The following is a 268,784-nucleotide window of genomic DNA, read 5'->3' as shown; positions in this document are numbered from 1 at the left end:
TGTTTTTAAGAACAAAGAGATTTAAAGAGTATGTGGAAGGGAATAGGGATGGAAAATGATAAACAGTTGTGGGCACTTATGAGTAGACAAAGTTATTTGGGATTCTGCCAAGGACAGGTAGTTATATCACTTAGAAATGACTCAGTTACAATCAACAGAGAATCCAACCTTATTTAATTTTAAAGGAACATGTTGGCTCATGTGACATGTGGTATTGGGCTTAGTGGATCAGAACTTTTTAACTCTGTTTTAGTGATCAGACGGGCCCTTTCTGCACAGTCACATTATGGGTGACAGCAACTTCTTGTTTCACATTTCTGTGGGTTCCTATCTACTAGCAAAAGAGTTATCTGTTCCTGCTCCTAGCAAACAAAATCCTGCCTCACTTAAGTCAAGAGCTCATACCTGAATCAGCCTCTGCAGTTAGATCTGAGTCACATGTCCTGCCCAATAGCCAGGAGCACAGGCAGCACAGCCTCACTCCAAGAGCTATAAGGGTGAGGAGCAGACATGGAATTAGATGCTTCTACAGAAGGTAGAGGACTGTGTGTTGGGCATCTCTCTCACACAAGGGTGATTCCTGTAGACTCTGTGACTATAATGCCCACTTGTGGTTTCCATTTTATGGACTGTAGAGAGGAGCAACACTGTGGGTGGCTAATGGCTCACTTTATAGATACAGTGATTGATTATGTTAGAGACTTTAGCAGTAAAATTAAACCAGATTTGGGAGGGTGGTTTTAAAGGCAGTTTTTTAAAATTTGTTTGTTCATTGGACATATTCTATGGTCCACTATTCTCCATGCCAGTCCCCGTGCTCTGTGCTAAGACATGAAGGTACAAGTTCACCAATTCACCGGGAGCTCATTAATGAGTAAAGTAACTGAGAGTTAAGAACTAAGAGTATTTGTTTTTGAAATCATACAAGAGAAGAAAAGAAGTCCTAAAAAAATGCCTACTGGCCAAATATCAATATTGCTGGGAAATTGATTGAGTTATACTTGGATACTTATTTCAAGAGCTTATTAGATAACATATAAAAACAAATACATGGCCCAATTCAAGTAATTATTTTAAAGGGATGAGCAAGAATGCTTGCTTAACACTTATCTCGTTAACTGCCTGGCTGATGATTAGTTGTTCAGATTAAATAACAATAACCAGGACACCAAAACTTAATTCATGGCAATTAAGCAAAACTGTTCAATTTTAAATATTAGAGATGAGTTTAAAGTTAGATTGTTTATTTGATATTCTTCTTGTTTCTTGAGATAGGCCTGTAATGCTATGAATTTTCCTCTTATACTGCTTTGGTTGTGTCCCATAGCTTTTTCTATCAAAATTTAGTGATCAGAAATTTGATTATCTAACTATCATACAGGGTAGTATTGGTTCAATGTATTTGTGCCATTTTGCATATTGAAGTTGATGAACCAGAAATGTCCTATCACCTTCCTGATAGAGCAGATGAGATAAGGCCTATAAAAATGTGCAGGGGTCGGTCACTATCACTAATGATTCTACAGGTCCAGATATATCCTAATATGGGAGAGTAAAAGACAATTTGTTGGTTTTCAAGACCCCACCACTGAAAAAGAGGCTCAATACTACAGTGCTGAGTCTGTTCTTTCTTTCTTTCTTTCTTTCTTTCTTTCTTTCTTTCTTTCTTCTTTTTTTCTTTCTTTTGTCTTTATTTCTTTCTTTTTTCTATTAGGCAGAATGTACCACATTGGGTTGGGATGTGCTGCTCTGACCCATTTATTCAGTAACTTGAAAGTCTACCAAATTTTTAAAAAGCATGAGCAGGCAAGGAATTCTGCCATCTGGTCTCTCAGCACACACAGTGGGACAAATCATATGGTACATGGAACCTATTACATGCTCTAGGAGGGGACTAGGTGATGTCCCTTAGGCTATTGGCTCAAAGTAATGCTTTTTATGGGAAAATATAACAATTTTTTTTTCTGAAATGGCTTTTGGTTGCTACTGGGCCTGGTAGAGCTTAAATGCCTAATCATGGGACATAGTGACTGTAAGATCTAATTCATTGAGTCATAAAGTTTGACTTCCTTAACAGAACCAAATCAAATGGAAGTGACATATATAAGAATGAATGTAGACATGATTTGAAGGCCAGTACAATTGCTGGAGCAGAGGACTACCCCACTGCATCCCCACTAATGCTACACTGCACTTCTTCTAACCAGCCCATTACTGTAGCCTCATCCTATCCCCAATTGTCAGAGGAAGAAAAATACTAAGCCTTATTAACAGCGGGTTCTGCATGTTGTGTTGGGAAATTACCCCAGCTTCTATCAGTTTAGTCCCTGTAGACAAGTAGTGAAGGAAATTTCTTCCAGAGGAAAAATTGAGCAGTTTATACAATGTCTCATTATTACTGGAAGGAGATAAGGCCAGAAGTATAGACCTTAACTGAGTCATGGGAAGTTCATGGAGTTTGGATGCTCAGGGACTTGGAAGGAATTAGAGTGAAGAATCGGTGACAAGGAGGTCTGAAACAGAGGAATAGGCATATAGTATAAGGATATTTATGTCCCCTGGAGTGCTCACCAAAGAGCACTAACCTCTGAGAAGTCTCGTAGTAACCAAGTGGACAAGATGAGCCAGCCTGTGAGGGCCAGTCAGTCTTTTCCCACATCACCTAGAGTTTCCATGGCTCAGGAGCGAGATGGCTGTAGTGTCATGGATGAAGATAAAAGATGTGTCTAACAACACTGGCTTTCTCTTAGTAGGCTGATCTCTCAACCATACTGTGTGCTCATCTTGTCAAGTGGTGATCATACCAAATGTCAGATATAGTATCATTTTATGGGAAATCAGACAGACACCCAGGGGAAGGTAGTTATTTCAGACCCTTCCGTTGTGACAGGAATAGTGATTTGCCTGTTTGAAACAGAACTTTGGGTATACAATGCTTCTGTTTTAACTGCCATTGACTGAGTGTGTTATTTAGTGCCATGGTATCCCATAGATCCTTGCATCTGAATGAGGAACCCGTTTTATAGAAACAGAAGTATGGCAAGGGTGTCTGTCTATGAAATTCTGTGTTCTTCCTTTCTACCCTGTTATTCAGATGCCATTGACCTTTAGCAATGGTGGGATGAGCTACGAATACCCAGATGGAGCATCTGTTAAGAGACATTGTGTGAGTGGGTGACATACTGTAGAAGGCAGTGTGTGACTTGAAATGGGGACCAATGTTGGCACTATTTTCCCAATGGCCAAATTATATGAGCCCTGGATCCTGCAAGTGGGAATGGCTCCTTTAATTATTATACCTAATGCCCAACTCATAAAATTATGCTTCCTGTTTCTCTAACTTTGTGATTTATTTGTTTAAAGGCTTTAATTCACAGGTAAGATATGCTGAAACCCAGATCATTCTCAGGGACAACTCTTAGTACTGCCAAACCAGTGGTAAAGACTAACTGGAGATTCAACAATTCGATATAGATAGAACCCAAAAGGCCCAACTGTGCCAAGATATGAGTTGCCAGGTCAATAGCAGAGGTATTTTTATTTATGAATGGAAAAAGAGGAAATAAATTGTAAATTATTATAATTCAGATACAAATACTATCCATGGCGTTGTGACTACTTGTGGAAATAAAGATTGTAGTAATTACCTGTAGTTTATTTCCTATTCTGTGAAACTAGATAAGCCAAATTCCTTTTTTCATTGTTTTTCTTTTTTCTTTTTATTTTACACAGTGTGTGTTGGCAGTGCTTAACTTCCTAATTTAGCTGCAGAAGGTGTGATCGTGAGTGTAAAGAAAGTGATCCAATGAGGTGCTGACTGACAAGACTTTGCATCTCTCTTTTTTTGTGGAGAAGATGGAGCAGCTTTTCCTTTGTGTAAATACTAAACCCATTATGTTGGGCAGGAGCATTTGGTGTTGTGATGGTGGTTTGGAAGTTTCAACATGGAATGGTGTGTACAGACAGTGAGTTACCAGGATGGATTCTTGGGCCAAATTTGGCGGTTAGGCGCTCAATGCCCATTCCAAACGCTTACTCATGTGCCTTTCCAGGGATCCACAAATGGAACAGCGTTTCTTCCATTCCATTCCAGCTGGAGTTCTGGGTGGAAAGTAACTTCTGAGATGGAGTTACCTTTACTGGAAAATTGCCAGGCAGAAGGTGGCAATACTTACCTTGCTCCCACCATGGTCTTTTCAGCTGACACACAAGACTGAGATGATGGCTTCCTGCAGCATGGCCGACTGTCTAGGCCCTCACTGCCTGCCCTCCAGAGACTGTTTCCTGGTTCCTGGAATACACTTTAGTCCAGGTATTACTGAAATCACCGCCTCCAGTGGTGGCCTCACAATTCCCTGCCTTCCTCTTTGCAGTGGAAGCACAGCTCTTTAGAGAGTCTTCCCAGAGTTATTCCCAAAGTCACAAACTCCACTTACACTCAAGGGAGAGAATTATACAGGACATAAATCACTGAAGAGAGGTCACCTTACATGAGGTGTATCCACTACATCATTTTAGAGTGTATTAAGTACCTATGAATTCTTGAACTTCTTAAACATTTAAAATTACAAAAAATAAATAAATACAAAAAATTTAGGTTACATGAATGAATTCAAAGAAGAAAACGAATTCTCTCTTAAGTATTGCTCTTCTCCCATAAAGAGAGGATCACTATGACACTTACACGTGTGCTGGATCCAGCTCTGTAGCAGCGCAGCGCCCGCCAGTCACGATTTACTGCTCAACATGACTGATGGCTCTTCAGAACTATGGTTTGAGACAAACCATATTCTTATAGCGCACAAAGAGGAAGGAGGCTGTCGTCTTCCCTGGCAAGTAAGAAGCTCCTGGAGCTCTTCTTCATCTAACAGTGGAAGCCACTGGCCAACTGGGCCAATAGAGCCCCATGCACTCTGTGAGCTGACATTTTGAATTTTGATTGTCACACCGTTCAGGGTGCTGGCAGTGCTACTCGCATCAAATAGGTAAAGCCTAGGGACTGTATGAAACATCTTACAACACAGGACAGTCCCTCACCACCCAGAATTGTCCAGCATCACATATCAACAGTGTCAAGACTAAGAAGCCTTGGTCTCGCTCCTTAAACAGGATGTGAAGCTAAAGATACTGTGGAGTATTTTGGTTATTTACAAAGGTGCTCCTTTCTCCTTCAGTGATACCTCATTGCTCAATCCAATGAAATAAAAAGTGAAAGTCACCTAGTTTCAAAGCATCTATAGAATTCAACACTAGTTTTTTTATAGTCACATAGTAATCTGGGATAGATATTCACATGTAGTAATAGATCAGGCAGAACTTACATTCTTTCCAGAAAGAGCACTGGAGAGTGGAAGAAGATGTATTGGGCTTTAAGGAATAAAGGGAAAGTTATGTTTCAAGTGGCAGATCAGAATTAAAGATTAGAAAATGCACAACAGAACCAGCAGCCTCCTCTGCTGCCTCTTCCCGCAGGAGCAGCGGGCTGGCTGGCGCGCTGGATTTCTGCGGTCACACACCCCAGACCTTGAGAGTGCTTTGTAGGAAGACCTTTTGGGTTGTCCAGAACTCAGCACTTGAAGAGAAGCTTACCTAAACTCTCCTTCCTGGAGCCTGTGATCATTTGAAAGTAACAGAAAAAAGGTTGTCCTAAGAGACATTGATAAGAGTGTGGTGGTTACGGGGGGAGGGGGGAAAGGGAGAGGGAAAGGGGGAGGGGGAGGGGCACAAAGAAAACTAGATAGAAGGTGATAGAGGACAATCTGACTTTGGGTGATGGGTATGCAACATAATTGAAAGGCAAGATAACCTGGACTTGTTGATCTTTGAATATATGTAACCTGATTTATTGATGTCGCCCCATTAAAAAAATAAAATTATAATTAAAAAAAAAAAAGAAAAAAGGTTGTCAAGCCAAGGGGATGATTTCAGCAGGTACATTGGTGCTGAGGATGGAAACTGTTCATTCATTGAGAAATCATGGGATAGACCCGTGGTGAGGAATTCAGAGGATCAAAACCCTAAAAATCCTTAAGACTGCTGTGCTGATTCAACATGCTCCTTCCATAGCCCGGGAGCCTGGGGTCACGGCACCAGCAGGTGGGAGGTCAGATTTGAGATGGACAGTTCAGTGTCTCCTGGTCTCGCTGTGCCTTCTGCTCTCAGGCTCACTCAGGGACTGGATGGACATGCCCGAGAGAAGGCAGCTGGGCCCGTGGATGCCCTTCCTTATTCCCTGCGCTGCTCAGAGGTGGACCCTCATAGGACCCTCCATGTGGAGCTACCATCCCTCATTCTTTACCAAAAGCTTTACCCTAGGACAGAGCTAAGTGACAGCCGATCTAGTCAAACGCTTCACAGACAGTACACAGCTCATAAGGGTTCAGTGTGCTATCTCGCCAAGACAAATTTATTATTACAGATTTAACAGTGTCTTCACTTAGACACAAGACTCTTTAATGACAGATTCTCATGTATCATAAAAGAAAGCATATATGTAATATATATGCGCCTATATATTGAGAAAAATATAGGAAAATACTATAGTACGTGTGCATATAATGTATATGTATTTCATTCATATGCTACTTTCTATAGACATAAATATAGAATATTTTCTTTCTATAGAGAACCTGAAAGGTAATATTCTATAAATATTATATATTTTATTAATATATTTATATACTTCTAGCTATATGTCTATTGTAAATATAATGTTATAATCAATGAATTCTAAACATTATGGTTTGCAAAACTTTCCACTAATTGATTCAATCTAATCTCCATAATTGTACAATTTGGTCAAGGTTTCTCAACCTCATAAGATTGGCATCTTGGGCAGGTCATTTTTTGTGGAGGGCTGTGTTGTTCTTGTGCACTGTAGGAGGCTGAGCAGCATTCCTGGCCTCTGTCCACTAGATGCCAGCAGCAGCACCCCCTTCCAGTTGTGACAATCAAAACTCTCCCAAGTGGCCAAATCAAATGTCCCCTGAGGTCAGAACAATCCTAGGTTGAGAACTAATGATGTAATTTGTTCCTTTTCCTTCCTTCCTTCCTTCCTTCCTTCCTTCCTTCCTTCCTTCCTTCCTTCCTTCCTTCCTTCCTTTTTTTTTCTATCATTAAACAAAGCTGCCTGAATTTTCTTATAGCCTTTTTCGCACCTCTGTACAAGGATATTCAGAGTGGAAATTCCTAGCTACTCCATTACCATTGCAAGAAAGAGTCATCCACTCAAGAACTTTGATAATAGTTTTGCCAAATTTCTGTCAAAAGATCATTTTTTAAAAATTGAAACACAACTCTCATGCAAATATAGAGTGAATCTCTGCCCAAAGTTTCTTTGTCTCATTGAATGAGACAGCCAGCAGGATAGCAGGGCTGGTTCAGAAAGAAGTGGACAGATGGGCCCAGAAGTATGGCAACAACACTGCATGGAGGGTGTTCAGTCATGCCCATGATGAAGCACTAACCTTTGAGCAGTAAGCCTTTCCAAGGCTACAGGACATAGGTCATTTCCATGGACACCAGACAGGAATCACTTGGCATTACTCTCAGTTTTCTGTATGTTAACAACGACTCTAACAGCTTTTGAAGTATCCTAATCAATAGGAAATAACACTGAGGAACAATTTTTTTTTCATTTTCTGTTGCATAAGGTTTTAGAACTGTTTCTATATACTTCTGCATCTCTGATTCCAAATCTGAAATCCATTTTTTTGGTGCATGCTCTAGTTTTTATGCAATTTTAATTTCTTTTTGTTACAGTTAATGGCATGCATTGGTTTTTAAATTGGAGTTAAAGGGCAATGATTCTTGGATTGAACATAACCACAAGGCAATTAATGTTTTACAAACATCACTTTTACATAATTGTAGTTGTTTTTAAATGTAAAAAATGATTATCTGATAAAAAAACACCCTCTTATTTTGTTTTAAGATTGAATCATGGCTTCTTCGAGTAGACATAAATGTAAGAATAGTCCTGACACCTTCTGTTATACTATATGTGGCTGTTACACACTTCAATGTCAAAGGCACAATATTTCATCATTTGTGACATGTGCATATATTGCCTATTTTCAAGTTCCCCTTGATGATCAAAACAAGAATTGGGCTCCTCATATTGTATGTCATAATTGTGAGGAAATGCTTTGTAACTGGACAAAAGGAAAACACAAAGGAATGCCTTTTGGTATTCCCATGGTTTGGTGTGCACCTAAGGACCACAGCAGTGACTGTTATTTCTGTTTGATCCACACAAAGGGCATCGGCAAGAAAAAACGGCATATGATCGCATATCCTAATATTCCTTCAGCAATACGACCTATCTCACACTCTGAAACACTCCTGGTTTCAGTTTTCAATGGTTTTATTTCTTCTACGGATGAAGAAAGTGAACGTGGTGATCAAGTGTATTTTGATAAGATGCATGAGGAAATGATTATAGAATCTGAAGGGTCTTCTGATGCCAAGCAGTCATTAACCCCTCAGCAGTTTAGCCAACCCTAATTGAATGACTTAGTAAGAATGACATAAAAATTGTTCTCAACCTTCTGAAGTATGAGAAGCATAACGGGATCATTTGTGTGGATCTTAAAATGGTAAATTTCCTGCTAGGACAACAGAGAGGTTTCATCAAGTATCCTTGCTTTCTGTGTTTGTGGGACAGCCGAGCTTGGGAGAAACACTGGACATAGAAGGAGTGGCCAAAACGTGAAGCTCTGGAAGTAGGGATGCAAAATATTGTGAATGATCCTGTAGTTAATTTAGACAGGATCATTTTTCTCCCAGTTTATATCAAACTTGGCTTGATGAAGCAGTTTGTTCAGGCTTTGAATAGAGAAAGTGAATACTTTCAACATATTATTTCTGCTTTTCCTGCCTTGTCTTTCGAGAAGATAAAAGCAGGTATATTCAATGAACCTCAAATTCGAACCCTCATATGTGACAAAGAATTTACCAGGAAGATGAATAAGGAGGAGAAAGCAGCATGGCAGTCTTTTGTGGCAGTTATAAAGAACTTCTCTGGCAACAACAAAGCAGAATACTATGAACTTCTGGTTCAAAGAATGCTTTTAGCTTTCCACGACATTGGATTTAACAAGAGCATTAAGATTCACTTCCTGAACAGTCACCTTGATAAGTTTCCCCAAAATCTTGGAGCTGTTAGTGATGATCAGACCACTGCTGGAGCATTAAACAAGATTGTCCTCAACAAGTACACAAACACAAGAGCTACAAACGCAAATTTTTGCCTGAATAGAATTTAAATAAGTTTTGCGCAAATTTTATTATTAAAATAAGTGTTTTAATATGTTCTATTTTGAAACTGTAGACAAATTCTGATGCAATCATATCTTTTAGTGTATTAGTACATTTACTGCATTATGTAAATTATTATATTTTCACAAAGATGATGCCCAAGAAGACATTCTACTTCATTCATTATGTTAAACTAAATGTTGAAAATTTTACAATAAGATGAAAACCTAAAATCTTGAATTGCAAAAAGAAATGTAGCTTACAGAGAAAAACTAATGTCAGATTTGAGATCAGCACACTCGAATTAGGTAAGAACAAGTGTTTTTGTAAATGCAACAAACATTTTGTTTCCCAGTGTAATCTGTTAAATCAAAGGAAGTTACTTCTAATGAATCAGATAGGTCTTAGGTGACTATTGGCCAACACCCAAAGTATCCTTGAAAAAAAAAAAACAGTCATCCTTTGCCTATGTCTGAGTTTTAACTTTTTTTCTCAACACTGTCTTCCTAAACTTTTGTAAAATTTATTCTCTGTTCAATAGAAACAGCTCCCATCAATGTAACTATATAGCATGAGGGATTTTCATTCTTATTTTTATTATATCCTATCAGACAAGTATTTTATTACTTTGTTTCAACTTATTCTGCTGCCTATGAGTTCAAATATGTTCTCATATATTTATTGGCCATTCCTGCTCTAATTTAGTTTGCCTATTCATGTTCTTTGTTCCTTTTCCTTTTAGAGAATTCAACTTTTTCTTCTTCATTTGTAATTCATTTTTCCATTTACAATACCAATTATTTGTCTTTTATAAATGTTAGAAGTATTTTTCTAAATGTTTCTTTACCTTTTCATTTAGTTTTTCTTTATAATAAAAATTTATATATGATCAGGACCGTCAGCATTTTCTTTATGGTTTCACTTCTGCGATTATGTTGGAAAGTTCTTCCTTAACCCCAGGATTAAATATTTATCTATGCTTTCTTCTAATATATTTAAAGGTTATTATTTCATACTTAAATTTGTATTCCATTCAAAGTTCATTTTAAAATAAGAGGAGAATTGAAAATATAACACACACACCCCAAAAGAGCTAGCCAGATTTCTTGACTCTATTTGTTGAATAATTCATCTTTATAAGTCTTATGGCTCAGATGTGAAGTCCCTGTACAGGAGAGCATGTTTTTGGACCGTCTGTTCTATTCTCTTGATGTGCCTGTTGTTGGCCCCAGGCTGTAAAATGTAAATCGCTTTTGATACATTATACACTTTATCTGGCAGAGCAGTTCTCATTTTAAAAGTCACAGCTTTTATTTGCAAATGATAGAGTATCTATTTGTGTAGAATTTAGATCAGATCAGTGAAAATGTGCACTTTTTTTTTAGGATAATAATTTCTCATTCCTTAATCAGGCCAAGTATTTCCTAATAAAAAGGCATTTTTCTTTTTTAGTAAACATTTGAAAGCACAAAATTTCCCTCTGTGTAGTTAGACACCTGTTTTAAATATTCTTACCAGACCTCCTTTTCCTATGCCCAATGTATTAAGGTCATAGGAGGATGTCTATGGCCAAAAGCGCCTGGGCACCCGTGAGGGTGCAGATTCTCACTTGCTCATGACATGGCCTGGCGTGATTGCAGGCAATGGGGTGTCAGCATGTATGTATGTATGTATGTGTTTGTTTGTTTTTACTAACCTCTGAACCAGTTTTCTCAAACAGGGCTCTTCAAATCCCATGAGATTTATTAGAGTGGCTGGAGGAAAGAGCCTTTTGGAACAGAAGTGTTAGAAAATGTCCAGTTGAACAACTTTCTCTGCAGCAGAACTTCTTAAGGCCTCTAACCTTCTAATATCCTATAACTTTCCACGGGTGGGGTGGTTCTAGAGCTTGGCAACTTTTTCCAAGAATCAACAACTAGCAACCAGTGGACACCAGCTTTCTAAGCCCTGCATCCAGGAAAGGCTATTTTCCTGATACTATATATTATTTCTCAAGCAAAATTATGAAAAAGACAAAATTTCTCCAGTCATGAAAATGAAGATAGCTGTAATGAAAGGAATCATTGACAACAAGAACATGATCCACTCTACCTTGGATGGCACTTTCTCTTTTTCCAAGTGAACTCTGTTCATTTTCTCAGCAGACCTCACCACTCCCAGATGAGGAATGGAGGATCGGAATTATTGGCCCTTTATGAGGACATTGTTGTCTGGGGCAGTGGAATGGTGGAGCTGGCTCCAGAATCTGCCTCTGTTGATTGTGCAACAGACGTTGTTAGTTTTCCTTTGCTGTGTAAAAGTTATGAAGGACTTAGAGGTGTAAACTGACAGCCATGTATTTACCTCACTGACTTCCAGGTCAGAAGTTGGAGCACAGAGAGGCAGGGTTCTCTGCTCAGGGTCTCACACAGTGAAACAGTGCTGTTGTCAGACTTCCTTCCTTTCTGGAAGCTCAAGAAAAACACTTGCTTCCAACTTATGTAGGTTATGGGTGGAATTCATTTTTATTCATGGTTGTAAGACTGAGGACCTTAGGTCCTAGAGGTTGTCCACATTCCTTACCACATTGTCCCCCTATCTTCAAAGCCAGGACCGGAGAATCTGCCTCATGTTGAATCTTCCTCATACTGCAAATCTCTTTCTTCAGGAAGTCCCCATCCTCTTATAAGCCCACCTGACTGGGTCAGGCTTACCCACAATAATCTCTCTATCTTCAAGTCAACTAATTTTGAACCTACTTTTATCTACAAGAGTCAATCTCAGCAGCACATAGATTAGTGTGATTGAATATGTGGGGGATGATCTGTGTACACTGTGGGGTTGGGGGGAGTGGTGGGAATCTGGGGGTCACCTTAGAACTTTACCTCCCACCGTCATTCTTGTTGGGTTACACTGGCTTTAGAAATTTCTGTGCTACTAAGACGATCCATGAGTGATTGTGAAAATAAAACAATATAAGTCAGAAGTGATTTTATCTTAGTTAGTAGAATGCATGAGAACCCGAGACACTCCAAAGATGTCGATGCTGACAACCTGGCAGAGTTCTTCCCACGTCTGGCAAAATTGTTTTCCTCACCGCTGCCTGCAATCCAAAAAAACTGTATGATGGTTCCTTGGTTGACTTTCAAGGAATATTTTACAAAGAGTGTATGTTAAGCATCATTGTTGTCTAGGGTTGGTATAATGCTCACATTTGGGGCAATTCAATAATTAACTATTATGGCAGTGATGTTCTTTATGAGATGTTAAGACAAATACATTGTTTGCCCTCAATAATAAATTGAATAAAACTACCAATCCAATGTCCCAAACTGAGACTTTTTAACATGACTGCCCCATCATTGCACTCCAAGCCATAGTTTCCCCAGCTACACCTGACCTCATCTTCTGAGTTCCTGATTGCAAGTTTATAAAAGTCACTCTATTTGTAAAATGTTTGGTGAAATCTACTGTAATGCCGGTGACTGAGGCCAGGCAGGTTCACATTGGATTCAGGCAGACGGAAGAGAAACTGTGGAGCCGGAAAGTGTCAGGCCATACCCGCTTATTGGAGGCTGGCAAAGACAGGTGAGCAAGAAAAACAACAAAAGGAAAGAGCTAATAAACAAAGAAAAACTTGCTATTCGCAGTAAGGGAAAGGGAGCAAGGAAAGTCACACCTTACAGTGATGGGAGGGCGATCTGGGAGACTCACCAGCCAGGGAAAGCGCCCGCAGCCTTACACAGACCATGCACAGGTGCCGCTGCTATATACCCACGCACCAACCAGGCAAAGAGCTTGTAGCCGGTAAACCCAGGAGCAAGGCTCACACAGCTGTTTTCCCTACATCTACCAAGTGAAAGTTTTAGCCAAACCATAATTCCTGGTGATGGGTTAGTTGCAGCTCCCCATTTTCAGCCAGTGTTGGGGGGGAAGAAGGGAACCCTGGGCAGTTGCTAAAGGATCATCCTGCTCCTCCTCCATGACAGACTACTCTCTGCATCAGCCATCCACCTTCCCCTTGACCGGAGAAAACTGCTGTGTCCTATGTCCATGTGCAACAAGCTGGGCTCCTCTGGGGCCAAAGAGACAAGACCCCCGGCCTCGTTCTCTCTGCTTCCAGGCTGTCACCAAGGGCACCAGTCCCTCTGAGCTCTGATGTCATAGATTCAATACCCCAAGACTGGGGGCCGGGCTCATTTTCTCAAGCAGGCCATGCTAATATCATTGAACTGCCTGGTTTTAATTTTCAACCACTTCCCAACTGTCTACTTAGGCGTGTTGAAAGCCAAACTCACTTATTTTTTCCACCATTTCCTGGTGATTGGAGCAGTTCAATGATTGTCTTGTGAGGAGAAAGGGATGCAGATCAGGAACAACTGGAGAGTGATGAGAGAGAAAAATTGTAAGTTGGAAGAAAAAAGCCAGCTCATAAACGTGTAATTGAAAATATCATACTCATACAATTACCGTTTGGGGGGGAGCACTTGGTTAACAGGGACTCTAAATTTCTCGTACTGCTGATAGTCCACTGTGAGAAACAAAATTGTAGAATATGGGGGGGGGGCATTCCAGTATTTCTCAACAACTTTAACAGTTTGGTGTGTGGGAAACAGAAAGTGGGAGTGATTTAAGGGACTTCAGTGGTCACCTGGCTCTTCGGTAAATGTGCCAGTGCTGTGACATTCTGTTCAGACTTGAGCTCAGTCACTGTTCAGAGCCTGGAGAAGGCCTCCCATATTCGCTGAGAGAGAGAGAAAACAGACCTGTTGCTGGTCTGCCTCCAGTGCAGTGTCTTGTCCTGTTGACAGACTTCAGATTTTAGAAAACAAGGTGGTGCTTCTAAAGTCAGTTATTCCAGACACTTACTTGTTTGTTTTAAGCATCAACATGCCCATAAAGATATCTCATGAGCACCACAAACATTTCTTTCCCATGACTACCTAAGCATTCCTGAAATCTTGCCCTTCATTTATATCTTCACCCCACTCAGACCTCACTGAGAGGTGGCCAAGGGTTTCTTGTGTCTTCAGAGCTAAAACCTGGGGTGGGATTCGGCCAATTCGCACTGGTTCAACAGAACCAATACCTAATTTATTGTCGAGTTTGGCAAACTGGTTGTTAAAATGGCACTTGTAATCAGGGTTCTCTCTAAGGTGGGTGCCTGGGCAGCCGCCAAACATGGAAATCACAAATTTACACTCCATAGCCTTTTATAATGTTCATCTGCACAACAGCCTGTTCTAAGCGCCCGTAGTAATGTTCATTTCATTCATAGGTGAAAAAAAATGCAAGTGAGGATGCCAATCAAGTGAGGATATGGAAATATCTTAAATAACAGTTTCATTGTTTTTTATCCAATATTATTTAATACTTTTTCATTAATATTGTAAAACTCTTTTTTATAATCTAGTTTTGTATACCTCTTTTATTGTTCTTATTTAAGTATTAAATGCATGAAATAATAAATGACCTTTCGGTATATCTTTTTTATATTTAAAATGGTCATTAGGGCAGAGAATCAGTTAAATTATTTGAATCCCACCACCAGCTCAAACTCAATGGCAGAATGTCTGATTGGCTTCCCCCGCTTTGGCTCCTGTTTCTGGCCAGGCCATTTCTTCTCCCCAGACCCCTTGAGAAGATCCACTCCCAGCATTTATGCCTTTCTTCTTTCCCCCACTAATATCTAGTGTCTTCATAGGTGCCTGAGAAATGAGTTCAAAGCCTAAATACAGTAACATCATGCTGTGCCCCTGCTCAAAGCCCTCCAACAGCTTCCCCTTTTACTTAAAATAAAATGTATACACTAAGGTGGCCTGAAGACCTGCATTTGTAAATGCTGCCTCTTCCTGGCCACCAAGAGCACTCTTCTCCTTTTGTGTGTGTGTGACAGAGACACAGAGAGGGACAGATATGGACAGACAGACAGGAAGGGAGAGAGATGAGAAGCGTCAATTCTTTGTTGTAGATCCTTAGTTGTTTTGATTGCTTTCTCAATATGTGCCTTGACAGGGCAGGGGGCTACAGCAGAGTGAGTGACCCCTTGCTCAAGCCAGTGACCTTTGGGCTCAAGCCAGTGACCTTTGGGCTCAAGCCAGTGACTATGGGATCATGTCTATGATCCCATGATCAAGCCAGCAACCCCATTCTCAAGCCGGATGAGCCTGCACTCAAGCTGGCGACCTCAGGGTTTCAAACCTGGGTCCTCTGCGTCCCAGTCTGACACTCTATCCATTGTGCCACCACCTGGTCAGCCACTCCTTTTCTTTCTGTTCACGAATGTGCCACATCCCTTCCAGGTCTTCTCAGGTCCTGTGGTACTTAGGGCTCTGTTCAAATGTCCCTTCTCCTGAGAAGCTTTCCCCAATCACAGATAGTGAGGCCAGTGGGGCAGGAATCCCCAAGATAAAAAGGGCATCTGGGCTAGAACATGGTGGTCCCTCAAATTTTTGGAAAATTAATGAATGAATAACTTCCCTGATATTTCAGAAGGTTTAACTACTGAAGCCAAGAACTAAGATAGGTTCTCACTGAGAAGTTCAGTTCAATTCAATAGCTGCAGATTAAATATTTTATTCCAACCAGTATAGGAATTTCTGGAGCTGTGTTGTCCAATATGGTAGCCATTAGCTACATATGGCTAGTGAAATATAAATTCAGATGAACATGAAATACAATGAAATATTCTATTTCTCAGCCACACCATGCACAGTTCAGGGGCTGCGTAGTCACATGTAACTAGTATAGCTCCCTGTTGTGGACTAAATGTTTGTGTTTCCCCAAAATGCATGTTGAGGCCGTACCCCCCAATGTGCTGATATTTGGAGATGGGCCTTTGGGAGGTAATTAGGGTCAGATGAGATCATGAGGGTATGGCCTCCATGATGGGATTAATGTTTTATAAGAAGAGACACCAGGGCACCCTCTCCCTGTGCCTTGTAAAGACACAGAAGAAGGTAGCCATCTAAAAACCAGGAAATGGGCCCTCATCAGACACCAAATCTGCCAACATCCTGATCTTGTATTCCCCAACCTCCAGGACTGTGACATAAATGTCTGTTTTTGAGCCCTGCAGTCTTGGTGTTTTGTTAGGCAGTCTAGGCTATAACAGTGCCTATTGCATGGTGTAGTTGTGGAGCATGTGCATCATTGCCAAAAGTTCAATTGCACTGAGCTATTATAAAATGTGGTATGAAAAACACTGTCATTCTCTCTGAAGGAGTTCAAAGTCTACTAGGGAAGGACAGATGGGAAATTTCCATTTAATTAGTACTGATGAGTGTGTGCACAGGTGCTGAGGAGTTAGCACAGAGACCATGGTAGGGCCCTACACTTCTTGACTCTGAGCCCAGTTTTCAAGGATGAGCAGGAGCCCTCAGGTAAAGCAGAATGTGGGAGATCAGAGATTGACCCTGTGTATCCTGAAAACAAATATAAATGTAAAAAAAGCCTCAGCAGAAGATGTATATCCCCAAAGAGTGTTTGATTCCTTACATTCTTCTTCCTTACACTTTTTGTTGAAAGGAAAAGAGCATGTCACTCTTGTTTCTTCACAAAAATGACATATATGGAACTGTGTCACAATAAAAATGTGAGGGTAGTAGGCCACGTTACTTTGTGTAGAAGCAGCTTGACTAGCATTTGTGAACTAGAACCAGGAGAGCTAGCATAAGATTGAGTGAGGTGCCACATTGTTATGAATGAAAGTTTGAAGGTAAGACCATGAGTGTAGTTGAGGTTCACACCGTCTACAAAAGAACACTCTGTGATCACAGCCACAGAATGGGTTCTACCCACAAACATGGGTCCTCCATGCTCACACACTGTTACTGGCTTTGCCTCCCAGATGGAGGAAGCACATGCATCCTTCTCTTCATTCACTTGATGTCAATTATTTTCTTGCCAGGGTAAGTGGTTATTGGCCACGGGCCACCTGCTTTTCTGATATGACTTTGCTTCCTGGCATGCGTGTTTTTGAGCAAAATGTATGGAACCATTTCACATCCTGATCTTTCTTTCTTCCCAGCACCAGGCAAGATCCTTCCCAGTATCAGGCACTTCACAAATAGATGCATACCTTTATGGTAAATGAATGACCTCCTTTCTGGTTAAGTACCCACTGCTCATCTGGGCTTGGACCTTGCCCTGGATCTCCAGGACCCCAATCTCAGGATTATGAGCAGCAGGGAAATAAGACAGAGGAGGTCAGATGTCCCAACAAGCTCCATAAGTGATTTTATGTAATTCAACATGGAGTTCCAGGGATCTTTGTGAGAAGTGAATGTATTTTTGGGGTCCATAGCTGGAAAGAGAAAGGAAGAGGGTACAGCCACAGACTCTGAAATTGTTTACCCAAGAGCAAGCTCTACATCCAACTTCCGGCACATCTGTGCTGCTCACAAGAAAAATGGGGGCAGTTGCAGCGCATTCCCACAGATAAGAAGGCTTTTCCTTGCCTTGTCTGCACCAGCCATTTTTTCATTGCTTTTAGAAGATGCGATACAACCTCTATATGTTGTGTTGGAGATGATACAGCCAGCTGAGCTTTGTATTGAATAAACGTTGGCAGCCACATCAAGTTTAAATTGATATTAATGTCAGGGTTGCTTTTTATAGTTTTCCTGAAGGTTTTATCAACAATAGACCAAAGCAAGCATCATGGTACCTGAACCTGAATCAAGCTTGCATTTTTCTGATGTGTATTTAATTTGGTTTTGGCACAGAGTCTCTGTTTTTCTTGGGTTTTACATCATTTATGAGGTTGCATGGATACACTCTAACAAAACATCATCTATAATCAACTGAGGCTCACAGAAGAAGGAAATGTGTGCCAATTCCAACTAATCTGAGCCTTTATGGGAATAGCTGTTTGCTATGAATGATTGGCCAAACATCTGTGTCAACACTTTGGGAGCTGGAGATAGAGAGGTTGTTCATCGCCACATTCACAGTATTTCTAGCTCCATCGAGGGGGAAATGCTCATTACAAATAAATGTCTCAACTAAGCTCCTCTAAGTGAAATATACTCTCTTAATTAATAATAATAAGTAAGGACACAGATATTTGCATGGGGTATGTGTGTATGCTGAGGGTGTGTTTAACAAAAACAGTGTTGCTTTGTTTCACACTAAACTTTCTAATGAAGTGACATGACCTCCAGTCACTCCTGCAGGGTCATTTTAGGAAGAAAGTCATATTTTCCCCCCATTATACGGAGGCATCTGTTCTCATCCTCTGTGGAATCCAGGCATCACTCAGCAATTTCTGGAATAAAAAGAGGCATACATGCTCTTCAAGGATGGTTTATGTAATTAAGGATGACGAGAAACCTCAATAATTGAATCCATTGTACAACATTTTGCACAAGAGTCAACATCTGTCCTCAATTGTTCCAAGCATCGTGGCAGTTCTCAGAGCTTGTTGTGGGAAACCTATTTCTCCTGGTAATTACTAACACTCAGCTGCCTGCAACTCTGCCTCCTGAAGCAGCCATTTACCTCTTAGGGGGTGGTGAGGGTGGTGGAGGCCGTGCCTCAGGGCAGGAAGCTCTTCTTTTTTACACTAAAGCCTCACCTTTTGCTGCAGTTTCTTCTGGTCTGGTCATCCATTTTGCTCCTTTGTGACATCTGCCTGCAGATTAGACATCACATGAGGATAGGGTAGAATGAGACCTGCACACACTGGCAGCCAATTTTCTCAGATCTGGAAACAGACATAGATGTTGCTGCTGCAGAACCAGGATGCTGTTTTAGCCTGGGGAGCATGGAGCACTGCATGCAAATGGGGCATATCTAGCCCATCTGAGTCAACTGGAAGTACCACTGATGTCGGATCAGCAGCTGCCTCTGTTTTATCAGCTGCATCCTCTGTGGGCACGCAGACTTCTCCAAGCCCTCAGAGGAGGCCAACGCCAAACCTCTGAGTCATCAGATCAACTCTCTTTAAACCTAGATACAAATTCCTTGAGTTTAATAAAGTGAAGTTTAAAAAAAAATGGTTTTTCTATTTCAATGTCTGTTCCTATTGCATCTGGCTCCTTCTTAAGCCCCTGGCCTATGGTACAGAGAGCAGGCAATGGAAGGAGAGCCGGCTGAGATAGTTCAGTCTCAGATTCAGTGGGTTCTCTGAATTAATAACATCAATTGGATGAAATCCAGCTGAAGATTTGATCCCACTCTGGACAAGCAATTATATCTTTTTGTTTCTTTGAGCCTGCCCCTTTTCTTTGAAAAGTTCATTTATGAGGCAAGTTATCTTGCAGCAAAACCGAGGACAACAGCCTAAATTCATATATCTAGGCGAAGTCTTTCCAAGCTGCTGTCACTTGCTTGAGAAAGCATGCTCGCCATGACTGAAGTCATCCTGTGTCTCAGTTGGTTTGCTCCTGTCACTTCCACTTCATATAGCTTTTTGCCTGGCCTTCTGCATTTTCCCAAATTGTGCTCTTTAAAAGGCCTCAGATTCTCCTGGTTTTGGAAAACCTAACCAGGAAATCTATTTGTTACCTTTACCAAGAAGCCTGAAACAGGGGAGATGATTCGTATTTATTTTATTTAATATTTGGTGAATCTGGAGGCCAGGAGACACCATGTGCCACAGTGGGTAAGCCCGACCTCTCACCTGAATGGCTGCCCACAGTATGGTGAGTGCTCCCGAGCCCAGGATTCCTGCCTTGGAAATTGAATGTTAAGCAGAAGGTCTATTCAACGTGCCTTTCTGGAAGCCAGTCTGTGTATGAGCACCCAATTTGCAAGAGGACAAAAATGTAACTGGAGAGGATGCTCAGATGCTCAGATAGGTTTCAGTAAGATGGAGGTACTTAATGCTTTCTTGCAATATTTTATTGTACATCTCCCCAGTTTGGGGATTCCTCTGCTCAGTTGTATTTGTGACTGCACTGAATGGTAGCTGAGGTAGAAACGGCCTGCCTGGCTTGATGATATGTTGTAAAGAGTGGGGTGACTGTTGAACTAAAGCTTCTCATTGGCCTAAGCACCCTCCACTCCCTTCCTTTTTTAAAATTTTTTTATTAATTTTATTTACTTATTCATTTTGAGAGAGAGAAGAGAGAAAGAGAGAGAGAAGGAGAAAGAGAAGGGTGGGAGGAGCAAGAAGCATCAACTCCCATTAGTGCCTTGACCAGGCAAGCCCGGGGTTTTGAACTGGCCTCAGCGTTCCAGGTCTGCGTTTTATGTACTACACCACCACAGGTCAGGCACCACTTCCTTTCTTGGGTTCTCAGAAGATTACAGCCTTAAGCTTGTCCACATAGAGTACTACTATTTCCAAATGCTTTGCTTTGAAAATGGAATGTATCGTTAGCATATTGGTGGGCACAAGAAAACACAATATTCATTCTTGTCAAACATGTCGGTTAGCCACAACCTGTAGTCAGAGTCCAAATGATTCACTTTTGAATGAGCTGATATGATCCCATAATATTTAGACTCAAAGAGAAATTTTAATTATGGCCTACTTTGTTATAATGGAAACATACAATAAAATCTTATTCATTTGAGTGTGAAGTGAGAAGTAACCTATTTTGGGAAACTATAACCAAACTATATCCTCCTTTGGAGGAAGCCCAGGGTGGGACAGCTATAGAAAGTGATACAGTGCTAATTCAGGGTCATTAAATCAGTTGTGATAATGCAGATTTACCTCCCTGTATTCTGATTGTAGTATGGTCATGGCTTAGCACCTCCAGGAGAGAAAAATTCCTTTGGTTATATCCATGCTTAAGTGGCCTTGCACTGCATCTTTGAGAGATAACAAGTGTCACTCTTTTGAGCAGTTGTCCTGGTTTCTGCTTTTTACTCTGAGATTTGTTTATGACATTGTTATCATTCAAGTTCTCAGAAAGATGAAGATCTCAGTTTGGCACTTTCTATTTGCAACAAATTGCTTTTGAGCAAGTCTACACAAGGACCCTGCCTCTCAATGTCTCAATAACTGTAGGGAAACTCTAAAAGGATGTACAGGGGCAGGTGGAAGACAAGAGATCACACATCTAGCCCAAGTCACTGTTACCTTTCTGTGTCTCATCCAACAAGATGATGGATGGAATACTGGCGCAAAGCTAAAGAGGGAAGTTGAATTCTTTGGGAGAACACACAGCCCTCATATTATTTACTGGACTTACTCAATTGCATGGAAGAGTCCAATTTTACAAGAGTTGCTTCTCAGCTTTTGGACTAAATTTTGGATGTTCTAAACAAGTTGATTTAGTCATTCATAAATTATCATAATTTATTTCATCTCCTTCTAAAATGTTCACTTTTTGAAATCAATTATATGTATTATTAGAGTATTTGATAACCAAGCTATAGAATTTACATACTCTATCATTTTAGTTTGAATATTCTATTTAGTTTTGATATAAAGAAATATAAAATTTGAAGTTTGTTGTCTAAAAGTTCCAGTTGTGCATTTTTCTTGGGAAACTATTCTTAAATTTTAGTTCAAAAGGACTGGAAAAACATGCTTTCAATGATACCTTAATGATTTTCTAATTATCCAAAAAGAAATAAAAAAGATGGGTAAAATGAAATAAAGAGTTGATGACACTTGTTTGCTTTCAGTCTAGAAATATATCTGGTTTTGAGAAAATTATTAGGAAGGAATGAAAAAGCAAGAGAGGAGAAAACACTAGACCATCAACTGACTTCCCAATGAATGACTTAATGACAATTGAAATAGCTGAGAAAGAGAAGGTCTGGGTGTACCTGGACCATACACAGGGGGATTGAACTGGTTCAGGAGCATGTCCCTCCTCTTTGAGGGATGTATTTGAGCTGGTCACAGAGGTATGAGATGAATCAACAGGGGCATGGGTTGAGGTGAACATACCAGGCTAAGAAATGGCTTTCATCATTGTTGTGTCCACTTTGCATTGAGCCTGATGTTTATTCACAATCACCCATTTAGAAATTAGATGGTATCCCAGCCATCTCCTCAAGACCCATATACCACCATCCCATGTACATATTTCATTGATGCCATGGTCTTAGTTAATTCTGTGTATTCCTTAGTTTCCCAGTGTAATTCTGTGTGTTCCCTAATTTCCCAGTTTTTCCCTGGGTTCCTATAACCCATGGACATGGCTTATTCTCACCCATGTGCAGTATACAACACATGCCCTGCTGCCCTGCCTTTATCTGTTCATGTCTGTCTCTATTCTTACAGGTTGGGCTGCAATGGCTCCTCCACCATTGTGTCCCCTACATCTACTACTGAGTTTAACACATAGTAGGTCAACTAAGTTTATGGGAGGAATACTCACTAAACTGTCTACTCATTAAGTCTCAAGGAGTCACATGGTGAAGAAGAGATGTGAGCTTGTCCACACTTAACCCTTGGAAAAACCTTGTCACAATGAGGACTCAACATCTCACTAATCCCTTCTTGAAAACAACAAAATATTTTTTTTTATTTTAATTTCTATTTATTCATTTTAGAGAGGAGAGGAAGAGACAGAGAGGAGAGGAGAGACAGAAGGGAGGGAGGAGCTGGAAGCTTCAACTCCCATATGTGCCTTGACTAGGCAAGCCCAGGGTTTTGAACCGGTGACCTCAGCATTTCCAGTTCAACGCTTTATCCACTGCGCCACCACAGGTCAGGCCAACAAAATATTTTTAAACTCATTTATTTTACCAATAATTTCTTTATTCACCCTACTTTTCTGAAAATGAAACATGACTCACTTGCCTTTGGACAAAAGTGGTCCATCCCTTTCCCTGATGAGTTTTGTTCCTCCCAAGGGCACTGCTTTTTTTTTTTTTTTTTAAATTGTTTAACATTCATATAGTCTTCTCTGATTCCTTTTCTCTTTTTCCTAACTCTAGAAATGCTCACCATCAGCTCACAAAGCCTGTTCATGTAATTATAAGGCATATTTCTTTCTCTTTTTCCTTAACACAGTCATCTCCTTCTACCCTCCCTTATCCACAAACACTCACATACCTTTCCCCTCCACTCAAGCTCCCTCTCACATTCTTCAACTAGAAGTCCCCCATGGCAGCTGGACAAGGCCAGCTCATAGTGGGGAGATTAGGTCACTGTGGCTTGTCTATACAGCTGTGTTTTTGGCAAGGACCCGGAAACTAGGCTCATCCCTTATGATGGAACCAGTAGTTTAGTCTCAAATCCACTTTCCAAGTATGTATGCTCATACCCCTAGAAACATGACACATTCATTATAAACACAAGTCACCTAGCCTTGTGAACCAGCACCCATTTTCTGTAAATTCTATAACCCTTCTGGCGACCCTGGATTCATTGAGAGACCCTCCCAGCAGAGTGGTAGGAGTAGCTCCTGGTAAGACCACCATGACTGATGATAGTAAGGTCTGTGAACACGGGGTTGTCTGGGTAGTGGGGCTGTTCTTGGGATGATGAGGGTAGCAGCTGCTACTTTAGGGTGGAGGAGACTAGCATTCTGGCCTTGTGCTAGACAATTCTTATGTGGTGCTGTACACACCTAATTTGAAATTTGTGGGTGGAACAGGAGCCATAGACTGGGTCCAAACCAGAAGAATGTCAAAGGCATGCCAGAAGGGAGTTAGGAATTAGGTAATAGGGAGGGAAAGGGGCTAGTCCACGGTTGGGCTCTCAGTTCATCTGTGGTCACCAACAGTCATGGTTGGCAGAGGTCTACAAGAAGGCAAGGCCAAAGTTGTCAAAATAATAACTCTTCTTGAACACAGACCACACAATTATGGGATGTCAGAGCAGGAAGTGACTTTAAAGCTAATCTAAGCTTCACAAAATCAAACCAGTTGCCCAAAGTCACAAAGATTTGGGACTAGTCTCCAAGTCCTCCTCCTTCCCAGTGGCCTTTCCACTATTTGTTGTTGTTGTTAAAATCACAGTATAGATACCAAATATTTTATAGGAGGTGATGCTGGTTGCTATTCTAAATATTTTACTGCTATTACCCATGACACCCTGTCAGGGATATAATACATTTTTGTAGTTGTTGGAAATTTTACACTCTGGCATCACTTAGTAGAAAACAATTCATTTTGCAGCACTTGAGAATAGAGAGCAGGAAATCAACCGACCAATATAGTGTCTCTGAAGATGCGTATTGGATGGTCTGCCAACCTCCCCTGGCCTCCTCCTCCTCCCCCTCCACTTACCAGCTCAGAAGCTGTGCTGTTCTTTTACGAGCCTATCTCCATGACCTTCTTGATTAACCTAAGAGTGGAAACCTGATCTACACCAGTACATGCTGAGTCTCTTCCCCAGGGTTTTTGAATAGGAATTCCTCCATGGCACAAACTGAACCATGAAAGTCAAGGGCACTGTGGGTACCATGTTTCCTGCCATTTGGAGAAAGGGATTTGGGATCACAGTGCCCCACTAAGGAAAGCAAAGATGAGGTCCTAAAACAGAAAGCCTGACAGTGTTTACATCTGGAGGTCAGCTGACCCAGGACCCCAAAGCACTCCTTCCATTCAAGGGATGGTTGCTCAACTCTTCCTTGGGTTCTTTCAACCAATTAACTAATGTTCTGCTTATGCCCATTCAAGTCAGGTTTCTGTTTCTTGCCACCAAAAAGACTCTTGTTTAACTGGTAGCTTTCCATTACTAGGTTATAAGTATCATTAAAGAAAATTATCTGTATAGCATTGTTAAACCAGATAGACAGCAACAACTGTTTTAGGCATAAAAGTGGCATATTGTAAGGATGGGGTATAAAAGGTAGAAGATGAGCTTGGAACATCTTATTGTGTCAAAAAGTAAAGAAATGATTTTTTTTTTTAAAAAAAGAGGTCTTGTCACAAAGACATAGGAGCAAGTGGAAAGAATTCCCCACTAGCCGTATCTGGGAAAATTTATGTTCCAGTATAATTAAGAATGATGATGAATCATTGCAAAAAATGTCCAAGCCCATGTCCATAATAAGTAGATAAATAAAATAAATGGTGAGGAGTAGGGAGGTCTTGCTTGCAGCAGAATACGAGGTTGGGTGGGTAAATGTAGAGGGTGTGCTGGGATGACAGCTTCATTTGCAATTAATTTGCAGTCATCGTTATACAGAGCCTGGCAGGGAAAAGTTGTCAGTGATGCTCAGTGCACTCGGGCCAGGATGGATTTTGATGAGAAGTTGGATACTGACATGTTTTAAAGGACACCCCCCCCAGATTTTTTATTAGAAACAAGGGAAAACTAGTAACTACAGAATGGAAGTTTTGGACCACATCATGATGGGGAGACCAGAATCTGCCTCAGCAATGAGGGCAGAACAATGGCCAGCGGTCTGGTGTGATATCATATAATGTATGTGTGTAATGTCCCTCATGTTGTGCACAGAACAAATCTATGAGCAAACATGAACTGAGGGAGCATGTTCCACTGAAACAGGAAGGGTGAGATTCTGAACTGTTTCAGGTGAAACAAATGTAATAACTGAATGCAACAAATGATGTCAGCAAAAAACACCCCCAAAAAACAAACAAATAAAAAACCCCCACAAAAACCCAACCCCCCCAAACGAAAAAAACAAACAAAAAAAAACTAGACCACCAACTTATATCGTACACAAGAATAAACTAAAAATGAATTAAACATTTAAATGTAAGTCATGAGACAATAAAAATCCTGGAAAAAAATATAGGCAGTAAATTTTAGACATTTCTCATAGCAATACTTTTGCTGATATATCTCTGCGATCAAGGGAAACAAAGGAAAAAATAAAAAGTATAGGATTACATCAAACTAAAATGTTATCTATAGCAAAGGAAACCATCAACAAAATGAAAAGACAACCCACTGAATGGGAGAATATATTTATCAATACATCTGATAAGGGATTAATATCCAAAATTAATAGGAATTTATAAAACTCAACACCAACAAATCAAACAATCTAATTAAAAATGGGCAAAGGACCTGAATAGACACTTCCCCAAAGAAGATATGCAGATGGCCAATAGACATAAAAAGATGCTCAACATCACTAATCATCAGATAAATGTAAATTAAAACCACAATGAGATATTACCTCAAACCTGTTAGAATGACTGTCATCAATAAATCAACAAACACAAGTATTGGCAAGGATGTAGAGAAAAGAGACCCTCAAGCACTGTTGGTGGAAATGCAGATTGGTGTAGCCACTGTGGAATGCAATATGGGGTTACCTCAAAAAATTAAAAATAAAACTGCCTTATGACCCAGTGATTCCCACTTCTGAGAATATATATAAATACAAAGAAACATGAAGCACTAATTTGAAAGACTATATGCACCCCTATGTTTATTGCAGTGTTATTTATAATAGCCAAAATTCAGAAGCAGCCCAAGTGTCCATCAGTAGATAAGTGGATAAAAAGCTGCGGTACATTTACACCATGGAATATTATGCAGCTGTGAAAAAGAAGAAAATCTTACTTTTTATGATATGGATGAACCTGGAGAGTGATATGCTAAGTAAGGTAAGACAGTCAGAGAAAGACAAGTACCATATGATATCTCTTATATGTGGACTCTAATGAACAAAATAAACTGACAAAATAAAAGCAGAGGCATGGATTTATGGGAGAGACTGACAGCTGTTGGCAAGGAGGGTTGGAGGCTGGACGAAAAGTGGTAAAGGTATCAAGCAAAATATCATATACATACATATATATAATACATAGACACAGACAACAATGTGGTGATAGCCAAGGGAAAAGGGGCTGGGGGTATGTGGAGATGGGCAAAGGGGAGATAAATGAAGACAGAAAGGGCCTTTGCTTTGGACGATGGGCACATAATGCAGTATGCAGATGAGGTTTTGTTGAGTTGTATATCTGAAACCTGTATGGCTTTATAAAACATTATGCCACCCATAATATTTTAATTTTAAAAAAAGAGAAATGATCCTTGACTTCACCCTTCTTTGAAGGGGTAAAATGTCACAATGGACATTATTGGGTCAATTGTCAAAATTGGACAATAGATAGTGGACTGGATAAAGGGATTGTATCACTGTTAAATTCTCTGAAGTGGGTAACTAACTGTGCTATGACTATGTAAAAGCATCTTTGTTTTTGAGAGTAAAGAGGCATGATCTACAAAAGCTATTCCCAAAGGACTCACAAACCATCACACACACACACACACACACTCACACACACACACAGAACAAATCACAAAGCAGATGGATAATAAGGTAACAATAGTTAATTGTAAGTAAAGGGTACATTGGCATTCTTGTTTTATTTAAAAATATTTTCTTTATTTTTGAAATTATATCCAAGTAAAATGTTAATAAATACTGCAGAAATGGTGCAATCTGCCCCCTTTCCAAAAGGAAACCCGGACCTGTGTGGGCAGCAGGTCCCAGGTCCCTCAGACACCCCGGGTAGGGCAGTCTTTCAGGTTCTTGGACTCAGTAAGGGTGCTGCGCAGCAGGCTAGGCCACTCACTTTTCACCTTGGATGACTTCTTCCTTTCCAGGATGTTTGTTTCCATTAACCTCCAGGTAGCAGAGAGTAGAAAAAACTCAGCTATGTGCCAACACTAACGCTTGGCTCTTCAAATGAAGTTATAGAAAAGTTGTGACCTGGAAGAGGGTTAGTTAAATATTCCAGAGTGTTGGAAACAAAAGATATTTGAAGTTCCTCAGGGCCCTCAAGAGTGATTTAGAGGATGCAGTATGGCCTGATATTAGATGATATTGATTGGAAGGAAACTACAGCTAAAAACTAAAGCCTCAAATGTAGGAGAAAGAGTAAAAAGAAATCCAGTGACTTAGAGCCCAAGGCTCCCATGATCCTCATGTGTAAGTGAGCAATGACAGAATCAATTCAAACGTGAAAGTCCTTGAGCTCCTAGAGACACAGCCCTGCTGCTGTACGCATTCCTTCCCTGCTGCAGCATCTAGAGCAGGGGTCCCCAAACTATGGCCCATGGGCTGCATGCAGCCCCCTGAGGCCATTTATCCGGCCCCCGCCGCACTTCCGGAAGGGGAACCTCTTTCACTGGTGGTCAGTGAGAGGAGCACAGTATATGGCAGCGCTGCAAAGCGTGGCATTGCTCATGTACAGTACTACTTCTGGTGACACCGGACGCACGCCTCATGGCTCCAGAAGCACGTCATATCACTTGTTACGGCTAGCAGTGACAAATATGGAGCAGGACATTGACCATCTCATTAGCCAAAAGCAGTCTCATAGTTCCCATTGAAATACTGGTCAGTTTGTTGATTTAAATTTACTTGTTCTTTATTTTAAATATTGTATTTGTTCCTGTTTTTTTTTTTTTTTTTTTTTTTTTAGTTTAAAATAAGATATGTGCAGTGTGCATAGGGATTTGTTCATAGTTTTTTTTTATAGTCCGGCCCTCCAATGGTCTGAGGGACAGTGAACTGGCTCCCTGTGTAAAAAGTTTGGGGACCCCTGATCTAGAGCTTAGAGGGCTATGCTATTGCCACACGGCCAAGCTAATGGGATAACATCAATGGTTCTCAGAATGGGGTCCTCAACCCGTAGCCTCAGCATCACCCGGAAATTGAGAAATGCAGATGATCAGGCTCCACCCAGACCTGTCACGTCAGAGCTCTGAGTGTGTTTTCACAGGCCCTTGGCTGATCTCCACCCACATCTACTACAGTGTGAGAGCTGGTGGGGGGGCTCATATCATTTCTCAGTTCTTATTTTCATTGGAATGTCTATTGCTGAGGAGGAAGGCTTTAATCCAGCTCTATCATTCCCTGTAACCTTGAATAGATCAAGTCAAATTGTTGGTCCTTATTGTAAATTCAGGACATTTGATCAAAAGACTTATTTTTTATTTCTCCTTTATTCAAAATTACATCAAACTGGATGTAACTCATTTGAAGAGGTTCTCGACTTTGCTGCCAAGGGACATGTCAGAATTTATTTCTTCAGTGATCTCTCTATAGACAAGACTCATGGGGTGTGTTGGATTGTTTATTGAAGGGCATGTGGAAAAAGGCTGACACGCAAGAGAACCTCCAGGTCCCCATTTCCTTCCCAAGGTCTGGTGGGTTCGTGCTCAGAGAGAGGGGCTCTATAGCTTGGAGCAATGCTTATATCTCATAGCCTGGTGTTTAGTAGGTGCTCCGTAAATACACTGTGATGAATGAAGCAGTGCACTAATGATAAAGGGTAGTTATCCTGCTTCCATGGGAAGAAAATCTTCATTTATGCTAAAACTTAAGCTATAAATGAGAAATATCTCTGTAAGCATTTTTCAGAGCTCTTGGTCTTTCTGTAGATACTCTGCTTTCTTCCCAAGTTCACGGGCAACAGGGACTGGGATAAGAACAGTGCAGCATGGTGAAGTGGGATAGGTGGATGCATTTTTCAGAAGCTCATATGTCAGTTGCTCAGTTGTCTGCCACGTCCATTACCAGGCATGCATTCCTGCGGAACTCCGATGCAGGCATCAGGAAAAGGCATTGGGAGGTCTAAGTTGCAAGGACCCAAATCAAGTCTGGAAACCCTCAGCATCAACAACCTCACATTTGTTGAGTTTCTTTGACAAATCTTACGCTTTGACTTCAAATTCCTATATAATAAGTGAACTCCCTCATGAGGGTGGCCCTTTAATCACCAGGACTCCCAGAATTTGATGCATTCGTGAAAAACATGGTGAGAACAGAGGGACTGAACTGGAGTTAAGACTGCCTTCTCTGCTCAGATTCTGCACTGACTGGCATTAGCATCTCAGGGCCATGATGCCCAGTTCTGCTTCTGCCTTCATTTTCCAGGTGGCCATTTCTAACACAGATGTTTATCCTAATCCTTCTGGGGCAGATGAAGAGGAAGGAAGATTTATGGGACTGCACTCTCTGTACCCAGCCAGCTCTGTTTGCTAAATGTGTCTGGTGTCCCAGTGATGCTTTTGTCTTCCCCACAAAGGAAAAGCACTTTTAGTGACAGAGAAACAGATGTCCACAGGGGGAGAGACGACCTGGGCCACCAGTTGCCTCAGTTCCCGATAGAAGCCTCATATGTTCAGAGCTCACTGAAGCCAACACATTCTGACAAACATGTCACATTTCTTCAGCTTAGATTAAGAAAAAAATGAAAACCGAAAAGCATTTCTCTGCTTTTTAATCATTGCATCTCAGCTTTCTGCATCTGCTCAAAAACATACCCCATTATTTAGGTAAACCTACAAGAACTATTCATTGTAGAGACCTTGTGAAAAGATTTTGGGTGGGGTGTGCTCATTGACAGGCAGTTCTTTATTCCACTGGTCATTTTCCATCAAATATGACCACTGGTCATAGGATGACTCTAAAAGTCCATTAATGGTCGCACACGTGGGGAAAGAACCCTCTGTGAAGCCACTGATCCCACTGCTCTTCAGTCTTCAGAAGGCAAGGCAGCCCCCTCCCAGCACCAATGATGTGAATGTGTTTGGGGCTGCTGAAATGAGAGCTGTCCTTGCCATGGCCCTGTAAACCTTGTATATGTTTATCCCAACCTCTGCGTTTCCTTCAGTGATTTCCATTACTTAGGAAAAAAGGCTGAAATTAAATCCAGGAGAAGCAAGTAGTACGTAAGGCATGAGAGGAGATGATGGACTTTGGGCTTTATTTCAGGTTACATTTGGGGGTTTGGTTCTTGAGGATGACAGTGGGACTTCTGGTTTCCCTCCCTTGGCTGAGACCTCAGCCAGGAAGGACACAAGGACTGACAAACACCTGTAGACATACGTGTTGGGAATTGTTGCTCCCTTAGCAGATCCAGGACACTGGGGAACTAGAGCCACGCACACAAACCAGAGAGCTGGGAGAAGAGTGAGGGTGAAATGAGAGAATGCGCTCTAGCCAGTCCTGCAGAGTGGGCTCATGGTCTTAACCGTCTGTGCATTCTCACGTACAACTCCAACCTCATTTTACACTGTTAACAACAACCCTTTCCCCCAGTGAATTCTGTGTGTAGGAAAGTGTATGGTTAGGGAAAGTCTGGGATGCTATAGACTGAATGTTCTGTCCCCCTCCATTCACATGCTGAACACCTAACCCCAATATGATGGTATTAGAAGGTAGAACATTTGGAGGGTGTTTAGGTCATGAGGGCAGAACCCTCATGATGAGACAAGTGCCCCTTATGAAAGAGACCGCAAAAAGCTCTCTTCTACCCTTTGAAGACACAGTGAGAGGTCAGATGTCTGAACAGACACTGAATTGGTTGGTACCTTATTCTTGGACTTCTAACTCTCAGGACTGTGAGAAATAAATTTCTTTTTGTTTACATAAGCCATGCAGTTTCTGGTATTTTGTTAGAGTAGTCTCAGTGAAGTAGGACATGTAGGTAGAATATTTGTCATGTTTATCTTCTGGAAATATAGGTACTCACAGGGAAAAAATGCATCTGTATAATGAAAGAGGGGAGAGTCCATTTGGTAATGTGACAATGTTGCCACCCACCCATTATTTTAATTCCTCTCTCTAGTACAGCAGTGAACATGCTTTTTAATAGTGCAAAGACAGCCCAGGCTGTGTCTAAGCAGACACAGTGATTTAACTGCTATAACTGACCTAATGAGTCAAATAATTTTTAAAAAACATTTAAAAATCTGAAATATTGATTCCATAGCATGTCCTTTTCCTTTGTTTTTCCTCCTTGGCATGTCAGAGAATGTGGACATTTCATCTTGATGCGTCCTGGAGGGAATGATTGCAGTAGTCAAGATAATCCAAAATATGTTGTGGTGTCTGGACGCTTTGATTTTCCAAGCCTGTGTCTGTCTTTCAGGAACGCGTGCCTCCCAGGATCCTTCAGCTACAGGGGCTGCCGGGGGCTGCCCAGCTACAGAAAAGGTTGTGTTCACATGTCTATTTCTTTCATGATCTGCAGCTGGATAAGATGTCTCTTAATGCCTCTTTGGTAACATTGTGCTTTATGTTTGTGTATTTTGGGCTGGTTTATTTTCCTTTTAGGTGTGGGAATAGTTCATGTCCAAAGTGAGTCTCTCTTTCATGATTATAGGCTGTTTACATTTAAAAGAATTTCAATGAGTCAAGTTCACTCCAGTTTCTCAAAAATGCCATCCTCTTTGTCCTTGTAATATTTATGGCCTCCAGCTTGGGAAAAAGCCAACCGTTTTCTTTGGTAGGCATCCCAGGAGGTGACAAACTTAAGGCAACAGCAATCACATCTTTCTGAAGGTAAGTGTCTCAAGTCTGTGGGCTTGACACACAGGAGACTGATTGTATTGTGTTTCCACAAAGAGTTGAACATTAAATATCATGATTGTAAGTTATTTCTAGGACTATAGAAACACAATACAGACACAGAAACATACAAAAGTATATTCATAACTATGATTTCTACCTCATTGTTAAAAAATTGTGTTTTTATTTTTAAAATGCACATCTAATTCAGAGGTTTTACAAATAACTTACAATGCCTGAGTGAGGAATGATATGTTTTCCAGAATTTAGTTACACTGAACTTTAATTTATTACTATAGAAATGATCATGGAATTTTCAGCCTCAAATTTCTTGTAATTGAGTAATATAAATCTGTGACCTTAGCTTTCAAACATTTTGTCCATATTAAACAAAATAAAATTGGTTTGCTAACAATATCAAATTTTGTTGATATAGTTGTCCATCCACCCCTTCATTCATCCATTGTTCAATCATGTGTTAATTTTCAAGTTCAGTGAGTAGATTTCTCCTTCCATTGTGGGAAACAATGCAGGGAGTTATATAGCATGAACCATATCTCATTCATTTCTACTGCATTCCTTCTCTCAGGTCAAAAGTAATTGACTTTGAAGGAAATAGAGAACTAGAAAAATGGTGGGAGCCTTGGAGATGGTCTGACACAGGCTGTACCTGTGGTTGGAGCCTTTAGGAATGGGGTGGAAATAAAAGGTTCAATAGACTGCATGTTGGTATCCCCTCCAAATTCCTGTATTGAAGTGTTGCTCCCAATGCTATAGTATTTGAAGTTCGGTATTTTGGGAGGTGATTAGGGTTAGATGAAGTCATGTGGGTGGGGCCCCATGATGTAATTGGTGGCTTATTAGAAAAGAGCAAGTTAGCTGTCTTTGTGCCCTATCAGGAAACAGCGAGGAGATGGCTGTCTGTAACTAGGAGGGGGCTTTCACCAGAACCCAACCAAGCTGGCAATCTGAACGCATATGTCCAGCCTCTAGAACTGCGAGAAATTATTTTTTTTGTAAGCCCCTGGTCTATGGTAACCTATAACAGCTTGAGTATCCAAGCAAGTTGTCCAAACAGCGCTTGTTAGCAGTTTGACTCGGAGTCAGAACACAATTCGGAAAGAAGGTGTCTCTCTGTCAGAACCCGTGGCAGTGCCTCTCTCCACTCGGGGTGTTGAGGACCATCTTGCAGTCAATAGGACCTATGCTGGGTCAGCATGAGTAGTTTGTGCAACTGTTGTGGCCTGTGTTGGCCATGGAGGAACCGATTCTTACAGACAGCGAGGGTATCGAGGGCAGTTATATGTAACAAATGCTGCTGGTGATGACTGCAGTTAGACAGGAGATCAATAGTGTAACAAATGCACTGGCAAAATTAGTGCCACTCACATTAAAACCAAACCATAGCAATCAGATAAAGCAATTTATTTTCTCAAGTAAAAATTAAAAATTAGTCTTTCAGCGAAGTCCTATTATCAATGCACACTTTAATCCTATAGGGAATAGTATTAGTGGTTAGTGATAGGTTACTGTTCCTTTCTATAATCAAAGATCTAAAATGAAAGGCCTCACATATTTCTGTGCTTCACAACACAAATATTTCTCCTGAGTAGTCTAAGCTGAATTTTTAAATAGCTGAGTCTTTAATTTTTAAATAGCTGGGTCTATAATTTTTAAATAAAGAAATATCAGAAACATGTACAATTACAAGACCTTTTACAATTAGAGATGTTTCACCATCTTATGATTGATGAGATGCATTCGGGGCACTGATGTGTCACCTCACTGGGGGGTGACCGTGCCAGACTGTGTTTATTTATTGAAAACTTAAAAGAAGCACAAGACCATTGGGATGGTCAGGATTTTACAAAGGATAAGATCAAATGAGAGTGGGGCTTTAGCATGCTGTCCAAAACTAATGTTTAGAATAGGATAAAGGAAACCCAGAAATGCACCAAAATACAAGTGCCTTGGCTTTTTCATTAAGATGGTTATACCGGGTGGGGCCACATTAAGATGTTTATCCGGGGTGGACTTGCATTTCCCTTCTTTTGAAAGTAAAGCATTGGCACTACAGGAGGCTATCTCTTATTGGGTCTGAAGCAATCAACCCTTTTCCTTCATCTGAGATGTTTCTTGGTCCCTAGTGGGAGTCTGTGGCTCCTGCCCACTCTTTTCAACCTTCTCTATAGTCTGAGTAGCTTGTGTGGGTATAGAAAGGGCTCTCCTATGCCAGTCTTGATGACTTGGGGTGTATGGGTTAAAGATGTACTGAAACTTTGAGTCGTTTTAGCCCCATAGTGAGCTGGCAATAGGACACACATGCAGTGCTGTGGAAGGCCTAGAACTCATGGGGTAAGTCTGCTGCTCAAAGGTGGAGGAGACTAACTTAGGCTGACCATACTCCTCTCCGACCCAAAGAAGAGCCAAGGGCTGGGGTCAGTCAATCACCATTCAGGTCTCAGCTCTGCCTTCAGGGCTTGGGTGATGCTGGGCAAACACTCACACACTCTGCCTTGGGTCCCCTGGCTATCACAGAGGGACAGGGTTAATAACTTATCTCCTTGCTTACAGGATGGTTTTGAAGATTAAATTAGGAAGTCCACGTAAACACATTTTTTAGGGCTGTGTATCTGTAACATGTAATATGAATAAAAGTTATTTCATCAAATGGTATTGGAACCACTGGACATCTATCTGTATGCCAAAAAATGAACCTCACATCTTATACAAAAAAATATCTCGAGTGAATCATAGACTTAGAAAACCTTATTCTATAAAACTTATAGATGAAAACATAAGATTAAATATCTGTGATCTTAAATTAGAGACCAGTCACATACAACACTAAGGCACAATCCATAAAATGAAAAACTGGTTAAGTGGACTTTATCAAAGTTTAAAGGTTCTGCTCCATGAGAGATACTGTTAAGAAAAGAAAAAGATAGGCCAGAGTTAGGGAGAAAATAGTTGCAAAACACATATCTGGTAAGAATTCCTTTACTAAAAAATCAAAACTTAAAAATAAGAAGACAAATAATGCAATAAAAATGGGCAAAAGATGTGAAAGAATACTTTGTCAAAGAAGATGTGCAATGGCAAATAAGCTCATCGCAAAGAGCTCAGCTTTATATACCAGGGAACTGCCAATTAAAACCATAATCAGATATCAATATATGCGTATTAGTATGACTCAGAGAAAACATCCTCGGGCCATGAGGCCCATTAGCTAGGGACACTTGGGGCTGGCACAGAAGAGAGTGAGGCAGTAGGATCCAGCTGAGAGTGCAAAGTAATAGATGCACAGATGCTTGGAAGAAGAAGTGGGGTGTTGTTGGAGGTGAGATCATTCTTGTCTGAGAGCCTGAGCCGTTAGCACTACTAAGTATATGGCTCAGAAAGGTATCCGTGAAAGAACTCGGGGTTGCAGTTAACTAGTCAACTTCAGTTGTCTCTGCCATCAGCAGTATGATGGCCATTTGAAGGGAGTTCAGTTCTCTAAAGAAACATGCCACATATATTTTTTATTGAGATACAGTTGGCATATGACATATTAGTTTCAGATGTACAACATAATGATTTGATATATGCATATATTATGAAATGATCACCATAATAAATTTAGCTCACATCCATCACCACACATAGTTATACATTTTTTTGTGATGAGAACTTTTAAGATCTACTGTCCGAGCAAAAATCTACAACTATTTTTTTAAAATGAGTTGCATTGTGTAAATTTCACACCCTCTGCACACTCACCTCCATGCTTTATCAGCACACTTGAGAGTATCTAAAACTCAAAAAAATACTCTTTTCACAAAATTAAGTTACTAAAAAGCTAGAGAGTTCCTTTCTTTGATGCTGTCAAAGGCTTGACCTTGAGACCCTGCTCACGAACGAGTGGTAATGGGTTGAACTGGACAGTGGTAGGTACACCATGAAGGTATCACCAGAAAGTGAAATTTTGTCCTTAACAGAAACATAGCACATTTAAATGACCCTACTGCAGTGAGCTTTAAAAAAAAACATTTTAAACAGTGGAATCCTTTTTCTAGACATAAGGATACACAGAAACCCAAGAGGTGGAAGAGATAGTAGGTTAGGCTGAAGTCAGCAGTTCCTCCACCCTCCTCAGACAGCTTCTGGGCAAGGGAACAGCTTTCTGAAGCCACTGGGAGAGTCTATACATCCAACACCAACTCAGGGAATCTGCTTTTATTTATTTATTTATCAGATTTATTAGGGTGACACTAGTCAACATAATGATACAGGTTTCAGGTGCCCAGTTCAACAACACATCTCTGTACACTGTATTGTGTGTTCATCCCCCCAAGTCAAGTCTTTGTCCATCACCATATATCTCCCCTGTTGAATTAACTTTTAGAGTGGAGTGGAAAGAGTCTTAATTTAACATCTACAATGTGGTAATCACAAAATACTTTTTTAAAAGTTGGAAGTCAATACACAAATTATTTAATAGTAAGATTATTTCTAGCTGGTAAGGCCAGCGGAGATCCCCCCACCCCCTAGTTGTTTCCAAATTTCCTTAGAGTAAGTATGTGATAATTTTGTAATTAGGGAAATGGTGGTATGGACTGCACTATTTGTGGGCTGTCCTTCATATGGGCAAGCACCAGAGGGAGAGGTCGGCCACATCAGGCTGGTGCTCCTGGGGAGAGGGCTCCCTGGGTGACTGTAGGTATTGTGATGGTTCAACTGTGCTGCAAACAAATGGGAATTTTGTCTTAAAGATTCTCCAAGGAGACATTATCCTAATTGGTAACCAATGAAAATTTCACAAGGAAGGAAGACAGAAGATGTCAGCCGCTGTTTTCCTATTGAATAAATTGCAGGTTCTGTATCTATGCTTATTCACGGTCATATCTCAGTAACACAATAAAGATGTTTTGGTAACAATTATTACTTAAGAAGATATTGTTTTTATATTTATTGAAATGTGTGCATATGTCTGTGTGTGTGTGTTTATCAAATAGGAAGAGAGAACAGTAAGATACCTATTAAGTTGAGTATTTTGTATTCCATTGTGATGATGCCTTTCTGTGAACAGGCCTGAGTAGGGCAACCTTCCAAACAAGCCTGGGTGTGGAGTAATGAGACCAGGCTCATCTGCCTGCCCCTGACCTGGCGAGTTTCGCAGGACAGGTCACTATACTCCCTGAGGCTGAATCATCTGGAGAAGAGAGAAGGACACCCTATCCTGCCCACATCACCTGGTTCCTCTGAGAATCAAATGAGTCAATGTGGGTAAAATAACTGTTCTTATGTTTTTAAATATATACAATATGTGCTGGCAAGGGAGGTAGATTATAAAGGATATTTCCATCATCATTTCTCCCAAACCAAGGATTTCTGAAGGCAGAAGTATAAACCATTTTTGGTGCCTCCTCTACCTTCAGCCTTTACTTCTCCTTCTTCCATCCAATGAACTCTGATTTCCATTTGAAGACTGACTCCCTTTTCATGGTGTGCCATAAGACCTTGATGGTCAAGAACACCCCTATCACTAGGACACTGGGTTGTTCCGGAATCAGCGGACTGCTTTACTCAGCGTCTGCACTTGCAAAGAGCTACCAGTGGTTTCGCCCTCATTCCCCACAACAGCGCTTGTGGGAATAAGAGAGATGAATTGCTTCAGGGTGGGCAGAGACCCCGGGGGCCACTGCAGGCAGTACAGGTAGCCTCCCATGTATGGGCAGGTAGAGTCTGTTGGGTGGGCAGTCATGAGACAGGAGGGAAAGTAATCTGAATTGCTGTTGGGAGAGAAACAGTAGTTGGTATGGAGGGAAAGAAAACTAATCAGTGATTGCAGTGGAGGGAAGGGAGAAATATGGGAAGCACTAAGGTATGGTTTGCAAATCTGTGACCAAAACTGTGGAGTAAGCCAAACACAAGACTGGACTCAGCCAGTGGCTGTTTCTGATGCTCTGCAGATGCGCTGCGGAGGGAGGAGAGGCAGCTGGAGGTGGAGGGCCGGGGCTACACCCCCCGCACACATACACCCAGGGGAGAGGTCTGGGAGGATTTAGGAAGGAATTTGAGTCTAAAGGAAAGAATATAGATTTTAAGTCAAAATGGGCTGAACCTATTATTTCTTTGGACCTTAGCTAAAGCCAGAGTAGTGTGGGTAGGTCATTGGTTGCACAAGGCACAGTCCTCACTTGTCCCTCTATACTCCAACATCCCCGCTGAGATGGGGTCCTGTCTGGCAGGGCAGCAGCTGGGCACAGTGGCTGTGACTGAGCTTGGGACCAAGGCGAGGGAGCGCCCCCTGCAGTCCTGCCTGCCGCAGCTCAGCTCTCAGGCTGGAGCGGGGCTGCCCCGAGGCCTCAGAGGGAGCAGGATGGGAGTCAGTGTTTGAGGGGGGCCTACAGACTCAGGAAATCCAGACAATCAGAAAAACAACAGAGGGAAAGTCTGATACTTTGAAAAGCACGAGGTTCTCTTTTCAAGGTCTTTTAGATAATGTTAAAATTTACAGAAAAAAAATGTCGCTAATGAATTTAGAGTGAACGTTGCTTTCCACTTAATTCTGTGAGATGTCCTTCATCCAGGCTCCCATAGGAGCAAAGTGAAAACACCTGCCTCTGAGCTGGCTCCTAAGAAGGGAGCTGTGCAGACCCATTTTAGCAGGAAGGTGCCCCCTCTCCCCCGGGACTCCTGAAGAGTGAGCCCTCTCAGTCTATCTGCCTGCCCCGTAATCCCCAGGGAAGCAGGAGATCTCCATCCAGGTGAAAGATCCCTGCTGGCTCCTATGTGAGATGAGTCACTGACTGTTGTCTGGACAGCAGAGAAGCTTGGTGACCAAAGCATTCCATTGCCCCCGCGGCCCCCACACCCAGCCCCCAGCAAGGGCTCACCAGCCTGGAATCAGCAGAATGCTGAAGAGGTCAGACAAGCACACAGATACTGTTTACATTACTCTCAGCAGGATGAAAGCGCCCTAAGACATTTATAGCCCAGACAGAGATATTTAGTGCTGATTTATAAATATGTCAGCCTGGCAAATCCATTTTTCATTTATCTTGACACTTGCCATAGCTTGTGGTTAGGATCTTAGAACAAAGTGCCTGAGAAAGGTCACAAGATCTGGGAATCAAAGCATGGGCACAAATAGAAAGAATAGAAAAGAAAAGAAAAAAAGAAAAGAAAAGAAAAGAGAGAGAGAGAGAAAGAAAGAAAGAAAGAAAGAAAGAAAGAAAGAAAGAAAGAAAGAGCGAGCTAATTAACAAACCCTACCATGCACTACGCAGACAACTGTGGGCTGCTCTGGTACAGTGACTTTTTGGAAATTTTAAAGACCACTGTCAAATAAAGCTTGGAGGAGAAGAACTATTCCTCTTAGATGCCAGGAATCCTCAAAGCATCTCTTTTTCATGGGTGCACTGGAGTCTGGTGGCATCCTTCTTCTCCATCCTATCCCCCTACTCATTACTTACCCTCACCCCAAAACTGTAGAGTTCCCCCAACGTAAGTTGCCCTGTAGCCCCAGGAAAGATTTCAAGTAAAGTATTAGTCCATTCCTCTGCTTTCTGTCTGACGCTTTCTCTCTGTCAAACACCTACTTTTTACAGAAATGTCATATATATATTTTTTCTCCTAAATGTCTCTCAATACATTTTCTCCATCTGACCCTTCACAGGACAAAGCTGCCTGTGAACCCCCCGAGAGCTGACCAGGGAGCACAGGCGGGGCTCTGTGGGTAAGGGCCATCGAGACAGGAGGGTCAGCCTTGGAGGTGGCTGCAGGAAAGGCTCTTTACAAAGTCAATCTGTGCTCCAATAATTTTATCCTGTAAGCTCTTCTCCTGGTAGTTCTTAGGACAGTACTGGTGTCCAAGTGTTATTGACAACAAAGGAATGGGGTCCCTACAATTTTACATAAGAACAAGTAGAGCAACTGGTAAGAAAGATATGGGTTGCTTTCTGGAACAAAGGACAGAGATTCAGGACTGCAGGGAGTCCAACCTGCTTCACCATCCCCAGTAGTGGGCTTTGGGGAGCCATGTACATACCTAGGCTGTTAATTATGTGATCATTAGAATAAACAGAGGGGAGGGGTGGTTTCCATCTGCTTTCATTTGTAGAATTCTTTCACAGAATACTGGTTCTTTCCTAAACACAAGGGTTCTGTTTTAACTTCTATTAAATAAGTTGCTCTCTTTACAAAGTCTACTGATTTGTACCAAACCATCACAATCCCCATGGCCTCATTTTCTAAATATAACATCTGTGTGCATATGTGTGTGGGGGCATGGATTCATCCAGTTGTCACTGCAGTCCCATGGGCAGCTATCCACACAGATGGATATTAATTTACACATGTGGACACCTAATTGTTGCTTAAGTTGTCTCAAAAAAGACTTGCTAATTTGCAGCTGGGAGAAAAAACAAGTTGCATGTACCCAGATAATTGCCTGTCAACTGACAGTGAGTTCAGCCACGAGGACCGCTCAGCATCTAGGCATAGACAGGGGAGGCTCAGGGCCTCGGAGAGAGCGGGGGAAGCCAGCGTATTTCTCATGGAAACCTTCTAGCTGGCAGTCAAGAGTTGCTATTTAAACTCCAGCAGAGCAGTTTAAAGAAGAAAATGTTTGACAACTAAGAAATATAGAATACAACTTAGTATTTTTCAAATGTTAAATTGTCCTGCCACCGCACTGCTTTGAGCTGGTTTATTCTGCCTTTAATTCCTGTTCAATCACTGAAGGAAGCCCAAGCCCATTCTTCCAGCTGTGTGGGCCCCAAATCATGGCATCATCCTTGGCCCCTGTCTCTGCTCACACCCACATCCTGTCCATCAGCAAGCCTGTCCCACTTCTAGAATGTACCCAAGCTGGGCCTGTCTCTCATAGCCTCTGTTACCTCCCATCTGGATAGCTGAGGTCACCTCTCAGCCATCTCTCCACCACTGCCTATTCTGCCTCCTTACCTTCTCTGCTCAGAGCAGCCAGAATGATCTTCCGAATCACAGTCCTTCTTACCCACCACCATGCTCCCGCCCTCCACTCTCACTTGCTGAGACACTTGTTATCATGGGGTCTAGGAAGCTCCTACAATATGGTGCCTCTGACCACTCACTGGCTCAGCTGCTACCACCCATCTTCCCCTGCCTCCTTGACATTTCTCAGCCCTTCCAGGTGGGATCCTCTGTCCCTCTGACCAGTGCTCTCTTCTCTGTATGCATATCTGGTTCCCTCCTTCTTTCCTTCAGATCCCAAATGTCCCTGGATAGGGAGACTTTGAGACTTTCCTACATAAGAGTGACATTCTTCCTTCTATTAGCCCTGCTTCTAGCACTCCTCTGCACTTGCTATTCATTTTTCTCCAAAGCACTTAAAATCATTGACGTGTGTGTGTGTGTGTGTGTGTGTGTGTGTGTGTGTGTCTTAGTTTGCTAGGGCTGTGGTAGCAAAGCACCACAGACTGGGGCTTAAACAGCAGAAATTTACCTTTTCAGGTTATGTGTGCTAGCCAAGTAGAAGATATTCTTTCTTTTCTCATGGCTTCAGGATTGAGATGCAGTCCTTTGGCTCACAAGTGATAAGGTTACCTTGGAAGTGAATTCAAACCCATGCCTTTTAGTACAGCAGAGATACAGACACTCTTCTGTTCCAGGACCTTCCTCTTCAGAGATCTGTGCTACCACTATGGCCTCTGAGAGGATGTGACTCTGGCTCCCCAAGACTCTAGTAAGCATCTCTGCCTCTCCTGGAATGGACATTAGAGGCCAGTAGCCCAGAATGCCACTGGCCATGAGAGGGAGATACCTAAATAACCCAGCCTTTCTATTGCATCATCTACAGGGCCTAGAAATGCATGAATTAAGGGAGCTTCCTGCAAGGGATCACCAGGGAAGCTTATGAGAAACTTCTCTTCTGCAAGGAGAAGGGTCACAGGGAAGACACTGCTTGTTGGAAAATAGCCCCTGCAGAAGAATTAATTTAGAGAAAAAAATTCCTCCAGCACTAAGCTTTTACCAGGAATCCTTCAGGACTTTTTCCCATTTTCCCATGTTTGTTCTCATCATTTCCCTAAGCTCTCTATTTATCAGAATTCACACAGATGGATCTTCTAAGACTTTTTAGCATGGTACTTCTGGATAGGGTCACTTAGCTGGGAGTCTTTTTCATCTGTTTTCACATTGCACTCAGGCAGGTCAAGCTCACAGTAGCCTTTAAGTAAGTGCGGGTTAATTTAGTGATTTGTCTCTAGGGCTTCCTCCCCACTTTACTTCCATGCCAAGTACCCAATAATGGGACCTCCTGTGTTCATTTCTTAAGGTTGCTGTGACAAATGACCCCAGACCTGACTTTATGGTTTAATAGGGGTCAGGAACCTTTCTGGCTGAGAGAGCCATGAATGCCACATATTTTAAAATGTAATTCTGTGAGAGCCATACAATGACCCATGTACATTACATATTATCCAATAAAAATTTGGTGTTGTTCCGGAGGACAGCTGTAATTGGCTCCAGCCACCTGCAACCATGAACATGAGCGGAAGGAAATGAATGGATTGTAATATATGAGAATGTTTTATATTTTTAACGTTATTATTTTTTTAATTAAAGATTTGTCTGCGAGCCAGATGCAGCCATCAAAAGAGCCACATTTGGCTCCTGAGCCATAGGTTCCTGACCCCTAGCTTAGCACAACACACATGTATTCTCTCTAATTTCTGCAGGACAGGTATCTGAAATCGTCACCACAGGTAGAGCTGCAGGTGTTGGCAGGTTGTGTTCCTTCCAGAGACTCTAGGAGAAAATCCATTCCTTGCCTTTTATAGCTTCCGATGGCTGCGAGCATTCCTTGGCTTGTGACTTCATCACTTGAATCTTTAAGGCCAGTCTTTTCAAATCTCTCTGTGTTCTGTCATCACCAGTGCCTCCTATTGTGGTCAAATCTATCTGCCTCTCTCTTCATAGAGCACGTACAAATAATCCAGGAAAATCTCCCCATCTAAGATCCTCAATTGTATCTGAAAAGCTGCTTGTGCCTTATAAAAAATGATATTCACAGGTTCTGAGGATTAGGACCTGGTATCACCAGGGGCCATTGCTCAGCCTATTCCATCCTTGCAAGAAGAAGACATCTGCACCCAGCAGAGGGTGATGTACATGAAGTACTCGCTAAGAAATGACTGGAGAGAAGCTGGCTGCTCTGTCCACAGCTGCTCAGCACAGCAGCAGGAGAACTGAGCTATGAAACAGAAATTTGGACTAATGTAAACTCAAATACATGGTCTCAGAGAGTGGGAAGGGCCTTTAGTGAACACTTATCTGACTTCCCGCCATGCTTCAGGCAGCAGTAACTCTGACCATAGGAGAAGTTCACTTTCTGCTTAACCACTTCAAGCTAAGGAGCATTTACTAACTACACATTTACAGACAAATCTTCCCAAAATGGTCTGACCTTACTCCTGCTCCAAGTGAACACACTAGTGGGTTCTAGACCCCCTCTAAGATGAAGTTCAAGGGGCCCTACCTATTTTCCAAGCCTTCTGTTGTGTCAGATGCAGCCTGATCCCCAATACCTCCTTAAGTAGCCATTGCTGGTCCACATTAGCATTTTGAGCTGCTCAAACATGCGTGCTGTCTCACACCGCGACTCGGCACATGCCGCTTGCAGACTCTGGGGGAAGTGGCCCTCCTCTCTCCCACTGTGATGAGGATGTCCACCTTGTTCTTTGGGTAGCTTTTGCTTGATCTGTTCTGAATCTCTGTTACCAGGCATATATAAGGTCTACCAGAAAGTTCTGTCCGTTTTTGGAATAAAACAAAATACAAATTTTTCTTACCGTCAATAAACTTTATTAAATAATATAATTGCCATTATTATTAATGATTTCTTGCCAGCGTGAGGGAAATTTGTATATCCCATTTTTGAAAAATGTTTTATCTTTTGATGCAAAAAATTGAACCAGTGCTTGTTTGATATCTTCTTCATGTTTGAATTTTTTGCCCTTCAAAAAATTTTGTAAGGACAAAAACAAGTGATAGTCAGAGGGTGCTAAGTCCAGGGAATATGGTGGATGCGACAGACATGCTTCTGTAGCATTTCTTCCTTGTAGAAATTTATAAAAATTACAGTGGTGTAAATGAACTTTATCAGTAGCCATGGGTACACTATGGCTTCACACATAAGACTAACGTGAATCAACTTTGTTTTAGTTAATTTGCTGCGTCAGTATGTATACATTATGTGATAAAAATAGAGAGGCACACATGCGCCAAATAAACATGTGCTTACGTGTCGAAACTTGTGATAGAAACGGAGAGAACTTTCCGGTAGACCTTATACATATTTATATCACATCTCTCCCTATTTCCCCCTCATTGTTTGTAGCCCCTTTTTTATCCTGAAGGCTTTCTGCCTCAGAACTGGCTGTGTCCGCTGTCCCTGCTGTGGGTGCACTAGGGTTTTCTTGGTACAGCCTGTTTCTATTTTCTGCTCGCAACTTTCATGCACCTTGATGTGATAAGCATGAACAGCATCTAGACAGGTTTTATAAGTGAAAAGTGATCTCTGACAGCTTCTGTCTAGTTATAGACACTCTTTGCTGTGTTGGGGTATTCATATTTCCTAAGCTCACGTCAGCAAGTCCCTCGTGATTTTCTCCTCCCTTTAAACCTCTTAATATCAAATCATTTTTTTATTTATTCACATGTAGATTTAAATGGACTCAATTTAAAAAAATTTGTCATGTACCATTTCGACTCTTTTAAAAGAGTACCTTTAGAATGCACATCCATCCTTAAGAAGTCCTGAAAAAATTAATAATCTTTTATTTTTGAAAGGACAAGCACTGTTTGTTTATGTAGGCCAACTTAGTTCAGCAAAGACTTTGAGGACCTTAATAAAAATAAATACAGAATAACAAAATTAATAGCAGCCAACGGAACTTGGGGAAAAGAACAATGAGCAGAGAAAAGCAGTAAGTATAATGACATAGGCCCCTGATTTTAGTTTAGGACAAAATTAGGACAGAAATTAGGTACTAATAGAAACTAAATGAGATCTTCCCAAAGAATAAGAATGTTCCTGCAATTGAGATGTGGGTCCTGTAGAAAGGACTCAGTGGAATGCTGGCTTCCACAGCAGCTGGGGTAAACGGCACAGGTCCCCCACCTACCTCCTGAGCCACACCTGGGCGTGGCCAGAGCACAGTCTCTGTGAAGGTGGAGGAAACCCGTTTACCCCATGTAGGGGCGCTGCTGGGCTCACTGCTGAACCAATGTAAGAGAGAAGAGAGGGGACTGAGAAGAGGAAAACCCTTCACAAACAGGATTTCTGTCAATTGAGCTTTTAATAAGCTCTTGAGTGGCCTAGTTATACTTGAAAGATACCTGAGTGCAGTCATTCTATTTCACTAAGTTCAGACAGAGCAAGGCTAGCTCCATCCTCTTCATTATAAATTTACACTCTTGTCACACCACACACAACATTCATACACACATGCATGCACAAATACAAAATAAATGCACACACACATACTCGCACATACCCAAACATATGCACACACACTCTTATAAAACCCTTGTACTCTCACACTCCATAGGGACTCTCAGATAAATCCTATACATTACACACACATAAACACCCACACTGTACTTTTAAAAATATAAAGTGCAGGCCCTGGCTGCAGTGGTAAAGTCAGTGGTAGAGCATTGGCCTGGCATGTGGAAGTTCCAGGTTCAATTCCCAGCCAGGGCACACAGAAGAAGTGCCCATCCACTTCTCCACCCTTATTCTTCTCCCTTTGCTCTCTCTCTCTTCCCCTCCCACAGCCAAGTTTCCATTGGAGCAAAGTTGGCCTGGGGCACTGAGGATGGTTCCATGGCCTCCGGCTCAGGTGCTAGAATAGCTCTGGTTGCAATGGAGCAATCCCCCAGATGGACAGAGTATCGTCCCTTAGTGGGCATGCCACGTGGATCCCAGTCAGGTGCATGCGGGAGTCTGTCTCTCTATCTCCCTGCTCCTTACTTCAGAAAAATACAAATATATAATATATATATGAAGTGCATATACATCTCTCTGTGTGTATTTGACTTGTTTAGCTTTGACATCTGTCTTAGGGACACTTCTATGCTGCCTTCATTCAGCACCTGGCCTATATAAGTTCAGCTTCAATTTTAACTTTTTTTTCTTTGTTCCAGGTGTGGTTGTAGCCAGATAGTTTCAGCAGTTGTACCTTGAGACCTGCTCTGGTATCAAGAACCCAACTTTGGAGTCCTGTGGACCTGCCGTGTTCTTGACCTTCCACTTCTCATTTGTGTGACCTTGGTCACTCAGTCTTTTTTAAATTAAATTTTACCTCATTATAAATTAAAGCACTAATACTATGTTATACATTTTGAATTTCTATTTATTTTTAAACATAATATTTTTCCTATTTCATAGTTACAGCCCTGTTTTGAATGTACATTGTTAACAATTTCATATGCCTCTGATAATTCATATGCCCTAAAATGAAGTAAAAATAAAGTCTATCATCTAAACTAGAGAAGGATATTTATTGATAACTTGTTAGTTCTTTATTTCCCAAAGGGACTGAAGACAGTTTTTCTTCAGATATTTTTGGAGAATTTTGTCATTTTCTATTCAAATTCTGAGTAAACTTCACATTTATTATCAACCTTGTATCAAGCTCACAAATACATTTTATTTTTAAGTTCTTTGATTGATTTTTGGTCATAATTTGGGTCAAATGTGGAGTCACACTAGTTGTGTCACACAAATTGGACTCACACTGGTGTCCAGAGAGTGGCTGATCATTTGTATTATCTCAAATCTATTGAGCGAAGCGTGAGAGTCTGGCCAGAGAGAAGCCTTGCAGTAGATAGTGACAGCTGCTGGAGGAGAGAGCACGAATGAGACAAGGACTGTCTGATCCTTTGACAATAATAGGCAATTTGAAACATGCAGCAATTGCAAATGAATGTGCCTTGTAACTATAACTTCCGAGTGATGGCGGAATATATCTGAGATGCTGCTACCACTGTAGGGTGTGTATGTATTTAAAACCAGTTTCTTAACTTTCCAATCAAATTTAGTTGGCAAAAGAGATGGGGAGGATAGATGGGTGAAAAATGCAAACTGTGATAAATGCCAGGGTTTGGCTTTAACTGCTAACTCCCTCCAGCTTGGCAACAGAGAGCCAAAACAAACACTCTCCAGGAATCGCTGTGTATTAATGAGAAACTCCAGCCTCCAGGGGCAGATGTGATAAAATCTGTGAAAATGTGAGCTTTCGGAAAGAACAATGCTTGGGTTTTTCCAGGGCAGGATGTGTGGGTTGAATGGCTTTTTATTTTTATTTTTTTATTAACTTCCTGAATATGTAGGCCTGGGGTGGGGGTCAATTGGCATTCATGTAGCTGCCCACTCAGAGGATTACAGAATGGAGAGCAGGGAAGGATTCAAGGAGGTCACTTTGTGGAGTGAGCTGGGTTCCAGTCTGGGAGAGAGGGAAGGCCAGGCCAATTCCACGCACAGTCGATGCATTACGTTCAGGTGGCTGGAAAATGTTATCTACCTGCAGCCGGAGCTGGACCTTTGCTGGAAGGACTCTTGTTCTGTAGGGATGACAAAAACTGAGTTTCCAGATTTATGCAGCTCGTATTGGGTGGGAAGGACCTTGAGGGGTGGAAGTATGATGTGGGGTGAATTAAGGAGGACATGAAGTAGATGGATTCGTTCTTTTAAATGATTTCAAATGTAGAGTGTAACATGCGGCATAAAATGACCACCTTAGTGTGCTTCATCCTGGAGAAGCATGCACTGACGCCGTGGCATCAGGGTCACGCTGCAGTGGACTCAGTCGTGGGTGGTGTTTCTGGAAAGAGCAGAGGTAGGAAGTTTAGCTGCAGAGGAAGGATTGAAGGAAGACTGCGGGCATCAAAAGGCTTGGAGCTTCCATCCCCCTCAGCTGATAAACACTCACCTAATCACACACACAAAATGCAGACCCTGAGAACATCGGGGGTCGGTAAGGAAAGAAAGGGCACTGGAGGAAAGATCAGGAGTCTTTCTAAAATATACAATGAAATTCTTTCCTTTTGCCCTAAGTATCGATGTTCTTTATTATGTAAGACATTAATCTCTTAGGATTACTCAGAAAATAATAAAATGAACTGACTCATTTTCTTTTTCTGGAATACTTCCCTCCTTTTCTTATCTTGCTTGAGAAGTGTAGATCATCACTAGAATCATCAAAAGCAAAAAAAAAAAAAGATTAAATTCTTGGAAGAAAACATAGGCATAAATCTTCATTACTTTGGTTTAGGCATTAATTTCTTAGATATGACACCAAAAGCACAAACAACAAAAGAAAAAAATAGATAAATTAGACTTTATCAAAATTAATTTTTGTTCTTCTGAGGACACTATCAGTAAAAAGACAGTTAGCCCAATTAAAGTACAGATTGTCAGTTGTAAAAACAGTCATGAGGATGTAAAAATACAAGGTGGAGAATATAGTCGATAACACTGTTAACTATGTCTGGTGTCAGGTAGGTACTAGATTTATTGGGGAATCATTTTGGAAGTTATATAAATGCCTTAAAATGTTAAACACAGAGTTACTACTCCCAGGTTAAAATCTAAGAGAAATACAAATACTATACACCATTGTTCATTATGCATAGTAACAGAAAGGTGCAAACAGCCCAAATATCAATCAATTGCGGTACTGTCGTTATCCGAAATCAAAGGAAATGAAGCAGTGATGCCTGCTACACCAAGGGCGAGCCTAGGAAACAGCATACTAAGCCAAGGACGCTGGTCACATGGCTACACATTTTATAGTATCCTTTACAGAAAATGTCTAGTCATCAAAGTCAGACAGACAGAAAGTAAACTAGTGGTTGCCAGGGGCTGAAGGCCTGGCTGCTAACGCTATGGAGATTTTTTCGAAGATGATGAAAATGTTCTGGAATTAAACAGTGGTAATAGTTGCATAGCGCTGAGAATATAACATAAAATCCTGAAATGTACACTTTAAAAGGGTGAATTTTATCATATGTGAATTATGTCTCAATTTTAAAAAACAAAGCTGAAGAAAGCACAGTGCATTCATAAACCATTTGTAAATAAAACAGTGGTAGTCATACTTAATGATGGAAGCTTTGGATCACCAAATATTTCAGCATGTGTGTGTGTGCGTATGCAAACATTTTGGGAAGAGTGTTATGAGTGACGGGTTGATGCATTTGGCTTAGCTGACCGTTTCAGCACCCAGCAGGGGCTCCCTGGCCAAGCCAATCCCTGAGGCAGATCACAACTATCCCAGGAGAGCCCAAGCTCCAGGGACTGTTACCTAGCTGTGAGCTTCAGATCCAGCCCCACGATAGGGGGAAGGTGGGTTCTGGACCTACTGCTCAGTCACAGCCTTGGAGCAGTCAAGTAGCAAACAGGGAAGCCTCAAGCCAGAGAAGAAGCTCCCCTGTTCTCCTCCCAGCACCTTTCCCCTAGTACAACTCACATTTTTTAGCAGGGCTGCGTTACTGTGTTTGATTCCTCTAGTTTAATGCATATGATGTTGGCAGGTGTCTGAATGATTCTGCCATCTTTTCACTGCAAAGACACTTAGATGACAGGTTGGCTCTGTGGTCCGTTAACTCATAATGTTGCTCGAACAATGCCAAACTCAATTTCTAGCTCTGCAGATTGTCCGGCATTCCTCAAAAGCAGCTCTCCAGTCTGTTTGAAGGGGTAATGTGTTCATAAAGGATTGAGGGCCCAATGTGTGTGAGCACCCTGCTGGGCCCCTTATGGTGACTGGGTCTGTGAAATCCCACATAGCTGTAGGGAAACCCCACACAGAGGGAAAGAGGTGTAATGCCATATAAATTCCATCTGCAATCAATTTTTTTTTTTAGATACTTGAGGATAAATCAATCAGACTCCATTAAGAGAAAAAGAAAGGCAAGGGTGATCTGTTAGCTGGCCCGGGATGTGCGGGAGTCCCATGCCGTGTGAAAGCCGAGTGATTGCGAGATGAGTAATGCTAAGAGGAAACAAATGTATGGAGGCTTCCACACACTGGAGGAGGCCCGGTCAGGGCCCTGTGGGACAGAATGTAGTGGGAGGTCTGGGAGAATTGTGCTAATTTTTAGGATCAGCTTTCCTGGTATTCCCTTATCACTTATTACAACCCCCTCGAAGTGTCGCATCACAATAAATTTTGCCTAAGTGGGTTGGTAGATGAATCCTTTCCCTCAGTTATTTGCCTTGGAGATCCTCTCCTACACCCCTTAGCTCCTAGACAAGAATCTGACGCCCTGGAGACCCATGCATTTTTCTTCTGGCCTCAAGTCCTTCCAGGGAAGAAGGGAGCCCCAAGATGAAGCTGCCAAGCTTCATTAGCTTTACTATTAATATACTACAAATCAAAGAGGCAAAATGAAAATTGCTTTATACATTTGGACTGTTTAGAGACTTAATGTGGACAAAGGCAGTAATTAAAAAAAAACCAAACGAGGCCATGCCCTAGAAATGGTTTAATATCTTTGAGCAGAAAAGAACCCTGCACGGTAGAGGTTTTGCTCGGGAGTTCTACACTCGACTCTGGGAGTAGGCTTACTGAAATGTCTCAGGAAAAGTGAGAGGGAAATTTGAACCAGTTTTATTCAGGTCCTGGGTTTGCCACATCAAGGAGGAAAATGAGTGCACACCCCTCCTCCCTGCAGGCTGGCGAAGAGCTTGGCCTGCTACTGACACCTATTCCAAAAGGAAGCACGGCTCTCAGAAACCCAGAGAGGTGGAGGGAGGGTGGCTGTTCAGAACACAGCCAGCCACAGCTTGTTCGTACAGCCTCTGACAGTGTGATGGCTCCAGGCTGTGGCAGATGGTCCCAAAGCCATGTCCCAAAGTCTACTGTGTTGGTGTCCTGCCAGTCTAGGTGTGGCTGTTATAAACAACGGTGCTATGACCATTGGTGTACATGTTTTTATGTAAACAAGTTTTTAGTTCTCTTGGGTATATACCTAGAAGCAGAGATGCTGGATTGTACGAGAAATCCACGGTTAACACTTTGAGGAATCCCAAACTGTTTTCTACAGTGGCTGCAACACTTGAATTCCCACTAGCAGGGTCTGAGGATTCTAAGTTCTCCACACCTTCACCTGTTATCCTGTGATTTTTTTTTTCATAGCCATCCTAGTGAGTGTTAAGTACTAGCTTGTTGTGGTTTTGACTTTTATTTCCCCAGTGACTTCTGATGATTTACATTTTGTGTGTGTGTTTATTGGCAATTTGTATACTTTCTTTGGAGTCTGTTCAAATCCTTTGCCAATTTTAAAATTGGGTTATCGGTCTTTTTATTATTAAGTAATTGAGTTGTTAAGAGTTCTTTATTTAACTCCTTATTAAGAGTTTTTATCCTGAATATTAGATGTTTACCAATATGTGGATTGAAAATATTTTTCTCTCATTCTTTGGGTTGTCTTTTTCACTTTCTTGATAGCATTCTTTGATTCACAATTGTTTGTAAATTTGATGACATCTCATTTATCTATTTTTTCTTTTGGTTACTTCTGTTTTTTTGTGTCATATCCAAGAAACCATTGCCAAATGCAAGATATTGCTGATTTATGCTATTTATTGCTTCTAGCAGTTGTATAGTTTTGCACTCTATAGCCCTTACATTTAGGTGTTTGATCTATTTTGAGGTAATTGTTGTATCTGGAGTGAAGTAAGGGTCTAATTTCATTCTTTCACATCTGGATATCCACTTGTCCCAGAACCATTTGTTAAAAGACTATTCTTTCTCTATTGAATTTTGTCTTGGTTGAAGTTTCATTATAAATACAAATTGAAATATTATCTAACTTACTTTTTTTTGGTGACAGAGTCAGAGAGAGTGACAGATAGGAACAGACTGATGGGAAGAGAGAGCAATGAGAAGCATCAATTCTTCATTGTGGCTCTTAGTTGTTCGTTGACTGTTTTCTCATTTATTTATTTTTTATTTTTTCTAATTTCAAATTTCCATTAGCGTCATTTCTGGGTGGTTTTCACTGAAGAGTATTAAATGTTTTTGTTGTTGTTGATTTTAATTGTCATGTTCAAATGATTTGAAAATTGACACAAATGCTTTGTGTTTTAAAAATTCTCATGTATTCTCTGTAAGAAAACATCTCTTTTACAATGACCGTGTGCCCCCCTGAGTTCCTCTGGCCCCTCATTTCCAGTCTCTTCTTTCAGGGCCCAGTCACCCAGGCCTCTCTGTACACCTTTAGGGTTTCTCAACTCAATACTTTACATGTTTCCATTACTGAAGTGTAATTACTTATTTATATTCCAGTTCTCATCTCCTTTTTTTTAAATTTATGGACAGATAAAAATTAAGCTACTTAAACTGGGTACCTAGGCTTAGGTCAAACTTGTTAGCATGTGTATATGTCCTTTAGCAGAACAATGCCCCCATCCCCAGGGGCCTTGGGAGGGTATGGTGTGTTCTTGTTTGTCACGACTGACAGAGGGAATGGCTGGCATTCTGTTTGGGATAAGGGGCACAGAGCACTAACCATCGCACAATGGGAGAACTATCATTTAGGTGCAGAATTATCCTGTCCCTAATGCAGGTGCCAACTTAAGGAAACCCTGACTCCTAAAGAAAAACTTATTATCTGCTTAAAGAAAAACCCTGGAAACTTTATTTTATACTTCTTGAGAAAACATAAGTCAATTAATTAATGCATAAAAGTTAGGATTCCAAAATAAAAGTGGTCATTTTGTGGTTAGTCCAGCTCAGTGCTTGGTCCTGGAGTGGCTCTTCTAGCAGCAAGTGCCCAGGAGCTCAGGAGGTTGGAGGTTCATGTGGTCCCCTTTATTGTCTCCACTCTTGGTAACTCACTCCTTAATTCTCTTCCACATCCCAACTTCAGTTTCTCACCATATCATTGAGCACGGAATCCTTGTTTAACTCTGGCTATTCTTCCCAAGTCACATGGCTCAGCTTCCTGGTTCACCCCCACTCAACGACTGACAAGGTCTGGGCTGAACTTTTGGAGTTAGTTCTGGCCCAGCCTCCACTCACGCAAGACTTGTGTGGGAAAGTGCCCTTCCTATCTAGCCCCTCTCCGGCTTCCAGGCTAGCTGTGTACGGAACCGGTGCACGTTTCACGCAGTTACATACACTTTTGATACGTTGCGTCCTTTGCTATGTTGTTGCGTCAGCCTAGAGAGACTTCACCCTTCTCCCCCAGTCCCCAGCATGTTCCACTTAATCTGGTAAGGGCTCTTATTTTCGTGCTCACCACAAACCCGACGCCCAGACCACAGTTTTAACCTCAACATGTTCACTTCAGTGTTCATTCATGCCTACTATTATATTTGATATTCATTGCTTTACATGTGTCAAACGTGTGTCCATAGTAAAGTTAGAGAGCAGCTCAAAACATACATTTATTCTATTTCTTTAAAGGACAACACCTTGGTTTGTATGCAGTAGGCGCTCACATGAGTTATAGATGAACTGGGTTGAATATATTTATCTAAACACTTATTTAACCTCTGATATTTTTAGCCTTGGAGATGACAGGCTGTTATTGGACATTTCACAGCTTGAATGTCTCCCATGACTGAGGGTGGGTAGTACTGGGTGAAAGGGAGTTTGCCGAGAGAAAGAGAAATCAGAGGCAGTTCCTGGCGTGGAACATTTCTTGGGCTTTTTGACCCTAGAAACCACATACTCTGTGGTTCTGGCATGAAGGATTGTCAGCCGAGCCCCTGGGGAATGTGTGTGTATTGTCTGAGGGCCGTGATCTGAGAACATCCACAAAGAATGCCCCGTGTGATTCAAACCAAAGCCCGACCTCTGGGATGGAGACCCCTGGCGCACGGAATGGAGAGCAGACTGGGGGAGAGGAGGCGATTCTTTACTTGGAAATTCTCTCTGTGTTGAGAAAGAATGCTTACTCAGTGTCTTCTGTCATACTCGCTGCCCAGGGAGCCTGCTTAGTAAGACCTCATGATTGAGAAGGAGAAAAGAAAGTTGTCTTCTATGATTAGCTGTGTTTTTCCTTTGTCAGAAGATAGCAACTGGGGAGCGATTGAAGGACATCTGAGATGAGCGAACAGAGATTCCTTTCTAAAGTGGTAGTTAGGCATGACGACACTATCATAACAGCTTCTTACATTTTATAGGTTTTCAACTTTCCAAAGCCTTTCTATATCTTTTATGTATTTACTTCTCAGGAGGAAGCCAGATCCAGCATGCCAGAGTCCCTGCTTCTGTCTTCTCCTCACCGTCTCCTTATGTGGTTCTGTGCAAACAGATAAGGAATTTTGGGGGCTCCATTTAATCTCAGCTAATCTTTATAAAATACTTAATACAGTACTTGGTAGCTGCCTTTACATTTGTTATTTCATTGACAAAGAAATATGATTTTAACATATATATTTCCTCTATCCTTTATAAGCTTTAACCCCTCTTCCACCAAATTCACTTGTAAGAAAATTAAGATTTTTTTAAAGGTAATCTTTGTTCTCCCATTCTGTACATTTTTGTCCATTTATGATGTTTGTGGAAGGTGTGAAAACATCTTGTCATGTCCTTGAAACCACTTCCTCTGTTAAACGAGTGTATTTCTGAGGTTAGTCAGGTCTAAGCATGTCCAGACTGAAGGTTAAAGCTAAATTGTTCTAACCCTGGCCAGATAGCTTGGTTGGTTAAAGCATTGTTCTGAAGCGCAAAGGTCACCAGTCCAATCCCCAGTCAGGACACACACAAGAACAAGTCTATGTTCTTGTCTCTTTCTCTTTCTTTCTCTCTCTCTCTCTCCTTGCTTCTCTTACTAAAATCAATTTACAAAAGCTAAGTTGTCCTAGTGTGAATAGAAAGGAGGGAATGTGTTTGGGGGACCCCTCGGATATACCATGGTCACTGGAGGTGGAAAGAGTGGATGCAGTGTGTCACTGACCTTGGAGAAAAACAGTGGAGCTTGGAGGGGACAGGGATTGGCTCTGGACTTGCATGTGAACATGATGATTTGGTGATTCTACCAGGACACCCAAGGAGACATGTCTCGGGGTTCCTACGGACTGAACATCCGTGTTCTCCTTCTAAAAATTCATCTGCTGAAGTTCTGTTCCTTAATGTGACTGACAGTGTTTGAGGTTAGGGACTTTGGAAAGTCATGCTCTTCACATGAGGATATGAAGGTGGGGCCCCCATGATGGAATCAGTTCCCTGTAAGAAGAGAAAGGGACACGAGCCCATTCTCTTTGCTATGTGAGGACATGGCCGGAAGGAAGTTGTCTGGAAGCCAGGAGAGCTCTCACCAGGCACTGACTCTGCACTTTTATTTTGGAATTCCCAGTGTCTAGAATTGTGAGAAACAAGTGTTGCTTAAGCTACCCTGCCTACGGTGTCAGCATTCTGGCAGCCTGAAGTGACCCAGATAAAGCCAGTAAAAAGAAGAGTTTCAAGTGAGAAGAATTTTGAGGCTGATGACTAAGTAGAGAGCCTGTGAAAGGAGCCTGGTTATCTAGAAGACCCCTGGAGGAAGGCAGAGGTAAAGAGGACCTTTCTTTTTTTTTTTTTTTTGTATTTTTCTGAAGCTGGAAACGGGGAGAGACAGTCAGACAGACTCCTGCATGCGCCCGACTGGGATCCACCCGCATGCCCACCAGGGGGCGATGCTCTGCCCCTCCGGGGCGTCGCTCTGCCAGGACCAGAGCCACTCTAGCACCTGGGGCAGAGGCCAAGGAGCCATCCCCAGCGCCCGGGCCATCTTTGCTCCAATGGAGCCTCGGCTGCGGGAGGGGAAGAGAGAGAGACAGAGAGGAAGGAGAGGGGGAGGGGTGGAGAAGCAGATGGGTGCTTCTCCTGTGTGACCTGGCCGGGAATCGAACCTGGGACTCCTACACACCAGGCCAACGCTCTACCACTGAGCCAACTGGCCAGGGCCGGTAAAGAGGACCTTTCTGCTGAGCAAATGAGGTGGGCAGGACCTCCTGGGAGGAGACACATAGAACGAGATGGGGCATTGCTTTTTCCACAACCTTGACTCGGTTAAATCTAAAAAAGACAAAAATATTCAGGTGAGCTCACATTCCAAAATCACCCTGTCACTATAAAGAAAACCTTGGAAAAAGGTTAAAAAGTTATTTAGAGGACATTGTAGAAAGATGGTCCCTCTAACTCAGAGTCTAAAATGATACCTTATCTTTTTCATAGGCCTGAAAAGCTACCCATGTCCCCGACATGGGCCCCTCTAGCTGCTGGGTCAGGACTCTAACACAGAGGACGTCTCAACCTCATGCCTCACTGACATAAGTGGTGACACTTCCCTCCTACAGCCTTTTAATCCTTGTTCTCCCAAATTACATCTCAACCTTACGGTCTATAAAAAGAAGAAGAAGAAGAAGAAGAAGAAGAAGAAGAAGAAGAAGAAGAAGAAGAAGAAGAAGAAGAAGAAGGAGGAGGAGGAAAAGAAGAAAAAGGAGGAGTAGAAGGAGGAGGAGGAGGAGGAAGAAGAAGAAGAGAGAAAAACAAAAAACAGAACTTCTTCCCTTAGCCAGAATAGTGAGCATAAATAAAAGACGGAATGTGATGTCACCATGCCATGGGCAAACAAGGTGTTGACCTCCATGTACAAGCAGAAGAATGTAATTGTAAAAATGAATGACCACAGTCTTAGGCATTGTATCCTGCTGCTGACAGACACCAGAAAAGGAGCAATGCTGAGATGATTCTTCTCATTTATTTACAATGGTTTCATTTTCCTCATAATTGAAAAGAATGCCACATGTCATAGGCAGTCACTACATGTTTCACCCTAAGTTAAGATAATAACAAAGCCAAAATAATCACATGTGTTTGCTTTCAAATTATTCTAATTATTCTTGCTGATTGCTCTGCCTCGATGAGACTCCCAGCAATGAATGGTTATTCCTAGAACCTTAATACTCACTTGACCACAAATCTTCAGAGAGCACAGCTTTTTTTTTCTTTTCTACCAGCTCTTCTTCCTTCAATTAAATTTGCCAAATAAATGATTATAGGCATAGGTTAATATATAGCACTCATTTTTAAGAAATGTGAATGGGAAGGGGGGGAGGGGGAGGGGGGATGGTGTAAAGAGTGACAAATACTGGTATAAGGTGACAAAAAATGATTTGACTTTGAGTAATGAATCAACAGTTCAAGTACCATAGAAATGTTCACATAGGTGTACTCTTATTGATCAATATCATTCTGTTAAAGTTAATTGTCTAAATAAAATTAAGAAAAAAGAAATGAAAGATCAAAGAAAGAAAAAATTCTCTTGTTTTTTAAATTGGAGTTTGAAAATAACTTGGCTGATTTCTTGCAAATTCCTCAATCCACTTCTTTCTTCTCACCCCAACAGCATACACAGGTGAATGGGTGTGTTGTGTATCATGGGGGAGGCTATCTCTAGTGTTTCTTCATTTTCTATTAAGGACAGCAGTCCTATGCAGTTAAGGTCCCACCATATGACCTCAGTTAACCTTAATTGCCTTCTTATCACCCTGTCTCCAAATACAGTCACACTGGGGGTGACGGCTTCAACATGCGAATTTGGGAGTACATACTTCAGTTCATAGCATCCAGTGTGTTGGACGAGGTGGATTCAGGGTATCCAAGGTTCTGGGAGTAATTTTAAAGGGTGCAGAAGTGTGACAAAGTAAGACAGATTCTAGAACTATTGCATTGACTCAAACATGAAGGGAGAAAGGTAAAGCCAAACAAATATTTGGTCCACTTCCCCTCAGGGACAGGTCCAAATGTCATGCTGGGATATTTAGGTGTGTCCCAGATACAGAAGACAAACAGACCAGCTGGACTTCACCTGCATTTATAGAAGGTGTCCCCGGGGGAAGGACAGCTTTGTGATCTTCAAAGCCCCCATGGGAAGGCATGGTTTCCCACTTGAAGGAGATGTGGGAGCTAATGGTCACTACAGTGCAGAGTCCTTTGGGAAAAGCTTGAAGACAAATGTGGTGCACACAGCTGTCTTGAGGGGCTGGCCCTGATTTTCCTGAGGAGGCTGGCCTCTTCTCTTTGGCCCCTGGCAGATGCTGATCACCAGATGAGCAAGCAAAGCAGGCAGAAGCGAGTTTCCCTGCCCTCTCCAGGCTCCAGGTTGTCCATCTGGTGGGATCATGGAGTCTGGGCTGGAGTCTGGGTTCCAGCCAGGGTACAAAGCTCTCTTGCCTCTTGGTCCCCGGGCACACGGGTGTGGTGGAGTCTCTGTCCAGACTTCAGATTAAAGCTCATATGATTTGTAATCCCACCACAGACCCTCTGTGGTTTTCAGTCTCCAGCTGGGGTGCCAGCTGCCTGGGCCAGCCATCCAAACCCCTGAGGTCAGAAGAAGAAATGCCTGTCATTGTGAGTCATGGGCTGGATGCTGACACAGTGGGAGGCCCAGGGGGCTCTGCTGGGGCCCATGAGCATGGAAGGAAGCAAGGTCACTGTGAGGACAAGTCTGCAGGGACCTGGGCCTGGGCATAGCTCCTGTTAGAGTCAGGGACACTCTGGCCGGGAATTTACCCACCTGGTTTCTTGGAAAATTATAGATGGGTTCAGCGCTGCCATCACCTGGAGTCTGTGAGTGTAAGGATTTCAACAAGCCAAAATAATCCTTAAATCCTCAGAGCCTTCTATGTCTGACTTCTAACATGCAGCAGAACTTTCTCTACCTAGCTAGCTCTGTTCTTAGGGTTGATTCATGACTTCCAGTCAAGTATTAGTTTAATAAGAGCAAGGGAAATGAAAAGGCTAGCATCTTAGACTTTTGGAGGTATGTGCAAGATCTAATTAATTTATATATAACAAATCCAACAGCCAGAGAGGTAAAGTGACCTGCCCAAGGCCACACAGGTAGTGAATATAAAGACAGAGAGACTGCAGGAACCACAAGAAAGGGGCCTTAGTTAGAAACAGAAGCAAGCACAGTGCCTGTGGCACATGGAAGTGTGGTAGATGGTGCTGCTGTTCTGAATGGTTCATTTCCTTCCCGGCTAACTGCTGTATACACCCCGTTGCTGTCATTTGTCACGTGGGGCCTCCCTGTGGAAGCAGTGATGCTGGCTGGTGAAAGGCAGGGGGACCTCTGCCCTCAGCCCTGCAGCCTCAGTGACCGGCCATTCAGAGCCTGGGACGATGGACAGAATGAGGGGGAGATGCTGGCTGTGCTGGCCCCTGTGCAGCGATTCCTGGCTTTTCTGATTAAACAGGCTACAAGTCACCCTGGGCCCGCATGCAACCTCCAGCTCTGTCAGAGGAGTAAGGGTGCTGATGGAATGTCAACCCAAAGTTGTCTCAAACCATGGCGGGGGTGAAGTGTGAAGGGCTGTCCCATCCTCCAGTGTCCCCATTCTTTTAGGAACCAGACATTGAAGGCCCGAGGGACTAAATGTGTTAGACTAGAGCCTAACTGCTGGCTTTGGGGTCTGGCCCTGCCGTACCATGTGGGACTGTGGCCTGGCTTCCTCAGTGTTAAGGGGACTGATGAGATGCTATCCCTCGGAGGGACTAAATTCACTGAGCTGTGTGTCAGGGCCCAGCATGTATGAATATACTATATTGGGGACAAACATTTTTAAGAGAAACTAATTCAGGTTGAGAAAAATCCTTTTATTTCTGATGAAAAGAGACTCCCCAGACATTTCGGAGCACTGGGAGTAGGCAGCCCAGGGTCTCGAGCCTGGGAGCAGGCGACCACAGCTCTGCACGGGCCAGGCCGAGGGTCCCGAGCCTGGGAGCAGGAGACCACAGCTCTGCACGGACAGCCCAGGGTCCCGAGCCTGGGAGCAGGCGACCACAGCTCTGCACGGGCCAGGCCGAGGGTCCCGAGCCTGGGAGCAGGCGACCGCAGCTCTGCACGGGCCAGGCCGAGGGTCCCGAGCCTGGGAGCAGGAGACCACAGCTCTGCACGGACAGCCCAGGGTCCCGAGCCTGGGAGCAGGAGACCACAGCTCTGCACGGACAGCCCAGGGTCCCGAGCCTGGGAGCAGGCGACCGCAGCTCTGCACCGGCCAGGCCGAGGCCCCGAGCCTGGGAGTAGGCGACTGCAGCTCTGCAAGGACAGCCCAGGGTCCCGAGCCTGGGAGCAGGCGACCGCAGCTCTGCAGGGACAGCCCAGGGTCCCGAGCCTGGGAGCAGGCGACCGCAGCTCTGCAGGGACAGCCCAGGGTCCCGAGCCTGGGAGCAGGCGACCGCAGCTCTGCAGGGACAGCCCAGGGTCCCGGGCCTGGGAGCAGGCGACCGCAGCTCTGCCCGGGCCAGGCCGAGGGTCCCGAGCCTGGGAGCAGGCGACCACAGCTCTGCACGGACAGCCCAGGGTCCCGAGCCTGGGAGCAGGCGACCGCAGCTCTGCCCGGGCCAGGCCGAGGGTCCCGAGCCTGGGAGCAGGCGACCACAGCTCTGCACGGGCCAGGCCGAGGGTCCCGAGCCTGGGAGCAGGCGACCACAGCTCTGCACGGACAGCCCAGGGTCCCGAGCCTGGGAGCAGGCGACCGCAGCTCTGCCCGGGCCAGGCCGAGGGTCCCGAGCCTGGGAGCAGGCGACCGCAGCTCTGCCCGGGCCAGGCTGAGGCCCCGCAGACCGGTGAGCCCCTTCCGGAGCTCCAGGACGGCAGGAGGCTTACACAGGTGACTTCACCCAGCCCGTGGTCCGTGCCCAGACCGCCACCTGCCGTACAGACTCTGGACACGTAAGTCCCCATAATCATGTGAGCCAGTTTTTTAAACTTAATCTCTCCTTTTTTTCTCTCTCTCTATAGCACATTGGTTTTGTTTCTCTGGAGAAGCCTGACTTATAAAGCGGGCATCACAGGTCAGGGGTCACCTTTTAATCAATCGTGCCTCTCAGGTTGCAGGAGAAGGCGAAAAAGAAAAGTGGTCACTAAGCTAAGCTGGGTGGCCCCAGGGGCGCTGCCCACCCCCATATTTGCTGCCTCCATATCCGGTCACTAGCCATCTCTCTGCAACCTCATTTGAGACACTATCTCCTCAAACCAGTTCTAAACTTTCTACTGGCTCTAGAGCCCCATCTCTTTGAGACAGCTTTCCAGTCTCTGTACAAGATACAGACCTCCTGAAGAATCAAGCGCAGTTCAGAATCACACTGTACAATATAAAATTTATTATAAACCTCCAGCAAATATAAATATCCAGGTGCCCAATTCCGAATGCTGCTGCGTGGGGGCGGGGGAGGAAGTGGAGTTGGGCAGGCGGCTTCCCAGTGCGAAATGAATGCTCCCTCTCCGAATGGCTCTTAAAGAAACAGCCAACAGTTACGGGGAAGAATATGAAGAACCTTACAAGGCACAAAAACAAAGCGTGAGTTCTAAGGTTATCGTGTTGGCGTGTGTGTCCGAGAAGGACCACCTACACTCCTTCCTGGGATAGCAGGGATTGGGTGTAGGCAGCAATTCTAGAGTCGTGGTATCACCTGTAATTCTGACATTTAAAAAAGAAAAGCATTAAGAAATGGGTTTAAATAGAAACGTTCACTTGTCAATAACTGAGAAAGATAAAACATAAAATCCTCTCCTCCAGCACATAAGCCTGAGAGGGAGAAAGCACCTTAGCAGGAATTTCATTTTTCCTGTTTCCAGAAGCAAAGTCTCAAATCAAGACAGAGTCCAACCTCTCCCGGGCAGGCTGGTGCCCCTGAGTGACGGCACCCAGCTCCTGTGACAGCACCAAGTCCTTAGGAAGAGAAGCTGTTGCTGGGGCATGAGCAAGGGGCTGGGAACGCAGCCAGGAGCTGGCTGGGCCACTTGCTTCTCCTGGTTGAAGGCTGTTTTTTTCTGACCTTAGTGGGGCACATTCGAGGTGGGAGGGAAGCCGGCATCCTTAGTGGCAGATATTTCATACGTATTCCTAATTTTGTGGCCTTTCCTTCTTCTACAAAGCACCAAAATGTAGCATTTAGCAAGTTCAGCTCCATGTGTGTTTCTGACTTGATCGAGCTGAAATACAGCCGCTGGTGAGCACCTGTTCCGCAGAGGAGGCCCTGCTGCCTGCTGCCAGGCTGCAGCCCAGCATGACAGCATGCGCTGGTGTGTACACAGGTACACACACACACACACACACACACACACACGCCCGCGTGCGCGCAAAGAGCCTAACAGCTAACAGTTTTTCTTCTTCAGCTTCCATCTTTCTTGGACACATTCTCCTGCAGACCGTACAGCTCAATGGTGCTGGAAACAGGTACTTTTCTCGGCCCTGGGAGAGAGCCCGACTGACTTACAGGTTGGATTTGGAGCAGGTCTCGCAGCACTGCTGCCCGTAGAACTGGTGGCCGCACATGCCGTGCTGGGGCACCAGGGAGCACCAGTGCAGCAGGTCTCTGCAGGAGGCGTCTGCAAATGGGCATACTCCAGGTTAGTCAACGTCCCCATGCCACGTCCAGTGCCAAAAGCTGATAAGCCCGCTAGCAAATCAAGGTAAATTTGTCATTGTCTTGAAGCTGCTGAGGGAGGGCAGTTCTTTAGGTCAAAGGGAGCCGTGTGTAACCTTTTGTTTTTATAAGGCTCCTCCTAGAAGGTCCCAGAAAAACTCAAATTTCATCTTGTGCATTAATCCCACTCACTCAACCACTCATCCCTGAGACAACAGGCTCTGTGGAGACGGAAGTTAGGTCATCTGACTCTCTGACTGAGCCAGTGCACAGGCTCTCCCCAGCTCGTTCTCCCCTCCAAGAAGCCTCCAGAGACAGGCTGCTGGTCTCCACACAGGCACCAGAGGGCCTGTGCATGGGGAGGGTGTTTGACAGCAACAACAGACAAGGTGAGCTCTGTGTAACTCACTTATGAATAAAGTGAACAGCACTGGAACAGGAAAAGACATCTGCTTTCTTAAAGCTAGACTTAAAATTCACTGCCATCAAAGTCACTTCTGGGGAGGTGTTAGAAATAAAGGCCGTTTTATGGGAAAACTGGAACAGGGGATAGAAAGGGAGAAAAGGTGTAGCAGAGCTAAGGCCTGAAGTCTAGGACTCTCTAACCAGGGGACACCCCAACTTCCTCAGGCCCTCCCACTCCAGAGACAGCACCCCCCCCCCCAACATGCCAAGGCCGAGCCCAGGAGCTCCTGGCACTCACCTTTCTTCTCTGTGACAGGGCAGAAGTGAGTGTTGCAGGCCAGGGAGGCTTCAGGCTTCTGGTGGATAAAGCAGCCCGAGGCCGGCCGGCCCCCGGCCCGGCACTGCACAGACCTGGTCTTCACGCCGCCGCCACAACTGGCCGTGCACTGAGAGAAACACACACGTGACAGTCACCAGGGGTGCTCCAGTTTCAGAGCACTCCTCTCTTCTCAGTGTCCCCTCCACCCAGACTCCTTAAGGTGATCTCTCTCTATGATCGTGGGTGGCTGACCAGATTCTGGATTAATCCAGGTAGGAACAAAGGGGAGAGGTACCCAGAAGTTCAAAATGTGCTTGAGTCATCCGTGGGCTGATGGACACTAAGAAACGGGCACACATCTGGGGATAGAGCATTATTCCCTGGACCTGTCTGGGCTGTGGGCCTGGCAGGAAGGAAACAGTGCCCTTCACGGATGCTATCCCCAAGCCATCCCTTTGGTGCTCCTGACAAGCCAACTCCCACAGAGACTTGATAAGACTAAATCCTTCTAGACCCCAAGTTCATGGACTCTGGACGCCTGGAAGTGGCAGTACCACTTTTCTGGCTTTATTTTGCTACAACATGCACATCCTCCCAGTGGTGTTGTTCTTGGACACCGAGGCTCCGGAGCCTAAGACAGACCGATCCCAGAGCTAGAGAATGCAGCAACATGGCTAGAGAACCTTCCTCTAGCTGGCCAGGTGCACACCCAGAACATACGAGTGGGTCATCTGAAATCTACTGTGTAAGAAATCAGGAGAGCAGTGATCAGAAAGCAGGGGAACCCCAAACTGCAGCAATCCATCTGTCCAAAAGAAAGCAACTCAAACTTTAGACTGAATTATGTTAACTGTGCTTAAACTAGGCCACTGGTTCAAAAATGTTAAGAATGTAGGCAATTAAGGAGCACCTGCAGGAAGATAGGATTAGAAGTCCCAGTGCATGGTGGGTAAGCTAAGCGGCTGCTTTAAAATGCAAAAATGAAGCTGTTCAGTACTGGGAACATCAAGACTCAGGATGCTTGCCAGACTTAGAGGAGAGTGCATCCGAACCCCAGTGGAATGCATTAAGGCAGCAGCCCAGGGCTGGTGCACAGCAGACACTGGCCTGGAAGTGAGCAGCCAGGTGCATCCCTGCTGCTCTCTTCACTCATGACCTGCTGCAATCAGAGACTTGCTGAGTGGCTTTTTAAAGCCCCTGCTGGTAGGGACTGTCAAAATAAATAAAGAAACAGAGCCACACCAAAATGGAGCTGGAGCTGCCATGCCAGAGCAACTGCCTTGCATGTTTATGTCTCAAACTGTGGAATGTTAAATAAGGGACAAAATAACCCTTGGAATGGGCTTGAAGCACCTCTGTGTCCCGAGGAATTCTTTGCGAAGGTAACAAGAAACAGATATTTAGACCAATAGATTGTATACTACTGGTGTGAAAATTAAAACGTTATTTAGAATTATTGTCATTATGTTACGGTATCTGCACCAATAAAAATGCCTTCTTTTGATTGATGTCATTGTTCCTCTTCCCATTATCATAAATACCCCTTGACTTCACCTCCTAATCAGAACACTATTAGGGTTTCTGCCTGAACCAGTGATTTCCGAAGAGGTATTCTTATTGATCTAAAAAAAAGTGTTTGTTGCCTCTTACTTAGAAAGGCCTTTATTTTTACTGATGAAGCAAATAAGACATTAAGACATCTTCATCTGTTCCAGACTGCCTTAGTCACGTCCAGCCCTGCAAGTGTCCACAAGTCCTCCCCCTCAGGAGTTGAATTTCCTTCATAATCAGCAGCTAGGGAGAAATTCCATTCTTGCTAAGAGCCTTTTGCCTCAATCAGAAATCAGGAGACCTGGCCACTATGTGTCATCACATCAACAGTGCCCAAACAATTAACATGCGGTTTAGTTCTTGCCATCGTTGATTCATTTATTTACAGGTAGAAATCACTCAGCTCCCTTAGCAGGTACCGTGTTAGAGACTAGATTCTGAGTGGTGAATATAAACCACTTGTTCCATGTTTCTTTGTCCTTTTAGGACTGAATTCAGTTTGATTTAAATTTATGAACAGCGGTCCATAGAGCCCATATCTGTCCTGACTGCAGACATTTTAACACGTCATCTTGTCGAGGGACTGAAACTTTTTGTGCATTGCCTTGACGATCACTGTTGTCCTTTAGTCAGACAGTCTAACAGGTGTTCCCACTTAAGCCATTCCCAGGCCAAATTAAAATGTGAACCACCCATCCCTAAACCCAAATGACCCATATAATGGAAATCAGTCCTACCAGGTGACAAACCATTAAATTTGATGATAAGCAAAGCCATTACAATTAACAGAAACCCTGCAGATCAAACATAGAACCACAATCTTTATACTGTTACAAGAATAAATCTGTCTGGGGGCAAAGTTCAGCCAGGCACTGGCCACACATTAAGGCCTGACAATTTCCCACAGTCTGAGGGCATAGAGTCCTGGGTACAAGTGCTTCTGAGAAACACAGCTGTAAGAGTTATCACTCCCCAAAAGTTAGTCTCAGATCATAATAGATGAATCGTATCGGATAAAAACTTCAGGCAGTGCATGATAAAAGTGACTTATTAGACAAACAGATTGAGCATTTCAGACTGGTCAAAGCTCTTACAGACAGGTTTTAGGTTGTTTTGTTTTGGTTGAAATTAAATACTGATGAATATTATTTTCCCCTTTGTAAATTTGCTGGGAGTCTCCAAATTGAGTAGAGTTGCTTGGTAGCTAGAGGGTGGGGAACTGGTTGTAGGAGCCACAGCATCCTCACTGACAGAGACGATAGTCTTGGGGAGATGCCTTTATTTGTCTCCCACTTGTGCTTCTCTAGGGACAGGAGGCAAAACCCCTGCCCCCAAACCACTCCACTCGACTCCTTAGCTCATCAGTCGCTTCATCTCCCTAGACAGACTGTGTTCTCAAAAGAAAATTAAAGGGAAACATTTGAAGCTATTGATAATTTTGACAATTTCTTTATTATTATTATTATTATTATTATTATTATTTTTCTTTTCCCAAGTAAAAGGAGAGGAGATAGAGAGATAGAGTCCCATATATGCTCTGACCAGAACCCATCAGGCAACCCTGTCTGGGGCCATACTCTGCCCATCTGAAGCCATGCTCGCAACGGAGATATTTTTACTGCCTGAGGCGGAGGCTCCATGGAGCCATCCTCAGTGCCCAGGGCTGATGTGTTCGAACCAATTGAGTCATGGATATGGGAGAGGAAGAGAGAGAGAGATAGATAGATAGAGAGAGAGAGAGAGAGAGAGAGAGAGGAGAAAGAGGGAGAGAGAGAAAGAGAAAGAGAAAGAGAAAGAGAAAGAGAAAGAGAAAGAAAGGGGAAGAGTGAAGCAGATTGTCACTTCTCCCAGGTGCCCTGACTGGGAATTGAGCCTGGGACATCCACCCACTGGGCCAAAGCTCTAACACTGAGCCAACAGGCCAGTGCCTTTTTGTTCATTTTAAGTAGGAAATGCTTGCAAAGGATATAGTTCAAATGTCCCTTGCTCCAGTAATTTAAATTTAAAAAATCCTAATTTGAAAACATTTTGGGGAGGGATTCATATATTTCTAAATACAAAAGCTATGTCAGGTTTGGAGACAATCAGACCATGGTAGAGCTGGAACATAAGCCAAGGTCAATACGTAAGGTCTGTGAAAAGTGTACCTCTTCCTCCCCAAGGTCTGAGGGAATGGTTATTTCTGCAGGACTCAGAGCCTGGGATCAGGAATTATGGCCAAGGGACAAGAGGAAAGGCTGTGGCCAGGCTGGATGTCATGACTTTTAGAAAGCTGGTTGATAAATAGCCAAACCTGAACTCACAGAGACATTACCAGAGCTCTGATACAATTACCACAGGGGCATAATTTAGAGGGGATTTTGAACTGATTTTTTAATTTTTTATTATTATTTTTATTTTTCTGAAGTGAGAAGCAGGGGGGAGGCAGCATGCACCCAACCGGGATCTACCTGTCATGTACACCAGGGGGCGATACTCTGCCCATCTGGGGTGTTGTTTCATTGCAACCAGAGCCATTCTAGCGCCTGAGGCAGAGGCTGTGGAGCCATCCTCAGTGCCCAGGCCAATTTTGCTCCATTGGCTGCGGGAGGGGAAGAGAGAGACAGAGAGAAAGGAGAGGGGAAGGGGTGGAGAAGCAGATGGGTGTCTCTCTGTGTGCCCTGGCTGAGAATCAAGCCCGGGACTTCCACACACTAGGCCAATGCTCTACCATTGAGCCAACCGGCCAGGACCTTGAACTGACTTTATTCTAGTAAAAGTTTAGCTAACAATGAAAAAGATTCCATGATATATTAAATTGGTTCTGATAAATATTTGTTTGTTTTGTTTTGAATTAAAGACAATAATTATGTGTGATTTTTAGCTCTGTCATATTTGTTCATTTCAGTTTCCCAGTCAGAGTAGGGTTTATGTGAGACGATTGTTGGTTAGTACGTGCGGGCAGCTTCCTGAGTGAGAGTGCATGCGGAACCGGGACGACCCTGGTCTGTGAACAACCGGCAAAGCCAAGACTAGAAGGGCAAGCACCCCACCACCTCCTGGCCACTCCTGGCAGCAGGTGACTGGGAGGCACAGAGCCTTGAGGTCTCCCCTTTGAGCGCTACATTTTTCCTGCTAGAAAAGTCCTGGTGGAGGCAGGGACCATAGTATTCTCAGATTCAGCTCCTATCTGCACCTGCCTGTGGTCCTCACAGCACGGGGCCATGAAGAATCTGAAGTTAAGACACAGCTCTTCCCTTCTGGGGGGAAAGTGTTTGAATAAAACACAATTGGACTAAGATACAACCACTTGTGTTTGTTTCCTGGGGCTGCTGCCACAAATGATCACAAATTTGGTGAACTAAAATAACAGAAACGACTCTGAAGTTCATGAGGAGTCCAGAAGTCTGAAAGCAAGATGTGGGCAGAGTAGGTTGTTTTCTTGTGAGGTTCTGAGGGCAAGTTTCTCCATGCCAGGAAAGGTATTTTGCATCCAGAAGAATGAAAGATGGATCATAAAGCATGTATGGTGGAGACAGGCTCAGGCCTGGAGGATGAGGAAACCCCTGAGGTGAGGCTCAGGTGGTGGGAGAATGGTCAGTCAGGGGCCAGTGGTCCAGTCTCACTAAGCTCATGTAGTTATAACAGGTTGCCCATGTGAACCTTGAGAAAACAAGACACCTAACTAAGAAAGATCCCTGGTGGCTAACTGGGCTCAAATTTAAAAACACAGCCTAGTGGTCTCCCACACAAACTGCATGGAGAAGTTGGTGCAGTACTGTCTGCATGCACTCTGTTTCTGCTAGCTAAACCAGTCCTTATAAACGAGTTCCTGGAGTCTTATTTCAACCAATAGGACTGAGGCTTTTCCCATCCAATCAAAGCTGTGTAGCTTTGACCAATCAGAGTGGCTCTATTCTAACCAATCAGGACAGTGCCTTTTAGACTAATCAAATTGCCAGGATTTGGAATCCTCATCTGCATGAAGAGAGACCAATCAGGGACCAGGGTTGGGTACTTCTGTGTATATAAGCCAGCTCCCCTCTGGCTCAGAGAACACACTTCCCCTTTCTATCAATAGTGGAGACTGTGCCCTTGGCTGAGCTGAAACACTGAAGATGTCTCACCAGAGCAGGGTGGAGCAGACCATTGAGGAGGAGAGCAGAGCTGTATAGCATGAGAGGGGCCTGCTGCAAGGCCTCCTCACTGCCCGGCTGCCTTCACATCCTTGCTGTATCACAATTGAGCTATTCCACAGCACTGCTATATCACAATTGAGCTGTTTTGCTCTAAATCATGTTACTTTCTTCACCCCACCCCAAATTGGGGATTCCTGTTGGCACTAAATTGGCCTCATTGACCATCAGTTGACATTTGGCTCAACCTTCCAGTCACTTTTTGTGCATGGACCCTGGCTGGAATGCTCAGCAAGCACCTGCCCCTCGAAAGCATTGATTTCTAATAATGAACACTGATGTCCTTGCTGATGGAGTGGCTTGTCCAGTTGGCCGGTCAATAGCAAGAATTCTCAATCCTTAACAAAATTTTACCCAAATATAACTTAGCTACAGGTTTTGTGGGGCTGGGGACATAGCAGCCTGACTGGGAAGAAAACCAAATACAACTTTTAATGAGCTCGCCTGACCACATTCCTTCTACCTTCTTGGGGGCTCTTCACCCTCACCTGATCAGGCTCACATACTCAGCGGACATCTTGGGTGACCAGACACACACACACACACACACACACACACACACTTGCCTGTCACACACTAGCCATGTGAGATGGGCCTTTGTTTTCATGAACAGGCAGGAAGGAAGCAAGTGGTTAATAAGCAAGCATTGTCTTTGGATTTTAAAGATGAAACCACTGCACATGGGTCTCTTGAAAGCATGCAATATCAAGGGACAATGGAATCATAAAACCCTGAGACAAGTGTGTGTTTTGTGCTGGGAGAGAAAAGAACTCTAAAAAAGAAAAAGAAGTGGCTACCCCCCGAATACTTAGTATGGGCTAGGTGCCCTCATAGGAACAGGAAGCTATAACTATATTTTACACATACATACACACACACACACGTATATACAATGTACGAATATATATACACACATATGCAAATATACAGAACTTACATGTAAAACATTTAGCATAATATCTGTCACAAAGCAATCTTTGGGCAAACAGTCCTGATAGTTATTTTGTGACCATATCTGTTTTCTAGAAGCTCATGTTTAAGTGGGCAGCCTTGATCACTGATGGTCACTAGCTGGAGGATGGACAGAGTATGAATCCAGCATGAGAATGAGTCTCTGCTTCAGAATGTTTTTACCCATGTTCCTTTTAGTATAGAACCTCAGGGCCTCTTCCCTGGGTGAACTTGGGGTGTAGAGCACATTCCTTGGGCACCCCCATTCTTAGTGGGATGGACTGGTTGTTCTAAGAGTTCGAAGTCACCCCCTACTTAGTACAGGCCCAAGGGAAGGCTTGACATGATGAGTTTGTGAATGGGCAAACTAGAGGACAGGAAAAGCAGTCTCTGTCCATGCAGGGACAAATTTGGGGCAGGAAAAAATGTGACATAGGCTGCCAGCTAGGTCATTTCTATAGCATGAGGCACTGAACTGATCTTATGAGAAATATTTTTGTAAAGAGATAAAGACCCTTGAAACTTCCTTTAGAAGTGAAAAAAGACATACATCAGTCCAGTGCTCTTTGGGATCAGCTGCTGGAATCAAAGGCCCAGCTTGGGGGCCTTGAGAGGATGCTTATGACAGGACAGTTTGGTGGTATGATACCCTTGTATAGCTGATAAACTCAGGATTTGACTTTGGGTGTTGGGGCAAACATTCCCTGATATGGTTCTGAGATCCTGGCCAAGGACCAGGCATTTATAAGGTGGGAATCCAGAAGTTTGTGGCTATGCATGACATCATTTTAATTTACCTTTTAGAAGCCAACATTTTGCCTATGCATCCATGATGACAATGGGCTCTGACTTTGTCTGTGTTGTGCTGCCCAGAGTGGGGTGGGACAGTGGAGGGCACCCCAGGGTCAGGCTAAGCAGTCAAGACCATGGATAGGTACATAGTGATTATAGGCTGAAACCACATGATACTCATGGCCCCCCCTGAGAGGGTCAGCTTCGGCCTCTCACTAGACTCTCTGAGCCTCAGTTTCTTCTTCTGTGAAATGGGATGATAATGTTATCTCCATCATAGTGCTGCTGGGAAGGATAAATGAGTTGAGAACCTTACAATGCTTAGCACAATGCCAGCCGTGGGGTGGAGAGGGGCTCCTAGCAGGTGTTAGCCATTGTCCTGCCTTTAATGCTGTGCATGGTAGTGAGGCTCCCAGTAGAGAATCCAAGAGTACCTTCCAGGAATAAGAGTACAATTTCAAGGACCCTCTGCTCTTGCCAGATGGGCCTGGCAGAAGGGGACACACAAGCTGGTGACCACCCCACACTACGTCACTCTCTCTCCACCTTTATCTCTTCGGAAAGGAGGAGAAAGTTAGAGATGGAACTTCCACTGTGCAAAGTAGAAGGAATGTAGAAAATCAGAAAATGTTCCCTTCCCCTCCCTATAGGGTCAGGTTACGCAAAGCGCCCCCTCCTGAGAAGAAGCAAACAGTGCAGGTGCTCCAGGTTTGGTCAGCTGGGATGGGTTAGGAAGGATCATCCCTTGGCACCCCTCTGATGAGGGTCAACTCCAAGGAATCGAGAGCAGAAATAGCAGCAGGAGCCAGAGGAGTGAGGGTGTGGGCCTGGGACAGGGAGAAATCCGAAACTACGGGCAGAAGAGCAGAGCCACAGGCAGAGAAGGGACGGAGTGCAGTGCAGGGGCTGCCAAGAATCCAAGGCAGAAAACAGTCCGAGGAAGGAGGGTGAGTTAACAATACTAACAGTGAAGTTCTCCGTAGAGTTGAAAGAAGTGTGGAAGGAGGAGGGAGGTGGGATCCCGAAGGCCCTGAGAACAATCCTGTGGGCGTAGACTGCCTTAGTCTGAGCCTCAGGCAGGATGGGACAATTCTAGGGTGTCCTGAATGCTCTTCTCACTTAATTTGTAATAAATCTAGTACAATCTCACAACCACCTACTTATTTGTAATTTCTTCCTCATTCACTCATTTCTGGGGAATTCTGCCCAGTTTTTACCCAAAACATTGTATTTTCCAATGCTTAATTGGGAGACGATTTAGAGCAAAGAACATGTGCTCTAAAAGATTCCATTACTTTTGGACACCATCCTCTTTGGAAAGCCACAGGTAAAACCCAAAACACAGGCACCTGCACGTTCGGGAGAGAAGGGTCAGGAACTGCTTAGTAGAAACTCCCCACCTGAGCCAGCTGCCCAGGTCAGAAGCGGGGCCCCTACCTGAGACCAGGGTGAGGCAAACCAGCTGGCCTGCTGGGGGCCCGCGGCAGCAAACAAGGGATGCTTGGGGCAGGGAAACAGGGCGCAGGCGCGTTCCACCTCCAGGTCGGGCTGCGGCAAGTGCAGGCACTTCTTTGAGCTCAGCTCCCGGTACTTCCCAGAAATGTACTTTTCGGCACATTTTAAGAATCTTTTCTGTGTTCCCCCTTCACATGTAACAGAGCACTAAACACAAAAGAAAACGAAAGATGTGAGTGAAAAATATTTCTGTGGTGGTTGTCTCCTTTACAAATTCTTCAAGTCAAGCTCTCTCTTCATTATTTCAGCTTGAACATTTACACACGTGTAAACATTCAATGAACTTGACTGGCATTTCAAAGGCATTACAGACTCTATCATTAAAAGAAAAGAAGAACTTGAAGCCATAATGGCCTAGAGTTTGGGGGCATTAGTAAGGGCAAAGCAATCAAATCCATGAAGGAACTGATAGTGAAGTTACCATTACACTGGGATACCAAAATATTGATATGTAACTGACATTGGGATACACTGAAATTTAACACACAAGTCATGACGTGAACCCCAGAGCTCCGTGAGCTAATGCCACCTGACTGCAGTATGAAGAGGGACCCTAAAGCAGGGACAGGTGGGGGAAAGCCAGGTTTACAAATCTTCCCCAGGAAGCCCAATGCTCTGCTGAGGAGAGCAAGCACATGCGAGGAGCAAGTCCATCTGTTCCCCATAGAGGTGTGCTACAAGCATGAGCTGTCACTGCTGTGGGCCACCCCGGCACGTGCAGAATGGGTTCTCGGCAAACTGGAGGGCCGGGCAGAGGCGGCATCTGCAGGTTGCATAAGGAAGACACAGGGGGACAAGGAACACTGGTGTGCCAGAGGGCTGGCCAGACTCAGAGGGTCTCGGGAGAGAGGTCCCAGGGTCCAGAGTTGCTGGCCTGAGCTGGAGGAGTGGGTGATACTGAGTCCGATGGGTGACTCCATCTATTGTGCAGTGTCTGCAGGTTGCCCAAGTAGAGGATCCTGGATGACCACACCTGTCCAGGCTCTGACCTCACACTCCCACCCTCAGGCAAGGCTTATAGGCATGCTTTGTGGGTGTCCTGATGCTAATACGGAGATGGCTGGAAGACTACTCTCAGTTACTTGCTCGGCCGTGACTGAGAAAAGCTGGGCCTGTGTGGGGGTGCATGTGTATGTAAGATGTATGTGCACCTGTTAAATATTCACAGCAATGACTTTCCACCTGGACACTGCCCACAGATTATACAGTTCATGTCCCTTCCTTCTTATGCACTTGGCCTCCTAAGGACAGTGCGGTTTGGTTCTGGGCAATACTGACGTTCCTGTGTCCCAGGTGAGAGAACCTGGTGTTCTTCATTAGCCATGGCAGGCTTGCTTCAGTGAGCAACCATGTTTGTTTTTTTTCAGTAGCAAACTGAAACAGGGTCTAAATGGGATTAAAAGGCCTGTTTGGCATAGCCACCCCTTTATTGATTGATTCATGTCCCATCCTGATTAAGGCACCATTCCAGATGTGAGCTGGACTGAGACCCTCTATCTGTCCCCGAGTAGCTCAGGGCCAGGGATTGAGGGGTTTTCTGTCCACAGGTGCTGCAGAAACACAGACAGATAGCTCTCGGGTTACAGAAGGGCTCTCTCAATACCCGTTCCCACTCGGTGGGGTGTTGCTCTCATTCTGTTATATATTAGCTTTCTGATGTCCTTCTGGGGTTTCCTGACACCTCCTCCTCCAAGTTGAAGCACAAGCACAGGGCGATTAAAAAGCTTCTAACATACTCCTCAGGCAGCCTCTGCACATGCCCCAGTGCCCCTCCTCGGTGTGGGAGGCTGTGCTCGGAAGAGAGGCAGCTCTGTCTGCACCCTCAGGCTGTATCAGCCCTCAACTGGGCCATTGCCAGGCATAAAACCCTCAACTCTCCAAACTTCTGTTAGTCCCAGCATAGCAGGGCCAGGGCAGTTCCCTAAGAGTACAAATAAGGAGGCTTCTTGGCCTTCAGTGATACAAGGTGTTGATTAAAGCAAACCCTACATGAGCAATTTCTTCCCCCCCAACTGAGAACTGTTCATGGACAAGGTCCTCTGACTTTTCCAAGATAATGCATTCTCCTCTTGCTCTGTGTTGCACAAGTGCCTCTTGGGAATTGACTGCAGCTGTTCTGGGGTTAGATGCGACCCCATGACCCCACAGTCAGCATGAAGAATGTCCCCTACTCTCACTCTTGTATCTTGTTCATCCCTCATCCTCTTCTCAGCACCAACTAAGTGATGACCTTGTGAATGCCACTGGGTGGTCTGTCCAAGGACAAGATCTAGAAGATGAAGAACGTGTCTGGGAATGAAGTACCCTGAGGTTTGCTGAAGCTCCTAGTGTTTTGAATGGGGGGGGGCAGAGATAGAGGAAGAAGGGGTGAAGGAAGAGGAAGAGAGGGAAGTAGTGAAACCAGGTGAAGAGATAGCAGCCCCAAGATGAGAACTGGTCTATCTAGTTCTGTCTGGACCAGGCGCATCTATCTGAATCCTACCTGGGGCCAAGACCACCTACCTGGGACCAGGCAGACACAAGCCACTGCAGCTTCCTGTGCTTGTGGCAGCGCTTAAGCGGACAGGCTTCATGAGTCCTGGGTTTGGGCTCCGAGCTACAGAGGCTGTCGGGCAGCAGTTGTGCCCTGGCTGAGGGGTTGGTACTCTTACAGGCCACGAACCTCTTCCTCCATCCCTTCCCACAGGATCGCGAACACTGCACAGGAAGAGTAAGTATCAGCTCCCAACTGGGAATGGATCAGACGTTCCTGGGGGACCAGGCCACAGAACCTGCAAGACCTGGTGAGACCCAGCTCTGTGTTCCACATGAGGGGACCAGCTGCCCGTCCCCCTATCCACCCTGCCAGAGTTACCTCTGCCCAGGGCCCGGTGCTCCAAGTGGGCGGGCAGCTCTGGGACTGGCAGGCCTGTTGGCCGGAGGGGCCAGGCTGTGGGCACAGGCTGGCCGAGACTCGCTCTGATCTGTAGTGGGCTCGCTGCATGCACTGGACCACTCGGCTCTGTGTTCCACCGCCACACGTCCTGCTGCATGTACTCCAGTTCCCCACGGACCAACTGGGAGGGGACAGAGAGACCTACAGTGAGGGACGACGCCACCTAGCGAGAGGAAGGCCATGTCTGATGTTACTTCTCATCTATGGTCTGCATGTGCAGCGTTATTTTTCGTCGCCCCTGAGGCCTCCCCCTGAACGTAGCTGCTTCTCTCTTCCTGATTAGCTTTCTTGATTGTCATTTGACTCCCTGCCCTGGCTTTCAGGGCCGTTTGTGCTTGGAAATAACTCTCTTTAACACATTTTGTCTGTTCTTCTTCTAGTTTTTTTTTGAAATGGAAAACTTCAAACATGTACAAAAATAAAGGCTATGTCTTATCCACACATAGTCAACAATTATCAGCTTATGCTCCACTCCCCCCAACAGCAAATTCCAACCTGTAACTATTTCAATATGCATCTCTAAAAGATAAGAATTTTTATTTTTTAACATAAAATTATGACATATAAAAAATTGACAATCTTGTAATACCACTTTATTTTCTGTATTCCACTCCTGACTGTCATAAATATCATAATTTAATCTGCTTGTTTGAATCGGACTCCCAATGAAGCTCCCACTCTGCAACTGGCTGATGTCTTTATTCTCTTTCAGTCTATAGGTTTGTCCTTAATGTTGTTATTTTATTATATTCATTTTATTTGTTATAGAAACTGCAGTGATCACCTTACTAAGTTTCTATAGCTTTGGTTTGGTTTTGTTTTTTTGCTGATTAGAGGATTTTGCAACTTGCATCTCTGTAGTATCAACTAACATGTTCCTCTGTCCTCAGCACTTCCTCTGATTTAGAGCTTGGATCTAGAGGCTTGATCAGGTTCAGTTCAGTACTTTTTGTATGATGACTTTAAAAGTGATTATTCCAATTGGCAGTTCATAATGTCTGGTCGTCTTTCCTTCAATTTGTTAGCAGCTCGAGACTATTGTCTCTGAAAGCAACCTCTTTTTTTTTTTGGTTATAAAAATTCTCTCTTTCAACATGTGTGTTGGCAAAGTGAGAGAGGTGGGATGTAGCTGGGCCCAGGCTCAGGCCAATGGCACCACTGGTGGGTTTTGGATTTGCTGTTTGCTGGCTTTGTACAATAAGCTCATCCACACATAGGAGGACTGACGACATACCCTCAGGAGGGGGACACTGAGGCAGGAGAGAGGGCGGAGGTCAGTGGTGCAGGAACAAGGATGCATCTGGCTGGGAAGCCTGGGGCTCCTTCCAGGAGACAGCCATTCAGACTCTGAGATAACTTGATGATTTTAACGTATATTTGTCTTCTGTTCAGGATATTTAGGCAAAACTAAAAATTCTGTAGAAAATTTAAGAGGCCCTAGACTCTTTACCTTAGTGGTTTTGGGAAAAAAAAAACAGTGGAGGGAAAGGAGAAACCAAGATCTTTCTTCAGCACAGCATGACCACCCACATCCAACGGCACAAATGGCCAGCAAGGCCCCTGCAAAATATTGTCGTGAGTCACCACGGGGCATCAGGGACAGCAGAGCCCATGAGGCTCAACTGTGACTAAGGCCGGGAAGAGGAATCAGGGGTTGGGGGGGGGCAGAGAGAAACATTTTCTCTTCTATTTTTCAGCATTTCTGAGTACGACTTAATATAACTGTGATTCTTCTCTTGAGTCTTGAAGTAAAATAGAAGATTTGTGATGCTTCCCCCTTTCACCCATGAGCTTCTCCTCCCCCTTCAGAGCCTCAACACTCACACTCGGGCTGAAGAGCCCAAGCAGCAGCCGAACGCGCGGTCAGAGACACTCATAGCAATGGGAGAGGTGTCGTGAGGACTGGAGTGTGGGAGCCAGAGTTACACAAGAAAACCATCAAGAAAAAGACACAAACTACCCAGAGATAACCATTATACATAGACCTTCACATTTGTTCCTGGTGCATGCTTACTCTCTGTAAATATAAATATTTTCAACATGACTGAAGACAAACAGTATACGCAACTTTAAATTCAGCATTTTGAAAATTCAATGTCTAGAACAAGCATTTTTCCTATACTGCAAAGCTTTTGTAAACATATTTTCAGATTCTGTTTCATGGCATGGACCGAGCTATGTGCATATGCAAATAAGGAAACAGGAAAAAGGATTGGGTGCTGTGCTCCCGGATCGCCGGGCCCACCCGGAGGCTGTGCCATCTCCAGGTGTACTGCCCTGCCACGGTTTCCAGCAAAATGACCGGTGTCATTCCTCAAGTTCTCAACTGGGTCTGGTATGCAGAACCAAGTTCTGGACTCTTCTGAAAGTTCTCAGGACAAATCAGTGGTGGAAAGAGAGGGAAACTGATGGGGCTTCCTGGCCGGAGACAGAAGTGGCCTCACCCAGCCCTGCTGTGTCCCTGTGTCTTAGGCTGAGTTCACTTCCTTACATTTGTGGAAGCCTTGAACTATTTTACACCAAGGTTTCTCCTGAACCAAATCTATTAAGTGTCTAAGAAAATTACCCAAATCCCTGCAATAGAAAGTTTTATTACTTTTTCAATAATTTTTAAACTTTAGTTAGAAAATGAACTTTTAGCATGGTAACATTGGTCAATAAGAGTACATAGGTTTCAGGTAAACATTTCTATAGCATTGGAACTGCTGATAATATTGTACATGCATCAAAAAACAAACAATGTTGCCTGACCTGTGGTGGCACAGTGGATAAAGCATTGACCTGGAAATGCTGAGGTCGCCGGTTCAAAACCCTGGGCTTGCCTGGTCAAGGCACATATGGGAGTTGATGCTTCCAGCTCCTCCCCCCTTCTCTCTCTCCTCTCTCTCCCTCTCTGTCTCTCTCCCTCTTTCTCCCTCTCTCTCTCCTCTCTAAAAATGAATAAATAAATTAAAAAAATAAATAAATAAAAAAATAAAAATTAAAAAAAAACAAAAACAAAAAACAAAAAACAAACAATGTTGGTCTTACAGGAATTGTTCCGTTTCAACTGTGGAAATGCTTCCATTTTTCAGGATCAATAAAATTAGTGTCTTTTATTTCACATTAAACTGTGTAAGTTATGCCCCCTTGTCATGAAACTGGGTTTGAGTGCTCTTGGCTCTAATGCTTCTGTTTTTGGAGCCTCTCTACTGCTTCCTGTTGCGTTTTTCGTTTTCTCCCATTTCTTGCTTTTTGCTCTCTCAGCCCTGCAGCCCTATAAATTATAACTGGTGTGTCCACAGCAGGTCACAAAGACGTCCTGGCTGAACTGAAGTTTTTCACACCCCCTCGTTAAGTCCTCTGTCTCCACCACCTTAAGCTGTTCCAACTGAGTTGATCCATTCTCTGCCCTTCTGTTAACTGCCCGTCATTAAGAAATCCTCCATTAAGAAACCCTCCCGAACAGAGATCATTCACAGGGCAACTGCAAACGCCAAGTGTCTGTTTCCTTTCACAGACTCTGCGGTAATGTCTTAATATCAGCTCAGGGCAGAGTCAAATGGCACACAAGCTTCTATGCTTCCTGAGGGTTCCGAGAGCAGAAGTGAGGTGCATTCGGTAGAGAACCAGGGACCACACTTGCCCCCACACTGTTCTGTTTTTCCTGTCTGCCAATTGGAACAAAGTAGGCAGCTAGAGTTACCCGAGTCAGGAAGACTCAGCCTCCCAGCCATCATCTGCGCTTCCCTGGCCCAGGGTTGTCCTCACAGTCACGCCTTCAGGGTGGGCTGTCAGTGTCGCTAGGAGAGATGGACTGTTATGGTGTCACTCAGAATATTAGGCAGGGTTTCCTGACACCATTTGTTCAAGATTCAGTATCACTGGTTGTGAAGTCATTACTTGTTTCTAAATAAAATAACTTTTCCTTCCAATTAAAAATATAACATTTCAGTTTTGGTGGTTTAGTTTCCTTTGGTAAATGCAAATTTCCAACAAAAGTGTTTGGTTTTAGTAAAATACCTTGTCATAAACTACTGTCCAGATTCAGAGGCCACTGCTTGGGCATGGGCCAGCACCTGCTGCTGACACTGAGCCCCACCCAGAGCCATCCAGAGACTGTCACACACTTAGCTTCAGTGAGTCACTCAGGGAGCAAATGACTGCTAACTTCATTTTAGAATTCAGTTTCAGTTGTCCCCCCACCCTCCGCTTATTCTCCTTGAATTTTCAAGATGGATCAGTTGTCTTATTTTTACAAATAATTTGATCTTCTATGAAGTGGTTTTTCATGACTTAACAAACACATGAAATATGGATGGGGCAGAACCCGTGTCCCAACCTCACCTTACAAGGGGGGTGTGATTAATATCGCGTACTCACAGCTTGACTGAGTTCAGGAGAGGTGCATGCTGGGCGCAGTGAACGGCGGCATTAAAATCCAACTTGGATGAGTTGTGTGCCTCCTCCACATCTGCAGGCTTGTGCACACGTGACTTCCACATGTTAGTATATCTGTCACAACTTTCAAGTAGGCTGTTCTTAATCAAATCATCCACTTTCATGTTCCTAAATGATTTCTAAAGACCTTTGTGACTGTAAACATGGATACTCACACACTGAGTTATCAGTGGCCCCGGGTGGAGACGGCTGCCTCTTTGGTCTGATACGCTGGGAAGTGTGTGATTTTTAAAGACAGAAGAAGCTTTTCTTCATGGGGCTCTACAGCATCATCCCATGTGTAAGTCATTTGAGATCTATTACACTTTTTTTCTACATGAAATATTTTAGATAACAATGCATATTGAATAATAAACAGATGCTAGTTTGAACTATCTGCCTTTTCCATGGGGAAACAGTAAGCCAAGGGCCGGCTGACCTGTAAGCTGAAAGCAAAGCAATGGAGGTCAGAGAACTCGGGAGAACGAGAAGGGCGGGAAACTTCTTTTCTGAGTCCATCTGTCAGATTGCCACGGGCTCTGCCTTACCCGTCTACTGATTTGGAATGTGTTATTGGTTTGTGTCAAAGGACGTTTCATCAGTGTCAAACGGTGCCAGCTACACTCCAGACAAATTCAGGGACAGAAGTCCAGCTCTGCCAGTGATCTTGGTAACCAAATGTGTAAGTGGATGGTGTCGATATAGCTAGTTATTGGATGAACAGATCACTCTGCTCACGTGTTCTACCTCTTGGAGCAATGCATTTTCTTTCCAAATCCATCTAAAGTTCACTAGTGAACATGTTAGACATGACAGTGGGTGCCAAACACTCACTCATCCCTTCCACCACGGTCTGTCTGCAGGATGTTCTGGACACTATTTGGGCAAACCAGGCACTTCCAGCTGTCTGCTGGATGTATTCTTCTTGGAGCAGTGCTGGGGACGGGCCTGGATTTTCACCTCAGGACTGAGAGTCCATTACTGGCCACTGGTTGGCAGGAACAGGGCAGACGTCAGAGAACCGAGACCTGGAGGGGAAGCTGGCCTTTGCCATCAGCACTTGGAAGCTGCTCCGTGACAGTTACTTCATTTGTTCGGCCTCGGAAGTCAAACCACTCTGCAGACATGTGAGACTGACAGAGATTTATGATGAACCAGACACAGGCACTGAGTTGTTCTCCTCTCTAAATGCAGCATTTTCTTCTCTGACTCACACCAAGCCAAACTGAAGGACATCAAAAGCTGCCCTTAAAGGAAGCACTGTGGGTGTTAATTTTATGGACTGTGAGAAGCCAGAGGTATGTGAATTTTTATTATTCAGGGGCTGACATGCTATTTTTTTTCTTACCAGATTTTCCTGTCTCACTATCCTGTCATCAGATGTTATCTTAGGGAGAATCAGTAAGATCTACAGAGCATTCATTTACTTGGGGAGACAGGGAAAACAAAACGATGAGGGACACAGAGACCAAAGAATCTGACCTCACTGTTCAAAACAGCCTCAGCAATTCCCTGCTTCAGCAAAAATCCTCCCTCTGAAGGTTTTTCTTTCTGTAGACCACTGAGGGTGTTTGTATCCCATCAACTCACATGACAGACTTCAGCTCATAAAAGGTCAAAAGAAAACCATTAGATTCAAATGCTAATACAATTCTGCTACTTTGTGAGGCTGCTCCTCTATCCAGTTTCTACAGAAAATTGGAAGAAAGACGGCTGAGTGTTAGAGCTGGGAAAGGACTTCATAAGTCATGGACTTTACTGGCCATGTCTTACATTTGGGCAACTGAGCACCAAGAAGAAAGGATAGTCACAGAGGTAGTGGAAGGTGCAAATATATAGCACGATGGATCAGGAGTATCCCCCACGGGGCTGCTCTCAATTCTACTCTACTGTACTCAAAAGAATGAGCATCCTTTTCTCTTCTGATTCCAATATGGGGAAAGGTAACTCCCTTTTGCTCCTCTTGCATACCCATTCAACACCCTTCCATGGAGTCAACCGTTTACATATGATACAAACACCTTTCTTATGGAGGACAAAAATCTGGAGTGGTAACAATATATAGTAGATAAATTAGCAATCTAGACTAGATTGCGACTGAAATTAAGTACTGAGTGAATAGGAGGTATCTCCCTCCATTTGACGAGGTTCAACATCCCAAATTTTCACGTCCGAGGATAGTACAAAGGAACTCAAGAGGAGCCTAGTCTACTCTCCTATGACCCAGATGGAACTGAGACTGTGTATCTCAAACCACAGCTGGCTGGTGGGGCTCTCAAATACCCACGTGTTCCTGGTTTCTCCTTCGTTCTGCAGGAATCACAAATCTGGTGTTGCGGTCAGGAATCTGAATGTTTAAAAAGCCCTCCCTTTCCCAACCTGATGGTTAGGATGACCAACAGGGTTGGGAACATGACTCATAAGAAATGCAGCACCATCTTACTGTTCAAGACAGTCCAAGACGCTGGCCCCTACAGATGGGCACTGCCTTTCCTTCCTCTCTTGTAGTTGAGTTATACAGATATTATTTTTTTTAAAACTATTATGAGTGACTAAGATGTTCAATGAAATTCAGGGTGAAAAACCTGGTGAATAGCTTCTTCTGGAGGAAGACAGATACCTTCACTCCTTGTCATTTGTGAATCACACAAGCTTACCCATGTGCCCTGGTTCAGTGCAGCCCTCCTGGTTTTGAAGACTGTGCTCTGGACCAGTTCCTGAACCTAGACCCAGAGACTGAGCTTTTGGGAGTGCAAAGTCATGCAAGCTCAGCTCCCTCCCAAAGAAAGACTACCCCAGAACCAAAGTGGCTGAAGAGCTAGGATGGAGCAGAGCTGATTCCTTGGATACTGACTATTCCAACCATGAAATAAAGAGCTCTGAGAGTTAAAGGTAACTATGTCCAGTACTGATACTCTTCTAAGCCTCCCAAACCACCCATCTTGGGACCTGGGGTATCATTACTACCCAAAGGTGGCTCTATGGTTCAAGGTCTTTATAAACTTAGATTTTGCTTAGACACAAAAGGTTGTGATAATGGAAGAATTCATACCTGGGAACATCATTTAGGTTATAAAAGTTCTTCTTACACCACCCTGCCTCCCAAACAGACAAGGTGTTTTCCCCAGGGCAGGGCCAGTATATAACTTCTTAAATGAGACTCCTCAGTGTTCTGCCCACAGGAAGGCAAAGCAGTGGGACATTCTTGAGATCAGTTTCTGTCCTGTGGGTCCTCTAGATCTCATCTCCTTTCCTCTGGACACATCTCTAGACACCAGACACGCACTCCTCCCTGCCTCTGGCCCATTTCCCACTGCAGGAGCAGCTCTCTTCTTTACTTATCTGAACTGACCCATCAGACTCATTGGGCCTCTCCATTGTTTTGGTGAAATAACCCGCCACTGTCCCCACCATGCCGAGCACCACATGAGGGCCAGCCTTGCCCATGGTCATCAACATACTTCTGCTGCCACCACTGACATGTGGGAGCACCTGGAACCAGCTGAGCCTGCATTCCAGTCTGCTTCTGCCAGCTGAATTTGTTATTAGAATTATGTAATATAATCCAATTTTGTGTAGCCTGATGATATATGAGCATGAAAAATAAGAAGCTTGTTTCCATAAAAATAAAGTTAGATCTTCGGAATGACCCAGTGAAGATTAGTCATTAAATGAAATTGCTGTCAGCTTAGGCATGGCTGAGACCAAAGTAAAATACAGAAAAAAATACATAAGAACCTCAAAAATTTTTACACTGAGTGAATGAATGAATGAACGGGACCAGTTTTATTCTTCCTTAAAGAAACTCAAACTGGACATCATAGGTACTTTGCATATTTTATTCAAGTAATCTACTTAGATTTTTATTAATCAAATCTCTACTCAAAATAAGTTTTTGCCATAACTAAAAATAAAAAATTAGCAAATGGATGCACACTTGTGTATTTTAAGCGAAAATAAAGATTCAAAGTGTTTTTATATTTTTAAATGTTTATCCCCTTAATCTACTTTTCATCAGTGTGTTGAATGACAGCTTTTCTTCTACCTGATGAAAACCCCTCAATATTTCCCATTGAGCTCCTCACCTGTGTGACCCCTGTTCACAGAGTATGTCCGTCTGACATGTTATGGGAACCTAGAGTCAACAGTCCCCATGTCCACCCTCCTGCCCTGTGTGCTTATTGCAGGGAGTGACATCCTGCAGGCTTCCTTTTCCTTACCCATCCTATAATTCACCAAGTCACAGATTCTACTTCCTGGTTCTCCAACAAAGCTGCAAAGTCCTGTACATCTGCCTGAACCCAGGTCTGTGATAGTTTATTTTATGTATCAACTTGGCTGGGCTGTGCATCCAGATATTTGCTCCAACATTATTCTAGATGTTTCTGTGAAGGTATATTTTAGAAGTGGTTAACATTTAAACCAGTAGACTTTGAGTAAAGCAGATTGTTCTCTATAATATGGATGGGCCTTGTTCAATCACTTACTTGCAGGTCTTAATAGAAAAAGACTGACATTTCCCAGAAGATAAAATTCTACCAACCAATGGCCTTCAACCTTCAAACTTGGAGTACAGAATCAGCTCTTCCTTGGGTCTCCAGCCTGCTGACTTACCCATAGATTGTGAAGGCTACTCACACAATGTTTACATATTCTGATAGCTAGCTAAGAAATTATACACTTTAGGTAAAAACTAGCCATATAAACATAAGATTGCATATTACAGAGATTTAATGATTACTAATCTAATTCACTTTTTTTTTAATTTAGAAAACTTTCTTATATTGAAGACACGACATTTTCCTGATAGAGAAAAGAAAAAGCACATTACACAAATCGCTGACATGAATAATCAATTTATCATGTAAATCACTCTAAAAGATTTTGAATTTGAATGATAGAAAGACTGTAGACCTAAACCAGGTTCAGGTTTTCTGAATTATTTGGACTATTTGGACAACATTAACACTGTTATTTTGCCCTGAAAAAGGTGACAGATAGTAGGGACAACATTTTCTATTAAGATACTCACTTTGCTGGAAAAATGTTTTCATCTAGCCCTGGAGTTGGCAAACGTTTTACTAAAGAGCCAGATAGTAAATATTTTAGGCTGGTGGGCCACGTGTTCTCGCTGCAGCCTTGCCATGACAGAGAGAAAGCAGCCAGAGACAATGTGGAAGCCATGTGCATGCTATTGTTCCAATAAAGCCTTATTTTCAGAATCACCATAGGCCACAGCTTGCCAAGAGGAAGATTTAACACATCTGCAGAAACCGGGAAGCAATGGGCATGTGTGCAGTGTACAGCACGTGTTTACAAGGCAGGCACGTTGGAGTTCTAGGCCTTTTATGAATGCAGCCAAAGCAATTATTAGGAAGAAAAGAACAAACTACCCATTGTCAGAGACAGATGTTAATAACAGAACAACAACAGCAACAAAAGCAACACATTTAACCTCACATGTTAAATCCTGAAGTCCTAACAGAATCTTTCAAAATCTTAAAGAGACAGAAGGGCGCCTCCAGAAGACGGCTTCAAATACTGCAGCACAGGGGAAGGGAGCCTGTGCGAAGGTAGAGTGCGAATTCAATTACGTAAAAGCCACGCTGAAGTTCTGAGTTTATTTGAGAGCTATGAATTTGTTTAATTCTCCCCACAAACCAATGAAGTGGATACTGTTCTTTATTCCACTTCAGAGAGGACAAGAGTGAAGGGCAGAAGGATCAAGTAGATGGTATGGGCTAGGATTTGGAGCCCAGTGAGTCCAACTTAGAGGCTTGGGCTCTCACTGCTGGTTTCAGGTTCCTTTCCAGGCAAACTTGGTGCTGCTCTATACCTTGCACTGTTCTAAGTGCTTCCATTGATTCACCTATCACATACATGTATGTCTTTAACAACCCCTGGGGGAGGTGCTATTAGAATTCTCATTCTACAGGTGAGAAATTGAGACCCAGAGATGGAGAGAGCCTCTGTGGCAGGCACTTTGGTTCTTGATGTTCAAGGTCACATGGCTGCTAAGTGGCAGGGTCAGAGAGGAAACTCATTCTGCTGTGTGCTGCTCATTGAATTAGGTTTCCATAGCTTCTTAGCTGTGGAAAAAAAAGTCTAATGTGAGGTAATTATCTACTATTGCTTAGCTCTAAAATGTTCTAGGAAAAATGTATATATTTAGGAATTTTGTGGATATTATGTATCTTATTTGGATAGTCGCAAATTTTGTTCTACATATCTATTTCATACACACGCAAGTCTAGAATTTAGTACTATAGGTAAAAGTTGTGAGCTTCAACTTTATGGCTAAATTCCACACAGAGTAGTGTTCTGAAAAGTCCTTAATGATTCAGTATTGAATCAGTGACAAAATACTTAGGGCTATGCTCTTTCCAAATGATTTTCCCTTAGTCATCATGACATCCAGAGTTTCTATAACATCTGAAATATCTTTTCCTGCCTCTCAAGAGAGCCTATTAGTGGTGTGCTAGGGAAAGCCTATGCGTCTAACATAAATTTAAACATTTCACAACTGCGGTTCATTTTTCTTTCTTTTAAAATAAATGACCTTCCCACAGGAGATGGTTTAATAAGCATCTCTCAAGGTGCAAAGTGTAATTTAAGCCATGGAGGATTCACTAACCACTGTGTTCCAACTCACTTTCTTTGGATCCTCATTTTTTGGAAAGGAACGTCAATTTCCTCTTCTATTACAGGAGTTGAACTCTCCCCACCGGGGCTTCCTTTTATGAGAAGAATGTTAAAATGATGGCATCGTCCTCCTACAGTTTCAGACTTTTCTGGCGTTTCACTTCAGGGTTTCTTGGATGTTCACTGTTAGATAAATACTTTGAAATGAGCTTCTCCAGACTCATGAGTCAGTTTTCTAAGAATGCTTTCCAGGTGGCCTTGTCCAGTGGATCTGGACAGTTGGAGCCCAGACCACAGCCACTCAGTTCCCATGGTTTATGCATTCAACCAGTGGGGGGGCACTATCAGGGTCCGGGCCAAGAGGGATAGGTCATCTAGGCTATCAGCAGAGGTTTATATGCCAGGTTACCAAGAATTGCCACAAATTCGATTGGTTTTAAGAGAGAAATTTAAAAAAAAAGGAATTTAAGGACAAATACTGAATCCGTATTTTACACAGATCGGATCTGCAAGCAAATTGACACCATGAATGGATCGATGGCAGTATCCTGCCCAGAGTTCAGGCACATTCTTTGCTGTCAAGTAACAAAAGGGGACAGTAAGAACCTCACATCCATGCTGTTACGTCACCCAAGTCCCTGAGCTAGCCACGTCACTTTCTGAGTCGTTAGCATGCGCAACCAAACAAAGTTGGCAATTTCACTTCCTCGCTTTCCCCGTAAGTCAGGAAAGCACTAGTGACAACCGAATGATGGGGACGTAAAGCTCCACAGCGGGGTCTGGATGCAGACACGTGAACGTTTACTGTAGTTTCCACAAAATGACAGCAGAACTTGATCTTTTACAATGATTTCTAATAACCTCTAAGTTTCTTTTTTCTTTTTTTTAAGCTGACAAACAGCTTCCAAACTAAGGTGCAGGTGTGAAGACACCACATGCTGTAGATGATTTTTCTGGCCAATAGCTGCCATTAGGCCAGGTGGTCGCCAAAAATATATAGTTTATATTTGATGTTAGGGTCATCCTTCTTGGTGAGGCTGGAACATTCCATTCACTGCAGGATTGAGTTCTCACTGTGGCACTTTGAGGGGATTAATCAGAACCAGAAAATAAACACACACGAGTAAGTAGAACAATATTTATGTGACCTCTGGCTCCCATCCCTAAGAAATTACCTTTTACCGTCACATCCATTCTTCTTCAAGACATGCACAGATTAGTTATTTCTTATTTCCTACTATATCTTAGTTACCTATAGGTTGAATTTCTTTCCCATCTGGTGGGTCTTATGTATTAGTAAATACTAAAAAATTCTGATACTTTTTAAAATATTTAATGGAATAATATAGCTAGTTACTTAGTTATTTAACTACATAATTAATATTGTTGTATTCTTTGGCATCAACTGCTCAACGTAAAGCTTCAGATATTGTATTACAAAACTTATCAGGTGAATCAAGTTGTGAATGTCATATTTATCTATTGCCGTTAACAACACCGATGCAAGAAGACAAAAAGGGTGTGAAGAGGATTGCGCTATACTGTTATCTAATTAATATTATTGGCTGTATTATAATTAGTATAATTTATTAGCCATGTTGCAAAAGAGCCTAATGATCTGATGACATTTACATTATGTATAGAGACATAAGAAAATACTCTGTTATATTTAAATGGTTTGACATATGCTCAATATTCTTACAGTGAGTTGGGACAGAGGGAAAAATAGCCCCATATTTAAAGATCACAGTCTCTAGCTCAGCTGTTTTAAATGACTAAAATTGGGACAGCAGCCAACCAGTATAGCATTTATGATAATGTATGCCAAAATATCATATACAGAACATAAAAAGATGTCTGGTGGTTTAGACAGTGCTATGATGTCTTTCTTTCAGTGACCCTATGATGTAAGGTCTACATTTGCACAAGTAGCCATGAGAGAATTGCATTTGCCTTCACAGACAAGGGAAAAAATCTGTGGGAAATCCAATTCTTTGAACAAAATGAAAGGATGTCCTGAAGAACAAGTAACAGCGTCTGATAATAGTGAGGCCAGTGGAGGGCTGAATGCAGGTGTCCCGAGCAGGGCTCATTGTGTATTATAGTCAAATACACATTAGATGATATTGGACAAGTCCGCAAAATCTCATTGTCTTTGAGTAACATATATATATATATATATATATATATATATATATATATATATATATATATATTCCATATCCTGAACAATCTAAAATCAGACAATAGGGCTAATAAATTCAACCCCAAATCTCTCTAGTCTACTGAGTTTCAATAATACTAGTAATAATGGCTCTATCTATACTAACTCTTTAATTCTTACAATATACCTATATGGTGGGTATGATTATTGCACCCATTTCAAAGGTGGAAACTGAGGTGTAAAACACTAAGTAATATGCTTAGGTATATGCAAGAGCATGTGCAGGAGCCAGGAGTCCAGTGCAGGTGGCCTGGCTAGATGTCTATGCCCTGGACCACCTGATCCTCACCACTCAGAGGCCAACTGGGGGCATGCCACAAATACTGGCACAATGGCCACTAGGACAGTGTAGCTGACTGCCAATTTTGGAGAAACCCTTCCCAAGTATACTTTGCTGCAGGCAGAATCGTCTACAGAGATAAACAAGCTGTCGATGACCAACAGACCAGATTCCAGGTTTGTGTCTCTGGCAACCACAGGTAAGCCACAGAAATACCGATGGTGTGAGCCACTCTTCAACAGCTCTATAAAGAAAACACATCTGCCAGAAACTCTTCTTTCTTTTTTCATTTAAAAAATTGAGGTAGAGATTTTGGAAAAGATGGTGCAAGTGAGGGAGTACAGAGATTTCTTTTCCCAAACACAAATAAATATTTGAGAATCTGTGAACATATCAAAAGAATCAAAACAAAAGGACCACATACTCATAACAAATCATCTATATTTGCTCCATAAAGCACTTGGAAAAAGTACACTGCAGGAAAAAGTCCAGAAGGAAGAAAGCCAGCTCCACTTAGGTCTATAAAAGGATTATATGCTAATGCCCAGGTCAGAACTGACCTGGCAAGAAGGACCCTTACATGAAACCTATGTGAAAATGATAGTGAACCCATCTCCCATCAAAGGCACATTTTAAAAAAATAGAGAAGATTGCAATGAAAGGTGAAGAAAATAATAAAATATTCTGGAAGAAGACTTAGTTTATCAAATATAATTTTACAAAATAACTACACTGTCAGGAAATTCAAAAGAGCTTAAAAGTTCCATGAAGCAAGACCTCAAGTAGAGATAAGATGGCAGGATGACATTAAAGGGAGTGAGAGGAGAAGCAACAGAAAGACACTCCCAGATAAGCATGGAGTTAGGACAGCCTTCCTGAAAAATCTCCTCCAGACATATTCCTGTCGACTGGGGAAAGGTTTCAACTATTGAACCCAAGAATGAGAGTGCTATTGTATGGCAAGGTCCCTGGGTACATTCAAATAGAGAATGAAGCTCATATCACTGTGGTCAAGATTATAACACCAAATTAACATGCCGTCATTATTAAAAAAAATATAGGCAAATAATTTATTATTATCGTTATTATATCACTATTGTTATCAAAGTAAACTGAAATGAGAAACCTGCAAGCACTTACGACCAAGTCTGGGGCCTGCACTGACGTGTGGGAAGTAGCAATTACAGAAGTAGAAATGTGCCAGTTGCCTATTTTGCTCATTAGGGTTTTTATAGATGCAATTTGAGAAGTTAATAAATCATAAAATAGCAGCTTAAACATATTACTTAAAATTGTATAGGTAACTAAACTAGAATTAGAAATATACTATATGTCTTTTAAATAATCAGAGGGTTAAAAAAGAAAGAAAGGCATAAATAAATAAAAAGTTACAGTAGAGACACATTAAATAACTAAATATAGCAAGCAAACTTAGATAAGAGAATATAAGACTTATCTATTGAAAGATAACACACAAAACCACACAGACCAATCATGGAAATGTATGCAAATCATAAAGAACATGCTATCAAAATAAAGCCACCAGTACATTAAAAAATACACAGTGATTAACGGGTTCACAGTAAGAATGCAAGGATGATATGATTAATCACACAACCCAGGTCTCATTCATCTTAACCTGCAAACTGAGATGTGCTTTTCTTTTCTTCAAATTTAATGTCAGAAGTGTTTACTTGCTTAAATCATGGAAATGTGTCCTGGTTCAAGTGTCTCAGGACCTAAGGGGCTGACATGATGTCATTCATGTCACACAGAACTTCAGTCTACAACCAGTGTGATCTGTGCTGCTCCTAGACTCCTGTAAGTTTTCATCTTTTACTTGTAAAGCCCAAGGATCTGTTTAGATAAGGCTGATATTCTTGATCAAAGGAATATTCACTGAAGTTCTATAGCTCCAGATTCTGAGGTAAGTATCCATTGGACTTCCTGGCTATTACATGAATGTAATTTCTAATACATATATGCACATATGCACACCCATACACACAAATACATACATATATATGGAAATAAAAAGAAAAATCTGTAAAATATATTTTCATATTGACTTATTTACATACACAATTTACAACTGTCTTATAGGCGGTTTAAGCATTTCCTTGATAATTTTCTCACTATGCAATCTCTAATGGCCATGTACCTCGGTCTCTTCATCTACATCATAAAGATAGTAATAATTTCTACTTACTGGGTTATGGTTAGGATTAAATGTAACCCTTCATTTGGCAAGCATTAGATTAATATCAGCTACTATTATTTTATCACTATCATCATTGCCATCATTGGGGTGGATTGTGTAATTGCTGTGGAGCTGACATACTTCAGGGTGACCCCCTCTAAGAAGAGTAAAAGCAAAGGAACCTAAAATTAGAGGAGCCTTTAAATAAAGCTTCAGCCTCACTGGCTCCAAGTAACCTCCCTAACTACTAACGCTCCCGCGCTGCCATTGTACATGTAGCCTCTGGATATTTCTACTTCTCTGTTCAAAGTGACAGTTCAGGGTCTGAGGGTGAATATTGCTGGCAAATGAGAGACATTTTCTACTATAATTTCATTTTTCCTATGTTATGCATGGAGAAAGAGGGCAGGTTGATCAACTTCTTTGGTTGGTCCGGACTACTCACAGGGTTCCCCAGACATGGAATTTGTAGTTTTAAAACCAAGACAGTCAAGATAACCTGGAATGAGTCAAAAACTGTAGGAATAATTTAATTTTTTTTTTTACTCAATACATAACAAATTTAGCCATAGCCTTGTGTAAAGATTTCCAGTAATTAGTCTCCACATTACAATAGCCTTAGCTTTATTACTACTAATGATTATAATAATGTCCCAGCATTGTCCACATTTTCATTATCTTATGACCATTTAGTTGTTTCTTTAAACAACTATACCAGAAGCCTTTAGCGAAACACAGTGGGTTGAGTAAACGTTTTTATCGCTGCTGCCTTCCCCAGTTTTAATGGCGAGCAGGAAGGAATTTTTCCCACTGGAGAGACTGACTTGGATGTTTGAGACATGAAAGGTGCTAGAATGGGAAGTTCTGAGACCCCCACCAGCCTCAGACACCTTCTCTGCTGTGCTCCCGAGAGCTGGGCACACATGCTGCTTACCATAAGTACACAGGTATCTGACGACAGGACCCTTCTCTGGGGCAATGGCTGGTTCCGGGAGGAGAGATTTGGAGGTGACAGAGCAGTTGAAGAAGCCTGTGTCAGCATGCGTGGTGCCTCAGTCTCAACATGTTTGGATAGACAAAGGTTGCTAGGCTTTGGAAAAAGATCTCAACATGAAGTACAACAAGAATGCCCACCAACCAACTCCTAGAAAAAGGAAAATGGAGGGAATAGACTCTGCTGGTAAGAGGAGGGAGGAGAAGAGAGAGACAGACACATAGAAATAAAGAAGAACAATAAGATTTTTAAAGAAAAAAGAGAGGAGCAGGATGCTTTAAAAGAAAGGTTACAAAAAAGACCACAAAGGTAAGGAAACATTTGTTGTCAGTTTATTTAAAAATAAACCAAATAAAAATCAGGAAATCTATAAAATAACATTTTAAAAAAAACAAAACCAAAAGATGAAGTCATGGAATTTGAAAAGAAAGCATAACATTAAAACATGGATCCAATGCACTAAGAATTCAAGAGGCAATAATATAAAGAATAGAAGAGAATAGTATTAAACTCTCTATCTCTACATTGAAAGGCCCATGTGGACTAAGCAAATGAAAGTAGATACAATGAGATTAAAGCACGTTAGTAACCCAGGAATAATAAAAGACCCCAAGGCTTCCAAAAGGGAGGAGGTAAACACAATCAGAATAGCAGCAGACTCTTGTCAGCTACAGGAGATGGAAGAAAATGATGTCATGCCCATAAAACTCTAAGGGAGAGTGAATTCTCCCCCGAATGCTGTTCTCAGACTTTCTGACACTGGTAAAGCTGAGAAAGTTCAACTCCCGGAAACTTTCTCAGACAGTGGAAAGGGGTTGTTCTCTGAATGTGATGTAAACCAAGACAGGCCACTGCTTGGCATCAGGAAACAATACTCCACATCACAGAGAAACAAGGGCAGTGCCAGCATGACAGGTCCAGGTTGGAACAAGAATGGTAGCCCCAGGGAGGAGATCCCAGGGGAAAAACCAAGTGAGAGGTTCTCTGGCAGGTCTGACAGGGGAGTGTCCTGAGAAGCCTGTGGGTTCTCCCCCTCCTTCTTGTCCCGCCCTAACAGCGCTTTCTCTATGATGTGTCCCTACACTCTGCACCTCCTGCTCTCTCCACTTCCTTCTCCTCTGCCTTCCCTTATTTTTTTTTCCTTTTAAACCATGGCTCTTACCACCTTCCAAAATATGCAATCATTTAAAAATATATTAGGAAGAGAACAGCATGTCTCTTCTGAGCACCTTCTGGAGGGACCCTGCTGAGTGGCAGATCCCTGACAAGGTTCTGACAGTATTTTTCTTCTCTGTCTATCCATCTAGCTTGATTTTAACTTCTCTGACACCAATGCAGAGAACAGCAATGTAATCATGCTTTCTTAGCCAGGCTGCTATTCCTGTTGCACTGGGAAATAATGCAGCTGTCATTGTTTCTTTATCTTCTGCTCCGGGAGTCAGAAAAATATAAGGTAACATTTAGAATATGGATAGAAATTCACGGCCCTGGCAGTTTGGCTCAGTGGATAGAGGATCAGCCCAGCATGCGGAAGTCCTGGGCCAGCAGGGCACACATGAGAAGCTACCATCTGCTTCTCTTCCCGCTGCCCCTTCTTGCTGAGAACAGCTCAGTCGATTTGAGTATAAGCCCCACACGGGGGTTGCCGGGTAGATCCCAGTCGAGCACATGTTGGAGTCTATCTCCCCTCCTCTCAAAAAGAAAAAATAAAATAAAAATATATTATGCTTATTGTTGACTGTGTCTCTCTCCCCATAAACTCCTCAAGGACAGGGACGTTTGTTCACTCATTCAATATACCAAGTGCCTGACTCACAGTAGACACTCAACTGACATTGGTTAAATGAGTCAATGCACTATATATATATTGGATTTTATGTAAAGAAACCTAAGCAGACAAAATTCAGGCAATTAGTTTCTGGGCGAATAAAATTTTATATATGGAAAAGACAGAATCAGAATATTCTCCTTAGCTGGCAAGGACTGATAAATAATGATGTGAACAATAATAATATAATAATAGACTGTCACCATATTAGAAGACTGGAGGTCAAGGAAATTGGTGTTAAGAGAGAGCTTAGTGATGAGTGATAAAAAGTGATGCCAAAGGGTTACTTATTCTCTTATCCTCTTCTGTGACAGATAAGAGACTAATCTCTAAAACTGATAACTATAAAATGACAATTATTTAGAAGTATTGGAATAGATACCAGAAGAGAGAGATAAAGTAACTAAAATTGTTACCCCTGGCTAGTGGGACTGGGGTGTGAATTGGTTAATGGACAGGGATGACGATTTCTCATAATGAACTTTAAAGTACAGTAGGCTTTTCTAAACGATCTGCATGGCATTGCTAAATAAAATAAAAATCAATTAAAATAATAGGTGTTAAGCAAAAATCTAGATTTAGTTTAGGCCTGACCTGTGGTGGCACAGTGGATAAAGCGTCAACCTGGAAACGCTGAGGTTGCCGGTTCAAAACCCTGGGCTTACCCGGTCAAGTCACATATGGGAGTTGATGCTTCCTGCTCCTCCCCTTTCTCTCTCTCTCTCTCTCCTCTCTCTTTCTCTCTCCCCCCTTCTCTCCTCTCTAAAATGAATAAATTTAAAAAATCTAGATTTAGTTTAAATGTTGAAGTTTGAGAATTTAAATGGATTATTCTCTCTAGTGCTCTTTTATTTTATTTATTTATTTTTTTGTATTTTTCTGAAGTGAGAAGCGGGGAGGCAGAGACACAGACTCCCACGTGCCCCCGATCGGGATCCACCCGGCATGCCTAAGGGGTGAAGCTCTGCCCATCTGGGGCATTTGTACTGTTGCTACCAGAGCCATTCTAGTGCCTGAGGCAGAAGCTGTGGAGCCATCCTCAGCACCCAGGCCAACTTTGCTTCAATGGAGCCTTGGCTATGGGAGGGGAAGAGAGAGATAGAGAGAGAGGAGAGGGGAAAAGTGGAGAAACAGATGGGTGCTTCTCCTGTGTGCCCTGGTCGGGAATTGAACCTGGGACATCCACATACCAGGCTGATGCTCTACCACTGAGTCAATTGGCCAGGGCCTCTAGTGTTCTTTTAAATTAAGAAAATATGTAATAATGCATCAAAAATTAAAACTCCCTTATTGTTTGAATTTTGTTTGACATAAAAGTGTAATAAACCTGCAATTATATGGCAGTTGGAGGTGGAGGGGGAATTTTTGTGTGGATTCTGTCTTGCATTGGATCCAGACAAATGTAAATATTCTAGGAGACTGTTGTCTTTCCTTTGTGATGACTGCATTCCTAGTGACCACAGTCAGAAGCATATTAAGCATTTGTTTTCTGTTTCAGGTCATTTTGCCCTGAACTTATATGAAACTTGTAGGAAAACAAATCAAGTCGGACATAAAAATGTTTTATGCTTTCACATGGTCACGTCTTTTACCTTGCAACACTATTTTTTCATTGAAATGAGGTCTTGTCTTGAAAGTGGTGCTTTAATTGAAAGTGTAATTCATCTAAACAAGTTCGTTTGAGGATCTCTTTGGTTCTGGGAATATTGTTTAAAAAGTTTATGCATACCTATAAAAATACAATGAAAGATACATACATTTATTGGAAACATCACAAAGAGAATAAGGACTGCTTAAGCAGAAACCCAAGGGAAAAAAAGGAGGATGAGAAAATTCTAAGATGTAGTAATCATATTCAGACCTGTTAAAAAAATCTCATAGCCATGTGATAAAGTTAATGCATAAGTCTTAATACTCCTTAGACCTTAATGACTCTCAAAGTGGAGATTTTCCAGTCTCTACAACTGGTGAAGATGCCTGCCAAATCATGGTTTACAGGTGACATTGGCATGACAACACATCAAACTGTCAACCAAAGCTAACCTGAATGTTTAAGCAAATGCTAAGATAAACTGCAAAATAAATAATCAAATTTCTGTATAAAATTTGGAATTCAATTAGTTTGGTTTCTCTCTCTTTTTTTTTTTTAAAGAGAGAGAGGGGGCAGAAATAGAGAAGGGGGAGGGAGGAGAGAGATGAGAAGCATCAACTCATAGTTGCTTCTCTTTAATTGTTTATTGATTGCTTTTCATATGTGCCTTGACCAGGGGGCTCAGGCCAAGCCAATGACTCCTTGTTCAAGCTAGCAAACGTGGGCTCAAGCCATTGACCTTGGAATCATGTTGATGATCTCATGCTCAAGCCAGCAACCCCATGCTCAAGGTGGCAACCTCAGGGTTTCAGACTGTGGCCCTCAGAGTCTTGGGTTGATGCTCTATCCACTGGACCCCTGCTGATCAGGCTGGTTTTCCCCTTAAGCTAAAATTCTTTCAAGGTTACATGAGTCACTATACTCATCTACTGAAATTTCCTATTCCTGTAAGGTCACAGATTTTTTTTTTTTTAATTTAGTGAAACTCTTTTAGGGAGGAGGGTTGGAGAGGTGGGCAAAGAGGAGGATGCTGGTGGGAAAAAAGTGACTAAATATGGACATTATCACTGGTGGAATGACATGTGAGAGATGTTTGCAAATCAACACCTTTAAAGACGGTGTCTAAAGAAGAGTTTTAAATAACCAATTTTGAACTGACAAAATGATTATAATGCTTTTTCAATATTCAATCAATATTCAAATAGTCACACTATTCCTGACCCACTGCTTTTTCTTCCTTTCATCTTGCCCTCCTAAAAATACAATATTAAGCCCCAAAATAAACATTAGCTTGAAATGACACCTTGCTGGTACATTTCAGCCCACTGAATGAATCACCTGGTTCTCTGGTGTTTAACATTGTTTCCTGAAACATGGGTCCTTGGGATGGTTTGGTTTTTAATGTAGACAAAGCGTTTCCTTGTCTAGTACTGCTAAGAGTTTATCCAAAGTTCTTCAGCACAGTAATGGGCCTCAGAGACTTTCTGTGGACAGAGCCCTTCTGGGCACTTTCTGTGGACAGAGCCCTTCTGGGCACTTCTAGACAGGTGGAGTGTGAAGTGAACTCTGTGCCCAGAACCCGGGTGCCTGCGAGTGGCCTCCCGCAGTAGGGGGTTCCTGCTTCCTAGTCAGGTCACTGCCCGCCTCACTTTCTCCTTCCCCCTGAAGGCAGCAACTGCTCTCCCTTCTCACTCTTATGAATGACTTTGCTTCTTTCACTGGGAAAAGGAAACAGTGGGTAAGGCTACCGCCTGGCCCAGTCCTGCCCTGCTCCCTCCAAGGGCTGGCCCTCACAGCTGCCTGCCATGCCTTCTTCCTCCACCTGCTCCCCACCATTTCCAGAGGCACATGGGCGACTGCACCAGCTCCCATGTGGACACGAGAGAACCAGCAGCAAGGCCTCCTTTCTTCATTTGTCAAAAATCAAAATCCACCAAAAATAAGTCCAACCTATTAATTCCAGGTGCAGAAAACTTTATAATACAGACATTTACAAGCAAAGAGAATGAAGAAATGTAAAACAGGCCAAACTAAGTAAATGGAAGCTAATATCATAATGTTAATTTTAGAAAAAAATAGAGCATACATTGAAGAGCAATATTAGGGATAAGGATAATCATTAACTAATAATAAAGAGTAATTCGTGTAGAACCTACAACCCTACCTTACAATATAAAGGAGAATTTTAGCATTAATTATAAAATAAAATTAATAGGAGAAATTGAAAGATAATCAAAATGTGAGACTTAAAAACTTTTTTTAGAAACAGATAGACAAAAAGTCATAACATATTTGAATAAATAACTAAGAAATGCATTCTAATTGTCATATAAATAACCTACTCCAACACAGAACACACATGCCTTCATTCCCACAAGAAACATCTGTAAAAAACTCCCATTCCTAAACCATAAAGGAAGTCTCTAAAATTATAAAAAATGATATAATTTTAATTCTTTCTTTGATCTTAACATAATAACATCTGAAATAACAAAGCATTACCCCAATGTCTCCATAAATTTGGAAATGCAAAACCATAAAACTTCTAATCCTGCTTAATTGTACCTAAAAGTAATATGTTGTGTTCTTCCCCCCAAAGTCTTAATTCTAAGTGAAACTTCCAGTTTTCAACAAATATATACAGAAGCACTGACTAGTATACTTTCAGGGAACATATGGTCACAGATACAGATTTTTAGTAAAATTTATTTCATCTATCTATTCATCATCCATCCATCTATTTATTTTTCAATAATCTAATTATCTATCATCCATCTGTCATCTACATATTCTGTCTACCTATAGATCTTTAGGTTTGTTTTTTATTCTTATATTCCAAAATATAAATATATACTTGAAGCATATGCCACATAGTGTGTATTATTAAAGGGTAGTTAGTTAGTTGAGTATGAAGGGCTTGGTGAAATTTAGAGTCAATCATACTGAGGACTGGAGAACAGAATATAAAACTCTTATAAAAATTTTGGGTATTGGCCTGACCTGTGGTGGCACAGTGGGATAAAGCGTCGACCTGGAACACTGAGGTTGCCGGTTCAAAACCCCGGGCTTGCCTGGTCAAGGCACATATGGGAGTTGATGCTTCCAGCTCCTCCCCCCTTCTCTCTCTCTCTCTGTCTCTCCTCTCTCTCTCTCTCTCTCTCTCTCTCTCTCTCTCTCGCCCTCTCTCTCTCCTCTCTAAAAATGAATAAATAAAAAGAATTTTTTTAAAAAAGGAAAAAAATAGTTTAAAAAAATAAAAAAATAAAAATTTTGGGTATTATTTAACCTACATAACCAGGCAAGTTCTCTGAAAGACAGTAGTATTCCTCAGGTGTCTTTCTGCCTTTGCTTAGATAGATAGATAGATAGATAGATAGATAGATAGATAGATAGATACCACACACACATACACATGCACCAAAACAAAAGAGCCAAAAACAAATAAGAAGACAAAAAAACCCAATAAATAAACAAAAACAAAAAACCCTCAAAGTATAAAAGACTATATAGAACTACCTAGGGCAGATTCGTAAGAGTGAAATGACACATCCCAATCTAGAAAGCTAATTAGCTTTTATATCCCCATGGATTCTGTAATGGTTTCTACATTGATATTTGAGTGTCTGAGGAAATAAGTCACATCAGTCCTCCTTATGGCTAATTATGTTTGTCCATATTTGTAACTGGACTCTTACTATGAAGGTGTGTTAACACATGTCGTTACCAGCATGAATGCATTTTGAACTCACTGTTTGGGTGTTAAGTGACGTCTTTCCCAGGGAAGAGAGGATCTTTATACTAAGATATTGTCACACCTATGTGATTATATAGTTTCGAGTTATGATAGTCATACCTCAGCTGGTGACTTGGCACTTCCACTGAAGCTCTCTCTATAGGGAATGTCAATTACAGATGCCGTAACCCTTCTGGCTTCCCTGATTAAACAGAGGGTAGACGCCTTTTCAGTGGGGATTCAGTGGAGAGAGAACAGCAGAGTTGGCCTGAGGGAAGTGACTTCTCTGGGCATGAGGCATAGGGTCAGGTTACCTGGTACAGGTGGCCTCTCTCCCTGAAGGACAGGATAGGGGAGTGTTGGGGCCTAGAGGACACATCTTCACAGGTTCTGTAAAGCCCTTTTCACAGTGACTTCATTCATCTGTGAGTTTTCTTAAGTTCAGTGTCAGTGGCACTCATCCCACAGGTGAAAAGAAAATAAAGGAAGAGAACTGCATGAAGAAGCCTGCATCCTTCATGGCTAACACGTTGGTGTCACAGAGAAACCCATGCCTTGAAGTCATTGTCGAGATGCATTTCAATCTCAAGGGTAATGTAGAACTGATTTACTAAAAGGAGAAACAATCTGGCACAATTCCCAAATATCCCAGAAAATAATTTTGAAATAGAAGAGGGACTGCTGGACAGGAATGGTTATGGAATTTGTAAAATCCAGTGAATGAAGTATCATTAGACATTTCAAGGTGGCGAGAGCAGAGAAGGAAAAGAAGCAGGGACCTTTCTGAGCCCAGGTCCCTGAGTAGTAAAGGTTCCGGACTCAGGAAGCAGATCCTGCTGCTGCTTTATTCTCCATTACTCAGATAATTAAATGAACTGAAATGCTCCTTTTCTGGGGGGGAGGGACATTCCTGTGAGTTAAACCCTTTCATACACAGGTACCACCTGTGTGACCAGGGTCCTTTTCATTCCTTTGGTGACCTATACAACACTGGGGGGGGGGTCAATATTTTTATGGCTCATAATAAAAAGAGACAAGACACACACAAAATGACTGCCCCTTCCCTGTCACTGTAAGTGTTGCTATAAGGGCAGCATCAGTAATAAATTATCCTGCTGGCTCTTACCTTCCATCTCTACAGTGTGCAACCCAATGAATGTAATCACCAACCTAGTTATCTTGTAAAAGAAACCATTCTGCTAATGGGTTTGTAAAGAGTCACCAAAGTATAGGTAACAATAATATGACCAAAGATCATGTGCAGAGGATTAGAGAGAGAGTACCTGCTTACAGATACCTAAGACAAGAAAACAAGGCATCTGATCACAATGTTTCATCTAAATTTTTCCTCTGCATTCCTGGTAGAATACTGCAGAGAGGGGAAAAGGATCCCTTTAGCATCTGAAAAGTATTTCCCCTTGAATCTTCAATCCACTGTCCAGGAAAGCATATATACTATGGATTTATGCTCTGAAAACTAGCTAGTTAAGATAAATGACACAAAGAGCCCCTCCACTTAGATAAACTGATAAATAGAAAGAAAATAAATATCTGTGTGATGTATAGTTCGTGTTTCAAAAGCAAGCGATAAAAATGCCCGGGATCACGCTTAAATGAAGACAGAGGCAGTTGAGCGATGGGGGGCGGGGCTGTGCACTGCTAGTTAGTTCCAGGGCCGTCGCAGAGCCTCTAGCCTGGTCCCAGCACAAGCCCCGGGGGCTGTGTGCCGGCTCAGCTCCCTCCCCGAGGAGCAGCTGGGATTGCCCAAGCCCTGCCTTTTAACCAGGATGCTCCTGCTGGCTGGAGTCACCTAGACTTATTAAGATCACCTTCTTTCCAGGACGGAGACCCCTGTTCTCCTAGCACTCAGCCCTCTGCACAGATTTTCTACCTGGGATCCCCATCCTGCTAATGGCCCAGAAGCTTAACAGTACTCCAGCTGAGAGAGCCTGAGACACCACCCAGGCATGCCATTTTGACCCTGACACAGCAGGTAAGGGTTTCGAACCGGCAGAGCAGTTTTTCTTTTCCATTTAAACTACAAATGAGAAGGCTGTGGATTAAGATGTTTTAAAGATCCCACTCCCCCATCCCTTCAGGATCTTTCTGCAGATGGAACATGAAACAGCAAATTATATACCACCGCATTCAGTCAGCTGAGCAAGATGTGAGAGAAGGAGCTACTGGAGGTGCTCTGGCTGCAGAAGGCCACCCGAGGGACACCACAGGACATCGGGGCTTGGAGAAGGCCCCCACCCCTCATCGGAGACAGACTCCAATAAGAAAGACACACTCTCATTTTCAGAAAAATAAAATAAAACTGGGGCTTTCTGCCCACTTAATCAGGAACAAAACATTGTCAGTATTCTGGGCAAGAGAAAAATGTATCTCACATCTCAGAGGAAAACAAAGCAATTTTTAAAATTAAGATCTACTTTCCCAACTCAGCTGTTAAAATTCCACAAGGATTAATATATATAATGTAGGTTCATTCCTCTGTGCTTTGTCATTGATAGTTCTGCTTCACAGACTAAATAAGTAACTGATGGGAATTTGTTTCTCGTTTTATAGCAAAATTAAAACAGCCAGGATTTATTGAGTATTTAGCACATGTGCTGTGCTAAGAGCATTTACGTAGATTCCCTCGGCATAGCCTCCCCGGTATTCCCCAGTTATGCACGAGACGAGCAGACAAAGGGGAGTGTGTGCCCAGGGTCATGGCTGTCCGGCTATCCAGGGCACACCGTACTCCTCCTGGCCCACTGGCCTCACTCAGGGTACTGAGTCCACTCCACGTGGAGGTGGGTGGTGGGAGCCAGGGTATTTGTCCCACCTGCACCACAGGAACCTGTAGGGCTGCTTGTCCTCCAGCCCCTGCTTTTGGCTGGGGTGTGGCAAGAACCACGTCTGTCCTCTTGAGCAGTGGTCTCCAATCCCCAGGCCGCGGACCGGTACCGGTCCGTGGGCCATTTGGTACCGGTCCGCAGAGAAAGAATAAATAACTTACTTACATTATTTCCGTTTTATTTATATTTAAGTCTGAACGATGTTTTATTTTTAAAAAATGACCAGATTCCCTCTGTTACATCTGTCTAAGACTCACTCTTGCCGCTTGTCTCGGTCATGTGATACATTTATCTGTCCCACCCTAAAGGCCGGTCCGTGAAAATATTTTCTGACATTAAACCGGTCGTGGCCCAAAAAAGGTTGGGGACTACTGTTCTTGAGGTTGGTTCAGTGGTAGAGCATCGGCCTGGCATGCATGGTTTTAGGTTTCTGACCAAGATTTGTATTATCTTCCCAAGGTTTCTCTTTTAGAGGAAAATACACATATTCAAAAATGTGAGGCATATAGATCAAAGAGTTAAGATGGGGCCTGGTAAATTTGGTGTGTTCTTGGTGCCTTTTCTACCTGCTGCTTCCACACACCAGATTGGCTTCCCCTGGACAGACAGTCCTGCCCCTGAATCATGCCCTTCTTCCAGCACACAGAGATGTTGCCAGAATTTACCTGTAACACTGGACCTGAGCAAGATGAGCATAGAACACAGGGCATGGAAGAACGCAGAGATACATTCACCTCTAGATCCCTCAAAACCAGAAGGACCAATGGCAGGGAAGCAGAGAAGGCCAAGCGAGGAAAATGATGGGCAGAACAGAATATGTGACTCGGACAGAAAACTAGTACACACACACACACACACACACACACACACACACACTCAGCAGAGCATAAACGGAATCTGGCATCCATTTAAAACTCTTTCTTTGAAGGAATCAATAAGCATGAAGCACATGGGGAACCAGAGACATTTCTCTGAAAGTTTTCGGGAACAAGTGGGATGCTGGCCCACCATGAAGGAGGAAAGGCAGAGTGAGGGGTGGATTCTCATGTGGACTGTTCATGGGAGGAAGGGCTGGCCATCTCTTCATTCCCACCTCTGAGGTCTGAGTTGTGGCCCAGAGTGTGGAACGGTGAGAAGGAGGAATGTTGGGGAGACTGGAGGGGATATCAAATCATTGTCCTGGGAGGGAGAAAGTGACTGAGTGAGGGTGTTAGGATTGGCTGCCATCCTGGGGTGGCCGTGTGAGATGGTGGCCATGCTTTCTGAGTAAGAACAGGGATTATAAATTTCCTGGCAGTATTTAGCTACTGAGCTCCATGTGCAGAGCGGGTGATACATCGCATGTAGCCAGGTTGAGTCTCCAGGGAAGGGTAAAGGAGGAAGAATTAGGTGAAAATGTTAAGCCAGCTGGCCAGAGAAGGGTGACAGCACTACTCATGGTCACTGAACTGGAAAGAAGTGATGCCCAGACAGTGATGCCCCAGTGAGACGTAGGGACAACTGGAGTGTGGGTCCGGGAGCACATGAGCTGCCAGGACAAGGGCTGGTGGCCAGGATGGAGTGTTGGGACTGAGGTTTCATAGCTGAGGCAGACGGGAGTCAGGAGAGTGGCTGCGCTGCACCAACAGAGACTGCTTAACCAGGGCTCCAGCCCAGGAGGTGGCACGTCCCTTTCAGGAAGAAGTGTGAGCTGGTAGGCAGATGGGGGGCCAGTGGGGTGGCTCTGCTCCAGAAGTCACCAGGGATTCTGATGCCCTCCATCCTGTGACTCCACACATCCTGCAAGTGGCCCTTCCCCACATGACTAGAGCTGGCTCTGTGAGGCCAGGCCTGTTGTGGCCCATGGAGGCTTCAGAGGAGGAGGAGGAGGAGGAGGAGGAGGAGGAGGAGGAGGAGGAGGAGGAGGAGTCGTCGTCTTTGCAGGACACTCATGGGAGGATCTGCCTCACTTTTTCTGCTGGCATATTGCCAGCCAGACAAGGAGCTGGGATGGGGAACCCTGGCTGTGGCATGACCAGTGGCTCTGTGAGGTGGGGATCCCCAGTCCCTAAGGGGGAAGGTGGCTGAGAGTATAGGATCTTTCCAGGGAGGGCCCTCCCCTCCCAGCACCTAGTGGGAAAAAAGACACCAGCCCCTTAGATGCTGATAATGGCCTCATCGCTATCCTGAGCAGGTGACCAGGGACCACACAGGTCAGAGAAAAAGGCAGACAGCGCCTTCAGGAAGAGCTTCCATTTTATGACTGCAGGCTCAGTTCAGCAACCCTGGGTCCACCCCACCCCACCCCACCCCTAGCTATTGTGGGTCTTTAAAATCAAGATGTATGAGATTATTTTATATGTGGTGCCTTGGCTGTCTAAAGCTCTAGTTGAAGTTAGACTTTCATTTTGTAAATATGTTAGATGATTTTCACAAGCCTTGTGTGACATGTTCCCTGAAAAGATGAAGAAAGTGAGGAACAGAGAAACTAAGGACGTGCCCAGGGTATGATGGTGGATGAGAGCAGGACCATGCTGCCTCCCCGGGGCTCAGGAAACCTGCTATTTAGAAATATCTAGAGGCAGCAGCACTGAGGACAGAATAAAGGAAGGACAGAACCCAGGTTTCCTGCATCTCCATCTCATCCATGTGCGGGTGCGCAGTGCATGGCAGTCACCCACACTCCCTTTACCCAGAGTGGTTTCTTTGCATGGGTTCTTCTCACTGGATTCACTCAGTCAGCCAGAGGAGAGATGAAAAACTTCCGTTTGCGACAACATGGATGGGTCTTGTGACTATCATGCTACATGAGATAAGTCAGATGGAGGAAATCAAGAACCATCTGACTTCACTCATATACGGGATATAAAACTGAAAACAACAAAAAAGATACACAAACAGAAACCATAGGCACGGAAAACAGTATGGTGGTTACCAGTGGGTAAGAGGAGTTTGGAGGGAGGAAATGAAAAGGCTAAATAGGGTCCAATATATGGTGATAGAAGAAGACCTGACTCTGGGGGGTGAACACAAAGTGCAATATACAGATGATGTATCATAAAATTGTATACTTGAAACCTATATAATTTTATTAACCAATGTCGCCCCAATAAATTTAATAAAAAAGTAAAAAAAACCCGCTAATAGTAGGAAGGGAGCTAAAATGTTACTAGCACCACAGTATATTATCATCCGTGCCAGCATACAGATTATAGTGAAAATCTAACAGGATGTACTACAATGTAAGAGCTTCCACTGACATTCACAAGATTTTCCAGACAATCTTATAAAGCTCACTTGTGACAGGCAGTCTTTGTGACTTCTGCCTCTTTGCTGTTAGGGAATACGTGATACTCAGTGATTCTGTCTTCTAGGCACCGGAGCTTCTAATAAAATCTCCAAGTATTTCTGCAAAATTACAACACTGGTTCCAACGTGCATGTGGTTCTTACCTGGGAGGACAGGCAGATACTTTGCAAGGCACCACCCCTGTGACAGGTCTGGTGTTGGGATTGCAGAATGACGTATTTACTTGAAACTTCAGGTCTTTGTAGCAGCCTTCTCGTGTGGTCATCTGCCCTATATGAAAGGGTAAGATGCATAATACTCACAGACATGCCCCACAGTAAAAGGCAGGTGAAGATCTAATGAAGTCTCACCAGAAAACAAAACAAAACAACTTTACTGCATTTGCCTGTCTTTGTGTTACTGACCAATTGGCCAACTGTTTATATTCTACTTTTCTGACCAGTCCTCGTGATTTTTATTAATGAATTTCTTTAGTTCTAAAATATTTGCATTCCTCCTGCCCCTACATTTTAACTTCTTTAAAATTAACATGGGTCTTGCCGTCAATGGCAACATACCTTTGATGAAACATCCTAGTTCTTTTCTATTGTTTCTGTGGTTGAAATACCAGCCACTTGTCAAAACTAACATAATACTAGTTATGCCTGAGTTGTGTGTGCAACTGAGAGGTTGCAGTAGGAAATAGTCGTTAATAAAATAAATATGGACAAAAAGGAATAATAGGCAATTTATCACTGGAGAATTCACAGAGCTAAATATTGTTATAGTTTCAAGACAATTGGTGAAGTTTTCACAATAATGACTTAAAAGCTGTATGAAAAGAGGTCAATGGAAATAAAAATTGGTTTGATTTTCTGTTTCCATTTATTATCTCTGGTACTATTTAGGGTTCTGTGAACTCTCTAACTTTGTTCAATACCTCAACTCATTAAATTTACCAAACTAGTACTGTTACTCACATGAGGCCCCTGGAATAGTCAAGTTCATAGAGACAGAAGTAGAATGGTGGATGCAGGGGAAGGGGAGGGGGTGGGGAGTTAGTGTTTCATGAGGGCAGTTTCAGTTTGAGAAGATGAGAAAGACCGGGAAATGAACAGTGGTGACTGTACAATAATGTAAATGTGCTTGATGTCACAGAACTATGCACTTCAGAGTGGTTGAAGTAGTAAATTTTGGTAAGGGAGGAGAAGGAGGGGGTGGGTGGAGGGGAGAGGCATAAAGGGAAACAAATACAAGGTGAGAGAGGATGATTTGACTTTGGGTGATATGTATACAACGTAATTGACTATCCAAATAATGTGGAGATGTTTGCTCAAAATCTATGTACTCTTGTTGACCAATGTCACCCTGTTCAATTTAATTGTCTAAATAAAAATAACTAACTAAATAAATAAGTTATATATATTTTACTGCAAAAAAAATATTTAGTGTACTGTTTGTGTGACCCTTCTGTCCTGTTTCCTGAAGCCCAAGCAGAGGAGTGATGGAAAGGGGTCCTGAACCCAGCCTGACTCTGTCCATCAGGCAGATCCTGAGTTTGCTTGTAAAGGAAGAGCCCATAGAATCCATCGTGGTTCAGAGGAGTCCAAGCCACAGGTTGTGGCACAACAATCTTGACCTCTTGGTTTCATTTAAAACCACATTCTTTACTTAAGGAAAAGCAAAAGCCTCCAAGACACTCATTGGAAACAAGTTTGAAATTTTGCCCCTGCTTTGTCAGAAGAAATAAGGCAAGTCAATGGGGAAAGTAACATTCTCTAGAGAATTGATTTTGTTAAGTGGCATGAAGAAGAGAGGTCTCCAGAAATCTAAAGCAGAGAACCAGGTGAGCTCATGGGTCTGAGGCCCAAGCCACTCATTGGGTGGGGTTTAACCTGGTAGGAACAATAAAGGGGTGGTTACTTGGGGCATTTGCAGTTTTGTACAATTATTCACCTCTCCGCTAACTTGACATAATCACATTTTGAAAGGTTTTTATTTGGTCTTCTCCAATATGAATTTTGCAAATACTTCCTCTTGATTTTAATAATCTCTGATCAAGAATGGCTTATTAAAAATGACTTTGACATAGGACATGGAATACTTCTGCAGTAATGTAAGAAAATTTACTTAAATCTATTGAAAGCCCAAAAGGAGATATATCTGTGAAGGGACAAGATATAAATCACATATAATAAATGCCCCTAAACACTAATGTCAAGAAGATTAAGTTGGCTTCATTAAAGAAGAATCTCAATCTCACAAGGCAAAAGAATGGTAATAAAAGTGAGTGTTTCAAGAATTCCGATTAGTTTGCAGTCCAACGTTTGCTCTAATATACAGGCTTAGAAAGATCAGAGATGGGGTAGTGGCTCCTGTGGGACACAAGAGCAGGTGTGTGCACGTGAAACAGAGGAGTGGTCCTAGATTAAAGACACCTCTTCAGCGGGAGTGGTGTGGAAGGCAGCCCCCCCCTCTCTGCATCAGGGCCCTGCTCCGTGGGCTGTGGGGGGACTTTCACACCTGAACCCTTAAGGAGCCTCCAGGTGTCACATGGCCAGGCTCCATGAGAACAGGTTTAGTTAGGTTCTACTCTAAGAAACCATTTTTCACAGTTAATCCAGAGCTACAAAAAATTTCATTAGATCAGAAGATCTTTACTTTGCCCCAGGACTTGAAAACCTGAGCCCATAGTCTTGGCCAAGCTCATTCCTTTTTCTTCTTTCACACCCCTGATTTTGTCCTTTAGTTTCTGTATGGTTCCTGTCATATCAGTTCTTCCTAGGAATTCACTCTCAATTCCCTCCCAAAGTCCTGCTTTCCTCTTATCTATTCACCATATTATTCTTACCTATGTTTCAACCATCTAATAACCTCACCTAACAAATTAAGTGGGAACTAACAATTAAATGGAAAAAAAAAATCACTCTCATGTTCACGTGCAATGTTTTCTGTCTTTTTTTTTTTTTTTTTTGTATTTTTCTGAAGCTGGAAACGGGGAGAGACAGTCAGACAGACTCCCGCATGCGCCCGACCGGGATCCACCCGGCACGCCCACCAGGGGTGACGCTCTGCCCACCAGGGGGCGATGCTCTGCCCCTCCCGGGCGTCGCTCTGCCGTGACCAGAGCCACTCTAGCGCCTGGGGCAGAGGCCAAGGAGCCATCCCCAGCGCCCGGGCCATCTTTGCTCCAATGGAGCCTTGGCTGCGGGAGGGGAAGAGAGAGACAGAGAGGAAGGAGGGAGGGGGGTGGAGAAGCAAATGGGCGCTTCTCCTATGTGCCCTGGCCGGGAATCGAACCTGGGTCCCCCGCATGCCAGGCCAACGCTCTACCGCTGAGCCAACCGGCCAGGGCCTGTCTTTTTTTTTTTTTTCAAAGGGTTTTCTGCGGGTCTTCAATCAGAGACTTTGGCTCACCATATGTATGTAATTTGCATACTCAAGATCTTGGGCTCAGGCTCACCTAGACCTAGTTATCTGCTGACCTGTTGATTTTGTTGTGTTCCACCATTTAGCCACAAAGGTTATAAGCCAGCACACTCATTCACACACAGACACACATGCACACACATGTGAACACACATCTCCAAGTACCTTTGTGCATGCACATATACCTTTGCACATATGTGTGCATGAACACACATTCCTCTTAAGATGGCAGCATAATCCAAAATAGGGAGATATGCTTCATCATCCCTGACCTGGGGCCATGAGATTAACAAAATCATTATGTACTTTCCTCTCGCTTCAAGTTTTATAACCTAAATGGTCTAATTTCTCAAGCAACATTATACCATTAACAGAAAATAATAGAAAATGATGTTTATTTGACTGGATGAAGTGTTACGAGCTTTACAGGCATTCTTTCATCTAATCTTTAGAGGAACCTTTATTCGGTAGGTCACATTATCCACATTTTAGATATAGTCTTATTAATGTGTAAAAGGCTTAAGTAGTTAATATGATAGTATTACCAGTTTTTTTGTTCCATTCACTTTTTGAGAGACGATAAGAGAGACAGAGAGAGGCATCCACTCATTCCATTCAGTTGTGTACCCATTGGTTGCTTCTCTTAGGTGCCCTGACCGGTGACCAAACCCATGACTTCAGCATGTCAGGATGATGCTCTCCCCACTGAGCATATCTGGCTAGGGCCAGTATCATGAGATTTTAAGATGTGGGGCCAGGACTCAACGCTTGGCATTATGATAAAAAACACTCAAAAATTTCTTTGTAGCCAATGTAACATATACAGGTAGAAATTTGTGTGCTTTTTATTTGAGATGAAAGAGATTCATTACATTTTCTATTTCAGAACTCTTCATAGACTGAGAACAATCTCTTAAACTATGTATCAGTGGAAGGAAGGAAGCCTGAATCTTCAATGATGAAAGTCATGTCCAGGAGCAAGAAGAAGAAAGGCATGAGGGGAGCTGGGGGAGCTGCCACCATGAAGAGACATGTATGCTAGGGTGACAACAGGCTGACCCCTCCTAACCATCTCCACACATGGTTCTTGCATATTGTAAATCAATTAGCAATTAAGGTCTTGCATTCATTTATTCAACAAGTGTATTATTGGCACCTGGTATGTGCAGGGCACTGTGCTAGATGCTGAGGACAGAACCATTAATGACAAACTACAAACGTCAAGAACCAACCCTCAACAAAGACCATTATATCTCTGTCACAGAATCCAAACCACAAATAGTACAGCAAACAACAAAAACAGGCATGTATACACAGCAGACGTGATGAGGCCATGAAGACAAGTATTTCGGCCCAAGGAAGTCAAGCGCAGCACTGTTCGGGGAAGGCCACGGGGCCACACACGGCCTACCGCCTGGGGGCTCCCAGTGGGCGAGTAGGGCACGGCAAAGACCAGCTGAAGATGTAGGACACACTGACCTCACATTACAAATGTCCCTTCCTCCGACCCAAGAAAGAGTTCAAAGCAATGAGAAAGCTTAAAAATATGAAGCTGATACAGAAGAGAATCAAAACCAAAGAAAGAGGGGAAGAAAACAAAGCAGTGGTCAGAACTATAGCTGTTAGAATGATGAGATGGGAGAGTATTCAATTCTGTTATCTGCAGGGCACTTTTTCATTTTTGTGAAATAAGTGTACCCAGGTCCTGGACATACCTCAGAGACTGACTTGTGAACTTATATAAGAAGTATCCTCTCGGTTGTACTATAGCCATTTACCTCTATTTCAAAAAAAAGAATTGTACCCAATATCTCATAGCATTTCACTAATTAAGTCAAATCATGTATAAAGAAGTAAACAAAGGCAGGCTGAGGGGCTGTCGGTTAGGCAGTCATGTTAACTCCACACTGGGAGCTCACTGTCCACATGAACACACATAGGTAAATAATACATGACATGCCAGGTGCTTATTGGATGGGCCAGGGATGCTCAAACCCTAGATTATTAAAACTGAGATAGTGAGGCTCAACCACACCTTTTCTTAATTGAAGGGATTCTTAGCAGCACTTAGAAAGCAAAGGGAAGGGGGCAAACACAAGTGCCACCATCCCAGGGTGAGTGCCCTCAAGCAGCTAAGCACCTCCTGATCAGGTTGAGGAATACTTGTCTATTGGCAGAAGGATGATTGGAAATCATCCTGGCTTTGGATGTCTGATCGAGTCACAGAATTTTCCAAAAGACAAGATTTTTTTCACCTGGATATAGCCAGGTGACAACAGTTACTGTTTTATGTCCCACTGAAATGGTCAGGGATCTAAACATTCAAGAAGTACATGGTGAATGGATTTTTGAGGTCAAATATATTTGTAGGTCAAAAGGATGCTTGAGATTTTAATGTAATATTTGTTTTCCCAGCCTATATGAAAATAATGGACATAAAAGTGAATTTAAATGTTTTTTCCTTTGATGGTTTTAAAGTATCTGACTATGCTGAGAAAATAGAAATATACATAGACAGTCATATTCCCAATAGTGCTTAGGATTCCCAAGTTCTATTTTTATATGAGGTGGTAGATAAGTACATTTTTAGATGAGTTTCCTGTGATAGAATGGGGTCTACTCAGCCATATCGTTGAATGTTTATGCAGACACAGGTATTTTTCTGACTAAGGGCACATCTGTGAAGCAATTTCTCAACAGCCCTTGTAATCACTCAACTATTTGTCAGAAAGAAATATCACAGTCTGTGGGAATGCCAGAATCAAGCCAATTTTCTAAAATGATCCATACTAATAGATAAGAGAGCCGAGTGTACAATTCAAAGGCTACAGTAAGAAAATCAGAGAGAACATCTTTTGACTAAAAAGCCCAGAGCTGAGTGCAGGCCATGGAAGGTGGTGAATGTCATGATCAATGTGACCAGACCCTGCCTTTATCTTCATAGAAACCAGCTCAACACAGTTCTTTGGAAAGCATGTTAAAAGTCTTCACATTTTTCCAAAGTATCTGAAAGAAGAGCATTCAGTCTTTAGACTATAATTTTATCAAATAATCTCCAAGTTTTCAATAATTCTTACTATAGAATTAATTCCAGCTGTTGCCAAAAGCCTTAGAAAACAACCATTTAAGCAAAACTACACAGAAAACTGGCAAATATTCCACAAATGAATGCACATGGTCCCTTGAGAAAGGTGCATCATTACTACAATGAGTGCTAGATATATTGTGAGCCTGTAATACATGAGCACGAAGACCCTAAAACCAGAAGAGGGACGTTAGTCCAGGACACCAGCGTGGAGGAATTCTCAGGAGCAGCTCCAAATCTACAGGATTCCAATATGTGTTTACGTGACAGTATTGCCTGGTATGATCACATAAGCATATGGCACCCTCACATGCAGCAGAGCTTGGAGTGTGGTGACTATGGTCACATATGGAGGGTTTAGGACAACCTTATGTGTCTGATCTGCTTACCAGGGAACTGGCCAAACTCTTTGATTTCCCTGACAGCACTGACCTGTTAAAATGACAGCAAGAGGTGCTGCTCATCTTGTAGGTAGTTATTGACTGTTCATAAGGTTCTGGTTTGGTTGAGAGAGAAAGAAGCGAGCAGGAGGACTGAAAACCCATGGTGCACACACTCACCCACAGTGGGAGGACAATGGGAAGGAGCTGGCCATGACCATGTGATGGGAGCTGGCTCTAAGACAGACCCTTGAACCCACTGCCTCTCATGAGGGAACCGGTGACTCAGGACCAGTATATGATTCCTGCACCTTGGGAAGAGCAAAAGTGTGGGCAACATATTTTGTAATTTATCAGGGTCTTTATTAACTCAGCTCAAAGGTGAGCTAAGGGAGGGCAGAAATAAGCAAATTATTTCAAGTTGTTCTGTGGGACCAAAAGGACAAGCTAGACCCTTGAGGTAATGGTTAATAAAAGGAAAATGTCCACTTGTGTGAAGATTCAAAACATTCTAGCACACAAAGTAAGGATGGGAAAGATCTAATTTGAAGCAGTTCTTGAGAAAATGTCTAGAGATGTTAGCCAACTGGACAAGTAATATGAACAGAGAAGCACTGTTGCCCGCCAGAAGCTGCCTCCGCTCTCCAGTTCTGACTAAGACAGATATTCAGGGTGCAGCTAAGCCACTGCTCTCTTAGCGCCACGGTCTTGGAGTCCCCTCCAAGTTCTCATGGGTGCAATTCGCAATCTGGAGCTGTTATGTGTGTGTACATGCTAACTCCTCTCTCATCATTGCATATGTTTTTGAGGACGGGCCAGTATGTATTATTATTTTTTTTATAGTCTCAGAACTCAGTAGAATGCCTCACACATTTAAGGAAGAATAACTGGATTGAAATACTTAATACCTTGGTTGAGATATGCAGATGTACCATATTTTAATTAGCTATATTGCTAAAAATCACTAAATATTATTCATGTAAAGTAACACTTATGATAGTATTTCATTGTTAAGTTCTGAGAGAGAATTAAGTAAAGGTCTCTGTATTTTCTCATCTGACATTAAGCAGTTTGATGTTCAGATCTGTACCCATAAACATCTGCTGACTGAACAAGTGAACCAGTGAAGAATGAATGAATGAATGAATGAATGAATGAATGGCTTGGCATCAACAAACAAGGGCAATACTGCTAATGATTCTATTCCATTTTTTTTAAACCTAATTGTTAAGCTAATTAAAGTTTAAGCCCTAGAGATATCTGAAGATGGTGAAGGGAATATTATTGGAAAATTAGAAGAGGTTGATTTTTAAGCCAGTTTTAAGTTTTGTCTAAGGAACTTTGTGAATCAGATGCCTATTTTCATTTTATTAATAATAAAAACATCATCCAAGACACTGTGTGGTACATTGTGGAGTTTATAACATAACAATAAGCCAAATTTTAGTATTTTCATTTGGAAGTAAATCAGAAATTTGAGATTAATTATTTGAAATGCACTTGACCAACTGAATCACGGCTGATTTTAGAAAATCAAAGCATATGTTATTCTAAGAAATGGCTGATGCTTTTACATTGGAAACAAGAGTCTAGTGAAGTTGTTACCATGTCACAGTCTCCATCTTAGAGTCAGACATAATCTGTGAAGCTGCTTCCTAACAATATCTTGGGTCTGTGTTGCTCTCTCTAAGTCTTTACTCCATCACCAGGGCCCCACAGAACTGACTTAGAATTCAATCAAGAAAATGTGGTCAAATTGTAAAAGTGAATGAAAGGAAAAAGAAGCAGAGGAACCTTGTTAGGAAAGCAAATAAAAGACACTAACTGACCTGAATCTGTCAGGAAATCTTATTTTTCATTGAGAGATGGGTCTGTTAGAGCTGATAGGGAAATGGGGCTTTTCAAATCAAAAGAAAGTGTTCTTTCTCTGATAATGTTTCTTGAATAAAACAAAAGGTGGGGAGGTTTTCAGAGGCCATTAGAGCCATAGGCTTGCTATCCTCCTTTGCAGAGGGAATCATGTTTTTTCCTTAGAAAGTTCTTAATGTCAGAATTGGCATTTAATTTGATATGTTATTCTTAGTTTAAAATGGGAAGAATTAACATATGTCAAGTACTTAGTGTTAACTTTTTAGACCATATTTTTGTTAATCTTTCAGTTTTATTTTATTATTTATCTCTTAAGAATGCATGAGTTCATTATTATTTTTTCTTCATTCATTGATTCTTTATGCAAGTTCTCATTTGTGTACCATTTTTATATTTAAATATCATCTAAATTAATTTCTTAATTATTAAAACTTGGAATGTACAAAGCTGAAATCCATTTGCTCAAATGGGAATTTGTCTGTTTTTAAAATATCAGACAGTATTTATTAATTTGTTTCTAAATTTGCAAATATTTACTTATCATTCTTTACCAGATAGTATACCCTGGCTGTAGCTAAAATGTTTTTCTGGTGAACAAGATTCAGCAATCTCAACATGCGCTTAATCTCGTAGTATTAAGATAAAAAAGCCATCCACCATTATATGAAATTCTTTTCACATGTTGTTTCTGTCACTTCTACTACAATTTTAATAAAATTCTTATAGATTTTTTATGAATTTTAGTATACAACTTTACAGCAAATTTCTTTCCATTGAATTTTTTGACAGGACCATTTGATTTAAAAACTCACTCTATATCATTCTACTTTTCATGCAAACTTCAATTTCTTGTCACCAACATGATATATATATGTTGAGTGACTTTCACTTGAATAACCTCATAACAAAACTATGCGTAAAAAACCCATAGAAGAAAAGCAGAAACCATTCCCTAAACGACTTCCTCAAACCCACACACTAACGCAGGTGAACAAAAGGCAGCTGAGGCTTTCAAGGACACTCAGGACCACTGTTCTCTCCTCCGCCTCCTGAAAAGTTACTGCTACCCTCAGGCAGTTACTCATCTGATGAGTTACTGATTTGGACGTGGTGAGGACCAGTGTAGTACATGTCACAGCCCAACCGCGCTCCGGCCACATCCATGCCCACCACCAGGAAAGACAAGAGAAGTGGCCTACCCCCTCCACAGGAGACAGAGCACTGGGAACGGACGATGGCCCACGTGTAGCTGGGTTGGGCAGTGGGCTTCCTCTCGCCTGCCAGCCGAGGCACTGAGTATTCCCAGGCAACCCCTGGGTTCCTTCCCTGAAGCAGAAGCTACAAAATGAGACAGGGGGAAATACAGGTAATTAAAGTGGAACCAATATTATAATTTATTTTAAAGTAGTTAAAACAATAACAAAAAGTTGGTTACAATGACATTCTCCAAAATTTACTTTAACATTCTGAACCAATATTATAATTTATTTTAAACTAGTTAAAACAATAACAAAAAGTTGGTTACAATGACATTCTCCAAAATTTACTTTAACATTCTGAACAGGAATGAACTCCCAGCTAGACTCAAGCACACCTAAACTTCCTTTTAATTTTTCCTCCACACAAGGCCTCAAACATAGTTACTTATGTCTTGCTTTCTCTTGGTGTTTCCTTGGAATCCCTCATAAATCCTCTCCATGTGAACGAATTAGATAATAGAAAGTGATACATAAAACGCACTGTCACACTTTCTAGTAACAATCCAGGATGCTGAAGGGGATGTCATCCATGCCACTGACAAAGCTGTCAGAGTACTCTCTACTGCAGTGGTCCCCAAACTTTTTACACAGGGGCCAGTTCACTGTCCCTCAGACCGTTGGAGGGCCGGACTATAAAAAAACTATGAACAAATCTCTATGCACACTGCACATATCTTAAAGTAAAAAAACAAAACGGGAACAAATACAATATTTAAAATAAAGAACAAGTAAATTTAAATCAACAAACTGACCAGTATTTTAATGGGAACTATGGGCCTGCTTTTGGCTAATGAAATGGTCAATGTGTTCCTCTCACTGACCACCAATGAAAGAGGTGCCCCTCCTGGAAATGTGGTGGGGGCCAAATAAATGGCCTCAGGGGGCCGCATGCGGCCTGCGGGCCGTAGTTTGGGGACCCCTGCTCTACTGTGACTGGGCATGGAGGACTTCTGCCTGTGGGCATGCACCCTGGAGGTCCAGAAGAAACATATCTTACTGGTCAAGATGGTCTCCCAGGCCCAGCGTATCTGTGAATACATCGAATTGCGTTTGGACTCTTCACCTAGTTTGAAACCTGAACTCGTGGACCAGTTACCACCTTTGCTTACAGAAGGGTATCAGGTCCACTGATCTCAGTGAGGTTGTATTTTTGTTTGTTTTGTTTTGTTCTAGAAATATCACCATTAAACTGTTGATAGACATCCCCATCTCTAGGCCTTGGAGCCTTTACTCGTCCTTGATGTGATGTTCCAGTGAATAACGACACTGGCCCTTCCCTGACTCCCCGCCACCACAGTCCCCTCCCTGACAACGCAGCTCAAGTCTCGGTTGGTGGAGGACAGGTTGGCACCCTGGAGAGGTGGCCGCACTGCAAGGCCATTGCGATACTCCCTGCCTGGCACCTGAGCCTCTGTGGCTCCTCTTCCACAGCAATAGTTCCTGATAGCTTGAACTCATTTCCAACCCCAACTCATCTCCGTTTCTCTACAATTATTAAAGCGAACAGCCTGAGATGGACGGTGGGAGAGAAATAATCAAGGCGAGAAGGCTAGTGGATAGGTTACAACAGGGTGAGGGAAGCTGCTCAGGGTCAGCAGAGGATATGGAGGTGGGACATGTGGAGATGCAGCAGCTATCCCAGATGGGAGGGGACTGCCAGGCGCAGAGAGCAGGTGGGGGCATCTGAGTGCCTCACATTGGAACACCTAGTTGTGAGATGATGAAATTTTTTTTAAATTTTATTTATTAATTTTTAGAGAGAGAGAGAGGGAGAGAAAGAGAAAGAGAGATAGGCAGACATAGAATAGGGGGAGGAGTAGGAAGCATCAACTCCCATATATGCCTTGACCAGGCAAGCCCAGAGTTTCAGACCAGTAACCTCAGTTTTCCAGGTTAACACTTTATCCACTGCTCCACAACAGGTCAGTCCTGATGAATGATTTTTGAACCAAATACTTTTATTTCATTAATGAAAAGTTGGGAGTTAGCATATCCAGTGTTTGCCCAGTCCCATGGGCACAAATTATGTTGTCTGAAGAGGCCTGACTATGTCATATGACCCTCTGTAGTCACAGGTAGGAAACAGGAAGAGGTTGTGCTGTGTCCTCACTGGATACTGGGGCCCATGTGATGGCACAGCTGTGGCTGTAGTTCTGGGTACAAATTTAATCATGTACCAAGAATCAAAAGATGATTAAAAACAAGTCCAATGACCCATTCAGCCCATGCATTGATTAGCTTTGTTTCTCATACATTATCTATCTGTAAACATGCTTCTGTGTTCTTAAAATTATACCACTAGCCTTGGATCTACAGAAATGCCACAGACCCCCAAATTCAAGACCTAAAACCACGAGGCTGAAGTCTACCTCCACGATCAGCGTTTCATTGGTTGGCCCCACAGAGGTCAAGCTCTCCGGATCCCTGTACGACCGTCGGTAGTCGAAGGCAGTGCCTGAAAACTTGTAGTGGCCAGGCCAGTCCACGGTCCAGTGACCATTCAGGTAGTATGTTTTGAGGGCATTGCGCACAGCAATGTAGGAGGTAGATACGTTCATTTCATAGATGCGAATACTCCGGGCTCCAGAAGGAATGGTAACCATCTGATAATACTCTAAATCAAAGCAAATGGGAGAGGGTAGGATGGGAGATTTCATTCAATTATGCCAAGGCTAAGTCTCTCAGCATCTTCAGTACTACATAGCTACTATATAGAAATGGGAGATCTGTTCCATCAATTGGTTATATTAGTCCTATAAATGACATTTTTGTTTAAATTGAAGCATAGTTGTCATAATTTTCACTATTCCTTAGGACAATTTTAATTCAAATAACTTAATAACTACTTCCAATCAAAATAAAGGCTTGAAAGTAGGCAGGAAAGGAGGCAGCGGTGGGACCTTTCAGGAGTCTCAGCGCCTGCTGTATTCACTACACCTCAAGGTCTTACCACCAGGAAGTCCCTGTTTTAGATCTCTGTCAGCCCCCACAGGCAGCTGTGGCATACTCACGGTTGGTGCGGTGCTGCTTGGAGTAGAGGCCCTTATGCGTCGTGCAGTCTGAGTTATTCCCCTTGCACACGCCACAAGAGTCTTCAACAGCACTGGATCCAAGGATGTCATCACATCCAACTCTCTGAGATATTCATAAGATCACATGTCATTCATGAAAAAAAAGATAATACAAGCAACGTTACAAACTTTGAGCAGGAAACCTCCTCCCGCTATAGTTGAAAATTTCACCAACACAGGGACATTAACAAATATTTATTGGATACCCAATATGTGCACAGCAAGACTATACTTCTACTCTTCAGGTCCAAAGTAGGAAACTTGAAATGTCAAATATAACCTGAATTCTTCAGTATTGCTACATGGCTGTCTCATCCTGAGCCCTGATTTATATCTACCAAGTTGTCATGTTGGAGATATGGGTCAGTTTCAGACGGACAGAGCACTTACTACAAATGACAAGCATTGTGTCTTCACTAAGGGTCCACTGAAATATGTCATGGTGCTTTTTAATCCTTTTGTTCAATGGCAGAGTAGTATCACATGCCACGTGGAAGTAATTCCCAGCAGTAAATTATATAAAGGGCATATTTGTTCATCTTCTTACAATTTTAGGACCTTCTTATAATTTATGCAATGTTTGTCAGTTTTATATTTCCTAACAAAGAATATCTAATCTATAGATGTAAAAATATCTATTCAGAAATGAAATAACTAGAGTCCACAATCCCTTGCTTGTAATCCTTAAGAACAGACACATTTCAGAGATTTTTAGATTTTAGAAAGGTAATTGATACAAAGTCCCAGAAGGGCCCAAGGTAGCAATGACGTTTCTAAAACAAAACACAGATATCTTCATATTAAGTAGGAAAAGAAAACCAACAAATAGCCTTGCAATAGTCCAAGGCAGGTTTCTGCCACCAAATTCAGGACAGCTTATATTTTTCAGCCAAACAAACTTTCTATTTTATAACTTTTTAGACTTCAGAATTACAAATAAGGGATTGCAAAGCTGTGTCATTCAGAATACCTGAAAATAGTGAAATATTTAACAAATCAACTAGTAATTATATGAAACAAGTAGAGACAAGCATTTTAAAGCTGAAAAAGATCTTAATAGAATCATCAAAGCCTAATTTTTATGCATTTAAGAGGATTACACCAAGGTCTTAGTGGGTGGTTCCACTTTATCATGATAATACAATGTAGAGAAAACTGAAACTAAGACCAAGGTTGTTGAACTCCAGTAAATAAGAATATTGAGTAACTACATGCAGTGGTTTGATCTGGTCACATCTTCACTTTGTTTATAATAAAATTTTTCCCATAACTTTTTTCTGCACATCTCAACAAGCTCCAAGGGTAAATGTTCACTTAGACCACTGAGTCTTCCCCAACCTGTCATCCAAGTCCCACTCAATGGATGTTGAGGCTTCCAGGTCTCTTGGAGACCCCTGCAAAAGTTGCAAAGTGGCCTCTTGGCTCTGAGCTGTTCCTGCCTTCACTGAATGTCCACACTACTGTTCAGCCACTGCATCTGATCCCAGGACTCTACTCGTTCCTAATCCTAATGCCTGATTGGCACAGACACAAGGATCAAAACCCAACTCCTCATTCTGCCTTCAATTATTCTTATGGGAGCTGGTTCCCCCTCTAACCTCCCCCAGCACCCCAACTCCTGCCTGCTTTCTGGCTACTCTGATGGCTGAATTGGATCTTACCAACCTATGCTTTTCTGCACCACCATGTTCCTCTACCTGCCTCTCCAATATTCTTCTTCCAACTCTCTCTTTCACATTTAGCTTGGAAGCTCTCTCTTCCAGGAAGCCCTGCAAATCTCCCAGATCCACATCTAAGGGAGAATTGGCTTGTCCCTTCTCCCTGTGCTCTGTGCACACCGTCATTTCAACAAACCACCGTGTATCTCAGTATGCATACATCTGGCTTCTTCCCCAGTGGGCTGTGACTTGGAGGGAAAGGGTTTGTTTCTTTTCTGTTCTCTCTAGCTTCTTACAGAATGCCTGGCACAAAGCAGACTGTCTGGAGATGTTTGTTGAATGAATGAACGATCATTATTACCTCACATATCCCATCTATACAAACATTACGGCTATCCTCCGAGCATGGAGTCCCATCTTTGACTTTATTTGACAAAGAAAAGAAGAAATCAAATCCTTCTGCGATACAGTAGAGTTTGCATAAGTCCTGATCTTAAAAAGAAATACACACACAAACACAAATAAGAAAGATACTTAAGCTCTGATCATTTTTTGCTCTAAATTTTAGACTTTTTTTCTTTTGCCCATTAAATAACTCCCACACAATTATACATTCAAAAACATTTTTGTATGGTTGCTTCACTAGGCTTGCTTTTTCCCTTTATTATTTAAAGGTTCACTATTAATTTTTAATCTACTCTCTCCTTTACTGATGTTTGTTCTTTACACAGTGGTCGGCACATAGTAGGCATTCAATAAACATTTGTTGATGTGAACTACAGCATTACTATTCATTATTCTACTAGTATAATTAACTCTCTTGTAGAAATGCAAAAAGTTACTACCATTTTATAACAATATGCAAAATTCTCACAAATAAAGTGTAATATAAGAATTAAAGTAATTACTGAATTTCTTAATAGCTAATATAGTTAAAGAAATACATAACATTTTTAAGCTAATAAAGAAAGAGAATAACTTTTAGATGAAATCTCCAGAAAACAGTGTTTTCTATAATATAATGAGTAGTCAAAAAAAATACTAATATATGGAGGATATTGGTCCCATCATATAATTAAGAATGGTAGCGTTTTTCTCTCAATAATTTATTTCAAGGGTTTATAATCTATATAGTTAAATGTAAACTTTTATAAAAATATCATTTCTCTTTGTTCCCTTCCTGGTAAGAAGAAAACAGTTTATGATGAAAATTCTGTCTGTCTTAGGAGATTTCATAGTCTCAGGACTCTTCTACAAATATTTTCTTCTTTGTGCAAGATAAAAGACCCAAATGAATAATGTTAAAAATCAAATTTAATCTATACTTCCATGATTAATAGTTTACTGAAAACTAGCAATGTCAGGAATAGCACACATATTTTTTCCCCCAATTTCAGATTCTCTATCTTTTTCTCCTGTCTACTTGTTTCTCACTGGCTTAATTTTCACTAAGTTTAAGAGTGAAAACACTACCAAAAATGTTTTGTGTGAAGCTGCTAACAAAATTCCACAATCTACTAACTGTATAAACCTCTCACCATAAAAATATTACATATGTTTAGATGGAGAAAGTAAATGTCACATGAGGAGGTCCAAATTATATATTTCCCTAGTGTTGTTTGGACAATATTCCCAATTTCAAAGAAAAAGAATGTTAGATGTTCTTTAACTTTATTCTTAAATGATACCACTACCAAGTTCAAGCTATTATAATAATAAAAATAATGCATATTTCTCTCCAACTGAAGAGCAAAATCTTCCATATATTATAAATAAACATCTAGGTTTACAGTTATAGTAACACTTTCTGAATATAGTATACTTGAAAATTATCTAATTTTTCCAAAAAGATACTAAAATTTTTCTTCCATTCTTGACAATTGTAAGTGTCCAGTGGGTGACATGCTTATAGCAATATCACAATCAACCACTGGGATTTGTAATTCAGAATAAACATGGATTCATTATCAATAAATCATATACTTTCAATTTTTTATCAGTTCTTTGAAGACTTTGTGGTATTATGTACTTGTTCTCTATCTGGCTTGTTAATTTCTGACCACACAGCTGGTCAAGTTTAGATTAAGATGCCAGCGGCCATATATCGCACTACCCCCAGAAAATACTCTGTGACACTGAACTCACATAGAGGATTGTGATCTATCTGAACACCACACCATCGATCATGTAATTCTTTAAAAAGGGAAGATAATAGAGTAGGAGGCTATCGCTAGATAGTGGGTTTGGGATTTACCTTCTACTCGCGTGTAAGGCTTCCACTTGTAGTGCCACCCGCGGAACCGTTTGCTGTTGTATTCCGCACACTGCATGGCGCGGAAGTCAAGACTATCATGCGGACATTTCTGACTGTTGCAAAGCCTCAGAGTGCGAGTGGAGCCCTCACAAAACTTCCCGCCATGAGATGGTCTGGAACATATATCTTGCTGTTAGAAACCTTACATATTAACAGCTACTCGCCCCTTCCTTCTAATGGACGTATTGGAGTGATGTAGCAGATAATGTTAAATTATTTAGAAGGGCTAAATTAAAAAGGTGCATTCTAAGTAGTCGCTGCCACTGTCTTATATATTGACAACATGGGCAGTGTTTCCTATTTCCACTGAGTGCATTATTTATGGCATTGGCTGAAGAGGTCGGAATGTGGATAGTGAGTTTGTATGTATTTGCTCATGGATGCCTCCCAGCCTCCTCTGCCTGAGACAGAGCAAGCATCGCTGAGCTCTGAATTCCACAAGGAGGGGGACAACAGTGGAGGGCAGTGGCTCTTCCAGAATTTCACCATTAGAAAGCAAAACAGAATAAAACCGAACTATGCCACCTCTTGCCACAACCCATCTTCCTGTGACAAGACCAGGACACCAGATTGGGTCAGAAGCACCAGTCACCTTCTGCTGGTTGGCACTAACAGCAAATTCTCCCTGCTCACCGCCCCCTAGAACTCATGTGGAACACCAGGACAAGGGCATCCTGTCTATTCAGGGAACCAACTGGATCTCACATGTTAAAGGCAGGACTGAAATAACCACAATATGCCTAACGTCTTAAACAAATCTAGGTGCAGAAGGAAGATTTAGATATCCATTCACTCCATGGCACTGGTGACTGCAGTTAACATTCTTGTCATATAATAAAAGGCCACAATTATAGCACATCTTGGAAAGGTAAAGATATTTGATGAAAACCCCCAAATTTGTTTTATTCACCTAAAATAATTGTTCTTATTGATTCTTATTCATTTGTGTTCTTTATACTTTTCTTTCTTTGTTGTAGGCAGGTCCTTGATCTTTCAAGTAAATATGGTTAAATTCCAGTTCTGGAATATTATTGATGAGTCTATTATTTTTCACTATTGTTAGTAGTTTTAAGCATCTTATATCAAAGAAATATTACTATTTCATAAATGTTTAAGGGAAATGGTTTTCCTACTTAGCATTTCTTATAGTAATATGTGAAGTACAGAATGAGTACGACTGAGCTCAGGACCAAGCACTGTTTGGAAGTCTCATAGCAGAGAAGCTCACTTGTGAGTTGGGAAGTTGAGACTTGCTTACTTGGGATTAGTGCAGAGGCGGTCTCTGTGGGATATCCCTCCTCCACAGGTCCTGGAACATGGTGACCAGGGAGACCAGTCAGACCAATGGCCATGGGTAGGCTTGGGGCCTTCGTCACCATATTTTACACACTGCCCTCCACGGCACCACTAAAAGTAAAAAAAAAAAAAATATATATATATATATATATATATATATATATATATGTTAGATATGACTCATAGATACACAGGTGGGTCATCATTCCTGCAATGCTCAGTCATGGGGAGTCTGGTACTTTATGTACATAACGTCCCTGACCTCTCATAGCACATCATACAAATACACTTAATGATGCTTCTTTTGTCCTTCCAAACCTAGCATTGTTCCATAAATCCATGTAAAGAAAAGATAAATAGAAAAAAAACCTGCCTGAGCTGCTGGAACTTAACACATTTAATTAAGTAGTGTTGCATGGATGTTCGGCTCTCAGGTAAGTGGATGCTGACCTCTCCTAAAAACAATGTGCTTGGGCTGACGAGTGGATTAAAAAGCTTTGGTACATATATACTATGGAATACTACTCAGCCATAAGAAATGATGATATCGGATCATTTACAATAACATGGATGGACCTTGACAACGTTATACGGAGTGAAATAAGTAAATCAGAAAAAAAACTAAGATGAATCCATACATAGAAGGGACGTAAAAATGAGACTCAGAGACATGAACAAGAATGTGATGGCAACAGGGGTGGGGGGATGGGGTGAAGAAGGAGAGAGGGGTTGGGGGAGGGGAGGGGCACAAAGAAAACCAGATAGAAGGTGACAGAAGACAGTTTAACTTTGGGGGAGGGGTATACAGCACAATCAAATGTCAAAATAATCTAGAGATGTTTTCTCTCAACATATGTACCCTGATTTATCTATGTCACTGCATTAAATTTAATAAAAAAAAATACAACAATGTGCTTTTCACAGCTCATTTTCGGCATAGACTGAGTCTTAGGTGGAAAAATCCAGCTGGAGGTTCCATATGACTCAACACCTTGTCATTTCTGGCGGGTAAGCTGTGACTCTACACTAAAGCACCTGGGCTCAGAGCCTGGAGGTCAGAACTGATGCATGTCAGAGGTCACACGGCTTCTGAAGAGATGAAATAATCCACACAGAGCTCGTCTGTCCCTAGTGATGCTATCAGCTCCCCTTTCTCAAGAGAAGTGCCCGTCAATGTTGACTCATGCTAACATGAATCAACCTATGTGGTTTCTTCACTTCTACCCAAATAAAGACTATACAAGATTACACATTGTGTTCAATGGTGTTGGTTTTTCTACCTATGTCTTGGTGTAGACTTCAAAGATCTTAAATATAGACCCAGGCCATCTGTTTAGATGTGAGAAGCAAGTGCCTTGTCCCTTGATGCTGGCACAGCCTGACCTGTGGGTGGGGTCGAGGGGTGGGTCAATTTAGAGCCACCTGTTTCATTCTGAGAGAAAAAAATACTGGTTTTATAAGAAGAAAATAAGAATACTTCAATTATAAATAGATGTATTAGGTTAAAACATCAAATTGTTGATATTTGATCATTGTTGGTACACAGAAGTGGCAGTTTCAAATAGTTCATTTTAATATTATTTCAGAAGTAAAAATCAACTTAAGAAGCATAGGTAGGTCTGAGGACTAATGTCTCATCCATTTAATTCTTTGATTCTTTCCTACAAGCAGATGACAAAATGAAGTCCCATAGCTCTGTCCCCTTTCAGTTCAATGAGGGACATGCAACTGAGACAGGGTCTCCAACCTATGCTGTGTGGCTTTAGCACCACCGCCTAGTTTTGGTTCTCTACATGGTTAAATAGGGGCTTAACATTTTCCCTCACTAAACAGATTCAGCCATCACCTTTGCCAGAACATCTATCTCTCTTAATATCATCGAAAAAAGTGAAACAGAGTCTTCTTTATACTACCAAAATAAACACCATCTTTTGAAGTGAGTATAAGTCTGCTCATATGTGTGGGAAAGAAAGGCTTAAAAATAACAATGCAAGAGAAAAGATGAATGGGTTGAGAGACTGACATCTAAATGTGATGCATGTGCCTAAGATCAGCGTCTTACCATGTCATGCCCACAAACGGTGCCCTCTGCTGCTGGCATAAATTTAGTTTCACATTTCCTTCCAATCCGATGGCACCATAGGGCTTTACAGATATCCTAAAAGGGGGAAAAAAAAGATCATCAGTATTACAAGTGGTCCATGATAACTTATTAATAAAAAATTTAAGGGGAAACAACTGATATAAATTAAAACTGACATATACTTAGCAGTGGATGCACAGATTGAGTGAGAAACTTGAAGACTCATGATCTAAACTTGTTTCAACTTAACTCCATCCCTGAAACCTTGTTTTATTCATCATAAATGTACTAAAATTATATTTTCTAAAGTAATAAGTAAAATGTGCTTACTATAGACATTGCAGACAACCACAAAAAATGAAAAGGAACAAAACAATAAAATCCAACATATAATTTATTCTTTTTTTTTTTTTTTTTGTATTTTTCTGAAGTAAGAAGCAGGGAGGCAGACTCCTGCATTTGTCCGACCGGGATCTACTTGGCATGCACACCAGGGGGTGATGCTCTGCTTCCCCTGTTGCTCTGCTGCAACCGGAGCCATTCTAGCACCATAGGCGGAGGCCATGGAGCCATCCTCAGCGCCTGGGCCAACTCTGCTTCAATGGAGCCTTGGCTGCAGGAGGGGAAGAGACAGAGAGAAAGGAGAGGGGGAAAAGTGGAGAAGCAGATGGGTCCTTCTCCTGTGTGCCCTGGCTGGGAATCAAACCCATGACATCCACATGCCAGGCTGACACTCTACCACTGAGCCAACCGGCCAGGGCCTATAATTTATTCTTGATGCCATCTTTCACAAGTTCTCCACATCTGAATCTCCAGTTTTCAAATTAAAGATGATTAAGAAACTCACTGACTTGTCCTTCTTTCCTTCCTTCCTTCCTTCCTTCCTTCCTTCCTTCCTTCCTTCCTTCCATCCACCCACCCATCCACCCATCTTCCATTATCCCCAAACCTTTGATGAAGGCCTAGAATATGCCAAGTACCTTGTTAAGCAGGATGTTCCTTTGAGAATAAAACTCAGACCTACTCTTTTGAGCTTGGTCTTATAGGAACAAGTAAATTTGCTGTGAATCACCATGTGGTGGTGCATGTAGGAAGAGGTGCCTTCAAGCGGGAAGAACAGCATGCAGGATGAACTTGCCCAAAGGGGAAAGGAATTTCCCTGGAGGACTTAGAGGAGGAGTCAGAGAAGAAGTGATGTCTGAGCCAACTTTTGAGCTTAAGGCTTTGTCGGGGGGAAGAGGATGATTTTCAAAGGAGAGGAAATAAAAGGTTTATGCAAAGGAAGGAAGATGAAAAGGCAGAAAGGTGTGCACAAAGAAAGGAAGCCCCATACAGATTATTTGAGAGTAAAATAAAACATGGTCTGAGATTTAAACACTATAAAAGTTTCTCCAAATACAAAGAACTACTTTTACTTTCACATCCTTTTGAGCCCAAAGGAATATCTTCTTAAAGGGAAAATAATGAGACTCATGACATGAGAGAATCTTCTGGAATACTGGTGGTAGCTTCAACTGCACATGGTCAAACATTTCTTAAATTTTTTTCTGCACAACTGTTCTGAAGATTTGAACAGGTGTTGCATTATTTCCCAAGGAATTTAATGGCTGCTTTTACTGTGTGATTGGAATTATAAAGAAAATGTAATACAGTGAAATATCAGTATAGATCTGCTTCAAAGATGGTGCTTATGTCTGACCAGGTGGTGGCGCAGTGGGTAGAGCATCAGACCGGGACACAGAAAACTTAGGTTCGAAAACCCCAGGTCACCTGCTTAAGTGCAGGCTCATCTTTCCATGTTTGAGTGTGGGATCATAGACATAACCCCATGGTACCTGGCTTGAGTCCAAGGTTGCTGGCTTGAGCAAGGGGACAATCGCTCTGCTGTAGCCCCCAGCCAAGGCACATATGAGAAACCAATCAATGAACAACTAAGGTGCTGCAACAAAAAATTGATGTTTTTCATCTCTGTCCTTTCCTGACTATCTGCCCCCTCTCTGCCTCTGTCACACACACATACACACACACACACACACACACACACACACACTCTCACACACACACACTCACACATACACTCTCTCATACACACACATGGCATTAGTGTTTTTATTCCTACTTCAATGATGTTAAAAGATGTTCTCACATGGAGGTTTCCTGCATTGTGTGAGTCATATCATGAAAGGCTTTATGTTTGATAATCAATATTAATTTTACCTACATAAAGTTCATTCTATCTCACTAAGAAGGTATTTTTTGGAAACTTAGAATGTCAACAAGTAAATTCTGAATGTTTTAATTTTGGAAACCATTGGGTATCCAACTTTTAAATATGGATACCAATTGCTTTTATTTTGTAGTATTAATAATAACCTCTTATGGTTACAATCACTATACCATGAAATTTTACTTTCTTATGATTTTTCCAGGATCATTCAGTACTGTTGGGGTAAATGTGCAATGTTGATGGTTAGAGCTTTGCTTGACTCACATCTTTGTCAGTAATCAGCAAACAATGATGCTCATACAATTCTTGGGAAGGTCATTACTGAGAACTTTGGATTGGTCTCCTTCAGACAGGCCCTCATGATATTAATTGGCATATTTTGTTGGTGGTTCTGTTCTTGACCAGAATAGCATTTTGAGTTCAGAGCTATACGAGGACCTCAAGAAAACATAAAAACAGGGTGTGTGTCTATAACACTCCAAAGAAATAACTGGAAAGCTCTGTTTGCTTAAAGGGTTGACAATGTGATAGCATACTAGGATATGAATAAAGCTCCCTTGAACCAGAGGCTGTTGGTCCAAGAGCTTAATGTCTGGGTGGTGATATGGTGGATCAGAACCAGAATCTAAACAGCAGTGTGGGGTAGTTACTCCTGGGTTTGAGTGGTGGCTCTTAGAAGCCAACTAGATGTATGGGTATAGAAACGTACTGACTCAGGAGGCTGTGTGTGCACACCTAAGCAATGGACTGCATGGGTGAATTAATGAATGAATGGAGGGATGTAAAAATGGAAATGCTCCTGAGGTTAAGTCAGCCAGGAGATGGCCACAGTGATCCGGGAGAGTTGAGCTTCAGAGAAGGCAGGCAGATTTGATGTGAATTGGTTGAGGACCCGGTGTACTCCCTGTACCCTTAAAGGTGACAACACTCAACCACCAACTTGTCCTGCAGGCTAAATAAAGTGGTTTCACATAATGGGTCCCACTCAAGGCCTGGCCCCTAGTAGGCACCCAGCCAGCGCACGTTTCTTCTTCACTGCACAGGCAGGAGGAGAGTTCAGCAGTCATGACTCAGCATGGTCACAGCCGTGGACTGAGGCAGCTGGTGGGACTGACTCATGGGGCTGTTTCAAAGATTATCCAAGACATACAAAGTAAATGGTGTTAAAAATGTTATTTTTATGGATTTGCCATCAGTCCCTGAGGCAGTGTTCAGTACCTAGCTAGCTTTGAATAAATGCTTTCATTGTGAATTGAATATCTGTCAAGTTTTTCCTGTGGAAATCTTGAACAGGGTGAGTAGGGATTTTTTTAATGTAAAATAAAATTAATAAGATGAATGAATTATGAACATAAAAATGTCTTAAATGACAAGAGAGCCATCTTAGATGACAAGAGAGTCACTTTATGATATGAAAATACTAGAGTTAGACTACCATTCAGAGAATTTTCAGAATCTTCTTATATTGAAGTTTTTTGAAACATTTTGAAGAATAAAGGCATACAAATGGATGATGCTATTAAAGGTGATGGTTTTTCACTTTTCTAAGTGTAAAGTTCTCAAATATAGGATGCTAGTAATAGGCAGCTCGCCACTAAGGCAGGTGACACACTAATTACCCTGTGCCTTGTCTGTGCCTTTAAGCCTTGTCCCAAAATGTGTTCAACTCCCAATTCTAGTCCTCCAAGCAGAAATAAATCAGAGGATTAGAAGAGTCTTGAAAAGTCATATAATCCATGTTACTGGTTTTCATCATATCAAAAAGCATTTGATACCTTGGTACCCTATAGATCTAATTGTCTGTCATTAGATAAAATGTGACACCTCTATCCTGGAAAACAAATAAAAATTTTATTATTTCAAAAATTTGATAATACAATAAAAATTAAACAACCAAACACCCAAAACCAATTACTCTTGCTCATTTTTATTATATTTACATTGACATAGTTGCTAACCTCTGGATATAATGTATAGTAATTGTATTAAATTCAGTATTATTATAGTTGTACATCACTATATTATTTTTTTCTTGAAATTAAATTATTCAGTGAAGTGATATTGATCAATAAGAGTACATAAATTTCCGGTGAATATCTCTATAGCATTTGAACTGTTGATTGTTGAACTGAATTGTGTTGATTGCCATCACACAAAGTCAGATTACTTTCCGTCACTGTATATTTGTCCCACTTTACTCCCTTTTCCTCTACTCCTCTTCTCCCAGGTAACCACTTCACCTTTATCTATGTCCAGAAGTCTCAGTTTTATATAATCATATTCTTAATGAAACTCCAGGGTCCTCTTAGAACAAAGAGTCTTTTAAATCATGGTTCTAGGGCCAGGGGAATTGGAATGTAAGCCGTGCTGGTTGTGGGGGCAGTTCCCAATTTAACAACAGTGGCCAGGACACTAAGGCGATCAAATTTCAAAGTAATTCTGACAGCTTGTATTTCAGACTGCAGGGTCAGTCCACCAAGCAATGATGACAAAGCTGAATAGCTATTGGATAAAGACACAACATTTATCATAAGCAATAGCTAACTTTGGAATAAAACCAGTTGAAGCCTAAGTAGAGAGCTCACTCTCATTTTTATTTCTGAAATTAAAGAAAACTATTTTAATAAAGGCTCTCACTTGCTATTCTATCCCATAATTTAAGGACTACATTTACAAAGACCAATTTCATAATATGACCTGGTTAATTTTAACATCAGAATTTAGCACCCCCAAAAAACCATTTTCAAATAAATGTGTTGAAAATTTATTGTGGCATTTTAATAATGTGAATAGAGTGTCACCAGATTCATTTACTCCCACAGTCTGCATCAGACTCTCTAAAAATATAAACTAAAAATGTAATTACAAATGATGTTATAATAGGGTATACAATCAATTGTAATTATTTGTTTTTCAAGCAGTGGGATGCTTTTATCACTAATTCAAATTATCATTATATAAGTCATCAGTACAGAGAAAACCATAGCCTCTAAGCATGGGAGTGTATGCATGAGTATGTAAACATACATAACATATATACCAAATGCCCATCTATCTATCCAAGAGAAGGATGCATTTGCATTTGCACTGTATATTGACTTTTGAAACTAAATAGCATGTGGTACTTAGACAAGGGTCATCCTTTTCTAAAGCAGCATCTATCCATCACCCTGCATAGAAAATTTAAAGTGGCTCTTATGTGATAGGTGCTCACCTAGAAATTGAGTAATTTGTTTCTTATATATTCTTTTATATTCTCCCATCAAAAACTTACTGGTCTTTACATTTAAACCTAAAAAAAATAGAGCCATTTTCATAAAATTTCAGTTGAAGTTCATTTTAAAAAGTAAATTTTATAATTGAAAATGTTCTGAAATGATTCAGTCCACATAGAAAATTAAAAAAGAAATCTCTAATTGTCACATGATATCTAATTTTGAGATTTAATACATTAGAGATTCTGGTCACAAAAGTAGAATTTAACTTATAAAATCAAAATACATCAAGTTTGTGTTGAAAAACAATTTTCCACAATAGAGAATGAGCAAAATTTATTTGATTTTTTTCTACTTTCCTTTCTCACTTGCCATTTTTCTCATGGCAGTGACTATTGTTTGAAGGTCTGTATAATGATATTTGACTCTTCAACCCCTAATGTACAGTGAAAAATTGTCAAAAGAAAAATTATGATTTTAAAATATTTTTTTTTAATTTCAAAAGCTTTTTCCTCTACTGTTCAGAATTAAGTTACTGGTAAGAGGTTTATTCTTTTATGCACAAAAACTATAAAACTGGAGAAAAATATATGGGCCAATTGTTTTAGATCTTTGACAACAGGTAATACAGTATATTATCCTGAAAAGAAGTGAAACTCACAAAGTGAGTGACAAATCTACCTCAGCTCTCTACCTGGGACCACTTTGTCCAGACAGACACAGTTGTTTCAGAGAGTGGAAGATGGAGAGATTGGAACTGGGGTTCCCCAAATAGCTAGTATCTGTGTGAATGGGACTAGAAAGAAAACAGCTGCATTGAGAGAGGGTCTCAGAGGCCAAGATGTCTGCATGAGGATTTCTTGCAGGTCCTTATCAGAAGGACGAACAGGCTGAGACTCCACATGGCCTGGCAGAGGGTAACAGGTGCAGGCTAAAAGCTGATATGGGCTGGAAGACAGACATTGCACTAGTCTGAGAAACATCATCAGAATGATGGCTCATGCAGAGTGGAGACATCTCTGTGAGCATCCTGAACATCATTAGAAAGCCTAGAGGCCACACCTCAGGAGTAAGAACCACAACCGGGAACACAGACTATGCTCTAAGGTAGCGATTTTCAACCTTTTACATCTTGTGACACACATAAAGTAACTACTGAAATTCTGCAGCACACCAAAAATACATATTATATTTTCTGCGGATCTGACAAAAGAAATAGGTACAATTTTGATTCATTCACACTGGTTGTCTATTGTTGTGTTGACTGTTGTCATTTTTTTACTTGATGTTCTAAGGAAAAAGAGGTCAGTGCGCCTAACTAAACAGTCAGGTAGTGCATGTTTTAAAAATTCTTATGGTCCTGGTTAAAAATCATTGCTGCGGAAAAACTAAAATAGAGGAGCCTCAAGGAAGAATAAAACAAAGGCCTCAGAGAATCAAAAATGATTCACCTGTTACAATGATATAGTAAAAATATATAAAATGTAGAATAATAATGTATTACAATATAAATGAATAAATATGTTCAAGGGCTGTAAGGGGAAAATTGACATGAGTAATCAAATAAGAAATTTTGGTAAAGTAATATAGACTATAAAAAACAAATTTTAAAAAATAAAAATAAAAACAAAACAAAAAACAAAACAAAACAAATTTTGATTCTGAAACTGAATCTTAAAATAACCCAAATAGAGAATTGGCTGAATTGATTAGAAACTATAGAAAGATACAAATGATAACTAAGTTTTATCAGAAAAAATCAAGTTCAGATGAAAATAAATTTTTTTATACAGTATCTAAAGGAAAAAAAGAATAAATAAAAAACATTTAGAATCTATATTAGAAAAAGCTACCCTTCAAGCTGAGTGGGACTTAATGACATATTCAGATAAAGGAAACTTAAGACACTTTGTGAACAGCAGATCTATGTTGTAAGAAATTTGAAGAAAGTTCTTTAGGCCCTACAGAAATGATACCATTTGGAACTGATCTATCAAAAACATGCACACTAATTGGTTAAAAGGTGAATAAATATAAAATATCATCAATTTATATCTATTTTATTTCTGTTTAAAAGCAGTTGACTATTTTTCAAAAAAATTATGACATTGCATATGTCACTCATAATAGGACTAGAAATAAAACACGTGACAACAATAGTACAAGATGTGAAAGAGGGATACATAGACTTCTTTCTTTTTTTTTTTTCCACTGGGGAACAATTTTTTTTCATTTTCTATTGCATGAGGTTTTAGAACTGTTTCTATATATTTCTGCATTGCTTGATTCCAAATCTGAAATCCAGTTTTTGGTGCATGCTCTAGTTTTTATGCAATTTTAATTTCTTTTTGTTACAGTAATGGCATGCATTTTTTAATTTTTATTTTATTTTTTATTAATTTTAATGGATACATATGTTCAGAGAAAACATCTCCAGGTTATTTTGATATTTGATTATGCTGCATTCCCCTCACCCAAAGTCAAATTGTCTTCTGTCACCTTCTATCTGGTTTTCTTTGTGTCCCTCCCCTCCCCCCCCTCTCCACCCCCGTGCCCCTCCCCCCAGTAACCACCACACTCTTGTCCATGTCTCTGATAGACTTATTTCTTGTAAGGATCTCGCATTTTACATATAGTGGAACAATGTAAATTTTACATAGATTGTAAATTAAGGATCCAGTTGTAATCTCTAAAGCAATCACTACAAATTTATATAATGAAGTATAACTAAAAAGCATATCAAGGCAAAAGAAGTAGAATATTTAACGAGAAGTTTAATTCAAAAGAGAATAGAAATAAAAACAATAAGACAAATATGAAACAAAGAGCAAAATGGTAAACCTTATACACCATGACAATAATCACATTAGATGTAAATGGATTAAACATTCCAGTTAAAGTTAGTGATGGCTCAACTGAATAGAAAAGCAATACGAAATTAAAAGATGTTTACGGCAGACACATTTTGTATAAAAACACAAATAAATTGAAATAAAAAGATTAGAAAGAATATCATGCAAAGAGTATTCTTAAATAAGATGATGGGGCTCCATTACTATCAGACAAAGTAGAATTTATGAACAATAGTGTTATCGACAATAATGAAGAATAATTTTTTTTTTCATTTTTCTGAAGCTGGAAACAGGGAGAGACAGTCAGACAGACTCCCGCATGCGCCTGACCGGGATCCACCGGGCACGCCCACCAGGGGCGACGCTCTGCCCACCAGGGGGCGATGCTCTGCCCATCCTGGGTGTCGCCATGTTGCGACCAGAGCCACTCTAGCGCCTGAGGCAGAGGCCACAGAGCCATCCCCAGCGCCCGGGCCATCTTTGCTCCAATGGAGCCTTGGCTATGGGAGGGGAAGAGAGAGACAGAGAGGAAAGCGCAGCGGAGGGGTGGAGGAGCAAATGGGCACTTCTCCTATGTGCCCTGGCCGGGAATCGAACCCGGGTCCTCCGCACGCTAGGCCGACGCTCTACCGCTGAGCCAACCGTCCAGGGCTGGAGAATAATTTTTAATAACAAAAGTGTCAGGGATCCCTTGGGAGCATAGTAGACTATGTTTTGATGGAGGAGGAGTTGACATCATAGTAACGTAAAAATCTCATGTGAGCACCTAAGGCTTCCACTTAACAGCTTCTCCATTCTTAAAATGCCCTTCATCACTCACCATCCTTTTACACTCCTGGCACATCACTGTCCCAGCCCTGGTCTTCCCCCACTTTGCTAGCTCCTTCCTCTCCCTCCTTGATTGTTTTGTCCCCTCCCACACTTCCTTCCCACTTCTACCTTGTGTTGCTAAACAAATGCCACTTTTCCACCCCACAGCAAAGGATCAGAGTTAGCTGTTCTTCCTCCCAAGGACTGAGCATGTGACTCAAATTGGGCCAGTTCCTTGCAGGGGGTCTATGCAATTATGGGCATAGATGAGGCTTTCTTGCTGCATGCCTCTGAGGGGCACCACTCACAATGTCTTCTACAAACTTGAATTCAGAAGGATACTACACTGGAGTCTCAGAAGAAGAAACTGTGAGAAGGAAGGACTTGCCAAGATGTCAAGTCTACATCAGGCAAGGCAGGAAGAGCTTCTGCAGGTCGTAGACAAGCCAGGAAGGAGGGGCCATCATTACGCAGGTATACTTGCTTCTCATACCACCCACATTTCCTCCCAGGGAGCCTGTTACCCTCAGGTGGAAAAAAAGAGTCAGGGAGCTAAAACAATTCCAAGTGTGTATACACCCCTTAATAATGAAGCTCCAAAATACACAAAGCAAAAACTAAAACAAGAGAAAAATAAACTCTCTCTCTCTCTCTCTCTCTCTCTATATATATATATATATATATATACACACACACATATATAATTTATAGGTTTTACGAATATAAATAAAATTGATATAACAAGTAGCAAATATGGGAGAGAAGATACAAGCTGTCAAACCAATTAACAAAATAGATATTTCTAGAACACTATCTATACCCAACCACTGCAGAATTCATGTTCATGTCAAGTGTGCCCTGAAAGTTCAATAGGGTATAGATCAAAGCTGAGCTATAAAAACATTTCAATAAATTTCAAAAGTATACTTATAGCATATATTATCTGAACAAAATTAAACTAAAAAAAAGGCTATCTAGAAAGACATCAATTATTTAGTAATTAAACAATATAACCCTAAATAATGTATGGGTTAAAGAAGAGAAATGAGAATTTTTTTCATACTTAATAATATTAGAATAATAAAATTCTAATATTCTCAAAATAATAAAATTTATTATTCTCAAAATAATAAAATTCATAACTTTATTTATTTTTTTTAATTTTTTTTTATTTTATTTATTCATTTTAGAGAGGAGAGAGAAAGGGAGAGAGAGACAGAGACAGGGGGGAGGAGCTGGAAGCATCAACTCCCGTATGTGCCTTGACCAGGCAAGCCCAGGGTTTCAAACCGGCGACCTCAGCATTTCTAGGTCGACGCTTTATCCACTGCGCCACCACAGGTCAGGCAAATTCATAACTTTAAATATAGTTAGATAGTTTTACTAGGAAAATAAGAAACCTTTAAAATCAGTAATCCAAATTTATGCCTTAAACACAAATAAAAAGACATTAAATATTGGGATATTAAAAAACAAAGCAGAACGTAATAGAATAGAAAAGAATCTAACAAAATTAAAAAAACATTAACAGTCAAATATTAATGTTTCTGAAAGGATTAATCTAGTACACATCTCGCTAGACTGATAAAAGAAAAAGAAGATAAAGAAACATATGTTACCTTTATTAGAAATGCAAAGAGAACTATCACTATAGCTCTTATAATCACTAAAAGAATAAATGAAAATATCACAAATTTTTGGTTAAAAATTAACATGATAAAACAGACAAACTCATAAGAAAAGCTCTATTCTTGTGTCACTTTAGATCAGTTTTAAATTTTTTCAGTGATTTTGATCAGCCTAGTAGGAGTTTTTTCAAAGAAACCTCCTATATGTTAGTATAGTTGAAAAATTATGAAAGCTTCCCACAGACAAAACTTACTGGTAAATTTTAACAAACATTTAAGGAAAAAGTAAAACCAACTTATTTATATAAGCTCTTTGAGAAAACAATATTTCTAAATAATATCACTCAAAAACACAAATCCTGAATAAAATATTCTAAATCAAATCAGCAAAATAGAAAATAAGTACTAGATTACAATGATAAGGTGATCCCAGAAATGCAGGTTGGTTTAAGATTCAAAAATCAGTGAAAAACAATTTTAAACCTATCAAAACAATTCACCACATTAACAGAATAAAAGAGAAAAACAACATAACTTGATTTAATAAATTTGCCAAAGCTGACACATTTTTGTGGTAAATCTCTGAAGAATCTAGGATGATAAAGGAACTTCAATTTGATAAAAGGTAACATGAAAACCAACAGCTAATAGCATATTTAATGGTGAAATACTAAATACTTTACTTGTCAATTATTAATTTCCAGACTTAGAAAAGTAAGTATATATTTGATGATAAAAATTAGATCAATGGTTTCTCACTGGGTGGGAGATGGATTAAGTTGATGATGGTAAACAGGAACTTTCTGGCTTTACTGAAATAAGCTATACCTGATTGGGATGCTGGTAATATGGGTGAATACATTTGTTAAAATTCCAGCTGTACACCTTAAAGGAATGCATTTCATTGCATGTAAATATTTCCTCAGTGATAAAAAATGTGCACATTAACTTCATATTTTCCAAATTGCACTAGAGAATCGTGGATGACATAGTCCATGGTCACAGAGCATAGTAATGAGGAAACCAGAATGTTTCTGGTTTGAAAGAAAACATTAGTTTTACATCCCCCTCCTTTTTTAACATACAGAAGAGTAATACTCAAAAAATTCTTAAGAAATTCATATTGTACCCATGAAATATATGCTGATGCTGGCTGATTTATTATTATTGGTCCAAGCTGAGATGACTCAGCTGAGGAGATGAGAATACAGTTCTGGACTTGGCTGTATTTGATCATTGTGGGATCTCTCCTTAGAAGAAAGAAGTTGATCATGTTAGATTTAAATTGGGAATATTCCCAGTGCATTCTGAAAAGTCTGGATGTTTGTGGAGAACTATATTATTTTGTTTATCTTTTTCTTAATTCCATTATAAACTATAATAAGAGAAACCTCAAAAATAGTTTCTTTTATTTAATTTATGGGTAGGTCTCCTTGTGGTTCAGTAGAGCAAGTTCTTAAATCTCGACTTCCCTGTCCAGCAAGAACACAGGTCTCTGTGTTACGTGAGGATTTTATATTAGGGGAACACACCACTGTTGTCCCTGAGGTCCATGCATAGTTAGCATCTTCTATGGGAAACTTGTCTATAAATACTTTACTTGGAGAATTTAATAATCAGAAGCCCTAGATAAGCTGCTATGTCATAGTAACTTATGCTAATATAAGAGGAAGGTAATGGTGAACCTTGTTTTCTTAATACCATTTGAAAAAAATCCACAGTATTAATTTGCCAACTTACACCAACCAAAAGTGATTGCTGAACTCCCACATGATAAATCAGAAAGAAAGAATTGACCTAACAAGCCAATTTTTTTCTCAAATGAAAACTGATACCCACAACAGTATCAGCCATCATTTTCTTTGCCAGCAAAACATGTGTTTCCTGTTATAGAGGACCAGCCCTAACATATAGGATTTGACATTTGGTAGGTACCCAATAAGTACAGAATATATCAATGTCAGTTATACTGAATAAAATGGTTTTATGAATAACAGTGCACTGAGCATTGGCCAGTAATCACTTACCTTTTTAAAATCCAGCATGCAGAGCTTGGCTTTCTCTCCAAATTGCCACTTGCACTGTGTGTTTGCATCATATAACTGTCCCGGCAATTTCTCAGGGTACTTGTATTCTTTCACAGGCTTTGGCTGATCAGCAAGGCATGTCGCTTGGGCAGTGCTGAAACAAAGAGGAGACAGGCTACTTGTGATGCCAAAAGAATTATCAAAGATGTACATTCAATTATGCCATTTTTTTTCTCACGCAGTTCACCAAAAATCCTACATAGAGAAAAAGAGATTTCCCCCACAAAATACAATATAACAAGTACCTGAATTATATTTAAATATAGGGGACACATTTACTAAAATTGTTCATTTTCCTTTTACCAGGAAGGCAATTTGTTTTTCCTTAGATTACTCAAACCTTTCATGGGAGAAAATGAAATGGACTAGTACAGCCAGATGTTTAATGTGAGAAGCTCCTATTACAGACCACTTTTACGTACACTTCTTGCCAGGAACAATCAAAAGATGGAAATGGGTATTGTAAACGGCAAAACGCAATCTGCCAATTTCAAAGATTAAAATTTATTTCCTTTCCCTCTCTCTCTCCCTACATGCATCCCTTTCTTTCTTCCTTCCTCTCCTAGGTTAGGGAACACGTGCATAACAGCTTATAGCTTCTAGAGGTTCTGGATAGAATACTGCAAAATTTCCACCAGCAGTGCTCTATACCCAGGTTAATTTCTTACTAGACTTCCAAATCGGAGAGGAAAATAACTCTGCTTTAGTTTACCAGCAGATGGCTAAAGACCAATAAATCTTTCCTCCACAAATACAGTATCCCCTTCCCTTCCAGGGATGTATTTAGGTATAATTTTTGCATTTAGAGAGAGGAAGGACAAGTGTTTGCAAATAGAAACTAAATACCACTTAACATTTTTTTTTTCTGTATTTTTCTGAAGCCGGAAACCAGGAGAAACAGTCAGACAGACTCCCGCATGTGCCCGACCGGGATCCACCTGGCACGCCCACCAGGGGGCGACGCTCTGCCCACCAGGGGGCGATGCTCTGCCCCTCCGGGGCGTCGCTCTGCCGCGACCAGAGCCACTCTAGCACCTGGGGCAGAAGCCAAGGAGCCATCCCCAGCGCCCGGGCCATCTTTGCTCCAATGGAGCCTCGGCTGCGGGAGGGGAATAGAGAGACAGAGAGGAAGGAGGGAGGGAGGGGTGGAGAAGCAGATGGGCGCTTCTCCTGTGTGCCTGGCCGGGAATTGAACCCGGGACTTCTGCACGCCAGGCCGACACTCTACCACTGAGCCAACCGGCCAGGGCCACTACTTATAAATTTCAATAAGCCAAAAGGAAAAAGAAAAAAAACCCAACTATCTAATCACAATAAATTGATCAACAGCATATCTGCTCATGCATCTCCAAATTTTTCTTTGTGTGATTGTTTACCTTGATTGGAACTTTTCTGGCCCCAATCTCCAGGGTTCCATTCCCAAATTCTTGTACCTTGGAGCCCACTGATGTATGACTTCAGTTAGTATCCACATACACAAAACGTGAGGAATAGCACCAGTCACTGTGCACGAGACATTTATCCTTCATGTAAGGAGGTCAGTAGGTCTTACAGAGCAAACTAAGAAGTAGGGATGAAGTTAAATGACAGGAAAGCGCAAGAGTAGTGACTGGTTCACTGTGAGTTGACCAACAAATGAGATCTATTACTGTTCCTCTGATCATGATACAAGGACATATTTATAAGTTAAAAAAGAAAAATAACAAAAGCATAATTAACACTCCAAGACAGGAGCGATTTAGCAAGTTTTAAAGTCCATAGCCCCTCTCTTTAATAGATCTCAAATGATTTCTATATTCTAGTTAGATACTGCCCATTATATCCCAAAGTTTATGTTAGAGTTGACAATATTGTTCCCAGTCCACGGACAGGAAACTAGGGTAAGTCAGTTACACTGTCTGGCCCACATGAGAAATTGAAAAATTACAAAGCGGTTCACAGTCTCGGGAGTTTTTACAGTTTGTGTATGTGCAAGCTGCTATTTATAATCCAGCCTTAAAACTAAAATCACAGAGGACTTCCCCTCCTAACTATGGTGTACTGGCATGTATCAAACTGATCAGTCTGCAGGAATCAGAACTATTAAAGTCAAAAGGACAGAAGAGATAAAATTTCCAGAGTAAAAGGAGGCACAGAATGGAACCAACCACCCAGTGCTAGTTTCCTCCTCCTCCTCCTCCTCCTCCTCCTCAAAAATAAAAGGAATCTGTTGAGTCATAAGCAGCTGCCAAGAAGCAAGTGGCAGAGTGGAAAGTGGAGGTCAAGGGGCTGAGGAGTTGAGCGAAATTTTGCCAATGTGTGGGGCTGGGAGATGAGTGTTGGAACTGTGGGTCTGCTGGAAAGGAGGGGCCCTGGTAACACCACAGCATTTCCATTGACAGCGCAATAGGCCTATTTCTAGGAGCAAGAACAGCCTGAATAGACCAGTAAAGACTGGATCCCAAGTTGGCATCAGCTCAATACCAAAGTGAATCAAGATAAACTGCAACCACCCCCTCTGATAGAAATAAAAATAATATTATTTTTCTTTAAACTTTTGATAAACAATGTCCTTATTTGTTCAAAATTACTAAGTTATTAGGAGATAAGACCAAATGATTAAAATTCAAGATAATATATAAATAATAGAGGCAGGCCTACAGGAAATTTAGACATACTGATGATGTAATTAAAAATGGAATTTAAAATTATTATAATTAACAGATTCAAGAAAATAGAAAATAAAGACTTTTGTCCAAGAATATATACTAAAATATGCATATGGTGTATTTGTGAAAAGTTCTGATATTTACAAAATTGGAATCCAAAAAAGAAAGGATAGAAAGAATGAGGCAGAATCAATATCTGTAAATAAAATAGCCAAAAATGTTCTAAAACTAATGGAACACAGCAAACCATAGATTTAAGCAGTTCTAAAATCCCAAGCAGAAAGGCACACATAGGCACATTATAAGAATTTTATAAAAGCATAATCACAAAAAATATCAAAAACCTTAAAAAAAAGAGAGAAACATTATAACTTTCCACAGAACAACAAGAAGTCTGACAGCTCTCTTGTCAACAGAAATGTCAGAAGCCAGGAAACAATAAAATGATAGCTTCAAATTACTGGAGAAAGATAACTGTTGAACTAGAATTGTGTGCAAAACCAAACACCCTTCACAAAGAATAGTAAAACAAAGACAAACAGAAAATGCCAATAGGAAGCCCACAATAAAACAAATGAACAGACAACACATTAATGAGACTTATTCACACATAGAGGAAATGTTTGCAGATGGAAAAAGAATATGCAAGAGGTAGTAAAAAGCAATGCAAGGGTCATTATGTTGGTCAAAAAGCACAGAAAACAGCATATGGCAGTGAGGATGAAGTCGCTGCCTGGTCCACAAACACGCAGTTCCAGGCTGGGAGCCTGGAAGAATCCCATAGACAAGGAAGATGCAGGAGTGTGCATATCCATGCCAGGACGTGAACGTCAGCTCAATTAGTGTCACGTATGAAGAGCTGAAGCTCCACGCACTGATCTCATTCCTTTAAAGTCTTGCTAGGCTCATTCTTGCAGCTAAGCCTTGAGTCAATGGGCAAGTGTAGGGGTACCCCAGAAGGGGGTGCAAGAAGAAAAAGCATGGCAGACATTTTATAAACAATCTACCACAACATCCACAAAGAAAAAGTAAGTTCTGATTCCTTTGTTTGCCCTGCACCAAAATCAAGTGGCTTATGTGTGAGAAGCAAAACAATAAATGTTGTAGGAAATCATGAAGAAGACTTTATGTATGACTTTGGGGTAAACAGAGTGTTTTCTCAGCAATGTATACACACACACACACACACACACACACACACACACAGTAATCATCCTAAGGGAAAAATATGGATAATTTGGATTCCTTTAAAAATTTTAAAAACATGTGTTAAGGAAAATAAGGCAAGGTCAAAGTCCCACACAATATTTCAAAATCCTTTTTCCCACTCTGATTCGTGAACCATAAAATATTAAAGAGCTTGAGAGATCTTTTAGTTGTGTTTCTTATTTTTCCAAGTAAAAATCAGAGGCCTTCCCAAAAGGTTACCTCACTTGCCAAGGTCAGCACCTTCCCAGACATAAGTGATAAAGACCCCATCAGCACGTCAGCTCTGTTTCCCTCTGCTGCTCTTTCCATCACAAGGCAGGATCCATTTTCCAGTCTTAATGTCACACAGGCTCTGCAGAAACTGCAATCAGCTATGACTTTTCTTAATTGGTTTGATTTTCTTAAGATGACCTGTGGTGCCTGACCAGGCAGTAGCGCAGTGTATAGTGTCAGCCTGGGACACAGAGGATCCAGGTTTGAAACCCTGAGGTTGCCAGCTTGAGCGCGGGATCATCCAGCTTGAGTGTGGGGTCACCGGTTTGAGTGTGGGATCATAGACACAACCCCATGGTCGTTGGCTTGAGCCCCACAGTCACTGGCTTGAAGCCCATGGTCGCTTGCTTGAGCAAGGGGTCACTGGCTCATCTAGAGTACTCCCCACCATCAAGACACATATGAAAAAGCAATCAATGAACAACTAAGGTGCCATAATAAAAAATTTATGCTTCTTAGCTCTCTCCCTTCCTTTCTGTCCTTATTTGTCCCTCCCTCTCTCATCTCTCTCTCTCACTTAAAAAAAAAAAAAAAGCTCATCTGTGGTGGCTGAGTGGACAGAGCATCAACCTGCAATGCTGAGGTAGATAGCCTGTTTGAAACCCTGGACTTGCCTGTTCAAGGCACATATGAGAAGCAACTGCTGTGAGTCGATGCTTCTCACTCCTTTCCCACCTTTTCTCTCTCTGTCCTCTATCTAAAATCAATAAAAAAAAAATCTTAAAAAAAAAAGATATGCATTATACAGTGGAGCAAAATGTGACCTGAACTGTACTATTTCCATTATATGCAAAAGCAAGCTGAATGAGCTCTTTGGTCAAATCAAATTTTCCCATCAACAGAGGAGGTCAGGCATGGCAGGGAATCCATGCACCCCTCAAACCTCCAGGTCTATGATAGTCATCTGTGTCATGTATTGACATAGACTCATATGGGTGGGTAGCTGGGAAGGCATGTTCAATGATCAGTAGTACATGACTCAAATTTTTAAAAAAAGAATTGAAGATGAGTACATGTTGTCATTAAATTAAATGACCTAATTTTCCCTAAATTTTAGGCCTCCAAGGATGCAGACATGAGTAAATGTGATGAGGTCTGTGTCTGCTTACAGGAAATGACACGTTACTTTATGGACTAGGTTGGTGAGTTTATTGCACATATGTATCTGTCCTTCTTGACTCTACCAAGTATGGAGAAAAGTTGTGCTGACAACTTCAGGCCAATTGAATATCTTATTATATATTATTTTCCATCTACTAAATGCTAGGCTGCTAATAAAGGAAATTAGATTTATCATTAAAAGTTCACTGTTTCTCCTTACTCATTGTTGGGATTGTATCCAAATAGCCACCTAAGTTATTGGAGAATATAACAGTGTTTTGATTCCTTGGAAATCAGGAAGTCAGCAAACATGTCAAAGAAGAGTCTCAGATTCACAAACTGATGAAAAGTTAATGTTAGCACACTGTAGACATGTCTAATTTATAATTGGTCATCTCAAGTTAAATACACTTTATTAGTGAATTTGACAATACAAGTATTTTTTAGAAAATTTAATTTTCCGAGAAAACAAACTTGTGAGTATGTAAAATCTTGCATATTTATTTATAATCATGTGGTTCAAAAAATTAGTAAAATCTCTGAAAATAAAGGCTAATTACTGAAATTGCAACAGAAAGGTTTTACTGCTTGGCACAAAAACAAATGAACATACTTCAGAGTACATTTACTTGTTCCAGTGGCACAGGACAGAAATGGTTTTGAATCCCAGAACCTTAATAATCATCCTCAAAGTTGTGTTCTGACTTGAAGATTACAGTCCATATTTAGTGTCATTGAAATATTCTCTAAGCATATAAGTATTTTATTTCCATGAATTTTCTTATATTTCTTGGCAGTTAAAACACTTTTTCTGGATAATTTTATGATGCTGATTTTTACTGCACACCCAAATTTTGCAGTCCATTTCCCAAGCTATCAGAGCATATTTTTAAAAATTGAAAAATCTTTATATATCTTCATCATAACTCTGAAAATGAAAAAACAATACAATTTTTTGAAAAAGAATCTAGAAAATTAAAGAAAGAATTTGAGATATAGAAAACTCCAAATATATGTTGTTGTTGTTAATATAAGTAAGAGCACTGCGAGCCATAAAGTGAATGTTCTTTATTATAGGAAGCAGAATTCTTCACACACACACACACACACACTCACGCGCGCATGCATGCTCTGAACATCTGCAAGAAACAGCTAAAAACAATGCTAACAATCCCCAACTTGACTTCACTGGAACACTGTGTAGGGAACAACAAATGCTAAAAGGACCTCATGTGTCATGCCAGTTGTAGAAAAATGTTAACGTCACCTTTTATGATAATAGAAATGGAAAAATGACTAAGTATATATTCCCAGTATATAGGCTTATATTACCAAGATACAAATATTGTCCACAAAATTCTCATTCTTTTTGGGCTGCACAAAATATGAAAAGCAGTCATCAATCAACATTTTGCATGAGGTCTCAGAATAGGACTATGAGGAAAGGACCACACTTGAAGGCTGGAGTCCCTGCAAGCTGGTGGCCAGGATGCTGGCTCAAGAATGTGTTACAAGAATTGAAGGAATAGGCAGCAATCAAGGTAAACTAGCCATAGGCTCACTGGCTCAGGTGGGCATGGGGGAGCACTCCATAAGATAATGGACAACATATGAAAGTGAAACAAAAAAAAATAGTTCCTGACCCTACCCTAATGGTGTTCTAGAAACCAATAAATTGTGCAACAGAAAAAAAGAAAAGAGATTATCAGAAGATGGCAGCAGAGTAGGCGGACGCACAGACGCCCAGCTCTCACCACCAAACTGGAATACAAATCACTTTAGGAAAAGTCAGCATGAAAAACCAACTCTGAACTGCAAGAACAGCTCTCAAAAACCAAGGAGCAAAGAGGAAGCCACAATAATCCTGGTAAGGAGTGCCTGAATCTCCTCTGCTTACAGGAATGGAGGGGGGGGAGGCTGAGACTGAGAGCCCAGAGAGGATTTCACAGAGGAAAAAGAGCAGAAACTACTGCTCAAAGCCACTTACCTGGCAACCAGGGAGCAAGGTAGGTTGAAAAGACCAGCTTATCTCCCAAGTGGAAAGGACAGGGAGAGGGACAGACTGTGAGGGGCTAAGGAATGCAAGAAACAAAATAAAAAAGCTGACTCATTTGTGCTGGAGGTGGCCATAGCTGGGGGAGGGACTGAACCTTTCACAAAACAGAGCTGAAGTGCTTCCAGATCAGAGATCTCTGGATATCTATCCAGCTCCAATCAGCGCAACAAGACACAGCTGAAAACAAGAAGTGGGGAGGAGGGGCAGTAACTCAGGTCTCCATGGAGATCTGAGATACACTTCCCCCTACTGAAGCTGAGAAAAAACCCTGCACCCAGTGAGATTAGTTGGTGGAAGAGACCTTCAGCGTCTCAGGTTACACCCACAGCATTCCTGGATACAGTTTCAAGGAAGCCCCCTGCTGAGATCAGTTAACAAGACTATCACCTGTTAAGAAAACAAACAAATCAAGACTTCAAAACTGCCCAAATCCGAAAGTGGATTACAAATAATAGCTGATACCAACCCAAGAAGACCTAGAAATATCACAACTGAAAACTGGAGGCAGACAACACCAAGCCTAGACTCAACCAACTCTACAAATAAAACACCATGATGAGAAGACAAAGGAGTGCAATCCAAATGAAACCACAAGAGATACCTTTGAGAGATGAACAGAGTGATATGGAAATAATCAAACTTCCAGATGCGGAGTTCAAAATAATGATTGTAAGGATGCTTAGGGATCTTAGAACAACAATGGATGGTCATCAGAACACCGAAATAAAGAAATAGCAAGTATAAAAAAGGATATTGAAATATTAAAAAAGAATCAGTCAGAGATGACAAATACAATATCAGAAATGAAGACCACAATGGAAGGAATTAAAAACAGGATCGAATCAGCGAGTTGGAGGACTACTGGAATGAAGGCATGAAAGCAGAGAAGAAAAGAGAAAAGAGACTCAAAATGTCAGAGGAAACACTTAGAGAGCTTCTGTGACAACATGAAGAGAAATAACATCTGCATCATAGGGGTTCCTGAAGAAGAAGAAAAAGAACAAGGGATAGAGACTTTGTTCAATCATATCATAACTGAAAACTTCCCTAAATTAATGCAAGAGAAACTCTCACAAGTCCAAGAAGCACAGAGGACTCCATTAAAGAGAAACCCAAAGAAACCTACACCAAGACACATCATAATTAAAATACCAAAGCTAAGCAATAAAGAGAAAATATTAAAAGCTGCAAGAGAAAAAAAAGTTATCACCTACAAAGGAGCCCCCATAAGGATGACATCTGACTTCTCAACAGAAACACTTGAGGCCAGAAGGGAATGGCAAGAAATATTCAAAGTAATGCAGAACAAGAACCTACAACCAAGACTACTTTATCCAGCAAGGCTATCGTTTAAAATCGAAGGAGAAATAAAAAGCTTCCCTGACAAAAAAACAACTCAAGGAATTCATAACAACCAAACCAATGCTGCAGGAAATGTTAAGGGGCCTGTTGTAAACAGATCAAAGTGGGAAAAGAATATAGCAAAAAAAGGAATACACCTTTAAAGAAGAAAATGGCAATAAACAACTACATATCAATAATAACCTTAAATGTAAATGAATTAAATGATCCAATCAAAAGACATAGGGCAGCTGCATGGATAAGAAAACAGGACCCATACATATGTTGTCTACAAGAGACACACCTTAGAACAAAAGACACACATAGATTGAAGGTAAAAGGATGGAAAAAAACATTTCATGCAAATGGAAATGAAAAAAAAGCTGGGGTAGCAATACTTATATCAGACAAATTGGACTTTAAAACAAAGGATATAGTAAGAGATAAAGAAGGCCACTACATAATGATAAAGGGAGTAATCCAACAGGAAGATATAACTATTATAAATATCTATGCACCTAATATAGGAGCACCCAAATATATAAAACAGACTTTGATGGATTTAAAGGGCGAGATCAACAGCAATACTATAATAGTAGGGGATTTCAATACCCCACTAACATCACTAGATAGATCCTCAAGAAAGAAAATTAACAAAGAAACAGCAGACTTATTGGAAACACCAGATAACTCAATTTAATAGATATCTTCAGAACCTTTCACCCTAAAGCAGCAGAATATACATTCTTTTCAAGTGCTCATGGTACATTCTCTAGGATAGACCACATGTTAGGGCACAAAAGTGCTCTCAACAAATTTAAGAAGATTGAAATCATATCAAGCACTTTCTCCAATCACAACGGCATGAAACTAGAAATGAATCACAGCAGAAAAGCTCAAAAATTCTCAAACACATGGAAACTAAATAGCAGGGTGTTAAATAATGAATGGATTAAGAATGAGATCAAAGAAGAAATAAAAAATTCCTAGAAATGAATGACAATGAGCATACAACAACTCAAAATTTATGGGACACAGCGAAAGCAGTGCTGAGAGGGAAGTTCATAGCACTACAGGCACACTTTCAGAAGCTAGAAAAAGCTCAAATAAACAACTTAACCCTGTATCTAAAAGAATTAGAAAAAGAACAGCAAGTAAAGCCCAAATGTAGTAGAAGGAAGGAAATAATAAAGATCAGAGCAGAAATAAATAACATAGAGGCTAAAGAAACAATACAGAAGATCAATGAAACTAGGAGCTGGTTCTTTGAAAAGGTAAATAAGATTGATGAACCTTTAAGTAGACTCACCAAGAAAAAGACAGAGAGGACTCAAATAAATAAAATTAGAAAGGAGAGAGGAGAAATAACAACTGACACAACAGAAATACAAAATATTGTAAGAAAATACTATGAAGAACTGTATGCCAAAAAACTAGACAACCTAGATGAAATGGAAAAATTCCTTGAAACATACAATCTTCCAAAAATCAATCTGGAAGAATCAGAAAACCTAAACAGACCGATTACAACAAATGAGATCAAAACAGTTATCAAAAAACTCCCAACAAAGAAAAGTCCGGGGCCCGATGGCTTCACAACGGAATTCTACCAAATATTCAAAGAAGAACTAACTCCTATCCTTCTCAAACTATTGATATTTCAAAAAATTCAAGAGGAAGGAAGACTTCCAAGCTCCTTTTATGAGGTGAGCATAATTCTGATTCCAAAACCAGGCAAAGACAACACAAAGAAAGAAAATTATAGGCCAATATCTCTGATGAATATAGATGCTAAAATCCTCAACAAAATATTAGCAAACCGGATCCAACAATATATGGAAAAAATCATACTCCATGATCAAGTGGGATTTATCCTGGGGAGGCAAGGCTGGTACAATATTCATAAATCAATTAATGTGATTCATCACATAAACAATAAGAAGGAGAAAAACCATATGATAATTTCAATAGATGCAGAAAAAGCATTTGATAAAATCCAGCACCCATTCATGATCAAAACTCTCAGCAAAGTGGGAATACAGGGAACATACCTCAACATGATAAAAGCCATCTATGACAAACCCACAGCCAACATCATACTCAATGGGCAAAAATTAAAAGCAATCCCCTTAAGATCAGGAACAAGGCAGGAGTGCCCCCTTTCACCACTCTTATTTAACATGGTCCTGAAAGTCCTAGCCACAGCAATCAGACAAGAAGAAGAAATAAAAGGCATTCAAGTTGGAAAAGAAGAAGTAAAACTATCATTATTTGCAGATGATATGATATTGTATATAGAAAACCCTAAAGTCTCAGTCAAAAAACTACTGGACCTGATAAATAAATTCAGCAAAGTGGCAGGATATAAAATCAATACTCAGAAATCAGAGACATTTTTATACACCAACAATGAACAGTCAGAAAGAGAAATTAAGGAAACAATCCCCTTCACAATTACAACCAAAAAAATAAAGTACCTAGGAGTAAACTTAACCAAGGAGAGTAAAGACTTGTACTCGGAAAATTACAAAGCATTGATAAAAGAAATCAAGGAAGATACAAACAAGTGGAAGCATATACCGTGCTCATGGTTAGGAAGAATAAACATCATTAAAATGTCTATATTACCCAAAGCAATCTATAAATTCAATGCAATACCAATTAAAATACCATTGACATACTTCAAAGATATAGACCACATATTCCAAAAATTTATATGGAACCAATAGAGAACACGAATAGCCTCAGCAATCTTAAAAAAGAAGAATAAAGGGGGAGGTATCACACTTCCTGATATCAAGTTATACTACAAGGCCGTTGTACTCAAAACAGCCTGGTACTGGCATAAGAACAGGCATATAGATCAATGGAACAGAACAGAGAACCCAGAAATAAATCCACAGTTCTATGGACAACTGATATTTGACAAAGGAGGTAAGGAAATACAATGGAGTAAAGACAGCCTCTTTAACAAATGGTGTTGGGAAAATTGGACAGCTACCTGCAAAAAAATGAAACTAGATCACCAGCTTACACCATTCACAAAAATAAACTCAAAATGGATAAAAGACTTAAATGTAGGCCGTGAAACCATAAGCATCTTAGAAGAAAACATAGGCAGTAAGCTCTCGGACATCTCTCGGAGCAATATATTTGCTGATTTATCTCCACGGGGAAGTGAAATAAAAGACAGGATAAACAAATGCGACTATATCAAACTAAAAAGCTTTTGCACAGCTAAAGACAACAAGAACAGAATAAAAAGACAAACTACACAATGGGAGAACATATTTGACAATACGTCTGATAAGGGGTTAATAACCAAAATTTATAAAGAACTTGTAAAACTCAACACCAGGAAGACAAACAACCCAACCCAAAAATGGCCAAAAGAGATGAATAGACACTTCTCCAAAGAGGACATACAGATGGCCAATAGGCATATGAAAAAATGCTCAACATCACTAATTATTAGAGAAATGCAAATTAAAACCACAATGAGATATCACCTCACACCAGTCAGAATGGCGCTTATCAACAAAACAACACAGAATAAGTGCTGGCGAGGAGGTGGAGAAAAGGGAACCCTCCTGCACTGCTGGTGGGAATGCAGACTGGTGCAGCCACTGTGAAAAACAGTATGGAGATTCCTCAAAAAACTGAAAATCGAACTGCCTTTTGACCCAGCTATCCCACTTTTAGGAATATACCCCAAGGACACCATAGAACGGCTCGAAAAGGAGAAATGCACCCTCTTGTTTGTGGCAGCATTGTTCACAATAGCGAAGATCTGGAAACAGCCCAAGTGTCCGTCAGAGGATGAGTGGATTAAAAAGCTTTGGTACATATATACTATGGAATACTACTCAGCCATAAGAAATGATGACATTGGATCATTTAAAATAACATGGATGGACCTTGACAACATTATACGGAGTGAAATAAGTAAATCAGAAAAAAAACTAAGATGAATCTATACATAGAAGGGACATAAAAATGAGACTCAGAGACATGAACAAGAATGTGATGGCAACAGGGGTGGGGGGTGGGAGGATGGGGTGAAGAAGGAGAGAGGGGTTAGGGGAGGGGAGGGGCACAAAGAAAACCAGATAGAAGGTGACAGAAGACAATTTAACTTTGGGGGAGGGGTATACAGCACAATCAAATGTCAAAATAATCTAGAGATATTTTCTCTCAACATATGTACCCTGATTTATCAATGTCACTGCATTAAATTTAATAAATAAAAAATATATATATAAAAAAAAAAGAAAAGAAAAAGAGCTCTGTTGGAAAAATAAGAAATAAAATGAGGAAAAAAAGAAAGGAAACCTGGAGCCCAAAGTAAGAACCATAGTGAAACTAGCCGGAGTCCAGTAGACCCTGATGAGTCCCTAGGGAGGATAATACGGATGTCTTACTTTTGTTCTTAATTCTTAGCTTGGAGTCACCAGTTCCTAATGATGACCACAAGAACATATAAATTACAAAGACTTGGAAGGCACCTATCTGGCTGCTAGTTTGGCACTTTTTGGGTGCTGCCAACCTATTCTTTCTTCCATCATCTGTGGTCGAGCCAGTGTGGCGTGTGAGCCCTGCGGCTACCTCTCCATGTCGTGTTGCCTGTTCAGTTGCTGGAATCATTTTGTGGCAGAAAAATGTTCCTGGTGCCTGTGTAGACTGGCCCAGGATAGAATTACTCCAGAGCTGGGTCTAGAGGAGGGTAAAAGTGGAAGGTCACATGTGTATCATCATGTACAGAAGGGTATGGATAGGTAACTTTATATCAATGGTTTTGTTTTTTGTGTTTTTATTAATATTTACACTCACTATAAAACAACATATAGATAAAATTTTATGCTTACAATATGTAAAATACATTTTATATATCAAATATATAATATATAGAGTATTATTTGAATATAAAGTATATTCGTACACTATATATAGAAACATTTTTATAAATGCATGCACACATATAAATCTATAGTTATGTTTTTATATATATATGCACATTTCAATTTCTTTTAAAAATTCTGTGCTGATAAAAGCTTTGTTTTTCTTGAAATATTGGTATTTGCCCCATTTTCTGTTAATATAAATGATTATATTTCTTTTTTGTTGCTTTGATTTCTAGAATGATTCTAGACCAATTTTAGGCTTCAATATCACAGCAAAAGGTTGAACTTTAGATCTATATAATTATATGGTTTTTTCTTAATTTTATTTTTTATTTTCATTTGCTTTTCTCTTCATCTGATTTTTTGTGTGTGTGTGCCAGAGACAGAGAGAGAGAGAGAGAGAGAGAGAGAGAGAGATTGGAATAGACGGACAGGAAGGGAAAGAGATGAGAAGCATCAATTCTTTGTTGTGACACCTTGGATGTTCAATGATTGCTTTCTTATATGTGCCTTGACTGAGGGGGGCTACAGCAGACTGAGTGATTCCTTGCTCAAGCCAGCGACCTTGGATTCAAGTTGGCGAGCTGTGCTGAAACCAGATGAGCCTACACTCAAGCCGGTGACCTCGGGGTTTCGAATTTGGGTCTTCTGCCTCGCAGTCCAACACTCTATCCACTGCACCACTGCCTGGTCAAGCTCTCTGACTTTGAATTTCACTATTTTCTTTTTGTGACAATCCATTCCAATTTCTTAAAATAAGGTAGTTTTATTTGTTAGCTTTTTGCAAAAATATACTATTAAAATGAAAATTCTCAAACTTTCTTTGACAACTCTCAGAAATGTGAATGTGTTTAGTTGTGAACTACTAGTATTAGTAGATTATTGTGAGCCAGCAAGTTGTTAGCAAGCCAACACAATTCTTTTGTGTCTAGTAAAATACATTTATAATGATTAAAAATGTCCTTCGAATAAGAGCAGTTTTTCTTCCTGGGACCAAAGAAGCAATAATGTTCCCATTTTAGGTGTGTTTTCCACAAGGAACAGATATACAACCGCAGTTGTTCCAGGTACTGACTTTTGATTCCAGAAGAATGTGTTCAGAAGGGGAAAAAAGGGATGTTGAAAAGTTTAGGTAGATCCAGCACCTAAAGTCTAATGCCCATTCAGTTGTCCAGTTCTATGCTATCAGAGATAATTCATTGTCATAAGAGTTAAGAGCTACTTTCTAAACAAATAAAAATTTTCCCTCATCCTTATAGAATTCTAACCAAGTAATTTTGTTACATAATTACATATCAAAGCAAAACTAAATATTATGATTTCAACAGTTGCTTTTCCTCCAGAGTACAAGGTCATTCAGCAGCACCTGGATCTCTGAATGACTACATGGAGCAAGGATCTCAACAATCTGTGCTGGCATGCAGTGCAAATCAGAAATGTTATGGTTGAAACTAAGCCAAACTACCAGCTCAAAGCCACTGAGGTTTGGAGGACAATCTACTTTACTAGCAGATCTAAGGATATTTCTTAAAAGTACTTTTTTTCTCAAAAATTTTATTTATTTTTTTTCTGCCTTTTTTTTGTATTTTTTCTGAAGCTGGAAACGGGGAGAGACAGTCAGACTCCCGCATGCGCCCGACTGGGATTGACCCGGCACGCCCACCAGGGGCGATGCTCTGCCCACCAGGGGGCGATGCTCTGCCCCTCCAGGGCGTCGCTCTGCCGCAACCAGAGCCACTCTAGTGCCTGGGGCAGAGGCCAAGGAGCCATCCCCAGCGCCCGGGCCATCTTTGCTCCAATGGAACCTCTCTGCAGGAGGGGAAGCGAGAGACAGAGAGGAAGGAGGGGGGAGTGGAGAAGCAAATGGGAGCTTCTCCTATGTGCCCTGGCCGGGAATCGAACCCGGGTCCCCCGCACGCCAGGCCGACGCTCTACCTCTGAGCCAACCGGCCAGGGCCAGAAAATTTAAAATCTATTGACTATTGCTCAGAGAGTTAAGTCCTACCTTCCAAATGCTTTATACCTTAAATAAAATAGTGCTATTATCAAATTTTCTGAACATAATTTTTAAAATTACAGAATTTTGTAGTCATGGTAAGGTTTAAATATTCAAATTTTTACTCCTATTAAGGAATAAATTTTGTTAAAACAAAAAAATAATTTAGGTGTGCTTTACCATTGTGTGCACAAATAAATAGATGACAGATCTTCCTATTCATGGACTAAAATGTCTAGTTATGGAAAATAAAATTTAAAAAACTAAATTTAGATGCAATATATTGGCCTGCAAATTATCATGGAAACTTTGAGTTTAATGGTTGAATCATATTGGAAAAGTCTACAGACCTCCATGTTTTAAGAAAGTGTTTTGCAGACGCCTTGATAAAATGAGTGTCGTAAGACACCTTCAAATGGGAACTATCTTGAGAATTCACACCCAAGCCTGAAGCTGCTCAGATATTAGAATTAGGCTGACCAGGCACTGAACATCAATAGTACCAAAAGGTACACAACCAGCTCTAAAAGTTTATACCTTAAAAATTTGTGCAGGTACTGGCGGCTGCAGGGTGACCAGGAGAAGACTCCGTTGCGTCCTGCTAAGGTAGGGGACATTATGTTGCCCTCAGACTTTTTGCACATGTTCCCTTCTCCATCGTGGACCATGCCAAAGCTATGAGAGAGAGAAATAGTTTTGTTTAACACACAGATCAGTTTAAATTGTCTAATATACTCTAACAAAACACGTGTTGACATTGTGGAGACTCCCTTACTTTTGTGTGATAGTCAAGCAGAAATTACAGCCTCAACAACTAAATTGTGGAGACTAGTCATGTATTCACAGACTTTTCATGAAGAACTAGCATTCACTGAGTTCTCTGAAAGTACACACAAATATTAAAACAGAGCACTGTCTAAGGACAGGTGTTTTCATTATTTAAAAAAAATAGCATTTAAAATGGCATAGGAAAGGCAGTTCACTTGATCTTGGTAGAGCTAAAACTGTTCCATATTCCTTCATTCCCTCTCTGCTTACTCTCTTCTGCTCACCAAAGATTGTCAGAATTTCCAGTGTTTTCCAGAAATACAGATACTAGACTTCCCAGATGTGTTTGAAATGTAACAGAATTTAAGAACTAGCCAACTACTGTAACTCTTGGTGGTGCTGACATTTTTGTCCCTATACCCACCCAATACTGCTCTATCTCAGGCTAGGTCTACACTGCCAGAGGCTGTGACAGTTGGACAGTTCTTGACCTGACAACTCCCTATATCCCTTTGGGGGAAGTGGTTCTATAAAACCCCAATGAGTGGCTATGGTTGCATTTATCTGTGGGCCTTGTTTGAAGTTGAGACTGTTTGTTACTCTTGTGTGAAAAAAATTACTTTGAGGCTCTAGCCCTAGCTTAGTAAATGAGGATATCTTAATCTTAGTGGCTGTGGAAACTCTTAATATGATTCTTTACAGGTGTTCAAATCCTACAATGTCAACCAGCACCGTCTTATTGTCACTTACATAGCTCTGCATCCAGGAGAATTCCACTGACTGAGGTTCTATCTTCCTATACTAAGTGCCTCTCCTTAATATCCTAAAGATTTAGCCATCCTCATCGGCTCCTGAAGAGCACAACTTATTCCTTTGGAAAGAAAGCGGTGTGGGGGTGGGGGACATTCTATATAGTCCTGGAGGCTTCCTGTTAGGGCAAATATATATTTGGAGAGCCAATCCATGGTTGGTCATTAATATCTGATACTCACCCAATCATTATATGGATCCTCAGAAAGTAAGTTTGAATGAGTGGGACATAGAGGAAAGGGGAAAGGCAGAAGAGAGAGAAAACAAAGATGGTCAAGGTGGTTACTTGGATTACTTGGATCTGGGGACATCCTGCATCCAAGATTCCCACGATGACTGGAGGGAGACACATAGGGAATGGGACAGAAGACACTGACAAGGGGTGAGTGGGCTCCAAAATGAGGCCAGAGAACCTATACTTGTTGCCAAAGCTAAAGACATATTTTTCTACTTTACTATTTTGCTTAGCACTGTTTAATAATATCAGCAAAAATAAAACTAACATTTGTTAGCACACACTATTTTACAGACAAGATATTAAGCATGCTATTTATGTTTTTAAATTTAAACCTAATTACAAGCCTATAAGGTAGGTAAAATATAATGACAGCAAGACTGAGGTCTTGAGAGAGGCTTATCCAGGGTCCCTTAATCAGGACTGGAACCAGACACTCTAATGTCACAGCCTAGGCGGGACCCATGCAATAGTGTAACCCAAGCATGATTGAAGGGTGTATACAAGACATTCTGGTATTCAAACATTGTCTAATTTCTTCAAAATTCTTACTCAGTACCAAAAGTGATGTATATGTAGACATTTCAGCCTCCACCCGTTCTCTGAAGTTCTATTAAAAGCAATCAATCAAGGCCAGAATAACCATATGGCAGAGAAAATGTGTCATGGCTATGGAAAAGATTCAGACTGTAATCACATGTGGGTGGCTGCCTTGGGAAGAAAGTGACCAAAATGAAATAACAACCTACACCCATGGGATGGCCCTTGACCTGAATATAAAGATGGCATGTAATGGGTTATATTGTGCCCTAGATAAAATTGTTACCACTTCTGCCTACATTTCTAAGAAGTTCAGTTACAAAATCCCAGGTCTGGGAAAATCTTGATCTTAAACTTTTCATCTAAGGTATTTTCAATGATTCTTATTAGCATTAATCTCAAACTCTGCTATGCATCAGAATACCTGATAAATGCACTATATAATGTGGCTATGCAAAGCCCACCCTGATAGCTTTCTGACTTAGTAGGTTGGAGGTTAGGTTCTGGATTTCTGTGCATTCTAACACAGTGAGGTGATTCTGATGCCCACCCAAATCTCAGCACCACTATTTTAAGAATTGTGTCTCCATGTAGTACAACAACCATAAACTGTACTGCAATAGATGCCAGCACATTAGTATGAAAGTGCCACAATGATCACATTTGATATTAACACTAATGGAGTCATGGAAGAATGAGTAGAACATATTCCAATGATAAGGTTGGTATTTGGCAACCCAGAAATATAATTTTCATTATACATGCTAGATAATTTTTTTGCTTCCATGAACCATAATGCTTTATTTAAAGTGATCATCACCCTATATATTAATGTAATAAATACATATATATAGTATTTCTTACCTACTATCTTATAAGTTTTTAAAGAACAGAGATTCTTATTATTTATGCTTATAGTCCCAGAGCCAGTGGACTCACTAACCCATAACAGGTTCTCCATTCATGTTTATTGAATGAATAAAGAACAACCTTCCAGCTATAACACCAACTCAAATACTCAAATATAAACATATTTTCAGAATAAATTGGACAGGGGAATTATGTTCAACATCAGATGCTTTTAATGTATTTTATAGTACTATGTCAAATATTCAACTACACTAACAAGTATTTCTTTATTTTTGATGATATGGTCAAATGAACAGCCATGTATATTTAGAGGTATATCAATTATTTCAGGCTGTTCAGCTAGAGGGGTTATGAAAATGAGAAACTCTCTAACGAAACTATAGGGCAATGTTTTCTGGATAATAAACCATACAATTGGCCTGATGATGGTAACTACTGGTAGGACCCAAATGACCAGAGCACTGACGCAGGCTTTGCAAGAAGCTTCTGTCATTCATAAATGGTTTGACTTTGGGCAAATTACTTAAGTCTCTGAGTCTCAGTTTCCTCACTTATAAAGTGGGAAAATAAATCCTTCCTCAGAATACCTGGCACCCTGCATATCATAAACTGAATCTCAAAACTTCTATTCATTTCCTGATCAAATGTGGTCTTGCTCAAATCACTTAATACTTAAATGCCATTTGTATATGTATAGTGTATGTGTGTGTGTGTGTGTGTGTGTGTGTGTGTGTGTTTGCATGTGTGAGTTTGGGCAAAAATCAATGAGTTTCAAATGCTTTTTGGACACAGAAACAAGCATAATAATTTAATGAGGAATGACAATAAGTAAAATTGATAAATAGTGATTTCCTAATTGCCGTGGTTCCTTGGACTACCTTCTGACAATTTCCAGACCGATGATCTCTATGGCATGGGCTTGCCCTGATGCTCTACAAATCTTTCAGGTCACCCAGTGCCTCCCCAACCCAGCTGGAGGGCGCTGGGTTGACGACAGAGCACAGCCACCATCTGGTGGGGTGTCCATATCACCATCAAGTGTTCAAAAGGCATCTAACATCGCCAGCTAATTATTCCTGAGGTGAATGGTATTAAAAAGCCAATTCTAATTCTTTGGAGAAGACTTCTCTGACTGCCTCTTGCAATGCCGATAGCCTTCACTTTGTTTCCTTTCATGCCATGTTTTTATTTCATCTTTCTGTTAGACATTGGGGGGGGTGTAGATTACCAGTACTCTTATAGAATCCTACACATTGCTTTGCTGGCAGAATGCAAATGGTGCCCAGAGAATAGGTCCGTAAATGCTGGAAAAGACATGGGGGAAACGATGATCATGCATACTTCTGAGAACGATAAATGTGTTTAATATTGTCTTTGAAAATAACATTTCCCATTTAGTTGGCTGTCTGTTTATTTTGATGTCAGTTTCTCTTGCTGAGCAAAAACTTTTTATTCTGATGTAGTCCCATTCATTTATCTTTGCCTTCACTTCTCTTGCCTGTGGAGTCAAGTTCATAAAATGTTCTTTAAAACCCAGGTCCATGAGTTTAGTACCTATGTCTTCTTCTATGTACTTTATTGTTTCAGGTCTTATATTGTCTTTATGTTCAAGTTTGATAATGCAAATTATTTCAGCATACTGTATATAATAGGGATGTTCAGCTTAGATAATATTGCTGTAATTGTGCCTATACATACCTGCTAATAATCTCACAGGCTCCAGTGTTTTTGCAAATGGAAAGCTAGATAAGAGAAGACCAGGCAACGCACCCTGAGCATTCTCAGGCTGTGGGAGAACCACAATGTATCCGAGCCCCAGAGCACTACCCATTAAATAGCATGACCTCCCTTTGCAAGCAGAAACTTTCAAATAAATGACATATTCTCCAAAATGTGTAATGCAGTCCTCAATGTGTCTATGCCAATTCTTCAACACTTGCCTATAGCAATCCACATGTCCTGTGTCACGTGATTTAAAATATCCAGGAAAGACTCCTTGCCCCAATTTAAGAGCAATCCTGACTCAATCCTACATACAAATGAAGAACACCCACCCTCGCTTCTCATTCCAGCCTTTTTCCTCCCTTTCCCAGGACAAATCTAAAGACTGGGTCTTAGCAATTTCTATTTTTAGGCCAGATTCCCCTGTATAAACCACAAGACAATTTTGAAATAAAAACAACTAAACTTAGTAGAAGAAATTGGCTGGACATTAACTGAAATCTTTTTTTTTTTTTTTGAGTTAAAGATTAGAAAACCTATTGCTGAAGCATGGAAAAGCATTGCTCCATCTTAAACAATACCCTCTGAATATAAACAAAACTGAATAGGTAAAAGTCACTTGTGCAATATGATGTCTTATACAGACATAATAGATCTAGAATTATGTTTTCATCCTTAACCCTTTGAGTAGTGAATTTTTTTTCATGCTCATGAACCCCTGGGAGTGAGTTGTTTTTTTTTTTTAATAAAATTAGTTCCAGTTACTCTGGATGGTCAGGAGGCACGAGGACGTACATAAATGGTCATACTACTCAAAGGGTTAAGGTACCAAACTCTAAAATTGACTCTGCTTGGAGCTCATTGCCAAGGATAAGACAAAGGCATGCTGTTTATGTTATGATATTTGATCCATATAGCAAATCTATTGTCCTGTCCTAAAGAATAATAGTTATTGACTAAATGAACTAAATAGATGTGTGCTTGTCTTATTCAAGGAAAATTCACAGAGTTTGATTATTGAATGTTCTATGTCACAGCCTCTCTCACTTGATGTACTTTGAAATACTCTTTATTTGTTCACATTCTCACTCTTCAAGTCACTTTCCCCATTCCATTTACTCACAGTTGCTGAATACTCGATATGGTCTATCTGCTAAGCCAGTGAAGGAAGATGGGAGATTATCTGGAGTTGTTTGTACGGTTTGAGATACATGAGAAATTGCTCTGCACATTTATAAAAGATGCTCCATAAAGAGAAGCTATTACAATTACTATTACCATTATTGTTAGTACTAATATTATCACTCATTTTGGCAGTTAGCACATGCAATTCATTTTCACATCCATTACATATATTCCCTACTTTCGGATCAGAAGCTATTTCATTGGCAAATGACTGTTCAGAACTCCCAGTTCCTCCATCTATTGCACAATATCCTCTAAACATCATGTGCCCAATAAGGTGTTGATAATTTTCTGGAGGTTAATTCTATAAGGAGTTGGACTTCTATTTATCCAAATCTAGAATTCCCTTCCTTCTTCCCATCTATATTCCCACTTGCACATACAAACACTTATCTTTTCTTTGGAAGAAATTCTTTTTCTATCTAAATGCAGCCCAAGTGATAAAAAGAGATATTAATAATTGACTTTTAAAAAGAAAATAAAACCAAACACTGATAGCTGTTGACACTGAAGACCAAGAGCCTAGTTTTGGATAGATCAAATTTCACTTCAGTTACATTCACCACCTGCAACTGCTAGCACTGCCAATGCCCATATCTCAACTGCTCATCTAATGCCAATCTGCCCAGACCTTGATGACTACAATATTTCTTACCTTGATTGTTTAATTAAATTCAGGTATGGTTCAGAGGACAGCAAGAGCCCCATGTCGTTAAAATAATGAGAGTTTTTGAAGTTTTAACTATAGTGGTCTATTAAAAATACAATTATGATGTAACAGAAAGCTTTATGAAGTGTAAGTGCAATTTTCTGGGCATTGAAAAAGTCAATCATTGCCTGCAGTGATGAAGGGATCAGCGCGGGAGGATATACAGTTTCGCTTTCGGGTCATCGGTTCACACACAGCCTGAGTCTGCAGGGCCTCCACGGGACTCCCCCCACACGGAGGCACGCACACGTGGACATACACACACCAACATAAGATGCTTTGAACAGGTCAGGGTGACATGAATAACCCCAGTCTATTTCCTAAAGAGGGGGTAGAGACTAAATCACAAACACTGCCTTTTGCAAGTTTTGTGATTTTGCAGGTAAATTACGGGTTAAAATAAAAAATAGAAATATTATAATTCTTAGTTGTGCATTTTCTAGAAGAAATTTCAAGTACAGCTGCAGTATCGCAGGAAGACACTTGTGTGAACATTGTCAGTGTTCATATTAATTAGGGTAGTTGTAGGAAGTTAGCAAGTGGGCCCATAAAAAATAAATGATCAGATGCTGCCTCGAGGTAAGGTAACTTACATCATGATTAGTCCAAGGAAACTTCTCTAAGAATAAGTTCCTATAAGTAATTGATAGGAATTTTTCATTCTACAGTCAGCAGGTTCACCTCTCACCCTGATGCTGCCCTATTTCAAACCCGGCACCACTAGGAAAATGGGAACATGGGAAGCAAACGGTCTCCTCCTGGGCCTGACCTCCTGTAGTACTTGCACTCTCCAAACTCTGCTCAACACACCAGCTAGAAACACCTCGCAAAATTCTAAAAGCATTATGAGAACACAAATTTGAGAGAAACAGGTTAATAACAGTAGGGCTTGTTACTACCCTAGTCATCGGGAGTTCCCCAGCGGGAGCGGACCACGGAATGAGATTAGGCCGCAGGACAGAGGAGCAGGACGGATACAAGTGTCTGCAATGGTACATGTGAGTGTGAGCAGGGTTGTGAGGGAAAGACAGGGTGGGAAAAGTGTAAATGCATGCACAGCACAAGGCACTAAAATAAAAGCAAAAGAAGTACCCAAGGGGCAGTATTTACTACCTGTCAGTGACATTCTCCTTGGGTATATGTGAATTCCCCTGACGGGTTTAACCTAATGGATCAGTACTTCTATAGAAACCAACGAGGAGGGAGAGGTCTCAGAGCCCCACCCTTCCATGACATGCACTTACTTGTGTCCAGACTCGTGGGCAATGGTGAAAGCCAGGCCAAGGCCTGTGTCTTCGTTAATCGTACAGCTGCGATATTTACTGCACATTCCACTTATGGGCGCAAAACCTATGGGCATAAAGGTAAAAAGAATCTACAGAAGTTTGCAATGAAATAAAGGAAGAGGGTGTATTGTAAAGGCCTATTTACCCTCCACCCTGTAAGGAAATGTGGTTCTCATCTTCATCTGCTGAACTATGAAAGGGAAACCCTTGGCCAATTACAGAAAGGGCTCTTAACAATGTGGGAGTAGGATGCTATAGAAATGTTTACCTGAAACCTATGTATTCCTATTAAAGACACTCCATTAAATTTAATATCTTAAAAAAAATGGACCTAGAAAAAGAAAACAATGTGGAAGTAGGCAGTCTGTTCTCTCTGAGTGGAAAACTCTTCAGGGTTCTATGAAACGTCTATGTCAAAGCCTATGAAGTGGACACAGTAGAAAAGGGGTTTCACTGCAGATGGAAGAGAATGCCTGTCTTTTTCTATAAACATCCATGTTCCCAAAGGACAGAGGAAACAAATACTGTAGGAAATGCGTGTGTCAGGAAGTCCTGACACCACCCCAGCTTCAAGGATTTGCCTGGAGGACTCGGTAGACTCAGTGTGTGTTACACTCATGGGTATAATTTAGTATGGCAAAAAGGCTAGAGAGAAAAATTAGCAAAGGAAACAAGTACATAGGAAGAAGTTTGGGAGAACCAGGCATAAGCTTCCAGAGCCCTCTTTCAGTAGAATGACATAGGACATGCTTAATTCCCCCAGTTACACATCATGACAGTAAGTGCAGACTTGTCCACCAGGGAAGCTCATTAGAGGCTCAGAGCCCAGGGGTTTTATTGGAGGCTGATCACATAGGCACCCTCTATTGGCAGAGACCCAAATTCCAGACTCTCAGGAGGAAAGCAGGTATGCCTCGTGAAGTGCAGTCAGTGCATGTACAAACAGTTACAGCACAGTGAGCTGCACTTAGGTAGGGTGGTGGGAACCTTCTTGAAATCTAAGTTCTCAGAGGCCAACTAAAGGCTAAGTTTACAAGCAGGCCTTCCTAAGGACAAGCAGTTAGGTTAACTTAGATTAACTTGAGTCTTAGCTGAATCATTTTATAATAAGGCATCTTCCTCTCTAAGATCCTGGGGGGAAACAGAGAGTAAGAAAAAAAATGTCCAGGAGAGCCCTGGTCAGTAGCATATTATGTTTTACAATAACGATACTGCTCACAAAAATTAGGGGATATTTCAAAATGAGTATGAAGTGATAAAATATCCCCTAATTTTTGTGAGCAGTGTATTTGGAAAAAATATCAAAATGTTGCCTCTAAGATCTACTTAGCCCTATAAATATATAAAAATTGCTATAATTGAGACATTTATAGAGAAATTAAAAAAACTGGGAATATGACATAGTTGTGTTATCTTTATAATATTCACAAATCTACCATTTCTGACATATGTTACACCATGGTCCCTATTGACCCCATTTTCTTAAGAAGAATAAATGAAAGAAATTATTTCTTAAATTAGAAGAGACAGAAACTCTTGAATCGGTAAGAAACTTTCCCTTTTGAAGTAATCACTTTTGATGAATAAATGCATAATTTTGTGTTTGGCCAAAGTTTATATAGGGATGCAAGTTTCTTCTTTAGAATTTCACTCTGGAGTGGCTACCACTTATAGATCTGGAATGAGGCAAAAACGTTTAACATATAAGGCCATGGATGGCGCATAGCACATACGTGGTCCTCAAAACTCTGCTGAATGATCTTACCCAAAGTGTCACAGGGCTCATTCTTCCAGGAACATATGTCCAGACCAGTTAGTAAGATGGCATGGTCATGGCGAGTTCCATCTTTTCCCATCAGTCCAGACTGCCACTGGCAGAAGCTACTTAAAGTGTGGTCTGCGTGATGGCTTATTACAAGCCCAGGCTATGCAAGAGAGGCAAAGACACCATGATAACAAAAGAAAACATGGTATAATGCAATTGTTACTAGCACTAGAATCACAGAAAACGCCTATTAACTTGGATTTAAAATACAAGGATGAATCCAAATGGCACATTTGCTAATTTACCCATTTCATATATTGAAATACAAGTAAGGTGTGATATATAAAACTATACAGAGTCAGTGTAGACACTATGCTCATTCTGTAGTTCTGTGCCCAAACAATTGGGATGTATTTAGCTGACCCTAAATGCATTTTCAATGACCCAAGATAAATTATTTCTAAGTGTAAAATTTTTGCATTTGTACACCTGAAACCTGTATAATTTTAGTAACCAATGTCACCCCAATAAATTCAATAAAAAATTTAAAAATAAGATAAAATGCAGCCCTGGTCAGTTGGCTCAGTGGTAGAGCATCAGCCTGGCATCTGGAAGTACTGGATTCGATTCCCAGTCAGGGCACACAGGAGAAGTAACCATCTGCTTTTTCACCCCTCCCCCTCTTCTTTCTCTCTCTCTTTCTCTCTCTCTTTCTCTCTCTCTCTTTTTCTCTCTCTCTTCCTTTCCTGCAGCCATGGCTCTAGTGATTTGAGCAAGCTGGCCTAGGGAACTGAGGATGGCTCCATGGCCTCACCTCAGGTGCTAAAATAGCTTGGTAGCTGAGCAACAAAGCAGTGGCCCCAGATAGGCAGAGCATCACCCCATAGTGGGCTTGCCGGGTGGATCCTGATCAGGGCACATGAGGGAGTGTGTCTCTGCCTCCCTGCCTCTCACTTAATAATAACAAAAAATAAAAGAAAATGCTAACATTTGTTGTATTATGTTAAAAAACATCTTTGTAAAACAGTTTACAAAATTATGTAAGGCAAAGGGTCATTTGTATGTTATTAAACACATACACAAAGAACATCTAGTAACTGAATGTTTATTTCATTATCACATTGAGCAAGTGGGACTTCCAACTTATAGCCCCTTTAATATTTATTATTGCAGGAATAAAGTCACTACAGAGGCAACATATTTATGAGAAGAGGCAAGTCAGTTCGGCAAGATTTATTTCTGGAAAATAAATGGAACTAGAAGAAAACTATATAGAAGACATTTGACCTTATTCATATATACTAAGTTCTAATAAAGCAACAATGAAATACCAGAAGAACATGTGAACTTCTGGGAAATTAAGAATTTAAGGGTGGCAGCAACACCCAACAGAGCAGGCTGCAATAAATGCTTGAACCTTATTTCTAGGACTGCTCTGTTTCCTATGATGAGCAGAGGAAACCAGATTAAAAACTCCAATTTTAGGACAACTTGTTTAAGGCTTTCATGACTAGAATGTTGTGTTGGAATTTTTGTCCCTTGGTCACACAACATGATTTCTCCTTACAAGTTTTTGTCTTTCCAGAAAGTCAAATACACCTGAGCTAGATGTTGTACATCAAAACTGGGACATGCCTTCCATTCTTCAGCTGGTGATTTCTAGGAAAACTTCATTAATTAAAGTTAACACAGGTGTATGATCAAAAGATAACCTCACCTATTCTTTGCAGCTTGGAGGAATTCCAAAGGTGAAAACGATTTAATACAAGGAATAATTAACCTGTCACCTGAGAAACCCTGCTGGCTCAGCACCCCCTCCCAGACATACACTCACACAAAAGACAATGAGGTTGTATCTTCCTGACTATTCAGGCTAGAAATAGGCTGGTCCCTGCTATTCCCACCCTGTCCGGGCAAAGAACAGGGACCCAGATTATTAAAGCCTGTAAGCATCTTAGATCTTATGATCTTAGATGTCATCTAAAAATTCTTGCTTTATAAATGAGAAAACTATGGGTAACAGGAGACTCTGCCAAGACATCAACAAGGGTGAAAGTGGATGCAGGGGTCTGACTCAGGTCCCAGGCTCCCTCGCCCATGCCCAGCCAATGATTGGAGGGGGCCAAAGTAGAAGTGAGAGCCTTTGATGGCTGACATGCCTCCTATTACTTATGCCATGAAATGCTCATATTCATCTTCTTTATGACCCAAAGTGTATGTGTGCACATTTAGACAGGGACTCTGGAATTGAGGCAAAGGAGACAGACACTTTACCAAATGCTGCCAAGATCCAGCACAATTCTGGTTTTTGTATGCAAGAGACATGTGCTCACCATTGCAGAATCTCTATGAGAATAAAATTCTGGGACTAAAGGTGATGAGGGTTGTGAGATCAATCTTAGAAGCTGGGAGACAACAGAGCAAAACGAAGGCAGGCCACACTGTACAATTTACTTTCTATACTAAAGGACATTCCTACCGAAAGATAAAATGGGCTCAGTGCCACTTGGCACCCTGAGAGCTCACAGTGGCTGAGACACATGTGCACTTTGTCTTCCCAGTGTGTTTCCCACCCATCTAAAGGCAGCTTCTCTATTCCCTTTTCTCATAAGGCAATTAAATGAATCCTTCTTACTACCTCTGCACAGAAACACAAACCATCAAATAATCATTAATAAGGGACTGACAAGCAACTAACTCATAGCATTAGACACAAAATATGAAAATTTTTTGTCCTAGGGGAAAGAGAAGTAAGGACTCCATATTAATGAAACAAAGCATTGCTTTGCATTGTTTATTTTCTGGGAGAAAGGTTGCTTGTTTTAAAGACAAAGTACCTGTTCTTCTTCTAGAAGAATCAGACCTACAATTGCAATGTTGATGTTTCCTCCTATGGTTCCATCTTTGAATAAAGCAGACACCTGAAAAAGACAGGCAATCCACGTCAGTCTCCACAGGTGACCACTTTCCCCAGACCTCAGTCTGCATGGAGCCCTGATGCTGACTGCCAATCCCTGAGTTCTCTAGTGATGTAGCTATATTATTTTCTTATATTGTCAGACAGACAGGCACAGGAATAGCTATCAACTATAGACCAATTGTTGAATCCTTGTTGGTGGTGCCTGAGGGTGAAAAACTGAGGTTTGGAGAGGGAGGTTCCCCCTCTTCTCAAACACCGATGGAGTAATGATGAGGTCTCTGAATTGTTAAGTGTCCTCAATTGAATGGACTAGAGGACTTTTTACTCACAGTGATAACTACATTGGTAAGAATTCTCCAAGCTCTCCGGGAAAGGGATTCCAGAAACATAAAAGAAATGCTAGGAAAAGACCAACAGGACATGAGAAAGGGAGGGAAATGGAATGATGATCCAAAAAAGATGCAAACATTCGAGATGATGATCACAAATGACGAAGTGAACACTGGAGTGGATTTGGGGTGATGGGTAATGACAGTCAACACTGTGGCATGTGATTGGGAGGTGACTTGGCACTGAGATGCCTCTCACCACTTTATACTTGAGGTGTAGAAGCATTATAACAGCTGTACAGAATAGAGGTGACACTTGCACAAATCACAGCATCCTGGGCCCTGCTGTTCTCAGCCCTGTGGACATGCAGTGGTAGGGTGTCAGTGTCACTGTCTTCCTCAATTCCCTGGGAGATCATAAACCAGATAGGTCAACCTAGTGTCACTAGTAGTGACACTAGAAATAATAGCCATGTGACAACATGGAAACATAAAGTTCATTTAGGGTAGTCTGTTTATTGAGGTAGAACAAATAGATTTTTAAAATATTGTTATCACAACTACTTTTTAAAACACATTTTGGTGGCCCAAGATTTTGTCTTCTGTTACCTAGATGTCACTTAGGTGAAATAAGGCTTAGATATTTATTACCACTTTTCCATAATTACTACAGCTGCGGGTCTGGGGAGAGATACTCTTTATCTGAGAAGACATTCCAAAAGGTTGTACTGTTTTTCTAGATAAAATAATGTATACTCAATATTTGGACATTAACATTCCTAAAGTTAGTATTTCTATATAACCATCTAAAAATCACAGAGTGGTGATAAACAGATTTATTGCACTAAAATGTCTCAAGATATTCTTTTAGATTTCTGAAGACATCAGTACATCAAAACAGGTTACCGGCTTACAGAGAGGATCAAATGGTTTCATCATCCTTCACTTATTCTCTGAAGTTCTAAACTTGGCTCTTTTTATTGGAGCATAGTAAAACTGAAGGAGTTACCATAAATAAAGCATTTCTATGTATAACACATAAATCCATAAGTAAAGCAGAATGTAAAACACATATGCAAATGCACACACACCAGTAGGAGTAACTATACTAAGCTTCAACAAGGTGGATGTTCTCACCATGTTGAGTATCGTCAGTACGTAGGTGGTAATATTTTCATGGCCGTGGTTTTGCATCATCTTTTTGTCCACCACCACCAATGTCTCCACATTCAGTTCTTTATTCCTATGGGACTTCAGAAGAGAGCGCTTGTGCCGTGAGCAAGACTTATACTCGTCAGGCAAGATGAAAAGGTCTTCCTTGGGTGGCTTGCGCATGTCTATGAGGGCCATACAGAGAGCAAATTAAAGCAAATTCATCACAAAAGGTGAGTGGTGGAACTTGTTATATAGAAGTTGAATTTAAGGAGTGAGAATTCATGATATAAACCATGTAACTCTTAAAATTTTGTGATGTAAAAACTTGTATTAGAGTAAAACACTCCATTCAAATAAAGTCCATAGAGTCTAGACATCATAGAAGTTGTTGCTTTATTTACTTTTGTATAATTTTGTCCTAATTCAAAATAAGAAAGGGTCATTTTTGCTCTGAAGTGCTAGCACCAACTACAAGTATCATGATGAAAGACTGGTTAGCATAAAGATTTATGAAACAGGCTGTGCAAATGAGTTACTGACAATGAAATAAAACTAACAACTACAAGAAAGAGTGTTGTCTTGGATTGTTTTCTTATTTGAGGGCTTTTAATGACCTGAGCGATTTTAAAGTTGACCGCTGTGTCTGCACACATGACTGGTTTGTCTATAGTGTTTCAAACCGGTTCTATCAGACCAACCTCACTCCAGAGCTGGCTTTCCTAGAAAGCACCATAAATATTTGCTTAACTTAATTAGAAGACAAGATATACTCTGTCTTCTTGAAGAAAGCCATTTAAAAAGAGTTTTGGCTGGGTTTGGAGGGTAAACACACAATACGGTTTATAGAGATGTGTTGTAGAATTGGGCCCTTGAAATTCCGTACAGCTATGTTAGCCAGTGTGACCCTAATAAGTTCAATTAAAAAAATAAAAATACTTTTGACATTTACCATCAGTAAGTCAACTCTAGGTTTAGTGGATGCCTTTAAAAATGTGGTTAGAATGGTTTCATGTGAAAGTAGGTTTCAAAATACCCACATATTCAGCACACAAAAACTATTCCAACTCTATTTATGGACCACACTGATAGAAGATGCTATTTTGTTTGACTGGCACCTACATCAAATATATTTTATCTCTTTTTGCTAAAATATTGAATACTTCCAAACATAAATAAACATTTTTTAGGATAATAATTACACCAGCTAGCATTTAATAAACATTCATAAAAAAATAAGCATTCATCATTTTATTAACATTGACACAATTTATATAGACATAAATGCCACTTGAAGAGCTGTGTATAACTCACTCAGTCTTTACAACAGCCCTGGGTATGGTGGAGGACACAGAGCAAAGGGGATAATCACAACTTGCTCACTGTCCCTTCTCTAGAAAGTGTTGAAAATAGGTTTCAGATTTGGCAGCATGGTCCCAGAGCCTTGGTCCTAATGTTCACTGTTGGAAAAACATGCGCAGGAGGAAAGCAGACACAGCATAGGAACACAGCAGTTTATGTGCCCCTTGGTAATGGGAACAGGGACAGAGAACTGAGAAAAGAGAGGGTTATTTCACTGGCCAGGGTTCTGACAAGGGTCTCAGAGTAAATCACTTGCTCTTCAGTATGGTAACTGCAGCATTTTCCCCAAAACACGTGTGCCACCTCAAAACCCAACAGCAGTGCCAACAACTGGAAGCAGAAAACTGATTCATAAGCCTGAGGTTCAGGGTCATGACTCATTTTAAGCAAATCAATCTGCTTTTGTTTGCCCTTTTCCACAGATAGATGAGTAAACACATAGAAAAATCTCTCATTTTCTGAACTAGAGACTCTAATAGAGATGAATCTGTGTGTGTGTGTGTGTGTGTGTGTGTGTGTGTGTGTGTGTGAGAGAGAGAGAGAGGGGGGGGGAGCAGGGGAGGAAAAGGGAGAGAGACAGATACAGAGACAGGAAGGGAGAGAAATGAAAATCATCAACGCATAGTTGTGGAACTTTAGTTTTTTATTGATTGCTTTTCATACATGCCTTTACCAGAGGGCTTTAGCCAAGCCAATGACCCCTTGCTCAAGCCAGCAACCTTAGTGCTCAAGCCAGCAACCACTGAATTATGTCAATGGTTCCATAACCCTGCAACTCATGCTCGTGAGCCCACACTCAAGCTGAAGACCTTGGGGTTTTGAACCTGGGTCTCCGCTTTCCAGGTTGACAGTCTATCCACTGTGCCACCATCTGTCAGACTAATAGGAATCAATCTTGTAACTGTAAACCCCATTGAACCAGAAGATCAGGATTCCTCCAGGAAAGTCCAAAGCCTCATAGAGAACATGGGATAATCCATGCACAGATAACTAGGGCCCTGAGGATTAAATACATCACCTGGAGGCAATGTGTCAGTTCTGTTAGTCACACAGTCCTCAACCACTTAGGGTCCCCAGAGAACAGAACTGCCCAGCAGGAAGGGGACAGAAATATTTAGTAAATTAGACTGTACTGTGAGATCCCTAATGACTTTCACTAGCAAGATGCTTTTGTAGACTTTTTCTTTTCTACTTTTATTATGAAAATAATAGCTTTTTAAAAAATTTTCCAAATACAAAACTTATTGTACACTTTAACAGTTTTTTTTCAAATAAACCCCACTATTGAGATTTTAAAATACCTGTCAAAGCAATATACACGTGCTCTCACACAAACATGCATACACACACATATGCACACTTATGCACACATAGCCACATCCAACACAATAATTTTATTGCTTTATATGCACAAGCTGTGCCTTAGCTTCTACTGGTCTGAATGACTATGATCATATCTAGACAGAAATGAGAGGATCATATTTATTTCAGAATGGTCAACACTGTTCAGTTTTCTCAGGGCCTATGACATTTGCTTCAGAACTTGGTATAGTCTGTCAAACAGGTAAACACAACCCCACTCATCTCTCCGGCCTCCCTGATATATGAAAGCTGTTTTGCTTTGACCACACCTATACCACGAGCTCTGCCAACATGCGTCCTGGCTTTGACCTTGATCTTACTCCTGATCTTGTCCTGACTCAGCTTGGCCCCATCCTCTGCCACTTTCCCTCCACTTCTCCCCACCCATGTGTCCCTAGGCAGCCACTGTTGATAAGTACACCCTGCTGTATTACCCACTGAACCTCTCTCGTTCACCTGAAATTGTTCTCAACTCTGTTCTTCCAAGTCCTCCGGTAAGGCAAAACTGAGCCCCCTGACTAAGTCATTTTGGGTTTGAGTTTTTCAAATTTGAATGTAGCTTAAGACTTTTATTTTTGGAGGATATGAGTCTAGATGACACACAGGAGTTATGGTACTTACTCTTCTGTTGTAAGAGCCAACTGGTTATGGTTCATTCACTCTACTCCACAATATACGTGGAGCTCCTGCACATGCCCACTTCTATTTTAGTGGTGGGTATAGATGCCCAGGAAACCAATCAGCATAGAAAGATGGGGTTGGGGAAAGATGGCTCACAGGAGGAGAGTGAATAAAGTGACACCGGAGAGGGAAGCTGAAGGAAGTGAGGGAAGTTCCAGAAAGCACTGAGCAGCTAGTCTGGAATGTATGAGAGGTTCCTACATAACATGGGAACAACACATCACCCTTTAAATGTTCATGACAAAATAAACGACTCTGATAAAGCTTAGTGATAAATTGTAGGTAAATATGTCCTGTATAGTCTGTCTTTTGATGTGGTGGGTCAAGTACATAAATATGTATAGAGATAAATGATCTCAGCAGGAAAACTATGTGGGCTTTCATAAATCTAGATCTCAAAAATATAGAATTACTGGCAGACAGGCCAGGGTTCTTTTGAAGATGTCTGGTGGATTCTGTATTTCTCAGCAGTGTATCATTTTCTGTCCAGGGAACAGTTATTTTTTAAAAAAAGAAAACATCCTACTATTATCTATCTATCTACCATGGAGAGAGCTTTTATAATGAACGGACAGATAATGGACTTTCTTTGGAATCATCACTTAAGTTTAGTAAAGACAGTTAATAAGTCACCTTGGGGAGAGACATACTCTGATGAAAATTAAAAATATTCCATCGGCTTATACAAATGTTAAAATCATTAAATGCACAAGGAGAATTGCGCTTACATACATTTCTTGCGTCTTCCGCAGAAATGCTGCTTTTGTGGGTGCTGGAGGTTAAAGCTGTGCGCAAGCTGATTTCCGTGGTAGAAGGGGCGGTGATGTTCCAGCTCCCGCTGCCTCTGCACCATCATTACCTGGCGCCCGCTACGATCCTCCGGCTCTGTGGACCTCTTGTACAATATGTGGGAGGGGGGCCTACTCCTGGAAGAGTCGTTGAGTCTCCCTGCTAGGTGTGAAGGAAGTGGCTTTAAGAAATAATCTGCTTCTTGTGTTCTTATCAGGCCTGACTGGAAAAATAAGGAGGAAGAAAAAGAAAAGCATAATGATATTTCCAGTTCGAGACACAGCCAACTCTCCAAGCATTCCTTTTTTATTCTGTGTTTAGAAGCACGTTGTTCCCACGTCCTGTTCCCTCCTTGAGGACACACATTCAAGGGTTCACACACCTGGTTTCAGATATACAAATGGGAAAGATCCATTTCTGTCCTCTTACACCTTCACCTTTTCAGAAAGGTGTGTGTGGAGGTGTTCCATGACAGAGAGAGAGAGAGAGAGAGAGAGAGAGAGAGAGCACATGACACAATAATGTCAGCAAACGTTAACCAAAGAATGGAGGAGAGCCCTGGCCAGTTGGCTCAGAGGTAGAGTGTTGGCCCAGCATGTGGAACACCTGGGTTTGAATTCCGGTCAGGGCACACAGGAGAAGCGCCAATCTGCTTCTCCATCATTCCCCCCTTCTTCCTCTCTGTCTCTCTTTTCCCCTCCCTCCCGCAGCCAAGGCTCCATTGGAGCAAAGTTGGCCCGGGCGCTGAGGATGGCTCCATGGCCTCTGCCTCAGGCATTAGAATGACTCAGACTGCAGCAGAGCAACACTCCCTGGTGGGCATGCAGGGTGGATCCCAGTTGGGTGCATGCGGGAGTCTGTCTCTCTGCCTCCCTGTTTTTTACTTCAGAAAAATACAAATAATAATAATAATAATAATAATAATAATAATGGAGGAGAAAGCATATGCATGCAAATTTAGATATCCAGTATGGGTGTGTGTGTGTGTGTGTGTGTGTGTGTGTGTGTGTGGGCAGTGGTTCCCAAAGAAAAAATAAAGTTTTACTCCTAACAGAATAATTTGCAAAACTCTGTAAACTTGAATTAATGTAATTAATTGTTGCAAAAGTGTAACAAAATTAATCCAGAAGAAAGAAAAAATAATTTCTTAGAGGATCAGGAAGATCTTTTAAGCAAAATATTAAGAAAATAAGAAAGAACTGGCATTATAAAAAACACTAGAAATATCTGTACAACATAACACAAACTAAAGGCACATAAACACTAAAATACCTTAAGACAAAATTGAGAGACACTGTACCTTTTAGAGTGATGAATACCTTTAAAGCTTTATAATAACAATTGTTGAAGAAAATGGGAACAAAGAGGCCACGTGACACTCTGGGCAAGTACAAACGGGCCAGACCCAGGAGGTGGGTTGTCATAGCTACCAGTGATAAAAATACACAGCTCAATTCTAGAAATTTAACTTTTAAAAACCTTGCCAAATACTTCTGATAGACACGTTTCCAATACTGATAAATATTTATGATTGTACATTGCAGCATTATCTGTAACAGCAAAAAAGTAGAAACAAAGCAAAAATAGTAAAAATGAGAAATAATTTAAATGTTTACCAATTAATTCAGGGTAATTTTTGAAAGTACATTTATATATTTGTAGACTACCTACCATTAAAAAACATGAGATGATTATGTATTTATGATAATCATAACGCAACACTTTTTTCTTCGGTTTCTGAGACTTGTCAATATAGTCTATGCAATGCCTTATTTATCAGTCACAGCAATTTGTAATGTTGACATCATTACTATTCTCCTCTTGCTTGTGAGGAAATAGAGAGGGAGAGTGATTAACATGTTTAAGGTCACATGACTAGGAACTATAGCATAGGGATCTGAACCAAATCAAGAGTAAGTTTAGAACCTATAAGAGTTTTAGGTTTACAGGGTTTGCAAAAGGTATTAAAAATTTTATAAGTATATAATAAAGTATATAGTTGATCCCAGTTGTGCTTATTTTGCAAAGCATGCATCCACAGTTAGGGACTTTTCCTGGAAGAACTGATGAGAACTTGTCGATGGTGGTTATCTCAGGGAGAGAAATTGAGGAGGAGGGGTCCAAGCGGGGAATTCCACTTTCAGTTTTATATCTTTCTGCACTACTCAAGTATAATAAATCTGCGTGCACTGTCACTTAAAATATCAGTGGCATTGTTGAATCATAGAATTACAGATGAATTTTAAAAATCCTTACAAATATAACCAAACGTTGCCATACATCCAGAGAACAATTAATTATTCCTGAACAACTGTCAGGTACCTTTTATGACTTTACCATACTGCACTCCCAGAATTACTATTGTGCTGGTTTTCTCCAAAGTTATATTGATGATCTAGAATACAGAGACACTGATTAAGTGCTCAAAGACGCTGATACACAGGTGCCTGTTCTAAGTGTATCTCTGATTGACATGCCCCAATCTGATTCTCATTTGGGGAAGACTTATTGTGCATCCTTGTCACCAAAGGACGTTCCATGTTGGGCTGGGCTGTCATGCCTGACTCTGAATATTTGTATAATGTAGGAATGAAGAAGCACCTCTTAGATCTTAGGAAAGGGCCAAATGTAACTCTGGGGGACAGTGGAGTCAGGGGTGGGAGATATAAAAGAAGGGAAGACTAGGCTTAATGTATTTAGAGATTAAGCACTGGCCCTAGTGTCTGCTAGTGGGAAACAGGTGAACATGGTAAATTATCAATGAAGCTAATCAGCACCACGGGGGGTAGACCTCCTGGGGCCCAAATGCCACCTCACAATAGAAAGGGAAATACAGTACTTAAAATTTATGCTCTGGATCACGGAGCAGGCAGCTTCTCATGCCATGTTCCATATGAGCGACTTGGGAATCTTTCTTGTCTTTTATAATGCTACCAATTAAACTAGGATACAATAATACTTTAAAGTTTGCAATTCTATCAAGAAATAACTAAGGAAAAAATTAAATAATAGCCAGAGTCAGTTGGGTTTTACTGTTTTTTACATTTAAACTAGCCCGGGAATAGCAGAGCCTTCATGGATGTATTTGACCTTGTGTAATAACCCTAAACAAAGAGGTTTTGCACTCTATTGAAAGTAACTAGTTTAAGTACTAAAAAGAAAAAGGAAAGTTCACTTTTTGCAGGTTTTAAAAAAAACTTGCCTAATATACAAACGATTCCTTGCTTTTCAAATCACCCTTTAGAAGATTGTCTAGAATAGATGTTATTTGGCATCTCTTGTACAAGCCCAAGTAGACACATAGGCATTGGCCAGGTGATGCAGACACCCACGTAGAATTATGATCCAATTCTATATTATCATCTGTGTGACCCTGGAGAATTTATTTAGCCACTCTGTGCAGTTTTGTCATCTAGGCAGTGGATATAAGGATAGCTACTTACCATCAGTTTGTAAGACTTAAAAATAACATATTTTAAACACATGACCTCCAAAAAACAAGCAAACTAAATTTGCTGAATTTATGAGTGTAAAATATTCTATAATAATTCACTCTGAATTACCTTGGTACTTGACCCTGGTAATTCAAGAGGCTGGGGAGGACTTTTCACTGCATAGTATGAAATCCCTTTGAAGCCCCAGTGTTAGTGCATCCCATGAACACAGTCTCTACAAACACATCTTTGCTTCTGACCTGATCACCTTTTTATACTCTTTCTGACTTCCCCACCTAAACCACTTGTGTTCTATGACAGCTGTGCAAACTCAAAACCAACCCCGGCTTTTCCTTGGGCTATACTCAAGGCTACTTTCTGGGTGGCCCAGGCTGAGAGGACCAGATCTTCAGGCAAGAGTGACCTGTTACAGCTGGTGGATTTTTGACTTTTCATTAACAAAGTGGTCAAGTATTACATTTGTAATTTATTCTGTTACAGCATTCCATATTTAAACCACCCCCAATTTCATGAAATACATAGAACATAGTAACTGATAAGACATTTGGATAACCCTTGATAATCAATAGATATGAAAATTAACAGAAAAGTTAAATTCATTATCTTGCTGCAGTATTAGTTTCCAAGTTTATTTAAATGATTAGGCAAATCATGGAAGATTAACATTTTCTCCTTATCAAAGTTTTTCTTTGCTGAATCAAACATATTTATTTGGCAACTCATAAAATGTCTAGTGTACACCTGCCCGCAGTCACCACTGGGATGTCTGCTGGGTGGATTATTAACAAGGCTTCAGAATAGGGGGCTATAGCCTGTTCTCCAGGCTTTGCAAAGGAGCTCTCCCAGGGCTTACATCTCTCATGGCCAATTCTATAAACCATTTCACATTGGGAAGCTTATCAAATACTCATGTTGAATTTATAAGGAAGGAAAAAATGTGTGTCATGCCAGCACTGAGAAAATGCTGCTTTGGAGCAATGAAGTAAAGAAAAGTTTGAAGCTTTAAAGTAAGATGCTTACTGTATTCTATGTGTTGTTATCTACAATTAAAAGTTAGTAGATTTCTATTAATATAGATTTATTTATCGACACTGTCCATAAAAGTTATATGAATCAAAAAGTAAAATGGGCCCTGGCCGGTTGGCTCAGCAGTAGAGCGTCGGCCTGGTGTGCGGGGGACCCAGGTTCGATTCCCGGCCAGGGCACACAGGAAAAGCGCCCATCTGCTTCTCCATCCCCCCCTTCTTCCTCTCTGTCTCTCTCTTCCCATCCCGCAGCCAAGGCTCCATTGGAGCAAAGATGGCCCGGGCGCTGGGGATGGCTCCTTGGCCTCTGCCCCAGGCACTAGAGTGGCTCTGGTCGCGGCAGAGCGATGCCCCGGAGGGGCAGAGCATTGCCCCCTGGTGGGCAGAGCATCGCCCCCTGGTGGGCAGAGCATCGCCCCTGGTGGGCGTGCTGGGTGGATCCCGGTCGGGCACATGCGGGAGTCTGTCTGACTGTCTCTCCCCGTTTCCAGCTTCAGAAAAATACAAAAAAAAAAAAAAAAAGGTAAAATGGAAATTACGGAGAAATGGACACATGCCCAACCACTGAGCCTGTTTCTCCTGCAGTGTAAGAAGTCCTCATTGAACCAGTTCCAAGATTGTTTCACGTGACACCATAAGCTCTTTCAAGACAGCTAGCTGTGAATAAACCAGTGAAAACATGACCAGGCTCATGAGAAGAAACAGGCATTTTAATTACCTATTAATTTCATTTTTACTCTCCTTTCTTTGTCTTTTCTCCAAATGTTATCAGTTTTGAAAATATTCTACTTATTCTAGTCTTCTTAGTGATGTCTCAGAAATACAAGACAATTTTAATATTTACAGAACTTTAATAGAAGTCAAACTTTGCTTTTTATCTCCTTATAACCTCAGGGTAAAACATGGACCTGGCCCTAGGCCAGTCCATCACTTGCCAAGTGCCCAAGACCACAGTAAGTCTTGTTGAATATTTATTTGTGATGCTTCAAAAAACAAAATTCAGCCAAAATCTTCTAAGAAGCTCAACAACCAAAATCTGCTATTGTTCCGCAAGAGATTCTGGATCTGACTCTTATCATTCTTATCCCTACTGCACCAGCTTGGGCACTTGGACTCCTGAACCCTTCAAGGACAATGGGGCTGGTCACAGGAATCACTTATCATCAAAAACCAATATCAGTTTCGTCCTATTCATTTGCTCAGCTCTAAACTTGGTCACTGGTCATGTTCTAATCGCTCAAGTACAGTTTCAAAGGGCTAACATTTTGACCTTGTAAAAAGTTTCTTAGATAGAGTTGAATGCTATCAATTTTGTTAGTGGTGGCATCACTCAAGTCCTTGTATCCACCAAAGAGGACTGAGCCCAGGCTTCCCACAAATCCCGTCCTTACCACAGGGCACATATGTCACACCTGAGCACTTGTTGGCATCGGGTTTCTTTTTCAGGGTTGACTGGAGAATTGGCACAGAAGGCTAGGTCTTCCAAGGTGGAGACTTTTTCTATGCTTTTTCTTCATTTGCATGACTCAAACAGATTCATTCACTTTGTTGAATTCAATCCAGACTTTGCGTTCTAGCCAAACTGGGTCAGTATAACCACTAGCAGAGGACAAGTGTAACTTGGGGGAAGTGCCAATATCTACCTCCCACACACACCATCACAGTATAGGACCTCATAGCTGAGCATACCTGAGACTTTAGTCAATCAGGCTTTGAATCAGGCAGGAGGAAGAAGAGGTGTAATGTAAGAGTACAATCAGGTAGGAAGAAGAAGAGGTGTAATGTAAGAGTACAATTAATCATTGCACTAGAATTATCCCTGTTTAGTCCAAATATTTATTGATAGTGAATTTATTCAAGATGACTTCTGAATCTTTATATTTCTCATATTCTGTTATAAACAGTGGTAACTTTTGTCTTAAAACCTCATAACTGCAGCTTCAAGAGTTCAGCACAGTGAATGCTCACCTTTCAGCACTTGTCCTTAAAATCTGAACAGTTCTAATATTTTTGCTTGTTATACTAATTTAATTCACTTGGATGTTAAATTACCAGTATTTCTTGTCTTACCCTATGACTTAATCTTAGTATCAACATAACTTATGATTAGAGCTTAAAATAATATGATTATTTGTGACTCGCAGTAGCATGCCTGGCTGAAAATGACCCTCCAGTGAAAGATGACTCTCTGTTGGGGGTAAACACATCTCACCCACTTCATCACTTCTTTAATATGTCAGGACGCAGGAGCACTGCACTCCTTGCCCCTCATTGGTTCTTCCCCAGAGAGGAAATGCCTTAATTGTGAGTTTAAAACTCATATGAATAGTATAGCCATTTCTTCTCATGGACAGTGGTCCCAGAGGAAGCTCATATACTCAATGGCTCTTGATCACGGGATAAGCTTGGCTGCCAGGTGGGCAGCACAGGTTAGCTGCTGTCCCGGGTGGGTCATTTCCAGAGATCTAGCACCTCCTGCAACTCAGTGCATAGGCCTATATTGGGGCCCAGTTTTGGAAAAGCCACTCACCTGCACAAATATTCCAAAAATAATTTTTTGAAAAGGGATAAATAGGTCTACTACCTAAGTTACTCTTTTTATTCACATTTTATAATTTTTTGAGAATACAGAATATATGAAAAGAAAAAAGGGGAAAAATGTAAAGAAAAGGAAGCTACATATTGGGCCATCACAAAACCGAGCATTCTTTATTTTCTCTTAGGTGGTTTATTAATTAATAGAATACTTATTATGTATCCTATTGTACATATAAATATAAATAAAAATAACAGTTACTTTACCTTAGGCACCATTTATGTGGCAGGTAATATACTAGGTGATTTGCTCTATTTATTACTCCTATCCTAATAACAAACATATAAAATAAGGATTAATATTGCTATTTAAAAGAAAAAATGCTAAATGTAGAAATTTGTCCAACTTTGTGGAGCTAGCTGAGTAAAGATCAAAATTCAGCTCAAATGACACTAATATCTATGCCTTTGCCAGCACACCATGTCATTTATCTACCACTTTCATTGTTATTCTGCAGGGGCCATGTACCCTTGAACAATAACAACAATGATGGTGTTAGTTAGAAATACATTGGACTTAGTTGTAAACGTGTATTGCAAACTCTAGGACAACCACTAAGAAAAGTAAAAAAGAAAAGTGTAACTGATAGACTAAAAAAGGACAATAGAATCACATAGAGTTTTTAATTAAAAGCACAAAAGCAGAAAAAGAGAGGAAGACATAAATAGGAACAAAGAACAAGAAATAGAAAAAAGTAACAAATACAGTAGATACTGATCCAACCACATCAATAATCTCTTTGAATGTCAGTAGATCAAAACACAAGACCCAACAATATGTTGTCTATAAGAAACCTACTTTAAATACAAAGACAAAGGTATATGGAAAGTAAATGAATGGAAAAAATACAGCAGGCTAACACTAATCAAAAGAAAACAAGAATAGCTATTTTAATTTCAGACACAGCAGCCTCGAAAGTAAGGAACATTATCAAGGATAAAGAAAGACAGTACATAATGATAAAAGGGTCAACTCTCCAAGACATAACAATCATAAGATATATGCACCTAAGAGCAGAACATCTAACTAGTGTCACAAACACTGATAGGAATGCAAAGAGAAATAGATGAATCTACTATCATAGTTGGAGATTTCAACACTCCTCTCTCAGAAATGTACAGATCCAGCAGGCAGAAAACAATGAAGACATCATTGAACTCAACAATACCATTCATCAGCTGGGTATAATTGACATTCATAGACTACTTTATCCAACACCAGCAGAATAGACATTTACCTCAAGTTCAGGTGGAATGTTTCTAAATATAAACCACCTTTTCAGCCTCAAAACACATCTTTACACCTAACCTGTGGTGGCACAGTGGATATAGCACATCGACCTGGAACACTGAGATCACCAGTTCAAAACCCTGGGATTGCCTTGTCAAGGCACATATGGAAGTTGATGCTTCCTGCTCCCTCCTCCTTCACTCTCTCTCTCTCTCTCCTCTCTATAAATTAAATAAATAAAGTCTTTAAAAATTTTTTAAAAAAACAAAATAAAATAAAACACATCTTTACAAATTTAAAAAAATAGAAATCACATAATCTGCTCTCAGGTCACAGACAAATTAAACTAGAAATCAACAAAAGATAACTACAAAATCCTCAAGTACATGGAGATTAAACAACACACTTCTAAATAACACATAGGTTAAAAGGAAATCTCAAAAAAATGTGAGAATACAGTGCAAGCAGTGCTCAGAGGAGAATTTATAGTATTGAGTGCATATATTAGAAAAGAGGAGAGATCTAAAATGAATATTTTAAGTTTCCACCTTATGAAACTAGAAAAAAAGATAAAATTAAATACAAAGTAAGCAGAAGGAAAAAAAAATTAAAGCTGAAATCAATGTAATTGCAAACAGAAAATCTAAAGAGAAGATCAAAGAAGCCAAAATCTAGTTCTTTAAAAAATGGTGAGAAATACTCATGCTGCATTTAGAGAAAGTTTAAGACCTAAATTCTTTCCTTATTAAAAACAAACTAAATAGACTAACCAGGAGGTGGTGCAGTGGATAGAGTGTCGGGCTGGGAGGCAGAGGACCCAGGTTCCAAACCCCGAGGTTACCTGCATGAGCACGAGCTCATCTAGTTTAAGCAAGGCTCACCAGCTTGAGCCCAAGGTCATTGGCTTGACCAAGGGGTTACTTGGTCTGCTGAAGGCCCCCGGTCAAGGCATATATGAGAAAACAATCAATGAACAACTAAGGTTCCACAATGAAGAATTGATGCTTCTCATCTCTCTCCCTTCCTGCCTGTCTGTCCCTCTCTCTGTCTCTGTCATAAACAAACAAACAAACAAACAAATAAATAAATAATTAAACTATATAAACAAACTAAACATTAATTCAAAAAGTTTTCAAAACTATAATGAATGACCAACTAGAATCTATAAAGACCTTGTTAAAAAATAAATCCAGAATAAATGAACCAGTAAATAATAAAATAATGTGATTTTGACCAAAGAAGTCTAGTAAATCCAAGATCTGGTTTTTAAACCTAAATGAACACAGCTCATGAAAATGCAGTGAATATACAAAATGTCAAGGGCATAGATGATATAATGGGGCATGGTGGATCTTTATAATGAAAAATCAATAATCTCTTGGAGATTAAAGATCATTGTAGCATGCATTTCAGTATTTTATTAGTGAGTTCATTATTCTAGTTTTTGTGCTTTTAAATTTTGATATCTTTCTGGCCAATCTATCATAAAGATTTAAGTCTCAGTGGAAAGAAAACTTTTAGATATGTGCTGTGTAATGTAGTGGCCACCAAATTTCAATTAAAATTGAGAAAAATTAAAAATTCAATCCTCCAACCATGCAATAGATATAAATGATACTTGCGACTCTCAGTAGCATGCCTGGCTAAAGACATGGGTCTTCAAATCAAATTTAAATAAGTAAAAATCAAATAAACTTAAAAGTTTAATCTATCTTTTGCTCAACAGTCACATTGACTAGCCGTTACCATATTAGTACGATATTTCTATACTAGCACAAACTTTTATTGGAGAGTACTTCTCTAGAATTTGTAATTAAATCTTTGGGGGCTTACTTCTTAAGACTAGTTTGATAGATAAATGAGAGGTTGGTATAGTATTTCTGTATAATAAATAGTATATATCACACAGTTAAAGATAATCATATAATCACATCCACTAGTATATTTATAAAATTTCCCCATGTAAATTATTCAAAACATGTTATTCTAGACTGATTGCTTATTAAGACTAATTTTGAGTGACACAAAAATATCTGAACTGAGAACAACAGAAACTTAAATTCTCATATCCTGCATCTGTATATCCCCGACACAAAGAAAAATTTATAAGCAAACAGTAATCTTGTCAAGGCACTGAATACACTACTGCTACTTCATGGAACCAAAATACCACAGATTGAACATTGTATCAGATCCCTTTACAAAGTTGTATAACATTTAGACATTAAGTACATAGTAGAAAAAATTCATAGTCCTTCTCATCCAAGCAGAGTATGTAGTATTTTTGTTCTTTTATTCACTCATTAATTCAATAAATATGCATCAACTGCCTATCAAGAGCCAGGCAGTGTTTTAGGTAATACAGATGCAATAATAAACAAAATAGACAAATACAGCTGCCCTCCTGAAGTTTAAATTCTATCATGCGTAAGGGAGCGGAGGACAAATAATAAACAGCAAACATAATAAAATATAAATAAAAATGTGTCAGTTTTTCCCATTTTGATCTGTAGATTCTATGCAATCTCAATTAAAAGCCCAGTTAATTATTTTGTAGATATCAACAAACTGATTCTAAAGTCTGTATGAAAAGGCAAATGACCCAGAGCAGCCCATTCAATATTGAAAGAGAAGAACAAAGTCTTAGGACTGATACTACACATCTTCAAGACTTACTTTAAAGCTATACTAAAAAAATAGGGGAGAAAATATACTACTCCCAAAAAGTAGGGGATATTTCAAAATAAATATGAAGTGATAAAATACCCCCCCACCTTTTTTATACAAAGACAGAGTGAGAGTCAGAGAGAGGGATAGATAGGGACAGACAGACAGGAACGGAGAGAGATGAGAAGCATCAATGATTAGTTTTTTGTTGTGACACCTTAGTTGTTCATTGATTGATTTTTCATATGTGCCTTGATCATGGGGCTACAAAAGACCGAGTAACCCCTTGCTCAAGCCAGCAACCTTGGGTCTAAGCTGGTGAGCTTTGCTCAAATCAGATGAGCCTGCACTCAAGCTGGCAACCTCGGTGTCTCGAACCTGGGTCCTCCACATCCCAGTCCAAAGCTCTATCCATTGCGCCACCACTTGGTCAGGCTCCCCTAATTTTTTTTAACTTTTATTTATTGATTTTAGAAAGGAGAAAGAGATAAAGGTGAGGCAGGGGTTGGAGGCAGGCAGGAAGCATCAACTCATAATTGCTTCTTGCATGTGCCATAACCAGGCAAGCCCAGGATTTCGAACCAGCAACCTTAGCATTCCAGGTCAATGCCTTATCCACTGTGCCACCACAGGTCAGGCAAATATCCTCTAATTTTTGTGAGCAGTGAATTTGTAAACCACACATCTAACAAATCACTAGTATCTATAAAATATAAAGAACTCTCAAACTCAACAGTAAGAAAACAAATAAATAAAAGAAACAAATCCATTTCTAAAATGGCCAAAAAAATATGAAGACACATTTTACCAGAGGAGATATATAAATAGCAAATAAGCATATAAAAAGATATACAACCTAATTAGTAATTAGAGAAGTACAAATTAAAACTACAATGTGGTATCACTTCACCCCTGCCAGAGTGACAAAATAATAATGATTTTTTAAAAAGCTACAGTAATCAAGACAGTGTGGTAAGGAATAATGAACAAATAAGCAAAAAAGAATAGAGAGCCCAGAAATAGACACACACAAATATAGTCAACTGACATTTGACAAAGGAGTAAAGGTAATACAATGGAGCAAAGAGAGTATTTCCAATAAATGGCGCTAGAAAAACGGGACATTCACACACCAAAATAAATAAATAAATAAATAAATAAATAAATAAATAAATCGTGACACACACTTTCAATTAATCACAAAAATTAGCTCAAAATGGATCGCAGACCTAAATGTAAAATGCAAAGCTATAAAACTTCTAGAAGATAACATAACATAGGAGAAAATTTAGATGGTCTTGGGTTTGACAATGACTTTTTAATTTTAAAAAATCATAAAAGTATAGTTGACATGCAATATTGTATTAGCTTCGGGTGTACAACATAGTAATAAAGTGATTTTATATTAAATACTTTACAATATGATCATCACAATAAGTTTATTAACCATCTGTCACCTTACAAAGTCATTACAGTATTATTCATTTTTTTTCTTTTTTTTTTTTTTTTTTTGTATTTTTCTGAAGCTGGAAACAGGGAGAGACAGTCAGACAGACTCCTGCATGCGCCCGACCAGGATCCACCCGGCACACCCACCAGGGGCGAAGCTCTGCCCCTCCGGGGCGTCGCTCTGCCGCGACCAGAGCCACTCTAGCACCTGGGGCAGAGGCCAAGGAGTCATCCCCAGCGCCCGGGCCATCTTTGCTCCAATGGAGCCTTGGCTGCAGGAGGGGAAGAGAGAGACAGAGAGGAAGGAGGGGTTGGGTGGAGAAGCAAATGGGCGCTTCTCCTATGTGCCCTGGCTGGGAATCGAACCCCGGTCCCCCGCATGCCAGGCCGACGCTCTACCGCTGAGCCAACCGGCCAGGGCCAGTATTATTCTTTATATTCCCTGTGCTGTATATTATATTTCCTTGGTCTTTTAGTTACAATCCCAAAGGCACAATCTATGTGAGAAAATTGATAAATTGGACTTGATTAAAAATTAAAATATCCGCTCTGCAAAAGACACTGTCAAGAGAACAAAAAGTCAAGTCACAGACTGGGAGAAAATATTTTCAAAAGACATATGAGAAAAAGGAGCTGTCACAAATATACAAATGACTCAAAACTCAAAAATAAGAAAACTCAATTGAAAAATGGTCCAGAGGTCTTCTTAACAGACACTCCCGCAAAAAGACATACAGATGCAAATAAGCATATAAAAAAAGGCTCTGTATTCCATGTCATCAGGGAAGTGCAAATCAAAACAAGGCGCTGCCACTACATACGTTAGAATAGCCAAACAACATCAAAAGCTGGTGAGGATGTGGAGTTATATCGTTGGTGGGAATTTTAAATGGTACAGCCACTTTGGAAGACAGTTTGACTGTTTCTTACAAAAACTAAACAAACTCTTACTATAAGATCCATCTATAGCACTTCTTTGTATTTCTGCAGATGAATTAAAAATTAATATTCACAAAAATACTTGCACATGGTTATTTATAGAAGCTTCATAATTGCCAAAACTTGAAAGCAACCTAGATGCCCTTCGGTAAATGAATAGATAAGTAAACTGTGGTATATCCAGACAAGGGAATATTTTCCTTTAATTAAAAAAAAAAGAGATATCAAACCATAAAAAGGCATGGAGAAACCTTAGATGAGCATTACTAAGTGAAAGAAATCAATCTGAAAAGGTTACATCCTTCTATGACTTCAACTATATAACATTCTGGAAAAGGTAAAACTGTGGGAACAGTAAAAAGAAATGAACAGTGGTTACCAGGGGTTAGTGTGGAGGGAGGGATGAATAGAAAGAACACAGAGGGTTTTTCAGGCCATTAAAATACTCTGCATGGTGTTATAATAATGGGTACATGCTATGATACATTTGTCTAAACCTGTATAATGCATAACACCAAAAATGAACCCTAATGTAAATTAGGGACTTTGGATGAATATGAGGCGTCCATGTAGGTTCACTTGTAACAAATGTATCACTTGGGAAGGGGATGTTGATAACGATGAGGCTGGATGTGTGTGGGGATGGTATAAATGGGAAATCTCTGTACCTTCTCCTCAATTTTTCTTTGTTTTCCTTTTTATTGAATTTATTGGAATGACTTTGATTAACTGTATTATACAGGTTTCAGTGCACAATTCTACAACATATCATCTATACACTGTATTGTTTGTTCACCGCCCTGAGACAAGTGTCCATCCATCACCATTTATCCCCCTTATACTCTCTTCCATCTCTCCTTACTCCCTTCTCCAGGCAATCAACACACTGTTGTCTGTGTCCCTAAGTTTTTTTTCTCTTTTTTGCTCAATTCTGTCACCCACTCCATAACCTTCCAGCCAGCTCTCAGCTTGCTCTCTATCTATGAGTCTGTTTCTGTTCTGTTTTTGTTAGTTCATTTTGCTCCTTAGATTTCACACATGAGTGGAATCATATGGTACTTGTCTTTCTCTGACTGGCTGATTTCAGTTAGCATAATACTTCCCAGATCCACCTATGCTGTCACAAAGGGTAGGATTTCCTCTTTTTTTTTTTACGACTGAGTAGTGTTCCATTGTGTAAACTGTCTTGCTAAAACTGTTCTAAAAATAAAGTTTATTAAAATAAAATATATATTCTCCATGCTATACTAGACATCCCTATGACTATGGGGCTACTTCAAATATTGCAGAAATCACTTTGTAAAATATATGATTGTCTAAACCACTATACTGTATTCCTGAAACCAATACGAAAGAATACTGAATCTTAAATATAATTAAAAAAATAAAAGAAACAACCCAGGATGACAAAGATATTAGGAGTACAGAAAAGGTGGTCTCACTGGGAAGGTGGCATTTCAACCAGCCCTGACTGAGATGGAGAGCTGGCTGTGAGGACACCAGGGGGAAGACTCTGAGCCAGGCAGACAAACAGCCACTGCAGCGGCCCTACAGCCCAGCATGGCAGGAGTTGATCTTATTGTCTTTGAAAAAATCCACATGAGATAGATTCACCAACTAACGACAAAAACAACAGCAACAGTTCACAGGATCTTGTTCAAACAGGAAAGCCTCTTTCCCACGCTTTCCCAGCCTCTCTGACAGAGGAGACATGGGAAACCCCGGGGTTTATCCCTGTAGGCCACTCCCACCATCTCCCTGAAAGGGCTAACTTACCATCTGCCGATTCTACTTCGGCTCTCCTTCCAATTTTTATTTCTTTATTATTTTTTTAAGAAAAGGGGGAAAAGCATAAACTTGATCACTCCCTGCTTACAACCTTGCAAGCGTGTCCCCTAACTTGAGAACACAGTCCCTCATCTCCATGGTCAGGCTCGCATTGGCCTTGCTCCTGACACCCCACCTGGGACTCAGGACACTCCTGCTGTGGCAGCCACTGCTGCTGTTCCAGGAACTCACAGACTCCTCTTGGCCTCAGAGCCTTCCCACCCACTCATCCTGTTTCCTGGTGCACACTTCCTCTGGCCTGGGTCTTTCTCAGCATTCAGTTTGGAGTGACAGCGTAGCACATGGGGACTTACTTGCCATTCTGTTGTTCTTAATGTTGGAGCAGATGTGAGACTTGGTCCTGTGGCACACACCATGGTGGTATAACGGCAAGAAGTGGCTCCTGAGGTTGTGTTCAAGTCCTGATTCTGCCCCTTTTCAGAGGGTGAGCTCATGTGTGTATGTGTGTGTCCCGAGAACCAGTTCCTATATTTACAAGCAGAGGCTACATCTGCAGCTATTTCTCATGATGATGGTGCAGATTACACATATAGACTTCAAAGGTGGCCACATATATATTTTAACAATGCCAATCAAGATCACGGTACATATTCTTACAAAACAAGGGCAGCATACTGGAAGCTGTAGGAAAAAAAGGAGATCAAGTGTGTAGGAGCCACTGTGCAGGTTGGGAAACCAAGACCAAAAGGCCAAAGGCAGCGGAAGAGTCATAACAGAATTGAACAGCCTTAAACAGCTAGTTTGCCATGGCAGACAGAGTCCCAGCAGAGTGGGACAGCCCACTTCCAGGTCCTCATGGCAGAGAGCGAGGCCGCAGTCATGTGGTGGGCAGGCCTACATGTTTCTTATTGGAAGCCAGGGGACCCTCGGGTGTTGTCACCTGGATGTACAAGCCATTGCTGAAATCACCATGTTTTTCCGTACATACTCCATCCACCCCAGCGTGCAGCCCATGGCGCCCTTCCCTCTAGTGGTGGCAGGCTGCCGGCTTGAGGCGAATTCTGTTATGAGCTCATCAGGTTGACACTTAGCTCATGAATCAGCTGTTTTCCCTACTTAGTTATGCATTGCAGAGATTTCTCTTCCCCGCTAGTTTTGGTGTTGATATCAAGTCTCTCTGGTGTTGATATTTAGTACTCTTTAAGCTGAAGGTCACATCACAATCCTGTTAATCACATTAATATCAATGACATTTATTTTTGCTCACCTACAGTGTCCTTGCCTCTGTCCTGAGGGCTGATATCCTGCTATTATCAATAAGCCTGAGAATAGATTTGCAAGGTATGGATTAGAAACTATATTCTGTAGGTAAAGAAATTGAGGCTGAAATAATTTAAATGTCCATCAACTGCTGGATGAATAAACAAAATATGGTACATCCTTACAATGGAATATTACTCAGCAATGAAGACAATGAAGTACTAATGAACATGGCTGAATCCAAATACATTATGACGAGTGAAACAAGCCTGAGCCTGACTCTGGGCTGTCTGATTTTTTTCTACTAAATGCAAAAGAAATAAATAAAAAAGGCAAACCTATAGAGGCAGGAAGCAGAACAGTGGTTGTGGGCTGGGGCTGGGAGCAGAATGACCACATTTGGGCACAGGGGGGCTGGGAGTGTCCTAAAACTGAACTGCGGAGATCCCTGCACAATATCACTGCATTATGCACTGAAATGGGTGATCTTTTGTTGTGCAAATTACATCTCAGTAAAGCATTAAGAAAACAAGGGCGCACAGCTAGGATGCGGGGCCAATCCTGCTAGGCTTTTATGGCCATTCCCTCCACACCTGGGTGATTCCTGGGTGCACAGCAGGATGAAGTCATTTGGAGATGTGCCCTTGAAAACAACAGCCTAACAAGCAAAGCAGCACACATTCCAAGGCTATTTAAAGGTCAGGTTTCTCGCAATAGAACACAGAGACAAATAATGAAGCCAAGAGGGTGCTGCCAGCCCCAGGAGCCTGGCTTCCTCCCCCTTGAAACGTGCGGAATATTGTAAAGCTAGGAGAAAGAATCTGCCCGGTTTCACTCTCACCACTGCCTCTCTACAGGGTAATTAAGATTTGAAATCATCAGTTCACCATCTCCCCATTGCTCCTGGACTACTCAACCCAAAAGACAAGAACCACGAGCTCTTCACCTGTGTGTGCCCAGCTGTGCACACACAATAGACTCCACGTGGACTCTCCCTGAAGAAGGGCCCATAGGTCGAGGGTATTATTCATGAAGTCTGCCACCCTCTGCATATGCAGCCATGATTCTCAAAACTTTTTGTCAGCAACAACTGTCTGAACAGCTCATTGAAATCCATGCTTCTCCCACCCCCACCCCTCAGACGTCTGGACTCAGAGGTCTGAGTTGGGAAGACGGTTTGTGATAACAGGTTTATTTAATCAGATTCACAAACTCAATACTGAGACACACCCAGGGTCTGCAACCTGAGGGCCAAGGCCCATATACTCCGGGTTTAGCTGTCATCTCCTACTGTCCAGTACTCAGGAAGCAGGCCAGACACAGCCCCTCTGCTTCTGTCAATGCCTGCCATATACTGACTGGCTTGCGAAGACACAATTACACTTGGTGGGTATAAAGTTGGTTACTTATTTTCTTATTTTCAAGGCAATGAAGTGGTGATTTTAGATACCAGTATTTCCTGATGATATATTAATAAATACCAAAAGCAATACCAAGTATAACAACTCTCCATTAAGTTCACTGGAATAGACTTAATATATGGCCAAATAATGGCTTTCATAACGTAGGGCCTTGCGATGGTCATTCATACCAACACTGTATGTTCTACATGCCTTTTGTTAGGCATGCAGCTTTCCAGGCAGATCCTTTCAACATCCGTTACTCTGGATACCATTCACAAATTCCAGCCTCAGTTATATTTATGACTGCATATACTCTCATACGCATGTCAGAGTCCCTAAAGGATTTTAAAAGTTATGACCAGTCCTATTCCCAGGCTGTCAGCTCAAGTTGTATAATCATTATACAGTGTGGCAAGGCATATTCAAAATAGTCTATTTTTAATAAGCTTTGCTCAAAAATTTATTAGACAAATGCTTTTTTTTTTTTTTTTTTTGTAGAAATAAAACATTGGCAAACACTATGGCAAAATTAGATTATGAGGATGTAGAGATCTTCCAAACAGCATCACGACCAGGGGACAGCTCCCTACTGGAAAGTGTAGTCAGTCCGTCACTTCCAGAGGAACACAAAATGATACAAACAAAGAAAACAAAAACAGAACAAATACTAAAAGAAACAGGCCAGGTTGGTTCCTTAGTGCGATTCACAGCTGTTCTATCTAAACCATCCCGTGGCAGACAGCTGTTACCTTCACCCACCAGTGAAGAAAGAATGCTATTCTCACTGTGGCTCAGGGAGAGCAACTCCTAATAAGCTTGGGCTGAGCTTCATCCTCCCCTTTGGTGGCTATAAAAATGGCCCAAAGATACAGATCAAGTGTGTGGCCCAAGGAGGGGCAACAGCTACCCTGCATCAGGCAAATACACTTCCTGTATTATTTGGATGCCACTGCCAATTTAGGGTCCTCTATGACATAATTTCAATTCTTTCAACTACAAAATACAGATGAGGAACAACTACATTATCTCTCATGTAATTATGCTCAGTAAGTTTCTGCTAACTGGTTCTAACTTTGCAGGAGTCAGGACCTTCTATAAGAAGTCAGAGGAGAGTATCACGGTTCAGTTCGAACTTCACATACCGGGGAATTTTTTTCTATATTTTTCGAACAGGTTTATCCTCAAAGAGTGTCTCAAATAAGATTATTTTAACTGTCTACTTATGAAAAGGAAACTGAACCCTAGGCGGAGGGAAGGGAACGTAACAGCCTTAAGCACTATGTTATCCAGAGACATCACGATGTCCGTCAACTCATTTATCCCTGATGTATGCACAATTCATACCCATAAACAATGACTCCTGAAGACAAAGGCATGGCCCCCGAGTAGCCTGCTCTTCTATAGGCTATTACCAACATGCTGGAGCCTGTGACCATGATCCCCACGTGAACATTCAAAGTCCACATGTCAGTTCTACAGAGTGTAAGATATTGCTAAATATCATCAGTAAAATACATGTAAGAGCTTAAAACACAGCAAATGATCAACATATAACAACTCTGTGTCTCTGGTCAGATCAAAGACTTGGAATTTATAGGGCAGCTCTCAGGCCAGCGGAGTTATTAATGTTCAGGTCACCCCACCCCTGGTAGATCGAAAAGCTTCTGGTATGTATGCATGTGTGTGTTGTGTTTCATTGGCAATAATGATTCCTAACAAGTTACTTATTTTCTTCACTAAAGAAATAAAACAGAGAGTGTCTTAAAACCATTTTTATTAGTTATTTCCAAGCGAGACATGCATTTCTCTTGGTCAGTTCATCATGGCTAAGATCACCATGCTCTCTGAAGTCACCTTTCTGCCAATTCTCATGTTCATTTTGGACGCAGTCATATGGAAGGGAATAATGCCGTCATAAACATTGTTGTCATGTCCATAAGAAAGGAACAGTGCCTGCTTACTGAAAATTGGGCTGAATTAGAGGGGTCAGCCACTATTTTAATGGGAAATTTCCATGGCCTTTCTTGTTAGTTTTGGATTTAAAAAATGCTTTAAACATATGTTCTCCATCTGGTATTTTGTCTGTCTCTCCTTCTGGTATTTTATCACTAAATTATATAATCATGTGAGCTGATAACCACCACAACTATAAACACTGAGCTATAAAAGCCCTCGTCCCCAAATTTTCTGAAGGAATCCTAGCTTTCTGAGTATGGCGGTACAAAATTATCACACAGTTGCACCCCGTGCAGGCATCAAAGTGATAAAAAGCACCGGCTTGGTACAGCTAAGTTTTTCTTTTCTCGACAAGATCCAGTGTTGTCCAACCGATTAATAACACTCCAAGGATACCGATGGAGATTGTTCCTGGGAGAAGACATGGGGGCTGGGTAGGAAGCTCATCATTTGTTCTGAGATCCAGTAGATGTGTCTTGAAATCTGGTCTCTGTCCCTTGTTAGATGACAGCTTTGGGTAAGCTACATAATCTCTCTGATCCTTAGATTCCTTTTTTTTTTTTTTTAAATGAGGACAGAATCTCTTTGTGTATTGCTAATAGAATGAAATGTAATAGCACTGCTATAATTAATCTGCTTGCAAAATACTCAGTCTGGCATACAGTAAGTGATCATTTTAATATTAATGTTCATCTTTATTTATAATGGATGTATTTTCACATTTTATTTGAAACTATTCAAATTGCATCACTGACACATACTTCAACATACCTGATCCTTTGATGAAGAATCAGAATTTACCGCATATTTATTTTGTAACAACTAAACAGGGTATAGGTTGCAACTAGGCTTTTATCAAAATAATGACACACTGTTATTTAGGTAACACAAAGCATTAGAACAATTTTAGCTTAAGAATTTTCCCCAAAGCTCTCTGGTAGAGGAGTTGGAGAAAAGAGATGGGTAGTTTAATGGAGGAAGAAATGGAGATAAATAACCTTTGCATGAAACCATCATAGTTCCCCTCATTGTCTGGTCACAATGAATAGAAAAATCACCATTTCTAAAACTCAACAAGAAACAAACAAACAATCCAATAAAAAAATTGGAAGAGGATATGAACAGACACTTCTCCCAGGAAGAAATACAAATGGCCAACAGATATATGAAAAGATGCTCATCTTCTTTAGTTATTAGAGAAATGCAAATCAAAACTGCAATGAGATACCACCTCACACCGGTTCAATTAGCTATTATTAGCAAGACAGGTAATAGCAAATGTTGGAGAGGCTGTGGAGAAAAAGGAACCCTCATACACTGTTGGTGGGAATGTAAAGTAGTACAACCATTATGGAAGAAAGTATGGTGGTTCCTCAAACAACTGAAAATAGAACTACCTTATGACCCAGGAATCCCTCTACTGGGTATATACCCCAAAAACTCAGAAACATTGATACGTAAAGACACATACAGCCCCATGTTTATTGCAGCATTGTTCACAGTGGCCAGGACATGGAAACAACAAAAAAGCCCGTCAATAGATGACTGGATAAAGAAGATGTGGCACATATACACTATGGAATACTACTCAGCCATAAGAAATGATGACATCGGATCATTTACAGCAAAATGGTGGGATCTTGATAACATAATACAAAGCGAAATAAGTAAATCAGAAAAAACCAGGAACTGCATTATTCCATACATAGGTGGGACATAAAAGTGAAACTAAGAGACATTGATAAGAGTGTGGTGGTTACCGGGGGGGTGGGAGGGGGGAAAGGGAGAGGAAAAGGAGAAGGGGGAGGGGCACAAAGAAAACTAGATAGAAGGTGACAGAGGACAATCTGACTTTGGGTGATGGGTATGCAACATAATTGAACGACAAGATAACCTGGACTTGTTATCTTTGAATATATGTATCATGATTTATTGATGTCACCCCATTAAAAAATAAAATTAAAAAAAATAATAAAAAAAACCCTACATTATTTTCTTTTTAATTTTTAAAAAATTTTATCAAGTTTATTGGGGTGACATTGGTTAATATGATTATATAGACTTCAAGTGCATGATTGTATAATACCTCACCTGTCCACTGCATTGTGTGTTCACCACCCCAGGTTAAGACTTCTTTTGTCACTATACAGGGTGAGGCAACAATAGGTTTACAGTTGTATGTTATAGAAAATAATACAATAATAAATAATTATACAAGAAAAAAAAAAAAAAGAACCACCATAACTGAAGCACACCAAGGTCTAAGGATACATTTACTTCTCTTTTGACAGAAAATTATAACCACAGGCTACCCTTCTGGGTAAGAGCTATAAATGTGTGCTATGAAAGATTATTAACATAAAATAGTGGAAAGAACATGTGAATAGAAAGTGAATCAAAACACTGTAGGAATTTGGAAAGTTAGCTTATCATGAAAGACATTCTTTATACAATATCAAAATAAAAATTTTGTCAATAGCAACTAACTCTTCTCACGCATCTTTGTCTCTATGTTCAGCCAAATATAAGAATATGTTATCTATTATGCTTATGTACTCTACAACTTCACATACACGTGCATTATATCTACAACAGTTGTGTCATAGCCACTGCACCGCATGTCAGAGCCTGAGCCGACCACACCTTTGACCAAGGGTAGATGAAAGGGCTGAAATCAGAGAAAGGAGAAGTTGGTTTGGTTAGGGTTGATTTTGAAACTAAGATCAAACAAAAATGACATCTTGGAAGTCTCCAAATCGAATCCATTTTAAACTGCATGAAGTGAGGGTGAAATCTAAACTGTGAATAATTGCCAAAAGAGAGGATTAACTTGCAAACAATACAACGGAACATGATACAATGTCAAAATGTAATTAATATACTTGGCCTTCATAGTTGGGTAAAGATATTGGCTAGAATGGATGTTAATGCCTGATTATAGTGTACATAATACTTTTATTATAGTATACATATACAAAAAATGTGCAACTTATGGGTATGTATGTAACTGAGAACTGCTATTCAACAATCTAATTTTAAGTGATGGGCTTTTAAGACAATTTTTCATTTAAATTTCAATCTGTGAGACTGTCAAATATCACCAATTTATTCCACATTTTTAAGACATAAGTGCACAAGTCATTTTAAATACTGTATGTCCTCTTATACTAATAGGGACACAGGCATCCCAGGAGCACATAGTATTTGGGACCCAAATGCAGAAAACACTGTTGTTTCCCATAAAATTCTTGCACTGCTCATAATCTGGGTTACAGTCATTCTGAGACTTTAGACTCATTCTCACTTCAAATATGTGGGCATGTTTTTCTTCTAAAAATTTTATAAACCAAGTGGTTCTAGTCCTTCTAGTAGAAGAGAATATGACACATGTATTGCTATATATTTTCAGAGGGTTAATAATGGCAAACTTGAAAGTGTTAGGGATTGGTAAATTTAATTTTATTTAAATGCATAAACCCATATACAACTACTAATAGACAACATACTGGATGATTTGAGGTAGAGGTAGGAAGTTATAATTGCTATTAGATCCAAAAAGTTTTCCAGTACTAAACATACAATTACATTATACATCAAAGCAATATTAGAAATTCATAGTAATGATAATGAATGATGAAGAAAAGGCTGCCTTATATTATTGGCCTTCTTAAGGAACACATAATGACGTTTCTACATATGGTGTGCTTACATGGCACAGCTGTTACATACTGCAACATCTAATATTTAGCCTCCCAAGTCTTCTACACATACTTGTACATCTCAACCAGAAACAGAACTGTAATATAAAACATTCTAGCTTCTCTTTTGGCTTATTATTCTGCAATCCATCACTTCTTGCTTTATTACCTAATGATGACCTGCAAAGGGAATAGTCAGAACTCCCAAGCATCAGTTAGAGATAATCCCTGCACATAAAACAAGGTTTATAGCTCCTTAGGCTGCTGCAAGGGGAATACAAAGTCAAAATGTCAGCTGTTTTGGGCACTTCCCTCAGTAATGATAGCTTACTAAACTCAGAGTAATCTCCCAGGTGTTGGAAATAGACAACTTTCTAGCTAATATGTGGGCACAAGCAACAGTTCTAAGAATTACGTAAACAGCACTCTTGCATTTTAGATTGCCTGCACAAATGATATGCCTTTTTATTATCCTAAAGTGCTTTCAATAAATCACCTAAAAGTTTTTAGTGGGACTGAAATATGTTCTAATCCTATCCCCACCTCATCTGTGAGGCTTCTCTGAAGGTCAGTGTAACTCCACCTCTCAGTTCTTTAACTTTACTTGAACTTGCTTGCATTACAACATGCTGTTATTTTCTAATTAGATTTTTATCCAAATTACTGGTACATAGTTTAGTAATGGGGGTAGTAGGAGGAAGAGAACAAATACTCGCTCAGCTCTTAGTATGCACCTAGCCCTGTGCTAAGGGCTTTCTTTTATATGGGTATAGTCTCACTTAATCTTCATGCAACCGCATGAGGCCAGTGTTATTTATAAAGTAAGAAAAATGAAATGCACTGTGGTAAGCCACTTGGTTACTGAGAGAAATTTGATTTGAATAAGATTCATCTGACTCCAAATGCAATTTTGTTCATTATAGTTCCCATTTGCTTATATAAAGTCATTTTATTCTTTTTCTTGTTTGAATATCTGTCTAGATATCTTTCTTTGCATGAAGAGAATTCATGTGTTTCTGTTCATTTGTTTTTTTAGGATAACTTAAATCACAAGTGTTCCAAAATGCTTGTTGACTAGTTTGGTTCTGGATTTTGAGAAACAATTGCTTAATACATATTTATCTTAATTAAATAAAGTAGATATGCATTATTTTATAATACGTATTTCTTTTTATCTCTGAAAGTTAGCATATAATAAGTTTGCTTCATCACATTTTGTGAAGGATTCAGGGTGGTAAGAATACCGTTTCCCAGAAATTTAAATGTGCAATAGCCAACCCACCCTTGTCATAAGCTTGGTAATTAAAAAAGACATATATCCAAGAAATGGAGACATGGTAATCGCAATGTCTCTGTGCTCACACACAAGGTGTAAAAGGCTAAGAAATGGACAAATGCCCATTAGTTTCTTATATAAATTGCATCATATTCTGTCATTGAACGGTTGTTATTTAGAATTTGTTGAGATTTTACCTGCCATTAGAAAAATTACTTCTATGGTTATGACTGGAAAAGCATTCACTTGCAGATGGCCTTTCCTAAGATCATGTCCATGAGAACAGCCCTTGGGCTGTGGAGGTATGCTTCCTGGGTGTCAGTAGACAGGTTTGAATCTGTGTGGTGGCTGTCTAAAAAATGCATGCTTTTCAAACTCAACTTAGTGCCATTTCTAGACATGGCTATTTACAATCATTGAACCCTCTGTCTGAATACAGGGAGTCTCTCTAGCATTGAAGGAACTAGTATCTGAAATTACAACATTTCATCCATCCATCCATTTATTCATTCATCCATCTGTGTACCCACTCTTCCCTCACCCCATCCATCCAGTTACTTCTATGGTCTAGAAATATTGCTATGTGATGGTGGTTCTGAAGGGATCATGACAGTTATAGTGCTGCCCTTAGGATGTTCACTGTATATTATGAGGGAGGGATAAATACTGATCTAGTAACCAAAATAATAATTAAATTTTAATAATTCCTTTCAAAGAGAAAAACCAGATGAGTTATGATTGTATTATAAGGGGAACCTTCCCTGGCTTGGAGCATCAGAAGAGTATGACTTTCAGGAGTAACTTTCTAATTGAGACCTAAAGAATAAGTGACATTAAACCAGTGGAGGAGGGATGGGAATTCTGCTCCAGGCAGAGGGAACAGTATTTATTAAGGTCCAGAGAGGGTGAGGAGCTAAGCCTTTTTTGAAAGAAATAAATTGGTGCTGCTTCAGGCTATAGAATATGCCTTACTAGGCATATTCTTATTAGGCATATTCTAATAAGGCTGGAATTGCAGTTAAGAGCAGATCCCCAAGGCATAGTCAATCATGAGGATATAGGGTTTACTCAGAGTACAATAGGAGCATACTGAGAAGAATAATTACAAGATCAGAGCTCTGCTTTTCAACCTCACTGAGGCAGCCCACAGAAGGGAAGTAGAAGGGTAAGAATGTGGACAGGTTGTCTTTCATGGGACAGTATGTGAACTCATCCTTCTCAAAGTCTGCCCACATTCCCAAAGCCCAACCTGAACTATCTTATATGGAGGCCAGGGCTATTTTTGCAAGCCCAATCAAAACTGAGAATCTTTAAAAAAAAATGTTACCAACAACTGTGGATTAAATGTGGGCTTACCATATTTAAGGGAAAGCCCCTACCTTTTCACCTAAAAGAAAATGATAAAATGCACTCACATAAAAATTTACATTATTATGGAATGAAATGATCCTAAACTCACCAGGGCAAACATTTTTAGCAGACCTTTTATACTGAAAGAAATCACCAATTGCTTAAAATACATTTTCCTCATATGTTTTGCTCCAAATGTCTAATGTCTTAACAGAGTACAGATTTAACTATTCAGTTACAAAAAACTGGAATAATTGAATATATTATAACATTGTTTCTTGAAATTTTCTATGATGTCAGTACAATTTGTAAATTAAAGGCAACCAACCTTTTTAGCATTACCGTAAGTCTGGTAAGTGGATATATTTTTTAGTTTTGTCTTAGTTTAGTTCAATTTTTTTTTTCAAAACTGGTAACTTTTTTATATATTGACAGTGAATGCCATATTGGCTACATCCATTTACTGTCAACTAACTACAGGAATTATAGAAAAAAAAGTACAAAGTTGGCACTAAAATTTATCACTAATTTAAAATACCAGATTTAATGAATTTAATGTCCTTAAAACACATGATGCTTTTCTAAAAAAAAAATTTTAATGTAGTGAAAAATATGTGCAATAAATGACAAATATTGTTAATAGACAAAGGGTCCTAAAGCAGTAAAAATGACACGTACCTAGAGTGGCTGACTACTGGACTATCAACAGAAGAATGAAGGCAACTAGAGGCTGCTGGTTCCAGTTAGAGGCTCTGGGACCCTGGCAGTAAGAGTGAGATTACTCAGAATGGCTGTTGTCCAAAATGAGCAAGGACAGGACCCCACTGCATGTATAAATTCACTTTGGTACAGAATCTGGCCTTAGGCCTACAGATGATGATAGCCTCATTTCTCCTTCAGGAGTCAGAGAGTAACCAAACTCACAGGCACTGAAAACACAAGCACATACTAGCCCACACAAACTTCTGAGTGCCAACCCTGTACAATAAGTCATAAACTACAAATTCCAAGTATACTGAGGAAATGTTTCTTCTTCTCCCTCCAGGTCAACTGGTAGGAGATTTAACTTTAATCAGGTTGGTAAACAAATGACAACTGTAGCCCTCTCAGAGGATGAATATTTGCTTGCATTGGATCTGAGAGCTCCAACCTCACACAGGAAAAAGCCTGGTGTTTTCTAGTCCTTGAAGTCTAATCCTTACCCTAAAGTTGGCTATCCTTACTACTTTAGTTTTTTGGTTTCCTTTCTTTCCTCCCCCCTCCAGACCAGTGCTGTGCAAATAATATATATGATATATATTATATATATTAAGAGAGAGGTGGGGAGGCAGAGAGATAGACTCCTGCATGTGCCCTGACCAGGATCCACCCTGCAAGCCCTCTACCAGGCATTGCTCTGCCCATTAGGGCCACTGCTATATTGCTCAGCAATGGAGCTATTTTAACACTTGGGGTGAGGCCATGGAGCCAGCCTCAGCGCCTAGGGCCAACTTTGCTCAAACCATCGAGCCATGGCTGCAGGAGAGGAGGAGAGAGAGAGAGAAAGGGGAGGAGGAGGGGGAGGGGTGGAGAAGCAGATGGTTGCTTCTCCTGTGTGCCCTGACCAGGAATTGAACCTGGGACTTCCACACACCAGGCCAACACTGTACCACTGAACCAACTGGCCAAAGCCTGCAAATAATTTTTGTAAAGCACCAGAATTCTTGCTTCTCTGTTTAAAAAATCATTCATTTATTCAAGAAATCTTATTGAGGGTTTTACTTTGTGCCAGGCACAATTGAAAGTGCTAAGGATAAAGCCAGAAAATGTCAAATAGAAATTCCTGACATAATTGTGATATTTAGTATGTAGCTAGTTTAATATTAAATAATCACTCTTAACTTCAAACTGCCTTTTTAAACTCTGCTTTGTGATATTGAAGTTGAAACTACAAATCCCATTTCTGCTCTGCCACCTCCTCTTTGTTCACTTTTGTCAATAGTCTACACAATGAAGGACCAGACCATTGAGGAAGGTGGAATAGCAGGCTCTTCCCTCCAGCTCTCTATGAACTTCCTACTCACAAAAATTAGGAGATATTTTATCGCATCATATTCATTTTGAAATATCCTCTAATTTTTGTAAGCAGTATATTTGCTTCCCAAAGACTTCTTCTCTGCTGTTGGTTGTGAACTTTCTTTCTGCTCCCTGTTTACTTTGTCAGTTTTTTATAGACTTTCTGTCAGTTCCCTGTGAACTTCCTCTTGGCACCCTATACTCTTCCTGTGTGATTGCTTTGGACTTCCTGTTAGCCTTATATAGACTTCCTGTCTGCCTTTGGTTTCCTCTGGACTTCCTGTCTGCCCTTTGTGAACTTCCTGTCTGCTTGCTATAGACTTCCTGTCTTCTCCCTAAAACTTTCTTACCTGCTTTCTATGAACATCCTGTCTACCTTCTCCTTTCTGTCAGCCTTGCTTCTCCTTGACAATGGCAGTTTGTTGCAGAAATACCAGCTTATTTCAGTTTATAGTTTACTTGAAAACCCAGCAGGACCCCTTGGCGTCCTAGTACCAGTTGGCCAGCTCCTCCTACTCAGAAGTTTGAACCTAGCTCCAAGCATGTAAATTTTAATATTACCAACATTTTTCCCCAGTTCCCTCAAGCCTAAGGTCAGTAGGTGCTTTCTGCATTTGCTATCTTGTGATATGATAGCATTCTTTTTTTAATTAATTTATTTTTTTTCTGAAGCTGGAAATGGGGAGAGACAGTCAGACAGACTCCCGCATGGGCCTGACCGGGATCCACCCGGCACGCCCACCAGGGGCGATGCTCTGCCCACCAGGGGGCGATGCTCTGTCCCTCCGGGCCTCCCTCTGTTGCGACCAGAGCCACTCTAGCGCCTGGGGCAGAGGCCAAGGAGCCATCCCCAGCGCCCGGGCCATCTTTGCTCCAATGGAGCCTCGGCTGCGGGAGGGGAAGAGAGAGACAGAGAGGAAGGAGAGGGGGAGGGGTGGAGAAGCAGATGGGTGCTTCTCCTGTGTGCCCTGGCTGGAAATCGAACCCGGGACTTCTGCACGCCAGGCCGACGCTCTACCACTGAGCCAACCAGCCAGGGCTATTTTTAATTTTTTAGTTCTTTAATATCTACCTTATACATAGAATTAATTATCTCTTTTCAATTAATTTGTGTGCTTTCAGGTTCCTGAACAATGATTGAAACAGATAATGATAAAAGATAAGTAGGAAAATAAGCAGGGAAAACAATAAGAAGTAAGTGTGGCAGACAAAGAATAAGAAATTTTAGATGGGCTGGCTAGGGAAGTTCTTATAGTGAAAGTGACATTTAAGAAGAAAAGAAAAATTACATATGTGTTAAGCAGATCCAATCAACCTTTTCAGGTTGAATGCCAGGCAAGCAGGATCCTACTTTAAAGAAGCTGGTTTCATTTAGCTTCCTCTTTTAATCTCTCTGGGCTGCATATTCTCTTAGTCACTCTCTAAAAAGTGTGTATGTTTCAGGTATCCTTGTCCTTCTGAGAATCCCAGACTTGGATCGTCCTCCAGAGGGAATGTCTACAGGGATCACATTCCTGCTCCTTCAAGGGGATTGGTTTCACTTTTAGGGGTTGATCTTGGCCAGGAAGGAAATACTGGTCATACTGTTTGTGGGGCACCATTCCAATGATCCTTACAGCAAAGCATTCTAATGACCATGGTGTGGGAGGAGATGAGGGCTGTCCTTGGTGGTGAGAGGGATATAAGAAGCATCACCACTAACCAGTCTGTCCTCTTCCCGCTGGCCCAAATCTCCAAACCATGTAGCTCTTGTTTTATTTTTTAAATCTCTGACCACATATTCCAACATTTAAACTTCCTCAACTGGCTAGTCCCTATAATGAATAAGAAATAGAATCTATTGCATTTCAGTGAATCACTGGACAGAGAATTTGAAGATGTGTTTCTTAGACATGTCTAATTTCTGAGGCCCTGGTCAGTTGGATCAGTGGTAGAGCATCGGCCTGGCATGTGGATGTCCCAGGTTCAATCCCTCATCAAGGCACACAGGAGAAGTGATCATCTGCTTCTCCACCCTTTCTCCTCTTGCTTCTCTCTCTCTCTCTTTCTCTCTCTCTCTTCCCCTCTTGCAGCTATGGCTCAATTGGAGCGAGTTGGTCCCAGGTGCTGAGGATGGTTCCACAGCCTCTGCATCAGGTGCTAAGAAGAGCTTGGTTGCTGAGCAACAAAGCAATGCCCCATATAGGCAAAGCATTGCTCCTTATTGGGCTTTCTGGGTGGCTCTTGAGCACATTCAGGAGTCTGTCTCTGCCTCCCCTCCTCTCACTGAATAATAAAAAAAAGAAAAGAAATAAAAAGACAAGTCTAATTTCCATCTGGCTTTCTAATATTGGCCAAATTAGTCTACCTCTTTGTATCTTAAGTTCGTCATCTGAAAAATAGGGAAAGTGGAACAAAATTATAAGGTTTTTTTTTTAATTATAATGTTATTTTTTTAATGGGGCGACATCAATAAATCAGGTTACATATATTCAAGGATCAACAAGTCCAGGTTATCTTGTCTTTCAATTATGTTGCATACCCATCACCCAAAGTCAGATTGTCCTCTGTCACCTTCTATCTAGATTTCTTTGTGCCCCTCCCCCTCCCCCTTTCCCTCTCCCTTTCCCCCCTCCCCCCGTAACCACCACACTCTTATCAATGTCTCTTAGTTTCACTTTTATGTCCCACCTACGTATGGAATAATGCAGTTCCTGGTTTTTTCTGATTTACTTATTTCACTTCGTATAATGTTATCAAGATCCCACCATTTTGCTGTAAATGATCCGATGTCATCATTTCTTATGGCCGAGTAGTATTCCATAGTGTATATGTGCCACATCTTCTTTATCCAGTCATCTATTGACGGGCTTTTTGGTTGTTTCCATGTCCTGGCCACTGTGAACAATGCTGCAATGAACATGGGGCTGCATGTGTCTTTACGACGTATCAATGTTTCTGAGTTTTTGGGGTATATACTCAGTAGAGGGATTGCTGGGTCATAAGGTAGTTCTATTTTCAGTTTTTTGAGGAACCACCATACTTTCTTCCATAATGGTTGTACTACTTTACATTCCCACCAACAGTGTATGAGGGTTCCTTTTTCTCCACAGCCTCTCCAACACTTGCTATTACCTGTCTTGCTAATAATAGCTAATCGAACAGGTGTGAGGTGGTATCTCATTGCCGTTTTGATTTGCATTTCTCTAATAACTAAAGAAGATGAGTATCTTTTCATATATCTGTTGGCCATTTGTACTTCCTCCTGGGAGAAGTGTCTGTTCATGTCCTCTTCCCATTTTTTTATTGGATTGTTTGTTTGTTTGTTGTTGAGTTTTATAAGTTCTTTGTATATTTTGGATATTAGGCCCTTATCTGAGCTGTTGTTTGAAAATATCATTTCCCATTTAGTTGGCTTTCTGTTTATTTTGTTACCAGTTTCTCTTGCTGAGCAAAAACTTCTTAGTCTGATGTAGTCCCATTCATTAATTTTTGCCTTCACTTCTCTTGCCATTGGAGTCAAATTCATAAAATGCTCTTTAAAACCCAGGTCCATGAGTTTAGTACCTATGTCTTCTTCTATGTACTTTATTGTTTCAGGTCTTATGTTTAGATCTTTGATCCATTTTGAGTTAATTTTAGTACAGGGGGACAAACTGTAGTCCAGTTTCATTCTTTTGCATGTGGCTTTCCAGTTTTCCCAGCACCATTTATTGAAGAGGCTTTCTTTTCTCCATTGTGTGTTGTTGGCTCCTTTATCAAAAATTATTTGACTATATATATGTGGTTTTATTTCTGGACTTTCTATTCTGTTCCATTGGTCTGAGTGTCTATTTTTCTGCCAATACCATGCTGTTTTGATTGTCGTGGCCCTATAATAGAGTTTGAAGTCAGGTATTGTAATGCCCCCAGCTTCATTCTTTTTCTTTAGGATTGCTTTGGCTATTCGGGGTTTTTTATAGTTCCATATAAATCTGATGATTTTTTGCTCTATTTCTTTAAAAAATGTCATTGGAATTTTGATGGGAATTGCATTAAATTTGTATATTGCTTTGGGTAATATAGCCATCTTGATTATATTTATTCTTCCTAACCAAGAACAAGGAATATTCTTCCATCTCATTATATCTTTCTCAATTTCTCTTAACAATGGTTTATAGTTTTCATTATATAAGTCCTTTACATTCTTTGTTATGTTTATTCCTAAGTATTTTATTTTTTTTGTTGCAATCGTGAAGGGGATTATTCTTTTGAGTTCGTTCTCAATTGTTTCATTGTTGGCATATAGAAAGGCTATTGACTTCTGTATGTTAATTTTGTATCCTGCGACCTTACTGTATTGGCTTATTGTTTCTAGTAGTCTTTTTGTGGATTCTTTGGGGTTTTCGATGTATAGGATCATATCATCTGCAAAAAGTGATACCTTTACTTCTTCTTTTCCGATATGGATGCCTTTTATTTCTTTGTCTTGTCTGATTGCTCTGACTAGAACCTCTAGTACCACATTAAATAACAGTGGAGAGAGTGGACAACCCTGTCTTGTTCCTGATTTAAGGGGGAAAGCCTTCAGTTTTGTGCCATTTAATATGATGTTAGCTGATGGTTTATCATATATGGCCTTTATCATGTTGAGATATTTTCCTTCTATACCCATTTTGTTGAGAGTCTTAAACATAAAATTGTGTTGTATTTTATCGAAAGCCTTTTCTGCATCTATTGATAAGATCATGTGGTTTTTGTTCTTTGTTTTGTTGATATGGTGTATTACGTTAACTGTTTTACGTATGTTGAACCATCCTTGAGATTCTGGGATGAATCCCACTTGATCGTGATGTATTATTTTTTTAATATAAAACTATAAGTTTTAAAATTAATTTTCTCTAATCATTTAATTTTTGTTTACGACTAATGGTAAGCTAGCCGGAAAATATGTAGTCCTTTCTGGTATAAAAGATTTCTTATAAATGTTACTTTGATCTGTTTCTAGTGATTAATACATTAATTACTATCAATTTCAAACTTTTTATTATATTCTTAATTAGTAGAAATATATGTAATTATCGAGTATTTTCAGTCAAATCTCTACACCCACTGTTAAAATTTTTCTAATAACCACAAATTTTGGTCATACTTTATCTAAAAACCTTACTTTTTCTACAACTCTCCTATATGCCTACCAAGACTGACATATTTTCAATTGGGTATACCATCACCAGCCTTTTCAGATAGTGACACTTTTCTCTTAAAACTCATATTATCTCTTCCGACAATCTCCATATTGATACTTCCTTTCTACTCTTATTTTATTTTCCTAGTTCATGAACATTTTTCAACATCAGTTGAAATTTTGGCAATATTTCAGATGGTTTTCTAGGATTTATTGGGTGCTTAGAGAAACTCTCAATGACTAAAGTTTCCAGAGAATCCCTGGAGTTTGTGGCTGGAAATAAAACCTTGTATAATTTAAACCAGGGTCCAGAGTAAGTCTCCAAATAAGTGAGGAAATTCTTAAAGAGACCTGAGAACTGTGGCATTTACAAGTTTTCCAACATTGTTAAAAACATGAATACTCACATATTAGAAGTGATATGCATTCTATGCATTAATACTATAACAGACTTTATGTTTTATGCAAGAGGAGCTAAATTTCATTCAGATTTTGTGCCAAGGACTTGATATTATTATTATCACTATTATTATTGTTAAAGTGTTATCTAAGCAGAACTTGAATAAAATCCTTGAAAAAATCTAATCCTGTAACATGTAACAAAATATATCTATAGAAACTTTGTTTAGAAGTATCAACTAATGAAAGTTTTAAAAATCTTTGTCAGAACTCTAGCAATTAAACCATTTCTAAATAAACTATAATATGTATTTCAAAAGAAAATTTAGAGGTTTTTGCATTAGTCATGGAAAGGTATCAGATAACAGGATTATAATATTAATGTTATATTTATTCATACCTCAAATAGAAGTTGAGAGGATAGAGTATTTTTGTTTGAAAATTTTGAAATCAATCATTCATTATAAGATAAAAATAATTTTGGTTAGCATTTACAGAAACTTGGGAATACAAAGATGAATAAAATAAGGTATCTTGAAGAGCTCACAGCCTTGTATCAAAAACAAATGTATAAGCAGATAATTATGGAATAAATCCATGTATTTTAAAGAAATCTGTGATATAGTACAAATGGGGGCACTAAGCTCAGAAAAGGCTAATGCCCAAGAAAGTGGCATTAAGGTATAAACCAGGTGAGAAAGTCATTACACTTTACAGAGCATTAATGGTGATGCAATGGAAAGTCATGTAAATGATCTTGCAAGTCCCTATTAGGCAGTAATGGTCTCATGATGGAGGGAAGCAAGGTAGTGATTTTGGTGTTAATTCTTAAGTCAGGCTGCCTAGGTCCAAATCCCACTTTTAGAATTATCTTGGAAATTATCTGTAAAATGGGGATGATAAAATGGTTTGGGTAAAATTATCTCTAAAATGTGTTAGTAATAGCACCTAGAAGAGACTAACAGAATAGCAGTGCGAGAGTAGACAGTCTCTCCATTTAACTGAAACAACCATTTAACTGGTAAATATTATACATACATACCATACATACACAACGCACACACACATTTAAAGTCTTGGTGAATTGTTCTAAAGACATAAAGAGTGGAAAACAGTTTCTTGAATTTGATATAGTAATTTGAGAAAGAATGACTAAATTTGCTAACATTCAAGCCACATTCTTGTCATATACTCACCCTGTTCCCTGCTCAGTGTGACAGAGCTTTATTCCAGGTATGTACCATTAAGGAGACTAGAGCTACTTCTCCATATATTTTTATGTCCAGAGGAAAAAGCCACCAGCATTCTCATTTTCTCAGTACTGTATTTCAGAAGCTTTATTTCAGGCAAGCGTGACCATGAGAACCAATTTCCTTTCTCCCAAGCAGTCTCTACTTATAGAGTGAAAACTGTATTTTAGACTCAGAAAACCAAGAAAAACAGAACCCAGAACATCCTCACCCCAGTTCTCTTGTAAGGTAAAAGTTTCAGTCCAGACAGTAAAAACAGAGAAGATAGGTTGATACCATCCCCACCCAGAGCCCCACTTAGAATAGGAGTGTTACTGTGGGACATGCAGCGCAGTACCATTTCACATTTTGCCCAGGAGAAGAGGCAAACTGTAAGAACAAAGAGCCTCCCTAAAGTGGCTGACTTTATTTGGAATAGAATGTGTGAATATTCAAGACTAAGGGAATTGTTTAAAATCATGGAGCTGTTACTGCACAAGGGATGTTCTTGCCCCCTCAATAGGCTAGCCACTGCAACCCAGCCAGTGCCACCTGAAATGAGAAAAGCTTTTGATCTTCCCAGTCTCAACGACTCCCACTTTGCTCAGCTCAGTTCCTTCGGGCAAAAGGAGCACTGCTCAGAGCTGAGGCCTTTGGAGCATATCTCCCTCAGAGGCTCGTCCAAGACTCATATGGCTACTGGGTTGTGTGACTATAGCAGGGTGGGAAGGGAGCATTCTCACCCCCCTTATAGGTTGGGCCACCCCCAATCACAATGGGAGATTTTTGACCTGCTCTTTTGAATTTTAGTCGCTCTGCCTTGTTGTGCTTGCTCCTGAAATGGGGCTAGTTGGCTGCATCCAATCTGAACCTGCAGTGCACTTCTTGTGGAGGAGATGAGGTTGGAAATTCTGGTAAAGACTGAGTGGTATTGCTATAAAGTAGGGGTCACTTTCTCCCTATTAATTGCCTGACCACACTACCCCCAAGAGGAGACCCACCAGCTTGGTCCTCTTGACCTGGTTGTCTAGCCCCAGTAGGCTCACATGTTCTGGAAGGGTCTGTGGGTTGTGGCCATTCAAGATCCACTCTACAATCTTTTTTCTGAAGGTTTTAGGAGTCTAGGCAACCTCAGAGGTTAACAAAGTAACTAACAAGTGAATTTGGAACTCAGGGTGCCTTGAACCTTTTATTGACCAGCCCCAAGCTTAGAGCTGGAGAAAGCTGACCCTTGTACACAGCTTGGCTCCTCAAATGGACATCCAGGCCTAGCAGAAGCACCCACAACCTCTGCATAGTGACTCACACATCATAGTGGATTATACTTACATTTAACCAGTAGGATGATTAATTCTACCCATGAATGGGCCAACAGCATTTGAGACTCAACTACAACAGTAGAGTACACATAACCTAAACAAGAGATGTTCCTAGACCACCTAGTCAGGTGATCTGGAAGATTGAACCACTGGGCCCCTCAAGATACCTACATCATAATAAAGCAATCATAACAAGTTTGAGAGTCATAGCAGGTCAACCTAATACACACAAGAAGGCAAACAAAAATGGGAAGTCAAATAAACATGTTCCAAATGAAAGAATAAGAGACATCCCTAGAAAAAGTATTAAATGTAATGGAAGCAACCAAGATACCAGATGCAGAGTTTAAAATAATGGATATAGGGATGTGCAAGGACCTTAGGGAAAGAATAAATTATCTCAGTGAGAACTTAAATAAAGAGGTAATAAGCATTAAAAATGACATAAAACCATAAGGAAGAAAGAATTGTAAGTGAATGCAAAATCTAAAATAAAGAATACTTTAGAAAGAATCAACAGCAGGTTAGATTAAACAGATAACTAAATCTGATTTAGAGAACAAAATAACAGAAAACTCCCAAACAGAGCAAAAAAAAAAAAAAAAAAAAAAAAAAAAGATAGTTTGAAAAAAATGAGGAAAGTCTAAGGGAACTCTGGGACAACATCAAGCATTACAATACCTGCATCACTGAAGTACCAGAAAGAGAAGAGAGAGGGAGAGTGATCAAGAAAGAGAAAACCTCTTTGAAGAAATAATGGCTGAAAATTTTCCTATCTTGGTGAAGAAAAAAGATACACAAGCCCAGGAAGAACAGCGAGTCCCATACAAGATGAACCCAAGAGGCCACACCAAGACACATCATAATTAAATTGCAAAAGGTTAAAGACCAAGAGAGAATCATAAGAGCATTAAGAGCTCCTATAAGGCTTTTAGCTGATTTCTCAACAAAAACACTTCAGGCCAGAGAAGATTAGCATGAAATATTCAAAGTGATGAAAAGCAAATATCTACAACCAAGACTACTCTATACTCTATCCAGCAAGATCATCATTTAAAATGGAAGAAGAAATAAAGAGCTGCAGGAAAAGGGAAAGGATCTCCTTAAAGAAGAAGAAAGATTAAAGTAAATTTATACAGGAACATAGATATTAAGAATAAAATTGCAATGAATAAGTACCTATCAATAATAATTATAAATGTAAGTGGATTAAATGATCAAATCAAAAGACTGGGTAGCTGAATGGGTAAGAAAATATGATCCATATACATATGCTGTCTACCAGAGATGCACCTCAGAACCAAAGATATACACAGATAGAAAGTGCAGGGATGGAAAAAGATATTCAATGCAAATGGGAACAACACAACAGAAAAGCTGGGGTAGCAATACTTATATCAGACAAAACTGGCTTCAAAACAAAGGTCATGACAAGAGATAAAGAAAGTCACTACATAATAGTAAAGGGATCTATCCAACAAGAGTATATAATACTTGCAAACATATATGCACCCAACACAAGAGCATCTAAATATATGAAGAAAATATTGGTGGAATAAAAGAAGAGATCAACAGTAATATAGTCATGGTAGGAGATTTTAGCACACCATTAATATCAATGGATAGATCTTCTAGACCAAAAAAATATATAAAAAATCAACAAGGCTATAGTGACCTAAACAACACACTGGACCAGATGAATTTATTTGTTTGTTTATTATTTTATAATTATTTTTAATTTAAAAGAATTAAGTGTTTATTTTATTGATTTTAGAGAGAGAAGAAGGGAGAGGTGGAGAGACAGAAACATCAATCTGTTCCTATATGTGCTCTGACCTGAGATTGACCAGCAACCTCTGAATTTTGGGGTGATGCTTTAACCAACAGAGCTACCTGATCAGGGCAAGGACCAGATGGATTTAACTGAAATTCACAAAGTATTTCATCCTAAAGCAGCAGAATATACATTCTTTTGCAGCAGATGAAACATTCTCTAGGATAGACCACATGTTAGGACACAAAACAAGTTTTAATAAATTCAATAAGACTGAAATCGTATCAAGCATCCTCTCTGACTACAATGGTATAAACCTAGAAATCAATTACAATAAAAAACTAAAAAACACAAAAACATGTGGAGGATAAATAATATGTTACTAAACAATGAGATTAGACAGAAATAAAAAATTACCTTGAGACAAATGCAAATAAACATACAACAACCCCAAATTTATGAAACACAGTGAAAACAGACCTAAGAGGGAAATTCATAGCATTACAGGTCTACCTCAAGTTTCAAGAAAAATCTAAAATAAACTAGCTAAAGTTACACCTATAGGAAATAGAAAAAGAAAAACAAACAAAGCCCAGAATAAGTAGAAGGAGGAAAAATATAAAAAATAAAGTGAAAATGAATGACATAGAAACAAACAAACTAAAAATAAAAAAGATTAATGAAGCCAATAACTGGTTTTTCAAAAAGATAAACAAGCTGGTTAAGCCTTTAAAATACCTCAAGAAAAAAGAGAGAAGAACCATGAACTCTCAGAAATGAGAGTAACAACTCAGACCATAGATATACACAGGATTGTAAAAAAATATTGCGAACAACTATATGCCAACAAATTGGACAATCTAGATGAAATGGATAAATTCACAGAAACATACAATCTTCCAAAACTGAATTAGGAAGAATCAGAAAACCTGAATAAAGCAACAGCAGCTGATGAAATAGAAACAGTTATCAAAAACTTCCAGCAAACAAAAGTATAGGACCAAATGGTCTCACAGGCAAATTTTACCAAACATTAACAGAAGAACAAACACCTATCCTTATAAAACTATTTCAAAAAGTTTAAAAGGAGGGAAGACTCCCAAGCTCACTTTATGAGTCCTGAATTGTCTTAATTCCAAAATTAGGTAAAGATACTATGATGAAGAAAATGATATGACAATATCCATGATGAAAATAGATGCTGAAGTCCTCAACAAAATATCAACAAACCAGATCCAGCGATACATTAAAAATATCATACACCATGAGAAAGCAGGATTTCCTCCAGGGACGCAAGAATGGTACAATATTCACAAATCAATAAGTGTGATCCATCATATGAACAAAATAAAGGATAAAAATCACATGATCATATCCAATAGATTCAGGAAAACATTTGATAAAATTTACCATCTATGTATGATAAAAAAAAAACTATCAACAAAGTGGGAACAGAGGGGACATACCTCAACATAATAAAGGCCATATATGGCAAACCCTTAGCTAACATCATACTTAAGGGGCAAAAACTAAAAAAAAATTCCCTTAAGATCAGGAACAAGACAGGAATGTTTGCTTTTACCATTTTTTTTTTTTCAGATACAGAGAGAGAGTCAGAGAGAGGGATGGATAGACAGACAGACAGGAACAGAGAGAGATGAGAAGCATCAATCATCAGTTTTTTGTTATGACACCTTAGTTGTTCATTGATGCTTTCTCATATGTGCCTTGACTGTGGGCCTTCAGCAGGCCCAGTAACCCCTTGCTCAAGCCAGCAACCTTGGGTCCACGCTGGTGAGCTTTGCTCAAAGCAGATGAGCCCACACTCAAGCTGGAGACCTCGGGGTCTCGAACCTGGGTCCTCTGCATCCCAGTCTAACACTATCCACTGTGCCACTGCCTGGTCAGGCTTTACCACTCTTATTCAACATAGTACTGAAAGTCCTTGCCATAGCAATCAGAAAATAAGAAGAAATAAAAGGCATCCAAATTGGAAAGAAAGAAGTAAAACTGTCATTACTTTCAGATGACACGGTACTATATATAGAAAACTTTAAAGACTCCACCAAAAACTATCAGAACTAATAAATTCAGTAAAGTAGCAGGATAAAAAATTAATATTCCAAAATCAGTGACATTTTTATAAACCAATAATGAACTATCAGAAAGGGAAACTAAGAAACCAATCCCATTTGCAATTGCAACAACAGAAATAAGGTAACTAGGAATACATTTAACCAAGAAGGAAAAAAAACTACTCAGAAAATTATAAGATACTGAAGAAAAAAAACTAAGGAAGATACAAATAAGTGGAAGCATATACCATGTTCATGGATAGGAAGGATTAACATCATTAAAATGTCCACATCACCCAAAGCAATCTATAGATTGAAAACAATTGTTATCAAATTACCAATGGTATATTTCACAGAACTAGAAAAAATATCCTAAAAATTTATAAGGAATATATAAAAAACAAACAAACCATGAGTAGTCATAGCAATCTTGAGAAAGAAGAACAAAATTGGAAGAATCACTCTACCTGATATCAAATTATACTACAAAGCCACAGTAATCAAAACAGGATGTTATGGCATAAAACAGTTATATAGCTCAAAGGAACAGAAAAGAGAGCACAGAAATAAATCTATGCCTTTATGGTCAATTAATATTTGACAAAAAGTGCCTGACCTGTGGTGGCGCAGTGGATAAAGCGTCAACCTGGAAATGCTGAGGTTGCCGGTTCAAAACCCTGGGCTTGCCTGGTCAAGGCACATATGGGAGTTGATGCTTCCTGCTCCTCCCCCCTTCTCTCTCTCTCTCTCTCTCTCTCTCTCTTTCTCTGTCCCCTCTCTATAATGAATAAATAAAATCTTAAAAAAATTAAAAAAATATGAAAAAAAAATATTTGACAAAAAGCAAGATCATACAATGGGGTAAAAATAATTTATTCAATAAATGGTGTTGAAGTAACTAGACAGATACATGCATAAAATGAAACTAGACCAGTTTCTCACACCATACACAAGAATAAATACAAAATAGATAAAAAGACTTAAATGTAAGTTTTACAACCATAAAAAATCTAGGAGAAAACATAGGCAGGAAAACCTCAAACACTTCATGTAGCAATTTTTTTTTCTGATATATCTCCTCAGGCAAAGAAAAGAAAAGAAAAACAAATGGGATTATATGAAACTAAAAAGTTTTTTCACAGCAAAGAAAACCAGCAACAAAATGAAAAGACAACCCACTGAGAACACATCCACCAATGATCCATCTGATAAGGGATTAATATTCCATATATATAAAGAACTGATACAATTCAACACCAAAAAATGCCCCAAACATCTAATTAAATAGTGGGCAAATATCCTGAATAGATATTTCTCCAAGGAGGACAAACAGATGGATGGCCAATAGGCATATGAAAACATGCTCAATACCACTAATCATCAGAGAAATAAAAACTAAAGCCACAATGAGATCTCACCTCAGACCTATCAGAAGGGCTATTATAAATAAATCAAAAAACAAGTGCTAGTGAGGAAATAAAGAAAAGGTAACCCTTTTGCACTGTTTATGAGAACACAAATTGGTGCAACCACTATGGAAACAGTATGGAGTTTCCTCAAAAGATTAAAAATGAAATTGCCTTATGACCCAGTGATTCCACTTCTGGGAATATATCTGAAGAAACCTGAAAAACTAATTTGAAAGAAGATATGCACCCTTATGTAACTGTAATGTTGTTTACAATAGTGGCGATTCAGAAGCAGCCCAAGTGCCCATCAATAGATGAGTGGTTAAGAAGCTCTCAGACATTTACACAATGTAATACTACTCAACCACTAAAAAAAAAAAGAAAAAAGACAAAGACATCTTACCTTTTGCAGCAGCACAGATGGACCTGGAAAGTGCTTTGCTAAGTGAAATAAGACAGTCAGAGATGTAACTTCACTTATATGTGGAATATAATAAACTAACAGAAAAAAATAGAAACAGATTCATACATACAGAAAACAGACTGACAGATGTCAGAGGTAGCAGGTTTGGGGGCCTCGGTGAAAAATGTGACGAGATTAAGCAAAAAAAAAAATCAGACACAGAAAACAGTATGGTGACTGCCAGAGGGAAAGGGGTGGGTGAGTGGAAGTAGAAAAAGGTAAAGGGGAGATAAATGCTGATGGAAGGAGATCTGACTTTGGGTGGTAAATGCACCCAATATACAGGTGATGTATATTATAGAGTAGTACATTTGAAACCTATATAACTTTATTAACTGTCACAATAAATTCAAGTTTAAAAAAAGAAATTGAATGTAAACCATATATGTGATTTAATTTTCAATCACTTAGAAAAATGAAAAGTAAGGGTGAAAATATATAATTATAATAATGTTAGTTGACCCAATATATCCAAAATGTTATTTTAACATGCAATCAATACAAAAATAACTAATGGGATATTTTACATTTTTTATACTTCTAGGGTACCTCATTTTCACAAACCACATTTCAAGTGCTCAGTAGCCACAAGTGTCCAGTGGCTGCCATTCCCAGAAGGCCATTGTGGGTAAGAGCCACTAAAACAGGAATATGGGGGGAAAAGGCATTTTCTAACCCTTTTAGTAAGGAAATCTTCAAAGCCAAGGCAGTGTCTACTATCCATTAAATAATTCTCATGTGGTCACTGAAATATGAAAGGTTATAAATATTTGTGAACACAATTAGAAAAAAATACCCATTAGGAAAAGTACACTGCCTCTCTAAATTCTACCTGTTTATCAAACACTATTTGCTTATTCACTTATTCAGTTGGACTCAAAGGACATTTTAGTATTATTTATAAGCATAGTAGCCATGTATTATTTATAAGCATGGATTTGAAATACTTTGAGTTTTAAATTAGTCTATTCACCAAAAACTAATGAATATCTAAAATCATAATGTCCAGGCACTTTATAGATATTCTAAGAGCTCAAAAATTCAAACCTAAAGGAAAAAAACCTAAACTAAAAATTTGCAAGAAATTATAATTTTAAAGAAAGTCTTGTTTATAGCCAAATTCCTAAAACGACATTAGGCTTGTGGTAATATGTTTCTTATTGAAAAAATGAGAGTCTGTGTTTAATTCACCAAATTCACTGTGTCAAGAATAAAAATAACATTTTCCAAAGAATATGGGCAATATCTTGGTAGCCTAATATTGTAAAACTGAATTAAACAACAACAACAAAACAAAAGAAAACTAAAAATCATGGAGCTGTTGGTTGCAAGCAATTAAGAAAAGGCTGGTAGCCCCATGATACACATAAAAATAAGCAAAAGAAGACATGGACTAGAAGTTTAGCAGAGACTCAGGGAAAAAGACATCAAAGATTTCCTATGGTATCAGTGTCTCAAAAAGAGGCAGCACCTTAATCTCCTAAAGGAGTTCTTCTTAAGTCAAATTGTGCAACAATTAATACCACAGAGTGTTGTAAAAAAATGAGAGAAAGAGAGAGAGTGAGTAGTCAGCTAGTAGTTAGTGTAGGCTAATAGCTGAGTGTAATACCAATAGAGGCAGTCTGGCATAAGCTTTCAGAAAGACTTATCCTGCCAAATCACCAAATCAACAATTAAAAAGAAAAACAAACAAACAAAGTGCCTGACCAGGTGGTGGCACAGTGAATAGAGTGTCAGACTGGGATGTGGAGGACCCAGGTTCAAAACCCTAAGATCACTGGCTTGAGCACGAGCTTATTTGGCTTGAGCATGGGCTCACTAGCTTGAGCATGGGATCATAAACATGAACCCAAGGTCACTGGCTTGAGCCCAAGGTTGCTGAGCAAAGGTTCACTCGCTCCGCTGGATCCCTCCAATCAAGGCACATGAGAACGCAATCAATGAACAACTAAGGAGCTGCAACAATTATCTCTCTCCCTTCCTGCCTGTCTGTCCCTATCTGTCCCTCTCTCTGTCTCTTTCTCTGTCTCTTTCACTAAAAAAAGGAAAACAAAAGAAAAAAAACATTAACAAGTTCTGGAGTGGCAAAAGGTGGTCAATATCTGGAGTCACTACAATACATTATCTATAATGTTTAGTTTTCAGGGAAAAAAATTATAAGACACACAAAGCAAACGTGTGACTTATACACATGAAAAGAAAGAGCCAACAGAAACTTCCTTTGAAGGGACCTAGTTATTACATTTGGTAGAGAAAGACATTAAAATAACTATTATAAATATGTTTAAAAAAAGAATGCCCTGGTCAAGTAGCTCATTTGTATGAAGCATCATCCTGATATGCCAGGGTTGTGAGTTCAATCCCCAGTCAGGGCACATACAAGAATCAACCAATGAATGCATAAATAAGGGAAACAACAAATTTGTGATTCTCTCTCTCTCTGTCTAAAATCAATCAATAAAAAAAATTTTAAAGCAAAGGAAACTATGGTTAATGAATTAAAACCATAGTTTTTAATATAATACCCAAACTGAAAATTCTACTACAGATATTTAGCAGTATATTTGAACTGCCAGACAAGAAGGAGGCAACCCGAAAATAAATTTTTGACAGTTGTGTAATTTCAAGACCACAGATAAAAAATAATGAAGTAAAATAAATGGAGCCTCAGAGAAATGTGGGAACCATTAGCACACAACATATGCATAATGGGAGTTCCAAAGAAAAAACACAGATACCCACACCAATACTTATCATAGTAAAAATGATGAGATACAAAGACAAAATCTTGAAACTAGCAATAGTAAAACAACGCCTTTGTCTAATAAACTACGGTGAGATAAACAGCTGACTGCTAATAAAAAAACAATGGGATCCAGAAGGCAATGAGATGACATATTCAAAGTGCTGGGGGAAAAAACCACAATAACAAAAACAATTAACTGTCAACTAATATTCTTTGTTTAGTAAATCAAATCCACAATGAGATATCACTTCATATTCACAAGGACAGCAATTATATATATAAAAAAAGATGGACAATAAGGGTTGCCAAACTGTGGAGAAATTAGAGCCCTTATATATTGTTGGCAGGATGCAAAAGGGTAGACCTACTGTGGATAACAGTTTGGAAGTTCCTCAAAATGTTAAACATAGAATTTCCATATGACCCAATAATTATACTCCCTAGTTATAAACCCAAATGAAACATATATCTGCACAAAAAACTTGTACACAAATGTCCATGGCAGCATTACTTATAATAGTCAAATGTATTCCAAAGTGTTCCTCAAATAAACCATTAGAGGACTATAGTAAATGTTCCCAAACTCAAGATATGAGAACCAGGAGAAGAATTAATTTTCAGTTTGGAAATTGCAATGTCTTACAATTGTAAACCACTTTCCCATCACCAGGAATCTTGTTTGCAAAGTGCTCTCCGCTAGGGTCTGTGCAAAGGTGTGTGAGTTACAACAGAGCAGATAAAAGACAATTCTAGTGACTTCTAACTCCATCAGATTGCTGGATCAACTAGAATCTTTATTAAATAAATAAATAAAAATGAAAAAGTTTAACTGAGATCTTAGAATCCAAAATAACCAGAACAACAATAACAAAAAAGGACCATCATCAAACTAAAAGACATGCTGAGTTTCTCTGTATGTTAACAGATTTGGAAGATGAGGTCTGGGGTAACCATCAATCAGGAAGGAAATAACAGAGTTGGCAGCCACATGAGGGACATTCCCATTCAACATTCTTTATTATCTGGCTAAAGAGAGGAGGACTTCTTTATACTTCTTTTTCCTTCCTTAAAATGTTTTTGATTTGTCTCATCATATGGCAAAATACCCTGAACCTCACACTCATAAGTCTAATTGAGGTCATGTTTGTAATGAACATCCACAGACAAAGTGTCAGCAAAGTTGGAATTAATGTATTTGGAAGATTAATGATGAAAGCATACAGATTTCTATTCTAGTGACCAAAATATTAAATTCCAGTGTTTACTATCCAGAGGAGACTTTTTTTTTCCTGTTCTTTTTCACTTTTTTATCTTTCATGTAGTTGCCATTTACAACTTTAGCTGTTAAGTCTCATTGAGTTCAAAGAAAGCCAGAAATCTCAAGCAGCTGCCAGCAAATGCTATTCATCGAACAGACTCCAGGCATGGCTCAGCGGTCTGGGGAGAGCCTTGGCTCACAGAGCCTGCACCCCTGCTGGGTTAATGGGAAGTACCTCTCCCAATCTCCGCAAATGAATCCAAGAATACTGAGCTCTGAAGGGTATGGCACATCTCCCGGCCACACAGATGGCTTCCATTTCTGGTCTGAAACTTTGTTGAAGAAAGCCAGGAAGACCTATCTTCCTTCAGTGCATTATGTGAAGAGTTTAGCCCTGTAATTAAGGAAGATCTATTTTTCTTGGAAACCCATTGAAGAAATCAGCCATACTATCTTCATGCTTAACAAGTTTGCCAAATAACCACCACCCTATCTTTGGCAACTCCTGTTTGTATCCATTCTCAAACCAAAAGCCATTTACAAAGGAAAGCAGATGTGAAACCAACCCATACCAAATTCCCCTAAAAAGCAGATGCTAGTTAATATTTTTTTATACATTTTTAACAGGATTTAGCATTTGCAGATAGTATTTTAAGAAGTTGGTTGTGAATGCTCCTTTAGCACCCACCATTCACATACACATACACAAAATCCTTTTGATATGTAGGGTGTGATTTCACCTTTTCAAAAAAGGGAAAGGAATTTATGGCAGATTTAAAGCACTTTGTAGAGAGCAATAAATGTTCAAAAACCTGCTTGCCAAACCTTTAACACAGTCAAGACCTTGAAGTGTTTGGACCACACATTTTTACTCTGCTATCTAAATGATCTCTTTCTCTCTCTCTCTCTCTTTCTCTCTTTCTCTTTATTAATCAAATTTATTGAGATGGCACTGGTTTGCAAAGCTATACAGATTTCAAATATACAACTGAATATAGCACCATTTGTACACCTCCTTGTGCACCCTCCACCTCAAGCAAAGTCTCCATCCCCACCCCACCCCCTTTGCCCACCACCACCTAGCCTCCACCCGCCTTTCCCTCTGGCTATGGCCACTCTGTTGTCTATGTCTCTGTGTAATACATGTATGCTTTTTGGCTAATCCTTTCACTTTCTTTCATCCAGTTCCTTCCTCCTTTCCCCCGTGACAGCTGTCAGTCTGTTCCATGTGTCCGTGCCTTTGTTTTTATTTTGTTCATTAGGGCTCCACATTTAAGTGAGATCCTATGGTATTTGTCTTTCTCTGACAGGTTTATTTCACTTAGTATACGTTATGTTTATGTGTAACAGATTAATTTGTTCTCAAGAATCTAATAAGTTTTTCTTTCCTGCAAATATAAAAATATTTTTTTAAAAAGTAAAAGACAGCCATTAAGATTTTAGCTGGCCCTGGCCACTTGGCTCAGTGGATAGAATGTCAGCCCAGGGAGCAGATATCCTAAGTTCAATCCCCAGTCAGGGCACACATGAAAAGTGACCATCTGCTTCTCTTCTTCTTCCTCTCCTCCTTCTTTCTTCCCTTCCTACAGCCAGTGGCTTGATTGGTTCTAGCACTGGCCTTAGGTGCAAGGATAGCTTTTTTGATTTGAGTATTGGCCCCAGATGATGAGAGTTGTCAGGTGGATCCCAGTTGGGGTTCATGTAGGAGGAGTCTGTCTCTATCTCTTCTCCTCTCACTTAAAAAAGAAAAAATATTTCAGCTTAGGTCAGACTGAGGGATACATTATCTTCTCAAGTTGACCAGAAGCCCCTCACTGAAGGGGTCTCAGCAAAGGGGGCCACATGAAGTGTCTAAATGATATTTAATGTCTCAACCTGATATTAGGAAAATGGCTGGTTGTCTCAGTGGTAGAGCAGCAACCCAGCATGTGGAACTCCTGAGTTCAATTCCTGGTCAGGACACATTGGAGAGGCAATCATTGGCTTCTCCACCCTTCTCCTACCCATTCTCTCTCTCTCTCTTTTTCTCTACCATAGCCATGGCTAAACTGATTTAAGCACATTGGCCTTGGGCACGGAGGATGGCTCCCTCCAGCCTCCACCTCAAATGCTAAAAATAGCTCCGTTGTGGGCATGACCCCAGATGAGCAGAGCATTGGCCCCAGATGGGGGTTGCTTGGTGAATCCCCCCAGTTGGGGTGCATGAGGGAGTCTGTCTCTGTATTTTCTCTACTCTCACTTAAAAACAAAACAAAATAAAATAAAATGGGGGATATATCAATATAATCATCAGTTCAATGAGACCAGCATGAATGCCCTGCCATGAATTCATCAACCCATCCGGAATGAACACCTAATTAGCAAGCACATTATCCTTATCAGAATGACAGAAATGAAGTGCTTTCAAGCATCTAATCAAATAATTACCATGGCCAATCAGCTGAGTATTGCATTCTATTCAATATGAGAACACTTCTCCAGTGCTAGTAAAGGACTAATAGTTAGGGTACAGCCATCCTCTAAGAAGTCAACACCTTCAGAGGTGACCATAAATTCTTAGAAACAGTTTTCAAGCTGCCGGGCTTTTTCACAGTTACTTTTGAAAAACAAAGGCAAAAAAAGGCTGGACATGCATGCTATTTTTAAATGAGACAAAGAAGGCAGTACGGCATATTTTAGACCAATTACTTGGCAATTTTCTCCTGCTTTTAAGATAAAGAAGTCTGCACTGCAATAATGGAGGATCAGACTAAAATATTTCAGGAGAAATTGGCCATTTTTCCTCTTTCACATATCACTGTCTCCACCATCTCATTACAAGTAGCCAGAGCTGTACTCACCAAACCTTCGCAGGTTGAAAGAGCCACTGAGGAATTTTGGTGGGATCGTAAGGAGCCTTGATAAAAACAGAACTCGTCTTGTGGGAAAGCATGTACTGATTTGATGCCTCCCTTTCCCAATGTCTGCACGATGAATCCAGGAGCCACTAGTTTGCTGGAAGTCTTCAGCTCCATGTGGAAGTCATGCTTGAAGCCTTTCAGCTGAAGGTAAAGAGAATCCAATCCAGGCTGGGCCAGTGCCCTTTTTCTCCTCTGAGGGTGTGTGATTTCGTGGGACACGTAGTTGCCACTGTGATCAACCTCATAGGGAGATACCAGGTCATATTCTGAAAATATAAGAGGGGTTGTGACTGAGTCACTTCAGAATTCTAAAAAGAATACAATAATTTCAAATATAATTTCTTACTAGATGACACTTTCACTCAGTAAACAATGATAGAAGAATTCTCAATGTCAACTTATCTGCAAATCCAAACAGTACAATGCACAAAATCAGAGACAGGAGGAAAGATTTTGAATAGTGGCCTTTAAAAGCGAAGTCAGTCCTGTTCCTATAATGAGTTATAACCAATTCAGCAAATTCGATAAAACTTCAAAGGAGAAACAGATGACAGACCAAATAAAATAAAAAAATAAACTTTTATGCTTATACTTCAGAGTTTTACATTAGAGTCATTTGTATAGTTGTAAACATTGTTTTAGTCATATTTTTCTCTATTACAAACATCTTCATCATTCTAAGAAATTTTAACTTAAATGCAGACAATTTTTCAGAAAACAGTTAAAAATACAAATATGATTGGCATTCTTTGCTGCTTACTTTTTTGGTATTTGGTCATTAAATCATTGCCTATAGCAGAAGAAAAGGTGGAATGCACACACATTCTAGATTTCCTAGATGTTAGCATTTGGAAATGTTCATGCTCCCAATGAAAACCACTGTTGACCCTCCAATTGGCCTGGGCTCTTAGCTCTTGATGGTATTTCACATTCCAGGGCCTTTCGAAGACAAATACCTACTCTACTTTATAGTATGCCAGCCTACAATGCATTCAAATACATGATTTCTTTTTAAAAAGTCAAGAAAGGCCTTGGTGGGTTGGCTTAACAGTAGAGCATTGGCCCGGTGTGTGGAAGTCCTGGGTTGGATTCCCGGTCAGGACACACAGGAGAAGTGCCCATCTGCTTCTTCCCCCTTCCCCCTCTCTTTCCTCTCTGTTTCTTTCTTCCTCTCCCACAGCCAAGGCTCCATTGGAGCAAAGTTGGTCCCGGGTGCTGAGGATGGCTCCATGGCCTCTGCCTCAGGCACTAGAATGGCTCCAGCCACAGTGGAGCAACGCCCCAGATGGGCAGAGCATCATCCCCTGGTGGGCATGCCAGGTGGATCCTGGTCCAGGCACATGCAGGAGTCTGACTGCCTCCCTGCTTCTCACTTCAGAAACACACACACACACACACACACACACACACGTCAAGAAAACTCCAAGGAGTTATCAGATTTACAGGCTTCAATCATAGACAGTCTTACAGTTTACATTCCATGTACACCTGAGTCATTTCCCTCTCTGTGAAAAGAATGGACAGAAACTTCATCAGAATTCTGGGCAGTGGCCTCCACTGCCTCCCTGGAAATATTGGAATTTTTTTCTCCAAAGAGTTTCTCTTTTACAAAAGTATCACTTATACTGTACTGTATTTTCATTTAGTAACCAGGATTTGTTCTCTCTATAGCAGGGGTCCCCAAACTACGGCCCGCGGGCTGCATGCGGTCCCCTGAGGCCATTTATCTGGCCCCCGCCGTACTTCCGGAAGGGGCACCTCTTTCATTTGTGGTCAGTGAGAGGAGCATAGTTCCCATTGAAATACTGGTCAGTTTGTTGATTGAAATTTACTTGTTCTTTATTTAAAATATTGTATTTTTTCCCGTTCTGTTTTTTTTTTCTTTAAAATAAGATATGTGCAGTGTGCATAGGGATTTGTTCATAGTTTTTTTTATAATCCAGCCCTCCAATGGTCTGAGGGACAGTGAACTGGCCCCCTGTGTAAAAAGTTTGGGGACCCCTGCTCTATAGCATCATTAATGATATAATCTCTGCTTTCCAAAGGTCAGGGAAAGGTTGTTTCTGTCCCAAGCAGGACAGAACTTTGTCTCGGAAAGGGTGGCTTCATGTCAAGGGGCAACTCTCCTGCGTGGTCATCTTCCAGACTCTGACCTGGACTTTCAGACCAAGTGAAGTTGGATCTGTCAAGGCTGAGGTTAAAAAATGTCTTAGATAGGCCCTGGCCAGTTAGCTCAGTGGTAGAGTATTGGCCTGGCATGTGTTCAATTCTTGGTCAGGGCACACAGGCAAGGCAATCATCTGCTTCTCCACCTTCCCTCTTCTCTCTTTCTCTCTTTTTCTCTTTCCTTCCCACAGTCATGAGTCGATTGGTTCAAGCACATCGGCCCCAGGGTGCTGAGGTTGGCTCAGTGGAGCCTCCACCTCAGGCTCTAAAAATAGCTCACTTGTGAGCACTGACCCAGATGGGCAGAGCATTGGCCCTAGACAGGGGTTGCTGAGTAGATTCCCGGTTGGGGCACAGGCAGGAGTCTATCTCCCTTCCTCTCATTTGGAAAATAATAAAATAAAATAAAATAAAATAAAATAAAATAAAATAAAAATGTCTTAGTTAATGATTTGTTAACTTGGTTTATACCTTTCAGATATTTAAACATATGGTACATGTGCCTCTATATGCATTCCAGTGACAGGCCTGCACAATTTCCAAGAGGGCCTGTTGCCTATCCTGCATTTTTTTTTTCTAATCATCAGAAAATAGCAGGTTAGCATGACATCAGACCTTCCTTTTAAGATGTCTCTGAAACAGATGTCAGGCTGAAGCACCAGAGAGGGCTAAAAAGGTCTACCCTACAATAAGGTGAACAGGCTTTGAATACTCTAAACACAAATTCCTTGTACATGCCTAATAAGACCCTTATACTAATATTATCATCCTGATTCTAATGTCCTAAGAATGTATATATAGTCCTCTTTTATTACCAATATATGCTGATAGGAATAGGTTGTTGTTAGATGCCAAAAACTAGGACCCTTTTCAGCCTTTGTGTGAGCTGAACACGTTTCTTGGAGTCATAAGATAAATGAAACATCATTCAACAGAAGTGGCATTTGGTCACAGATGAACAGTATTCAAGTAATAAATTTTTCTGAAAAAAATGTTTTATTCACAAAGTAAACTTCTTTGTGGCAGGCACTTGTCCACATGTCACTGTGTTGTCCTTACAGACAGCTGTGGCTAGCCTGGAACAGAGTGGCTGGCAGCCTGTGGGTGATCAACAGAGGCATGTTCAAAGTTTGGGAGGATGGTGAGACATTGCCTGGAGCCCCCGTGCTCAAACCCATGGCAGATGAGGGTCTGAGGCCAGGGTCAGTCTGAACAAAAGGCAGAGTAACCAAAGCCTTGGCTCTGATCTCTGTGACCCTAGGCTTCCTGATCCCTCTGCTCAAGATTTCTGATGTGTGACCCTTCTGGGCCCATTGTGGGGCCCACAGGCCTGGCCCTACCATACAGGTATGAATGAATGGGCACTTTGAGGGTAACCAATAAGGTGGGTGACAAGCAGATTAGTCAGGCAGCAGGCCCTGGCAGACAACCTGATGACCAACCATTGAAATATACCTCAAAGCAGGGGTTGGGAACCTATGGCTCGCAAGCCAGATGTGGCTCTTTTGATGGCTGCATCTGGCTCACAGATAAATCTTTAATAAAAAAAATAACAACGTTAAAAACATAAAACATTCTCATATGTTACAATCCATTCACTTCCTACCGCTCATGTTCATGGTTGCGGGTGGCTGGAGCCAATCACAGGTGTCCTCTGGGACAACATCAAATTTTTATTGGATAATGCATAAAGTACATGGGTCATTGTGAGGTCAGGAAGTAAAATTCCCTCCTTTTAATCAAGTAATCAGCTAGCTAATTGCAGAAACCCTTTTTTTTTCCTTTTTTTTTTTTTTGTATTTTTCTGAAGCTGGAAACCGGGAGAGACAGTCAGACAGACTCCCGCACAACCGGGATCCACCCGCACACCCACCAGGGGCGATGCTCTGCCCACCAGGGGGCAATGCTCTGCCCCTCCGGGGCGTCACTCTGTTGAGACCAGAGCCACTCTAGCGCCTGGGGCAGAGGCCAAGGAGCCATCCCCAGTGCCCGGGCCATCTTTGCTCCAATGGAGCCTCGGCTGCGGGAGGGGAAGAGAGAGACAAAGAGGAAGGAGAGGGGGAGAGGTGGAGAAGTAGATGGGCGCTTCTCCTGTGTGCCCTGGCCGGGAATCGAACCCGGGACTTCTGCATGCCAGGCTGACGCTCCACCACTGAGCCAACCGGCCAGGGCTGCAGAAACCCTTTTGATGAAGAAGATGGCTAAAAGAAAAAAAGATGAGGAGTATCGTACTTTTCAGCAGGAATGGACAGAGGAATTCACCTTTGTGGAGAGAGCAGGTTCTGCAGTGTGTCTAATATGCAATGATAAAATTGCATCGATGAAACAGTCAAATATAAAGTGGCACTTCAACAACACACCATATTACCTTTGCATTGAAATATCCAATGGGGAACAGCAGGAAGAAAGCATGTCAAGAGCTACTGTGCAGAGTGCAAGCTAGTCAGCAGCAACTCCGTGTTTGGAGCCAACAAGGTGACTGGAATTCGGCTAGCTTTGCTGGTACTTTAGCAATTGTGAGAAATGGAAAGCCATTCACAGATGGGGAGTATGCCAAAACATTTATGCTTGATGTTGCTAATGAATTTTTTGATGACTTTTCAGATAAAGACAAGATAATCGAATGAATAAAAGACATGCTTCAGTCGGCAAGAACTGTTCACAACTGTACCATCATGATGGCAAATCAAATTGAGGCAACACAAGTGAAGGACATAAATGCAGCACCATTCTTTTCTCTCGCTTTGGATGAATCAACAGACATAAGCCATTTATCTCAGCTAATCGTGATTGCAAGGTATGTTGTTGGTGACACACTACGTGAGGAAAGTCTTGCTGTTTTACCTATGAAAGAGACAACAAGAGGGGAGGATTTATTCAAGTCTTTCACTGAGTTCACTAAAGGAAAAAATCTACTGATGGATAAACTTATTTCGGTGTGTACTGATGGTGCTCTGTGCATGGTGGGGAAAAACAGGATTCTTAGGACTTCTTTGTGAACATGAAAAGAGACCCATCCTAAGTTTTCACTTCATCCTACATCAGAAAGCACTTTGTGCTCAGATGTGTGGCAAGCAGTTTGGTGAGGTGATGTCGCTGGTCATTCAGGTGGTCAATTTTTTTGTTGCCCGAGCTTTAAATGATCGCCAATTTAAAACACTGCTGGATGAAGTTGGGAATAATTATCCTGGTCTGCTTCTGCACAGCAATGTGCGTTGGTTGTCAAAAGGGAAGGTACTCAGCAGTTTCGCGGCTTGTCTGAGCGAAATCCGGACTTTTCTTGAAATGAAAAGTGTCAAACATCCTGAGTTAGCTAACACTGAGTGGCTCCTGAAGTTCTACTATCTCGTGGACATGACTGAACATCTGAACCAGCTCAATGTTAAAATGCAAGGCATTGGAAATAGTCTTATCCCTTCAACCAGCAGTGTTTGCATTTGAAAATAAGCTGGAACTCTTCATTGCTGACATTGAAACAGGTCGTTTACTACACTTGGAAAAACTGAGAGAGTTTAAAGATGCATGCACAGCAAGTGACCCTGCTCAACATCTTGATCTCCAGCAGCTAGTGGTCTTCACATCTAATCTCCTGCAGTCATTCAAAGCATGCTTTGGAGAATTTCGTGAGCATACTCATCTTTTAAGTTCATCACTCATCCACACTAGTGTGCAGTGGACAGTGCTGACCAGAGTTTCATCCCCGGTGTCTCCGTCAGAGATTTTGAGCTACGAGCTCCTGACCTGAAGGCCTCAGACATGTGGGTGAATAAGGTCAAGTCACTGAATGAAGATTTGGAAAGACTTGCACGACAGCAAGCAGAGTTGGCGAGCAAACACAAGTGGGGAGAAATGAAAAAACTTCAACCCGTGGACCACCTGATTGTCAAAACTTGGAACATGCTTCCCGTCACATACCACACACTGCAGCATGTGAATATTGCTGTACTGACAATGTTTGGCTCCACGTATGCATGTGAGCAGTCTTTCTCACATCTAAAGAACATTAAGACCAACCTACGATCACGTTTAATGAATGGAAGTTTCAACGCCTGCCTGAAGCTTAACTTCACCACGTATCAACCAGACTACAAAGCCATCAGCAAAACCATGCAGCATCAGAAGTCGCATTAATGATAAGAAGTACTTTATTCATCATTGGTTAGCAATAGCATAACAACGTTATTAAAAAGAATTCAGAGACTTACGGTACTTTAAAAGTGTTGGTCTTACATAAAATGCACACATTTACTTGTATTTAGTGTTAAACATATTGTATGGCTCTCACGGAATTACATTTTAAAATATGTGGGGTTCACGGCTCTCTCAGCCAAAAAGGTTTCTGACCCCTGCCTCAAAGCAAGGGAACTGTATCGCACAGGGCAAAATACATTGGAATTATTTCATAGTTTTGGGGAAAATTAGAAAGTAAAACAAATTCAGTTAAACTGTGTGCAGGGACAGAAGTAAGGGCAAGTAGGTTGCATTGTGTGTCAGGCATGAGTATGTGATTGCAGCCTGTCCTGGGCCACCACACAAGACGAAGTGAAAAACGCAGCCCAAACTGCCTTCCTTATCCCTGGCTTTCTGGACTAAGGGGCAGAGCTGGTGCAACATGGTCATTACTACCTACCACCCTGTCCTCCGGGGCTCTCAGGGAGTACTCACCAATTTCCACTAGCCTGTTTCCATCCCAGCAGAGGCCCTGGAGTGAAGACAGAAGCACGTGGACTGCTCCAAACACTGACTAACCCACACATTTATTGCACGTAAAGAGATGATTACCATTTTTAAAAAAATCAAATTGTTTCCAGATGATATAAACCATATTCTTATGACCTTTATTTTGGATGGCAGATAATATTTTTTAAAACAATGACTGATAAGCCCCATTTACATAAACACATGCAGTGTTATGCTGATAAATGTGTGACAACCAGCTCTCTGGGGGTCAGGGAAAAAAAAGGCTGATTTACAGTTTTTTTTCCAATTTCTCTAGTGTAAATACTCTCATCATGGCTGAGTTTGAAAAACCAATATGCAACATCACTGGACATGGAGTTTAGAAGAGACGCATAGTAGCACACCATTACATAGTATTTCCATCATATAGATGCTAATAACCTACCTCCCAAACAGGGATGATAGTAAAACATAGTAAAAGAATGGTGAAGTGATGATGGGGTCTGAATATTTTAATTTTGTATTTGCTAGGGTTTTGTTTACTATAAGTTTATATATTTTAATTTTCAACTAGCTCACAAAATTCCTGAAAAGGAATCAGCTCTTAAGGACTGGCCGGTGTCGGCTCTACTGTCACTCACTGTGATCAATGTCAATCCGTTCCTGAGCAGGAGGGAGGCAGTGGGAGATAGAAAACCTGTCTTTCAATTTAGGAACACTGGTTTCAAACCCAGCGTGTGAGGTGTGGACCATCCCTGCTTTTGCTCTGGCTGACTCAACCAGATTTAGAGAGCTCATTTTGCACATTGTATCCTCATTCTGTGTTTAATGCTAATACGCTGATCGCTTGAATCTGCCATGGTGGGAGTAGTGACCCCGTGACAACAAGCAAATGTTACAAATCAGAGCTCCAAAGAGCCTCTTGTCAAACATTTACTCCACTGGGCCAACCTGAAAGACCCTGCCCTGCCTCGTATGATGTGAATGTTTGAATGTAAATCAACGTCCACTTCCAGAGCACACATACAGATCTACTGCATCCAATGAAACAAAGTTCTAAGGAACTTGTAAACCTTACCGAAGCTTAACTTACTCTAGAAATTGTAAGATAGTAAATCTTGACATGTCTCTGCTCTGACCAGAAGCTACAGTTTTTATTACAGTGTTAAATTAGTAGGAAATAACATTCAAGTCTCCTATTAAGGAAAATCAATGCTAAATTAGCCAAAATAAAATGGGTATACTTAATGTCTGAAAGTAGAATTTATCTCAATTTAGTTATCCTTTGTTGCCTCAAAGGGTATATGGAGTTCTCTTTTTCTTTTTCTTTTTTTCATTTTTCTGAAGCTGGAAACAGGGAGAGACAGACAGACTCCCGCATGCGCCCGACCGGGATCCACCCGGCACGCCCACCATGGGGCGAGGCTGTGCCCACCAGGGGGCGATGCTCTGCCCATCCTGGGCGTCGGCCATGTTGCGACCAGAGCCACTCTAGCACCTGAGGCAGAGGCCACAGAGCCATCCCCAGCGCCCGGGCCGTCTTTGCTCCAATGGAGCCTTGGCTGCGGGAGGGGAAGAGAGAGACAGAGAGGAAAGCGCGGCGGAGGGGTGGAGAAGCGAATGGGCGCTTCTCCTGTGTGCCCTGGCCGGGAGTCGAACCCGGGTCCTCCGCACGCTAGGCCGACGCTCTACTGCTGAGCCAACCGGCCAGGGCCGAGTTCTCTTTCCTATTGCATAAAACTTCAGATACACAGTAAAATTTTTTTTTTCACAGTAAAATTTAAAATATAGTTTGAAATATGTTTTAAACAAACATTATGGCCAAAAGAATTATTTCAACTTATATAACAGATGTCTGGATTTCTAATAGTAAACTGATCACAGCATCACACACAGTGTACTCTAGCCCTGCTTTTCTAGACAGAAACAGGTAACACTGAGTAGCAAGAGTCTTTCTCTGGTCATGTGAAAACTGTCCATGGATACTCATTCTATCAGCTTAGCCTGTTATAATGGATGGAGACAGAAACTAAGGACAGTTTGTTCACTCAGTTAGATCGTCACTGATTATGGATTGTACCTTCTTCTTTAGATTTTGACCAAGCAACGTAAGTGGCTGTCATAAATTCTGGGCAGTGACACTGGCTGAGGTGCCCAGTTATTGGAGCCGCATGCCAGCACGGCTGGAGTCCAGGTCCCAGGGGTCTATTCTCACAGGGTTTGGAAATGCACTCTTAGGCAGGAAATCTTGGCTATTCCTCCTGGAAATAAATGGTTCTCTGTCTGTAACACTCTTATCTTAAAGGAAACTTTATAAAGTACTTTGAAAATCTCCTGAGACCTTCAGGAATATTCATAATTTTACAGAACTAAAGTTTTTACAAACTTGTTTTTTAAGTAAGAAGGCAATTAACTTCTAATGTGGATAACTGCATCGCAGAATTTATTGTAAGAGAAATAATAAAGAAGATCAGGGCAACACCAAGAAGGTGAGCTTTAAATAAACAGTGAAAAGTAAATTTTAAATATTTTATATCGTTTACATCTAGCGCCCTCTGGTGGTTCTGGGAAAGATCCTCTGTTCCTACATTCGTGATTTACCACTTGACTATTTATAGTATACTATAATATAGTATCTATATATAATATAGTATAGTAGTACACTATTTATATACTGTATTCATTAAGAAAGATAATATCAATGGTTAATTCAGACATTAAATCATTGTCTTTAATTTTAGCAAGGTGAAGAAACTATATTTAGGTATTTTGAATTATTAACTATTTTCAAGATTTTTCTAAAACTATGCTGTCATAATCAAAAGCTCATTCTTTCTCTAAAAGTCATTCACATTTAAGATGACCGCTGATTGTTGGAAATGATGCGAAGTACTAATACTGAATAATCGTCAATGGATCGGGTTGCGATAAGAACCACCTTGCTACCGCCAACGTTCACACCTGTTTTCGGGTTCACCCTGATGCAGCTCAGGACACAAGGATCCACTCCCAGGAAAAGTGAAATTCACAAACGCCGCTTGTGAGCAGCCGAAGTCAGGCCACACGTTGCAAAAGGATCAGATTTGTTTTTATGACAAATCAGGGCAAAGATATAGACTTTGCTTATGATGTCACAATATGCTAACTAACCCAACTGTGGAAAAGCATCAACTTCGATACTAAGGTGATAAATAGTGAGCAAGAATGACCGCCTCTGCCTCTCGGTTTAAAAGGAGGAGGAGGAGGCGGGAGGGAGAGGAGGGGTGGAGAATTGAGTAATAAGCTTGTTATATAGCTTCGATGTATATACATTGATACAGCCTCTAGAGTCCTCCTTGGCTCTTTCAATTTTTTAAAAAATAAAACATATTCCCTTGACTTTTTTTAGTGTTTGTGGTAATAACGCTGGTGCGCCCTTGCCGTTTCACACGGGCATATAATGCAAACACTGGTGAACGTGATCTCAGGTGCTCCCTCATAAGAAGTTGGACAGTATCTAAGGAGAGTTTCTAGAGTGATGAACACTTGCAGCACCTTATAAACCAGCGTTAGGGGTTCACATTGCAAGAATTAGAACCCCTCCCGTGGACTTACCGCCCTTTTCCACCCAGGAGGGCCACTCCGCGGGACCGGGAGGACGCCGGACGCTCGGGCTCCCTGGCGAGGCTGCTGCGGGTCCCCAGGCGCACGCAGGTGCCTGCTGGGAAACAGCGGCGACACCGCAGTGAGACCAGGGCTGTGCGAGGGGGGCCGCGAGGGAACCTGCTCCCGCCGTCAGGTACCAACCTGCACACCCACCTGCGCCAGCAGCAGCACCCAGAGCGCTGCGCAGCAGCCGGGGCCCCGCATGTACCCTCTGCCCCGCGCGCCCGGTGCGAGCAGCGCCCCGGCGGGGAAAATACACGGCTTCATCCCCGGGCGTTCAGAAGGGTCCAGGGGCCGCGAGATGGTCCCGGTCGGGCGGTGTGCAAGTGGGCACCCAGGACCCGATCCGAGTGGAGCGCAGAAGGCTTTCCCTCCGTGACTCCGCTGCCCGCGCGGGGTTATTACTGCGGTTCGGCACCGCGCGGGGGGCGGGGTGGCGGACGCGGCGGCGGCGGGGGGCGGTGGCGCAGCACCCGCCTGCACCGTGGGAGAACAGGGGGCGGGGGTTGGAAGAAAGGCAGGAGAGGGCAGGAGAGGGAGGAAGAAGGCAGGAGAGGCGAAGAGGACAGAGGAGGGAGAAAGGGGAGTTGGAGAGGAGGGAAGCGAAGGAGGAGGGGAGAAAAGAGGGGGAGGGAAGAGGCAGAAGAGAGAGGGCGGCACGGTGCAGAACGTGAACTGGTGGGTAGGGGAGGATCGAGGATGCTCGCCTGTCTTACTTTGGCACCTGGAAGGGCGCCGGGTGGGTACCAGGGTGGAGAGAGGACCCGGGGCGTGGCGCGGTAAGCAGGTTAGACGGCCAGCCCGACGCCCTCCAGACTACTACCTGGCTGACAGCCTGGCGGTACCTAGCTGCGCTGCGCCCTGCTCCCACTGACCTCCCCGAGGGCCATACCTGCTCAGCGGAAGACGCGGACACTTGTCGCCGGCTGGAGTGTGGCTGTCCTCTCTTGGGCCGCGCTGGGTCCACCCTTCGGCCCAGTCTGGTACCTTCTGGGGAACGCGCAAGTCTGAGTATGCGTTTCTCTAGGGCTTGCGAGATGATGGGTGACCAGGAGGTGGAGAAAAGTCCATCTTCTGCGCTGTCTGCCCAGGGATGTAGCGGCGCTCTTCGCCCTGGGGTCTCAAGCTGCCTTTCAAATGGCTTTTCCTTGAGGGCCTGAGCCGGGCTTCTCGGCATCTAGGTGCAACCTTTGGATGGAAAGGGGGGGCCTGTTCTGCCAGCTGCACCAAGGGCTTAGGGAGCAGCAGAAGTGTGGCCACAGGCCTGGCAACAGTCCCAGCCCGGGTTCTGCGTCTATCCACAGGTTGTGTGTACACACGCATGTGTGTGCGTTTTATTGTGAACCCCTGTGTACATGTACTTGTGTGTGCGCGTATGTACATCACTGCTCACTTGTGTGTCCACGCGTGTGCACGTGTATGCGCTTGTGCATCAGTGCGTGCACCTGTTAGTGCCTGTGACCTCTCTGCTCGCCTGGTTGTTTTCTGCTTTCCTGACCAGTTATCTCCTTCCTTTAGGTCTCTCTCGTCTGTGTCCCTCACATTCAAGGTTTTCACATTTTGCACATTTTGTAGCGGAAGATGAGAAGGAATTGGTGGAAGTGGTCTCTGGACTCCTCTGCCCAGTTAGCCTGAACCCCGAGGTGCCTCTTCCCTTTGGCAGTCCTGAAATGCCAGGCATCCGGGACATCCTGGGCACTGACAACAGCTGTGCAGGGGCTCATCCCTGTCCACATCTCTCTATCTCTTATCTCTATCTCTCATAGTCATTTATTTAAAACACTCTTTAAATTGTGAATATTTTTTTTTTACAAAAAGTTCTGTATTAAAGGTGGCATAATAAAACAAAACAAAACTGCCACCCTTCCCCTCTGCAGTTCCTGTGTGTCCGCCTCTGTGCCTGCCTGGGCAAGGAGCTGACACTGGAGGAGCCTGGAGGCTGGGGTTGAGCAGAGCATCAGGGTCTCGCAAAGGTTCTGCAGAAGACAGGGGTTCCCTTTGTCCTGAGTACAGGGCAATGTATGCTTGATAAGGAGGAATCTCTAATCATCTCTAATGAAGTCAAATGTAGCCTTCAGGGGCCTCAGATTCCAAGTCTAGCTACAGTGACATGAAGACACCCAGGGGATCTCTTTTTATAAATTCAAACAGAAGCAATGGAAGAAGAATGGCTGGTATAAAAAGATTATGAAAGGATTCACTTTAGTATTAATATAGTTTTTAGTAATACCAAAATGAGTCTCTTTTCATTGTAAGGAAAGAAACAATGCTCTTTACAATGATGAGCGTTTGCACTAAATTCAGTGTTCATCCTAGACCCCAAATGTCTCCAAATAACAGACCAAAGGCAGACTCCAGCAGTGGGGCCAGGTTGAGAGCTGAGATGAAGGAAACTGGTACACGGGGTATAAGAAACGCCAAGAACCCATTGCAGTAATGTGGTTTTTGACTTAAAATAAGATAAACCTCTGTGGTCTTCTATTTGTGGCCCAGGGCTCCTAAAGCCCTTGGAATTTCCCAAATGATGAGAGCAATACAGGTGTCCTTTGTAATGCTAATGAGATGGCTTTGTGTTCCAGGATGTGGGCTGCTTGCCTGGAGAAGCAACCCTCTGATTCCAGTGCTGGAGCTTTCAGTCCCACTCCTCTGACCTCCAGGGAGGGAGAGGGGCTGGTGTTTGAATCAGTCACCAATGCTCAATTATTTCATCAGTCATGCCTATGTAATGGAACCTCCACAAAAATCAGAAAGCTTCTGGGTTGGTTGGTGAACACGTGATGGTTCAGGGAAAACAGCTCCCTCAGAGACCATGGAAGCGCTGTACTCCTTCCCACTCAGACGGGGTCAGGTTCATGACATCCATTCTACCCCAGCCATCCACTGCTTCTCCTGTAAGAGGTGGTTTATAAACCTACAAGTGGGAAGAGTATTTCCACAATGTGAAAAAGTAGCATACTAAGAAACAAAGAAAGAACAGTTTGATTTAAGAAACTTTAAATTTCCAAAGTGAAAGATCAGGATAGGGCAAAGTGTTTTCTGGATTATATAAAATTTAGAAGTCGTATTGAAGACCAATTTAGCCCAACTTGACAAGTCAGACAGTAATGGGAGAATCCTTCTTCCAGGATGTTTGGTAATATAACACAGACCTACCTATGTTTCCTTAGAGCCCCATGCAAGTCCTTGCGTAGCACCTCAGGGCGGATAGGGTTACTGCTGAATGTCCTTCTAACTAATGCCTAAGAGCTAACTAAGCTCATCAGAAACTTTAGTGTCTGATTCTGATGCTGATTTTGTTACTGGCTACACTCTATGATCTGGGCTCCTTCTTCACTTTGTAACTTGACCATCTCAGGATAAAGGAAAATTGGGAAATAATATACATTAGATTGCTGAAACCAAAATATTGCATTTATAACCTTTATTATGAAACACATAGAAATTTAGTACAAATAATAATATAATTTGTATTATATAAAATAAAATTGCTTAGTATTATAATATTTATTATGATAGATTTATTATAATCACTATAATATATGAACTATTTGTTATTATTTTTGGAAATTGGCATCCTCCTCCCTGTAGTGAGCACTTCTCTTTCCCAGTGTGAATCTATTCATCAAGTAACAAGTATCCAGAGATCAATCACTCAAAAACCTTGGGAACTAAGACTCAGCACTTCTTTCCTCATATCACCTGGTCCATAATCACACTGGTTTCTATTAAGTATATTTTTTTCTAATGAATACAAAAGAAAAATCAGTGTTGAAGGTTGGTGTATCAGTTAGCTATTGCTGCACAAGAAAAAACCCGGTACCTTAAAACGAGAACCATTTATAATTGCTCAGGATCTTTTTATCTGCTGGCTGGTTACCAGTGGTGGTGACCAGGCTGATTGTCCTTGGCTGGGCTCGCATATGAGTGCCATCAGACACGGGGCAGTTCCAGGGCTGTGTGTGCCGTTGGAACAACTAAGCTGACTCAACTACATTTCTTACATTCCTCATCCCCCTGCAGACCCTCCTGGGCTTCTTAGGGTGGTGGCAGGGTTCTGAGACAGAGAGGACAGCCACATAAAAAGCCCTTGCAGTCTACGCTTGGATCTGTCCCAAGTCCACTTCTGCAACATTGCCCTGGCCAAAGCAATCCCAAGTGTAAAAAACCAGGAGGCAGGGCCAGGACCACCATCAAAGCAGCCTGGCCCATGCAGGTTCGCATTGGATTCGGACAGTCGGTAAAGAAACCATGGAGCCAAAAACTGGTGGGCCATAGTCTTTAATCTAGCTTGCACCCAGCGGGCAAGTAAAAATACACGCTGGGCTCCAAAACCCAGTCACATTTAGTGCTCACAAAGCTACTGATTTATCCGAGTTTCCTAGAATCAAAGGTTTCTAGCTCACCAGCCTTATTCTCCTCAGTTCCCCATCTCCTTCCTCATCCCAGATACAAACTCTGTACAAACTGGCATCTCACTCAGCACTCCGCCATCTTGGCTGCTTTTCCTGGCCTTCTCCACGTGGCCTCCTCCCGCTGCTGGCTCTATTCTCTCTGCTCTCTCATGCTAACCTCAGGAACCAAGAGCCAAGTCCCGTTCTGCCATTTTATAGTGTAGCTTCACAACCTTTAATCCAATATACAAAATAGGGTAGTCTCTAATACAAAGTCACTTCTCTGAGGCATGATTGGATTGTACCGCCCTACAGCAAAGGGTGGGAAAGGCTTAATCCCAAAACCAAGCCTCAGGCTACAACGATTCTCAACACACATTAATATCACCTGGGCAACGGCCTCCATCTTTAACAAAGTGAGCATAATACATTTTATCTGCCCAACACCAAGGGTAGCCCAGATACAAAGGAACAGACTCCATTACTTGATGGAGGAGCTGCAAAGTCACACTGCAGAAATGTGAAAACAAGGAGGAGTAGAAAATGTGGCTATTTTTGTAGTCAATCACTTTTTGCTTCAAACCTTTGTTATTTTTGCACATTTTGATTTAAGAAAATGATGTTACCATGCAGGCGTCCCCAAACTACGGCCCGCGGGCCGCATGCGGCCTCCTGAGGCCATTTATCTGGTCCCCAGCCACATTTCCAGAAGGGGCACCTCTTCCATTGGTGGTCAGTGAGAGGAGCACTGTATGTGGCAGTCCTCCAACGGTCTGAGGGACAGTGAACTGGGCCCCTGTGTAAAAAGTTTGGGGACCCCTGACAGGGTACTGTTGGGCAGATAAAATGTATTATGCTCACTTTGTTAAAGATGACACTGCCCACGTGGAGGCCGTTACCCAGGTGATATTAATGTGTGTTGTGGGCAGGCCAAATCCTTGTAGCCTGAGGCTTGGTTTTGGGATTAAGCCTTTCCCACCCTTTTTGATGTGGGGCGGTACAATCCAATCATGCCTCAGAGAAGTGACTACCCTATTTTGTATATTGGATTAAAGGTTGTGAAGCTACACTATAAAATGGGGGCAGAACGGGAGCTTGCTCTTGGTTCCTGAAATTATCATTAGAGGAGAGAGCAGAGCAGAGAGCAGGAAGAGGCCATGTGGCCAGGAGAAGCCAAGATGGTGGAGTGTTGAGTGAGAGGCCAGTTTGTGCAGTTTGACGCTGGAGAAGGAAGGAGATGGGGAACAGAGGTGAATAAGTGTGGTGAGCTAGAAACCTTTGATTCTAGGAAACTCGGATAAGTCAGTAGCTTTGTGAGCACTGAATGTGAGTGGGTTTTGGAGCCCAGTGTATATTTTTACTTGCCCGCCGGGTGTAAGCTAGGATTAAAGACTATGGCCCACCAGTTTGTGGCTCCGTTGTTTCTTTACCGACTGTCGGAATCCAATGCGAACCTGCATAGGCCAGAAGGCTGCTGTGATAGTTGCCCTGGCCTTAGATACTGGCTTTACAGGTACCCAGGTCAGTGACCTAAGACATGAACTGGAGCTAGAGAACAGTGTTTCCATGCTCTCCCTCCAGGAATGTGTGCGCTGTGGGGCAGTGACAGGCCCAGGGAGGAGCGGAGACAGTGTGGGTCAGGCTGTGATTTTCAGAAAGGGGAAGTCCTTTAGGGACTTCCTGCTCACATCTGATCATGCTTTGCTAGTTGTCAAGTTTTCCAGAGTGGCTAAGAAGGATCTTCTGCTCTCTATGTTTTTTGTTTTGTTTTGTTTTAAAGAAGAAAAAAAGGTTAATTAGTGTTATGTATTGAATTCTGTCCTCAAAAATTCATATGTTGAAATCCTTACCCCCATTGTGTTAAAATGTGACCTGATTTGCAGATAGGGTCTGTAGGGTCAGTAGTTGCGCCCACCACCACAGCTGCCTGGCCCGTGTATTTTCACATTTAATTCAGATCAATCATAAAGAAACTGCGGAACCATTTTCCCGTATTTTAGACTCATCTGGCCAACGAGTAAAAAACAAACACACAGGGCACCAAAACCCACTCTTTCCGGTTTTTTCCTAGAGTCAAAGGCCCTCACCAGTTTTATTCACCTCTGTTTGTCTTCTCCCTCTCCTGCACAAACTGGCTTCTTCTTCAGCATTCCATCATTTTGGCTCCTCCTCCACGTGGCCTCCCTGCCCTGCTACCACATGGGCTCCTCTCCTAAAATGGCCTCCAAGCTCCACCTTTTAAAACCTTTTAGTGCAAAAGCCCCTCCTCCAGCACACATTAGCATGATCAAGCCCCTACCCAAGCATAGAAGGCAATTAGCTGTATCACATGAAAGCATCACCATGTGATAGTAGTGCCCATCTTTAACATAACATAAAATAACTTATCTGCCCAACAGGGTCTTATGGAGGTTAAGTTAAATTGAGATTATTAGGGTAGGGTCTGAACCAATATTATTGGTATTCTTATGAAAGGGAGAATTTTGGAAACAGACTTACACTTGTGAACATGAAGGCAGAGATCAGGATGATGAATCTATACTCCAAGGAATGCAAAGATTGCTAGTTGTTAGTCAAATAAGTTTGTAAATATATATATAGGTTTGCTCGCTTATAGTTTGCATTGGATGTGGGGGACAGGCTATAAGCAGGCAGGGTCGTTATACCCTAAGGTTTAGTTTTAAGACTAAGCCTTTCCCACCCTAAGTGACTTTGTATCAGAGACTTCCTTGTTTGTATATTGAATTAAAGGTTTTGATTTCTACAATGTAAAATGGGGCAGACAGGGAGCTTGCTCTCTCTTGGTTTCTGAGATTAGCATTAGAGAGGAGAGCAGAAAAAGGCCACATGGAGAAGAGAAGCAGCCAAGATGGCAGAGTGCTGAGGGAAAAGCCAGTTTGTCCAGATTTTGTGCAGAGAGATGGAGATGGAGAACAGAAGTGAATAAGGCTGGTGAGCTAGAAATCTTTGATTCGGATAAGTCAGTGGCTTTGGGCACCCTGAATGGAAAGGGAAGTGTTTTCCCATTGCGTGTATTTCTTGCCTGCCAGGTGCAAGCTAGGATTAAAGGTAGTGGCCCACCAGTTCTTGGCTCCGTTGTTTCATTACTGTCTGTCTGAATTAAATGCAAACCTGCATGGAGCAGGAGGCGGTAATGGTGGCCGTGGCTACTGGCTTTACACTAGTGAACCCCCAGAAACTGGGGCACAGTCATAGAAGAGATTCTCTTTGTGGCCTCAGAAGGAAGTGGCCTGCCAACACCTTGGTCTCAGAGTTCTAGCCTCCAGATACCTTACAGACATTTCTGTAGGTCGCTTTTTTTCTCATTTTGATAAGAAATCTTTTCATTCTTATCTGCATTTCCTCAGTTGTAAAATACATTTTTTTCCAGAATTTAGAGTTTCTTAAATTGTGATTGTATCCTACAACCTTGGTATGTAACATTAGAGTATCTTCTCGTACCCTCCCCACTTCTCCTCCCACGCCCTCTCTTTTGTGGTTGGGCTCACATGGATGATATCCTAGAGCAGAGTTTATCTGACGTCTTGGGAGTCCTGATTCTGTTCTGGTTGATGTGGAAACCAGTTATCCACATGCTTTGTTGAACATTTTCTGCTATCAATTTGCTCTTTCTCCTCTTTTGTTTCCTGAATTATGTGAATCATGTTAAAGTTTTCCTGATCTTTCTCAGAGTGCAGATTCCAATTTCACTTTTAACTTGCTTTGCTTGCTGTGTTTATAATTGTTACTGGATATTTAGTTGTCATGAGCAATACATATTTGTTAAATGAGTAAATCGTCCCCCTATATTTTTTGCCTCTGTGAATCTCATAATTCTTCATAACTTCACATTTATTTTTTCACGGAGGCCAAATCCATTCCTGTGTGGACAAAAAAGGGGCCCCATGCTGAACCTAACAAGCAAGCTCAAAGGAGCCCTGCCTGGTGGCCTTACAGACTCTGGGACCTAAAGTAAACACACAGGATGGTCTGAAATGAAAACTTTTTTATTAAAAGCAGTTTATGGTTGGTAGTCATGCCCTAGGAAGTTATTCTCTATCTGAACTAAGGTCAATGTTTGCTTTGAAGCCCTGTACCTGTACCTGATAACATGCCTTTGAGGTGTGGGGGTAATCTTCCTCTTTCTGCCCCCTCAGGACAGGCATCCTACCAGAGCAGGAACCAACAAACTCTTTCATTGTTATTATTATCATGTTAATGAACTCAACCTGTCTTGTGCCTCCCTATGTAAGAGAGGTTTTAGAGCAGGGGCAGTCAACCTTTTTATACCTACCGCCCACTTTTGTATCTCTGTAAGTAGTAAGATTTTCTAACCACCCACCGGTTCCATAGTAATGGTGATTTATAAAGTAGGGAAGTAACTTTACTTTATAAAATTTATAAAGCAGAGTTACAGCAAGTTAAAGCATATAATAATAATTACTTACCAAGTACTTTATGTCGGATCTTCACTTAGTTTGGCAGAATAAATCTTTATAAAACAACTTACTATAGTTAAATCTATCTTTATATTTATACTTTGGCTGCTCTGCTACCACCCACCATGAAAGCTGGAACACCCACTAGTGGGCGGTAGGGGACCAAGTTGACTGCCATTGTTTTGGAGTATACATTTTCACTTTTATCCAATCCCAGAGATTTCCTGCTGTGCTTTCTCGCATCTTCATAATCTATCACCAGTCAATTTCATGTAACCCTCTTACGTCTTTCCCTTTGATTTAAGGTATAAAATAAGTGGTGACACCGCCATTTTTCAGAGCACTTTCTCAACTCATTGAGACTTTGCTTCCCAGCAGTTGTTGACAATTTGGCTCAAAACAACTCATAAAAAATTCTTACAGGTTTGGAAGTTGTTTGTTTGTTTGTTTTTTTAACATTGACACCTAGATGGAGAATACCAAGAGTTTGGTGAAGCTTTCTTCTGGCTCCTGAAGGAGGCCATTTCCACAGACACTTTAGATCTAAATCACCCAAATGCTGTTTCCTTCCATTGTTGAGCAGGATCCTGTATTTTGCCCAGTCATGTTTGGAGGGTTATCCCTTCTCAAGCAGGAACTGTCCACATGAGGAGTGGCTGGAGCCAGGATGACAGGGCCACCTGTGCCCTCTACGTAGCCATTGTGGCTATACAATTTGCTTCCTACAACCACAGTTGGGTCTCCTCTCCACTCTGATGGGCTTTTACCAGGCACCTCTCTGCTCTACTGCAGTGGCATATCTCCAGTATTCAGAATCATTCTGGAACATAAATGTCTTATTCCCAGTGCTCACTACTGCCAGTGTTTTATTCCCCTATCCATCACTGCCACTGGCTTTGCAATAATTTGAGAGAACTCACCTCACATATGCCCTATTTACTGCCAGCCTCTTTTCCATCTTATTCTGTAGTAGCTGCTTATTTGATTTTTCTAAATGGACCATCTATCTCTGTCTGCATGAGGAGGGCCATGGTTCACTACTGAAGGACTTTTCTGGGGAGTCACAAGACCTGAGTGGGGAGTGGACTGTGGATAGCAAGGCTAGAGTGGGAGAGACCAGTATGGGCTAATATGTCAGAAAATAGGTAAAAAATGATGGTGGCCTTAAACATGTGAGGGGTTGCTGGAAAATGGATGAATGTTAAGTTAATTTTAGAGAAAGGATTGATGAAAGTTGGAAATTAGGTAATAAATGCAGATAGAGAAAACTTAAGAACATTCACAATATTATAAGTAAGTACTTTAATGATGTAGGTAAAATAAGTTTGTAAATATGATATATATGTTTGCTCGCTTATAGTTTGCATTGGAGTGTGGGAGACAGGCTGTAAGCTGGCAAAGTCATTATAGCCTAAGGTTTAGTTTTAAGACTAAGCTTTCCCCACCCTTTTAATACTAAGATCTTCTCAAAACTGAGCTTTCCCCCACACCTTTGACTGTTGCATGATGTGGGGTGGTACATTCTTACCAGGAATCCTATTTATGCCTCAGATAAGTGGCTTTGTATCAGAGACTTCCTTATTTGTATACTGGCTTAAAGGCTTTAATTTCTACACTATAAGATAAGGGACACCAGGGGCTCTCATTGTCAGTTCCTGAAATTAGCATTGCAGAGGAGAGGCAGCCAAGATGGCGGAGTGCTGAAGGAGAAGCCAGTTTGTGCAGAGTTTATGCAGAGAGAAGGAGATGGGGAACAGAGGTGAATAAGGCTGGTAGGGCCTTTGATTCTAGGAATATTCGGGTAAGTCAGTGGCTTTGGGAGCCCTGAATGGAGAGGAACGTGTTTTCCCACTGTGTATATTTCTTGCCTGCTGGGTACAAGCTAGGATTAAAGATAATGGCCTACAAGTTCTTGGCTCCGTTGTTTCATTACCATCTGTCCAAATCAAATGCAAACCTGCACGGGCCAGGCGGCTATGATGGTGGCCACAGCTACTGGCTTTACAAATGAGAATAGACAAGAGTGAAGATAAGGCCAAGTTTTAGGTTTTATCAGCTAGTAAAATTTCAAAATAAAAAATTATAAAAGAAACCCAATTGATTGCCAGGCTTCCATTTTTCTACGATAAGAAAACTCTAGTAAATGTATTATTCCAAAATTAAGATTATTGTTTAGTTGAATTACTTTAATGTAATGAAATTTTGACCCAATTGTTATCACTCACCACTGTAAGTCTATAAACAATTAGAAAAATGAGTTCATGATGGGAAGAAAGTATTGAGCAATACTGTCACAGTGTTATGAGTTTGGACAGGGGCTATTAAGTTCACAGAGTATCTGGGAAGTGAGAAAAGAGGATACAATGAATTCCACATGGAAAAAATAATCATTGGGCAAGGCTTTCAGGAGGAGCTTCTGTGCTTCTCCATAGTTTCCCAGATCCTGCTGCCTCTAAGGAAATCTCCCTGGTTACTTCCTGGAATCTTCCCTCCAGTCTCTTCCTGCTCTGAAAACAATTACAGGGTCATCCTGGCTTTGGCCATGTTTACAAGGAAAGGCTGTTGTCAGGTGCACACATTCTGAGGCCTCTGCGCTACACCTTGGCTGAGCGCCTCCTGCCTTCACTCCAGGCTCAGTCCTTCCTGTGCAGATTCTTCATTCCGGTGGACAAAATCCCTCGAAGCTGCAGTCACCCAACAAAGTCAAAGTGACAAGAAGCCTGAAGCTTGGCACCTCTGGCTCCTGCTCTAGCAGTAAAATCTTAGTTGGCACTGGTGAAAAAAATGGATCACCCAACAAAACTATCTGCATAGCCTGAAGTCCTCCAAACACTAAAATATAACCCCGAGGCCCACCACAGATCCTCTCTACATGTTATATTGCTCCCACAAATTATATACAGTTTTTAATTGTTGACATTCCTGGGCATTAAATTTCCTCCCCCCAAACATTAGTCTTTCTAGTCTACCCCCTTTTGAAAGGCAGCATCTACACACTACCACAGGAACAAACAAAATTAAGGGCACACATTGCGTGGGGTCTGGCAGCTCCCAGGAGGGGAGTGGGAGGGGGAGAGTTATGCTGCCCAGATTCTTTCCCAAGCTCACCACCCATACAAGTCATTCCTTCTTGGGAAGCATTGAGTACAAGGGAGTAGAGAAAGTCAGGACAGTTATACTTCTAAGAACTTCCTTCAACTTGGAAGGAAACAGCAGGAGAAGGACAGGAGCACCCCCCTCTAACAGATAGAGGTTTGGAAAATAGTTCTTACTTCAGGGAACTTCTGGTTGTTGAGCATGCCTTGTTTATGGAATGTGTGCCATAACAGCGGTGCTGGGATGTCAGGCGTGCTCGGAGGTTTCGCTCATGCAGGAACTGGGAAGTTGTTCCTAGTAGATTTTAGGAAAACCATTAACAATATGAGCCTTGAGAATGCACGAAAAGAGAAGAGAGATGACAACCAGAACACTGCCTTTCAAACAATATTTAGTGATGAGCCATTTTTTTCCTTTCCAAACTGTAGCACATTTTTAATAAAAATAAGAATAAATTACTAGAACAATGCAATGAAGTACATATAGAATATATAATTTTCATTTGCAAAATTAATTGACTCACATAATATGAAATGACTCTGGAAAATTGCTTTGAAAGCTTCTAGATGCCACTCACAATCTCTGTGTTTTCCTCATTACAGAGCAGGAAGAATCAGTCTGCCACTTTTGTCTGGTCTAGAAAGCAGTGGAGTAGAAGCAGAGACCAAGCAAGCATTTCAGCCAGGAAGGGACCCCAGGGTCTGTTCCTGGACCTGGTGTCTGTCATCTCTGTGACTGGCCTGGGACCCAGCAGAGTGGAGCAACCACTTCATGGCACTGAAGTGCCATGACATTCCTGGGCATTAAATTTCCTGAGTGGCACCTGAGGCAGGCACCTCACCACCTCCATCCATTTCCATGGTTTTGTCCATTTCCATTTTCCTCCTTATGGTTTCCAGTTTGTTTTATTTCTTCTTGTTAACCACGTAATGGATTCTTCAGTGAATTCCTTAATGACAGCCTTCTACTCCCTCCTTCCAGAGTGAAGACGCTTCTGTCCTTACCAATGGGTTCAGATTCTCCATCAGGCTCTCTCCAACTGAGCTAGGTTGTCTGACCCTCAGTTTTCTTGTCTGCACAAGAGTGACAGTGGTGCCTGACCTGTGGTGGCGCAGTGGATAAAGTGTTGACCTGGAATGCTGAGGTCGCCGTTTTGAAACCCTGGGCTTCTCTGGTCAAGGCACATATGGGAGTTGATGCTTCCTACTCTTCCCCTCTTCTCTCTCTCTCTCTCTCTCTCTCTCTCTCTTTCTTCTCTCTAAAGAAATGAAAGAAAGAAAGAAAGAAAGAAAAAGAAAGAAAGAAAGAAAGAAAGAAAGAAAGAAAGAAAGAAAGAAAGGCAAGCAGTGGCTTGCAGATATGTTAGGGTTAGGTGCAGTGATCTGAACACAGCAGGAGAGAGCTGAAGCTCCCATGAGGAGCGGAGGTCAACGTGGAGTGTCCCCAAGGAAGAGGGTGGAAGAGTTTGATTCAAGCTAGACTATCACTGAACAGGGACACCAGGGACAATAGAGCACATTTGACAATGTACTCCTGTTTTCTGCATCACAAAAAAGCAACTTGGAATAACATGTATAAACCATTGCATTTTTCTTCCAAACATGCTACTGGTATTTACTTTTGCAGAGAAGCCTGGAGGCAGGTTTGGTTTTATTATTTTCTTGATAGACACTCTTTTGCTCTTCAGACTAGATCCTCATAGCATCATCATGTGTCCTTGTCTTTGGATTTTTTTAGGATGTATTTGGCTGTATGATTTGTTATTAATTTTTCTTGAAACATCATAAGTATGTAGATAATTTTTCAGCTTTAAGAGCTATAGATACTTATGTGCTTAATATTTGGGAGATATGATATTCAGTAAGTAGTATTTAGCATTAAAATAGTTTAGGTAACTAACTGCTGACATAAAATGACAAAGATGATTACTGATGAGGGAAGTATATATATACATGTATGTGTAATTAAATGAAGTACATAAAAACAGTATGTTCATATTTTACAAAATATTTTTGAGGGACAGAAAGAAGAGAAAGCTCTGTGAATGAAAAAATAAAAGAAAGATGGGGCCACGGACTAAACCTGACACGCCAGGGCAGCCATGCCTAGCGGCCTTGCAAACAGAGACCTAAAGTAACCACACAGGATGGTCTGAAATTAAAATGTTCTAGCTAAAAGCAGTTCATGGTGGGTATTCGAGTCCTAGGGAGGTATTTTTCTGTAACAAATGTCAGTGCTTACTTTAATGGAGCCTGTTTGTTGTCTTTTGCATTTATAATATGTACTTGATAACATGCCTTTGAAATGTGAGGGTCATCTTCTTTTCCTTATGGCAGGCATCCCATCAGAGCATCTTATGGCAGGCATCCCACCAGAGCAGGAACCAATAAATTTCCTCATTGTTGTTATTGTCATGTTAATTAACTATTAATTATTTTATACCTGCCTATGTAAAAGAAGTGTCAGTATATACATTTTTACTTTTTATCCAATCCCAGAGATTCCCCTGCTTTGCTTTCTCCCGCCTCCCTAATCTATCACCAATGGATTTCATGTAACGCCCCACCCTTATGTCTTTCCCTTTGATTCTAATGTATAAAATAAGTGGTAAAATTGACATTTTCCAAAGCATTTTTTTAATCCTTTGAGACTTTGCTTCCTGACAATTGTCAACAGTTTGGCTCAAATAAACTCATAACAAATTCCCACAGGTTTGAAAGTTTCTTATATTGACAGAATAGGAAAGCAAAGTGAAATTCTATTAAATTTCTGTTCTGTGGATTCAGGAGTCAACATCTATGCTTTATTTGTAACTTTGAAGATCAGAGAATTAAGCTAAGGTCCTCTTGAAAAATTGAAAGTAAATATTGGTGATAAAAATAAAAAGAATATATGAAAATAGAAAAATTAAAGGTACTTTGAATATGTACAAAAACAGAATAACAACAGGGGAATGAAAATCAGAAGGTATAGTTGTGACAACAGAAGATATAAAAAATTATAACAATATATACAATAAATTAAATTTGCTTGCTATATAACAAAGTCTTAAGTTTTGTTATGGTAATAAAATTGAATCATATACTCTTAGAATTACATACACTGCAAAGAAAAACTGAAATATTAAATCACTCACTTGATATTAAATGATAATATTTTTCAGGGAAATATATACAATTAAGAACGGCAGGGTATGACCTTGGGCACATTTTCTAACCCCCAGGAGACTTCATTCTCCCATCCATGTAAAGAACATGTTAAAAATAGGAGAACATGATAAAAATATGAGGATGGAATAAGTTAATATTTATAAAGAACTTAGAACAATGCCTGGAATGTAGAAATTGCTATGTAAGTTTAATAAAACTTAAATTTTAATAAAATGAAATGCACTTACAGAGAAATGATACATATTGCTTTGAAAAAATAAAACCAATTTGAAAAAATAGTTGGCAGTATCAGATTAGTACAGGTCAAATTAAACATTAATATCAACATTTCCTTTGTTCTATAAATATTGTTTCCAAGTTCAGTTGATTTGCATGAGAAATAGTTCCAGCGACTCTTCCAGAATAAAGATTGCATATTTTGAACAGAGTTTAGCATTTTTGATGACTGGAAACTGAGAACTGCACAGCAAATCTGTTGTGACAAATCCAATTCATTTCCCCATATCACATTTATGCGTGAGTGCCTTGACTAACTGGACAAACTGCCCATCAGACTCACAAAAATTGTGGGAGATGAGTACCAGTGTTCTTACTATTTATAAAAGTGTCTGGGAAACATTGGATGGTTTTCATAGACAAAGAATCTCATCTACAATGTTGCAAACACCATAGTGTGTGTGGTGCTTAATGCCCTGGGACAGATTCAAATGGAAAACCCCACCATGTACAATTAATTACTATGACTCCATTACGGAGCAATTTGAGCTCAGCTGTCTTATTCTATCTTCTTGAGATAGAAAAATCCAAGCATCCAAATTACAAAGTTCCAAATCAGTAACCATATGATAGCATTTACAGATTAAGACCAGTGTATTTATCGTCATATTATTAATGTTTCTTTTACAAAGAAAGTAATTGTGGGTCTGTAAGTCATTAGGATACAAAAGCATCCATTGATTCTTGATAACGGAGCAATCATTTCTTTTGGGAAATTTGAACTCTCAATTTTTCTTACTATATAATTCAAATAAAAGCTTCTCCCTTTCTGGCTTTCTTTACCCGTTCCCTCAAAATAACTGATGAACTTGGCTGATCTTTAACCCAAATTCATTTTGGCGGGTGTTCAAGTCTGAGAGCATCCTTTAACACAATTTGGAACTTGAAAATAAACTAAATATATAATAACTAAGATAAAATAATGCAAACGTAGATTATGTTCTTTCAAACTCTGTCTGCTTCAAACACTGAGTAGGTCCCTTTTAGCTGACACAGACACTGAGTATGAAGTACTAATTTAGACATTGAAAAGTGGCTTTCTAGAAAATAGCACTGTTGATCAGATAGACCTGGGCACTGTCCTCCTCATTGTTTCCTCACTGTTCATTCATGTGGGAAGATCTGATTAAAACACCTTTATCAGATCTAACCGGGCTTTTTTTCTCTTTCTCCTTCTTCCTCTACCTAAAATCACATCATGTATGTTCCAGGTGCCATGATTTCTGCCTTCATTCCCCTGGAGTGTCTCGCTCACAGCAGCATCTCTCCCATGCAACACATGGCCGGGGGCAATCTCTGTGAGTCCCCTGGATTAAGGAACATTTAAGTTACCTATTACTTTTTCTGATAGTCAGAACAACCCATGATTGTTGCTCTCCTGAGCAGTCATAAGAGAGCAGATACCTTCTTGCCTGTCCTGAAATCCTCCAAATTCTGCCTTAGTGAGAGATGGGAGGTATGAGCCTTCGCTTGCGTTTTGACTCGACAATTTTTGAAAATTGTTGGAGGAAGCTGATCAGGCAGTGGCTCAGTGGATAGAGCATAAGATTTGGATGTGGAGGACCCAGGTTCAAAACCCTGAGGTTGCTGGCTTGAGCGCGGGCTCACCAGCTTGAGCATGGGGTGGCTGGCTTGAGCGTGGGATCATAGACATGACCCCAAGGTCGCTGGCTTGAGCAAGGGGTAACTCAATCTGCTGTAGCCCCCTGGTCAAGGCACATATGAGAAAGCGATCACTGAACAACTAAGGAGCTGCAATGAAGAATTGATGCTTCTCATCTCTTTCCCTTCCTGTCTCTCTGTCCCTATCTGTCTCTCTCTCTCTTTCTCTCTGTCAAAAAAAAAAAAAAAAAAAAAAAAAGGAAAGAAAGAAAGAAAATAAAAAGAAAATCGTTGGAAGAATAACATTATTTGTTTGTCCTGAGACAGACTGGCCTGAAAGACGCTGTCTTGCCAGGTGTGATGCCTGTTAACTGTGGACTTTAATCTATGCCTCCTTTCTCTCGACCATAGCCCCAAAGCTGCTACAGAGGAGATGAGAGTTCCAAACTTTATATTACATTTTAGAACATGAAGAACCTTCCCATTACAAACCTGCCTGCATATTCTACACTATCTGGGCTTCCCTCTGCTATGCCTCAGAACAGACTAGAAGGGAAGAAGAATTGATCCGATTCCAGGGAAGGATTTAAACCAGGGAGGCCCGGTGGGTGCTGGACTTCAGTAGGCACCTGACAAGGGGATGCTGGTACTCACAGCTGGACCACATGAACAACATATCAGATCAGAGTGGTGTGGCAGAGCCAAGAAACAGAAAATGCCTCCAGAGCAGGGACGGTGGCTCAGGCACAGAAGCAGATGCTACGAGCAAAACCCCAGTCAGAAAATCAGCTCAGAAGGCATATTTAACCACTGAGAGCCTGGTTGCCTGGCAGAAATGACAGCTGTGAAGGAGAGAGTGTATGCCCTTTGAGATGCTTTGCAATTTTGAAGAAGTGACAGTGAGGTAGCTGCTACACTTAATTAGCTTCTTCTGGGCACCATGTGTAGTTTTTGATACGAGTACTAACATGTTTGGGGCTCATAGTCCTATGCTAACCTACAAATATAAGGCCTTTCAAAGCGAGAGGCAATGGCATTTATTTGATATCAAAAAGAATAGCTATTCATTGATTCAGGCAGAAGCCCAAATACTGTTCCAATTACAAGTCAAAGGCAATGGCATTTATGAGAAATGGAAGGGGAACAATGACATCAACAGAAGGCAGCCATTTCTATTGGTGCAGATAAGCTAACTCAGTGATGCTAATTCTAAACAATGTCTCTAATTTTCAGTCTGGTAGTCATCAGTCCAGCTGTCAGATTATCTGCTTTCTTGTTATCTTTGTGAACAGTTCTTTGGGATTTAAGGTTGCGTTAGGCCCAGTACAAATGTTATTTTGACCTGTTTTAACATGTTAAAGAGCCCTGCCTGGATACCTTGGTTGGTTAGAGTGCTGTTTCGAAGCACAGAGATTGCCAGTTCAATCCTTGGCCAGGGCACGTATAGGAACAGATCGATGTTCCTGTCTCTCTTTCTAACTCTCCCTTCCTCTCTCACTAAAGTCAATTAAAAAGAAAGAGAGAGAGAGAGAGAGAAAGAAAGAAAGAAAAAAAAAGAAAGAAAGAAGTTAACATGCCAAAGATTTGAGGCATAAGATATAGAAGACAGTTCCTCTGGGAAGGCAGTCTGATTGATTCCATTTTAAAGTAGCTCCTTTTATTATTATTTTGACACCTATGATAAAGCAAGTTTGCAGTTCTATAATAAAATTTTTCTCCCTAAATTTGCCCACAAATGTGGCCGCAAATCAAGGGGTCCATACGGGAGTGGATGCAGTCAGCTAGAATTCCTTCTCAGTTCTGAGAGCACATTATGTTTTAAGGGTCTAGACCAGGGGTCCCCAAACTTTTTACACAAGGGCCAGTTCACTGTCCCTCAGACCGTTGGAGGGCCGGACTATAAAAAAACAACAACTATGAACAAATCCCTATACACACTGCACATATTTTAAAGCAAAAAAACAAAATGGGAACAAATACAATATTTAAAGAATAAGTAAATTTAAATCAACAAACTGACTAGTATTTCAATGGGAACTATGGGCCTGCTTTTGGCTAATGAGATGGTCAATGTCCGGTTCCATATTTGTCACTGCTAGCCGTTACAAGTGATATGACACGCTTCCGGAGCCGTGAGGTGTGCATCCTGTGTCACCGGAAGTAGTACTGTACGTGAGCGACGCCATGCTTTGTGGCACCGCCACATACAGTACTCCAGGAGCACAGGAATGCATCCTCATCCCGTGCTCCTCTCACTGACCACCAATGAAAGAGGTGCCCCTTCCAGGAGTGCGGCGGGGACCAGATAAATGGCCTCAGGGGGCTGCATGTGGCCCACGGGTCATAGTTTGAAGACTCCTGGTCTAGACATTGGTTTGATAGAACTTTCCCAGATGGTTCAGATTTACCTGTTTTCTTAGCAGCCCATGGAAAGTAGAAACTGGTAGGTTCTGCACACCCTGGACTTGGTACTAAAAATGAAAGAAATGTGTGTTTGTGTGTGTGTATGTGTGTGTGTGTAATGAGCTGAGCTCTGGGCTAATATAGAAACAATAAAAAGGACATAAACAGTTTTTATTGGGGAGAAATCTACGAGGCTGAACAAAATGATGGTAGCTCAGATGCTGTTGCTGAGGGAAGTCCAAAAGACAAAGTACTAACCCTCTCATTGCTGGCCAGGCCCTGCTTACACAGCCATGCTCCAAAAACCAAGCTTCTGACCTCTGTATGAGCCCATACTCAGCCCTAAGTTACTTGCCCTAACTCAGTTATCACCAGGTCTCTCAGCCCGTTCCCATGATTTCTGACCACGATCAAGTGGTCCTCAGATGCAGCATCAGACGTGGCCTTTTCAGTCCAGGCCTTGGCTGCCCTTGCCTCCCTTTGCACCTCGTTCATGTTCCCTAACTCCCCCAAACACATCCTACCCGGTGATAATTTATGTAAAGGAACATGGCACTCAGAAATTGTTCAACCACCTACTACCCAGATGCATACTGGACAGGGCTAACCTCCTTTGGGTGCCAGGCAGACTCTCAGAGTCAGTCCTCTCCAGTCCACACTAGGAATTAGTCTGCCCCCACTGCTGCTCTGCACATAAAGCTGCGCATGATTTCACTCCAACCCACTGAACATTTGCTGATCGAGCATGACATTTTATATTGGTTTCTCTTCTGGTCCTGTTTCTATGGACACAGCACCTTCTGCTCTGCCTGTCTAAGCCTTCCCATGTTCATAGACTGGATTGTTGCTATATATCCTGCTTCAAGTCTTGCTTGCTTACTCATTCACTCCATTTATTTATTACCTCTTTTAAAACACAGATTTTAAAAATTATTGTTTAGGTATGATAAGGCCAACAGATCATGTGATGACTGTCACTGTTAATATATATAGTTTGTTGCTCTCAAATTCCAATGGAACGAGGGCAAAGACATCACATGACAGGCTCAGTTGTAAGCACCGGAGCTGGGAGGCAGAGGAAGAGCTGGAAAAAGTGAGCAAGAACCTTTATTTTGGTATCCACAGCAAGAAACAGGCCAGGCTCCGTGGAAGACATAGGGTTGGCTAGTTTGAATAAGTGCAGCGGGCTCTGGATGTAGGGGCGGTTCTTAGTTGTCTGGTGCTTGGGGTTACTAACACAGACGTAGTGGCCCAAGTGTAAGTGCCAGACAAAGGGGGTGGTTGGGGCACAGACTGTGGATTGGCTGGTTTACATATGAAAGGTGCACTTGCAGGTGAACTCAGGGAAGAGCTTTCTTTCCAGGGTTAAGGAGGCCCAGGTATCAAGCAACAATACAGAAAATAATAGACATGGTCACTAAACCCTCTTTTCTCTTGACTCCTGTATCCTGCCATGAATCTTTATTTTTTTTAAAACTTATTTAACTTATTCAATAACCTCCATGACAAAAGGATGCTTACTCGTTCAACTTTAAATGTTTTGCAACAGTGTTGCAATGCTAACTGCAGTGTTGAATGGTAATTGTAAATGTTCAAAAGATATTTTTTTGCCAAAAGACAGAACAATAGAAATGTTACTTGGAATGTGGCAAAAGTTGGAGAGAGTAGCAGAGATATGGAGATTGGTTATAAAATGTGGCAGGCACAGAGGGATTGATAAATAAAATTAAATAAAACATGCATACTTTGCACCATTCTGCATTTTACCTCTACATGGATTAGTTACAGTAGACTATTGAATCTCTAAAGAGAAACCTTACAAAATACAAAAGTGCTAGTAATTCATAAAAGAGCTGAAGGATAAACTCTTCATTTTGGACAACTCCTATTTTTCCTTCATCTGGTATTTATTTTCATGTCCTTATTTTCTTATTTTTAAAATCTACTTGCATACCCAATATTAACTTGATTGCAGTAATAGCACATGAGACTTTTCTCTTAAAAATGTTGCATAAAAATTCATGTTTATTGTGAGTGTGAATTCTTACTAAGTTTGTTTCCTTTTTGGTTGTTTGAGGAATGGCCCGGGTTTGGTGGCAGTTGCTCACACTGCCAAGATGATTCCAGGAAACAAATGCAGTCAGGGACCCAGAAAAGCAAAGACCCTGGGAGATTTGCCAAAGCTTCGCTTCAAACCAATCTTTCACATTCAATTTGCAGATGCCTCCTTTACTCAGTGGGGAACCTGAAGAGTAATGGAATATTTGTACAGTATGTGTTAATCTAATGATCTGTTTCCATTTAACAACTTCAAAGCGTTGTAAACACAAGACACTCATTAATGCTTCCAAGCGAGGCACAAAGCTGGCCAGGTGATTTTAAAGCTGAGCCTTGACAGCAAACTGCCTTTGGAAACAGGTTGTCTCCACTCTCATTTGGGACCTAACCTAAAGAAGTGTCTTCAAACTTACCTTCTTTTAGGCACAGAATTTCAGGAATAAGTATAGCATAAGCTTTCTGTGCACCTGTTCAGAATATAGGGCTAATGAGGTCAGATGAGTCGTTCTTATATGCACATTCCCTGGGCTGGTCCTCTTGTTTCATTGATGAACACAGTGAATTGTAGATAAGTGTCTCTGCACAGGTAAACTTCATGGCACATTCACCTGTCAGTGAGAGAGCCACTGAGGTGTATCCCCTGGTGTCATTGGTTCTATGCTCCTCTCAGGTCTTATATGGACAGCACTTCTCTTTGTCAATGTCACTTCTTACATCTGAGCTCTTGGTGACAATTCTTCTTCCCAGCCTCCATTGCTTCCTCTGGATTCCATTAACTAGCAGTTGTTGAGACTTAACCTGTTTCCTGAATGTCACACATCAATTCTATTACCGGGCTATTACTTCCCATTTCTCATAGAGCAAAACCTTAAATTCCCAAACCAGAGAGTATTAATTTCTGTCTATGAGAGTGGCAAAAACAGCACTTGAGCTCAGATTTTCTGAGTCTAATTTTATTTTATCACAATTCAGAGTGTGGATAAAAAATGAGTTCTACAGTAAGTAATTTATACAGGGTGACTTGATCATAGTTTCTTAACTGGGAAGGTCATAGCAGGTGATCACATGCCCCAGACACATAACTTCTTTAGTAAAAGAGTAAAAGCTTTATCTTTGTCTTAACAAACTCTGTCTATTGTTTCTTTGCATCTCGGTCAGTGGTTCTCAAACTTTTTGAAGTTGGGGTGCATTTAAAATTCTACAAATAATTGTAGGCACACTATATACAAATTTCTGAGAAATATGTTATAATAATTAAGTCAAATATTAAAGAAAAATATAAAGTCCAAGCATGCTTTTATGGTAATTAAAAAAATACGACAGAATTAAATTTATTCTGACATTATAAAACATTTTTATGTTACAGTTTTTGAGTTATGCTTTTTAGAATTTATAAAAAAGAGGGGTTAAAAAATTAAAAAGCAACAAAAAAGTTATATTTTTATATATTATATATAGATACATTCTTAGTAAGATTTGGTAAATTTGGCAGGTCTCAGCTCAAATGTGTTAAGTTTTTTTATTCTTGTATTTATGAGAAACATGAGCCTGATATGTCCTAGTGATTTCTTCAATGTTTGGGCATGTATATGAAAGGCAAACTGTAATTTCCTCATCAATACATTGAAGAATTGCTCTCTTTTTACTCTTAATTGTGTTGAGTGCAGAAAACCCCCACCATATATACCATCTTAACTTTACACCAAACAAAGGATAGAAGAAACTTGCCTCCAGTCTTTCCGGGGAACATGGAGGGTAATAATGTCAACAATCCAGCAGCACAGCTTAACAGCCTTTTGCAACCTAATCAGGCAAGTGAGGTGAGTGGTTGGGCAGACTGTCAACTTACAGCCAATTCCCCACACCTCTATCCCCCAAAAATCTAAGCTCCAAAAACCCTGTTGGTTTTTTGGTCCCCAACAGGCACATATTTCTCTGGAATACCATAGGGCACACCTGGGGATCTTCTAGGGCACACCAATGTGCCCTGGCACACACTTTGAGAACCACTGATCTAGGTTAATATATCTTTGAAATAAGCTTAACCACTGTCAAGAGAGCCCTTAATCTTGTTAACTCTCCAGTCCCTGCCTTGCTTTCTCCCACCTCCATGTAGTCTTCCTTATATTCTTTCCTTAATTTCAAATGCATAAAAGAAGCTACAAAATTGTCATTCTCCAAAGCATATGAAATCTTGCTATCTGGCGTTGTCAGTTTGGCTCAAATAAATTAATTAAAAAATCTTTATAGGTGTGAATGTTTCTCTGTCAATGAGTAGCAGAAAGTGTTTGAATCTTAGTGATAACAGAAAGGAAGAGAAAAATAATAAAGAGATAAAAATTAAAGCACCTGTAAAGTTGCCTATCCCATTTCTGGAGGGAGGGCAGCCATTGGCTCAGCCACCTGCCCTGTGCCCACATTGCCCCACTGTCTGGCCCCAGTGAGGATCAGATGCCTGTCTCATTAAAATCCCAGACCACCCACTTACAGGTGGCCGTGATATTTCAGGGGCATTGTCAGGCCTCAGGTTCTCTCCTCTCTTTCACTTCCCCATGATGAAAACTCATATTCTTTCCTACTCTCCCACCCAAGGGAACAACATGTACTTTTAACCACCTATGTTGAGTTCCATTCTCTCTATTCAAGGTTTGTAGGGAGAGGGAATGTTTCTGTAAACAACAGAATAGGAAATGGAAACACAGGTGCCATCCCAAAAGAAGAGACTTGGAGGAGACTTTGCAGGGCAGACTCAAGGGAGGGCTGGTTTAAGGGGAAAACAGCCAATAGGCAAAGTTTTCCAAAATAGCACAAACTACTGTCAGTGGTGTGGTGCTAAGTGTCGAGGCCAGAGCAAAACAGTATTTGATTCAAAAGATAAGTTACAAAGTTGTCTCCCGAAAAGACACACTATGAAAGCCTAATGGTTGACTTAATTACTAAAGTGTCTTATAAATTCATAAAAAAAGAGAATATTATAGAAAACTTGGCAAAAGATATTAACAAGGATTTCATATACACAGAAGAAATATAATTGGTTAAATCAGTGGTAAATTTACGGTGAAACTCAATGGAAAAAAATGTGCAACTAATTGGTGTCACTTAGAAATATAGGACCATTGACTCTCTAAGGAAGAGAACAGGCTTACCCACCCTCTTAAAAACAGTCAGCACAAGGTGCACAAGGTTTAGGAAATTTCATGATGACACCTGGTGGCAGCAGGTGACATTGCTGTCCCACCAGTTGCCAGGTACCTGCTTCTGTTGGCCTGAGGTCTCACTCTGCCCCCTGGGACTCTTTTCAGTGCACATGGAAGATGGCAATGCTGAGTGCACCCCTGCCCCTGAACAGTTCCCAACCTTTTCTGGGGTACTTTAGGGGGTCTGTGTTCTACTCTGATACTCAGAATTTCTCACAGAATTAAAATTAATTTTAAAAATAATTTATTTATTATTTTTAAATATTATTATTTAACTTTTTATTATCACTCCTCTACTTTAAGAATTATTAGTTTTAAGGAAAATACCTAAGCACACTTGCAAAGAAGTTCACCTGACCTGTGGTGGCGCAGTGGATAAAGCATCAAACTGGAATGCTGAGGTCGCTAGTTCAAAACCCTGGGCTTGCCTGGTCAAGGCACATATGGGAGTTGATGCATCCTGCTCCTTCCTCCCCCTGTTCTCTCTCTCTCTCTCTTCTCTCTCTCTCTCTCTCTCTCTCTCTCTCTCCTTTCTCTCTAATAAAAATAAATAAGAAAAATCTAAAAAAAAAAAAGTGGTTGCAAAAGAAGTTTATTAGGAGAGAAGGTTTACCAGGCTCTTTTAAACTGGCATTTACCCACAAGTAGATCAAAGTTATATATATAATGGAGACATTTTCTTCAGAAGCAGGAATATTTTCATTGGTGTAAGAGGATCAATGGTCAGGGAAATTTATCTGCAGTGTGAAGAACGGGGTGGAGCTCATGTGAGAGGCGGGTAAGAGGCTGAGCAGACCGACCTGTGGGGGTCAGAGCTTTGCCCACTCACTCGAGGTAAACAGGCTCATAGTTCATGTTGGCACATGACTACGTTGACAGTCAGGTCCAAGTTTTCTGCCTCCTTTGAGAATTAAATTTCAGCATCATTTTTGGCAAGTTTTTAATATAGGAAAGTATATAAAAACACACAATACAAAGTAATGAATGTAAAATTTGGCTCAAAAGTAACACACCCATTAACAATTCTTGATGTACATAAATAGATTTTATGGGGATTTTTTTGGGGAAAAGAAGCAAAATTAAATAAAAATGAAAAGAAAAGTGAGTGTGCACATGTATCTTTATATTAAGCCCCAAATTAAGGGAAGCCAGGGCTGAAAGCTTATTTCTATTTCAAAATTCACTTAGAGATCATAGCCACCACAGGGATCCTGTGTAAGGAATTCTTGTTGGAAAGAATAGAAACTATATGCTTGCTGCCTGGAGAATTCCTTTAAACATGCACAGACCCTGTGTGACCAGAATCTCTGAAGCCTGAGTGTTCCAATGTTCCAAGGGCCCAGAGGACCACCACCATGTCCCCACTCATGGAATCACAGTGAGCTTCTCCACGTGGGAGACATGGGAACCTTCCGAGTCTTAGACCTTGCATAGGTGCGGTGCCAGGTGACATCAGATGCAGCACTGAGACATTGAGAGGTCCAGCAAAGGGACCTTGCAGGCTGCCGGGTATCCCTTTCATGCAAGCAACAAGTCAGTCTTACCTAGGCCTTGGAACAGGGCTCTCCCTGCCCCAAATATATGATACTTTTAATACAAACTTAGTGCTGGTCACCCAGCGATCTGTGATAAGCACAGAATCTACTATTTAGATCCATCTAAAACATGCACCACCATTGTAACAATATAAACATTTCTCTCCTTCATCAAGGGTACCTGTGAGACCTTTCATTTGCCATATCTGCTTTGATGAGGTGTCATGGACCAGAGAGTTAATTCATCTAGAATAACTCTACATTGTCAGCCTGCTGTGGATGTCTGTGGGCACCATGTTTTCCATCTTAGGTAAGCCGCTTAACCCTGAGGTATCTTAATTGGCACAATGAAAACCTTAGACCATTCATTTGTTGTTGCTAATAAATTTTGAGGCACTGTTTTTCTCTTAACCTCTGAATCATTGTATTGTTGTAAATTATATTCATACTGGGTATCTAGTTTATTCATTTAAATTGCTCTGCAATGTCTCACCATATGGGTATCATTTATTCACTGATACATCTGTCCTAAGATTACAGTAAAGAACAAAGTTTGGACTTTAAGAATTATCAGCTCAACATCTGGACTCTCAAACCCCAATGTCTGATTCACAATACATACAGATCTGGCAGAAATCACTGAAGAAAATTTTCTTTAGAAAAATTATTTATTCTTTATTTTTTAGTGAGAGGAGGGGAGGCAGAGACAGATTCCCGCATGTGCCCAGACCCGACCGGGATTCTGCCCATCTGGGGCCTTGCTCTGCTGCAACCAGAGCCATTTTTTAGTGCCTGAGGTGGAGGCCATGGAGCCATCCTCAGCACCTGGGGCCAATTCATTCCAATTGAGCACTGGCAGCAGGAGGAGAGGAAGAGGAGGAGGAGGAAGAAGAGAAGAAGAAGGAGGAGAGAGAGAGAGAGAAAGAGAGAGAGAGAGAGGCGAGAGAAGAAGGGGTGGAGAAGCAGATGGGTGCTTATCCTGTGTGCTGCTCTGGCCAGGAATTGAACTCAGGACATCCACACACTGGGCTGACGCTCTACCACTGATCCAACCAGTCAAAGCCAAAATTATTTATTTTTTATTTAGTCAGTTTATAGTACCAGGTGAAATCAACTCCTTCAATCATTAAAACTTCAAGGACTATTAATTTTACTCATTAAAAAATTACTTTCACTCAGAAAAATTATGTTCACTATCAACTGTATTTACAAAAATATTTCCACTTCTCCTTTAGGCTCCTCTGAGTGACTGACAAGCTGGTGAAGTGAGAAGGTAGTTATGAAGGTTAAGGTCATGAACTGAAGTGCTGGGTTATGTAGGAGAGAACAGTGAGAGAGATAAGGCTTTGGTTTGAGTTTGACATTCTGAATTGCTCACTATAGAAACTTGCATGAATCATATAATTGCTTGAACTAATAACCTAATCTGTAGCTGAGAATAATTATTTCTTTGCTCATTTCACACTGCTGACATTAAAAATTCCATGAGATAATACAGATCACACTGCATAACATCACAAACCATTAATTAATTTTTTTAATTAAGTGAGAGGCAGGAGGGAGGGAGGCAGAGACAGACTCCCATATGCATCTGACTGGGATCCACCTGGCAAGCCTCCTACAGGGCGATGCTCTGCCCATCTGGAGCCGCTGCTCTGTTGCTCAGCAACCAAGCTATTTCAGCACCTGGGGCGAGGCCATGGAGCCATCCTCAGTGCCCAGGGCCAAATTGCTCAAACCATTCAAGCCATGGCTGTGAAAGGAGAGGAGAGAGAAAGAGAGAGTGAGAGAAGGGGTTGAGGGAGGGATGGAGAAGCAGATGATCACTTTTCCTATGTGCCCTGATTGAAAGTTGAACCTGGAACTACCATACCCTCTACCAGTGAGCCAACTGGCCAAGGCCCATTAATTAATTTAACATGATGCTATTTATAATTGCAATGTTCTCTAGACCTACTGTGGATTTTCATATCCATATAAATGTATATAAATATAAACAAGACCCTTGTAGGTGATGGAAAACAATTACAGGAAAATTAGGGTAGGAGAGAGAGGGCAGAAGGCAGACTAGGGGGTGGGGCAAGAAAGGGGCCAGCCCACAATATTGGCCTCTCATCTACTAGCTGTCTCCAGTCTAGGGCTTAACTGTTCTTCTAGAAAGCAATTGAATATGATAGTTTTTACCTAAAAAAGGTGAATCTCAACAGTAAGGGCCATGCTTGTTCTATGGACAGCCCCCAGTCCTGACTTCCAGGGGCCATAAGTAGGAAATCAGCAGGTGTTGGTTAACACCACTTACAATAAGAGACATATGTGAATATTAAAATTCCTACATAAAAACCCATCACTAGGGAGAAAACTGGTGAGAAGTTAGGCATGTAAAAATCATAGTAACAAATCCATCATTGGCTTTAAAACAATGATAATGAAAAGAAAAGTGGTTTGAAGCCACTAAATTTGGTCTGAAACCATGGCGAACTGGCTTGAATATGTTTGTAGGAAATTTTGCATAAAATGTACAGCATCTTGCTGTTGTCTAGAATTAGATTTTGGTATAACCAAGTTTCAAAGATATGATGTTAGGCCCCACCTGGCTCAAACAGGCACTGGGGTTGGCTGTGTCTATAGTGGTGGTGGAGACTGTGGCTCTGAGGTCATCTTGCCCAAGTTGTACTATCAGCTCCTTCACTCACAACCTGTGTGAACCAGGGCATGCCGCTCACCTTCTCTAAGCCTCAATTTCCTCATGTGCTAAGAGGGTGGGATGATAATTCTACCTATTTCTAGATTCTCAGGAAAAAAAATCTATGATGCAAACTTCTCAACATATACCTGTCACAGTGGCGAAAGTGGAAAGCAGTGACTGCAGGGAAGAAGTTGCTAGGATTGCAGCAGAGGCCTGTCAGCCATGTGCATGGGCATCCTGTTCACTGTACAGCAAAGCAGTGTGTAAAATCTGCCACTTTCTGGGGTGACCTGGGTTGTGATGGCATGGGATAGTAATTCTGGTGTTCCTCATGAGCTGGTCAGGAAGGCTTATTCCCAAAATATAATGCCTCATAATTGGCTAGGCAGGTTTGAGATGAAGACTTGGGATGGCAACTCTCATTTGGACAAATTTTTAGCTGTGTTTTCAACGAATCCCCAATGGTGGAAGGGCAGATTTCACTGTGTGCTAAGGTGTGGTGTTCTAGGGAGAGTTCAGGTGTCAGAAAAATAGAAAGCTAGTATGCAATCCTGGCTTCACATGACCCAGAAACACAAACTTGTACTACATGTTCAATGTTGCCTCTTTGACCACTTGAATAATCTTCTCATGTCACAAGAACAAATATGGCTGAATCAGCAAATCATCTCATAATGGCTGTTTTCCCTTCTTCCTTAATCATCTGACCCTCATTATTTTATTCTCATTTGGGCATGTGGTTATCTGAATAAAGATTACATGTTCCAGTTTTCACCAACACTTGGCAAAGTCAAGAGAGCAGTTCTAGCTACTAGAATGCCAGCAGAAGTGTCATGTCCTCCTCCAGGTAAAGTCCTCAAAGGACAGGTGTGCCCCTTTCTGCCCTCTTCCTGCTGGCCGGAAAGTGGAGACAATGGTTGGAGCTCCAGTGACGGTCTTGGACCCTGAGACTGCATGGAGTATCATGTCCCAAAACAGCTGCAATAAGATGGCAAGAGCCTCTAAAACTCATGAACCTGCCCTTACTCTCCACTGCCTGTCTAGACTCCTCTCTGATGAGGGAGAAATAAACACCATTCTTTTTTCCAACCAAATGTACTTTGCAGGGACAGAGATAATGACCCACTCTTCTATAGGCCACTTTCTGGTTAGTAAGCTACTCGCTTACAGAATGACTCATTATTATCTATAAAGAAAAAGATGAGAATGAGGGAAGAGCAGATGTTTCAGGAAACAAAAGGAACAATATTCTGACATGATATCACAAGGAATTCACATTCACCATTTGAACTCGAGTTAATGGTTGAAATAGCAGCATATAATTTTGTCTTCATTTCTGTTTGTATGTAAGTTCCTCCAATTTTATTAACTGTGGTATTTCTGACTGTGGCCATAATCAGATAGCTGGTTTGAATGACTGCTACTTTGCTTGGCATCAGTATACATATTACCACCGCTTTTCCTTGGGCGTGGGCACGAAGCACCAGAATGTGTGAGCTCAGCTTGCAGAGTAAAGAGTCCAATTCCATCTGCACACGATTATTTTCCATCCAGTGTCTCCATCGAGCATGTGGGCATGCAGAAGAGGCACTGGGGATATAAGACACTCCATATGTGGCCAAGCTAACTGTCACTCCCTTTTGCATGATGAACAATAATGAACTTGGGAAACAGCTTTCAGCAGACCCAGGGCTGCTTTTTTTTTGCTGGAGAACATGGTAAAGCCAGGGCGGTCTGTGTTACCCAAAATTCCCTACCTCGGTTAATAGTTCACTGCTCACATAACTTACTCCTGACCCCAGTGGTATTTCAGGTGTTCCAGTGACTGCCCTCATCACTGAGTAACTGAGGGTGAGCACTAAACACATTGCTGCAGCCCCTCCAAATGCTTCTTTCTTAGGTCTGCACACCATCCATCATGTTGAGAATCAATTTCCCTTCAGCCAAAAGATTAATGTTTTATGGAGAAGTGGACCCCTTAACCTTAAGGAGGGCAGTGGAGCATCACAGAGGTTAGGTAAGGCTTTGGGACAATGCTGCTCATCCTAGTCCTGAAGTGTGAGGGAAGCTATTGCTCAGAACTAAGGCTGTACAATCCTGTCTCAGTAGGTGGGGTGCTCCCCATATGCACCCACAGAAGCACACACAACACACAGGGAGACAGAGGAAGTGCCTCCCATCTCCTCTGGGGGTGCTGCTGATTCTGGCTGATGAACATCCTTTTCTAAAGCAGCTGTTTCAAGGTGAAAATACTAAAACATTTTGTTCAAAGCTAACCTTTAAAATACATACTGAAACTTAAACAGGATGGATGGACATGGTCCTGGCACTGCCCAGAGCTATCCTGTCTGGTGGTAGTGCCCACCTTTCTGCTGCTGGTCAGCTGGACAGAGATATCTGTTTCCAGGACCCAGGGCCACAGTTTGCACTCCAGCATGTCTGTCTGGTCCACAAACTCTAAAGCCAGCAACCTCGAGGTCTCTGGACACTGGGGCTTACTGGTCTGAGATTTGGCTTTAGGCAGCCTCCTGGATTGTCATTGCTTGTACTTGCTCACATTTGGGGAAACCTGTTCCAGCAAATGGGATGCTGCAAAGACAACTCCTTGGTGGCAACACCAAGAGCAAGGCTGGCCTTCTTAGCCAGCCCGTGTGGTGACAAGGGCTGAAGGGGTGGTGGCAGGGGCAGCAGCAGTGAATATTTCAAGTTCTCTTTTTCCTGCAAAGGCCTCCTATGTGGCTTCTGAGCTCTCTGCTTTCTGTGGGGTTGCTCCGAGTCAAATAACAACCAACAAACCATAGGTGCTCACAGCTGGCCACATGGCTCTGAGAATGCCAAGAAGCAACGTTGTCCATACTGATAGATTTCCAGGTAAAAGCTGATAGTCCAAGGCACCTACTATATGTCACTCTGTTCATTAGCCTTTTACATGAGCACCGCCACTCTCTGAGGTAGATGTGGTGGATGAGGATGCCCATATCACAGGTGGGGACACTGAGACCCAGAGGTGTAAAGGAACAGCGACCATCCAGGCGGAGGTTTGACCTGGTCATCCTGGCCTCAGCATGTGTGCTCTTACTAACATCCTCCCACTGGGGCTCCCTGGTCTCCCCCTGCAGATCCTCAGAACTCTATGGTCTAATGGACTCCATTGGTTTTGCTGGCCCTGAACGCAAAGACCACTGTTGCTTTTGATATTTTCAGGCCACTATGACTCAAGAAATACCATCTTGAAAACAGCGATTTGGTCAGGATTTATAAACCTAATGTGCTTATGGCGATGATTCATCCCTTCAGTGCTGCTAGACTTTCTGAGTCTAGAAATAGCTCTCCAAGAATAAATGCCCTAAGCTTCACAAGGGAAATAAATGATCACTCATACGCTTTCTGTTAAGTAGGTCTCTAACAATTAATTGTTTGCTAAGCACATGCTTTGACCCCCCCTCCCCCACACAGACAATTGCGGAGTGAAGAAATACAAAGGAATCACCACATTACAGTTTGGGTTCCTTGCAGTGCAGTAAAGAATGAAATTTGTTTTACCAATTTGAACATCAACAGTCATAACATGTTTGCTTCATATTCGTACATTTTCTTTTGGAAAATACCCTGTTCTGCCATTGCCATTTTGGTCAAGGCTCACCTCTGTCTTGGGGGCAACGTGACAAGGGAGCATCTGTGACTTTAGCTGCTGTAACCAAAGTCACACAACCGTGCGTGATAGAAATGCTGATTTAGTCCCTGGCTGACCTTGCACTTAGCTTTTGAGTGCTCTCTGTGATCAAGCTTCATTGTGTTCAGATTTCCTACTATTTTCTGTGCCCATTTTAGTTTATCTCAGATTTAACAACAACAACAAAAAAGACAAAACAAAAAAAAACATTTTGGTGTTTTTAATCAATGTGATCAAGCAGCCAAGTTTTACTCGACACAAGGAATCTTCCAGCCTCACCCCTCCCAGTGCCTTTTCCTGGGGGCGCTACCAGGTGTTTCTTACTGAAAGGAATCTATGAGCAAATCAAGTTCAGAAACACCTGGTGAAACCTAGCTGGCAGGGTTTCTTTGTGGCCAAACTGCCATACTTTTCACCTGACCAGGGTCCTCTGATTTCCTGGAGGGGACTCCAGCCTCCCACACCACGGGAGAACAACTCTGCTGAGGGCCATTGCAAAGGACTAGATCCCATTAAGGTATCATTTGGGAAATAAAATGCTGGATTTAAGATTGTTAAGGCAAATTGCTGTGGCTTTTACTTTCAATGCTTTATGTATGCCAGTTGGGGTCCTAAGGCAAAATGAAAAATGAAGTAAATGAACACATAAAATGTTTACCAAGTTCCTGTGGCACCCACCTAGCATACCTTTTAACAAGTCCTTTCATACTGCTCCTTGGTCAGGGAGGTGTTTTGTGGTTTTTTTTTTTTTTTTTTCTCTGTAACCTAAAGTTCCGTGCATGTGTCACCCAGAGGAGATTTCTGCAAGCAGGCTGTCAAATGTGGCAACTCGCTGTGGTGGTCATACACATAGTGACTGCTATCTACATATATGCCTGGGATGCGCATTCGCCTGGCAGTGGTGGGACAGAACTTGTGCCTTAGGGGATGAAAACAATAAATAGCTGAACACTGAGGTTGGAAATTTGTTTGGCTTGTGATTTAATTCTTTCCGTGATTTGATTTCCTATATTACCTCTCCAAACCCAGCTTTCTCTCAGCACCCATTCTGCGCTGCCTTTGCAATAAAAGAAATCATATAGAATCTTTAGAAAGTGCACAGAGCAGGAAGGAGAAAGGAGGAAGGAGGGGAGCAAGCTGAGGGGGTCACGGGGTTGTGGGCTCCGGCAGCCCTTTCCAGTGCAGCGTCTTTCCTGAACTTGACCCTTTAGAACTGGCCATCCAGGCATAACCCGCCAGGGTGCAGTCAGAATACTGCGCTCTCCAAACACTTCCACCCCATTGTTCTGGACATAAGGCACGAGGCAATGAAAAACTCCTAGGGTTTGAAGATCTCCACTGGGGAGAGTTTGGTCAAATTTTGAAGGGTACCCAGAAGAAAAACAACAATGTTTCCACATGCTGGGGAAAGAGTCCTGTAGAGCAGGCGGGGCTATGAAGGTACCAGGGTGAGGAAAGCCAGGGAAAATAGGAGCCCATGAAAAGGACACATGATTGAACTTGATTGTTTAAGACAATGTCGGCAACTTGGATGTGCAGTACTGCATTTTTCCAAGGCTCTCCAGCACAGCGATGCAGCAACATGACTAGGAGTGTGGGAATACCATTTAGATACGGTATCTTAGTATCTCCCCAGAGATCACTGGAGTGGAGAGAAAGCTTTTGGTAATAATACCTCCCAGTTTCTTGTTTCTCCCTGGCGGCATTATTTGTTTCCCTGAGGCATTTGCTTTCAGGGGAAGGGTTTATGTTTTTGTCCAATAGCAAATTTTTAGAACAGTGGATACCAAGTGAGAAGGGTGTTCTGGGTGGGTACATGGCCAATGATCTCACCTTTCCTTGTATTTCTCATAAATCCAAACTTTACACTAAAATTAAAATGGCAACAGTGAAATCAAGCCAAGTGGCAGACAATCTAGAAGCAAAATTCCTACATGGCTGGAGAAGATAAGGAGGGAAATGAGAGAAGAATGTCCACTTAGTCTGATGGGGGGTGGAAAGCAGAGAAGTGGAGGAAATAAAAGGAAATTATGCACTGCACACATACACACTGAGGGTCGGGCCGAGGAGGTCATGCTGTTACAATAAAAAGCTGACTGCTACGTTCTGAGATACTGGGAAACAAATGCCTTCTAAGAAAAAGTAAAAAAAATCCCTTTGGATTTGTACAGTCCTAGCCAATAAAGTTTAGGCTCTCAGAAGAAAGTGCCTGAAAGCAGGACTATAATGGAAGCCATTGTGTAGCCCCGTGGAGCAGGGATGGCTTTCACTGACAGACACAGGGATGCCGAGCTCTGCTCTGCAGCTGAAGGAGGTTTCCTTGCCTCTGGTGGAATGCCTTTCCCTCTGAAATGTCACTGTTCTCAAGGACAGTTTTCTCTCTCCGTGGCCTATTGTTGGAGTAAGCCTTTCATGCAGGCAGTGCATTCTTGGCTACACTGAACCCTGCCGAGAACAGTCAGCAATACACAAATGGTCACACTCTCAAGCTACACGAAGCTACACGCCTGCCCCTAGAATATACAAGATAACTGTGGAACAGGCTGAGGTGCTCCGCATTCTCTCCCTCAGCCCCGGAGATGGCTTGCAAGCTTTCCTCCGCATTCTGAAAACACCAGGACTGCTCCTTAAATAGCTCAATGGCCTTCTCCACTTTCAAGTCCATTTCAGCCTGACTTTCTGACTTTGCTCCCACAGGAGCAAAGCTATCATCACTACCCGGCACTTTCTGTTTAACTTCTACCTCTATTATTATTATTATTATTATTATTATTATTATTACTATTTGATTTATTTACTTATTTGTTGTTATTATTATTATTATTCTTTTTTTGTGAGAGAGAGAGTCTAGGAGAGAGAAAGACAGGAGCATCAAGCTGCTCTTTTATGTGCCCTGACCGGGAAATTGAACCGGCAACCTCCATGCTCCGGATGAAGCTCCAACCAACTGAGCTATCCGGACAGGGCATACCTCTATTATTTAAGATTACTTTTATCCTCTCAGCTAGCTGGGAATTTCTATCTGATACCCAAGATATACTTAACTCACAGAATTACCATCTTAGACCTCCTCCTTACACCTTCTCTGCCACAGAGCAAAAACTCCACTTTGGTTTGGGTCCTAGGACTGAGTCCTGGAGGCTGGAGAGTGTCTTCCAGGGAGGCTCTGGGCTCATCTACTTTGGGAGGGGACTTCAGGTATGTCAGCTTCTCCACACACCAATGACAAAAACAATGAATGACATGCTGGGAGGAGAAAATCCATCTCAGAGGGAAAGAGCAGAATCCACAGAGACTTGACGGTCAAGTTCGAAATAGGGAATCTAGGAAATTATGCCATATCTCCATTTTGTTAGAGTTTTTAAAAAGAATAGATGTCATCAGTCTTTTGAAATTCTTTCTTGTAATCCAGTTAAATAAGCTGGAAATATATTCAGTTAATGTGCTCATCCACATTCTATGTTAGTTGTTTGATTTGTTGAATTATCACACATACAACTTTTAATACTAGTTTTGCATACATTTTCTAGACCTCCATCTGTCTCAGACCTTACAATGTCTCTGTAATTGACTTTGATATGGCTAATGGTACTGTGCCTGTGTGTGTTTGTCTGTGTGTGTGTGTGTGTGTGTGTGAGAGAGAGAGAGAGAGAGAGAGAGAGAGAGAACTGTGTTTTGTGGCATGCAGGCATTCAGTGGGGTTGGTTGGCTGCGCTCTCGTACAAAAGCTTTTGTCCATGTTGAATACACTGAGCAGACAACACAAGAAATATTGCAGGGAGGTCTGGCATAAAATGACTGAGTTTTGAGGGAGTGAAAAGAAACGCAAGATGCAGGAAATATTTTTTTTTCTTTAAACATGAAGGTCAGCATGTTTGAAGAAGTAGTAGATGAGTAATAAATTTTATGTAATATTTAATCAGCATACATAATTTGCTATTAATTAAAATTTTGAATTTTTAATTAATGGACTATTTGTAGAGCAGTTTGAAGTTTATAGAAACATTACACAGAAAGCATGAAGAGTTCCTACATGCCCCCTTTACTCTCACAAGGTAAAATAAAAAAATAATGATAGGGACTATCATTATTAACAGCTTACATTAGCATGGTATATTTCTTACAACTGATGAACTAATATTGACGATTTAATTTTAACAAAGCTGCTGAC

At 40.9% G+C, this 268,784-nt stretch overlaps 1 protein-coding gene across 5 annotated transcripts; it reads right to left on the bottom strand.

Annotated features, from left to right (window-relative positions):
- Window positions 1-61,517: 61,517 nt before the first annotated feature.
- Window positions 61,518-233,554, bottom strand: ADAMTS16 (ADAM metallopeptidase with thrombospondin type 1 motif 16). 5 transcript variants are annotated; one of them, XM_066253601.1, is made up of 23 exons: window positions 232,980-233,554; window positions 232,037-232,142; window positions 221,537-221,862; window positions 172,675-172,954; window positions 168,523-168,722; window positions 166,974-167,057; window positions 164,137-164,296; window positions 162,330-162,435; window positions 154,784-154,921; window positions 138,662-138,815; window positions 125,882-125,977; window positions 123,782-123,930; window positions 122,464-122,636; window positions 120,571-120,701; window positions 118,492-118,615; window positions 117,850-118,094; window positions 115,421-115,559; window positions 105,623-105,749; window positions 75,354-75,555; window positions 75,002-75,196; window positions 72,422-72,646; window positions 63,495-63,642; window positions 61,518-62,753 (listed from the first exon to the last, which is right to left on the bottom strand). In XM_066253601.1, the coding sequence occupies exons 1-23, from the start codon at window positions 233,262-233,264 to the stop codon at window positions 62,638-62,640; spliced, it is 3,909 nt and encodes a 1,302-aa protein (XP_066109698.1). In that variant the 5' UTR covers window positions 233,265-233,554; the 3' UTR covers window positions 61,518-62,637. The 5 variants fall into 5 exon arrangements, with proteins under 5 accessions (XP_066109698.1, XP_066109700.1, XP_066109701.1 ...); XM_066253603.1 differs by lacking the exon at window positions 232,980-233,554 and adding an exon at window positions 232,229-232,476; XM_066253604.1 differs by lacking the exon at window positions 232,980-233,554 and adding an exon at window positions 232,241-232,476.
- Between the last annotated feature and the right edge of the window lie 35,230 nt (window positions 233,555-268,784).

The sequence above is a fragment of the Saccopteryx bilineata genome, chromosome 1 (assembly GCF_036850765.1).
Source record: "Saccopteryx bilineata isolate mSacBil1 chromosome 1, mSacBil1_pri_phased_curated, whole genome shotgun sequence".
NCBI classification, from domain to species: Eukaryota; Metazoa; Chordata; class Mammalia; order Chiroptera; family Emballonuridae; genus Saccopteryx; species Saccopteryx bilineata.
The sequence above is the reverse complement of the archived record's forward strand: the minus strand, read 5'-3'. Positions and strand labels throughout refer to the sequence as shown.

Bases quoted from the DNA above. Each gene is read 5' to 3' on its own strand.
- ADAMTS16 (XM_066253601.1), bottom strand. From the start codon at position 233,264: ATGCCGAGAAGCCCGGCTCAGGCCCTCAAGGAAAAGCCATTTGAAAGG. The intron at 154,922-162,329 runs GTAAGTGCATGT...TCTCTCTCATAG, and splicing joins GCCCACGAGTCTGGACACAA to CTTTGGCATGGTCCACGATG. The intron at 118,616-120,570 runs GTAATAATGATC...TGAATATCTCAG, and splicing joins GTATAGATGGGATATGTGAG to AGAGTTGGATGTGATGACAT.